Genomic DNA, 288,358 nt, shown 5'->3' on the forward strand with positions numbered 1-288,358 from the left:
GACTTCCATGACATATGACAGACTCACGGCCTTAAAAGTAAGTCATTAAGGAAAGACACTGCTGCAGGTCTCAAATACACTGTAACACACAGAACTGAGTCTTGTCCTGTCACCTGTAATGCATACAGGGCTTACTATTATAACTTCAAAATCAAAAGCACATAAAGACTTTTCTCCTGGGAGTAACAAATATCTCTAAGTGCTTGCTATGTTCAGTAAGTCTTTTGCCTGAAAGTTAGGTACAATACACTAGTATTTTTTAAATCTACTCCAGATAAAGGATGGCCCTTTAGTATTTGACTTCTTTATGCTGCTTAGAGAAGTCCAAAAAATTGTCTGTCATACAAACTATAATTCTCTTGAATCAGTGTGACTGTGGAAGATCTTCCCTCCTGAGCACAACTTACAAGCTCACAGCTCCAGCCATTTTCTGGTATTTGCAGAAATACTTGCACGTGTGATTCTGCATGTGCAAATTTACCCTCTTGGCACTGAAGCTTGAAAAGTAAACCTGGTATGTCCATTATAATTGCTGCCTTTTTAAAAATTCATGAGGCCTGCAATGCTTGAAATAGCCAACACTAAGACCTGGTCGACGAAGCTACATTGCTCAGGGCTATGAAGAATTCCACGCACTGCGCAATGTAGTTAGGCCAACCTACCCACACTGTAGAGACAGCTCAGTCGTTGGAAGAATTCTTGTATCAACCGAGCTGTGTCTACAGTCTATCACCTCTTGAGAGGGTGGAATTACTACAGTGATGGGAAATCACCTTCCATTGACGTGTAAGTGTCTACAGCTGTGCTGTAGTAGCCCTTGAAGTGTAGGCATACGCACAATGTCCAAGATTATACAACTGTCCTCTTTAGCAACTTAAACGCTTAATGTAACTTATATTGTTCATATTGCACTAAAAGCATTCAGTCAAATGTATCCCAGCTGTAACTCTTTCAGTAATGTTACAGTTAATTATGTTAAAAGTTTTTCACATGTTGTATGCCTTCTATAACCACGATGAAAAAAGTCAAATGTAAAATGGCAGAACTTTAAACCTGTCACATAATAAGCAATTCAACAAAGTCTCAGATGAGTGGATGACTCAAAGTAGGAAATGTCAAAGTGATGTAACATAGGAAAAACAAGTACCAGGAACAGATCGTAAAAACAACAGGAAAATGTAACCAAATTAAATACTACTATGTACTTTATATAGTTCGGTTTAAAGAAATGAATTCTACAGATACATTAAAAACCATCACACAGTAAAGGGCTTTATTTATAGCAGACAAGTCAACACTTCTGTTAGTATCAAGGTTTGAGAGAGATGGAAATTAATGACTGTGTTCAGAACCAAAAAACCAAAATCAAAATACATCAGAGAACACATGCTCCCTAAAATTGTACTGTCCCTCTGATGGACCCTGTACATCATGTGACACATGAAAAAGGATGTATTTCAAATACAGATTTGTAAGACAGAATGATTTAGGAAAAAATACTCAGACTTTACCAAGTCCTGGAGGCAAAATTAAACTTTAGTTCCTAATTCAATGTATGATACAATAAGTATTGGTTTTAATTTTAGAAAGTACGATTTGAATAAACAATAACAAATCTGATGAAGACAAAATTTAAAAAGTTATGTAATTACTACAGTAGAGTCCTCAGACATATTGAAATTACTCTCCCTTGTTATTTTCTAATGCTAAGTATATACTGTATAAATAACATCTGTACCGTAGAGCTCTTTTTATAGATGAGTTTTACCATAACAAGATTTTGTTTTAGTTTTGACCCAGTAATCAAAAATTTCAGAAAGGAATAGGCCAAAATGCAAGGGGCTTTGGTGCCACAATGAGCAGTTAACTCATGTTCATGACTTCAAAAGGTGCCAGTGACTACACAAATCTTATCCCCATCTCAGCATGTCTGCTAGTGTCTCTTCGTTAAACACATGTAGTCAAAGAAAGGGCATCTTTTTGCAGGAGAGATGAGAGGGAAGAGTATCTTTTTAAATAAAAAAAGTGAAGGCAACAAAATCAATTAGTTTAGTGTTCACAGTAAAATGTGCCAGCTTTGTAGTTTCATTTGAAACCAAGAGTAAATCATGAAACATCATGAAAAATATAAGATAAAAATCTCCTAGAGTGATTACTAGATGAAGTTAAAATTACCACACTAATCAGTAAACCCCAGAAGAAACGTAGGTCTCTCATAGTATAGGTCCTTTTTTAAACAGTATGAACTTTTTAAAATCAATCCATAAAATCTGTATGTTTGGCCACGTTGCACAGTTCCCCTCCCCCCTCCCCAAAAATACAGTATACAGAAAAAAACCTTTTTATTCCCAGTATGAATTTTGAAGTATAAGGTCAAAACCCAAAAGTTAGAGATCAGCTAAAAGGATTTTAAATTATTTACAAATCCAGCAGGTAGAACTGCCATAATGGCTTCATTTCCATCCTTATAGTGACTTTCATTCTATCCAGCAGCATCTTTGACAGGTATCTACTTCCAGTTGGCTTTGTCACTGATCTTCTGGCATTTTAAGCAATTCCAGAAGGGCTCCAACAGCTCCAAAATAACCCTTAAAAACAGAAACAAGAACTATCAGAAATTCTGAAGTATAACCAAGTAGCACAATACTCATAATGCTCTCAGCATTGATAAGGCAGTTAAAAAAATATACATCTTGTCAGAGCAGTCATCTTATACCAGTGTTCAACACGTGAATTGTAATTAAATGATTTCAATGGGAGAAGAAAAGGGCCCAGTTGTATCATTATAAGCCTTACACAGCTTGTTGTGACTAACCAAAGGTCAAAACAGCACTTGTTATGGAACCACTATATTGGCTCCACACTTATGGTAAGGCAGTTTCCATTCTAACCCTATTAATCTAATTTCGACACCATCTGACATTTTGTAATAACAAAATCCCAACCAACCAAAACAAGTATTGGGCCTGAAATTTTGCATGCATAATTTAATATTTTGTAATAACAAAATCCCAACCAACCAAAACAAGTATTGGGCCTGAAATTTTGCATGCATAGTCTTATGCCAGAGAACGTTTTGTGCAGATGTCTGAGGGTTATTAAATGAAAGTGAATCCAGCAAGATGAGCACTCAAACTAATTACAATTCAGGGATTTACATCTTCAACCACCTCCTGAGTTAAAGGCCTTTTTCACAGAACCTAGTCTATCGCACCCTTTGGCTTTTTAAGAGAAACATTCTCTGTGGCAACTCTGTACACTCAAACATCACAGAAATAGTTTCCTATAACTAATAAGGAATTTAATGGATACATTTCCCTACCTCATGTTCCAAAAATAGAGCCTTCAGCTGTCCCTTGGACCAATAATCCATAGCGTACGCTAGCACCTTCATAGAGATCATATTGATTCTGAGAAAGTTTCCTACAAACACCACTCTGTCAATGTTCTGTAAAATAACAATAGAAAGATGAAAAATAAAACTAAATTCAGCATGTGTGCTGCTTTAGACATGCAATTTTATTTCTATTGAGAAAAAAACTCGGGATTTTTCAACTTTATATATCATAGCAATGCATCCCTAATTCCCCCAACTGAAACTCCCAATGCAATAACTAGCTGTGTTTACTAAGGAGACAAGTGGCAGCAGGCAGGCAGATTTATTTGCAGGACAGGATAAAATATGTCACTACTGTGTTACATACATATAATCAATGGCACTTACAGGATGTATAATGCTAGGAGATATTTCTCTGATGTGGTAAAACTGAAGTGTTACTTAGCAATGCTACTTCCATGTAATCTCATATGTAATTTATTACATATGAATTTTATTAATATTTCATTTATTAAGTGACGCAGCCTTTGAAGAGTAAAGATAATCAACAAATCCACCTGACTCCAGGGGAACCTTTGAAGGGTATTTGGTAAGGATTACTCTAGAGCAGTGTTTCCCAAACTTGGGATGCTGCTTGTTTAGGGAAAGCCCCTGGCAGGCCGGGCCAGTTTGTTTACCTGCTGCATCTGCAGGTCCGGCCGATCGCAGCTCCCACTGGTTGTGGTTCGCTGCTCCAGGCCAATGGGAGCTGCTGGAAGCAGCGGCCAGTATGTCCCTCGGCCCGCACCACTTCCAGCAGCTCCCATTGGCCTGGAGCAGCGAACTGCAGCCAGTGGGAGCCTCGATCGGCCAGACCTTCGGACGTGGCAGGTAAACAAACCGTCCCATCAGGGGCTTTCCCTGAACAAGCGGCGTCCCAAGTTTGGGAAACACTGCTCTAGAGATACAGGTGAAGGCATCTATAAACATCATTCCCAAACTGTGGTTCCACTCTGAAAAGTGACTGTAAAATGGCAGGGTGAGGTTCCACACTTATTGTCTCTCACTGGTTTCAATGTTAACTGTGCTCTGTTTATATGGGAAAGCATTGAACCACCAACAAAAAAACACCTCTCCAATTTCAATCTAAGAGCCACCAAAGGTCAAGCCAACCCTTTTCACACATAACCACCTGTAATTAAAGTTCCTGTAGCCCATGATGCCTTCAGTTACACCTATGCTACCCCACTGAATCCAGTTCTGGTGATGATGTACAAAGAGAAATGGAATCTAGCATTCGTCATTTTAAAACAGTTCACATCGAGCAAGTCAACAATTCAACAGCAAGTGAGTACCTGAATGTGCAAAAGTTCATGTTGGGAGCTTGGATGATGATGTATTTCATTAACAGTCTTTGCTGAATATCCACAGAATTATCTCTAAAGATAATGATAACGTATGCTGGTGTTTGCCACAGACTCTAGAGGGTCAGTTAAAAGATTTCTATCCTCCATGACTGTAAAACTTCATTATCTAAATAAAGCTTTTGTTGCTAAATATAGTCTCATCTGCGGACCTGACTGTTCTTTTCCGAGTAGTTTAGCCATGCTGATATAAATAACTAGACCATGGTGTCCTTTAGCACTGTCCAGGGTGTAGTCTGAAGAGGATGTCACACTCAAAATGTGTAAGATATTGGATAGTGCTGAAGCACATCATGGTCTAGTTATTTATATTAACATGGCTAAAAGAACAGTCAAATGCGCAGAGACTATATTTAGCAACAACAGCTTTATTTAGATAATGCAGTTTTACAGTGATAGAGGATAGAAAACTTCTAATTAACCCTCTGGAGTCTGTGGCCACATAAGCATACATTCACATATCCTCCTATGAACTTATTTGGCTGGAGATGTGGAAAAAGTCAGTATTTTACAGGTTAAGGTTAAAAATAGGCAGCAGCATTCTGCATTCCCCAAGCAGACAGTGCTTTCTACTCCGTAAAACACATTTCTTGCAAACGGACGGCAAAGATATATGCAATACATTTCTACTAATGCAACACTACCAAACTGTTTAGGAACCAAATTTAATTTCATTCTTCATAAACTTTCCTTTTTTCCCCCCAAATATGACCATGAAGTTATTAGAAAATCAAAACAAATGGTATCTGACATGGACATACACACTTTTTACTGAAGATCCTAAACCTAAAAGAAAACTATTCATACATATCATTCACTATCCTATCACAAGTATGCAAGATTTATGGCAAATTATTTTAAAGAAACCCAATTAATTGGTTGGACAACTGATTAAAAATCCCATTAAAGATTCCATAGGGACTAACAGAAGGAAATATGGCTACAATAATGAAATTGGCATGACCATTTCAATTTTAACCTTCTATTTTCAGTGACTTGTAACTTTCTGGAATGATCACCTTTTGGTATAAAACTTTCTAGGCCTGGCTTCTGCCCAGGGATACATTTTGTGTGGAAGTTTAAGTAAAGAGAATTCAGCCACTTTTGAGTACAAAGAGAATAAGAACACACTATTCTTATCGTATAAAATTCTTGCTACCCTTTTAACAGTTCTACAGACAAAATGAAAGTTGAAAAATAGCAGCCTTCAACCAGTGAGGCATTCTGATGAAATTCAGATCTGATCAAGTTATGACATCCTGAAAATGACATATGATGTACACCAGGGGTCTCAAACTCAAATGACCCCGAGGGCCGCATGAGGACTAGTGCATTGGCCCGAGGGCCGCATCACTGACACGCCCCCTTGCTGCCCCTGGCCCCACCCCCAATCCACCCCTTCCATGAGGCCCCGCCCCTGCCCTGTTTCTTCTCCACCTCCTCCCCTAAGCGCCGGCTCCCCGCTCCTCCCCCCTCCCTCCTGGAAAGTGCTAAGCGCCACCAACAGCTTTTTCAATGCACTCTTCCAATCCTTGAAATATGTCACGTCCCGTTGTGATACCCTTCAGTGGCATTAAGTCTAGCAATTCTTCAGTTATATTCAAATTGCAGTCCACACCTCTAATGAACACTGCACACTGTGCGGTATCTGATACATCTGTACTCTCATCAAGAGCAATTGAAAATACTTCAAAGTCTTTTGCCATTTGAATCAATTGTTTTTGCACATTATCAGCTAAATCCGTTATCCTGCAGGCAACTGTATTTGCAGACAAGCTTATGCCTTCAAAAACTTTCTTCCTATCAGGACATAAAATTTCACTGGCCTTCATAAGACATTCTTTTATGAATAAGCCTTCTGTAAAAGGTCGCGATGATTTAGCTATCATTTCGCTTATCACAAAACTTGCTCTTACTGAATCTTCGCTAGACTTGTTAATCCTGAAAATAAATTTCTTTGCTTGGCAAATGCTGCTTTAAGTTGCTGAACTTTTTCCTCTCGGATTTTTCCGGTGAATGCATCATATTTTTCATGGTGCATTGTGTCATAGTGCCGACGCACGTTATACTCCTTGGGAACAGCAATCGTTTGCTGACAAATAAGGCATTGAATTTTAACTTTTACCTCTGTGAAAAAATATAAATTCTCCCATTTGTCTTGGAAAACTCTCTTTTCTTCCATGAGTGTTCTTTTTTTTGACGAAGTCATTTCCAAGCAGTTTTAATAAATATATACACTCAGTAATGCACCTCACTCAAAGGACAAAACACGCACTTAGATTTACTGCCTAAGGCTCTGGGAGGGAGTTTGGGTGGGGGAGGGGGTCTGGAGTGCAGGCTCTGTGCTCGGTGCAGGCTCCAGGCTGCGGCAGGGGGTGGGGGTGCAGGCTTTGGGACGGAGTTTGGGGATAGGAGGGGGTGCAGGGGTGAGGGCTGTGGGGCTGAGGGTGAGGGGTTTGAGGCATTGGAGAGGCTCGGGGCATTGGAGAGTCTCAGGACTAGGGGAAGGGCAGCCTGCCCTGGCCCTAGTGCAGGGGGGCGCTAGGACCCTGCGGCAGCAGGTGATGCCGGAAGCCGGCCAACTGTAGAAGGCTACATAGCATATATATATGTGTGTGTGTGTGTGTGGCCAATTTAGCTGTACAGTGAAATCTGTATTGATGGTGCAGCATGGAGGGCTGCCGTACACTTTATATGGTTTGTTAGGTGCTCTGCAGCTAGGGAAGATGTTCCCCTAGCTGTGAACAGTAGAGGGGGTCCTTTGTGCCAATCTATGGGACAGTGTTTCATTGACATGTACCCAAAAATGTCCAGGTGATGGAATTTACACACTGTTGCCAGCTTTATGCAAGCCACTCCAGCTTTGAAGTCCAGGAGGAAGAATCTTTTATTTATTTATTTTTCATCTTCATATTTAATAATTTTCATTACTATGTTTAAGCTACAATCATAAGACTCATCAAATCTCATGCTTCAGGGCCTAAACTGGTTTCGCCAGCAAGTCACAAAGGAATCATCATCATGGCCCTGACCTAACACACAATGCTTCACAACAGGCTACGTGCATTGTTGCTGGTGGGGGTATAGCTTTGCCTTTCTCTGAGAAGATCAAGAACTGGTTATTGGATTAATCCCAACCAGTGACTCACATAAAGCAAACAGTTTGCTCCTAAAACAAAAATATTTATTTTATTAATTATTCAGCCTAGGATTTTTCTCTGTACTCCTAGCCCATCGCACATTGTGAACAATTATTCTTCCTTTGTGTCATACAACTGAAATAAGCATAACAAAACATGATCAAAGTGCTGGTGGGGAAAAATCTATTTAGATGTCCTCTATGAAATGAGTTATTTATCACATCTGTCCATTCTCCCTAGTAGTTCTACAGATCATCCAGTTAAAAGAAATTGTCCATTAAACAAAAAAGAGTCAAAAATGTCTTTGTAGAGGCGCAACACATTGCAGAGGGTCATTAGTTATCTTTTTTCTCCTCTTAATGCAACACACGTGGATCTCTGTTGTAACTCTCGATGCTTTGATAGCCCTGTACAATGCTGCTTGAACTCCATGCCACAAGGCAACACTGTAAAGAAGCTGAAAGCAAAAAGAATGTAGAAAACCCTCATGACTGAAGATGACTTTCCAGAAAATGGAGAGTACTTAGAGCTAAAAACGAACTCCATGAATAGTTCTTGACCACTAGGTCATGAAACAAACACAAAAACCAATGCAATGAGAATGTTGCAATCATACTTTATTGCTTGTAGGATAATAACAAGAGCTACTAAACCAAGAGATAATTAGAAGAACTGATTCGCTATATGCACTGATATTAATGTCCCTGTGATCTAAAGAGTCGGAACAGCTGAATGGCTCTGGGGATCATTAATTATAGGAGTGTTCAGTTATTATAAAACCTTGGGTTTTTTTAAATCCAAATGTCCTGTGCCTCATAGCAAAGAGTACCTTAGAATGGAGTTAATAGTAGACTTCAAAGAAGTTAGGAGCCAAAATTAAATGTGTGCATCTATCTAGCGGGGAAGTCACAGAATAGGTGTATAAGCATTATGCACTTGCTGTTTTTGTTATCTGTGCTGCACTAATGCTAGAGGCCTCAATGAAACTTAGAGTGAATTTGCAGACTTACCTCATTCAATGCACACATGCGAGCAATGGAGCCAATGTTGTTGGTGATAGTGACCAAGGTAGCTCTGGCCAGGTCCTCTTTACTTATGGAATCTCTTTTTTCTTTACTCATCATGTGGCCAAAGCTGTGTTGGAAATATCACAATCCTTTTTATTCTAAGTTATTCAGAAAGGTTAAATTTCCACAAATCCACTTTAATAAGCTTACAATATGAACAGCTTTGCTTGGATTTCATGCTGACGATTCTGGGCATAACATTAAGGTTGCCAACTCTCCAGGACTGGCCTGGAGTCTCCTGGAATCAGCATCCATCTTCCAGAGAGTATTGAAAGCAATCCAGGAGATTTTTTATAGCTATTTTAAGAAAATGACATTATGTCATGTTGGGGGGGAAAAAAAATCTCCTGGAATAGCTTCAGTCAGAGTTGGCAACCCTACATAACATGGACATGTGAGAAAGGATCTCTTAATAAAGAAAACACAATAGGTGAATACAGTTACAATGGGTAAAGGTATTTCTTTCAAAATTACTGTATTTTAAATTAAAATACATTGTATTTGCTAAACTTTGAATATTTTTATACTTTATTAGAAAACAAAAACAGGAGAGAGATCCTAAGTAAAAACAGCATAATACAGCTAGGTGGCTTTTATATACAAACAGAGGACACAGGGTAGGCATTGAGAGCTCAGTTTAGTGTGCACAGCAAATTTCGACTAAGCTCTTTGAAAACAACCAGTTAAATATGTACCTTGATGCTACAGCAGATCCTTGAAGGCCAAATCGTTCATAGTCTCCCCCATAAATATCTTTTACCAGTTTATCGACGTTGGTACTGTCTCCTTTAGCTGCCATTTCTAGTGCTTCTTCAAAAGTCTCACAGCCAGTCAGCAAACAGCACAGGCCCAGGAACGTTCCACCTCCGAGACTAAAATGAGAAGAGTTCATAGGCATCAGGCAGCTCTAAGAAGCGTCATCCACACATTCTCTGTCTCCTGCTTTTACTTGCTCTTTGCAAAGCTCCTGTCTAGATGTTCACATCTCCTGATTTGGAACGATGAGGAGACACACTCTAGGCTGCATCTATGGTTACGAGCCACGCCCAGTAGAATCTCCAAGATTAGAAGCCCAGGGATTCTAATTATGAAGATCCAGCTGGGAGGACTCAAATCACAGGGATGCAGCCTACAGCATATTGTGTCTCCCGCAAACCCATGCATGGCCACAGACTTGAAACTACAGCTCAAGCACCTGTGGGCAGCGCTCTAGCCATCTCTCCTTGGTCATAGGGGTCAGAGTGGAAATCACTGGTAATCAACAACCAAAGCACCCCCAAGCCAGGGAGAAATGGGCAAGGAGCAGCCAGAGCTGGGTACCTAACAAGCGACCAGCAGCCCAGCCAAAGCATCCCTCAGCTGATAACAGGAAACAGCCAGATACTCTCCCAGCCCAGGGCAAGCAACAATCCTAGAAACCAACTGCAGCTCTCCAGTCCTGGGCAAGATGTAGCTGGGGAAAGCCACAAGCAGCAGCCAGGGTTACTTACAGGTGCCAAAGCCAGCAAAGGTCATGGCAACTCTTAAATTTCTTAAGCTTGTTCCATGCTGCAGCCTTGTCAGGCTTCAGCTCAGATAATCAGGACATTTGTTGATTATGTAAATAAAGTAATGCATATTTATCACATGCATTTTAGGATGTTGAATATTTGCATAACAACTCGAGATTTATGAACTTTCAGCCTTAACAGATCTGAGCTCCAACATTTTTTAAAGTTGAATTTATATGTGAGCCCGGGGGGGGCAAGTCGGGCAATTTGCCCCAGGCCCCGGAGGGGCCTCCACAAGAGTTTTTCGGGGCCCCTGGAGCAGGGTCCTTCACTCGCTCCGGGGGGCCTGGAAAACTCTTGCGGGGCCCAGGCCCCCAGAGCATCTTCCACGGGGGAGTCCTTCCCCTCTGGGACCCGCCACCGAAGTGCCCCGAAGAGCCACGGCGGTGGGTCCCGGGGCGGAAGGACCCCCCCGCCGCAGTGCCGGGTCTTCGGAGGCAATTTGGCGGTGGGAGTGTGTGTGTGTGTGTGTGTGTCCTTCAGCCCCGGGACCCCCCGCTGAAGTGCCGGGTCTTTGGCGGCAATTAGGCCACGGGGGCCCCCCGCCACCAAAGACCCCAGGCCTCCTGAATCCTCTGAGCGGCCCTGACTCAGTGCAGTATGAGAGCCCTGGAGATGACAATCCTCATATATTACATCAACTGAGCTGAATGTACACACTTCTCCAAACTTTCCTGTCAACATGCCTAAGTCACGGCAACAACAGAGTAGATTGGCCTATTCACTCCTTGATCTCTTTGCTTAAACAAGCGTGACAATGAGTCCAAGGTGGGACAGTATTTCTATGGAATGGACAGCTGTCCATCTAGAAAATGAACTATTAATTCATTCCACAAAAGGTTACTTGCTGCTGATCTAGGTCAATTTAGAACCAATTAGATAATCTCAGATCTGAATACTCACAACGAAGTACCACTACAGCATGTTTGATGTTTAAGCAATAAGAAATATACATGTTGTTATCATTCAGATTTTTGAATTAGTTAAAAATTATTCACATAACATTCAGGATCGTGGGCATGATTCTCCTCTTACAACTCTACTGAAGTCAATGGAGCTATGGTGTGTAACAAGACATCCAAGCCCGACAGCTTTAAAGGGTGTTTACTATCAGTTTGTTGTTTGTATTGTATACTGAGAAACAGACAAATAGTTCAAGACTATAGAATGCTAAAGTCAAAGGAGTTTTCAAGGTAAAGGTCTCCTGTGCATCCAGACTGAAAATATATTATTCATGGGGGGAAAAAAAACAGAACACACACATCTATATATATAGGCTGAAGTCAAAAACATGTTTTATATCTTATGTGTAATGAAAAACAGTGAAATGTTCAGTGTTTAAGTAATCTATCCATAGGTCTGAATATACAGTCAAGCTTTACAAAGAACAGAACATTAGTGAGTTACATATCCCCTACATTAATCAAAAAGAGGAGTGGGGAAGGCAACAGAGCGTTGCCACAGATTACCCATTAAAGGAGTGGGAGAAAAGATGCAATATTGGGAGGTTTTCATATGAATGATGGACTGACAATGAAGGTGGAGTCATAGAAAACAACAAATACAATTAGAAATATTGCCAAACGCCCCTGTAACGAGGCGGTCTGGTTCCCCGACGCCCTGGAGAGGGACGAGCCCCTCTGGACGCCAAAGTGGGCGGAGCCAGTGGCGCTTGCGCCCACTCCCCAGAGGTCAGGGCGCAGGACAGGAAGTACAAAAGCCCAACCACGGAGCTCACTACAGGCCTGGCTACCGGAGAAGCCAGACGCTTGTGGCCTAGCTCCCGGTGAGGAGACTCCTGCAGTTGGCGACCGACTCAAGGATTGGCCAGACCAGCTGAGGCCTGATTCCGACCAGACCCCGGAGAATCTGTTAAGCCGGCCAGTGGCAAGTTACCCAGAGGAGCTGCCAAGCCTGCCGCTCATCAAGTACCCAGAGGAGCCTATGGTGCTTGATTCCGTAGAGGACACCGTCACGACGCAGGTACCTCTAGAGGGGGAGTTCGAGCCGATGTCAGTGTTGCAGTCAGGATCCCCACTGACACAGCAGCGGACCGTCTACTGCTGCTAGCGCCCCGGGCTGGGACGAAGTGGAGGGGGCCTGTGCCCCCACTGCCACCCAACGTGCGGGTGGCAGTCTCCCCCTCTCCCAAGTCCTTCGGAGCCAGGGCCTGGGCCTCCTAAACTTATTTGTCTGTGCAGCCCCTGCCTGAGGGCCTGAGCCACAGATTCTCTACTGCCCTACCCTGACCCAGGGCCTGTTATTTAACTGTTTGCTCAGCCCCTGCCTGAGGACCTGAGCTGCTGACCGTTTGCGGCACAGCCAGGCTAGTTCCCCGACACACCTGACTGAAGTAGCGATGCGTCTGGTTCCCCGCCGCCCCGGAGTGGGACGAGCCCCAGCCGAACCCCCTACGCCCCCAAAATTGAAGAAAGAGATATCTAATTATCATTGCTAGAGAATTAAACAAGCTGCGAACTACTGTACCAAACTTCATATTTCTTTCATACTATTAATAGAAAAAAAATCAAAAGGATGTTAGCAAATGCTTCAATAATTTATAACCACCACCACCAAATTTTTAGTTTAATTAATCTTACTTCCAATATTCATCACATATAGGAATATTTTCATTCCCTAATGTATGAATTGCTATAATATTTTATGCTTAGATATGTTGTATAAATCTGTTAGTCTTTAAGGTGCCACCGGACTCCTCGTTTTTGTGGATACAGACGAACATATCTACCACTATGATACTTTGTATAATTCTTGTAATTTTTTTATATAATTAAAAAGTTAATTACACACTGCTGTACTTAAATAGTCAACAGCAAGTGAAATAATGTAGTATTTTGGTTTTGACAATGCAAGCATCTCTATGAGGAGAGGGCAACTTAAAAATTCAGTTGTGGTCCCTAGGTCCCTGGCAAAGGCTCCCCAGCAGCTGCAATGGATTGATGTATCTCCAAGCTGTCTTCTATGGAGGGATGGTGAGGGAAGTGGCAATAATCTGACCCCGTATATATAACATCCTTACCTGGTCCCTGTAACTCTTTTATAGTTGTCCTTGGAATACACTGCTAGGATGCTGACCCCTGAGCCTATGTTAACCAGCAACATTGGATATGGATTATCAAGGCAGTAAGGCTTTTTCTGACACTGTTCAGGATCTGTGGGATTTTCAAAATAATAGCACTCTGGCTGGCCATTAAACCCAACAGAATCAACATACAGCAGGCCCTGGATCAAGCAGTCCAGCTCATCCAGTTTATGGAGCTGCAGGTCAGCAATCTGGAAGAGACCAAGAAGTTAATAAATGAACATCTGTTAGTTCAACACATGCAACACAGAGAAGGGCAAAAGGCTCTGATGAAGCACTTTGTACTGTTTGAGTTGCATAATGTGTCACTATTGAAGTAGCCAAAGTTCTATTTAAGCCAGAAGTCAAGTAAAAATAGATTGTTGTCTGCCCAACAACAGGCATATCACAAAATAATCAGTACTATACAGTACAGTAGCAGTTTTCAACCTTTTTTCATCTGTGGACCCCTTCAAATTTTTGAATGGAGGTGCGGATCTCTTTGAAAATCTTAGACAGCCTGCAGCCCCAGAGGTCCACGGACCAAAGGCTGAAAATCACTGCAGTACAGGCTTCAGGTTCCCTTTGCCTTAAAGAGATTTTCTGGACTACTTGCATGGCAAACTGCTGCCACCAAGTCAGAGTTCAGATTAATCAGAAAACTCTGCAGGGAAACCTACTCTGCAGCTGTTTAACAGTATTTGACATGCATAGACAGCAGCATTTCCCAGGATGCAGTTATCTATTTATTCCAACATTCAAATCAAACACTTCATTGAAATCTAAACTTAAGTAACTTCATAGCTAAAATACCACCATCCCCCGGTCCAGGCTTTATGAAACAGAAAGTAGGGAAAAAATTTAAATGTGTAAGATGTGCTATTGGCACATTACAAAATACAGAATTATTAGTAAGGATTTACACTTCTACAGCACCTTTTTATTCACCGATTTTAAAAAGCTGTTTCTTCCTTAGGTTATACAGGTGGATCAGTTTAGGATGTCTCATGAAAACATATTGGAAGTCATTATCTCCATGATTTAAATGTAAGAAACTAATCCCATGTGCACAGAAATAATCCTTGATAATGAAAGAATATGGCAAGAAGAGATATAAAATAACTTTTGTCTAAAAAAAGAATGTTTTCCTATGAAACATCAGAAGCCACCCATGACTCAAGCTTGTCATAACATATTACTTAATAGGCTCAGACTGACTGTTGCTTCCCGCTTGTATAATAGGACAGTTCTGTGGAAAGTATCTCTTTCAAGATGACACAGGGGTTGAGTCCATATCAGGGGAATAAACAACAGGGGGGAAAGATGCAGAGATAAAAAAATATAACTATCCCCTGCTCAGGTGCACTAGGTTGCACTGTTTACACGATGAATGAGGAGAATTAAAAGGAGCTGGAAAAACTAAAATTTTAAAGAAGTTTTATAAAAGTAGCCTTAAAGCTGCTTTATAAACATGCTGATTTGGAACAATCTCCAGTTATTAGATTGCCACTTCTCTAGTTGAATGAACAGCAACCAGAAAAGATGTGCTTCATCCTGAGACAGTTTAAGATGAACCCCACCATGCCTCATTAATTACAGAGGAAATAATTTTCTTGTTTTGCTAAATGCAACCCCGAGGTTAACTTTTAATTGCTCCAAATTCAGAGAAAAGTTTCCTACAGGAACCATAACCCTCTCCCAATATGTGCATATATTATAAGGATCTTTCCTCACATAGTCACACACCACAGATGCTGGAAGGTAAAATACTACATACTGTAGATGCATCTGTAGACAGATGCAATAGGCACAAATAGCAAAGGAAAATTCACTTTTCTCTATTACTGAAGGAGTGGAATGAAATATAGTTAGTCTCCAATACATTTTATTTGTAACTCACATCACACATAGTTCAGTGTTGTGTGAACATGCTGCATAATAAACATCTTGATATAATATGTATTAACAAGGGGCCATAATTAGTAGTTATATGACCCTTTATTCTGACTTTCAAAAACTTGTGGACTTAAAATCTCATTCAACATTGCACCATAATCATCATCTGTAAATGATTGTGTCTCTCCAATAAGTCAATTTCACATAATGAAAAGTATAACAACACGGCCCTAAGAATGAAATAACAACCTAAAGTATCAGTATCAAGAAGAATGTTGGGAACAAAATTATGATTCTGACAGCAAAAATTCTAATTTCTGCGACTCTTGGGATCCATCAAGAGCTCCATTAGAGAGAAATGGAATGTAGGGGAAATAGAGGAGGGTCTAACAGATCCGCTCGCTGCACCCAGGGGATGAAAAAGTTTCAATCCATGATAAAGTTTGTGGATGACACAAAGTTGGGAGGTATTGCCAATTCGGAAAAGGATCGGGATATCCTCCAGGGAGATTTGGATGACCTTGTAAACTGGTGTATTAGTAACAGGATGAAATTCAATAGTGAGAAGTGTAAGGTTATGCATTTAGGGATGACTAACAAGAACTTTAGTTATAAGCTGGGGACGCACCAGTTGGAAGTAACGGAGGAGGAGAAGGACCTAGGAGTCCTGGTTGATCGTAGGATGACTATGAGTAGGCAATGTGATGTGGCCGTTAAAAAAGCTAATGCGGTCTTGGGATGCATTAGGCGAGGTATTTCTAGTAGAGATAAGGAGGTGCTAGTCCCGTTATATAAGGCATTGGTGAGACCTCATTTGGAGTATTGTGTGCAGTTTTGGTCTCCCATGTTTAAGAAGGATGAACTCAAACTGGAACGGGTACAAAGAAGGGCCACTAGAATGATCCGAGGAATGGAAAGCCTGTCGTATGAAAGGAGACTTGAGGAGCTCGGTTTGTTTTCCTTAACCAAAAGAAGGATAAGAGGAGATATGATTGCACTCTTTAAATATATCAGAGGGATAAATACCAGGGAAGGAGAGGAATTATTTCAGCTCAGTGCTAATGTGGACACGAGGACAAACGGATACAAACTGTCAGTCAGGAAATTTAGGCTTGAAATTAGATGAAGGTTTCTAACCATCAGAGGAGTGCAATTCTGGAACAGCCTACCGAGGGAAACAGTGGGGGCAAAGGACCTCCATGACTTTAAGATTAAGCTGGATAAGTTTATGGAGGAGATGGTATGATAGGATAACGGGCTTAGTCAATAGGTCAATTAAGTGCTACATTGGTAATTAGTACAATGGGTCAATGATAGGATATTATTAGCCTTTTTCCAGAGGGTATAGCTGGAGAGTCTTGCCCACATGCTCGGGGTTCAGCTGACCGCCATATTTGGGGTCGGGAAGGAATTTTCCTCCAGGGTAGATTGGCAGTGGCCCTGGAGGTTTTTCGCCTTCCTCCGAAGCATGGGGCAGGGGTCGCTTGCTTAAGGAGTGGGTGGATCGGCTTATGTGGCCTGCGTCTTGCAGGAGGTCAGACTGGATGATCATAGTGGTCCCTTCTGATCTTGAATTCTATGATTCTATAACAGGGAAATGGGAATTTGCCCTGCTTTCAGGTGTCTGTGCTGGTGTCAGTTGCTGCACAATCATCTGAAAAAAGTCCTTCCTCTGCTCTCTTTCTCACAAAATATTCCCAGCAAAAAAATTACTAGAGAACAATTATTTTACCTCATTACAAAACATATTTTGTCACAAGTTTTGCCCCTCAATTTAGCAGGCTGAAAGTTCTTTATAACCGTTAATTATTTTAGCTTCAGAACACCTTTATGAGGTAAGTATTACTTACTCACATTCTACAGGTGAGGGAACTGAATTACAGAAAGCTTTATTTGCCCAATATCATACTATAAGTCAGTGGTAGCGTGAGAAAGAGAACCAGGTCTGTTCATTAACCAAAATCTATCCTCCTTCATAGAAGTGACTCAAGTAGCTTGCCCACATCAGAAAATAGATGTTGCCTTAGATCTCAACCATGGTATTGAGTAGGTCTATTTCTTTTCTGGTGACATCATTCTACCCTGCCACATTCTGATCCACCCTGGCTTCAACCTTCCAAGACCCAGTTTTGCTGAAAAAGAACCAAAGTTTCGTACACAATGCATGATAAAGGTCAAAGATTTATGTGAAAACTTTTACAATAAGGATGGCCTCCTGTAACGTCAGTGCATTCACTGATATTTTCCAGCCTTCTATCATCTCTTTCACATGAGAAAGTGAATGTACAAAGCCAGCTCCCTTCTGGCTGAAGCTGCCCTCCCCAGGAAGTTATTGATAACAAGGATTCTGCTGTCCATTGTAATGTCTCCCCAGCTCACAACACACACACAAATTTAATTTTAGGTTGGGAGGATGAAACAGCTGAACAAACAAGCAGGACTCTTGAGGGGAAAGATTGGAGCTTGTGAAATTTACAATGAGTTTTACTTGTTTAAAGTGGGAGCCATTTCTTGTTTTTTGTTACTGCATTGCACAAATGGCTTTGTTTGGGACCTCCTATTACATTTTTATTGGAGTGTTCTGGAAACAGTTACGATGGCCACAAAACAGAGAGGTTCTTAAGAAGGCCTGAAAAACCATCAGGAGCAGGAAGTTATGGACAAGTTTATCTCAAGCTTGGAAACTAGTGTGATCATAGAGGGAGCAATGCTGTATTCTATGCTTTCCCTAAAATAGGTAATTTCCAAAGATAGGCAGGTTCCAGGGTTAGACAGTGGGGTACAGTGGTGTGCTGGAGAAGTCAACAGATTCTACAAAAGCCACTGTTTGTAGGACAGAGACTACTCCATCTCCATGCCCACCTCCAAATATAGTACACCTGCTCAAAGAGTATATTTTTCAAATGCTTTCATTAAGGCCTTTCTGGCAGGTGTAATAATGAACAAAGGGAGACCAAGAGGGGTATAAGTTGACTTGACTCCAGGGAGAAAGAGATGACACCAGATAGTTGTCACCAGGGAAGTGGCAGCTGACACTGTGAATGGGGTCTTTACTGATTGATTTCCCCCCCAGTCTAGGGGAACATTTATTGCATCTTTGGGAAGGTTTAAGTCCTTGACATTAGTAAAGTAATTATCCACAGGAAAGTCTGACCATGCTGGTACAGAGTAGAAAATTCTTTGCAAGTAAATGACATGTTTGAGGCCAGGTCTACGCTACAGAGCTATATTGGTATAACTACATCACACAGGGGTGTGAAAAATCCATACCCCATAGCAACATAGGTATACCAACCTAGCCCTCCTCCCACCCCACCACGCGCTATGTCAATGGGAGAAGCTCTCCTGTCAGTGTGGGATTGTCTTTACTTAAGCACTACAGAGGTGCAGCTGCATTGTTTTAAATGTAGACCTGCCCTCACACTTCAATAACAAAGAATAAGATGACTCAGCCCACTTCAGGAACATCAATGGCTAAATCTGAAATATTTGCAAGGAAATATATGGTCTCATTAGGACCTGCCAGGGCAGAGATGAGTATACATTTTTTTTAAAACGAAGTCAAAAAAGACACATACAAATTCAGTTGTATTTGTGTTTTCAAAACCAATTCAAACAGTTACAATTTTTTTGGGTGTTCTATATAAAATCTGAATTTTAGAATCCTATCTAAATATAGCTTAAAGTTACAGTTGTTCCTTTCTGGGCTTTTCTTGGAATTACGTAAACTTATTTCTAATATTTAATATTTTGCAAGTGCATTTTTAAACCAATTGTATCAATTGCAATAGCCCCACTTGCTACAGTTCTGGTTTTTTTTATGCCTTCTCTCTCTTCCAGGCCTCACTCTAATTTTTCCATTTTCTTTTGTATAACGGATCACAGTATACCTTTACAGTATATCTCCCTCTCCCCTACACCCTGCTAGAATGGTGTTCTCCACTTCCTCCCTTAATATTCTGCCTCCTCCCCACAAAAATCTCTTTGAACCTACTTCTCTTCTAGTTTACCTCATTCCTACTCACCCCCATTCAGAGTTTGGAAATCTGCCCATACACTTACAAGTCTAAGAACAAGCCATACTAGCAACAGACTGACATGAATGATGGGTGGGGTTCCACTATTTAAGGGCAGTCCCAATCCAAGCTGGAGAGAAAGGGGAGGTGGCTAGGATACCTACCAGGGTGCTATTCCTGGACCTCCCTCCTCACTTGAGAGGATCCATTTTTTATATCAGCCTGCAGATAGTAGGTATCTGATAAGTTTTAAGATCCTCTCTCCTCCAACCTCCTTTGGAAGCTGGAGCGAAGAAAGGAGCATTCTCTGTTCTCACCAGAGCTTCCTGGCTGCTAAGGGTGATGGTGACAGTAAGAGTTTTCACTACTTTACCTTTCCCAAGATTCCACTGTTGACTCCTCTGCCCCAAGGTGACAGCTTCTAGCCTTCTCAAGCAGAAGAAGAAGAGTAAAACTAACAAGAATTTTGTCAGTATCACAGCTACCCAAAGGATTCTGAATAACAGTGGTAAAACTGACACCATTCTTCTGTATCTTGGAGAGCTATGGGCAGCAATAGAGACATGGGGAGCTGCCTTTATGCAGTCAGCATGGTACCCATCAATTTGTTCACATCAAGGTTATCTTTGCAATCATCGGGCCTTTTAAAACAAAAGCTCAGATTTTCCAGTAGCTGACGGCACTCTTTGGGGAATCTTCCTACTGGCTATGTGAGCAAGTGGATTTTTCAAGCCCTGCATAGAAGGTATAGATCAGGGGTCTCAAACATGCGGCCCACGGGCCGCATGCGGCCCTCGGAGCTCTTCCCTGCGGCCCGCGGAGCTCCCCCAGTTACTTCCTGTCGCCGCCAAACTCCCCTCACCCCCGCCCCCCTCCCCGAGTTATTTTCTGTGCCTAAGCTCCCCGCGCGCTGCTCCCCAATGTTTGGGGCCGGGTCTCTCCCCTGGCCCCACCTGCCGCCCCCACGCGCCTCCCCCCAGTGTCTACCAGCCCCCACTTGCTGCCCCCTCACCGCCCGGTAGCCTGCCCGGGAGCTGACGCTGACTCCACTCCTCCTCCGCTATGCCGGCTTCCGGCATCACCTGCTGCCGCAGGGTCCTAGCGCCCCCCTGCACTAGGGCCAGGGCAGGCTGCCCTTCCCCTAGTCCTGAGACTCTCCAATGCCCCGAGCCTCTCCAATGCCTCAAACCCCTCACCCTCAGCCCCACAGCCCTCACCCCTGCACCCCTCCTATCCCCAAACTCCGTCCCAAAGCCTGCACCCCCACCCCCTGCCGCAGCCTGGAGCCTGCACCGAGCACAGAGCCTGCACTCCAGACCCCCTCCCCCACCCAAACTCCCTCCCAGAGCCTTAGGCAGTAAATCTAAGTGCGTGTTTTGTCCTTTGAGTGAGGTGCATTACTGAGTGTATATATTTATTAAAACTGCTTGGAAATGACTTCGTCAAAAAAAAGAACACTCATGGAAGAAAAGAGAGTTTTCCAAGACAAATGGGAGAATTTATATTTTTTCACAGAGGTAAAAGTTAAAATTCAATGCCTTATTTGTCAGCAAACGATTGCTGTTCCCAAGGAGTATAACGTGCGTCAGCACTATGACACGATGCACCGTGAAAAATATGATGCATTCACCGGAAAAATCCGAGAGGAAAAAGTTCAGCAACTTAAAGCAGCATTTGCCAAGCAAAGAAATTTATTTTCAGGGATTAACAAGTCTAGCGAAGATTCAGTAAGAGCAAGTTTTGTGATAAGCGAAATGATAGCTAAATCATCGCGACCTTTTACAGAAGGCTTATTCATAAAAGAACGTCTTATGAAGGCCAGTGAAATTTTATGTCCTGATAGGAAGAAAGTTTTTGAAGGCATAAGCTTGTCTGCAAATACAGTTGCCTGCAGGATAACGGATTTAGCTGATAATGTGCAAAAACAATTGATTCAAATGGCAAAAGACTTTGAAGTATTTTCAATTGCTCTTGATGAGAGTACAGATGTATCAGATACCGCACAGTGTGCAGTGTTCATTTAGAGGTGTGGACTGCAATTTGAATATAACTGAAGAATTGCTAGACTTAATGCCACTGAAGGGTATCACAACGGGACGTGACATATTTCAAGGATTGGAAGAGTGCATTGAAAAAGCTGTTGGTGGCGCTTAGCACTTTCCAGGAGGGAGGGGGGAGGAGCGGGGAGCCGCGCGCTTAGGGGAGGAGGTGGAGAAGAGGCAGGGCAGGGGCGGGGCCTCATGGAAGGGGTGGATTGGGGGTGGGGCCAGGGGCAGCAAGGGGGCGTGTCAGTGATGCGGCCCTCGGGCCAATGCACTAGTCCTCATGCGGCCCTCGGGGTCATTTGAGTTTGAGACCCCTGGTATAGATCAAGATTCCATCAGTAACAAAGAACAGCCTTTTGAGAATAACAACTATGTAGTGAATCACTGAACAGACTTTCCCTATTCTCATTTATGGGTACTTTTGCTCCACTGTTTCATATTATTTAAAAAGTAGGTAAGATGTACATTATAAAATTAACAGACGTACACTAAGACAATTTGCACCTCTTGAGTGTATTGACGTATAATTGTTCACAATTTTAATGAACACACAAAAATATCATTCCAGCTTAAAATGACTAGAAATAATTTATATGGACAAGTTTTCATTACACTTTTGAGTGTAAATTTAATACGGAAATATTTCAGCTTTCAGGACATGTCAGGATCCACCATCTGTCAGAAATCAGTCTAACCCTATTACTTTCCATTGCAGTGACTAACAATACACTCCTAGAAACAGACACTTTGAATCTGCCTGAAAATGCCTAAGGTTGTTTTAAAAGAGAAAGTGTTTACAAATCAATTTTAAAAGGTTAGAAACTACCTTCCCCACTCCCACCCTGGTAAAGTGCCTAAAGCGCTTCCAGGGATATCTCATTAGATTGGTTCTCTATAGAATAGAGAACAAGGTCCCCACCTAGACCCACTGAAATCCAGAAGAATTTTGCCACTAACTGCAATGGGAGTGGTTCTGATGTCAGATTTATAATTCACAAGCTAAATAAATATGGTAGGGAAACATGGCAGTCTTTTATAGAAATGTCAAAGATTTGGAGGCACATCTCTCACCCCACATCTCAAGTGTCTCTCATCTACACTTTCTCTGTAACGTAAGCCAAGTGACAGAGTGAGTTATTTCTTGTTATATAACAAAGCATTTTATTGTGGAAGAAACATGCATTTTGGATAGACAGAGTATTCCAGAAGAAGGTGAAGAATTTTCAAAGGATTTATATTGCAGGTGAGCAAGCAAAGAATCCCATGTCCTCTTTACAGACATAGGCGTCAGGTTCCCTATTTCAGGTTAAGCACCCCTTCGCAGCGAAGGGTCACTCTGCAGCACCCTGCCTCTGACTTCCCCTTCTTCACTGGGCATCAAAGTTCCACCTAATTTTTCCCTTTTACCAGGGCCAAAGTACCTCAGCTTTCCACCATAGGAGGACATGGCAGGGCTCCTCCACAGCTTAACAAGGACTCTCTGACACACCCAGTCTCCTTTAAGTAAATTTATTTATCCAAACATAAGCATGTAACAGACCACCCCCCCACACACAAAAATTTCCCAAACCCACAGTTCCTCAGCTCTCCCTTTGTCCTAGGATTTCATGGCCTATCCTGCCAGTGGGGTCTCAGGTAATCCTGCCACTTGCAGCACCCCAGTCCTTGCCAGCTCCCTTCTCATATCCAGCTCTGCTCTCAGCCAATTCTGTTTCCCTTCTGGAACACCAGCCCCCAGGGCGACCTCCATAGGCACCTGAGCCCTTGTTCCAGGAAGCTATCACAGGAGTTAGGCCTACTCCTCTGTGGTTCCTCTCCCCAGGCACAGTCTGCCACAATCACTCCTCCTCATCCCATCCTCTTACAGGCCTTTTTCGCTCCAGGTACAGCCCTCCCCACCTTTAATTGGTTCAGTTGGGCCTAATAAATACTGACAACAGGGAGATGGGCCTGGTCCACTCACAGGATCCAGCTACCCTGTGACCTATTACTCATGAAGAAGTTGACTTAATACAGACCAATGAAAAATGGTCAGAACTGAGCGACAAACTATGTAAAGAAAAACTGCCAGCACAGCTAGCTCCCAGGAACAGCAGTGCTGCCTACTAGTAAATGCAACCAGTAAAATCATTCAGGAAGGAAGGAAAAAGGCCAAGCTCAAAATTCTACCATATTACTAACTCATTCTTGTTCATGTTCCTCTCAGAGGATTATATATTGCCCTCTGGCTGATAAGTGAAATCACAGAAATAGGCTTAAGAGATGAATGAATCCAGCTGGATCCTAGAACTCCAAGGAAGAATGCTCAAATGCCAGAAGCACGGCAGCAATCGCCTGGGGAATTATCAATCATTTTTGCCCAGGACCACGGGATGATCCCCAGGCACTCCTTTCTCCTGCACTGTCCTAAATCACCAGGGTTTACAAATGGCCTACATCAGAGAGGGAGACTAAACAGCAAATCCAGCTGACTGTGGCATAGGAGATTTTTACCTGCCTCCCTGTTTCTGCGACTAAAGGTTTCATTTTCAGAGGTGATGAGAACTCACAGTTCCCTCTGACTTTTCTTTGGAATTGCAGGTGCTTAGCACCTCTAAGAATCTGCCTCTGCAACTCAGAATTGGAACAGCTCCAAATGGTGAGCTATTTGGTGATGGTACTGGACTGCTTTCAGTCAGGCAACCTTCTTCAGTGTAGCTCTAGTTTTTCTGGTCTACTGAATCTAGTATCTGAGGAAGAAGGTACAAGTGTGTAACTTCTGCCAGTTGAGTGCCACCCAGTTTTGCAGATAGAGATTCTGGATGAGGTTTGCTGATCACATGCAACAGTCCTTTGTCCCTTTTGATTTGTGGAAGCCAGCGGGGAGTGCTTAGACTCACTATGGCAAGGATCAATAATGCAGGAAAAGTGTTTCTAGGTCCTAGAAGCTATACTATACCACTTCTCCAGTGGTCCCATAAACTTGGGCAAAAATAAAGTTTGATTTTAAAATGATGTTTTAGCTCCTAACATTTTGAAGATGTTGAGGTAAGGGAATTGTTTTATTTTCAGTGTAATATTTAGTCACTTATTGTTTTAATTACACATCTACATCTGGATTGGATGGGGTAGTAATGTTGTATCTGTATAATAGTAACATGTATTCACTCACCACTTCACCTATACCTGAAATTAAGAACATATCACCCCTTTCTAAGAAATCTTCACCAGCTTCCTGTTTTGTTTTATGACTAGCAACCATTATTCCAACTGATGGAGGAGTAGGCTGAACAGCAGGACCAATCACTGTGGAGAGATATGAAATGGGGAACTGAAAAGTTAATATTTGAGAAATGGAGAGAATAGGAAGGAATAAGGGTATTTGAGATCAAATCTGTGGAAAATATTTAAAGCTAGAAGGGAGAATTGGAACTCGATTCTTGAACAGGCAAGTAGTGGTGATTCTTTGGGGAATAAAAGAAAGCAGCAGCAATACTAAAAGTTACATTACTGCTTGGATATGAAAGTGTTATTTTGCAATAATAGGGCAGACACTTTCCTGCTACAGCTATGCAATCCTGAAGGAAACTAGACAGTACAATTCATGGATATTTAGAAATACTGTTATGAAATACAAAAATGAATGTTACAAGGGGAAAAAATACAAAAGTAGGCTACAGAAGTTAAATAAAGCATTTTACCAATATACATAGCTCCATAGTTTTATATGAATGCAATCAGATTAAACACTGTTTCTATGAAAGGATGCATCTAAATTTTTGCTATATACATCCCCATAGTTAGGTTATACATTACAACTCATTACAGTGTACATGTAAAAGTATGAAGTGTGCAAGAAACTCAGAGAATGACATTTCAATGCTTCAGGACACAGATTCTTAAACTGTGATCCATGACAAAATAAGCCACTGTGCAACCTTTTCTCTCTGATGTACGCCTTGCCACTATTATCCAGGCTCAAAATACATTGCCACAATGTACTATACAGATGGATACAACTCAGGATGATTCAGAAGCTGAATAAGCAGACTGCAGCATTCTGCACTAAGTGATGTTACACATTGGCAGTAATTCAGACCTGTGTTCTGGGGGATGCCATGGCTTCTAACAAGCTTCTGCGTGGAATTCAAAGTATTGATTTTAATGTATCAAGCTCTCATTGGTTTAGGACCTAATTGCTCTCCCCCTGTGACAGGTAGTTGCAGTTGAGATCAGCAGGGGCACTGGAGCTTCCTCAATACAAATGACAAAAAGCTGCTGGCAGGGCCTTCTCTAGGGGATGGGTCTTCTGTTTTGAAACTCACTTCCCCCACCCACTCAAGCTGTCAGAGCCCAGATTTTTTTAGAAGCAGCAAAGAATCCTGTGGCACCTTATAGACTAACAGACGTTTTGCAAACAAACGTCTGTTAGTCTATAAGGTGCCACAGGATTCTTTGCTGCTTCTACAGAACCAGACTAACACGGCTACCCCTCTGATACTTGACAGATTTTTTTAGCCTTCCCTGGAGGCTGCAAAAGGCATCTTTTTTTCCCTTCTTCTTCTTCTCTTGTGAAAGGCTGATGAGAAGAGAGTGGGCCAAGATTAACACATTTATGGGAAGTCCTTTGCTTATTTAGTAATTTTAGTGTATGGGATAGGTGCCCAGAACACAAGATGAGCACCTGTAAGTTTCAGAAATTTGAGACATATTAATCTCATGAGCGGTATGTGACGACCATGACCAGACCCACAGAACAGTTCACTGGAGATCAAAACAAATGGATCCATTATCAAGAGATTGCAAAAGGGTAGAGTAGGACAGAAATATCTCCTCCCCCTTTTCTCATCAGGTTGGACAAAAATCAATGATTTATAAATTAAAAAAAAAACAAAAATAACCCAGCTTTTTAAAATTTAAACATTTTTCTTTTAAAAAATAAACTCATTTAAAATTTACTTTGAAATTATGATATTCGTTAAAGGCCTAAACTTACTATAATCTATTAAAATCATTTAAATATTTTTTTTTTAAATTAAGCAGTATTTGTTTGCACTGGCTAATGACCTGGAACTAGCATCTGTTGCAGTCCTAACAACTTTTGGCAGCCTTTTTCAGAGAGAGAGAGAATATTTTATTCATTTAAGTTTATTCAACTACTTCAAAATCAATGACTATAGTTCATTCAAAGTTAAGAAGCTGACTGGGATTTGAAAAAAGGAGGAAAGCTTGTTTTTCTCTTCCAATCTAAGAATGAAAACTAGGTGTGATGATGAGATCTAATTCTAAACTGCTGAAGGACATGGTGACCAGAAACAATTAGTTCAATTCATTAACAACAGATATTTCCTTTGTGTAATAAATCACTTGGTTTTAAATGAAAAACGTGTTTTGATAAATTTTCTTATGTATCTAGCAGATCTACAGTAGCCTTATTTAACTCATTAAATAATAATTTTAAATGCTTTCAGGGGCATTTTTAATTGAATTAAAATTTCTATCCAAACAGACCTTGAAACAAGTCACAAGTAAAAAAATTAATTGTCATCTAATAAATAAGAAAATGTATTTGCTTAAATAAATCCCCCTGGTTAGCAAGAAAAATACCAAATTCAGTGTTAAAGGCTATACATAGTTGCAAACTGATGACATGTTTTAATGATTACCAACCAAAGAGAATCAAGCTCTCTTTAATAACTAAAAAAATAACTAAAAAGCACAAATGAAAAACAGGATTATCATTGATTATTTAAATCAAAGTCTGCTTACTTATTTAAAATCAATCCACCAAGTCTCTCAGGAGACTTCTAAGGAAGTATTGTTCTAAATAGTTCTTCCCAATTAGCAATTCTTTAAGTTAAAAAAGTGACCATCTAGGAGTGACAAAGAGGTAATTTTATTGAAAACTTTAGTTAATAGAAAGATTCTCTTGTATTTGGTTTTGGAGAAGGACTCACAGATAGATGCTCCTTAGTGAGATTATGTGCATTTCCCACATACCGTTCTGAAGTCCTCTTCAAACTTGTAAGCCCCGCCTCCCGTGGCACAAAGGGTAGTGTGCAGGCTGGAGAAGTTCTTTTCACTACCCATCTGTATGAACCTATGCATGGCACAAGTTGGAAAGCGGATGAAGTGCAAATTCCCTTTGCGTCCACACATGGTCAAGTTTTTCAGTTCAAGATGGACATCGCGAATGCCAGTTTTACCATAGGCTGTATTGGAAGTCAAGTATTTCCTAATGCTTTTCAGGTTTTCTACTTCCTCCTGTTCCTCTTCTGCTGTAATGTCTTTTGGTTCAAAGTAGACCAGTTTAACCAATGTTCCACCAATATCCATTCCGAACCACGGAAATGCTAGGAAAGGAGGGGAAAAAAGAGAGAGGTGCTATAAATATCTTAGTTTATCATATTACTTAGAGTATCTACAGAACTGAAATTCAAGTTAGCAAAGTTTACAAGATCAGAGCCTGATCCTAAGGACTGCTGGACACTTGCACCTATTGGACATGATCAGAGCTCATTCATGAAACTTCAGAGTTAAAACAAAATTTCAGAGAAACTGAAAAACGAGCCTCTAGGCACTTCCTCAAACATATTTTTCTTCAGAGAAATATAATCAGATGTTATGAATATATTACTGAAATAATCTATTTTACTTGGCACTAGAGATTACCACATCTTCAAATAGGATGCTTATTGAATTTCATCTACTTTGAATCCTAGCATTGCGAATTAAAATGGATTGGGGGAAAATTAAAAAGGAACAGGAGAGTGAAGTTGAGAGTCATGCTGGCAGTGCATAACAGCGATATTCCCTTTCCTCTCCCTTTTGTCCTACTCTGCTCTTTATTTGGGAAACAAGCTCTCCAGAAATAGTGTCTGCCTTCCCATCTTTGACATCGGTAAAAGTGCTGAAGCTAAGATTCCTAGACTGGCCAGCTGCTCCAAATTTTCTAAGTAGCCACACTGGCATGGCACATTTTCTTCTTGACAAAAGAAAGGAAGAAAACACCAGCATTGTAGTGTTAACTCCACGATCTCGAGACATCATCAGAAAGTAAAAGTATTAGTGAAACTTTATTTTAGTGCTTAAAAGCTCATGAGCCCATCCCTCAAACCAAACCCGTTTCTGGACATAGATTCTGTGTACTATTTGTTCCTCATGATCTGTATGCACTGAAAATACTACTATTCAGACTGCAGCACATCTTCCCGTCACCTCCACCATGGGCCAAGTGTAACAAAGGTTTCGCTTTATCAACAGTAGGAAAAACATTAAGCGTTACATACAGCAGGCAGCCAATTTGGCAGAGCAGCCCATTTGTGGATGAGAAAGTATTCCCACCTGTAAGTAGGGCCCTACCAAATCCATGGCCATGAAAAACACGTCACGGACCGTGAAATCGGGTCTCCCCCTGTGAAATCTGGTCTTGTGTGCGCTTTTACTCTATACTGTAGGATAGTGGTTCCCAAACTGGGGTTCGTGAAATGTTACAGGGAGTTCTCAGGAAAAGTTCCCTAATGGGGGACAGAGTCGTCCCTAGGGATCCCAGGCAGCACGGGGCCCCTTGACTTCCAAGAGCTAAGCAGATCAAAGTAAGCATATCTACCACACTGAGATTTAAACTTCAAGACTCTTATAAGAAATGGAAAAGGAGGTGGATATTTTCTGCAGCTTTAAAATTAAATAGGCAGCTAGTATTGTTTTTAAAATTATTATTATGAACAAGTTTAAGCTTTGTTGTAATGTGTGTTGTTTTCCTGGACTAATCAAGACCTGAATGCTTGTGTAGGAGGAACTCTGAATTGTCCTCTTAAATACCTTCATGCTGTTTCACAGCTGATACTCCTTGATGAAACACAGGAGCCTTGTTTTATAACAGGCTTATTCGAAGTGATACAAGCTATGAAAGTGAGATCTTGGAAGAGTGTTGCTGTTTTCATAATGTAATAAAAATACTGTAATGATAAATAATAATAAATAGTGTGTAATAAGCATGTCATAAAAACAACTTTTATATTTCCAAGATCACTGCTTTTATAATTTATACTCAGATAAAGGAGAAAATCCCTGGAAATAGTCATTTTTAGGAGGGAGTTCGCGAGTCTTGACATTTTAGTGAAAGGGGTTCACAGGTTGTTGAAGTTTGGGAAACCACTGCTATAGGGATTTCATGGCGGGAGACCAGCATTTCTCAAATTGGGGATTCTGTCCCCAAAGGGAGTTGCAGGGGGAGGAGGGTCACAAGGTTATTTTAGGGGGGTTGCAGTATTGCCACTCTTACTCCTGTGCTGCCTTCAGAGCTGGGTGTCCAGAGAATGGTGGCTGTTGGCCAGGTGCCCAGCTCTGAAGGCAGCAGCGCAGAAGTAAGGGTGGCAATACTATACCATGCCATCCTTCTGCGCCGCTGCTGGCACCTCTGCCTTCAGAGCTGGGATCATGGCCAGCAGCAGCCACTCTCCAGCTGCCCAGCTCTGAAGACAGTGCTGCCGCCAGGAGCAGTTCAGAAGTAAGGGTAGCAGTACCACAACACCCCCTACAATAAGCTTGCGACGCTCCCTCCCCCACCACCAACTCCTTTTTGGGTCAGGATCCCTACAATTACAAAACTGAAATTTCAGATTTAAATAGCTGCAATCATGACATTTACAATTTTTAAAATACTATGACCATGAAATTGATCAAAATGGACTGTGAATTTGGTAGGACCCTAACTGTGAGGTAAGAAAATAACCTGATTAAGGTGAAACAGACACCACTTGGAACTAAAATTTTGGATGTGATCTTAAAGCCACCTTGTTCTTGAACTGAGCATATGGAGGATCTGCCATTAAGGCTTATATAACACTGACTCTTCTTGCAGATGTTATCGCCACAAGAATGGCACTCCTCTCCCAGCAGACAGCCTATGAGCATGTTGCTATTGGGTCAAAAAGCAGACCCATTAGCACCGCCAACACCATATTAAGGCCTCACAAGAGGACCATTTCCTTCACTGGAGGAGAAAGGTGAATAATACCTTTGAAAATCATTATAGGGAGTTTTAGAATACAGACTTTCTTTGGACAGGATGATGTAAAGCTGAGCTCGCAGCCAAATGAACCTTCAGGGACCTAAGAGCAAAGACCAAAGATTTCAAATGCAACAATTAGTCCAAAATGTCCTGAATCCAAGTTGACGTGGGCTGAATTTGCTCGGACGTTGCCCAAATCAAAAATCATTTTCATGTAGACAAATAGATGGGTTTTCTACAACTATGCAGAATTTCCTGAACCACTTCCGAGCATTGCTGCTCCTCCTTGAATATGGGGAGAGATATGAGGGAAGGCATACATCAGGCTCTCTTCCCAATTCAGATGGAACACATCGGAAAGGGACTCCAGGCTGATTTCTGCTCAGGAACAGAACTGATAACACTTTCGGTTGTCCTTTGTCACAAATAAGTCGATCGAAGAAGGGATGCCACCTCATTCTCAGAAAATGGACCTCAACACTGTATGCTGAAGTGCCAAATTTTCATTGCTTTATGACCAAGCTGGCTGTACCAGGCTCCTCCCTGTTGTTCACATAACACATTGCTGTAGTACTATCCTGGAGTACATGCACTGCTGCTCCTTAAATATGGTCCTGGAAGGTGTTGTATATTGCCTGAAGTTCCAGCACATTGACATGACCAGTTGCTTCCTGTTCCACCCACAAGCCCTGAATCATTAATTAACATTGATGCTTCTCCCCCAACCTATTGAGTAGGCATCAGTAACTAATGTTCTTATTGGTGGAGGACAGACAAAGGGACCCCCCCCACAACATTCCTTACAATGCTCCATCTACCATTGCACAGAGTCCAGTATTTCTGGGGGCACTCACATAAGACTGTCCAATGATTGGCAACTTGGATGACAGACTAACCTCAGCCATTACTGATGGGTATGAAGATGCAACCTCGCACGCTATACTATGTAAATGCATACAGCCATATGGCCTAGTAACCGTCTGCCTTCACAGGCTGTTGTGGAAGGATGCGATTGGAGGTCCAGACATAGGTACTGAACTGCCTGGAATTGTTCACATGGGAGAAAGGCCCTTGAATTTGTAGAGCCCCAATGAACTTGAATTTTTGGGTTAGGTTTAGAGTAGGGCTGTCGATTAATCACAGTTAACTCACACGATTAACTTGAAAAAATTAATCACGATTAATTGCACTGTTAACCAAAAGAACACTAATTGAAATTTATTAAATATTTTTGGATGTTTTCTACATTTTCAAATATATTGATGTCAATTACAACACAGAATACAAAGTGTACAGTGCTCACTTTATATTATTTTATTACAAATATTTGCACTGTAAAAATGATAAAGAAATAGTATTTTTCAATTCACCTGGTAGAAGTACTGAAGTGCATTCTCTTTATCATGAAAGTGAAACTTACAAATGTAGATTTTTTTGTTACATAACTGTACTCAAAACAAAACCATTTTTGTAATTGCGCGATTAATTTAAAAAAAAAAATCACGCAACAGCCCTAAGTTAGAGTTGATTTTTCTTTGTGCAGGATCATCCCCCGTCTAATGTGAATTGGACATGACTAAGGACTCACTTCCTGGATCTGCTTCTTACTAACTGTAATAAAAAGTTCCTCCTCTACCTTGGTGGGTCCTGGCTTATTGGTGGATTCTGCTAGCCTCAGAGATCTTCCTGTATTGGATCAGGAGTTGGGAGGTTTTGGGGGGAACCCAGTCCCACCCTCTACCTCGGGTTCCAGCCCAGGGCCCTGTGGACTGCAGCTGTCTAGAGTGCCTTCTGGAACAGCTACACGATAGCTACAATTCCCTGGGCTACTTCCCCAGGGCCTCCTCCCAACACTTTTTTTGTCCTCACCACAGGACCTTCCTCCTGATATCTGTTAATGCTTGTACTCCTCAGTCCTCCAGCAGCACATCCTCTCACTCCCAGCTCCTTACACACACACCACTAACTGGAGTGAGAGCCTTTTTATACTAGGTGTCCTGATTAGCCTTAATTAATTCTAGTAACGTCCCAATTGGCTACAGGTGCCCTAATTAGCCTGCCTGCCTTAATTAGTTCTAGAAAGTTCCTGAGTGTTCTGGAATAGTCCCTGTTATCTTACCCAGGGAAAAGGGACCTGCTTAACCTGGAGCTAATGTATCTACCTTCGACCACTCTCTTGTAGCCATCTGGCCTGACCCTGTCACATAACCAATCATTCAAGAATGGGAAGACATGAAGGCCCCCTTCTTCTGAGATAGGCCACTACCCACCAGCATGTATGTGGTAAAAACATGTAGGACTGAAGACAGGCCAAAAGGAAGAACTTTGTCTTGGTAGTGTTGGCTTGCGACAAGGAATCTCTGGAACTTCCTGAGATCTGGGAAGACTGACATGTGAAAATAAGCATCTTGGAGATTGAGAACAGCAAACTGGTTGTTGTGATTCAGTGCAAAAATATTAGCAGCCAGGGTAACCATGTGGGATCTCACATATTTGATGTACCTGGTGGGATTGCAGCAATCAAGAATAGGTCTTATTCCTTCCTTGACTTGGGGATCAGGAAACACCTGGAGTAGCATCCCTTTCCACCATGCTGATGAGGACCCTCCTGTATAGCTTCTGCTGAAAAAGCTGTGACTCATAAGAAGGGTCCCTGAAAAGGTACGAGATGGAGGGGAAGACAAAAATTGAATGGAGTACCCCAATCCCAGACTGCTTAGGACCCATCTGTCAGTCATTATCGCTTCCCAAGCACTGCAGAAGTGAAAAAACCTGTCCCTAAACTGAGATGATGAAGTTGAGATGTTCACAACTGGTCTGCTGCTCTCAATATGCAAGGCAAATAGGCTGCCTGGCTGACAGTGGAGGGGGACAAAGTGGCTGGATAAAACTAGACCCTAAAGATCTCCTCCTCTGAAACTTATTCCCCTTCTGGAGTAGTCTTGTCTCAGTTGGTAAGGTGTCTGCCTAAAATATGGTTGAGGGCAGTACTACTGCTAACTGCCAAAATTATGCATCCTTGTTGCTGGAGTATAAATCCCCAAAGAGCACAGATTTGCTTGAGAGTCCTTAAAAGAATGTAAAGTCTCATCCATTTTGCCTGACAATAGAAGTTGACCATTGAAATGTAGTCTTCCACACACTGTTGGCTAGCTGCTGCTACTCCTGAATTCTACAACTACAATGCTCATAGTGACCACCAAAGCCATAACTCCCTGTCAGCCATATCAGCTACATGCAGGGCCGATTACAAATAAATCTTTGCAACCAAACTCCACAACAAATGCCTTGAACTCCTCTGTAGAGGATTTGGGTAACTTGTCCATAAACTTGGCTAAACTTGGATACAGAGTTCCAGGTCACATTATTTTATTTGGATAGCAATGCCTGCTGGTTTGCAATTTGCATTTGTAAGGCGGCAGTCCAATAAGTTTTCCTGCCCATGAGATCCAACATCTTTGCCCTCAAGCATGGACTTGTACCTCCCTTGATATGACCTCTCATTGGCTCCCTGAGATCAAGAACTGAAGAATGTCCACTAGCTTATGTGTTTTCTCCTGCACAAATTCAGCCTATACACCGAAGGCTGAAGCCAATTGTCTAAGGAGGTCCTGATGTGCCACATGTCCTCAGTTATTGGTGAGGAAGCTCGTAGCATGAGAACTGGGGCCAATGGAGAAGTCAGCACTCTGAAGATTGGCAGGGGCAACACACTCACTTGATACCAACGCTGAAAGATGCACTCATCACGCGCATGAGAGCTTTGAATCAAACAGTAAATAAAGAAACCAGTGACAAGGTTTTCATGCATGACTAGTGTTGTGCATGTGATGAGGTGTCCCAACATCATGTCAGTTTCTGGAAATTCCACGGAATCATTAACAGGTAGAATGAAAAAAACTGTGCTATTTGAGGTGAACAAATATTGTAGTCAACAGGATTAACAACACATGAAGGACTTACATAATACAGGGGGCAATAATTATGTAGTCTACCCACTTCTTAAAAAGCCTAAATGGGACTATGTCTCTCTTTTATTAGGTCATTGGTTTTATTTCTCTCCATGTACCTCACTTCTCTTTTCCCTCTGCTATGGGCCAGGCTAACACCTGTAGAAGAAAACGAACAAATGTTTGTTCCTGAACATGAGCAGTTTCCCTGCAACTCTGGGGCAGAGTAAACACTTAAGTGTGATTTAAAAAAAAAAAAAAAACCCATAGCGACTGATATTTCAATAGTGCAGACGCACAGCTTTACTGTTTCCTTTGCAGAGTCTAGCACTGGTTGTCTGGTGGAGAAATAGAAGCACAGTGACTGTATAACAGACTACAATAGGGAACACACCAAATTCCAGAGTCTGAAAACTCCCACTAAAATCCATCAACTGTGACACTAATGGGTAATAACGTGCAGTGTAAAAGGGCTGTAAAGAATCATAATCAGCATCTCTGCATTCTGAATAAAGGATTTAGCAATTAACAAATTAACTTTTTTTGGCAAAACTGCTCTTTTACTGGTATTGTTAATAATAAACAAAAAAATCTGAAAAATGAGGCACTATTAAGTTGCCAAAACTATGCCTGCATGTTTCTTCAAATTCTTACAGTAGCACTACATCCAGTGGTACCAATAGTAGGAGCACTAAGGCAGACAGACAGCTGGCCTTTTATCTACTGTGTCTTCTGCACATGCAGGTTTTCACAACTTAGTGGTTACAATGACTGCAGCCAATTTATCGTAATGTCCCCACTGATGCAACCACTAATGGGAAGCATGAAGAAAAAATACAAGTGTAAACTCAACTTTTAATTTCAATATTTTGACACCTGTCCCTAAGCTAAATATGAATGGATTAATTATTTAAACCTGTGTGTCACAGGCACTCCAGAATTTAAACTGAGTGACTGAGTTATCAAAAATTAAATTATTTACAGTGCAAATGCTGACAAATCTATTTGCTGATAATAAGTACTGCTACAATATTTTGGATAGATGTGATTTATTATACAAGAAATAAGGAAGTCACTGATTTCTCTGTAATTTCCAAATTACTCTTTAAACTATCAGTAATGGGATTATCCTTAGCTAAACAAAACTGCATGATGAGAATAGTTAAACTGCTAATTGACTCTGCTGAGCAGAGGGAAATCTATTCCTAAAGAATCTCAACACCAAATATACATTCCTTGGGAGAAGAGCGAGAGGAGACAACTCTGCTACAGGCAGGGCCGGCTCCAGACCCCAGCGCGCCAAGTGCGCGCTTGGGGCGGCATTTTGCCGGCAGGGCGGCAGGCAGCTCCGGCGGACCTTCCGCAGTCATGCCTGCGGGAGGTCTACCGGAGCCGCGGGACCGGTGGACCTGCCGCAGGCATGACTGCGGAGGGTCCGCTGGTTCCAGGGCTCCGGTGGAGCTCCCGCAGACGAGCCTGCGGATGCTCCACCAGAGCCGCGGAACCAGCGGACCCTCTGCAGGCACGTCTGCAAGAGGTCCCCCGGAGCCGCGGGACCAGCGTGCTTGGGGCGGCCAAATTCCTAGAGCCGCCCCTGGCTACAGGTCCGCATTGCAGTAGGTTACAAAGGATACATTAATAATGTGAAATGCAGTCCTAGAAAGCATAGCATTGACATAGAAAGCCCTACTATGAGTCATAAACACCTAAGAGAATGGAGTAAACATATTAGACCAGAACAGTAATCTGGTGCAGAACTGGTGTGCACACTTAGATAAATTCGTTTTTCCCCCTGTGAACATTAACAGTTTTTAAATGTATAACGGTAATGCTAGATACTGAGTCAAGAACTTATCTGATTGTTACCTGTATATAAAAATCCATCTAGTATTCTTTGACATTTCAAAGCAAAAGCATGCAACTAAGCACACAGAAGGTATCTAAAAGATTACATAATTAAGTAATCTGATAGCCCAGCTGTTGGTGTGTATCTGGGGGAAAGGTTCACTCATGGGAAATATAACCAGGAGTCCTTGTGGTACCTTAGAGACTAACAAATTTATTTGGGCAAGCTTATGCCTAAATACATTTGTTGGTCTCTATGGTGCCACAAGGACTCATTATTTTTGCTGATACAGACTAATATGGCCATAATACATCTTATCTAGTATCCATACATGCTTGAGCCCATATAAACATTACTGTGCAGAATTATGAAATGATAAAACCATGCAGTTAAATATAGAAATACTTTCTTGCATTTTATTTAGCAGTTGTCAAGAGTACATAATAGAACCTCAAAATATAATGTGTTCCTTAGGAATAGAAACGCAATCAGACTCGCTAGATAGAGTACCTAGAACACAAAGGTACTTTTCACATTTTTCAAATTATGCCAGCTAGAAGTAATGCACTTTACTAAAAGCTGAACAAAACAATGTTACATTTTTGATAAGCAAGTAGAAAGGTGGGGTTTTTTAAGTCTCAGTTTCAAAGCTATTAATTTCAGGAATCTGGACATACGACATTAATGAACATGCAACTTCATCACGAAGTTTAAAAATCCAAAACAAAATCCAGATGCCAGATCATGCCTTATGAGGAAAAATCCATAGAAGGCCACAATTTAAGAAGAAAACTCTGCAAGACTTGAAGCCTTCAGTGTCTGTCTCAACATGCCCTTTCATGAAAGCCCACAAAAGAAGTGGGTGGTGCAGGCCTCCATCATCATGAATGTCCCAAGATTTGCAGGGAAACTCATGGACCTCTGTGTAATCTGTCATAGGTCACACCCACTCCACAGAGTCTGACACAGTAGTATGCAGGGCCGCCTCCACGCACAAGCGGAGCAAGCACGTGTCTGGCACAGCACATGCTAAGGGGTGGCATTCCATCCATTCTTGGGGCGGCACAGTCCGGGGGCGGCTTTTTTTTTTTGCACTTCGGCAGTTTGGGCAGCGGCAGTCCGAGAGGTGGGTTTTTTTGCACACACTTCGGCAGTTCGGGCAGCAGTCCGAGCAGGGTCTTTTTTTTTTGCTTGGGGCGGCAACAATGGTAGAGCCGGCCCTGGTAGTATGGCTTCCTTAAGTGGCTCCTTTTACTCTTGCATCCAGCTGGTATCTGGTTAAAAAATCCTCAAATATAGAAGGATGGCTCTGGAGTAGTATGTACTCAGAATTTTTGGCAGGGGACCACAAGGTTCCTACTGACTTTATAGAGTAGACATACAGCTAAAACCTAGCACTTGGGAGAATTTATCCCACATTGGTTCTGTCTTAGCTCTGGGAGCCACTGTAACCTCTTAAATGGTCTCACAGCAACAATAGGACACAAAAGGGATTGTCTTTAAAAGTGTGATTATCCAGTGAATGTTACATAATCTGGTTCCCAGTTGGCTTTTTGCGCTGAAGATGCTTAGGCTGACTGACAGGCTGGAAAGCTACTGCTTTAATTGTGGGCTTGTACACACTACCACTTATGTCAGTATAACTTCTGTCTCTCAGGGATGAAAATAACCCTGTAAATAACCGGGCAACGTAAGTTACACTGACTTAAGCACTGGTATGGACAGCGCTATGTCCCACCAACATAGTTTCCACCTCTTGCAGAGATGGATTTATTATGCAGACAAGAGAGCACTCTCCCATTGGCATAGAGCACTTCTAGTGTAGCTGTGTGAGATTTAACTACTACTTACTACTAACTACTACTTCCTCGTCAATTGGAGAAAATAAAGGTGGATGGCATCTTCCTCATTTCTGCCAGATGCTTCCTGTAAAATATCTGCCTTGGGTCTTACGAAGAATCTAGATGCAATAATCATTCTTATTTTACTGATTATTTCTTGAGCACTGCATAAATGCTTAAATTTAAAACAATTACTGAATCAACGTGAAATATTTGTTTTGCTTTGAGTCAAGTAAAGCCTACGTGCTTATCTGTCACCAGGACCCCAACCTTACATCCTGTTTCTGCTGGGTGTGGATAGTGAGCATCTCAAATGCTGCTTAGTTCAGAGTGTCCCGGGCGCATTGAAGAACTACAATGAGTCCATCCTGTTACATAATCTTAGAATAAACAAAATGACATTAACATGGTAGATGCTTATTGAGTGCCTACTGCCTATTGGGGGGAAAACACATACAGATGTTTAGTATGATCGCCTATTCACATAAATGTGAGGACAGGTATGTTTATTTGGGTGTGTTACTCCAAACATACTGTAGACTGATTACCTTAAAATGTAATTTTAAAAGATAAGCAGAGACAGACTGGGTCATTTCTTGAGCAAGGTACCTCCATTGAAAACACAGATGCTGCAAGAAGTGATGATTTAATAGGAGGCCCAGTCTTAGGATTTGTGATTGAGCAAGATTCTGGAAGTGAGGAGGATCAAGCCAGGTCACGATTTCTCTAACTTTCCAGTCTTGTTGCAGAAATGCATGAGTATGTGTGATTCTACTTCTGCAGAAGGAGATATGGCATCTTTTCATCTCACAGGATGCAGAGCCCCAAAGCACCACTTGCTTTGAATTTGCTTACAGCCACACTTATTTGCTTGACACCACTCTTTCCTCTGAATATTGAAACAATTCTTCAGCATGCTGTTAGGGGACACTGTGCTGCCAGAGGTGTTTTCTTCCGATGAGATGTAGAAAAGAGGTCCTGATCATTAGAAGATCCAATAGCATTTTGGTGTAAAGGATGGAGCGCTAATGTCCTGAGTGACATCCAGTGAGTAATTCTGTCCTGCTTACTTTAAGTTCTCCCTGCAGTTTCAGTTGGAGACAAACAAACTTATATAGTATTGCTGGCAAAGAACATAGTTGCAACTTTCCACCCTACAGATGCCTGCATGTCACTGTGGGTGAATAAGCCCTGTGTTTTTCAGGCAGCAAAGCATTTGGGAGTAAAAGCACTATAAAAATCTATGCTGTGTGCACATGTACCTTGTATGTGAATGATTGCAACAATCTAACTACAAGATGGCTCAAAAACAATATATGCTATATGATGCTACAGCTTGAAACATTTAGAAATTACAGCTGGTGCATATTGCAGGTGCTCTCCTATTAAGTAATGCTGCTTGCCAGGAGCACACATTCTCTGTGATAGGAGAGGAGATTCCAATTGATTTTCAGGTATTGTTTCTGATCAGTACCCTTAAAAGGTCTGTCTTAACTAGAAGTGGTTAAGTTTAGCACATGCTGGTTAACCTTGACCTAATTTGACCTTTTTCCTACTGTATGCAGGGTAATACCTTGAAGCATGATTTAGCTAGCTGAGGTGTACAAGAGGCGACCTATGTGGCTACACCACTATTTGATGGGAATTGACATAGAAAGTTAGCTATGAAGACTATCCCTGATGATCATCATCTTGTCTTTCTGGGTGTCATAATTCCTTGCACTTCAAAGCACATCTGAACAGGCTCATCAAGTGGATGCTTTAAAATAGTTGCAAAAACTTAACATGGTTATTCCATGTAAATGAAACCTTTCTGTAAAGAGCTGTGAGGCTGGGGCCTAAGCTAGCTAGATATATGCACAAGTGATCCAAAAAAAAGAAATTCATACAATAGGTCACCAACAGATCATTCAGTGCAAGCTAAAATAAAAGTATCCTTTTGGAGTGGGGGGAGGGGATCCCCAAACAATGATAGAATCAATTCAAGAGCTTCAGAAAAGTAGATACCATATCCTCACTAGCAAACAGTTTTGGTTTCAAGTGAGAATGTTCCCCTCCCAAAATCCTGTATTTCCAGTCTTTATTCCTGTCTGTCATGTTCTGGCAGACACCATACCAACCAATACATAATAAATGTTTCACTTATGTGGATTTAGAATACAATTATACCTTCAGTTTGACAACTTTTTCTTGTTGGTATACTAGGAAATGCTTTGCACATTGTGAAAGAAAATTGGCAAGAATAGAGATCAATACTAGAAGACTTAGTGCAGTTACCACATGCATTTTGCAATGTGCCCTTTAACACACATACATATCCAAGCACCAATGTTAAACATCATACAAAACCAGAAAAACAGGATTGTTCATTGTTGTGCTCTACTCAGATCCTGTCAATCCTACACTATTTTCTATACCTTTGCTCTCTGGTGAACAATATGAAACATGTTAAAATAAGTGCCAGAATATACTATTCTCCTGGAAGTGTAATATATAGCTGTAAATATACTTATGTACAAGACAGCTATAAAACCCCCAAATTTATTAGAGATGTTATTAACGATGTTATTAAAGAAACTCATCTACTCCCTTGAGCCTGAACTGAGTCTACTGGGTGTTTGTTTCACCATCAACTGGTGTCTTCAGTAAGAGCAGAGCAATAATTTTATAATCTTTACTACTGGATTGTTTACCATGCTTCTGGTCTTTTCAGAAAAAAGGTTTGAAGGAATGAAATGCCTTATTCCCTCTTATTTAAGAGATTATGTGACTCCATAGAAATCTTATCCTTTTGGTTTCTTCATAACACTCAGAATTATATTTTTAAACTTTGACACAATAGTGCAGACCGAGCTTAATAATATATAATCAAAACTACCAAGCAAGTATGCTAGTCTGTGGTTTTGTTTTATTGCACCTCAAATATGCATTCTAGGCTTAATTATTATTCTTGTAGTTTTTAAAGTAGATATCACAATCATTTTGCAAATAAGAATTAGTCTGTCGTCATTCAACTCTTCCTTCTACCAAATGCAGAGCAGAATGTGTACAGGTACTGCAGAGGTTAAATGACTATTCAATGCAGACATATTGTTTATACTTAAACAAAAACAAACAAAAAGATATTGAGTGATGACACTTAGATATTAAAGTTAAAATAAACCATATATGTGAAAAAAGGTTCTTAATAAGTAGCCCTGTGAAAGTTACAGCTCAACACACAGGTTATTTTTAAAAATAAAACAGTTCTGTTCCTATAGTTAGTTTGAGAGGAAGGGGTTTTTTTGTTTTTAAATCTTTTCACTATAAGCTATTGTCACTGGGCAAGTCAAGGAGGTGAACCACCACCACCAAGGATATAAACAAGAAGTTTTTGTTGCACTTATTAACTACCAGGTTTTTTTAACCTACCAAAAAAACAAACAAAAAAAAAACCAAACAAACTCCAGTCCAGTAAGCCTGTATTAAAATGAACAAGGTTATCTTTGAAAGTGTTGGTTTAGCTTTATCTCTAACAAGTCTTTTTACACATTTGGTGAGAAAGAAACTTTACTTTAACGCCAAAAAATTCCACTGGAGAAGTCATCTACTGTCAAAACAATACATCTCATGGAATCCAGAAGAAATCCAAGATATCTATCTACACACAAACTATCTTGTACTTAGTTTAAACTACATTATGTTTTGGCACAGGTTACTTATGGTTCTAACTATTTCTGATTACTTGCTCAGAATATGCTGAACTTAAAAACCCTATACAAAGGAGAAAGTGAATGAGGTCAATAAATCTCAGTTCCAACCACTACAGCAAGCATGCAGCGAAGAGTAGAGCTGTTTGTTTCCTAATGTCAATTCACAATTGGATTTACATATAAAGTTTTGGAATTAAATAGCTTTCTTTCATAATTGAACCTAGGTATTAAAAGTCATCCATTACTAAGCAAATAGAGTATAGGAGTACTTGTACTCCTGTTCTTTTTGGGCTAATGCTGCTTCTCCTCTGAAACCTGTCAAATAGAGTATGTTATCAGTAATGAAGAAACACATAAATAGTACAAATATTTTGAATACATTTGGACTTGCAGCTTTAAAAGAAATATGTTAAGTAACAATTTACCAGTTCTTAAAAAACCAACCAAACAACAACAAATAGGCAATAATTACAAAGAATACACTTTACATACAAATTTCAGATTGTATCAGCAGTATAAATAAAAATGCTTCCAATAAAGCAGATGAATCAAACATTTAATTTCCAGATGAACTAGTCTTCATTTTACAGGTGAACATATACAAGTACAATATTATTCCTATGCAAAAGTGGTTTGCATTTCCTTTTTCTTTTTTCAGTAATGAAATACGAAAAAACAGCAATAAAACATTAACAAGTCTACTAATGACCTTAATTCAGATACCCGTCTCATTTACTTACAATGGTTCTTAGCAATTATGAGCTTCATTGGAATGTCTAAGTCACAGAGGACCATGCCAAAGACAGCTAAATTAATAACTGATTCAAGGTGTGTCTACTGAAAATCCGAGGCTATATCATCTACAAATTTACATCCCAAGGTATCGGAACTGTAAGCCTTTTTTAACAAGGTCACATTTATGCCAGCTGTAAATTAGGAAATCTCTCATTTTAGCTTTCAGACACAGCAATTTAGAAACCAATCCACAAACCCACCACCTTCCAGCCTACTCATTGGTCAATCGCTGACCCAGCCCACATGGTATCAGTAGGTGTGTCCCCAAAACACAGTTTTATTGGCTGAAATAAGATGGTATTTAACGAACTGATTTTGTAGGGAGGGGGGGAGGCGGGCTGTCAGTCACACTGCAGAACTCCTCAGCACCCTCACCAAGCTGGCGAAAGGGGGAAGAATGGGCATTCCCCCCCGCCCCGTAGTTGGCCTTAGAAAATCCCCGACCTCAAACAGTGAAACAGATACAGAGGACTTGGACTCGTTTATAGGCAAAGTCCTTGCTCTCCAGGAGGTCACAAGGGATCCCTTTTTCCCTAAAAGATTAACAGGAGCCTGGGGACCTCGGGGGGTTTGCAGGCAATAAAGGAACTGAAGTCGGCGAGGTTGGGCTTGTGGGTGCCCGCCCAGGAGCCGGGCTGGCACCGCTGTGTAACTAGCCCTTCTCCCCGCGCCGGTGGAGCATGGAGCTGGCGAGGCAGCACTGCGGGGTGTGCGGAGCCCAGCGCGCGCATCACTTACGCGGCCTGTTCCGTCTGCCCGAGTCCAGCCGTCTCCGCAGCCTGCATTTCTTGGCCGGGGAGCCGTGGCCGGGCACCGGCGGCTCCTGGCGCAGCAGCGGCGGCGGCGGCGGCGGGTGGAAGCCGTTGTGCAGCAGCCCGTTGAGCAGCGAGCCGGAGGGGGCGGCTGCAGCCGGCGGGGCGCCAGGCTGGGCTCGGGGCCGCTCCCCCATGGCGGCGGCGGCGGCCTCGCTCCTTTGTCTCCGCGCAGCTGGCGGGTTGGGCCGGGCTGGGCGGCGGAGCCTCAGCGCCCGCAGCTCATGCTGGTCCCGTCCCCGCCGCAACCTGCTCTGGATGCGGCGCCGCTGCCGGAGCCGGAGCTCCTGCCGGCAGCGCACGGCGCAGGCGTCCTGCCCGCTGCGGAGGGGGGCGGTGGGAGCGGCGGCGGCGGCAGCAGCAGCATGGAGGCGCCCGCTGCGGGGACTGAGCGTCCCGGGCTCGGAACCGCCGCTGCCGTGCGCGTTCCCGGGGTGGAGGGGGCCGGAGCCGGGGCCCTGTGTGCGCCCAGCCCGACGCCGCGTTCGCGTGGGGAGTTGGGGGCCTGCTGGCTGGGGATGTGCCGGGGCGGGATGAGCGCCCGGCCCGGCCTGTGGCGGCACCTCGGGGCTGTGCGGCGTGTCCGGGGTTGCCTGTCTGGACGCTGGGTGTCTCAGCCCTCAGCTGTCCGGGCGTGTTTGCCGTGCGCTGCTTGTCTGGCCCTGCTTCTGGGCACGTGTTGTGGGCTCTGTGCACCACGCTGTTTCTCGGGCTGCCTGCTGTCTAGGTTGTGTGTAGCGCATGGGTGCCAGGTTGGTATAGCTTTTGGTGGTGCCCAGACCGGGTCCAAGCAGAGCCATCCGGTCTGGGGCAACCGCCCCGGGCCCTGTGCTTCGGGGGACCCCGCAGTTCAGGGAGATGTGGGGTCCAAGCAGAGCCATCCAATCCATAGGAAGGACCAGGGCAACCGCCCAGGCCCGGCGCTTCAGGAGGATGGGGGGGTCCAGGTGGCCTGGAGGGTTAGCAGGGGGCCTCACGCCTAGCGACCTGGCCCCAGCCTGCCCCACTCCACCTTGTCACCTCCCGGCGTTGCTTGGGGGAGGAGGCAGAAACCGGGAAGGCTTGGGGAAAGGAGTGGAATAGGAGCAGGCTGGGGCCAGGCCACTCACTGCTGTTTGTGCCGCTACACCGGCACCAGCCCCCACGCCCCCCACCCCAACCTGCAAGCTGCCCTGGACCCACAGCCCCACACTTTGGGGGGGGGGGCTGTGATTCAGGGGGTTGTAGGGTTAGCGGGGGGCCTGGTGTTGGCAGCAACAAGCAACCTGGCCCCCGTCAGCCCCCTCTCCACCCCCATTCCACCCCCCCACCCCAGTCTCTTTCTGGATTCTGCCATCTTCCCTGAGCGATGCTGGCAGAGCAGAGCGGGGTGGGCTGGGACCAGGTTGATCACTGCTGCTGGTGCCAGACCTCCCATTAACCCCCCCAGGCCACTCTGGATCCTGCATCCCCCTGAAGTGCAGGCCCCCCCTACCCCCGAAGCATGGTAAGTCCAAACATTGGTGTAGCCGGGACCACATTCCTAAATATTGGTGAAGCATGGGCCCATATAACTTGCTGCCCATGATGTAGTGTATATATGTACAAACCTATGTGAGTGGCTTGGGTACAGGGTGCTGTGAAGATGCATCCAGTGCCTGTAAACTCAGGATTTCTGTGCATGCTTTGTGCTTCATGGAGAGTTATGTATCTGCATGCATGACCTGTTTCATTATTTTTGTGTGCTGTTACATATTGTCAACAGTGACTACTCAAGCCTTCAGTGCATGTGACCTCATGCCTTTTTGGTTTGTTGGCTTTCACTACAAGTCTTTGACAATCCTTTTGTGAATCAGATATTTTATCTGACCTCTAAACAGTCCAAGTGCAAAAACCCATTTACTGAATAAAATGTTATTAAATGATAAAGTGCATTAACATAATGAATGCATATAAAATTAGGTGAACTGCATGGTACCTACTATTGGGTATTTGAAAATCACCATAACTGAAACACTTTACAACAAACATGTTCTGGGACTGGTTCATTCCTTCCTAAATGTGGTTTTCAAACGGCAGCTATATTACTGATTCTTATAGGGTGCTGGTGGGTCACTTGGTGCTGGCTCCCTATATCCAGCTGCTATTACAGGTTTCCAGGCTCTTGTCAAGCAGTGGGAAAGAAAGGAGAGAGAGACTACTTGCCTCCAGTAGGGGTTCTTGCTCCAGCAGAGAACAGAAAACATTACACAGCTCCTTTCTCACACCATCGGAAGCCAGAATGAATGGCCAGGGCATTACGTTCAGGGGAATAGAGGACTAGGCTACAGCAAACCTCGTGCAATGGCAGAGTAGGGGAGAAAGGAACAATACAATTGAGAGTGCGAGATTAAGATCAAAAGGTGACTACTTTTGGGGGGAAATGCACTGAGCATGTACCATTTTAAAGAAGATTAAAGTACCTACATACTTTTGTGATATTTTAGCACATAAGCAATTGCAGTACTTGCAATAGGGATGCTGTGCAGTCATAAACAGGACTACTATTAACAAGTTGGGAAGGGATGGGGTCTGTCAAACAATTCCTGGATTAAGATCGTCAGCACTATGATAATTTGAGAATCTCTGCCTTACTATATTGTAGCTAAACTAAAAGCCAGACCCCTGCATCTTGAGTTGTGATTTGGTGACCATCAGACCACATGTGATCCATGGAGAGTTGGCTCTTTAGTGTGCTGGCTTTTCTTCTTGATTCCATCTGCTAATGCATGTTATAGAAAGCTAAGGTACGTTAAATACTTTCCTAATATTATATTCCCCATGTAAATTGCTGCAGGTGCTATACAATTGCACATGAACAGCGGTAGACTCTGTAGTTTTGAATATGAGAAATGGGTCCATGAAAAACTGTGTCTGTAAGATGTGGTCCTTGCTATTAAAATATAGATGAGTTTAGATAAGAAAAACTACAACTGTAAACAAAACAAAAAATACTATTCCAAAATGCAGAAAGTGTCCTGAGACAGGGAGAAGGGTAGGATGTCAGATGATCTGACTGACTCATTAATATGATTAACAGGTGTGATTTAAGCGCCTAATAGAGTGTGGAGGAATAGACTCACTTTTTCATGTGTGAAACAGTTTTGAGTTAGGCTTTATACTAAGGCTGTCAATTAACTGCGGTTAACTCAAGCAATTAATGCAAAACAAATTAACTAGATTAAAGAAATTAGTCACGATTAATCAGTTTTAATCACACTGCTAAACAATAATAGAATACCAATTTGCATTTATTATAAATATTTTGGATGTTTTTCCACATTTTCAAATATATTGATTTCAATTACAACACAGTACAAAGTGTACAGTGCTCACTTTATATTATTATTTTTATTACACATTTGCACTTCAAAAAAGATAAAAAATTGTATGAGGTAAATTGAAAAATACTAACAGTATAGGGCAATCTTTTTATCATGAAAGCACAACTTACAAATGTAGAATTTTGTTTTATGTAACTGCACTCAAAAACAAAACTATAAAACTTTAGAGCCTACAAGTTTATGCACTTATCCACTCAGTCCTACTATTTGTTCAGCCAATCGCTACAATAAGCAAGTTTTACATTTACGAGAGATTATGCTGCCCGCTTACTTACAATGTCACCTGAAAGTGAGAACAGGCATTCACATGGCACTGTTGTAGCCTGCGTTGCAAGGTTTTTATGTGCCTGATATGCTAAGCATTTGTATGTCCCTTCATGCTTTGACCACCATTCCAAAGACTTACATATTTGGGTAGTCCCATTGAAGCTAACAGGACTAGTCAAGTGCATAAAGTTAAGCAGGTATAAAAGTCTTTGCGAGATCAGTGCCTTAGAATAAGACATATCAATTCTTTGTCTGTCCCTCAAAGGCATATTTGAATCTCAGAAGTCAAAGTAGTCCCCCAAATCCACCCCCTCACTGTGCTTAATGTTGGCTCCTCATTAGCTTCCTCTCATCTGCTATTGAAATAAAATGTGCAAATTTATTAATTAAATAAGCAGAGCTGGACAGGAAATGGTTTACTTGACTCATCATTTTTTTTCTCTCTCACCAACAGATGCTGGTCCAATAAAAGATATTACCTCACTCACTGTATCTCTCTACACCTAGCACACCACTTTCATGGTATTTATCCTTAAATGTCATACGAGTTCTCTAATAAAAGCTTATGTCAGTGATCCTCTCAATCACTGCAAGATGTATGTTTAAGGATTTGTGTACATGTACTAGAAATATGTTCTAAAGTCTGTCACAAGCCAAAGAGAAAAACAGGTGTCTTCCACACAGGAAGTCTCTCTGTCAAAATGTAAATTAAACATTGTAAGCCAGCACAATGGGAGCCTTATTTACATACGGAGCCAGGACTTGGAGGAAAGGAGCACATTGGAGAATGAACCACAAGGGCTTGCCCTCTCTCTGGGGATAGACAATGAACTTTGGGGAATATAAGGGAAAGGCAAAAGGACACCCTTTTATCCTGCATCTGAGGAAGTAATCAGGCAGTGTAATTACATTCATGAAAACAGGATCCCAGCCTGCCCTGGTTGGAAGCACTGTGTAGGACATTTGGGTGAGGTAGACTTCTTGACACAGAAAGTTAGCCTGTTCAGTTACATCTCTTGAGTGTGTTATGATTTTGTTTTATATGTAAACTTTCCACTTCCATTGTTTACTAACTCTTAAATCTTAATCTTTGGTAGTAAACTTGTGATTATTTTCACTATAAACATAAATCAGTGCTGTGGTGTTTATACAAGAAGCTGATCCTGTGTTGACTCAAACAACCTGGTGGGTATACTGTTTCTCTGGTATAACTGTGAGTGTTCAGTGGATAAGGGACTAAATAGTACAGGGAAACACTTGAAAGGGGTTTGGGGACTGAGTATACCTATTGTTAACCTGCAAGGCAAAGTAAGGACTGGCATTGCCCTGAGAAGATGGTTTGGGTGGCTAATATACTGGAGTTAAGCACAAACAAGAAGTCTTCTTTTTGGAGGCAAGGGGGCAACAAGCTGACTCATAGTCCTGGTACTCCAAAAACCATCACACATGTAAAATATGGTTCAAAGCAAATCCTGCTAATAAAGTTTTAACTTTTGAATTTGGGGAAAGGGGTGACCTTACTAAATTCTGCATTCTTACAGAGTTCAGCATAAAACTGGTAGTGATGAACTGGCAATTTCAAAGCAAACATTTTTAGAGGACACCACCCTAGCAAACTTAATGATATTGATGGTTAAGATAGACCATTTCCTACTCACTCCATTTTGGAAACCAGCTATGGCAGACTTGAGGAGGGCTAGATCATTAGTTTGGCTTTGTTGTCACTGTGATTTGCATTACTTTACATTCACGTTGAAGTTAACTATTGTTGTCCTTACTCAATGCTTAATCAGATAAATTTCCATTGTTTTTAATGATATTTTCCCTATAAGGAAAAACTAACAAACTGAGGATCAGATTATGCTGTATACAGCTGTGGAAGGGGAAGACAAGAAGACTTCCTTCTAGTTTTGTGGCCTGCACAAGAGCCGGGCATATCTGTACTTTGGAAAGTACAGAGGCTGCTCCTTCTATTTCTCCAGGGTGCACACAATGCCCTAGAGGGGGATGCAGGGCTATTACTTCGCTCCATATCACGCCATCCCATAAATGGTAACCAGTGCAGCAGGAAAATAAGCAGCACTCTTATGTTTTCCTCCCTCCAGAGTAGAGAGGTATCTCTCTGCACTGAATGCTAACATGGGGTTGTGTCTAAATGGCCCCAATGGTTTGTGAAACTTTTGGTGTTGAAAAAGCCATGTAATTTGACTGTAAGACTCGGCTAAAACCACATACAATACTCCTCAACAGATGCTTAATCTTTCTAAAAATATCAGTTTTAAGTACTTATTTTCAAAGTGCTGAAGAGTCCTGAGAAGGAAGTGGCTATGCTGTGAAAACAAGTTCTTTCAACTATCTGGTTAGGGTGGGTAAAAAGAAGATTTTTAGAAATAAACATTACATTAGTGTCCTGTTGGTTTGCCATAGGTCTGTTCCCTACCACCACTAGAGTTGGTGACCTTTTAGGGTTGTATATAAAGTATGGCTGTCAATTGCAAATCGCAAGTGATTAACTCAAATTAACTTGGTTAAAAACATTAATTGTGATTAATTGTACTGTTAAACTAATAGAATACCAATTTAAATTTATTATACATATTTTAGATGTTTTTCTACTGTGATAGACCCAGGCCAGTTGGTAACAGCAGAGTAGTAGAAGGGAGATATAGTGGCCACTAGATAAGCAGTTTTCTGTTCCCTGAGTGACCAGAGCAGGGACTGCTCCAGGCTAATGAGAATACCTGACTCCAATTAACCTGCTAAGAGTCAGGTGAGGCTGTTAAGCACCTGACTCTAATTAAGGCCCCTCTGATGCTATAAAAGGGCTCACTCCAGTCAGGCCAGGGAGAGCCAGAGGAAAGGAAGTGTGTGTGAGGAAAGGGAGGGATATCTCAGTGGTTTGAGCATTGGCCTGCTAAACCCAGGGTTGTGAGTTCAATCCTTGAGGGGGCCATTTGAAGAACTGGGGTAAAAATCTGGGGATTGGTCCCTGCTTTGAGCAGGGAGTTGGACTATATGACCCCCTGAGGTCCCTTCCAACCCTAATATTCTAGGAACTGGGAGCAAGAGGTGTGCAAGAAGCTGAGAGTGAGTAGGCCTACTGCTGGAGGACTGAGAAGTACAAATGTTATCAGACATCAGGAGGAAGATCTGGTGGTGAGGACAAAGAAGGTGTTGGGAAGGAGGCCATGGGGAAGTAGCCCAAGAAGTTGTAGCTGTTGTACAACTGTCTCAGGAGGCACTCTAGACAGCTTCAGTCCACAGGGCCCTGGGCTGGAACCTGGAGTAGAGGGCGGGCCTGGGTTCCCCGCAAACCTCCCAAGTCCTGATCAAACACAGGAGGAATTGACCTGGACTGTGGCTTCTACCAGAGGGGAAGGTCTCTGGGCTGTTTCCTGACCCACAGGGTAAATCTGTGAGGTGAGCTAATCCACCAATAAGCACAGGACCTACCAAGGTAGAGGAGGAACTTTGTCTCACTACATTTTCAAATATATTGATTTCAATTACTACATAGAATACAAAGTGTACAGTGCTTACTTAATATTTTTATTACATATATTTGCACAGTAAGAAAAAACAATTATTTTTCAATTCACTTCATACAAGTACTGTAGTGCAATGTCTTTTTTGTGAAAGTGCAATTTACAAATGTGGATTTGTAGGCTCTAAAGTTTTACTTTGTTTATTTTTGAGTGCGGTTATGTAAAAAATAATGCAACATTTTTAAGTTGCACTTTCAGGATAAAGAGATTGCAGTACAGTACTTGTAAGAGGTTAATTTAAAAATATTATTTATTTTATCTTTTTTACAGTGTAAATATGTGTAATAAAAATAATATAAAGTGAGTACTGTACACTTTGTATTCTATGTTGTAATTGAAATCAATATTTGAAAATCTAGTAAAACATCCAAAATATTTAAATAAATGGTATTCTATTATTGTTTAACAGTGCAAATAAAACTGTGATTAATTGTGATTTTTTTATCTCACGATTAATCACAATTAATTTTTTTAATCGTTTGACAACCCTAATATAAACTGACTATTTTAGTGAATAGTACAGCTCAATATATACTCTATGTAACAAGTAAGAGGTTTTTTCCTCTTTCTCTTTTTTTTTTTAAAAAAAAAAATCCAAACTTTACTGTTTCACTGATTAAGAGTTGGGGACAGAAACAAAAAAAGAGACACATAGGTACAGACTTCTTTCTCATCACTAGGCACGTTGTGCTAAAAATAATTTCAAGGACCTCTCCTGCATATACGCAACTTGCATTTTTATTCTGAGAAAATCAATTTTGAAGTCACACCCTTCTTACTAAGACTCCTACAATAAAACGTAAATTATTCTGTAATACAATAGGGATCACTGAACTTATTGTGAACAAAAAGTTCTTTTGAACCTACTGTGTCTAGTGCTAACTTTTCACTTTGATTATCCTTTATGTTCCTAGGAACAATCAGATTTCTGGAGCTCCTGGCTCTGAATAGTGCTGGCAAACTTTTAATTTTGTTACACTGAGAGACTTACCTTATTTTTACATGGAACGTTGAGACAGAGGTTATAGAATTACTTGTACTCAACCACTCTAAGTAAAGGCATTATGTCTCTGCAGTGCAACAAAAAGAAAGCATAGAAAAAACGGTTACTCACCTTTCTGTAACTGTTGTTCTTACAGATATGTTGCTGATATCTATTCCAGTTAGGTGATTCCCAAACCTTACCTTGGAGGTGGGGTCAGAGTCAAGGTACTGCAGACTGAAGAACTGCCCTGCCGAAGGCCGTATCATCACGAGATTGCTGGACGATGGCATAGTGTGACGTGAAGGTGCACACCGAGGCCCATGTGGCAGCTCTGCAGATATCCTGGAGGGAAACGTTTGCCAGAAAAGCTGCTGACAATGCCTGAGCTCTCGTGGAATGAGCCATGACAGCAGGAGAAGGGACATTTGCCAGATTGTAGCAGGTACAGATACATGCGGTGATCCATGAAGATATCCGCTGGGAAGAGACCAGTGCACCTTTCGTCTGTTCTGTGATGACGACGAACAACTGGGTTGTCTTGCAGAATGGCTTTGTCCGGTCTATATAGAAGACAAGCAGTATTCTAGCATCCAGTGAATACAGTTGCTGTTCTTGAAAGTCGGTATGAGGTTTTGAAAATGTCCTGGCTTACATGGAAACAGAAACGGAACACCACTTTTGGTAGGAAAGCTTGGTGAGGTCTTAGCTGAATTTTATCCTTAAGAAAGATGGCATAAGGCGGTTCACACGAGAGAGTCTGTAGTTCGGAAACCCGATGTGCTAAAGTAATGGGCATTAGGAAGGCGAACTTCCAGGAGAGGTAGAGGAGTGAGCAGGAAGCCAGTGGCTCAGAGAGAGGACCCATGAGACAGGAAAGGACTAAATTAAGGTCCCAGACAGGCACGGGTGACTTCATTGGGGGATGGATTTTTTCCCAAGCCTTTCAGGAAGCGCCCCACAACAGGATTTGCGAACACTGAGCGCCCGGCCGTCCCTGGGTGGAATGCCAAAATGGCTGTAAGGTGAACCTTAAGGGAGCCAAAAGCTAGATGTTGGTCCTTCAACTGCATCAGGTAGTCCAGGATGCACGGAATTGAAGCTTGGAGTGGGGGCACCTGCCACTGAGCACACCAGATGGAAAACCTTTTCCATTTAGCTACATAAGTAAGTCTGGTAGAAAGCTTGCAGCTTTCCAGGAGCACCTGCCTTACCAAGTCCAAACAGGTGCATTCAGCCTGGTTCAACCATGGATCCTCCAGGCCATGAGGTGGAGTGATTGAAGGTCAGGGTATAGGAGAAGACCATGGTTCTGTGAGATGATGTCGGGACTGAGAGGTAGACGTAGCGGAGCCCGTATTGACAGATCCAATAGGACGGGATACCAGCACTGGCAGGGCCAGGCAGGAGCCACCAGTATGACGTCCGTCTTGTCCCGGTGGACCTTGAGGAGCACCTCATGGATCAGCAGAAATGGCGGGAAGGCGTAAAGTAGTTGGCCAGACCACGTGATCAGGAAGGCATCTGCAATCGAGCCTGGGCTGTGACCTCGGAAGGAGCCAAAGACTGGGTATTTCCTGTTGGTCCACGAAGCGAACAGGTCGATTCAGGGAAACCCCCAGCTGCGGAAGACAGAGTGAATGATGTTCGGATGAACTGACCATTTGTGCATAACATGAGTAGAAACCCTTACCCCTGAGCTCCCGAGGCGCTTCCTCCACTGCTCCTAGGGCGAGAAGCGCTTGTACCTCTTGGATGAGAAGTTGCTCATGAGAGGGGTCCCTGAAGAGGGACGGGGAAGGAGGGTGGGTTGGAGCAAAAGAGGATAGAATATCCTGCCTCCACCGTGCGAAGGACCCAATGGTCCAATGTAATGAGGGACCAGGCATGGTAGAAACGGGATAGGTGGTTCAGAAAGGGATAGCTGGCTGGGTTGTGAACTTATAGTCCGTCCTCGAGCGCATCTTCAAAATGGGTGCTTAGATCCCGGAGTGGGCTTGGATTGCCCTTGACCCTGCCCAGGAAGAGGTCATGATGGCCTATGCCGGGAGTATCTATTTCTCCTATGGGAGAAGTCCTGCCTGGGTCTAGGCAGGAAGGAGTGCTGTTGGGTGGGCTGAGGTTTAAATGGCTTTCTGAGAGTTGCCGGGGTATGCATGCCCAAAGATTTAATGGTATTTCTCGTGTCTTTCAGGGTATGCAGATGGGAATTGGTTTGCTTGGCGAATAGACCTTGGCCATCAAAGGGAAGGTCCTGGATTGTGTGTTGCACTTCAGGTGGAAGACCCAATGATTGGAGCCAGGCATTCCGACGCATGGCAATGCTGGATGCCAAGGTGCATGCTGCCGTGTCCATGGCATTGAGGGAACTCTGGAGGGATGTGTGAGATACTAGTTTGCCCTCCTCGGCGATGGCCCCCAGTTCCGTGCAAGACTCAGACGGGAGGAGTTCTTGGAATTTAAGGTCCACAGACCACGAATTATATCTACTGAGGATCACAAGTTGGTTCGCAATTCAAAGTGAAAGACCATTAGTATAATACATTTTTCTGCCAAAGAGGTCCAGCTGTTTGGCGTCCTTTGATTTGGGGGCAGGCCCCTGTTGGCCCTGCCTTTCCTTTTCATTCACCGTGTCCACCACAAGAGAACATGGGGCGGGATGAGTAAAAAGGTATTCATATCCCTTGGTGGGAACAAAATACTTTCTTTCCACCCCTTTGGCTGTGGGGGGAATGGAAGCCGGAGTTTGCCAGAGTGCTTTGGCGTTGGATTGAATAGTTTTGTTCATGGGGAGGGCCACCCTGGAAGGCCCTTCTTGACCTAAAATGTCCACCATAGGGTCCTCATCTTCCACAATCTCCTCCACTTGGAGGTTCATGTTTAGGGCTACGCGCCGGAGCAGTTTCTGCAGAACTCTGAAGTCCACAGGGGGTCGGCCAGATGTGGACATACCGGTCACAGCCTCGTCAGGGAAGATGAAGACGACTGTATTGGGAGAGCCGGGTCTCAAGTGGCCCCTTGGTCTGTTGGGACCAGATCTTCCTGGGCACTTGGGGCAGCCTCCACGATGGGTGGGGCTGGCTCCATGGATTGTGCCTAGTCTGGAGGAGAGCGGCTGAGGGTTGCCTCAGGAGGCTAGGTGCCTGATCATGATGGCGGAGGGGTGAGGGGGGGAGGGAGGGACACCCTGGGCCTGATAATATGCCCAAGGGGTCCAAAATTGCCACCAGGGTTGCCAGTGGGGCACTGAGGGGTCATGCCTGAGAATTCCCAGACCCGACTGGGGAATGTCCGAAGCCCCCAAAGCTCTCTCTGACCTAATAGAAGAGGATTGACAGTGTGACGGCTAAGGGGGGGCGGTGTGCGACTGCACCAATGGAGGCACCAAGTCCCTTGACAGGCGAGGATCGTGTGGTGATTGGTGCCGCTATGGAGAGCGGTGCCATGATGGCGACAGTGACTGTGACCCGTGCCGTGCCGGGGAGCGGTGCTGCGATGGGGGATTGGCGCCGTGATGATGACCAGTGCCGCGATGGAGACCAGTGTTGGGATAGAGAGCGGTGCCATGATGGTGAGTGGTGCCACAGTCAGCAGCTTGGAGAGGTTTGGTGCAAGGCGGTGCCGGTCCAAGCGGTGCCGTGAGGTCACCAAACACAATCTAGACCTCGAGCAGGACCATGTCCTGACAGCCAATGACGACCTCGAGCGTGAACGGCTCCGAGGATCGGGGCTGCAAGACCAGCGTCGCGAGTCTGACCGGTGTCGTGAGTCAGACTGGTGCGGTGCCAGGACTCTGAACGACGCCGGGACTCAGAGTGGTGTCGAGATGCTGGTCTGGGAGCGGACAGTCTGAACATTGCCGGTTTACCCCTTGATGGTACCGGGGCTCGGGTCGGTGGTCCTGGGATCGGGGACACCAGTGCCATCATTTCGATGGGCCCTCTAGCAGCCTTGAAGGTGTCCGCGGTGGAGGGCAATGTAACCTCCTCCACTTGCAGGGGCCCTTATGGCACGCGGCTGGTTTGAGCAGACAGAGGCCTAGTGGTTGTGTCAGACTTAGAGGCCTGGTCTGAGTTTTGCTCAGTCAGGCTTGCAGTGTCTGCTTTGGACCCATTGGAAGGTCCTCCCAAGGCTTGCTTTTTATGAGTGACCGGAGAATGGGAGTGGTGCCGGGGAGGACGCCTTTGAGGCCCAGGAGATTGTTGGTCCCTAGGAGGGCGTGCCAGGTCCTTCTGTGGCGCTGTGGACGGTACTGCTGGGGGAGCACTGCGCACTGAGGCACTTGGGCCTGCATCCTGAGAGGGACGCAGTGCAGACTCCATGAGGAGTTGCTTGAGGCAGATTTCTCTCTCCTTTCTTGTACGAGGCTTAAAGGCTTTACAGATTTTACACCTGTCTGCCTGATGAACCTCCCCCCGACACCTAAGGCAGGAGTCATGGGGATCGCCTGTGGGCATGGGCTTGCCACAAGAACTGCAGGGTTTGAAGCCCTGGGATGGAATGCCCCAGAGCCCCGCAGGGCACTCATTGGAGGGAAGGACCCCCACAACTGCTATGCTACACTTAACAACTAAGATAACTACTAACGATTAACTAACAAAGGTAACTATGTACAAAGAGAAGAGAAAGCTAGGGAGCAGTGGAGCACTTGATAACGAAACCACTGTTCCAATAACAGTCAAGGGCAGTAAGAAGGGACTGAGGGGGTGTCAGGCCGGCAGGGTCCTATATAGAGCACCATATTGGCGCCACTCCAGGGGGCTCCCCAGCCAACCTGAGGGGTAGCTGCTAGGGAAAAGTTTTCGACATCCGTGCACATGGCACACGCACACACCTAACTGGAATTGATATGAGCAAGCACGTGAAGAAGAATAGAATTTATTGTTTTAAAGTTCTCTCTGTGCCCACTGAAAATAGATTTTTATTGTCCTATCCCATTACAAGCTCTAATTAATCACAATAATACATTCTTCTGGCTGGTTGTTCTGTCTAGGGATACTGGACATCAATTTATTTTTATTTTTCTGGCCCATTTATAAAATATTCCCAGTACCAAGGTTTCAAGGAACACAGTTGTTTTTTTAAATACATCACCTCATTTTAATGAGGAAATAAAAAAGAAAGAGAGAGAAAATAAATACCAGTCCCTTCATATAAAGGCTTGGGAAAATGATTGGAGCTTAGTGACCATTATATTAATGATTAAGAGTAACAAATGATCATAATGGCTTACTAGGCATTATGAATAAACCACCAGATGCACAACATTTTCCCTTAGAGAAATAAGAAATTTAGCTGGATCAATCATTCTCTGTCGGAAGAAGGAAGGAAGAAATGGCAAGTTCTGATCTCTATCTGAAGAAGCTCTGACCATAACACAGTGTGGTCTTCACCTCTTCAATAACAAAATCCAGCCTAAACACAAGATCCAGAATGTGCCCACCTATAAAGGCAGCAGAAGGAAATAGGCCCACAATTGATATGGTGGCTATGAAATCCTGAGCCAATCAAGAAGAGCCATTGTTGGTTTTATGGCCTCTACATTTTAACTATGCCAGTCTTCATTCCTCATGTCCCTACCATTGATGCTGGAACAATTTGTATAGTGGGGGTGCTGAGAGACATTGAACCAAACTGTAAACCCTGTATATGATGGATATCACTTCAAGCCAGGGTATCTGGAAACATCCCCACACCTGTAGTCCCAGCACCTATGGTCCCTACCCCCTGGTTACTTAAACAAAATGAACACATACCAACAAATCAATTTTTGGAGTGGACTACCTCCTGCATATCAAAACAGATGAAAATAACACTGGGTTGAAAACAACACTGTTCCTAGTAGGGATTAGATTCCCAGATCAAGGAGAGAAAACACTGCTTTCTGACAACCATATAGACTAAACAATACTGGAGATTAGTTTCCTAGGTAATCTAGTGTAGTTTTATAAAACATTTTTCAGAAAAAGCTTTTCCCTTATCAGAGAAACCAAGCTAGAATCCTTGTTTCTGCTGCTCAGAGAATCCATGCTATAATCCTCCTACCAACCAAGTGTAAACCTGGTTATACCTAGCTTGGTTCCAATCATAGCGTACATGGGGCCTTCATGGGCAGTATGGAGTGTATAATATCCTCCTGACTTTTTAATAACGCTTAATACTGATATAGCACTTTGTGTCCATAGATCTCAAAACGTTTTATAAAAATGAAAAATCATCATTATTCTCATGTTACAGATGGGGAAACTGAAGCAATGGTGAAATAAACAAAACAAGTCAATGGCAGAGCTGGGCCTAAAGCTCAGGACCGCCTATCAACCAAATGCTTTCATTTCTTCAGACTATGCTACCTTCCATGTCACATACAGTATGTTCATGACATGGGCCCTTGTAAACGTCTCCCTCTTTGCGTTCTATAACAGAAACAAGGATTTATGTATGTCTCTCATTTCTGCCGGCTGTCTCTTATTTGTGTTACTTTCTTTTGTTCTGACTCCCTGAGCCTACCACACTGAAACCCCCCAACAATTTTTCATCAATGTTTTATTGTCCTGTTTTTAATACCCCAAGAAGATCTTCATATCTTTATTTTGCATATACACAAGTCTGATGTGATTTAGCTGTCACCAGCATGATCAAAGTTCTGAGTAGTCAGGTTGTGGACAACAAAACACAAGGACTGTAAACAGTATGCTTGGCCTAGTTTATATGATCTTCCCCACGTCACCAGTTGTTTGATTTTCTGCTTTCTAGTGCCTCTCGGAGTTGGACAAAGTTCACAGAGTAAAGAGTACTGCTCAATGATCTGTATAACAGTTTTGTCAGTCATTCTCTTGTCTCATGAGGTCAATCTCATGTGTACTGTGCAGCAACAATTTCACATAAGTCTGTAAGTGGCCTGATTTTTAGAATAAGTATGTACCTGTGCCTCCAACGGATATGAACCTGTGATGACATTGTCCAGTCCGAGTACACCACTACCTCGATATAACGCCACCCTATATAACACGAATTTGGATTTAACGTGGTAAAGCAGTGCTCCGGGGGAGGGGGGGGGCAGCGCACTCTGGTGGATCAAAGCAAGTTCAATATAACACGGTTTCACCTATAACGTGGTAAGATTTTTTGGCTCCCAAAGACAGCGTTGTATCGAGGTAGAGGTGTATTGAGAGTTACATTTGAACAACATGAACATCTCACTGAAACTTGCCAATCTTTCTTCTTTGTTATAACACGTGAAAATAAGCCAGAGCAACTATGACAAAATTGTAATCAGAATCTTATTCATGCTCTCATTGTATGGTAAATACTTCAAATGCAGTTAGCACCTGAGTTTTTAAGGGAGGTGTGTCTGTTTGTATGCAGGGGGTGGGGGTTCCCTGCAGCCAGTATCCTTTAAATGTGGCATTTGTCAATAAAAGAGGGGAAAAAAGAAAGGTGGGGAGAAAGAGAAGGTCTGCAGTAGACTTGCCCAAAATGGAGCCAATGTTCACAGCTTTGCACACTGAGTTCTGTTTTCATCACTGTCAGACGTCACCATTAGATTTGATTTGATCAGATCAGTCCTGCACTGTTGTATCACCTTTCAAACTGATAGCATAAAAAACAAAGAGAGAAGGTTACAGGCAACCACCTTTTGAAATGACTTGTCACCCACTGCTATGTAATCCCTTTTCTCTCTAACCTCACCCAATTTACAGAAACCAAGGAATGGTATCTGAATAAACAAACACAAATCTTTGCAGCAAATAATTAGTAGTATGCTTTTATTATCATTAATAAAATCATAACTATACCCTATACTTTATTGCACCTTTCGTAGGGACTCTCAAAACCCTTTACAAACATTAACAAATTTAGCTTCGAGAGCCTGAGGTTGGTAAGTTTTATCCACATTTACCACATAGTGAATTAGAGGCACAGAGAAGTTAAAGATTTGCTCAAAGTCATACAGCAAGTCAGTGACAGAACTGGGATTAAAATCTAATATCTTTTGGATGCTCTCATCATATGCCACAGCAAAAGGTTTACTAAAGCATTAATCTAGCTAGGTATTTATATTGCTCTCATCTCCACAGTACCGGCGTGCCTCCATTAAAACAAGTCTTTACCAAGGTATTGCAGATCCATCCCAAGCAAAGAACTTTCCTGTTTTCCCCATATCAAGGTTCTCAATAATATTCATTAGACAATTAACTGAATATTCTGGGGTGAACAGTTTGTCCTTGGGAACATTCCTGTGATAAGGCTTTGATAAGTCGGTATTCACAGTTCCTGGATGCAAAGAAACACACACCACCTTAGTTTTCCCTCTTCCAAGTTCAATGCTGAGATTCTTGGTAGCCATGTTCAAAGCTGCTTTAGACATTCTGTAGCTATACCATCCACCTAAGGCTAAAAGCAATATGTCAGGTAAGCAAGTTCTGCAAAGCCACAAGCAGCATTGTGTCATAATTGTAGCATGTTAATATAGTTGGCAGATTTCAGAATAATATATTAGTGAATATCCCTTTGGTCATTTGTTGGTACATATAGCATTGTCCCATAGTTTTTAGCCATGTGGAAGGCTGTATTTCTTTCATGGAAAAGATCTAGCAAAACCAATGGAATCATCATTATCTTGCTTGTCTTTCTAAAAGGTAAGTTCCTTGCTCAACCAGATGTTATGAATTTGATGCAAAAACCACTGCATAACATTCTGTGGTCTGTGTTATGCAAAAAGTGAAAATAGATTATCCTAATGGTCCTTCTGGCCTTAAAATCTATGAAGAACACAACAAAATAAGTAATTATAGAGAAAAGAACAGTGGACTCTTACTATTTACCCCTTAGTTTCCTTCTAAATTCAGTTATGTAGTATTTTTACATTTACCTCTCCATGTTTATTTGCCCACAGACAGATAGGAAGGTCAATGGCAGAACTGAGGCAAGTTTTCAGGACGTTCATTCTCCCAGTTCTGTACTCAATCTACTAGTTAACACTGAATTCAAGGTTCACGTTTACCTATTCAATGCTAGCAGTAGCTATCTGATTAAAAAAAAATACCATAGTGTCTATTTTAGAATTACTTGTGTTGGATAATTAATTCCCTGAGAGTATGAGTCACCTAGCCAGAAATGAGTTACACTCTCTAATTTTATACTAATATTATACATAAAAGAAAAGTTTTTTTTCCTTCTTTACTTTTCCTTCTTACTTTAGCACCGGGCGGGCAAACTTTTTGGCCTGAGGGCCGCATCAGGTTTCATAAATTGTATGGAGGGCCGGTTAGGGGAGGGTGTCCTGGCCTGGACCCCACCTCCTATCTGCCTCCGCCCCCGGACTCCTGCCCCATCCAACCCCACCCCATTCCCTGATGGCCCCCCCAGGACTTCCACCCCATTCAATCACCCCTTCTCCCTGTCTCCTGACTGCCCTGGAACCCCTGCCCCTAACTGCCCCCTGCCATCCCATCCAACCCCCCCCCAGCTGCCCCCTGGGATCCCTGCCCCCATTCAACCTCCCGTTTCCCCCTCTGACCGCCCCGACCCCTAGCCACACCCCGCCCCCTGACCATCACCCCAAACTCCCCTGCCCTCTATCCAACCCCCCCGCCCCCTTACCCTGCTGCTTGGAGCACTGATGGCTGGCGGCGCTACAGCCGCGCCGCCCGGCTGGAGCCAGGCTGCGCCGCCGCCACCACTACACAGCTCAGAGCACTGGGTCAGGCCGGGCTCTGCAGCTGCGCTGCCCCAGGAGCTCACAGCCCCACCGCCCAGAGCATTGCGCCGGCAGTGGAGCAAGCGAGCTTAGGCTGCGGGGGAAAGGGAACAGCAGGGGAGGGACTAGGGGCTACCCTCCCGGGCCAGCAGGATGGGCCCGCGGGGCGGATGTGGCCTGCAGGCCGTAGTTTGACCACCCCTGCTTTAGCATGTAATTAATCCTTTTCATAAAGTCTCAGAAATGCAGCTTTATGTAAAAGATTTTTTAAATTTACTGTTAGAATAATTCTCAACTTTTTATAAAGCTGTTTATCCAGAAAAATCCACAGTGTATTACAAATGATATATAAAAGGTGTATAAAGAAATGACTTCCGCACCCCCTAAATTCACACACATATGAGGTGAAACATGCAATGTATAAGTTAGTGCACAGCAGTACTATACAACAAAATACAAGTGAAAGATATATCTAATTTACAAGTGAAAGATATATCTAATTTAAACAGCAGGAGGAAGTTTAGAGAAACAAAAAGGAATAACTCAAAATGGAGTTTTGCCAAGACACCAGCATTAACATCCTATTCTTGAAAAAAGGGCCTTAGAATCTTCAGTTACCATAAGTGGTCAGGTTCTTTGGTGCTTTATAACACACTATCATTTTGTATCATGCCTTTCATAATTTCATTCTATACTAGGTGCAAGCAAAGTCTGAACAAAGAAGCCTGATATGTTTCAAAACCGCTGTTTCACTGGGAAAACTGACTGCAACTTGTAACAGAGTGGGATATGACAGGATCAAATTATGAACTCTATGTTCTACTGTGTGGAAACGGTACCTATGTGACAGTATAAATCTGAACTTGCCCAAGGGAAAGCCTCTTATTAGGCTGCAATCCAGACAGTCACCCTGCCTGGGAAAGGTGTTTGGCACCTCACTGCAGGGCTATCACCGAGAAGCCATCAAGACTGAAATCTGGGGCCACTGACTTTGTCTCTCAACTTCTGGCCCTAGCTCCACAGAACAATGCTTTTTCTACACAGGGGTTCACAATGTGGGAGGATGAACAACTATGGCTGGTGGATCTGGTGTTTCTCAGCCCTGGTCTACACTAAGCTCGGGGGTCGAACTAGGGTACGCGAATTCAGCTACGTGAATAACGTAGCTGAATTCTAACTACCCTAGTTCGACTTACTTACCGTCCAGACGCCGCGGAAGCGAACTCCGCGGCTCCAGGGTCGACTCCGGCAACTCCTCCTGCCGCGGTGGAGTACCGGAGTTCGAACTAGCGCTTCCGGGGTTCGAACTATCGCGTCTAGATCAGACGCGATAGTTCGAACTCCGAGCAGTCGAACTCGCCGCGTCGACCGTCCCGGTAAGTGTAAACGTACCCTTAGTCACATCACAAAGACAGAGACCCTATTCAAGAGGGAGGTTCTGTTCTGTGCAGGGGGCTGACCATTGCCAACCGTAAGAAGGACGTGCAGGAGAGATACTGCCCAGCTTGAAATGCTGATGAACCACTGACTCTCAGAAGGGGTGAGCTAAGACTAGGGGCATCTCAGGACTTTTCAAAAGATCTGTAACTGTGACCCAAGAACCTTTTAATGACAACTGGCCAGGGCGTGTACAGGGTTTATAGAAATCTCATGAGTCTTGTGTATACGTTCTAGTTCACTAAAGAATGCCACGTGATCTCGAATAAAAGCCATTGTCACAATGGTAATTAGTATAATTGTAAAATGTATGTACAGATACTATGTAAGGAGTTTATATATATATATATATACACACACACACACACACTGAAACACTATGTTTTTAAAGTTTGTATCAAGGTAGTGGTCACCAGCAAAGGTGAAAAACAGGTTTGCCTCCAGACAGGATGTAAATTAAGCATTGTAAGCTAATACAATGGATGCCCATTTACATAGGAAGTCAAATGTTAACAAGGAGGTGTGAAGTCAACACGGAAAGTGCACACTGGGAAAAAAAAACAAGTCACAGGTTCTTTCCAGTCTAAGAGTAAAGACAATGAACTTTGGGGGGAATTTCTGAAAGAGAAAGAAGACACGTTGGGATTCTGCATCTAGGAAGTAAACAGACAGCACATTTATATTCACGAAAACGGTGTCTGAGCCAACCTTGGTTGAAAATGCTGAAGAGAAACTTTCCATAAAACTTCATTAGATAGGAATTAACCTGTTACATTTAGTCTCTAGAAAGCGAGTTATGATTTTGTTTTATATGTAACCATTTCTTTCCAATATCCTTGCTCATTATTGCCTGAATCTTGGATTCCTGATAGTAAACTTATTCTTGTTTTCACTATAGAATCATAGAACTGTAAGGGACCTCAAGAGGTCATCTAGTCCAGTCTCCTGCACTCAAGGCAGACTAAGTATTATCTAGACCATCCCTGACAGGTGTTCCTCCAACCTGCTCTTAAAAATCCCCAAATGATGGAGATTCCACAACCTCCCTAGGCAATTTATTCCAGTGCTTAACCACCCTGACAGTTAGGAAGTTTTTCCTAATGTCCAACCTAAATCTCCCTTGCTGCAATTTAAGCCCATTGCTTCTTGTCCTATCCTTAGAGGTTAAGAAAAACAATTTTTCTCCCTCCTCCTTGTAACCAACTTTTATGTACTTGAAAACTGTTATCAAGTCCCCTCTCAGTCTTCTCTTCTCCAGACTATAAATATATCTAAGTGCTATGGCGTTAAGCAAAGTGCTGATCCTGAGCTAACTCTTACAAGCTAGTGTGTCTACCACTGTTCCCTTGGGAACAGCATGGTTGATAGTTCTAGGGGTGTTCAGTGGATAAGGAGCTGACAATATAGGGAATGCTCTGAGAGGGTTCAGAGGTTGGTGTGGGCCATTCACTAACCTGCACAGAGGGAATGAGAGCCTGAACAGGCCCTGAAGGAAGTGCTTGGTGTGTTGCCAGAGGCTGGTAGATTCAGGGAACTGATTCACAGCAGGTACCAAGAAGGTTGCCTCACGCGTAAGGGCAAGTGGTGGTGAGGTGTCTCACAACCCTGGGTACCCCAGGGCAGTGTCACAGTAACTCTTGAGTCTTTTAAGAGTAAAAATTACTATGGTTAAGAAATTCTATTGCTAAGCCTGTGTTTTCCTGCCACATTGTCACTGAAGGGTTTAAACTAAAAGCCCAGATAGCCCAGAGCCTAAGTGAAAGCATGTGTAAGTGAGCAGAAGGTCCAGGAGACCTGAGACACTGGTTTCAGCATTTAGGGAAACTGGACTGCAGCACCTACACATCCCAAACAAGGGCATCAGAGAAGAGTTGTAGGCCTGGGAATGTGACCTAGTCTCAGAGCTAGAAACATTAACTAGACTCTACCCAGACCCTATTGACTCAGAAGCACATGGGACCCAGTGATTGGATCCACTCACAACAGACTGACCATAAAGTGGGGCAGAGGATCAGTTTGTAACATAAGTAACAAATCCTGTTCCTATGATTCTGCCTTCTCATTCATAACTTGTATTAGGCTTACCAGCCCCAAACCTTACCCTTTTCAAGGCACAGAAACATCCAATGTTATGGTTACTGCTTAGTAGACCAACAGTAAAGCCATCCAAATTGACAATAGTCAAAATATTTATTGAGTTCATGTTCCAATTTATTTTGAGATTTGTTCCTGTTAAGCTTCTACTGATATGATAAGAATCACAAGTTGGCTTAAAGTGTGAATGTAATAAACTGATGCAATGGAGCCCCTTTCTTTCCAGGTCACTTTTTATTGGCTCAGGCTCTCTTTTTTACATTTTGAAAAATAATTGCTGGGGCTGTTCTGAAGACTCCTATTCCGGATAGTTGAGAACACACAAAGGCATTTACATTGTATATTTTATGCAAACCTGCAAAAGAAGAAACAGTCAGTACTCTCCGATGTGGAAAGAAACCATCCCAAAGAGTCAAATCCTCCATTACCTGCACAGTCAAATCCCTTATTTAAAGTATTGTGTTGCAAAGAAAGCAGGATCATCAATGACTATCTGGAGAAATTATAAACACGTCTGGTTAATAGAGTTTTACGTCTCTTGTCCAGGTAAATTGTAAATATACTCACCAGTCATTTATGATTAAAACAAAGCGCTTCATCAAAGTCACACGAGCCTCTCTAACAGGTATTTGTAAATGTAGAAGTCAGAACTCAGAGTTTAAATAAAACTTTTTAAACTGTTCTACATGTTAGGACTATCAATCTTGACATTTTCCTTACAAATTCAATTATTTCTGTTAATATTCATACAGCCATATAAATGTTTATGGCACTTTACTGAACACATACGATGCAGGGTGAAATACACGTTTTGCCATTGGCTTTGACAGTGCCAGTATTTCACCCACAGTCCATACCCTGGAACTAAGGGTATATCTATACAGCAGCTGCCAGGTATGATTCCCAGCTTGAATAGACATACACATGCTAGCTCTGCTGGAGCTAGCTAGCAGCACTAAAAACAGCAGTGTGACGGCAGCAGCACAAGCAGCGGCTTGGGCTAGCTGCCTGAATACATACTCAGGGAGCTGGTCAGGATTGTACTCAGGCAGCTAGCCTGAACCCCTTTGGCCACACTGCTATTTTTGGTGCTCTAGCTCAAGCAGAGTTACCAGCCAGGAGCAGGATCCAGCCAACCAGCTCTCCAGGGGAGCAGGGGTTTTCTTGTCAATTTCACAGTTCCTGCCGTGAAATTGACAAGACAGCCGATGTAGGGTAGACACTGCCTCCCCCTAACTATGCTGAAATAGGCCCTATGCCTCTCATGGAGGTGGAGTTATTATGTTAGGGAACCCCTACACTAGCAGAGTTACAGCACCAGCAGTTACAGTGCTGCTTAGAGGTCACTGAAGGGAATCCGCTGTTGTGTGTTCATACTGTCAGCTGCCTGCGCAATAGCATGTTCACACTTGCAGCGGTATTCAGAGCGGTGCACTCTGGGCAGCTATCCCACAGAGCATCTCTTCCTCTTCTGCCATTGAGTTGTGGGAAGGTGGAGGGGGTCACAGGGCATCGTGGGTCCTGTCCCAATGCCCCATGATGCATTGCTTCATATCCCAGCAATCCTTGTGCTTCCGTCTGCATTTGGTGTCATCTTTCAACGGTTTATGTACTGCACACTGTGCCTCTTCAGTCTGCAGGAATGGATCCCCACTGTTGACCAATATGTTGCTTATCACGAAATGCAGTGGAGTTATTCCTTAAACTACAATGGCAAGAGGAGTGCGACATTGATCTCGCCATGCATAGTAGCTACAACATGAGATTGCTTGTGGCATTCACGGAGGTGCTAACCACAGTGGAATGCTGCTTTTGGGCTCAGGAAACAAGCACTGAGTGGTGGGATCACATCGTGATGCAAGCCTGGGATGACGAGCAGTGGCTGCAGAACTTTTGGATGAGGAAAGCCACATTCATGGGACTGTGTGACGAGCTCGCCCCAGCTCTGCAGCACAAAGACACAAGAATGAGAGCTGCCCTGTTGTTGGAGAACTGTGTGGCAATTGCACTGTGGAAGCTGGCTACTCCAGACTGCTACCGATTGATCGCTAACCAGTTCGGAGTGGGAAAGTCAACCGTTGGACTTGTGTTGATGGAAGTGTGCAGGGCCATTAATCGCATCCTGTGCAGAAAGACCATGACTCTGGGCAACGTGAGTGACATTGTGGATGGCTTTGCACAAATGGGCTTCCCTAACTGTGGAGGGGTGATAGATGGCACGCATATTCCAATACTGGCACCAAACCATCTAGCCTCCGAGTACATTAATTGGAAAGGGTATTTCTCAATGGTTCTCCAGGCACTTGTGGATCACTGTGGGCGTTTCATGGACATTAACGCAGGCTGGTCCGGAAAGGTGCATGACACATGCATCTTTTGGAACACTGGCCTGTTCAGGAAGCTGCAAGCGGGGACTTTCTTCCCAGACCAGAAGATCACTGTAGGAGAAGTCAAAATGCCCATTATGATCCTGCGAGACCCTGCCTACCCCTTAATGCTATGGCTTATGAAGCCATACATGTGGAACCTTGATAGTAGCAAGGAGCGGTTCAACAACAGGCACAGATTTAAAACTCAGCCACTATTCACACACCTGTCACTAACTGGCTGACCCCAGGCCATAAGACCCCCAAAATGGTGAGTAACTGCAGGGACAGGGGAGATCAGTGTTCCAGGACTGTACTGTACAGTGGCCATGTGGCTCTCAGGGGAAAGCCAGCACTGTAGCAGGGGCCTGATAATCATTCCTGTCCCCACATTTTCCACAGGCTCTGTTCATTACGGAAGATATCTCACCGTTGAGGGTAAGCAGGGAATCAAGAGAGGGTCTTCTCCAAGACTGCGGCTTCACCCTGGCCCTTATGTGGCTCACCTGTGTGCAGCAATGGTCCCCCCACCCAGTGACGGCAGAGTGGCATGGGAAAGTTACCCTTAATGGGGCAGGAAACAAAGCAGCTCTGCCAAAGAACCTGCGGCAGTGGATTGCCCAGTATCTCCATGAGAGTTTCCTGGAGATCTCTGAGGCAGATTCCCATGAAGTGATTCCCTCACTGTTCCGCCACTCAGACTAGACATGCGGTGGTATGCATATCATATAGACCCATGCCTGCTTTCTACAACCCTCCTGCCTCCAAAAATTTGCTTCATCGATTCCCAAAATCAAATCCACTTACCAGGAGCCTCCTCTTCTGTTTGCACTTCATCAAGCTCCGACAGCTGTGACTGGCTAGCCTACTCCGGGGTAGATAAGAGCTCCAAGCTGCATGCATCTCTAACCTCCAAGTCATCCTCTGCCTCTGGGTCCCCCTCCCCCTCCTCGTCCAAGATTTCCTCCTCCTGGCTCGGTCCATTCTCGACTGGCACGTGAGCCTCCAAAGTATCCACAGCAACCTTTGCAGTGGAGGTGGGGTCGCCACCAAGTATCGCGTTCAGCTCTTTGTAGAACCGGCAGCTCATGGGCGCAGCACCGGAGTGGCAGTTTGCCTCCCACGCCTTGTGGTAGGCGTTCTGCAGCAACTTTGCTGTGACCCTGCACTGCAATGTGTCCTGGTCATGGCCCCTTTCTGTCATGCATCGTGAAATCTGTCCATAGGTATCATAATTCCTATGACTGGAGCGCAGCTGGGACTGGACGGACTCCTCTCCCCAAATGCTGATGAGGTCCAGCAGCTCTGCATTGTTTAAAGCAGGGGATCTGCTGGTGCATGGAGCAGGCATGGTCATCTGGAAAGATGCGCTGAGACCACTGCACACATCACCGAGCAAACAGGAAAGGGACTTTCAAAATTCCCAAGGAATTTACAGGTGGGAATGATGGTTGGTCACCTGAGGGCAGGGCAGTAGAGTTCAAACCAATGACTAGTGAGGCAAGAACAGGCATTGTGGGACACTCCCCAGAGGCCAATCACAGCGCTGTAATCAACCTGGGTATCTACACTGTCACCGTGGCGCTGTAACCCTGGCGCAGAAAGCCATACGCCTCTTGTCGGGGTGGTTTTTTTACAGCGCTGCAACTGCACAGTTTCTGCGCACTAAGTGGCTTGGCAGTGTGTACACCTCAGGAGTTACAGCACAGAAAGCTGCCTTACTGCACAGAAACTTGCCAGTGTAGAGAAGGCCTCAGGCCACGCACTTACATCCGTGGGAGGAAGGCTGAAGTGTAGACACTGACATAATTAGGTCAACATAAGCTGCTTTATGTTGACCTACCTGTGTAGTGTATACCAGCCCTGAGGCCTTTTACTCTTGTAACAAGTGTTATTTGATCTTTTATGACTGAAGTCTGAGTTTCACATCTCACACAAAAAGCATCATGTGAAATCCTGGCTCTGTTGAAATCACTGGCAAAATTCTGATTGACTTTAATTGAGCCAGGATTTCACTCATCATCTTCAGCATCAGAATGACCCGTTGCATCAAGCTTGGGACATCAGCTCAATATTGAGTCAAAGGGGAAAATGCCACACAACGAATCCATACCAATATCAATTCCTGAAGTCTGTGAGTTCTCACTCTAGGTATCCAATTCAATGACTGGCCCAGCCCAACACTGCTTAATTCATGAGATTTGACAAAGTCACATCCCCAAACGGTATAGCTAAAAGTCACAACAGATCCAAAAATTGCATTTAATGTCTCTAAAGTTTATATTAAAGAGACTTACCTATCCAAACACTGATCTTACAAATTATGAGGGATAAAATGAAACCCTCTACTTAAATTATAAGAAATGTTTACAAAAAATTTTTGGAATGGATTTTTAAAATACTCCTTCAATATTCATAGTGCACATACTGTCTTGAATGTTTGATAAATAAATATGTCATTCACCACATGCACCTGAACAAACAGGAATATACAAATTTTAAAATTAAAAAATTGCTGCAGCATACACCACCATCATTACTTTTAGCAGCGAGATAATTCAATATATATTCGTTAGCCAACATATCAGTACAATTTAAGCAGAGTTATTCTTTTCACTGCACAAACCATTTTTGCAGGAAAAATATAAATTAAGATGCAGTAATGCTTAGAAAATTATAATGATCTTCTACATTGTTATTAGCTACGCTGGCCCACACCAGCTGGATGTTATAAAACATTAATATATCAATCATTTATCTTCTTATATGAAAAATAATTAGGTTACTGCATAACATTCATGTCAAACAGTACTTACCATTGTCTCCTATGGAGCCTACTTTAGCTGTCAGGTTCACCAGTATGGCCCTATGCTGTTTGGCCTGGTCAGCAAACTGATGTCCAAATGCTCCAGTTCCTTTCCGCAACAGAGGGGCAAAATATTTAGCCATCACTAGGGGCCCTATGGTATTTGTTGCCAATGTTATGGAAAGACCCTAGAACATAAAAAAACAAGAAAAGAAGAAGAAGAAGAAATAAGTAGAAACTGCAAAGGTAAATAGCCTACAGCCAGCAAATGCCAGCCTTAAAGTTCCATTTTGTGCTAACAAATGATATGAAATCATCTCATCATCTCTCATCATCTCAGTGTGATATCATTATCACTAACAAACTGGGTCCTGACTTGGCCCATCTGAAATGCTGGCCCTGGTATACTGTAATGTAAGGGGTGACCCTTCCAGAAGTGTTGACAAATCCATATTACTATAGTTTACATTGTGGTGATGCTCAAAAATCCAGAGAGGATCAGAGTCCCATTATGTAGCAGAAGGTATTATCTGTCCTGAGGAGCATTCTTTTTTAAAAAGACAAAAGATAAAAGGTGGGAGAAACCATGCAAGCAAAGTAATGTGCACATGCCTTATTAATTCCATTTCTTCTTCCTTGTCAAATAAATTATTACCAGTAATTCATTTTTGTTTAGTTAGAGTCAATATGGAGCATTGCTGCTTTGTGGCATTTTGTAACATGCACTTAGGCCTGGTCTACACTAGGACTTTAATTCGAATTTAGCAGCGTTAATTCGAACTAACCGCTCAACCGTCCACACCAGGAAGCCATTTAATTCAAACTAGAGGGCTCTTTAGTTCGAATTTGGTACTCCACCCCAACAGGTGGAGTAACGCTAAATTCGACATGGCTAGCTCGAATTAGGCTAGGTGTGGATGCAAATCGAACTTAGTAGCTCCGGGAGCTATCCCACAGTGCACCACTCTGTTGACGCTCTGGACAGCAGTCCGAGCTTGGATTCTCTGACCAGCCACACAGGAAATGACCCGGAAAAATTTGAATTCATTTTCCTGTCTGGGCACTTTGAATCTGACGTCCTGGCTGGACATCGGGGCGAGCTCCGCAGCACCTGCAACGATGCAGAACTCTCCAGCAGAGGAGTTCATGTTATCTGTGAATAGAAAGAGGGACCCAGCATAGACTGACTGGGAACTCTTCGATCTGATCGGTGTGTGGGGCGAGGAGTCTGTGCTTTCGGAGCTGCGCTCCAAAACAGGGAATGCGAAGACCTACGAGAAGGTCTCCAAAGCCATGAGAGACAGAGGATACAGGCGGGATGCAACGCAGCGCCGCGTGAAAATCAAGGACCCCAGACAAGGCTACCAAAAAATCAAAGCGGCAAACGGACGCTACGGAGCCTGCCACCACTGCCCCACCAGTGACCGTGGACTCTGACGATGGGACAGTGTCGACGGCCAGTTCCTCGGTGATGTTCGCGGACGGGGAAGATGAGGAAGGGTTTGTGGAGGACGAGGCAGGCGAGAGCGCTTACAACGCTGGTTTCCCCGACAGCCAGGATCTATTCATCACCGTCACGGAGATCCCCCAACAACCCTCCCCGGCCATTAACCCGGACCCTGAATCAGGTGAAGGAGCAGTCGGTAAGTGCTTTAACCATGTTAACTTTTATTCTTAATATAACAGGAATCTTAACTGTGTGAAAAGGAGGACTCTCTATATATGGGGATAGAACAGAAATCATCCTTGGAGATCTCCACGAAGCTCTCCTTGCGTTAATCGAAAAGCATCAGCAGGAGGTTCCTGAGGAGAGCTGCCTTATTGGGTGCTCCGTGGTAGCACAGTTTTCCGCGCAAGGCTTTCATGAGGTACTCAGGGAGCACTGCCTCCCCGAGCACGGCTGCATCGGGCCCTGGTTCATGCTAGCTTTCATGCAGCATGCGCTCTCTATCTCCTTCAGTGACCCTCCTCAGGGTGATTTCGCTCGGAGACTCCTGCATCTAATTAGGTTAATTACTGTAATTTTACGCCTGGTCCAAAGTATTTTTAAAAAATCTAAGGACAGACGGCATAGCACAGACTCAGCACGCAGCTGCGTGACGAGCGTAACGGAAAGCCAAAGAATATAATGGACGCTCATGGAGGGAGGGGGGAATGAGGACGCAAGGTATCCCACAGTTCCTGCTGTCTCCGAAAAGTATTTGCATTCTTGGATGAGCTCCAAATGCTTCTAGGGTCAAACACAGTGTCTGCGGTGGGTCAGGGCATAGTTCGGCAATTTGCGCACACACCCCACCCACCACCAGAAGTGAAAACAATCCTCTGTTGACTCTTTTACATGTCACCCTATCTTTACTGAATGCTGCAGATAGACGCGATGGTGCAGCACGCTATGGATGGCTGATGATGAGGATGGATTTCCATCTTTTTGTACCATCAGCCTATTGGCACATGGGGCAGTGCAAAAGGGCTGGTAACCATGCCGACTAGTATCAGTAAGGTTAATCAAGGGCGCCTGTCCCTAATTTTTGATGGCTGATGGTACAATATGGCTGGTAACCGTCCTCATCATTGCAACAGGGGGCTGAGCTCCATCAGCCCCCACCCTTCATTGTAAATAAAAGATTCAATTGCCCCTGGACTAGCAGAGGGATGATGGGCTCCTTCATCCACACTCCTTAATGTCCTGCCTGGACTATCATTGCAGCTGGAGGCTTCCTTCCACTCATTTCTCACAAACAAGTCACTGTGTCTTATTCCTGCATTCTTTATTACTTCATCACACAAGTGGGGGGACAATGGTATGGTAGCCCAGGAAGGCTGGGGTAACAACGGAATAAACAGGTGGTGTTGTTGCAGGAGCACCCCCTGTGAATAGCATACAGCTCATAATATATGCAGGATCAGACACAGAGCAGCTGTGCTCTCTGGTTCTATGATACAGTGGTTCTCTAGTACACTTGCCCATAATCTAGGCAGGACTGATTCTATTTTTAGATACCAAAAAGGAGGATTGACTCAGGGAGTCATTCCCAATTTTTGCTTTTGCGCCCCTGGCTGCTCGGCCAGGGGCACTTATGACAGCAGCAAATGGTGCAGTGCAAAAGGACAGGTAACCATGCCCATCTTATTACCATCTTATTACCAATTTATGGTATGGTTGATGGTACAATATGGCTGGTAACCATCTCTGCTGTCATGCAAAAGCAAAAGCATGCTGCTGTGTAGCGCTGCTGGCCCGCCTCTGTCAGCGGCATCTAGTACACATACGGTGACATACACAAAAGGCAAAACAGTGTCCATGGTTGCCACGCTATGGCGTATGCCAGGGCAATTCTGGGAAAACGGGCTTGAAATGATTGTCTGCCGTTGCTTTCCCAGAGGAAGGAATGACTGGCAACATTTACCCAGAATCCACCGCGAAAATGATTTGTGCCCCAGCTGGCACAGGGGTCTCAACCCAGAATTCACAGAGACAGCCTAGACTCAGTTAATTGTTCGCAAAAATGTATCTTTGCAAGGAATTCACTCCCTGTTTCCCAGCTCACAGCTTCCACTGTCTCCAGACCTGCCACAGCATCCCCCTCGCAGAGGCTGGCAAAGATTAGGCGGCGAAAGAAAAAGACAAGGGACAAGATGTTCGAGGAACGTATGGGCTGCTACCTAGCAGAGGCGGACCAGCAGAGCCAGTGGAGGGAGACCGTCTCTCTGTGCCAGTGCTCACACAGCGAACGGGAGGAGAGGTGGCGTGAGGAAGACAAGCAGGCGACTGAAACAATGCTTGGACTAGTGAGGGAGCAAACGGACACGCTCAGGCGCCTTGTGGATGTTCTGCAGGACCGCAGGAGGACAGAGACACCCTGCAGTGTATCTGCAACCGCACTCCCCCGCCACAAAGTCCCATACCCCCCTCACCGAAAATAATCAGGAGGAGGGGCGGCCGGGGACGTGAATACTGTCACTGCACCACAGCACAGTGCTCAAGTACCCAAAAGCTCTCATACCCTACATTTGCCGAAGTCCTTCACTTCCAGACTCACAGTAGTCCCAATCCCAGTCCCATCCCCTAACTGTCTACTTAATTAATAAACATGCTTTGCTGTTAATTACTGTTTCTGTTATGTTTTTTCAAAGAAGACTGTGTTTGAATGGGGGGCGTGGGGAAGGGGGTGGTTAATTGCATAGGACAGTCACCTTTCCCAGGGTACAGACACGGGGGCAGGATCAGCAGCGGGTCACACACACGGTGCAGTCAGTAGGCACCCTGGTCGGTTTTTGGAGGTGGTTTCCAGGATCTGTGTGGGCGGGGGAGATGTGACTTTGCAACGGGGGAGGGCGGTTACAGATCTTATACAGCGGTCCTTGTCCTGGACCGCTGAGTCACGCAGCTGAGGAATCTGTATCCGTCCTCCTCCACCACAAGGTCACATATCCGCCCGCACACAGAATTCCATAAAGAGGGATGGCAGGCTCTGTTGAAAGAAGCCTTCCGTCACTGCGGACCGCTCTAGGAGCAGGAGCCTGTCATTCCTTGAGTTTAGAGGCGGTCTTTACATCACCGCACACCCTACCCAGCACAGCCTGCGTCCCAGTTTCAACCCTTTCACGAAAAGTCATGAATAAAGAAACCTTTGTTAAGTAATAATGGGACATGTATTTTATTTTTACACATGTGCTGGAAGTGGGGGTAACGGGGTGAACGGGGTATGTAACCGAAGAGGAGAGTCAACAGTAACTGGGTAAAGAAACAGGGGCAGGTTCAGCTTCTCTGTAAAGAAACTGAACAGTCACAGGTCACGCTGCTCGCTGCTCGCTGGTATTTGAAGAGTTCCTTGTCGCTGTCCCAGGCGCCTGTATAGGGCTTCATGAGCAAGTGCATTAGCGGGCAGGCTGGGTCCCCGAGGATGACTATAGGCATCTGCACATCCACAACAGTTATTTCGTGGTCCGGGAAGAAACTACCTTCCTGCAGGTGTCTGAGCAGCCCACAGTTCCTGAAAACACACGCATCATGAACCTTGCCCGGCCACCCGACGTTGATGTTTGTAAAACGTCCCCTATGGTCCCCCAGTGCTTGCAGCACCATTGAAAAGTAGCCCAATTTCTCAGCAGCTGACTGTGGAAGAGGTGGACGATAAAGTGCGAGGAGGAGAAAACGGCGATGATCGCAGCGGGCTCCGTGCTTGCAGTGCTGTGGCGTCCGCGCTGTCACTGACCAGAAAAGTGCACGAACAGATTGCCCGCAAGCGCTTTCAAGGAGGGAGGGAGGGAGGTTGTGATTGACGGTTCAATGACGACACTTACCCAAAACCACCCTCGACACATTTCTCCCCCCAGCAGGCATTGGGGGCTCTACCCAGCATTCCAATGGGCAGCGGGGACTGCGGGAACTGTGGGATAGCTTCCCACAGTGCACCGCTTCCAAAGTCGACGCTGGCCCCGTGAATGTGCACTCAGAAATTCGAATTAGTGTATCTAGTATGGATACACAAATTCGACTTCATAAGGTCGAATCCACAAATTCGAACTAAGTTGATTCGAAATAGTCTTGTAGTGTAGACAAGGCCTTATTGAAGAGTCTGTTGGGCTAGTTAAATTAAAATGATTTAACCTAAAACACAAAGTAGCATATATTTTTTTTCTTTTTACTGTCCACTGACACGGAAAACAAAGAATTAAACTACTTTAGCTCTTTCTGATTTTGCTGATATTGTTTGAACTTTGAAACGTTGGTCACTGGGTATCTGCAAATAAACAATTGGTACTAAAACATGTTGTTTAGTCACAGGAGCATACAGGTTTAAACGAAGAGATCGTAGCTCAAATTATCTATTCAGGTCATCAGAATTTCAAACTATAATGACAGTCAATTTATGTATACTTTGGAGTTAAATGATTAACTAGGAATACTAGAGTGAAGGTCACGAAGGCCATTCCATTCTAAGGCTCCAATACTGCAAAGATTTATGCATGTGCTTAACTTTAAGCATGTGAGGACTCCATTGAGTTCTTTACAGCATCAAGGCTAATACATTTATTTTTCTTTTCTAAGAATTTTCTAAAAAATCTCAAACTTAAGTCTCAGCCCAGGAAACCAACAAGATGAATTAAATTAAGAAAAGAAACAAGAGTTACTTAACACACAACACAAGATGAAGGGATGGAACAGGCAACTTCTGTAACTAAGGTTATGTCTACACTAACGCTTTTGTTGGTAAAACTTTCTGTTGGTCAGGGGTGTGAAAAAACACTCCTGACTGACACAGTTTCACCGACAAAAGCACCAGTGTGGACAGAGCTATGTTGGTGGGAGACTCTCTCCCGCCGACTTAGTTACCAACACTCGTTGGGGGTGGTTTCGTTATGCCAACAGGAGAACTCTCTCCCGCTGGCATAGAGTGGCTACACGGGAGACTTTACAGCAGCACAGCAACTGCTGTACAACTGTGCCACTCTAAGGTCTGTAGTGTAGTCACAGCCTACAGAAAAACAGGGAAAAAGGAATTGCCCACTTAGCAGACAGTTATGCTTAGTGAACTCATTTCATGTTCAGAAAGAGACAAAACGAACACATAAACCCCCAAACCATTATATTGTTATTACACAAGGTTAGGGATCCGATGAAGACACAGTGGGATTCTCAAAAGCACCTAAGTGAAGCACAAGTCTCATTGAAAACCCATCCTTAATTAGAAATGCTGGCTAGCTGCAGGGATGCATAGCCAAACCTGAGTTGCACTGCACTGTGACCCCTGAGGCCAGATTGCAACACACAGAGAGGAACCCAGGCCCAGACCTACGTGACTGGAGCTGACCCCATTGCAAGGTCAGGTGAGTGCAATGTGGGCTTCCCCTCCAACTCTTCTCCCTGCAGCCCCCCCTCCGTGGTAATTTCTTTGGAAGAGTGGAGGCCCTCAATGTCAGGTTTTGCCCCAGGCTCCCTGAAGCTCAGTGGAGCCCTGGCTAGTTGGTCTACTGTGAAACCAGTGGAAAATAAATTTACTTCCACAGCCATTATTGTGGAACATGATGTAAGGATGTATGTTTGGGGAGATGAGGGAAGGGATTGCTTTTTGTTATTTCATAGCTCTCTGAAAAGTGTGCTATTGCCATTTTTCCTTTTTTTACCCTCACTAGAGTCTGTTAAGTTATTTTTGAGTTGTGCTAACTGGCCAAAATACGTTTTATTCAACATATTTTTCAAACATTCTTTGCAGTTGCATAATGCAAATGTAATTACTCCTCAATGTGCTATATGTTTAGACCATGCTAGTTTTGAAAGAAAGTTCTGAAGGCCCGAAAATTACAACTTGAACATACACGGTGCATTTTCATAACTGAAATATATCTGCACAGTTCCAGATGGGCACACTCCATCTATCTGGAAGCATGGATGCTGAAGAACAGGTGTCCAAACAGGCCCTCTAAATTTGGGTACCTTGCGTGTCCCTTTTTTATTTTCCCATTGGTTGTTATTTTTAATTACATAAACACATTCAGTTCAAATTTCATGCATCCTGGAGCTTTGCACTCCAGAGTGCACTGTGCATTGTTGAGCATACAACAATGGGAATGGCTGGCTGGAGAAAAAGCCCACTAGACCTGTTTCTGTTGCCATTAAAACTCCTTTCTCCTGGCATTGGATGAGGTCCAGCAGGTGGCATGTCTTTTCTTCTCAGGCCGCTAGTCACCTATTTCAAAACGGACATGCTTTTAAAGCCATTATGCACTTTCAGGTGTCTACTGATATATTTATTGAAATACACCAGCTGCAACCAGATGTCCTCAAGCAATGGCTTCACAGTTACCAAGCCACCTTCAATAAAAAAAATCACCCTCTCCTTCAGACCTTTTTCCATTAACAAGGACACACACACACACACCCTTCTCTCCACAGCATGTCAATGTAGCCAGCTGAGATTAATTGGCAAAGACTTAAACCGACACACAATTTGGACAAAAACCCTGAGCAACTGAGCTCGGAGGGAATGCCCTTGCTCAGAGAGCTATTGGCAGAACGGGGGGTCTTCCAGTTAATCCCACAGGAGCGAAATACAGCAGGTCTGCACGAACTACGCTTTTTTTGACCTCATTGATGTTTCCACTGAGGGAAACTCTGGCCCACCTCTGCTGAGACCTCCTGCAGGCTCGTCTCTCCTCTGGCGCTGGGGTGCAACATCGCCCCAGAGTTGATGAGTAGGTCCAGCCGGCCATGCTCCTTCGCCACGGCTTCCGCTGCCTCTCGGATCTCTGCCTCCCGAGTGGCATCCAGCCGCAGCACAGTGAGCTTCTGGGGATACAGCCTTTGCAGCGCTTGTAAGGCGCTGGCTGCTTCGGGGCTCCTGCAGGTAGCGAGCACTCTCGCCTCTTTCCGTGCGGATAAAATGTGTTTGCAGAAGTGCAGGCCGAGTCCCCTGCTGGCTCCCTGCACAAGGACCACCCCTCCTGCCATCGCCCCTCCAGCTACACCTAATCCTCCCCAGCCCGATGCCGTATGCTGCCCACTAAACCCACAGGGTTATGCCCTCCGCCCAGGCAGCCCCAAGAAACCAGGGGCCCCCTACCGCTCCCTAACTGATAAGTGCTAGTGACATGCTGCATTCGCCACACAGGTGCATGCCTGGAGAAGGGTCCTTCCTGGCAGAACAGACCCAGTTCGCTTGCACCTTTGCATGGGCCAGGGAAGCTGCTGCAGCTCTCAATAGGCACAGGAAATGCATGTTCGCAACACTCCCGGATTTCTGTCGCACTGTATAGCATCACATGCCTTCAGCCCCTGCTCTTAGCTGCAGGGGAGGTGTGTGAAGACAACTGGGATTCGTAGTGCCCTGTCTCGTTTCCGTGTCGGCAGCTCATAGGGTTCGGACTCCATTTCCCGGGACTGCCTAGGCTAGGAAAGAGGTTATGAAAAAGCGGCATAGGAAAAAGCCCGCTTTCCTGCCCAAAGGACCCTGGGAAATGAAGTCCCAGTCCCGTTAGCTCCCACAACAAAGTCGGCACCGGGAACTAACTACATCTTCAGTATTCTGGTCAGTAAGGCTGGCTGTATTAGCCCTCCACGCTTATCAGTGCTGTCAAAGTGTAAAAAATTGAGGACAGACCTATCATGTAATTGTAGATCATGCAGCTATTGTTCCCTCTCCCCCCACACAGGGGGCAGTCCAGGTGAGCTTCTCCATGCCCAAGAATAAGAGGGAGTTAGAGAAGCATAAGGGGATGAAAAGAGAGATGTTAGCCATAGTGATTCCTATTTTATTGTGAGAGTCACAATATATTTGGTGTTTTTCTTAAAAAGCATCAGCTCCTGGAATCAAGTGGCTATGCGAGAATCTCAGCTTTCATTTAAAAAAAAGTTAGGTCCATATAAGAACATAAGAGTGGTCATACTGGGTGAGACCAAAGGTCCATCTTGCCCAGTATCCTGTCTTCTGACAGTGGCCAATACCAAGTGCCCCAGAGGGAATGAACAGAACAGGTAATCATCAAGTGATCCATTCCCTGTTGTTCATTCTCAGCTTCTGGCACACAGAGGCTAGGGACACCATCCCTGCCCATCCTGGCTAATAGCCATTGCTAGACCTGTCCTCCATGAACTTACCTAGTTCTTTTTTGAACCCTGTTATATTTTTGGCCTTCACAACTTCCTCTGGCAAAGAGTTCCACAGTGACTGTGCACTGTGTGAAGAAATACTTCCTTTGTTTGTTTTTAAATCTACTGCCTATTAATTTCATTTGGTGACTGCTAGTTTTTGTGTTATGAGAAGGAGTAAATAACACTTCCTTATTTACTTTCTCCATACCAGTCATGATTTTATAGACCTCAATCATATCCCCTCTTAGTCATCTCTTTTCCAAGCTGAAAAGTCCCAGTATTATTAATCTCCCCTCATACGGAAGCCGTTCCATACCCCTAATAATTTTTGTTGCCCTTTTCTGAACCTTTTCCAATTCCAATATATCTTTTTTGAGATGGGGCAACCACATCCGCACGCAGTATTCAAGATGTGAGCGTACCATGGATTTATATAGAAGCAATATGATATTTTCTGTCTTATTATTTATCCCTTTGTTAATGATTCCCAACATTCTGTTCACTTTTTTGACTGCCACTGCACATTGAGTGGATGTTTTCAGAGAACTATCCACAATAACTTTGAGATCTCTTTCTTGAGTGTTAACAGCTAATTTAGACTCCGCCATTTTATATGTGTAGTTGGGATTATGTTTTCCAGTGTGCGTTACTTTTGTATTTATCAACATTGAATTTCATCTGCCATTTTGTTGCCCAGTCACCCAGTTTTAGGCAGTTTATGTTGATCTAATTATGTCAATATCTTATTACATGGGTGGTGGGTGAAACTTCCGCTGGGAGAGGCTAGCTCCTTGTCCCACCTCTTCCGCCACAGCCCCGCCCACACTCCACCCCTGGACCCACCTCTGCCCACCACTGACTCACTGCTCATCTCTTCACACACACACTCCCGTGAGGTCCTCCCATTGCTTACCTCCTCCCCGTCCCCCTTGCTGCTTGCCTATCTGCTGCTCGCCTCCTCACCACCTGCCAGATCCTCCTGCCCGCCACAAGACCCACTCCACCTGCAATGCAGCTGGCTCGCTGTTTGCCTCCTCACCCTGCTGCTGCCCCCCGGCGAGACTCTCCCCCCTTTTCACCTTAAAGCACTAGTAATATGGCCTAGGGTGCCAAAAAAGCTGGCGGCGCTCCTGGCCCTACTACAGCAACACCTCCAAGAGAGGCATAAAACTTACCTCTGCATAGTTAGGGTGACACAATGTCTGTGGAGACACTGAATGTCAATTTCATGGCAGGAACTGTGAAACTGACAAGAAAGCCCCACTCCCCTGGAAAGCTAAGTGACTGGATTCAGCTCCTGGCTGGGAGCCGGGGCGAGAAGCCTGAGGGGCCCCCGGCCTGCTCCCTGCAGGCGGGGAACAGGGGGCGAGAAAGCTTCCTCTGCCCCACTCCCGGCAGGGAACAAGGAGGCGAGAAGCCCTGGGTGTCTTCCCCCTACTCCTAGCAGGGAATGAGAGGGGAGGGGAAAGAAAGCCTGGGGTGGCTTCCCCCCACTCCCAGCTGGGAATAGGTACAAGAGAAGTCCCGGGGAGCTTCCCCTGCTCCCTGCTGGGAAGGGGGGGGAGGAGAGAAGCCTGCTGAGAGCCCAGGAGCCTGTGGGGCAGCCAGGCTCCTGGCAGGGAGCTGCCAGCAGAGTTGAGAGATGGGGCTGTCAGTTCCCCACACTGCCCCTTTTAGGTTGGTGGAAGCACTCCTGGTGAGGATGCACACTACTGACCCAAATAGGGTAGCGTAGACATGCAGCACCGCAGTAATTACATGGAGAAGGGAGATGCTGGTGTGGGTCTCTTTCAGTCGCTCCTCTTGGAGCTGCTCCATTGGGTATAAATAATTAAATATGCATTGAAGCAAGGAGCTTGGACTCTGGGTCTCCCACTGGGCTCTGGAGTCATTCTCACACACTCGCTAGACTAGTGCACATTTAAGTATTTATATGCCATGATCATCTGCGATCCCTTGATTTGAGGATGATCTCTACCGCAGATTGACGTATGGGTCCTGAGATAACGCAGGAGTCCGATCCTGGAACCATAGATCCGCCCGCAGTAGGTACAGACATTTCCTGGCAGGTCAGCTGCTTGCTGGGATAAAGTTCTTTCTTTTTCCTTCCTTCCTTCCTTCTCTCTCTCTCTTTTCAGCTTTGAGGGCAAGGTGCTTAACATCCCCTGGAAGAGAAGGGTGAAAGAGATGTTTCCCGCTGCAAGTGGAACTAATCCGGCCTTCCTCAGTTGGCTATGTGGGCTGTAGCTCAGGTTGGTCCATATGTTGAAAAAGATTGGGCTGAGCCATAGTACTAAAACTGGGTCCCGACTGAGAACCGTGTGAAGAGTAGCCAGGCTATGCCTCCTCCTAATGCAGTTCCTGCTCACTCAGATGGATAGGAATATCCACAACTTGTGTGGCTCCTGCCTGCCAGGAGTAACAAGTGCAACTCCTAATACAATGAACATAATTTTCCAGGGGAGGAAGTGTTTGGCGGTGCACCCTAGTCAGCAGCTCTTGTCTTACCTGATGAATAAAAATAGTTCCATAAGCTGTGGTGATTTTGAAAGAGTAGGAAATCAAATTTCAGCCAAATATTTGCTTTCGTGATTGGGGCAGCTGCTCATTTCATTTTAAGGGGCTGCCTCTAAAACAAACCATTTAAGAGAAACATCTTGGTAAAAAGCTACAAAGATTATTTGAGTATGGAATTTCGTCACCTTTCACTCAACAGAGTGGTTTAATTCCAATGGCTTAATCTTTCCTTTCTCATCATTTCTATTATGAAAACGCTAGGAGCATTTGGTACACTTTTAGTTTGCTTTTAGACATCTGTCCGTTGAGAGCACAGTATTTTCTATGACTGAACTTACTACTTCTATGCCTTTTATTTTTAACAGCGTTTGAGCTTTCTTTATGCCATAGTTGATCCTGATGCTGTTGTAAGTGAGAAAGGGTGTGTCAGTATTTCCCCTTCATTTCACAAGTATAATACCTTGCTCATACAAAAAACAATTTTATTTGAGACATAAACTTGCTACAACAGATCCCTGCAAGGCATAATTTTCTGCAAGAGGTAAACGTCATCGTTTTTGACAACAGTCTGGAAAATAGTCTGAGGCCTCTTCAGTGCTTAAAATGTCGGTTGATATAGCTGTCTATCAGGGGTGTGAAAAATCCACACCCCTGATCGACATAGTTATGCTGTCTGAATGGCCAGTGTAGGTACAACTAGGCTTCTGTTGACATAGCTACCATTATTCAGGGAGGTAGTGTTCTTACAGTGATGGAAACACCCTTCTGTTGGCAAAGACTGTGTCTGCACTGCAAGGTTATGCTGACATAGTACCCATAGTGTAAATATGCCCTGAGATGAACCTCAGAGTTTTCCTCCCCTCAGTGGTGTTTCAATAGCAGCTGATTCCTCCCACTCTATGATAGGCTTTCTCTGACCATCTCTTGACATGCAAAAATGATGTAATTTTGAATTATTTTTGCAGGACTGAAAAGCCTTCTCAACCCTCAGTGAGACACAGGCTCACACAGCCAGATGTAACTGGCAGCTTCAGAATATTAACCTGCATATTAATGAGCATTAAGAGGGTTTTTCAGTCCTCTGAAGCAAATCCATTTAAAAACCACACCTTCTCTACCCATCATAAGTGAGATCGTGTCTTGAAGTGGTCTGCATAAAACAAAATTTGCAGACCCACTGATCCCAAAATCTGAGAGATAACAGGTTACATTTCCTTACTGATGTGGTTTAACTTCTATTTTACTTTATTTAAGAGGGACATCTAAATTTTAAAGACATTTCTGTTCAAGATAGCAAACACAAACAACTCTAAAATCTAGGATCTAGATCGGGGTGGGCAAACTTTTTGGCCCAAGGGCCACATCGGGGAATAGAAATTGTATGGCAGGCCGTGAAGGCTCACAAAATTGGGGCTGGGGTGCAGGAGGGTGCTCCAGGCTGGGATTGAAGAGTTTCGAGGGCGGAAGGGGGATCAAGGCTAGGGCAGGGGTTTGGAGCATGGGGGAAGGCTCAGGGGTGCAGGCTTTGAGCGGCGCTTACCTCAGGTGGCTCCCGGAAGCAGTGGCATGTCCCTTCTCCGGCTCCTACACGGAGGCACAGCCAGGCAGCTCTGCACATTGCCCCATCTGCAGGCACCGCCCCTGCAGCTCCCATTGGAGGGCGTAGGAGCCGGAACGGGACTGAGCCACGTGGTCCAGCCCCCGACCCAGCGCCTCCACCAGAGCCCTGGAGCGGGGCTGAGCTGCTGGTGCAGCCCCCTCTCCAGTGCCCCGGCCAGAACGGAGCCGAGCCATGTGGTGTGGCACCCGACCCAGCACCTCGGCTGGAGCACTGGAGAGGGGCTGAGCCACCCACCCCACCCACCTGTCACTGGAACTCTCACACACACATGCAGTTTAAAACACCAAACCAACAGTTTGCAACAAAATACTTTTCAATAAACCGACATGCATTTAAAAGCCAATTGCAGAAAGTTACCTTCTACCACAGTATAAAGGATTGCAGGCACATGGTTGTTCTGTTTCCCCCCATGTGTGTTTGGGCCTTTGGGTTAAAGACCAACCAAAATTATAGTTAGTATCATCCCCAAATCCCTATGCAACCTGTGTAATACCTGAAGTGTGTTTTTTTTTAATTTAACAGTATTAAGCACAACTATAGTTAAAAATGGTTTTTACCTTGGCCTGGTGACAAAATGCAGCTGAAAGTTACTGGTTCCATGCTAAACAGATCACACCGCAATAAAGATAGGTACCATTATTTAGTAAGGACAGCATGGCCAACGAGTGACATTATATAATATATATTTTCAGAATTAAAAACAGGGAGCATACCTCCTCTTGCTGTACGGGGACATTTTAGCAAATCAGTAAAGTGCCTGAAACCATATGGCTTATTGTTAAAAGCAGCCCATTCAGCAGTCTCAGCTTGACCAAGTCAGGAGGGAGGGGGGTTTTGTGTGCCACAGAAAGGGCAGCTTGACCCCAAGTCCTTCCTGATAAGAATTGTGTTGAAGATGCTGATACATGCATTTTAGGAGAGCAGGATGTGCCCCAGGAATGTCTATTGGGGTCTCAAGGCTGCAAACTCTGGAAAAACCAATACCTGGTTAATCAATAATCAGAAGGAACCTCTTGCTTGACCATTGAAACTGCTTACTTAACAAGTTTTCTTTAAGGGACATGTCATTCTATTACTAATGTATAAATAAGGGGGGGAAAGTTTGAGATAGTTGGACTCTTTTTGGACTCTCCCTCTGGATACATCTTGCGGTCCCCACCAGCAGACAGAAGATTTGGCCACTGGAAACCTGCCGCTGTGTCACTCAAGAGCCACACTCAGCTTTGGTAATTATCAAGGGTTTTACTAACCTGTTGCAGACGTCTGTAAGTGCTTGAGACTAAGTAAAGTTTGGCTTTAAGTGAAAGCACTCTTGTGTTGTCCTGTTTGTGCCAAAGTCCTGGAGTCATATTTAAACTGTCCAATAGAGTTCTGCCAACTCCAGGGGTTATATTTAAACTGTCCAATAGCATCTGTGAATTCCTGAGGTTTTATTTCATTTCATATTAATCAGAACTCACCATCCTCACCCACCCACCTCCCTTACTGGGGATGCACACTCACCAAATTTAATAACCGATTAACAATACATTAACCCTGATGGCAAAAAGAATGAGTAATCTCAGTCACCCTGGCTATTCAGTGGGGGTGTGCTTAAAACCATTCAGTTCAGCAGGATGAGTCAACTCTATTATACTCAAACACATGTCTGAACCACCCCTGGTTTTTTGTTTTTTTTAAATTGTAAACACATTTTTAGGATTCTTCCCCTCCCACAAGATTCTACAACATACATTTCAGCTTTTTGCTGTAAATGGGTCTCTTTTACACAAAGACACAAGAGCTAGGTTCTCACGAACATTTTTTTTTAATTTAAAAGACATACAGCTCCTTGAAAACAAACCAACATGCTCCATTAAAACTTTTAGCTCACTTAAGGGCCACAGAGACCTTCTAACAGAAACACAGATAGTCACAAAGCCCTTTTCAATATATATATATTTTATTTACAGCTATTAAGTTTTATATTGCTTGTTTGTCCCCTCACCATTCTCTAAATTAATTCTTTTAGATTTCTTACAAATAGTCTTTTTCTTAAGCAGAGTTCTGTAACTTTTTGTGTGGACCAGATGGCCAATATAACGCTGTAAGCCAGCATCTTCCAGTTTGGTCATTTTCTTTAAAACACGGTCAGGGTCTCCACTGAATTGCACAGCATTTATCAAGGTCACCCCTTGCACTAAATGTTCTTGGGTTAGGCACAGACATTGCATAGCATAACCTATGGCAATAACAGTGTTTAATAAGCTTTCCAAACACAGCTCAGCACACAGGCCCTGGAGCTTGCAGTTTACATCAATTGAAGTCCAAGTCACACAGTCATGGTGCCGTTAGGCTGGTGCGTCTATGACACAGCCCTCACAATCTTCTAAAAGCTTTTCCCTAAGACAGTGATTAAGGACAGCATAAACAGCAACGCGTACAATAGTCTGCATGACTTTTTTACGCTCACGATGTGGCACTGGCTCAGTTAGTTCCATGTCAAGCCTCCTCCTAAACTCCTCATAGCTGTCACCCTCGGAGTCCTCTACAACAATTTGAATCAGCGTTGAGCAAAAAGAAGGCAGGCCTGGTTCAGCTTCACTGTCTGAGGCAACGCTGTGCAGGCATCCTTGAGCTGAGAGATTTTCAGAAAAGAAACAAGTGTAAGTTCCCACTGCTTGTTTTTAGATTTATACAACCTTGGTTCCTAACCCCATTACACCCCATCATCGACCATCACTTCTTAATCATTCATTTACCTGAGCGATGTCTTTCCCGTTCACCTTGTCTGCTGGTGACTCCCCTGAGCTGCGTTCACCTTCCTTCTCCAGGGGGTGGACAACGAGAGGCCACCATGCTCATCGGGGTGTCTCACGAGCAGTTGGGTTTCAGATTCGGGTTCCGGCGTATCCATCAACGGCTGGGCCAAAGGGCTCCCCTCAGCCACTCCCCCCTCCTTCTCCTTGGAACTGTCATTGATGTAGTGCTTTCTCCACGGACGGTCAAAGGCTCTTGGGGCTAAAACAAAGTCCGAAGATCTCACGGGGGTGGTGAAGGAGTCCATGTTTCCTCTCAGCCTTTCCACGATTTCTAAAACACGTGTTCTTAGTAAGAGATGGCCTCTTCTGACTGGCGCTGGGACTTATGGGGTGATGATGCTGTGCTCTGATTGGCAGAGGGCAGTGGGAGGAGTTCTTAGAGGGGTCACACGAACCTCTTCTGGGCGGTTCATCCTGTCCCAGAATCTGCCCTATTTTGGTCAAATCTGTTCTCGGGGCAGTCCTATGGGGGTGAAACCCATCCTGATTGGTAGAGGGCGGTGGGAGGAGTTCTTAGAGGGGTCATATGATACACCTTGCTTCCAGTCGTGTGTCTGGAAATAATACTCCCATGGGGCTGGACTTCTGGTGACAGGTGGGCAGTGCTTAAGGAGTCAAGGGGCAGGGTTAATTTTTAATTGATGGTAGAGCTTATACTACTTCTGAGGCAAGATTGGAATTCTGAGTTCTAATACCCAGGGCTTTGGAGCCAGCTCCAGGCAAAAACCTGTAGCTCCACTGCTCCGGGCTCCAGCTCCGGGCTCCGCTCCAAAGCCCTGCTAATACCAACTCAAGAACTGGACTCGCTCTGTGGATGTGGGCAAGTCACTTAACCTCTTCCTCTTTTCACCATCTGTATGTGATTAATCTCTGAGCAAAAGTATTGCCAAGAACAAAGGTATCGTCAGTGCTAGGGTAAAAAGGGCAAGCTTTGCAGAAGTAAGCTAAGACTTGTGGTCAAAACACGCTGCAACCAGATAACACATTCTAAGCGAGATAAGTTGTGCCGCCGGGCACAGCTTGTCTAACCCACAATTAAAACAACTGGCTACAAGAAAATAAGTAAGTATAAATTATACGGTCAAAGCGACACAAGAAGATAAGTTAAGCATACATTATACAGCCAAGGCGACAACGCTAACCACAATAAAGATTTGGCTGACCCTAACTGGTCGGTCTGTTTTAAAACACGGCTGACAGATCAGATAAAAAGTACGAAAGCACGGGATTGTGTGTGTGTTTCGGTCATAAGGGAAACCTGACCCACACCCCCTAAACCGAAGAGACGTGCACTTCACGACCGTCTGTACCTGGCCAGTGCACAAAACGGCCAACTGAAGGGTAACATATTTTTGGGCAAATGCAGGGTAAGGTTATGGAGTAAAAAAGTCTGGTTGCTCAGGCAGAATTGATCTTAAGTTGTAGCGATACTATATGTTAAGACAGTAGTGAATAGCTAATGAATAATACTTTTACATGTACTTGTGCTTGTCTTCAGTAAAACTTGCCATTTATATTAATCCATATTCAGTGCTGGTCTTTAATCTTGCTTTTCTTATTTTGTTTGTGTTGCATTTATAGTCGAAAGTCATAAAAAACCTTTTTTGAGGAATAATCAGTAGTTTTAATTTTTCTTACATGGGCACTGCTCAACCTCATTACATGTGTTGGGTGGTGGGAAGTAGTGATCACCCAGGGCCCAATTAGGGTCCTAACGCATGCCTCCCTCTTCATCTCTGCAATGTAAACCGTGATTATAATATCTCTCTCACAAGAATGTGGTTATTATTTTATTTATGCCCTGATTTTGCAAACATTTTTACATTTGCTTAACTGCAAACATGTGAGTAGTGCCACTGAAGAACTGACAAATTAATAATTATATATTTCAGGATTGAGGCTTTGATATTTATATGCTTTTCTAAACGTAACTATAACTAATATTTGAGCACCTCAGACACATTCATAAGTTTTTCCTCACAATAGTCTATGGGGTTACTATGGCTAGTATCCCAATTTCACAGCTGAGGAACTGAGGAAGAGAAATAAATAATTTATATTTTTTTCTGCTCATTGAAACATGTAAGAAAGGAGGAGGATCACATTATAAAGATCTGCAAAATCTAGGGTGACTAACAGCTCATTTTAGCACATGCGAACGGGTTGGGGAGAGGAATGCCAGGTCCCTTCTCAATCAAGAAAATCCAAGACCAAGTAGCGAAGTAGAGGCCACTGGTGTATTCAGACTGCCCAGAGGGTACAAGGAGCCTAGAAAACATGTGCTCATGTATGCCAGAAGTTCTCAAATTGTGGGTCAGGATCCCAAAGTGGGTAGCGACCCCACTGTAATGGGGTCACCAGGGTTGGCATTAGATTGGCTGAGGCCCAGGGACAAAGCCAAAGTTCCAATCCCACTGCCTGGGGCCAAAGCCCAAGGGCTCCAGCCATGGGTGATGGAGATCAGGTTTTGGCTTTGGTCCCCCTGCCTGGGGCGGAGGTGCTCGGGTGGGCTCAGGTTTCAGTCCCCCGCCTCCTGGAGTCATTTTTGTTGTCAGAAGGGGGTCAGGGTGCAGTGAAGTTTGAGAACCTCAATATTGACATCTGTACAATCTACGGAGTAGCCTCTCATGTGGGCAGGGCTTATTTTGTGGGTAAGCATTTGGAAGCATACCACCACCATCCTAATCTGACCCTGTGTTCACAGTTTCATTTGAACTGCTTATTGACACTGCACAGGGTTATTTTAAGTCCAGATAAAGAACTGGCAGAAACAACCTGATCAGCAAACTAGCTGGTTCATCCTGAGACGCCAGTGTAGCTTTGGGCTTGCCTTGTGGCGGCTGTTTTGTAACAAGGTGCCGCTTCCCACGTGTGGCTCGGGCCCTCTCACACAGCTGAATGAAACCATGCATGTAATAACTGGTACCCTAAGTCCAACCAACCCGACTTCCGGCCCTACCCAGCACTCCCCTTTTCCTACAGCAGGCAACCAGTCACCGCGCAGAAGCTGCTCCACAGGGTGGAAGCGAGGCAGCCCCACGTTGGGAAATATGGTCCCCTTAGCGCCACCATAGCAACTCGCAGCCCCGCCACAGGGCTCTCCCTCCCCCGCCCCAAGCCCGTCTCCGCGGCTCCCTCGCACAGCGCCCTCCGACAGGGGACCCGTCCCGTCCCTTCCCCCTGCCCCACGCGAGGCAGCGCCCCCGCCTCTGCGGCGGCGAACCAGGCCAGAGTCCCGCCCCGCCGCGAGCCCCCGGCCGCACGCGCCTCCCCCGCACCAGTCCCAGCCTGCCCCGCGCGGAGACGTTGGCTTCCAGCCCGCCCCTCGCCTCCCATGGTGCTGTGCGGCACAGCGCGCCGCCATTGGCTGGATTTGAAAAGGGACCGCGGCGAGTCCGGCGGTGCTGCCGGCGGAGAGGTCTCGCGTCCTCCGCAGGTGAGCGGGGCAGAGGGGCGGCCGGTCTCCGCGCCAGAGCCGCCCCCCGAGAGGTCGCTTCGGCTTCGCTTCCTCTCCCTGCCTGGGCGCTGCCTCGGCTCTCCCCGTTGGTGCGTTGGGGACCGTGAGGTGCGGGCTGGGAGTCGTGCCCCGGCATAGGCAGCCTGGGGCCGCCTGCCCTGGCTCCCAGCGCCCCTGTGGCTCCGGCTGCCGGGCTCGGGGGCGCAGCTGGTGCGGCCCCTCTGAGGCGCTATAACAGCGTCGGGGGTGACTGCTCGGGCCGAGGCTGGGGCGCTGCTCCTGCAGGCGTCTCCCGAGGCAGGACTACAGTGAGTTGCGGCGGCAATAGCCCCGCTGAGCTGCACGAGGCTTGTCTAGGGCCGAGTTCTTGTTACTGGTTGAGTGAGTGACATGTTAACCAGAGTGATTTTTAAACCTTCCGGTAAAGGCGGGGGGCGGACTGACTGACTGACTGACTTCTCTTCGTGTGTGCCTGGGCTGGTTATTGCCGTGGGAACCTAGGAAAACCCACCTGTCCATAGCAAGTGGGAATCTACAGACTAAGTGCCATACCTTCTGCAGGCTTCAAGCTTGTATTTGCAAAAAGTAACCATCATAACTAGTAAGGACAACTTCTAATCTAGTGTGAAGAGGGAGAGAAAGCATAGGCCTGGTTTCAGGTATTAGTGAGGCTGCTCTATTGGAAACCCTTCTGTCAATGAAAAAATAGCAGAGTACCAGAGGTTCTTACTAGGGTGAAATAGGGGGAAAGGTCGCTGGTGCAAATTCTAAGTTTCCTTGTCTATGCAAGGGACTTGCACTTCATGTGTTGTTGTCATTGACTTCACATCTTTAACTGATTTGCCTTAAGTCTCCTGAGTGTCCCCTATAGCATTGGTTCTCAACCAGGCGTCTGTGGCTCTCTGGAGGGCTATGAGGAGGTTTCAGAGGGGTCTGTGAAGCAGAGCCGGCATTAAACTCACTGGGGCCCAGGGGAGAAAGCCAAAGCCTGAGGCCAGCTGTGGTGGGACTGAAGCCCAGCCAACAGTTTTGTGGTGCTCCCTGTGGCATGGGGCCACAGGCAATTGCCCAGCTTGCTACCCTCTAATGCTGGCCCTGGATTTTTATATGCAGAAAAACAGCTGTGTGTTTAGTGGGGGGGTTGCTGTGGAGTTTTTTCAGCATGGGGAGGGCTCTGAAAGAAAAAGGTTGAGAACCCCTACCCTATGGTCATGCCCACAGAGAGTTCCTATCTTGACCTATTAATTGAACTTAAGGCACACTTGTTTGTGTCCTAATTAACAAATGTCTCAGAATATGCTCTCACATCCCCTACATCTAAAGCTCTTTTAAAATTTAACATCAAATCAGATAACTGGTCCATAGGTATTACTGATGAATAACTACCAATTAAATAGAGTACTTGAATAAAACAGTTGTGCACTCTTTATCCTTATAATTGCAGTGGACATGGCTTTGAGACTATCACAGCACAGGTATATTTCACTCCAATAGTAGGTTTAGTTTTCAGGTTAGTAGGTGTTGTGTACTGTTATTGAAGCCCTGATAATACTTTGGGCCAAATTCTGCCCAGACTTTCATCCATCCAACCCCATCCCCACATAGGTGGGACTGAGTAGGGTAGAAATTGGGGCAGAAGTTGACTGTTACTCTTGCATAGCTCACCTCTGTAGCTCTTGAAACACTTTATAAAGCTGGCCAAATATCATCTGTATTTTACAGGCTGGTAGATGCGGAAGACTGAGGCTTGGTCTACACTACAGAGTTAGGGCCACGTAAGGCATCTTACATCGACCTGATTATGTCAATGTCTATGCTATAGCCTTGCTCTCGCTAATGTAAGTGCCCTACTACACCAAAATAAAACATTAGAGGCGTAGCACTTATGTTGGTGTAGTTAGGGCAATGCAGTGTCCATGTAGACTGGTGGCATTCAACCATTGAGCCGCATGGGGCCCAGTTAGCACACAGCTGCAGCCCAGCTGTGTGGTGAAGGCTGCTCAGCTCACCCGGTGGGGTCTGGAGGTCTGCTTCTGGCCTCACTTTGTAGAGGGGGTCCCTGGGGGGTGTGTGTGTGCTGGGTTTAGAGGGTCTGAGAATGGTTGCGGATGGGGGGTAATCTGTGGTTCTCTACCTGCAGACCAGGTAATGGCCCACAATGCTAAATAGGTTGAGAACCACTGATGTAGACACTGCATTACTGATGTTGGCTGTCATTCTTGTCAGTTTCATAGGTCTGCTTTCTTTGCCAGGCTAGGCTCACAGCTGGAGCTGTGAAATTGACAAGAAAGACTGGTAGGCTCCCTACTATGAAATTGAGGCCAGCATCTGGCTCAGAGCTCCAGCCCCCTTCCTCCCCCCACACACACCCTCCAGCTCTCAGCTGGGCATAGAGCCCACAGCTGGAACCCCTGCCCCCCACCCTGGGGTGACAGCCCCAGATCTGACCCCACAGCAGGGAGCCTATCAGCCTTTCTTGTCAATTTCGCAGATTCAGCTGTGAGCCCCCTTTTTGAGCCCAGGTAATCATGAAATTGACAAGAAAGGCTGATAGACTTCATGCTGTGAATCCTGCACCAGGCTCACAGCTCAGGTTGTCTACCCTGGGCAGAGGAGGTCTCACATCTGGGCTCTCAGTTTCATGCTGGGAGCCCAGCTGCCGCTTGGGCTCTCAGCCCCTCACTCTGCCCTTCTTAAATCAGTGCAAGCACTCCTGGTAAGGATGTGCACCACTGACAGAAGGAGGGTCCTGTGAACATGAAATACCACAGTAAATACTGGAACAGTGTAGAGAAGGGCTGCTAGGATGATCTAAGGAATGGAGAACCTGCATTGCAAAAGGGAACTTAAGGAGCTTGACTTGTTTAGCCTGGCCAAATGAAGGCTGAGGAGAGAGGTGATTGCTCTCTATAAATATATCAGTGGGATAAACCCCATTGAGGGAGAGGAATTGTTTAAGTGAAGCACCAGTGCTGGCATGAGAACAAATAGATACAAACTGGCCATCAGCAAGTTTAGGTTTGAAATTAGATGACAGTTTCTAACCATCAGAAGAGTGAAGTTCTGGAACAGCCTTCCAAGGGGAGCAGTGTGGGCAAAAAACCTAGCTGGTTTCAAGACTGAGTTTGATAAGTTTATGAAGGGGGTGGTGTGATGAGAGGCCATGTACCATCGTGGGAAATATCTGTGACTGTTAATAGCAAATATCCCCAGTGGATGGAGATGAGACACTAGATGGGGAGGGCTCTAAGTTACTACAGAGAATTCTTTCCCAGGAGTATGGTTGGTGGGTCTCAATCCTGATCATGTGGGTAACTTTTCATATTTGGGGTCAAGAGGGAATTTTCCCCTGGGTCAGATTGCTGATTTGAGCTAGAGAAAATGGTGGATTCTCTGTAAGTTGAAGTCTTTAACTCAAGATCTGAGGACTTTAGTATCTCAGTCAGAGATTATGGGCCTATTGTAGAAGTGGGTGGGTGAGGTTCTGTGGCCTGCAATGTGCACGGGAGGTCAGACTAAATGATCATGATGGCTCCTTCTGGCCTTCAAGTCTGAGTCTTCTAAGTCAGTGGTCCTCAATGTGGTGCCTGCATGCGCCATGGCGCCCGCTGGGGCATTTATGTGCGCCCACCTAGTGCCCAGCAGGGAAGAGAAGCCGCAGCCCCACACCTGACCGGGACAAAGAACTCAGGCTGCGAGCACGGTGTTCTCTGTTCCCAGCAGGCGCAGGGCCCACCTACTGCCCAGCAGGTGAGGCAAGCCGTGGCCCCACACCTGATGGGGACAGAACTCCAGGGCTGCAGGCTGCGGGCGCCGGTGTTCTCTGCCCTCACAGCTTCTCTCCTCTCTGGATTCATATTACATTATATTAAATATGATGTTTTGCATATTATTTAATGTACAAATACAAAATAAGCTTTGAAAAATTGTTGGCGCCCACCACACTCTTCTGAAAACATGAATGTGCTACTGGCCACAAAAAGGTTGGGGACCACAGTTCTAGGTGAACAGACTGATGAATTACAGGCTACGTCAATGCTACGAGCAATACAGTTGCAGTGCTGCAGCTATGCCACTGTAGTGCCATAATGTAGATACTTCCTACATGGATGGAAGGGTTTTTTCCTCTCAATGTAGATAATCCATCTCTCTGAAGTCCACACCCTACACACTATTGTACAAAGATTATTACAGAATATGCCCTGTGAGGTGAGGTATCATTTAAAAACGAATTCACTGATCATTAATATTTTTGTGATATATGTACACTGTAGGTATTGAGTTATGGATATGCTAGAATTATGACTAAAGTGTGTTTAAATCAGGCATGTCAGACAGAGTTGTTAAACAGGTCTATCCTCAATAAAGTGGGTGTTTACCTCAATTTACATATAAGCTGTAAACAGGACCATCAAGACAGCAGGGGGAGGTGATGGCAGGAAACAGAACAATTTGCATTTCAGCAAACACCAGATGAGGAAAAAAGAGCACATAGAGCTTCCTTCACCCCCAGACTCCATGTTACCTTTCTCTCAGGTTCAGTAAACTTTACTTTGAGGGGTAACCCCCAGAAGAATACAGTTTAAAGGTTTACTGATCTACAAAGACAGGGCTGAACCTTAAGTGATTTGAATCAGTATGCAATATTAGTGTATTTTGAAAGTGCATAAAGTGATGTCTTTTCTGAAAGCTAATGACATACTAGTGATTAATAGAATTGTGAAATAGTGTTAATAAATACATCTGGGAAAAAATGGGTACTTTAAATATCATTAAGTTTAAAGTCAAGCACCAGTACTGTTGGAATTAAAGTGAATGTTAATTCCATTTAATGTGGCAAGCTGGTGGGTTTTGGTGTCTCACAGGACCAAACAAACCTTAGTATTTCTTTGAGCTGTCCAAGAGAGGGCTGGACATTACAGAGCACACAGTTCTGAGTAAAAAATCAGGACTTGAACTGTTGACTAGGCCAAAGTTGTGTCCACTTGATTCCACAATTGACTGTAGAGTTTAGTATACACCGTGGTTAAAACTGCTCTGATTTGAACTTGGTGGTTGACTTCTGAAGTGGCAGAAACATCTCAAAAGGACACTTGTCTGGATTTTGGGCAGTGTTATTCTGGGGTTCTGGAAGTATTAAAGGGCATTTATAGAAACTGCTAAATATTCCACAATATTAGAACAGCTTTCACACCACTGCATTCTCTAATCATTTAATTTGGGATACGAAATTCCCAACATAGCTCGTTCCATTGCCCTTTCAGCTACTGACAGCCACTGTTCTTCTATCTTAGTCAGTTCCCATGTTTCACTAACATACAGCGCGGCTGGCAGCACTGTTGAATTAAAGATATTTGTATGTGTGGTCTTGTCGATTTTTTTTTTCCTTTGAGGATGTCCTTGATGGAATTAAACGCACACCATCCTGCCCAAATCCTTCACGAGAGTTCTCTATTCATGGCTTGGCGCATATTAACTTCTTGGCCCAAATATATTTACTGTTCCATTTCTTCACTTTCTTCTCCTGTTACTGTTGTTCTGGCTTTTCGTAAGACGTCTGATCACATGATCCGTTGCAAAACGAAATACATTTTCAGACCGACCTGACTGCTTTTCTTGAGTCTTCGTAGCATGAAAGATATTGTCATGGAAAGCAGGCCATATAACACGGTTTACGGACAATAGGTGGACCGCAATCATTACTGCGTGGTACCTGAGAGAACAGAAAAGACCACCTGGTTGGCCTCCAAGATGGGAAGATGACGTTCTTCTCCACGTTTGTCCGAAACGTTTAACAAAGGCAAGAATGCAAGAAGAATGGCAGACATGTTGTGATTGGCACAGTCTTAATGACAGCTGAAGACTGATCGATCCAGGTCATTAGAGCAGCTATACTTTGTCAGACAAATACTTCATTTAACCCCGTATCCTGTCTTCTGACATTGACCAATATGAGGTTCTTCGGAGCGAATTAACAGAACAGGGCAATTATCAAATGATACATTTCCCAGCTTCTGGCAGTTAGCGGCTTAAAACACCCAGAGTTTGCATCTCTGATCATCTTGGCTAATAGCCATCAATGGACCTATTCTCCATGATTTTACCTAATTCTTCTTTTGAACCCAGTTACACTTTTTGCCTTCACAGCATCCCCTGGAAACGAGCTCTACAGGCTGACTGTATGTGTGAAGTACTCTTTTTTTTTTTTTTAAACCTGCTGCCTGTTAATTTCATTGGGTGACCCATGGTTCTTGTGTTATGTGAAGAATAAGGAAGTGTTATCTACCCCATTTTGTCCACACCATTCTGATTTCATAGACCTCTATATACTTCTGATGCCATTCTGTGCCAAAAAAAAAAAATCTATGCACAATATTTTAAAATTCTGCAAACTGTATTTGTTAAATAAATGAGGCTCCAGCATGGCATTAGGAAGCACGGGCCACTGGCTGCATAAAAGTGGGAGATCACTGTGCAGCTCCCCCTGGGACGTGGACTCGGCAGTGAGACCAAGCCTGCCGCTCTCTGCCAGGTGCAGGCAGGCAGGCTTAACAAGGATCCAAGTGTGGAGGGGTATAGTGTGGGGGGGTCCAGGTGTAGGTTGAGAAGGTTCTGTGTGGGGCAGTCTGGATGCAGGCGGCTCAGTGGGGGATCAGTGTGGGTGGTGATCCAGATGCACAGGGGCTTGTTGGGGGCGGGGGTGTCTGGGTGCAACAGTAATTGGATTCTGCAGAGATGTCCAGATGAAGGTGGTTGAGGCTCAGCAGGGGTATAAGTGTGTGGGGGCTCAGTGGGGGTCCAGATGCATCAGGGTGGGGATCTGGGTGTGAGTGGCTTGTCAGGGTGGCTGAGGTGCAGGGGAAGTGCGGCTCATTGGGGGAGGGGGGTTTCTGAGTGCAGGTTGGGGGTTAGGCTCAGTGGGTGGGGTCTGGGTATTAGGGGGTCTGGATGCACAGGGGTTTGGCAGATGGAGGAGCAGCTCCCTGTACAGGGATCCCTCCCCCTTTAGCTGCAATGGGCGCAGGAAGTGGGGGAATGGGAGGGGGAGTTTGCAGAGCTTCCTTCAGCTGAGGAACAAATCTGGGAGTGGGTCTGACCTGGCCCCATATGCTGTCCAAGGGAAGAGGAAGTCCCATCCTCACCAGCCCAGCCGGGACTAGCAGTTGAGCCTGGTGCAGGGTAAGAGCCACCAGTCAGGTCTTCCCCAGTCCTGCCTCCTCCCCCACAGTGATTTACTTCTCTGCTGGCTGCCCTGAGCCCACAAAACATAGTGCTGGGGAGAGTCAGAAATTCTTTTTTTGTTTGTTTGTGAGGAAGCAAAAAATCTGTGGGGGACATAAATTCTGCGCATGCAGAGTGGCAAAAAAATCCCCCAGGAATACCTCTATATCTTCCCTTGGAAATGTGCTGACCAAGCTTAATAGTCCCAGTCTTTTTAATCTTTCCCCATCTGGAAGCTGTTCCATACCCCTAATCATTTTTATTGACCATCTCTGTACCTTTTCCAATTGGGAATGGGAGACAGGGAATGGATCACTTGATGATTACCTGTTCATTCCCTCTGGGGCACTTGGCATTGGCCACTGTCGGAAGACAGGATACTGGGCTAGATGGACCTTTGGTCTGATGCAGTATGGCCGTTCTTATGTTCTAATTACCCCCATCTCAAAAAAGAGATTAGAATCTGAGCTGCACACCATATTCAAGGTGTTGGTGTACCATATAGTGGCATTATATTTACTGTTTTTATAGCTATCCCTTTCCTAATGGTTCCTAACATTAACTATTTTTTAACTGCTGCTGCACATCGAGCAGATGTTTTCCGAGAACTTGCCATGGTGACTCCAGGATCTTTATTGAGTGATAACAGGTCATTTAGACCCCATCATTTTGTATATATAACTGGGGTTATGTTTTTCCAGTGTATGTTACTTTGCATTTATCCATATTGAATTTAATCTGCCATTTTGTTGCCCAGTCACCCAGTTTTGAGATTCTTTGGTAACTCTTCACTGTCAGCTTTGGACTTAACTATCTTGAGTAATTTTGTATCATCTGCAAATTTTGCCACCTCACTGTTTGCTCCTTTCTCCAGATCATTTATGAATATGTTGAACTTGCACTGGTTCTACTATAGATCCATGTGGGCCACTGCTATTTATCTGTCTCCATCCTGAGAACTGACCATTTATTCCTTCCCTTTGTTTACTATTTTTTTTAACCAGTTACTGATCCAGGAGAGGATCTTCCTTCTTATCCCATGAGTGCTTACCTTGCTCAAGTGACTTTTTTGCAGGACCTTGTCAAAGGCTTTGTGAAATTCCAAGTACAATAGCCACTGGATCACCTTTGTCCACATCTTTGTTTGCCCCCTCTTTGAAGAATTCTGATAGATTAGTGAGGCATGATTTTCCTTTACGAAAGCTATGTTGACTCTTCCCCCACAAAACATATTCATTTATGTATCTGGTAATTCTGTTCTTTACTCTAGTTTCAGCCAATTTGCCCGGTACTGAAGTTAGGCTTACTGGCTTGTAATTGCAAGGATCACCTCTGGAAAGTGTTTTTGGTGGTGGTTTTTTTTATTATTTAAATTGGTGTTACATTAGCTGTTCTCCAGTCATCTGGTACAGAAGCTGATTTAAGTGATGGGTTACATACCATAGCTAGCAGTTCTGAAGGAATTCAAATATAGGATTGCAGAACTGTTGGATGAGTCCCATCTGGTCCTGTGCCTTATTACTGTTTAATTTATCAATTTGTTTCAAAATCACCTCTATTGATGCCTCAGGCTGGGGCTGGGACAGTTCCTCAGGCTATGGCTACACTTGCACTTCGGCAGCGCTTTGAAGCGCTAAGTGTAGTCAAAGCGCCAGCGCTGGGAGAGAGCTCTCCCAGCGCTGTCCATACTCCACCTCCCTGTGGGGAATAACGTACAGCACTGGGAGCCGCGCTCCCAGCGCTGGGGCTTTGACCCCACTGGTGCTTTGCAGCGCCGCAATTTGCAGAGCTGGAGAGGGTGTGTTTTCACACCCTGCTGCAGCACTGCAAATTTGCAAGTGTAGCCAAGGCCTCAGGCTTATCTAAAAAGAATGTCTCAGGTGTGGGAATCTCCCTCACATCCCCAGCAGTGAAGAGTGCTGCAGAGAATTAATTTAGCTTCTTCACAATAGTCTTATCTTCCTTGAGTGCTCCTTTAGCACCTCAATCATTCTGTGGGTCCACTGATTGTTTGGCAGGCTTCCTGCTGCTGATGTATTTAAAATTATTTTTGCTGTTAGTTTCTGTGTCTTTTGCTAGTTGCTTTGCTTTTCAAATTCTTTTTTGGCCTGCCTAATTATACTTGATGGTGAGTGGTAGCATTGTTTTCAATAGTCTGTATTCTTTTGAATGTTCTCCCTTCATCCTTCCAGGCTGGAGCTCCTCTTTAGCTAACATCTGAAAGTTTGTGTGCACTTCTTGAGATGTTTTTTTCTCCTTTTGCACCAGCCTGTTGTTGGAAACTGTATTTATGTGTAAAGTTTGAAAATAAATAAAATACATATAGAAATATAAACTTGTATTATGATGGCTTCTCATGTCTTCAGGCTTGCCATGCTATTTAAATAGTTGGCTTTATTTTTGCAGAATGGAACCAGTTTCGGATAAAGCAACAATTATAAGACCATCCTATATTGCTAGTATTGAGCTATCTCCAAGAAATGGGCCAGTAAATGTTGAGGACCTTAAAGCAGACCTCTCAGATGAATTTTCCCTCGTTTCTTCAAACTTGGATATAAGCCAGGTGAGAATGTTAAACAGTCTACTTTGTTAATTTAAAAAATGAAATTACTTAAGTTGTGAAGCATTTATATATCCTGTTGATTTTAATGATAAAGCAACAAGCATATCCATACTTCTGTATAAATAAAAGTATATAATACAAAAGTAATAAAACATTTTAAATTAGATGCTATAGTAATGAATTCCTGTATTTGTGCCTTGATAGTCCTGTCGTTGTGTAGTTTGGTTTATGTTAATCAAAAAAAATACTCTAATTATAAGAGGCTAAATTCTGACATCAGAGGCAGAGAAATTCAGAGACATTATTTGTTCACGTATATTGACTGGCCTACTTGTTTTCATCGTATTTTGAAGTTAATCTTTTTGCTGGGTACTTTTGATACCAACACAGAAAGTGATGATTATAAACAATAACTTGCAGGAAATGTTGGTAAAAATCTATAGTTGCCTCCTGTCCTGCCCTAGTAATGCAGAAATTAATTACCAGATACAAAGGATAATATGGGGTATGCAGGTGGCTTTTATTTTCAATTACTACTTGGCCTAAACTGCATAGAATATTTTTGTATACCACAAGAAGTCATTTTAAATATTTTATAAGGTTAAGGTCAATTTCTAGAAGGACCAAAGTACTTGCAGCAATAAATGAATGAATTATGGTCGGGGGGAAGGGACCTGAAATAACTAGTATTTAATATCTTACCATGCTAATTGTCAAACTAGACATTCAGACTAAATAGCAATGCTATTAATTGAAGGTAATTTTTTTTATTTTTATTTTAAGAGGAACAGTTTGGATTCCAAGGAACATATACAAGTTTGCCTTCGTATTAGGCCTTTCACAGCAACTGAAAAAGAAAATGAATCTCAGGTGTGGCTCTTTCTACATAAAACTCAATGTTCTTTTTTACAAAACTTTTTTAGCTAAGATGCAAATGTACAATTTTTCTCCTGAGCTTAAAAATCCAATTTTTTTCCTTTTACAGGACTGTGTTTCTATTCAAGACTCAACTAGCATTATATTGAAAGGCCCTAAGAATTCCATGATCTGTCGGCTGAGTGAAAAAAATGTAGGGCAGATGGTGCAGAAATTCACTTTTTCACGAGTAAGCACATGATACTTGAGACAAACTTCATTTTGTAATGTGGAAACTTGTTGACTCTTGCCCTAAACGAGTTTTATTTTGTGGTTTTTTAAATTCTTTTAAAACTGGGAACATTTTATATACACTTAACTGATGAAAAGTGCCTAGATGTAAACTGCTCTTTCTTCCCCACCCCCTAAATGGTCCTTTTAAAACAACTGAAATTGCCTCTTGCTAATGCTTAGGTATTTGGACCTGAAACAACTCAGGAAGAGTTCTTTGACGGTACTGTGAAACAACCAGTACAAGACTTCTTAGAGGGACACAATCGTCTTATTTTCACTTATGGTGTGACAAATGCTGGAAAAACCTATACGTTCCAAGGTACTATTAACATTTTCTTGAACCATGAAATTACAAAAATCTGTGTGTGCAGGCTTCTGAAGTAGGCAAATATTATTCAAGTGCCAGAGGTGTGGTATGTTTTTTATTTTATTATTTATTTTTAATTTTTTGGCCTGTATCCCATTACACATTTATTTGGACTTTGCATCTCTTCCTGAACGTACAGTAAAACAACTAAAAACTGGTAATACCAACAAAAACACCTCTTTGTAATGGAGAAGCACATGTGTATAGTCTGTTTATATTTTGAATTATATACACAAGTTAAACTGATTGGTGTACCTCCTCATAAGGTCAAGTAGTAACTATCTGCTGAAAGTGAACGTTGGCTTCAAATAGAGTAATAGAAATTGATCATAATGGGCAGAAAACAGATGTTTTCTGAAATTTGTTTGCACTTAAATGATAAACTTTTTCTTTCTAAAAAGAAACTTATTTAAAAATCTGAATTTAATACAAAATATGTAAAGGCCCAAATTTATTATAATCTCAATACATTTAAATAAAAAAATAAATATGCTGAATCCATGAGACTATCAAAAAGTTTTGAATTAAAGGCTGCTTTTCTATAAACATTTTTTTCTCTTTTTCTCCCTCTTCCCCTCCCTTCTCCCCCCTCAATTCTAACTTTTGAGGTGAATTTTTGTAAATCTGGCTCAATACGGCATAGGTGCTGGAACTAGGGTTGTTTGGAGGTGCTGCTGCACTCCGGCTTGAAGTGATTTCTGTCATACATGGTTTGTAGTTTGGTTCGGAACCCCTGCAGTAGGTCACGTTCTGTATCAATGGCTTGATCCTGTGAGGTCTCAGGTGCAAGAGACTGGTAAAGTCATCTCAAGCATTGGGACCTGGCCTCTGACTCCAAGAGATACCATCATCTATCTCATAAGGATCATCCACTGAGCCCACCTGGGTGGTCTTACTCCTATTTTATAGTATCTCCTTACCTGAGCTCTGATTGGCTCATTTGAATCTGAATATTTATGATTCCAACCCAACATGGAAACTTACTCTCCAGCTCATGGTAAAACATTGATCTGCCATACCAGCCCATGGTTCTGGGTACTTCAAGAAATGTCCTTGCTCTCTCTTTGCATGTGCTCTCAGACAGATACAAACAAACAGAAATCCATTAATTTCTCAAATGCCTGCCTCAGTTTCTAAAGAAATAAAATGCTGCAGTGCTAAAGTGGGTTATACCAGCTGAAGTCATGGATTGGTTTTGTTTTTTGTTTTGTTTTTTTCCTGGGGATGGGGTGGTGCAGGGAGTAATTGTAACAAGGGAGAATGAACAGTGTGTGCAACCAGAAAGGAGCAACACTAGAGTCAAAGCAGTTTATTGTGGGAAGAAGGGACAAGGTTCTTCAGAGTGCAGCCTATAGTGTTGATTTCAGCACCCAGGGACTGGAGGAGGAAAAACCGCCATGGCTGCAGTTCGTAAAAAAAGACCATTTTCAGATTATTCTCCAGAAATTCCTGTACCGCTGGGTTTAAAAAAGGAACGTGTGCCAAATGTAAATAGTGCAGCAAAGAGATACAAAGCATGATTGTCAGAATGAAACAACATTATGAAAATGCTCCTCAGAAGGCAATGACTGAAGATGACGATGTAGACAAATCTGGATCAATTGGTTAGTAAACATATTTTTGCACCATTCTTATGCACTGTTTACTATGTCTTACTGTGCTAGTAAATGATAAGCACAAATGTATGAAAATGTAAGTTTGGGTGGATTACTTATGAATTTCAAAATATGTGTTTATCAGTTACCTTTTTTTGTTGTTGTTTAAATTGTTACTGATGGGCTTCTGAAACAATTTTTTTTTAAATTGCTCAATATAATCAAACATCCTAAGTGAAGATTTCCTGTTTAAAAGTGAAGTTTTATTAGGCATTTATGAATTTTAGCATTTAAAATTTTTTTCAAGCAGTTTGGCATGTTACTACAGATAATCCTTATTTTGCTATAAAATTGGGTTTAAAATAAATTGTGATAGAAACAGCTTTGAGGAGGAATCTTTCACTTACAAACTTAATAAAATAATAAAGCAGTGCATTGAGTAGTACTCAGTGAGTGAGAGTAACTTTTTTTCTTTATCATTTTTGTTTCAGGGTCCAGTTTATTCATAAGGGGTTATGAACATCCATTATCTGTAATGACTACAACTTCAGAGTCATCTACTGGTACCACCAGTAGTGCTGCAACTAAAAATACACGAGACAGTAACTACCTGTATTTATCTTTAACCAAAAAAGTCTTCATCAAGTAAAACCATGGATGAGTTCATAATCAAGACCAGCAAATTCCAGCAATATTCCATAGATGAAAAGATTGCTTAATTCATGTCTTGAACAAGATGAAAGGGAGAATTTCTTGTATACAACTATTTAATTGACATGGTTCAGTCATTACGACCAGGCTACATTCCACCCAGAAAACCAGACATCTCTAAAAGGTTGCTGGATACAGTTTATGAGAAGGAAATCTGAACAGTGTGCAGAAAACATTGATGGAATATTTAGTTAATCCGAGTCTTGATGGGTATAGCAATGTTCACAATGATCCAGTAATATGTGATTGTGTGATGACAAGATGGGGTTGTCCATCTTACAGAAATGATTAATACATCAGGAAATGCCCATACAGCAGAATATTTAGAAGAAGTAGCAGTAAAAGCTATAACAAAAACAGAAAATCAAGTGTGTAGCTTGGTTGCAGATAATGCTGCAAATGTAAGAAAGATGAGGAAAAAAATCCAGGAGACAAATCTAGGAAGAGACAATGAAGGGAACCTGAAATGTATTACATGAGTGCAGTGCTTATTTGATGGGGTGGTTTTCTTTGCCAAAGACTTCACTACTACTCGGGAATAAAGGAAAATGTTGTTGTAACTGCACAATACTTCCATAGCAATCACTTTGCTTCAGCTTCTCTGACCAGAGAAGGAGAATCAAAACTAATTTTTCCCCAGGCTGTATGATGGAATTCAGTGGCTGACTGTTATGAGCTGCATATTAAGAACTGGCTTATTCTGACTACTATTTTTGTCACGATTTTCTTCACAAATTGATGGCACTATCACAGTCAACATCAGACTAAAGAGAATTGTGGAAGATAGGTTTCAGTATATTTCCTTAGCTTTGGGCAAACTGCAGAAAGACGACTACTGTATCACTGATGCAGTTGAAATTTGGAAGGAACTAAAGGAGACACTGAAGAAAGGAAATTGCAGGCAGTAAAGAAGCAGATGTATCAAGCACTTGCTCTACCTCATTTTCTTGCTAATAGTCTCAACCCAGTATACTGGGGTAGAAGCCTAACTGCTGAAGAAGGTGCTGTTATGACATGGGTATCTAATAATCACCCATCGGTCATGCCAACCATAACAAATTTCAGGACTGGAGGTGAACCATTCAAGCAGTACGTGTTTGCAAGTCACACCACTGAATTTGAAGGAAGTCCTAGCTAAACTCCTGGAACCAGCATTTAATTGCTAATCCAGCTTTTGAAAACAGTAGCCTCTTCTGAAGGCACAGGGAATATGTTCATTATTTGGACTAATTCATTCAAAGTTGAGATACTGATGGGGAGTTGAAAAAGCAGGAAAACTTGTCTTGTTCTTCCAGTTCATGAATGAAAATAAGAAGGGAGGGGATGAGCTGTATTAGTTTTTAAAAATTTGCAAGATAGCCTAAGTAACTTAGATGGGTCATTTTCAAGAGACCTAGGCAAGTAGGAACTTTAGCGCCAGTCACTTTCACTTAAGCATATTTGAAAAATTTCCCAGGCTGACCTGACGCTTAGTTTAATTCACTGGCTACAGTTAATCTCTCTACTGATAAATCTTCAATACATCATTTAGTCATATTGTGGAACGTGTCTTGATAAGAGAAGTTTGTATGTAAAACATTTCAGGTTTTGTTTAATAAAAATTTATATGCTGTTTTGTTTAATTAAATTCTATTTGCCATCCTAATGTGGCTTGACACAAATGAGTAAAACATTATTTACACCTCTACCTTGATATAACGCTGTCCTCGGAAGCCAAAAAATCTTACTGTGTTATAGGTGAAACCAAACTTGCTTTGATCCACCGGAGCATGCAGCCCCATCCCCCTGGAGCACTGCTTTACCACATTATATCCGAATTTGTGTTATATCGGGTCGTGTTTATATCAAGGTAGAGGTGTATAAGTAAATAAGCAATATATCATTCACTATTTTCTAACATACTAAAATGTACAATTAAGTAATTATAAAGCCTAATATTTTCAAATTCTTATTAAATGTGTATATACTTTACCAGCCTAGGTAGCAAAAAGATGTACCAAATCTCATGTAAAGGCACAATTTACTTGTGAATCAACATGTTTAATGTTTATAATAACCAATAAGAGTGCACTTCTTTTTTTTTTAGAAAATACCTGAAGTACAAATGGAAAAGCTGATTACAATTGATTATTTAAATTGACACTTTTCACTTGATTTAAATTTCCTCGATTTAAAATCAATCTATGCTGCTCCAATAGTGCAATATTTTCGTACTGTTAACAATCATAATCATTGCAGACCAGCAGATGTCATCCTTCTTTAGTTCCAGAAATTTTCCTGTAAAAGGAAGGAAAATAGAACATACCTAGTCTTGTGTGAATTCAATCATAGATCATAATTAACAAAACATCTGTGGCTGCTGTATTAGGTGTTAATTATCCAGAAATACCAGGTAGAGTGACAGCACTATTCTGATTAATCTTCTTCTGCTATGTGAAATTGATTTTTTTATTGAAACAATTAACCAATTGCTTTATTAGCAGTAGTAGTCTTTTTACGGATTACTTCCTGAAGAACAGGTGATAGGTTATTGTTAATGAGCACTGGCAACTCTTCCAGATGGTCATTAATCTCAGGAATTGCTCTTGCTCAAATATGTAACAATTGATTTCAGGATTTCTGATCTCAAATAGATTACCTGAAAGTTGCAAAAAGTTTAGCAGTGTTAACACTCTACAGAAGTTATCTTATGTATTGTGGTGTTTCCGAAAAGCTGCGAAATATAGCAAAGCTCTCAATTCAAAATAGTAAAGTGTATGAGACTGGCAGACAATATGAAAAGTACACCAAATTTAATTTATTGAAATCACTTTTATTTTTAACTTTACTCCCTAGTATTACAAATAACAGAAGAACTGGAGAAAAGCCTTTTTCGTTTTGAACTGTATACATAGTGCGTTTGATAGTACTTTCTGTATAGTCAGCTTAATGGCTTCCCTCAATGGAGTTAGCCAGCTTCTACTGGTGTTTTGTGAGGGTCTTTCCAACAGCAACAGGGGGACAATTATATCTTTAAAAAAAAAAACTACTGTAAAAACACAATGTTGGAGGTGGGGTGGAGAATGGGGGCAGATATGATATTGAAATTCTTTTAAACTGGCTAGATTTCAAGTTAATAATATCCCTATAGGTAACCATTCCCTTACAATATCCCAATGAGCAGTAGCCCCAACATAGCCTCTTGGTATCACCACTACTTCTTTATATTTAGTTCAGCTGCCAGCACCAGAGACAGTTTCTCTAGGGTAATGCTGCACTTTATGCTTTTAAAAAAAGGTGTATTTAAAATGGACAGTGTGATATACTATACCTTGGGGGAGCATCTTGTAACCCCCATATTCCTTTTTTTATATAATCGTAATCTTACCTTACGAGGCCTGCTTTATATGTATCTGGGGCAAGGTTATGATCTGCTGAAGGTAATTTCTCTCTCCATATGTATATTAATACATATGAAGTTATGAGAATTGTGTTGTATGGTTGTCACTAAAACATGCTGTAAGTTGGGGAATCAGCCAGATATTCGCTCCCCAGAGGCAACAGGAAGTAAAGTAACCAACACCCAGGTGGGGTTTCAAACAACCCATTCACAACAATTGTCCAGCAAGGAAGCTACAATTCAATGACTCACCTGCATGAGGCCACACCAGGGGAGTTGCTCAACCTTGCCTGGAGACTCAGCAGTGCCCCCAGACATGCCTGGACTTGTGTTTTTCCAAGCACAAAAAACAGACAGACATATTGGGTCCTTCTCCTGCCCCTACCTATGCTGCAAACAACTAAGGGCTTGTCTACACTGGCAATTTACAGTGCTGCAACTTTCTCACTCAGGGGTGTGAAAAAACACCCCCCTGAGTGCCGCAAGTTTCAGTACTGTAAATTGGCAGTGTAGACAGTGCACCAGCTACGCCCCTTGTGGAGGTGGGTTTTTTTTCTTTCTTCAGAGCACCGCAACCACTCAAGCCACGTTGAAGCACTGCCACAGCAGTGCTTTAGCATTGTCAGTGAAACTAGCCCATAGACACTGAAAAAACAAGACTCCAACAGAGGAGATTGGCCCAGGTTTAAGGAATAAATCTGTATATTAAGGACTGAAATATCCAGTAGGGGGAGAAACTGCTTAATCTAGATGTTTCCCAGTCTAACAGAGTTGAGAGTTTAGACTGCGTGCTTATCTTTTTATTTCTTTTGGTAACTAACTCTGACTTTTTGCCTATCACTTAAAATCTCTTTTATAGTAAATACATTGGTTTAATTGTTTATCTTTACCAGTGAGTTTGTATGAAGTGTGTGGCAAATCTGTCAGGTTTTGCAAAGGCTGGTGTATATCCACTTTTGATTGCTGAAGTGGTGAACCAATTAATAAATCTGCACTGCCCATCTTGAGCAGTGCAAGAGGGCATATTCCTGAGGTACAGTGCTGGGAGCTGGAGGGATTTGGCTTTAGTGCCTTTCTCTGTGTGATTCATGAGTGGCTCTGGGAGCACTCATGCAATCTAGCTGGGTGTGTGGGGCTCCACATGCTGTTGCGCTGAGTGACTACAGCGCCTGGAAGGGCTTGCTGCTGGTCACTAGTAAGGCACTGTGAGAGACAGCCCAGGCTGGAGAGAGTTAAGCAGTCCCACAGTCCTAGGCTGCACCCCGGAGAGCCTGTCAGTTCAAAGAATTCTAACACTACAAAGTGCCTTTTAGTCACTGGTCATGAATGCAAGGTGCTTGTGAAAGAGAAGGGGTGTGAAACCATAGTGCAGGTAAGTGGAGTAAAATGTCTTCCAGATTGCTTTGCCCGCACACATGTATTCTTGCCTTCTGCTCTAGTCAGACTCTCCTGAGCAAAGACTCTCTGTTAATCACACTGTCACACAGTGTTACGGTTTTGAGACTTAGGCAAATTGCTACCAGAGAGATAAATATTATTATTCTGTCAAAGAGAAGAAGTCAGTTAAAACAGTTGCTAAAATGGTCCAGCAGTGCTGTACCTATGTTGAGGAGATTACAGACCTTCCAATCAAACTGCGATTAATAGACACACTGCGTATGGTAACAGAAGGAAAGATATACGTGGAAATTGAGCGTGCTCGTCTTAAAAATACACTTGCAACAATAAAAGAGAGATAAATGAGATTACTTGTTTAAGTTATGTATCTTCCTGTCTGGAGGCAGGACACTCCATCTTTTACATGTTACACTTACCAAGTGTACTTGGAGAGAGGTTGTAGTGGATAAACCTCCCTCCTTGGTCAAGTAAGAAAATAAAAGGTACTGTGACCTGAGCTGTTCTTCTGAGTTTGATAGTTAATGCCATGGTCTTATTTTCCCCTTCCAGTATTATCAATATAATTTCTCACTTTTGGTCTACGTCTGCTAATTGGCTTACATGACCATCCCCTCTAATCACTGAATGCTCATGCCAAAGGGCATATGGGGAGAACAAGGGAAGTATCTGTATTGATATATAATTTGGTTTACCTGCTTGATTCTGTCTGACTAAACAGTGAATTAAAAGGCATGGTTAGGAAGAGCAAGCAAGAACAAAAAATAGAAGATCTCTCAGGGTAAACAATTACTAAGGAATAATGGGTGGGCAACCAAGTGGGAAGAGATTCCTTTCAGGCACCAACAAAAAATTACACAGTTGTATTATCAGTGCCAGAGCCTAGAGATCAAAAGGACCATAAACAGTTAATTCTGAGGGAGGGGAGTTGTCAGCTGCTGTTGGAGCTTAGATGCTGCTAGTGAGAGACAGAGGCAGAGAATGCAGGAGGGCAGTCTGTCTCTGCCTGAGGCGAAAGATGGGGTTACAGGTAGGAGGGAGAGAATCCGGGGTAAGTGGAACCTTCATAAACTTGCAAGGAAAGGATAAAGTGTAGGTAAGACCAGATGTGTAATAGCTTTTGTTGTCTTAACCCATTTCTCTTTGGATGGATAAACATCCATGAAGCTGTTTTGAGTTGCTTTAATCAGTCACTGGTCAGAGTCTACTGGACAGAAGTTTCTTGCAGGTGCCAAATACAATTGGACCTGTTGGGTTAACACAGTTGGAAACAAGGGGGGCAGCAACCCAGATAGTCAGTCCAACCAAGATTGAATTGTGGGCTTCTACGCTTGAGAGAAGTGAAGCCTGTTGCCTGAAGGGTGCACTTGGGGGACTACAAAGGTATTTAAGGTGCAGCTTGCCTTGTAACTATGATGGCATATGAGGGGGGAGTGACCCCTAACTTCCTTTTTACTGCCTGAAGGGAAAGATGAGTTCTAACTTTTTCACCAATGTCTTGCTTTCCAAGAGCGTACAGGGCCTTGATATAGCTCTTGTATTTTGATTACAGGGACAGAAGCTGACATTGGTATTCTGCCAAGAACTATGGATATGTTGTTTAAAAGCATTCATGGCAAACTGTATCCAGATATGGATTTCAAACCCCTTCGATGTAGAGATTATATAAGGCTGACTAAAGAACAAGTGAGAGAAGAAATTGCTGTTAAAAATTCAATACTTCGTCTAATGAAAGAGGTATGGCAGAACTTTTTGTATGGCTCGCGTGCACAGAGCATATGTGTATACACACTTATTGAGTTTGTAAGGTTGATCTTCTTTTCATGACAATAAGGTGAGGCAGCAGTCAAACATGGATGTGGCTAAATGTTTGCATATGGAAACTTGTAGAAATGAAAAGGAAGACTTTTGGAACAGGAAGATGGGATTTGGTATAAAGAGTGGATTGAAATGGGTTTTCTGATGGAGCTTCACCTAATTATTCCTACCTTTGCTGCTGTTCTGCCCTGGAGTATAGTGAAGCAGCACTGTATTCTTGGGTTGTGGTATGAAAAAAGTTATCTGGAATGCTGACGTTCCAGAGTGGCCTAGTCTTCTGTTAACATAAACATCAAATAGCTGAGTGACTTGAAATGTAAATGGCATCTATCATGATATAGAAACAAAATTCTAAAGTGCATGGAACATCTCAAATATAAAAATGAACAGGAGATGGGAAGTTGGGACTACCTGGAGAGGGTTGCCCTTTCTTTATAAAGGCAGATTGAAAAGTAACCCAAATAAATGCCAGGCTGTCCTCTGGATATTTTAGTGGTGGTACTTTTTGGTGAGATGGAGCACATTTATTGTGTGATCTTTAACCTGAGTTAAAAGCAAAGCTTTCCAGTAAAATCTCTTAAATGTGATTACAAACTTGTATAAAGAGAGCACAGAAAATAATCAAAGATGTTTTAAACTAAAACATTGATTAGGAGATTACAGGCAAAAATCTTAAGTTAAGAGTTCCAACATATGGATTCTTATATTTCAGGCAGCACCTAACAAATTTTAAAGACGTCAGAAAAGTACATGTATGTTTTTGCTTACGTTTTTGAATCTGGGTTGGGGAGCAGTTAATAGGGTAGAGGAAAGTACCAGACACAGGTTGGTGAAGGAGAGAAAATAGAATAGGCTGGGGAGAGATGTCTTGTAACCCATGCTTGGTGGTTGAAATCGTGGCCCCACTGAAAAACTGCCGTTTATGTCAGTGGGGCCAGGATTTTGCCTGTGTGTATAAAGTTAAAAATCCTCTTTGAAGTTTTAGTAATATAACCACTTGGCTTTTGTGGCTGTTGCATGAATCAGTTGATGGGATCTCAGCTTATCATGGGCGTATAAAGAACCTCACTTTTAATCCATGTTATTTTCTTTTGAAGGTACACTGTACTTGCATTTATAGTTCTTGGTAAATGAATTCAATTTCTGCTATTTGCAGCCATACTATGTGTGTTACCATTACAAAACTGGATATTGGAAGTATACATAAACTTAAGTATTAGCAGTAGGAGTTCCTCTTGCTTTGATTTACAAGTATAAGTTTAGCAAAAAATGGTACCCCATAGTCTTTGGAATCTAATTTTTTAATTTCAGCTTGAAACAGACTTTAGCATGGTCTCTTAACAGGATATGTGGTGATACAATCATTTAGCTAAGCTCTTCAAGTGAGCATTCTAGTTTTTTGTTGCTGTTCCAAGCTTGTTAGTTTGACATGCCGCTCATTTGAAATTTGGAGATGCTGTTCTCTAGTCTTGTGACATTAACAGCCACTGGAAACTTCATGTGGCCAGTAAACTTTTATTGGCGTATCGTTGCTAAAATTGATTGGCCTTTAGTGGAGCAGTAGTACTATGTTACAAAATTGATGGATTTAAATACCTATTATTATTTTATTGACCATGACATAATAAGGACAAAATATTTTAAAATCAATCTTTGTTCCTTCTTTTATAGGTAGACTCTCAAAACAGCATAAACAATCACAGCAAAACTTCAGAATCATCTGAAGGTATGTTCTATATTAAAACCATTTAATTCCCCCGCCCCCTTCTTTTATTTAAGAGGCTGAGGGCCATTCTCTAGATCAGTGATTCACTTTGAGCTCAGGTTTCTGGTAGTTGAAAGTGTTTATCATTTGACAACAGATGGGCTGTGTGAAACAAATTGGTCTGTATATAGTTTCTTGTGGATGGGTCTCATGACACAAACCGCTCCAATTGTTAGACTTGTCAGAGAGGCCAAAGATAAAGTTGGTAGGAAGACTGCAGTACTCACCTACGTCTGAATTAAGGCAGACTGCAGAGTAGGATGTGGCTGTGGTAGGGGGGAACTTGTCCTGCTGGTAATGGTGGTATTTCTAGTGCTGTCATCCTAGCAACTCTTATGAGCACTTAGTTTATAATTAAATTTATTCTATGGGGGGGGGGGGATCCAAATTAAGCCCCATAGATATATCAAATAATATTCTCAATTTTTTTTTTTTTTAAAGGAAGATTTTAAAAGTAGTGTTAAATTCTCAAAGACTAACATCTTCAGAACATATTTGTTAGAGTTCAAGTATATAATAAAACTTGTTTAAAACTTGGTATTAAACCAATTATTGTCGCTGAATAAGAGCAGGTGAGCTTCAGTGATTGTCATGATAAATGTAGTGTAGGTAGGTAAAGATTCACAGTTGACCAAAAGTTATTTGCTTATTGATCACAATAGCTTCTTACTGTTGTAAAGTAGTCTGATCTGAATCCAAGTTCATATTTTGTAATATCTAATTAGTCAATTCTATGCTGAGAGATAACTTGAGCTAAAAGTTAATTATCATATTGCTTTAAAGACTTCATTTGAGCAGGGCATTTGTGTAACTGAATAAATATTTTGGCAGACTTGGAAGAACTCCTAAAAGAACCTGAACAACCTAACACGAGCATGGCAAGCTACATGAAATTTTCTGTTTGGGTTTCCTTTTGTGAGATTTACAATGAGTGCATTTATGACTTACTACTCCCAGTGTCAAATGACAAGAAAAGAAGGGTGCTACGTCTTGCTCAAGACATCAAAGGCTGCTCTTATGTAAAAGGTAACTGACATACCACTTATTATGCTGGTTATGATAACTTGTTTGAATTTCAGGTGTATTCATCCTGGTGCCAGCATTGAAGAATGTGAATTAACTTTGTAGTAGGATAAGGAATATCTTTACCTTCAGTATCAAGCGTGAGTAATCCATTCTGAAAATGGCAATGTTTCCAAGTTTTCACTCCCCACAAATTTAAAGTGCTTGTGTATGTGTACATATGTGCATGCACTTTATTAGGAGGTCTTCCACAATGTTCCCCTAATTTCCAGAGTGCACTTCCTAGGGTCCTGTATCCCATTTCGTAATTTTCTCTGTAGAAAATTCTTTTCCCCAAGTCTATATTTTTTCCTAATACCATGAATGTTAGAAACAAAACTGAAGATACTATGTAAAACCAAACAGCTATCTTTTGTTTTTGTTTTTGTTTTGAACAAAAGAAGAATTCCAGAGACAGTTCTGCTTTTTGATAAGTATAGGAAGAGTCTCATGCCATGTAATATCTCTCTGTCTGGTGAAAGCTCAGCCGCACAATTATAATAGCTCCCTTCTTGAGGGAAGCCTATGTCTTCAAATCTCTCAAGCTACACTGATCACAACTAGGTTGAATTATTCATGGAAATTCTACAAGGGCTGACTTGCCTGCTTCCACCCCAGCATAAGTTTTTTGTGACCTCATGCAGGCAAATAGACCTAACCAGGTCCAGTTTACAAGGCCCAATAAGGGTTTATTTGTGGGTGTTGGGCATGATGGTGGTGTTAGCTTTTTTTTCACCCCCTTTGCAAAGTATAGCTTCAGCCCCTAACCATACATCTATTCTGCAATTAAAAACCCATGGATAGTCCATGTCAACTGACTCAGGCTAAGGGGCTGTTTAACTGCAGTGTAGATGTTTTGGGCTCGGGCTGGAACCTGGGCTCTAGGTCCCTGCGAGGTAGGAAGGTCTGTCTAAACATCTACGCTGCAGTTAAACAGCCTCTTAGCCCAAGCGCTGGCCTGTGCAAGCTGCAGGTGCCTAATTGCAGTGTAGACCAACCCTAAAAAGTTAGTTAAACTGGTGTACATGCCACTTAGCTACTTCCTATCTACAGAGATTCTAAACATGCATTTTATACAGATCAGAAAAAGTCTTACAGCCATGTCTTAGTACATACCATTACACTGAGGACTACATCAACTCAAGAATACAAGGCTGCATAAACGAAACAGATCAAATTTTGTTTGTTAACTTTCGATTTTTTTTTTTGTCACAGTCCAGTATTACTTTGAGAGCTATCGCTGGCTAATTTTATTGTATTTTTTTCCATGTTTTTAGTTAACATTGCTTGAAGTTCTCTTGTGGTGACTTCAGGTACAAGCACTGTTGCGTTTATCAATATGGGTTTCATTATTTTGTAGACTCAAAATACTGATCAATGACTTTTTTCAGTAAGATTAATTCCATTGATTGCAGAGAGTTGTCAAGTGTGATTGCCATTTTCACAAGAGGGCATGCTAAAGCAGAAACGCAGTCTAAATGAAAGTATTACTCTAGTGCTAATCAAGATATATGTATTAAATAATATATGGTCCATGAAATACAAAATCTTGGTATTTCCTTTCAAGATCTGCAGTGGATTCAGGTTTCTGATTCAAAAGAAGCTTTTAAACTTCTGAAGCTCGGGTTGAAGCACCAGAGTATTGCTTGCACAAAACTGAATACTTACTCCAGTAGAAGGTGAGAGAACTGTTATTGATATTGTTCAATATAGGGTAGTAAAACACACAAACCACAGTGACCAATTTTTAAAATCTCTGTGGAGCTTGTGTTGATGGGAGAGTCCAGACCTTTTAGCTTCCGGATTTGACCTACTTTAATGGTGAACAAAAACTGCAATTTTTGCTCAAATCTTGCAATAAGATTGACCTACATAAGAACTGAACACCTTTTGCTGAAATGCCTTACTTGAAGGTAAGGCATTTAGCTGTTAAGTTTGTTTGCCTTTATATTCCAGTCTCATTTGGGGTTTGAAAAGTCCTTGGGCTTCTAATAATAGAATGTTGGGTATGTGGTAGTCTGCTACTTTGCCTGTTTAAGCATTTAGGTCTCAAGTATATATTCTCATACACACTCTCAGGGTGTTAAGGTAAATTTTCATGTTAAGCATATCTTCAATCATGAAATTCTCCCCACACAGGCATTATAGAGACTAAAATGTTTTGATTTTAAGTAGTGTTGAAATTAGACCCGTGTTTTGTTTTTTTTTAAATTTGTATCTATCTTTTAGTCACAGCATATTCACTGTTAAAATGTTAAAGATTGAAGATTCCGAAGCACCTAATGTAACACGAGTCAGTGAGTAAGTGATTGTGTTTATTTCAAAGCTAACACTAATTTTGCTGACTTCAAAACGCTTGAAAAGCAAAATAACTATTAATCTGTATTTTCAGATTGGCGCTCTGTGATCTTGCTGGCTCAGAGAGATGTACCAAGACGCGCAATGAAGGTGATAGATTGAAAGAGAGTGGAAATATTAACACCTCTCTACTGATTCTAGGCAAATGCATCAATGCACTCAAGAACAGTCAACAGTCAAAGTAGGTGCTATATCTTTAGCTGTTCTATAAAGCCACAAAAATTTATCTTTCTACAACATGTAGCACAAATGTTAACTGTGGTTACGGTAGAAAAAGCAGTTTGATAAATTTTCCACTCTTCAGCCCAAATGTGCAAAATTTCTGGGAAGTCTGATTAAACACACTAAGGAGTAGTTTTTTGAAAATGTAGCAGTTAATACACTTTTCAGACATTTTGCCATTCATTCTGATTATTCAAAATTTGTAGGTATTTGAATAAATTTGCTTAGTCTTCCATGACTAGTGACTGCTTTATTTGTAAACCAAGCTTTGTGGCAGGAAACCCCTGCACTCTTCCTGAGCTGTACACTTGTCTGCTGGTGCTTGGTTATTGGAAGTCAGGACCAGCATTAAGGTACAGGCCAGGCTGGTGAAGCACCAGAGGTTCTCAGCAGAGAAGGTGGATTGGGTGGGAGGACTGCATCTAACAGTAGGTCAAATTCTAAGTATGGAAAGGAATTGTCAACCTTAGGACAGTGCAGAGAGTAGCTGCCCTTGGACAACTGTGGCTATAATTAATAGATATCTCTGGACACCATACCACATCGCAATAGTTTTACCTCAATCCATTACTCTTTCTCTAAAGGGCTAGCATAAAGCCCATGTACCACTTAAGTTCCTCATACACCCTCAAACTAGGGAGTAAGTGGTGCCTAGGCCTTGTGTTGGCTCTGCCCAGGGTGACATTAAATTAGGGAGACACCATCAATTAGAAATCCTGCACTCCTGTGATTCAACAACTCTTCTTTCTCTGCATGCTCACCCCCATTACTGTATGGGAGATCCACACAACCAGACTACACAGGAGAAAAAGTGAAACTGGCTAAATACAAAGCGCTGTCAAGTACATGCAGGAAACCAAGTATCTTTCTCCAATTTTACAGTAATGGGAGAGGTACTAAAAATACCTGTATGAAGTAGAATCTTTAGAAGTGTGGTAGCTTACTATCATTCTAACACATTTTTAATGCTTAAATTTCTAAGACCTAATGTGGTCTGTTTTTATAGGGTTAAAGAATCCAGGAATTGCAGATTGAAATGTTATGACTGAGGCTTTTTTTTCCTACTGAACTGGAATGTATCTAACTTTGGTATTATTTTTAGGCTGCAGCTGCATATACCATTTCGGGAAAGTAAACTAACTCACTTCCTTCAAGGCTTTTTCAGTGGAAAAGGGAAGGTATATATGATAGTAAACATCAGCCAGTGTGCTGGTGCATATGATGAAACCCTCAATGTGCTAAAGTTCTCAGCAATTGCCCAAAAAGTAAGTGCACTATAACTTTGTAGCTTTATTGTTTTAAATCTTCAAAGTTACATTATGGAGATAATTTAGTAGTTCCATATCTATACAATTTATACTTGCACTTAAAGCAAGTCTCTAAAATTCCTTGCATATTATACTTCAGTGATTTTTTTTTTTAATTTTGTCTCAATTTGTCTCCTCATGATCAAATTTAATGTTCTATAATCTTTCCTGGTTGAAATTCTTCATAGTTTTGGGAAGGAAACATTTAAAAAAATGAGTCTTTACAAAAAGCTGTTGTGATTAAAATGCTCTCTTGGGCTCTGCCAGCTAGAGAACCATAATCCCTAGAAATTCCAACTTCCACACATGTGGCTCATCCTATCTCTGACCTGATACAGAAATGTTAAACATTCATATTTTTAATGAGAACAGGGTGAGATGTTTTCTTATTGATTATAAGCTATTCGTTCTCAGCAGGCATGTGGTGAGACGTACATCAGGTTTTTTCCTCCCCCTTTAATTCCTCCAATCTCTGGGGGGAGTTACTTACTCTCCAGCACTAACTGCAGTCTGACTCTTCAAAAGGGACAAGCTGCCTTTGGCTCCTGAGAGAGTCTCCCCCTGTTCTTGCCAAAATAACATAGCAGCAGTTTTTCTATGCCAAAGGAATTAGCAACCCCACTCCTGAGGTGGTTTTGTCCCTCTAGCCAGTCTCCAGTGCTTCATTTTGTTGGCAATGCCCACTTGCAGTTACCACACCTGAAATTTTCTGCCACACTACAAAACAGGAGTAATTGTGAATTTGCAGAGAAGAGCAGGAATCATGCAGAAACTGCACTGTTTTGAGACCCAGGGTTCTCCTGGAATGAAGTACAGCCCCTAGCTGCATGCTAACTGATATCCATGGCTGCAGGCTACCTCCATAAGTGCTTAGTATTCTCTTAACCAGTGTCTAACAAATAATTGACAACCTCTTTCCCTCACAGATTTGTGTTCTAGACACTTCTAATGCTCCCCAAGATCAGCCATTTGTCCAGAAGTCTGCAAGAGAAGTCTCTCTCATAAATAATGTGGACACTAAAATCCAGGGAGCAAGAAAAAGAGCCACTATACTTTGGGACAGGAGCCTGGAAGATGTGATAGAAGATGACGATGATTTAACTGTGGATAACAACAATGAGACACATGAGGAGCATGATATGGCAACAGAAATGCCGGAGGAGGAGGAGGAGCACCATGATATGGCAAAAGAGATGCCGGAGGAGGAGGAGGAAAATAAAGTAATTATTGGAAAAGAAGAGTATCTGGTATGTACCTGGAATGCTTACAGAGTCAATACAATATAACTTTTGATGGGTAGGTGGTATCCTTAGTATAATGTATTTGTGGGGGACTGAAGCATGCTGCCTGTTGCGGAAAACTGTGCAAAAATGGCTTTTTAAGTTTGGTTGCACCCGTTACTGAAAGTCAATGTAAATAGACCTCTTCTCAGTGTACTGTATTTTACAGCATGGGCAAGCTGTGGACTTCAGTAGTAATAAAAAATCCTTTATGCCTATATTCTATGCATGCAAGATCTCTGGAAGCAAACTTTTTTCTATGCTTCAGTATGTTCATCAGTTTAATCTGGCACAATACTATATTTGGAAACCACTCTTGCTTTGGGTTGTATTGTGCTGTGATATATTCTCCAACTAATGCTCCTTGAGAAACAATGTCTATTTAAAAATATACTGTTTAAAACTCTAGATTTTAACCTTGTTTTGAACAGATAGATAAATCATTCCAATCTTTCTTAGAAAATTTTTCTAAAAGGTGAGATAATACTTTATAATGTTCTTTGGATTCTTGAACATGCTTGTTCTGTGTACATATGTATACAATATTGAGGGTTTGCACTGGTACAGCAATTTACGAACATTTCATCTATCTACCCATCCTCCTGTTTTCCGATAATGGTAGCAGAATTGGACACAACGGTTGCTCACATTTCAAAAAGAAATCTGAACCAAATGTCTCGTATTTGAAGAACCTTTTATTCTTGGAGCAGTGATTAAGAAATAATCTTTCTGAAAACTTTCCTTTATAAAAGCATTAAAAGATTATTTGTGATCATTGTAGAGACTACTAAATATAATAGAAGACTTGAAAAGCAAGTTGATCAATGAGAGAAAAGAGAAGTTACTCCTGGAATTAAAAATTCGTGAAGAAGTCACACAAGAATTTACTCAGTATTTTGCTCAACGGGAAACAGATTTCAGGTAAGTTAACAGTTGCTTAGGTTTCTTTATATTCTTCTAGTTGTACATAGTTACACAACAGTGTAAACTCAGTCTTTTAATCTTAGCCTGTAGGTGGTAAATATTTGTATCTTTTACAGTTGCAAGTAAAAATGAAATAATAAAATAAAAGTCAAATATTTAGTGTTGGGGAAGTTTAACATAGCTGCCCCTTCCTGCACCTCCACCCTGTGTGGACACTCTTATTCCAGTGTCCAATATAAGTGATTCTCTTTGGTTTAGTTTAAACCCCTTCTTAGAAAACATGTCAAACTGAAGAAGTTACTCTTTTAATTAGAATAAGTGCTTATAAAGGCATAGCCCACTGTGTATCTGTTCATATTCACACCTCTGCTTATAGCAAACTTTCCTGTATATACAAGGCTTCATTTAATAATAAATAAATAAAAAGGCTAAAGCTAAACAGCTTTCTGTTTCATGATGTCAATTTGTTTGCTTTTTCACTAGAGCAAATGGATGGATTTGCTCAAATAAAATTGAGTTCTTCTTTCCCCCACCTCCCTTAGAAATTACATTGGTTAAGATTCTTTGTAAAAGGAAAAAACTACAAATTATTTTTGACTGCTCTGATCTTCCCCTCAGCCTTCTTACTCTGAAGTCCTTTTACTTGCCAACGCTAGTTCAAATCCCATACCCAAGTTGACATTAATCACTTGCTGTGAAAGCAACATGTATTGTATCTAAACTTTACATTAAACAAAAATAAAAAACCCAGCGTCCTGTATTGACTGATTTAAACCACTGAAAGGTGAGAACAATGAAAGACAAATGATAATTCTGAAGTCCTAAGATCTTTCACGCTACCAAGGAAAAAAAACGAATGTCATCTAATTGGGGGGAAGATGAATATGTTTTCAGTGGCTTTAGACATAAAGTTCTAGCTATATAGCTGCCTGTTGCACTGTCTGCTAAAATTACAGGAAGAAAACCAGTTGCAAATCTACTCTAGTTGATGGTCCAATATAAATGCTTTCCAGAACAATAAAATGTTTGAATTCTAGATGTCTTGAACTAAGTAATAAAACTTTGACATGATTTGGGATAGACTTTGGACATCTGTAAATTCCAATCCCTGTATCAACTGCAGATATGCTCCATGCAAGAGGAGGGCATACAGAGCGCACTACCATGCTATAAGTAATTGTGGTATGTGAGGCTCAAAAGCTGCTTGAATGGCTGATGAAAAATATTCACAAATTTTAGAGTACAGTTTACCTCTAGTAATATGCACGATTCAGAAAACCTTGTGAAATCCTTGATCTATATAAATATTTTTCGTAATTTGTAGTTACTGGACTGTTTCTGACCGCAAGATTAATATACATTTGTGAAGTTTGTTAGAGCAGCTGTAACTTAAAATTAACCCAGTTCACAAAATGAACAAACCTGGGAGAATACCCAGGTTCTGACAGTCAAAGTGTAGTGTCAGAGACCCATTAACATTCTTTGTTTATAATAATAAAAAAAAGTAATTTCTAGCATTAGAACTCTTTAAATACAGGCAATGCCTTTCTCATGAACGAGAGTTGCTAGAAGAAGCTTCTGAACAACGCTTGGAAATCTACAAGGATTTAGTAAATGAATGTGCCAAAAACCTGGATGAAGAACAGGAGATAAAGAATTCCCATTGTAATGAAAGAGCTGGAATGCTGGTAATTTTTTTCCCTACATATTGAAGAATCTGGCTTTGTACTAGGACCTAACCTACTGTTAAGGGATGAGTACGTCTCATGGTTGGGTATTAATGTAAACTGACTCCAGATGCCAAGGAATGGATGTAGTAGTGGTGATTTCAAGAATTCTTGTTCCAAGTAGCGTAGACCTTATTTCTTATTAAATTAGAAGTTGGTACCTTTTAGCTTGTCATAAAAGAACTCTCAACAAGATCTATTTTAGGGATTTTTCAAGGGTGAAAATTTAGAGATGTGCACTATAAGATGAAAAGTAAGTAGTTCAGGTTCTAAAATTTGGGCTTTGTGTGCTAAAAAGATGGATGCGTTTATAGCTTATAGTAGAATCTAATATGAATTTAACTTTAGGCTACTCACACTGAATATGTTTATAGGAGCCTAAATATCTTTTCAAAAAAGAGTTGTGTGCACATCTCCAAGCAATGGGAGTAGCATATGCATTTAAGGCATAATTAGGTCCTGGTGCTTTTTTTTGGCATGAGAGAGGATATTGCAGCTTTGTCATCCTATTATTTTAACCTCTACTTACCCTTGTTTTTCATCTTAATTTTAAAAAGCTGTATCTTTAACTCTTTTCTATTTTACCTTTTTTACAAAAATATATTAAGATTTCCAGACACTAGTTAATAAGTCAGAAATTGACACACACTGTTCACTTGGTGTGTTTATATTCCACATTCTCCCAACTCAAGATACAGTACTTCTTGGTGGTTTATGGGCAAAATTCTGCTGTTACTTGGATTTATATCAGTATAACAGAGGAAAATTTTACACTTGCTTTTAAGTTCTGTGTAAAAAAAAAAAAAAAAAAAAAAAAAAAAAGAGGAAGGCAGATATTATCCCCATAGTGCAAGATGGTATCAGTCAGGATTAAAATCTGGGAATTCCTAGGTTTTATCCTTTCCTTTCATGGATGAATTCATGAAGTTGTTCAACTGTTCATAGGAAGGGTGGCTATACTAAGATTTGCCCAAAGAGAACCTAGGGTTCTATTATAGCTATTACAAGCTGATTTAGCAATTTTAGGCCATTGCTAAATAACCATAAAACACTTTTCACTTCCTTTCTAGGAAGGAGGCAATAATGTAGCTCCTGAGAACTGTATTGATCTCGAGGGCATTATTAATTTTCTGCAAGATGATGTCACTGATATTAAGAAGCAGGCAGAAGAAGCTCACAGGTATATTGTATCCCTAGAAGACCCACAGGAAGCTATTGCTTGGCTTGAACAAAAACTGGGAAAAGTTACTGTTGAGCTAACTAAAACCAAAGAAGAGCTGACACAGAGAACTAAAGGTGAGTGGAATAAAATAAGAGTGATTCTGAACTAATGCAAACTTGGAAGATGTGTTAAATTCTAATGAATTAAGTGGACTGGATATCTTAACCTGCTTAAGTTTAATATTTACACTTTAATACAAATTAGTTACCATCTGTTCATATTGTGATCTTTGTAGTTGATCAAATTGGATATTACCTTTATTTTTATTACATTATTTTAAGCTCAACCAAACCACTGTTTTGTTAAAACTAATCTTATTTAAAAATTATAGAACTATTCAGTTATTACTTAATTTGAAAAGATGCAGCCTTATTCAAGTTAAAATGTCTTCTAACTGTAGGATGAATTTAATATTAACTTTTATTGATTTCACATTTTTAAGAGCATGCACAGCATACATCCCAAAAACTTATAAAATACAGTAATTTCAGTTACCTTTCAATGAGGAGTGATATCTCACAAGAGAACTAGTGCCCTGCACTATAACTATAGTAGAATTCTCAGAGTATGAATCCAGTTTAGGAAACTTTTTTATTCCAGAAAATCTAGTGGTTTTAGTTTTATCATGTTTAGGTTTTTTTCAACTTGTCATTGAAGGTAATTATTTGACAAAAATCCCCTCAAATAGATTGTGGTCTTGTCGTGTCAATTTTTTTTCATTCAGGCTAAAAAGTAAACACCCCTCTTCTTCCCTCCTCCCCTTCTCCCCCCCCCCCCCCCAAAAAAAAAAGCTTGAGTACATGCCTGCCGTTGGGAAACAGAACTGTCTAAAGTTCTAGAGGAAAAACAGTAATGGGTGGAGTGACTGGCTAATGGGTAGAATCAACTCACTGAATGCTGAAGACGGAGTTTATAAACTGTTAGGGGAATCGATTTGCTAAATTCTAGAAACTTCTGGAATGTATGTAGGGCATATATTTATAAATCTAGTTAGCTTATCTTCTCAGTTCTTAGTGTGAATTCACTACTTTCTCATTCTAACTAGTAAATATGAAAGCTGTTGATTATATGCTGGAAACCAATGATTAATATTTAATGATCACTAGATACCCGTGTGTGAACTAATTCAGCATGTCTAAAGTTGAATGTGATTGGAAACACGTGATTATGTAAGCACAAACAGTGCAAATAGAATTATTCAAAATAAAACATTGAAACAAATAGTTGTTAGCCAACAGGATACAAATCCTCTGAACAAAGTACAGAGAAAGAGTTTACTTTGGATTAAAGATCAATATGCCCTTTACTGAAACTTGGTAGAGATTTTCTCATTGCCACAATTTGTCATTGAAATGTTGATGTAGTGTTTGATTTTTCCGTCCCAGTTCTGAGCTTTTCACCAGCATTCAACATAGCTCTGTTGAGAAGCAGTATCTGATTCTCTTTGCTCCCAAAATGGCAAGAGCAATCAAGAATTGCCACAAAGTTGGGAAGTAAAGTTGTAATTTGTTTTGTTTTTTGTTTGTTTATGCTATCACCTGCAGTGTGGCACATCATGAGAAATTTAGAGCTTTTCACCCCAAATATGCCAAAGCAGACATATTTGAGCTTGCAGGTCTATTGCTGACTGCTGCAAAGGGAAGCAATAAATGAAAATTTTAAAGGAAGAACGAAAATGAGGAATATAATTACTCCTGGGGGAATTCTGTGCCAAAAAAAATAAAAATTCTGCGCATGATATTTAAAAATTCTGCATTTTTTTTATTTGTCGAAATAACACCACATAATCACACCAGTTTCAATTATTTTTGGTCATTTATTTCAAAATACCTGTCAGCAAGTATGTCTGTAACAATACAGACGACAAAAAAGATTCAGGAAATATTGTTTGACAAATAAATTCCTTACTAGGCATATTGATACAGAACTCATGAGTAATAATTCATTTAAGCTATAATACAGAACCGTATTTCCCACACCCCTCAGAAGCAGTGCAAAGTCTTGGGGGAGTCAGGGTTAATGGAGGAGCTGAGAGAGGGAAGTAAATTGCTGAGAAGGAGTCTGGGTGCGAACTTGATGGGTTGGTGGATATGGGTGGGAAAAGTATGGAACAGGTTTTTTGGGGGGAGGGGCAGGGAGGGATTTTCAGGGAATGTCTCCATGCAGACCCTACCTGACCCCTAGCCTCTCCCATCCAGTCATGCACACCTGCCCCTGTCCCCGTGTGTCCTTGCACCCCCTGTTGACATGTCCCTTCACCCCCACTCACACCCCTCCCTGTCCCTATGTGGCTCTGTATCCCGTCCCCATGTGTCTCTGTGCCCTCACCCAGCCACTCTCCTATCCCTATGTAGCTCTGTACCTTCCTCCCTCCCCCCTGTGGCCCTGTGTCTCCACTCCCATTTCAGCAGAAGGTTTTTTTTTCTGCACAAAAATTAAAAGTATGAATGGCTCACTAATTATGCATGTGCAGTAGCACAGAATTCTCCCAGGAGTATAATAATGGCTACAAGCATAACACAAAAAGAACTAAGTAGACCACACCTTATTAATTCTGTTTCTGAAAAGAAAACCATAGAATATTGTGTCCAAGTTGCTGAAGATGCTATCCATGATACAGAGAAAGTACTTAGTACTTTGCCACTTGCTCAGACAGCTAACATGAAAAATCAGAGCAGGTGCAATCATCCTAAACTGATGACTGATGACAGTTCAGCACCATATCTAAAACTTGCTAAAGTAACACTTAACACAGTCCTCAAGCATCTTGTGGAACTTCAGTTTTTTACTTTTATGCAACAGTCAGTTTCTTGGTTGGTTTACATATGGACCCCCAGTCCAGCTGATGTAGTGGGGCTTCACTAAGCCTGCTTGCTCCACTAGTCTGGGCTCCCTCTCCCTGTTTTGCTGAATCAGGCTCTTCGGCCTCTAGCAGCGCACACACAGGTAGGGATGCACCAGCTGTAGAATTGCACAGAGTTTTTGAGCAGCTCTCTAATGGGAAGATTTAGCTAGGAAATCACCCAGCACTCAAGTGCAGCTCCCCTGTAGAAAGTACGCCCAAAAAAATATTGTCTTGTGCTGTAGAGAAATCTGTACAACATAAGCTCATAAATTTGCCCCCTCCCTCAATGTGAAAGAATATATGCACAACTTCTTGCACCCCCCCCATTATAAATTTCACAAACTGGGTTTTATAACAAACAAAACCAAGTTTATTAACGATAAAAGGTAGATTTTAAGTGATAGCAAACAGAACAAAGCAGATTACTGAGCAAATAAAACAAAACACGCAAACTAGGCTTAATACACTCAAGAAACAGATTACAAAATGTAATTTCTCACCCTAAATGTTTTTGGCAAGTTGCAGAGTTTTTGTAGCTTAAAGTTCCAGTTACTTCTCTTTACAGACTAGACTCCTGTCTTAGTCTGGACTCAGCCCTTGCCTTTCCCTCAGCTCAGTTTTTTGTTTCTTCAAGTACTACCAACTGTCTGTCTTCTTGGGCAGGAAAGCAATGGAGAAGAGTCCTGTTTGCCTTACTCTTCAGCCTTCAATAGAATTTACATAAGGCGGGAAGCCTTTGTTTCCAGTGGAAAAGTACCAGCAGTGTTCAAGGTGGTACTTTTTACCAGGTGACATTATTACCTGACCATGCAGTGTCAAAGCAACCATGAAACCAGGTTTATTTGCAGTGTCCACAGGAAGGAACTCCTGGAAGATGGGGAATGCACATCTTTGAAGACTCATTGTCTTTTTCCTAATGGCCTATTAAGGCTGTTTGCTTACTGTCTGGTGGGCATCTCCAAATACAACCACGGTTGTAATTGTTATATAGTTAATATTCCTAATTCCAGATACAGAAATGATTCATGCATACAAATAGGAGAATCTCATCTAGTAAATCATAACCTTTCCAATGATACCTTACATGAGCCGTCTTCCATAAAATGTATCTTAATTATGCCATATTCATACAATACACATGTCTATAAAGAATATGGAGTGTCACGTCAGAGTTTATGTATGACTCACCTTCCCACTAACACTCAGCGCTTTCAGGAGGCCTTTCTACATTTACATGCAACTACTGTAAATTCTGAATCTTGCAGTGAGCACCAAGAGGACTCTGATCAACATAGAATAGCATTTTTTCCAATAGGCTCGCTCAGCAGAGACACTAAACGTTAAAGACTACACTTTAAACTCCATAAAGAAATGGAACCACACTAAAGAGGGAGGAGATTGGAAAAGTTTTATAAAAACCTCTCTGTTTAGTCAACCTAAATAATCAAGACAGAAAAGCTGAACTGTGATGAAGAGGGTGAAAAGATGTTGGTTTTAATATTGAGGTGGTTCTTTCTCTTACAAAATTTTTAAAATTGTGGATTCAGATATCTGCCCTAAAATCTCTGCTTGTGAAGGAGCTTGTTCTCCTCTTGGTTGCATCAAAATAGAGGAAATCTGTGGAAATTTATAACTTTTTTTTTTTAAAAGGACAGTGTGTGTGCGGGGGGAGGGGGGGGAACCTCCATTCCTGTCTAGCTTGCACCAGCATTAATCATGTATTTTCAGCACACTTGGAATTATTGAAACTTTCCTAACAGGTTAGAGGCTGGAAAAACAAATAAGCAAGTGAATCAGTATCTCAGGATACACACAAATGAGTAGTGGGCTTATCTAAGCTGACTCCAGACTCTATTATTGTGTCCTATTTCCGGAACTGAAAGCTGTGTGTGTGTGTGTGTGTGTGAGAGAGAGAGAGACAGACATACATCTGGATTTCATTCACTTACCCACTTGTGGGTTTGGTGGTCTTTTTCATGGCGGAGGGGTAGCTTTCCTATATTGGGGAGTGGGGAAAAAAAAAATCACAATCCTCATTAATGTATTAAGGTCTCTAATATTAAAGTTATTGCTTTGAACAGGACTCGGTGAGCAGGCTTACAGGAAGAAGCCACCCTTTTGCTTAAAGTGCAATTATTGGATCGTTTTGGTTGAAATACATGCATTTATTTTTCCAAACTATTTAAATTATTTATTTGAAAATCAAAAAATATTTTAGACTGCTAAATCAAACTGGGGGGAATAGTCTGTGTATCTCAAATATTGGCAAATGACTAAGACCTTATTATAGAAAGACTTTTCCAACTTACTGAATGAATTACTAGTTTGCAATCTTTGTAATGCAAACCAGTTTCTCTATTTGATTACAGAGCTTGAAATGCAAGTGATTAAATTAAGTGAATCTGCTCAACAACTTGAAGAAGCTACTGAGGTAACTCTTTTTATTTCTCAAAAAAAAAAATCACTGAAACTAACATCTGCTTTAATTATTCATACAAAATTACAATAGCTTAATGTCTGATTTCATAGTGTGCTTAACTGAATAGACCTAGCACTACTATGGTTTGTTTCTCATTGCATGTTTGAGTGCGAAAGATTTGGAGTCATGTTACAATTAAGGCTATCAAGCAATTAAAAATAATTGCACAGTTAGACGATAATAGAATACTACTTATATAAATATTTTTGGATGTTTTCTACATTTTCAAATATATTGATTTCAATTACAACACAGAATACAAAGTGTACAGTGCTCACTTTATATGTATTTTTGATTACAAGTATTCGCACTGTAAAAAACCAAAAGAAATAGTATTTTTCAATTCACCTAATACAGGTACTGTAGTGCAATCTCTTTATCATGAAAGTTGAGCTTACAAATGTAGAATTATGTAAAAAAAAAACTGCATTAAAATTTTAGAGCCTACAGAGCCACTCAGTCCTACTATTTGTTCAGCCAATTGCTGAGACAAACAAATTTGTTTACATTTTCAGGAGATAATGTGGCCCGCTTCTTGTTTATAATGTCACCTGAAAATGAGAACGGGTGTTCTCATGGCACTGTTGTAGCTAGCGTCACAAAATATTTGTGTTTCAGATGTGCTAAAGATTCATATGTCCCTTCAGTCTTCAACCACCATTCCCGGGGACACGCGTCCATGCTGATGACTGGTTCTGCTCAATAACAATCCAAAGCAGTGCGAATTGACGCATGTTCATTTTCATTATCTGAGTCAGATGCCGCCAGCAGAATGTTGATTTTCTTTTTGGTGGTTCAGGTTCTGTAGTTTCCGCATTGGAGTGTTGCTCTTTTAAGACTTCTGAAAGCATGCTCCACACCTCGTCCCTCTCAGATTTTTGGGAGGCAGTTCAGATTCTTAAACCTTGGGTCGAGTGCTATAGCTATCTTTAGAAATCGCACGTTGGTACCTTCTTTGCATTTTGTCACATCTACAGTGAAAGTGTTCTTAAACTGAACAACATGTGCTGGGTCTTCATTCGAGACGGCTATAACATGAAATATATGGCAGAAGGCGGGAAAAACAGAGCTGAAGACCTACAATTCTCCTCCAAGGAGTTGTCACAAATTTAATTAATGCATTATATTTTTAACGAGCATCAGGAAGCATGTCCTTTTGGAATGGTGGCTGAAACATGAAGGGGCATATGAATGTTTAGCGTATCTGACACACACATACCTTGCAATACCAGCTACAAAAGTGCTATGCAAATGCTTGTTCTCACTTTCTGGCGACATTGTAAATAAGAGGGCAGCATTATCTCCTGTAAATTTAAACAAACTTGTTTGTCTTAGCAATTGGCTGAAGAAGAAATAGGGCTGAGTGAACTTGTAGGCTCTGAGGTTTTACATTGTTTAGTTTTTGAGTGCAGTTATGTAACAAATCTACATTTGTAAGTTGCACTTTCACGACAAAGATTGCACTGTGGTACTTGTTTGAGGTGAATTGAAAAATACAAATATTTGCACTGTAAAATAGTAATAAAAATAATATATACTTTGATTTCAGTTACAACGCAGAATACAATATATATGAAAATGTAGAAAAACATCCAAAATCTTTAATACATTTCAATTGGTATTCTGTTGTTTAACGGTGTGATAAAAACTGCAATTAATCGCAATTAATTTTGAATTAATCGCATGAGTTAACTGTGATTAATTGACAGCCCTAGTTGCAATGGATTCCTGTTATCTAAAACCTAGTAAAAATGTAACTTTTCTCTTCAAGAAAATGACGACACAGAATAAACGAATTCAAGAGCTAATGCACATTGTGGAGCAAAAAGATGATGTTATAAGTAGACTACAGGACTTAATATCCCATTTAGAAACTACAGTAAAAGACTATGTAAGTTTCTGGCTCTTCATTTCTTAAAATGTACAAAACTTAATTTGACTTTTTTTTTTTTAATGCTTGTAATAACTGGTTAAAAGATGGGGAAACGGTGTAGGAATAAATGATTAGCTCTCACAATGGAGAGAGGTAAATAGTGGTATCCCCCAAGGATCTGTAGTGGGACCAGTGCTATTCAACATATTCATAAAAGATCTGGAGAAAGAGGGGAAAACAGTGAGGTGGCAATGTTTGCAGACAATAAAAATTTTTTTACTCAAGATAGTTAACTCTTCGCAGTCTGCTTTCGACTTACAAAGGGTTCTCACAAAACTGGGTGATTGGGCAACAAAATGGCAGATGAAATTCAATGTTGAGAAATGCAAAGTAATGCACATTGGAAAACAATCCTAACTACACACACACAATGATGGGGTCTAAATTAGCTGTTACCACTCAAGAAAGAGATCTTGAGGTCACTGAACGGATGTTCTCAAAGAATTATCCACAATGTGCAGCAGCAGTCAAAAAAGCTGACAATTTTAGGAGCCATTAGGAAAGGGATAGATACAATGGTAAATATCCTAATGCCACTATATAAATCCATAGTATGCCCACACCTTGACTACTGAGTGCAGTTCTGGTTGCCCAATCCTAAAAAAGATGTATTTGAAATAGAAAATGTACAGAAAAAGGTAACAAAAATGGTTAGGAGTATAGAAGAGCTTTCATATGAGGAGAGATTAAAAAGATTGGGACTGTTCAGTTTAGAAAGAGGGGATATGATAGAGGTCTACAAAATCACAAATGGTTTGGAGAAAGTGAGTAGTGAAGTTATTTACCCCTTTGCATATCACTTTCATTGGTTTGTGTGTTAAGCTTTAAAACAAAAGGAAGTACTTCTTTACACAACATACATTCAACTTGTGTAACTTGTTGCCAGGGGATGTTATGAAGACCAAAAGTATAACTGGCTTCAAAAAAGAATTACATAAATTCATGGAGGTTAGGTCCATCAATGGTTATTAGCCAAGATGGCCAAGGGATAGATTTGCGGAATGGCCATTTTATTTGAGAGAATGAATCTACAGTTGAAGATGGAAAGAAGTGATGGGCAGGAAGCTAGAGTTATGACATCAAAGTCAGACTAAATAGGAGACTGGAATGAAGAAGAAATAAAGCCTTGGGAGGAGGAGGAGGAGCAATAGCTTATATAAAGGAGACTTCGGTGAGCAATTCAGAGGAGAAAGCACGTAGCAAGAAATGAGTTGGAGATGGAGAGAAAGCAGCAGCCCCCAATACAGTCACCATCATTCTTTTTGATTACGATGTGGGAGAGAGGGAGCAGTAATAGTCATTGTTGCACTGAGAGCCAAGTTTCAGTGGGGGCATGGAGGTAGAGGAAGCAGGAGAAGAGATCAGAAATGTTTGGAGACAAAGCAGGTATTCCAGAGGTATCCTGATCATCATCCCTCCACCCAGATACCGAATGAGGTTGGTGGTGTGGAATGGGTAGCCAGGACCATTCTTTTCTTCCCTGCCTTTGAAATGGTTGACTGACTTAGTAGCGATGTACAATGGTGGTAAGGACTGAAAGCCTTTGGGATGGCATGGGCCTATAAATACATTGGCGGTAGTGCTTACTGGACTTTGATGCACACACTAAGTGTCAACTAGCCTGAAACAATCTGGAGAAATACCATTTGCATGTTAAAATGATCTTATGTTTGCAGCTATATTATCTACATGCATCCACTCTTTCTACAAGTTCTACACTCTGATTTATTCCATAGAGTACATTAGGGGATGCAAATTAACACTGATTCATCTTATTCCCGCCCTTCAGTTTTTCAGTAGTGCGACCACTTTTGAGGGCTATACCTGTACTCCAAAAATCTTAGGATTACACAAGATATGGCTCCTGTCATCTCCTCATTCTCCAATTAATTTCAACTGTCCATACCATGCTTTCACACCTGACTGATATACAGGTATAGAACTACAAAAAAACCAAACCTTAACTCTCTCTGTCCACCAGTCTTATTTAATGACATGACAGTGTGAAGATGAAGTGCTATAACCACATGTCCTGTCTTATTTAAAAATGCCAACATATCTGCTCTCTGGCCAGCCTGGTCTTAATATTTGGTCAAATTTATAGTACATAGCAGAAATTAAAGCATTTGCCAAACTATCCTTTGGGCTTAATATTTATCATGGGCACTTCTAACCTAATTAGAAAGTATATCGAGTACTGTTGATTGGAGGAAGGGTTAAGACTGTTACTAAGAACTTTCACTTTTAAGAAGATGACAAAGTGTAAAAAATGTTTGTAAAAGTCACCAAATGCTTTTTGAAGGAATTAAGTTTCTGTAGCTTTTGACACATTACTGTTCTCTTGACACATTACTGTTCTCTTGATGGAATACATAATCCCTCCTGATTCATGCGTATTATCTGTATTGGTGCTTTTTCTTTTCTTCCCCTTTGTGCTGTGTTCTGTACTCCAAAGCATTGTTCACCTCTTTATTGCCTTTGCTCAATCTGTAGCTGACTTTTTGTCCAACAAAAATCCTTGTAGAAAAGTTATATGGCTGTTTGTCTCATTTTTTGTTTTCATATTAAATTGAGATTATTTATTGCTTGAAACATGTTGGCTGCTTGTTTTGTATAATGGCAGGTGGTAACTAATTTTATTTAAACATAGGACAACACTGTAACTACCATTAAAAGACAAATGGCAAAGGAGAACAGCGATGGGACAATAGAAGGCACTCAGTCTAGTGAAAGTGTGAAGCATGTGTTGAATGTAGGAAGAAAACGCTGTTTTGAAAGTAAGCCTACCCAAGAGGAAGAGCCACCTACAAAGAAAGGTACCATTTCTACTACAGCCGAACAGGGAGCCTTCCGAAAAAATCTGATTCCAATGCCAGAACAAAAGCAAAAATTCGCAATTCGTAAACTTTATTGTCTGAGGAGAAGAAAGTCAGCAACATTAAATGCTAAATGGAAGTAACTGTTTTTGTTTTCATTGTTTTGTGTGTTGCCTCTAAATTCTTAAAATAAAAAACTGCTTTTTAGATTCTTGCTTCCCCTTTGCTATGTCTGCTAATACATTTGCTAATTCTGATGTAGTCAAGATATTTGTTAGAGTGGACTTTACCTACAACTGGCATGTTTAACTGCGGTTTTTCTGCCAAGCTTGCTGTTAACCTTGTTAAACCTTAGCTTTTTCCTGCCTAAGCTCTTTTGAAAACTGAAGTGTCAATGCGGTCTATGATCTATTCTGTTACATAGTATGTGGGTGCTGTACCCACTTCTGTGCAAGGTGTTTCATTTGGTCAGCGTATAGAAACGTAAAAATCCATATATAGTATGTAAAACTGATAATGATAAAACTCAAATTCATTTTGGGATCTAGTGTTTCTCATAAACATCTCTTTGCTGCTGGACACTGCATTAAGTAGGCATTCAACTCCTGTATGGCATATATCTACATAACTGTTCAGTGTCTGCAGCTTTGAAATCTCCCTGCTCCCCTAGCCTGCTTGGACTCTGACTGTCAAGGATCATGTAGGTGCCTCCCCACAAGCTAAGGGGCCTCAAATAACAGGTGCAGCATCTACACAACCTGAGTGGGGATTGCAGATAGGAATATGTTGACCCAAACAAGAATCAAGGAAAGGAGGCAATGGGGCAGCCTAGAGGCTTTTCCTCTTTCCTTCCCTCAAGTAAGGAGCTAAAGGCTTCCCCAATTAACATGTGGAGATGGATTAGAGCTACCTAGCCTCTGCTATCTGATGGTAAAATGGTAAGCAAAACATGGAGGTGCAGGTAGCCCAGCCCCCACCGGGGGATTGAGAAGTAATAGCTGTTGAAGGGCACTCCCTTCAGAGCCATGTTGAACAAAGGAGGAGTGGTATAGCAAGTTCCATAGATCTAGCACATAGCAGGTGAGCAAGCTGCTAATGCTGCTTTCTCTGACAAGAGAAGGAACTGCTATGCCTGTCAAGACCTTCACACGTTGGTTAGGGCGAACCTTGGCTCTTTGTGGAACCACCTTATGGAGCAATCCATGTAAATGCCAAGAGGGGAGAAGGTGATGGCAAAATTAAGTGAACATTTAAACCCCTTGCTATAGCAAGCTGTATCCGAGAGCTGCTCTAATCTTGGTATCAATGCCTGATGAGTGTTTATAAATACTAATTTTTAGTATTGAACACAAAACCAGATAGAATGCAAAGTGGTACATTAATGCTACTGTTACAGTTGTACAGTCAGGAAATGCAAACTTTTCAAAACACGAAACTTAGTCTTGGGTATTCTCTCTTTAAAGATCACCCAGTCAAATCTTAAAGGTCAGTTGGTTGACTGTCTCAAAAAAGTGTTTGGGGAATTTTTGCTTCCCCTTAAGTACGTAACTCAACAATGGCCAAATGTATCTTCCTCAAACTTCACTTAAAAAATCACCTTTTCACAGAGAACGTAAATTTTAGTAATAAAGACTTAAGGTGAAAAACAAATTTTAGTTTTAACTATCCTGCAGCCTTTGCTATAATAAATGAGAAATTCTTAAGAAAGTCTCTTCATGCAGGTTGGCTGTCTAAGTTGGAAGTCATGTACCCTGTTACAGCAATATAAACAAAGTTCCCCAAATGATCTTAGCTGTCAATTATAAAGCACCTAAAATATTTAGAATTGATTCTAGGGCTTTCTCTAACATACAAAACTGTCACAGTAATACTGTGGGTGTCCGACTATGCCTTTTCTTTTATCCATTCCATTCACAGAACATAAGCCACATACACCTTTCTCTGTTTCAGTAGTATAATTTTATTACATAACTTAATATAGAGAATACATGATATAAAAGTCTGTTTTGTGGGCCCAGTCAAGAAAAGAGGGCTGGGTCTCGATGGGAAACTGGCCATTTCCCTTTCCAGTGTTTCTAATGCTGGTTTTTTATCCACTGCTGGCTTGCAATGTCTGACTCTAAAGCCATGACACTTCTGTTAGTAAAGCTATTGCTTACTTATCGTGTCTCATGCAGGAGTAATTTGTGGTGGGGTGGATTCTAAATTTATGGGGGAAAGGAGGAAATAGACCCCCAGAAGCTTTTAAGGTGGCCGACTAAAGTTATTAAGGCTTCTATAATAAACCAGTTTTGGGTCAATGGAGTATTTGCTATAGATATGCATAATAGTCATCACTTTATCAATGCTGCTTCAGCTTAGCGCATGGAAGTTACTTCCACATGTGTGTCTACACACTGATGCTAGTTCAGAAGTGTCTCCTCAAGGTGTACTGCTGTAAATTTACAAAGTACTCTAATGGTAGTTGTGCAGTCTACCTACAACTTACTGTGTTTGCAAACTGCACTATTTTCTACACAGATTTTATATTCTGTAAACACACACTTTTAAATTAACATTTGCAATAAGCATATGTATTTGACCAGGGGACTACTTCCTAACACTGCATTATATGTGGTTGCACAAGAAAATCTTCCCAATTTTTTTCAGAAGTGATTCTAACTGATGTCAATGGGAGTTGCAGTTGCTTCTTGTTAGAGTTAATCAGCCTTAGTGTAATAAAAACAAAAATATTTTCAAGGTGGAGCTTGGTCTCTGTGTGTACCCTTGAAGTTTTTTGAGGTCTCAAAACTCTCAACATTTTGTCTCCAGGAATATTTCTTTATACGTGTGCAGAAATATGTTTTATTATTTTGGCTTCCTTTCTCTACTTCCATCTGCACACAAATTTGACTTTCCAATATACCTTCTCTACTAACCCTTAAGCTGCCATTGTGTCAAATCAGAAGCCTATTGGGGAAGGCAAACCTTCAGCACATGATGAAAAGGCATTAGGTGCCATTTACTTAAAGATTCAGCAAACAGTTGTTGCTTGTGGCAGAGCTGTGGACCATTTACACAATCCAGCAAACTCCTAGTTTCTCTCTGCATCTGGCAGATGGGCGTATCTGTAGTATGTAAGATTGTTGGACCAGCTAAGGTGGAAAATGGGGGGTGGTTAACTGTCAGGTAGGTTGGTTTTTTTTTGTGCAGTAGACATCACAAAGTTTTACCATCACTGCAGCAGATTGGGAATCTGAACAGAGCCCAAATAGTGTCAAGCCATTCATATTCTGGCTTACTGAAAATCTAGATAATGCACACCCTGTCTGGAAGTCTAAGGCAGATGCTATCTGTAGTACCGTTCAAACAAGTAGCTTCCAGGTTTTGGGGTCACTTTCAAAGGCCAAACTTCGAAGTATTGCATAATTAAGGTTTACTAAACCAGCCAAAATCTCCCACAAAGTTTTGGAAATTATTTCTTGGTATGTATAATTATTAATATCATTTTTGCGTTCAAGAGCAATAAAGTGATACTTATTTTTCTTTTTATAGGGTCCATTAGAAGTGCATGTAAAGGTGATGCAATAGAGCAAAAGAAAATTGAAGAAATGCAACAAAACATTTTAGAAAAAGAGGCAGAAATACTAGCATTACAGGAAAGAAGTGAATCCCTAAACTGTCAATTAGCTATACTTAAAGAAGAACTTACAAATGAAAAAAGGGAAAAAGAAGAGTTCAGTAAACAGATGGCAAACTTGTGCCTGGAGCTATCTTCTTCAAAAGAAAGGGTTTCTGGTTTAAGTGAGGAACTCCAGCAGTGTCAGGCTAGTTATGGGAAAATAGCTTCTGAATTAGACACACAAAAAGCTATAAATAAAGAGCAAGAAGAGAAGATTAAACAACTGACCAAAGAGGTAGAAGCCTCTAGTCAAAATATCATGGTCAAAGTGTCACAAATAAAAGCAATGCAGACAAAGATAGACGAGTTGCATAAACTTGATTTAGAATCTTGTACTATAGATGTTGATCTGGTCAATCTAAAGGATTTTTTGGAAGATTCTCAAAAAGATAAACCAGAGAAAATTCAAATGCATTCCTTAAACACACAGTGCCAAACATCTAATATTGCAGATGTCAGGCGAGAGAGCTCTTTCCATTGCAGTATTGAAGGCATTTGGAAAGAGTGCAAGCAAATTATTAAGGCCTCTTCCCAAAAAAGTAATCAGATCCAAGAACTCCTTCAACAAGTTGAAAATTTACAAAAGAGCATCAGTAAGGCGGAGAGTGAGAACAATCAACTTAAAGTACAATTGGATGACATTACAAATCAGAGTAATTTGTCCATAAAGGAAAAGGAGAACCTTGTTAATCAGTTACAAGAACAATTACAGGAAAAAATGTGTGAGTCTGAAAAACGTGGGGCTGAAGATAGAAGAGCAATGACCCGACTTGAGAAACAAAGTGCCAGCCACAAGGAGAAAATAAAAGAACTTGAATGCCTGTTGGAATCTAATAGGGCTAAAGATGACAATGCAGCCAGGTTAGAACAAATACTTAGGGAAAAAGACTCTATCATTTTAAAGATGGAAAGTGATGTAAAAGACTTGGAAAAGAAATGTATGAATTCAGAAATAAAAATCCAAGATTTAAACGATCAGGAAACAAAACTGAAGGAGGAAGTCATACAATGGAAGAATAACTTGAAAACTATTGAACATTCACTTCAGGAAAAGGAGAGAAAAGAAGAAGAATCAAAAAAAGTTACAGAACGGTAAGTACAGCATTGAATAGACACTTGATATGAAATCTAGTTTGAATGTGCACCCGCTCAGTTCCAAATAACACTCAGGTACTTATCCAGATTAAACTGCCAAGAAGTGGTTTAAATACTAAAATTTCTCTTTGAAAATCATTTGTACACATTACTGGCTATTTTTTCACTTGTTTAATTGTATGTCTTGATGGTGTATAAAACCCAGTAAGTAAATTCCTGCCTGTAGCACCAATACATGGAAGGAAAAATGAGTACAAAGGTAGATACTGCAATTAAACTTGTAATTAGCAGTAAAAGCAATCCATTTTACAAGGCAATACTCGTACCAAGTGTACTAACTTGTTTTCAATAGAGAACTGTTTCTAACTTCTCCACATTTTCTACAATGTACCTACCTTGTGTAGTAAATTTAGGTTTTGGGGGTTGGTTTTTTTGGGGTGGGGGGAGATTGTGTTTTGGGTTGTTTTTTTCCCCCTCTAAAAGTCACAGACAGAATCTCCGCCTGACAAGATATTCTACTGTCTGATCAGGTTTTTTGCATTTTATGACAATGCATCTTTTTGCCCTAATTATAAGTTATTTCTAACTATAAATTATATCTCCACTAGTGAAATGGACATAGATGCTTAATGATTTTTCAGTAAATCATTGTACAATCAAGTAAATATGGTACAATCATGAGTATTTATTTTATTTACTTTATCCCCTGGATTCAAGTGTCTTCTAGAAAAGAGCTTGTGTTTAAGGCACTCTCAGAATGTGAATAAGGGGAGCCTGGTATGTTTAATACCTGCATCAGTTTAATACCGTACAGTGGAGTATACCTAATTATTGTAGACTACACTTGTGTGCAGTCTCTTTCTGTGAACTAAAGTAGTTCCTATATTAAAATGGTCTCTGCTGTTGGAGCTCTGTTAATATTCATCTACCATCTACTTCTTGTTTGGAAACCATAGGCAAGAAAAACTTTTATATAAGCCTATCTGTTAGAAATCCTGATACTAAATAACCTTTTTGGAGTAGAAAGTGCAAATGTTGGAGCAGAAGCTTCATATAAGGCAATTTTTTTTAAAGCAGATAACTCTTGACCTAGGTCCAAAAATATTAAAATGTTGTTAATTGTTTTATGATTACCAAAAATTGCTGTTAACACTTGGATAACTTGGTGATGGATGTAGTATGAAAACTTAAACAGGAAATGAGTGTAGGAGAGTTGAACCAGCCTGAGGCATAATTGTACCCCCTTTACCTGACCCAGGAGGAGGAGAACAAAGGTAAAACAAGATTATGATGATCCTCAGATGACTGAGGCAGTGCTGCTATAAGGAAGGCTTTGGAATGTTTGACCACTGGGAGGCCTTCACAGACAAAGGACAGTTCTTTCCCACCTGAGTAGGGAGGGAAATAGACTTCAGGAATGGAGGTCAGCACAACTGATTAAAAGAGCTTTAAACTAGGAATCTGGGGGAGGTGGTTGGGAGATGCTCATGTAATTTCCACACCTGATTCTAATATTGACCGGAAGGAAAATTAAGAAAGAGAATATAGCAATGGAGAAAAGAACAGCAGTGTGTAGGAGAATGGACATTAAAAGGAAAGAGAGTTCCAATTAAGCTAACAGGTAGGTGATTCTGACAGTAGAATGACTACCTAATCGGATGAGGAATCTGGGTATAGCCAAGCACACACAACCAATTGATGTTTGTACACCAATTCAAGGAGCCTGGGTAACAAAATGGAGGAACTAGAACTACTGGTGCAGGAAGTGAATCCAAATATTATAAAGATAATAGAAACATAGTGAAAGAGTAGTCATGCCAGGAGTACAGGTATTGAAGGGTAGGTGCTATTCAGGAAAGAGAAATGATGGTAAAGGTGGTGGAGTAGCATTGTATATTAATGATGAAGTACACTTAAAAAAAATAGAAGTGATGGAATGCATAAAAGAGTCTGTTTGGATCAAAATGACTTTGGGGAAGAAGGCTACCAGAGGCTCACCTGGGATAGTTTTTGGAGTATAGTACAGACCCCCAGGATCCAATCTTGATATAGGTAAAGCCATTTTTAAAATATTTTTCATGAAATAAATACTCCTGGGAATTGTGAGATTAGGAGAGTCTTTAACCTCCAAGATATAGATTCAAGAAAAAGTGCTATTAATAATAGTAGGGCCCAAACTTTCCTTGATGTGATAACTGACTGATTTCTTCACCAAATAGTTGCCAAACCAACAAGAGTTGATGCCATTTTAGATATTGGAATATTCCAAAGTTTGAAACAAAGTTCAGGGCTTTTTGAGTTTTTTAAAAAAAAAAGTGTAAAACCTAATAGAAATGTCTTTTTTTTTTTTTTTAAAGGACACTGAAGATTTTCAATTAAACATTGCTTTGCAGCTTACAACTCCTTCCTCTATAATAGTTTATTTTAACTTCCTTAATGATATTTAATCCTTCCTTCTCTTTCCCACCTTTCACCCCCAGGTTAAATAAAGAACTCTCAGAGAGTTCTGCCTCCATACAGCGTCTAGAAGTGGATTGTCAGAGGAAAGATGAGGAATATACAGATCTGAAAGAAAAGCTAGCTGATGCTAAGAAACAAATTGAGCAAGTGCAGAAAGAGGTCTGTAATCATAAGAGAAAACGTGTTTCTTTTGCAGATTAAATGTAGGGCTCTGCTAATCAAATATTTGCTCTCAAATATCTTTGGTTATATGAATTGTTAAAGCATTTAATATTCAAACAAAAATTTTAATGTCTTTAGATTTAGAATTATGAACCTAGAGTAAAAGTGAACCTGAAAAATATTGATACAAAACCCATAAGCTACTGAGAAAACTACAGTAACTCATCTTTTGAAAGGAAAAACATTCTTGCTAGTAGTATGTTTGCAATGGGTTCAAGATGACTTGAAAATAATGGTGAATCAGGTTACTGAGAAGAACTTTCCAGACTAATCTAATCATGTGTCACTGTGGAATATGTTGTTTTACAGGACTAACTTTGGGACTTTCCGTTTCTTAGACTGATGGAGACCAGACTCACTATGCAGATAACACACTGATTGGCCTTTTGGGGGGAGGCAAAGGGAGAGTGCTAATTTTGTTTCTCTTGCTTGTTAAAAATGAAGGTTACAAATTCCGTTGATCTGTGAAAGGAAATGAAAGAGAATAACTTCTAGTTGTATTAGTGACTAATATGTAACTACCAAGTAGTAGCATAATGAAAATGGAATGCTTACTGCAAACAATAGCCATTTTGCATTTTAAATAGAAGCTAAAGTGTGGAGTCTTGCATTAGTGATCAATTACATGTATTGCTGTCTGCCCAGGATAATAGCGCTTCTTGTCCTTCATCTAACCAGCATCCTAAATATTTAATGCTGAACCACTTGTGAAGCATCAGGAAAGGCCTGAGATCAAATGTCAACCAATTTTTTTTTTAAAAAAAACTCTACCATTTAAAATTACAAGATTAGCTTCTTAGTTTTATACATATAGCTGAAATTTTTACTTGACAAAGCTACCTGCGTTGATATCTGTTGAATACAGTAAATCTTCCCATTCAGTGATCAGACCTCTTTCTTAATTAAGATGAAAATGTAGTATATTGCACCTGGATTTTTCAGAATAATGGAGAATTGTCTAATTATTTGAAAGCTTGTCATGTAAACATATTAAATACTATTAGTAAATACAATCCATTTATGCCATCTAAATCTAAAAACCAAACAAATATAGGACAATTAATTGTGGACTTTTGTTTATCCTTTTATGACATGGACTGCTCTGCAGGTGTGCACAATGCGTTCAGAGGAGAAATTACTGAGAAGCAAAGTTAATGAACGTGAGAAAACTAAAAACCAATTTGCTGAGGAACTAGATATGAAACAGCGGACAATCCAGCAACTTAGAAAGGTATTTTAAAAATTTCTTAAGTTTTATAAATGACTTGATATGCCCTCCATTTGTCATTTGCTAATTATCAGTTTCTAATGATATTAGAAGGTTTCTAAGCAGTAAGGCAGTCACAGGAAATAGGCTAAAATAGAACTAACCATGCTAAAATTACCTTAATGGACAAGAACATTTTAAAAGACCTTCTCATAATAGTGCCTCATCAAATTGCCTTTGATAGAACTAAGTGGCCAGTACATAAATAGATGAATGTGCAAGGACCTGATCTGCAAATGTTCTTATACTGGCTTGAAGCGTCTGGATAAATAGTTGAAGTGCCTCAGTTTACACCTTCTCTTTTTCACCAGTAGACTGGCTATGAGAATGCCCCTCTTTGGTATATGGAAAAGCTACATATTCCAGATTTCTTCACTCTTAAGTATCAGCTCATTACATAATAACTCTGAGTGAGACTTTCTAGACTCTTACCAAATGCCAGTGTGCATCTTTGTTCTTCTTTGAGTGATTGCTCATGTGTATTCCGCAATAGGTGTGCATGCTCGCCACATGCACCAGTGCCAGAAGTTTTTCCCTTAGCAAGGGGAGCACTACTACGACCCCTGGAGTGGCGCCTCTATAGCGCTATAAGGGGAGCCGCATGCTCCACCCACCCTCAGTTCCTTCTTGCTGCCAGTGAAGGTGCATCGGAACTACTTCCTCCAGGTTCGCTTCGCTGCAGTTCGTCTCAGAACTCGTCATTCGTTGTTAGTGGTACCTGTGTTCGTAAGTTCAACAAGTTTCAGTTCAGTTAGTTAGTGTTCAGGCTGGGGCATGCCCTGTGCCCCAGGGTTTAAATTGTGCAACTTGCAGGCGTTCGATGCCCAGAAGTGACCCACACACCAACTGTCTCCGCTGCTTCAGTGAATCTGTAGTGACCACTGTAAGATCTGCAGATCCTTTTAAACCTGGCTGCTCAATGGCTAGATGCGGAGGAGAGAAGGTGTTCGGAAGGGGTCAGGCGTGTCCTCCTAGAAAGTAGAAGCCATCCACACGCCAGGCCTACCTGGCGAAGTGGTCCAGGTTCTCCAGGTGAGTGGGGTACTTCCCCAATGTCTGCCCCACTCCAACTTATCCTTGAGTACTTTCTTTACCTTAGAACTCAGGGCCTGGCACCTTCCTCCGTCAGGGTGCACCTGGCGGCTATATCGGCATTCCATCCACCGGTCCAGGGCTGCTCAGTTTTCTCCCATACCATGACCAGGCATTTCCTCAAAGGATTAGACCTGTCCTTTCCATATGCTAGACCCCCTGTTCCTCAGTGGGATCTAAATTTGATATTATCCCGCCTCACAGGGCCCCTGTTCGAGCCTCTAGCCACATGCTCATGGTCTCACCTTTCATGGAAGGTAGCCTTCCTCATGGCTATCACGTCAGCCTGGCGGGTTTCGGCGCTCAGGGCCCTGACCTGCAACCCCCCCACACGGTTTTTCACAAGGACAAGGTGCAGCTCCGCTCACACCCTGCATTCCTCCCTAAGGTGGTCTCCGCTTTTCACATGGGCTAGGACATCTTCCTATCTGTCCTCTGCCCCAAACCTTATGCCTCTAACAAAGAACGCTGCCTCCACACGCTTGATGTGTGCAGGGCACTGGCTTTTTATCCGGACCAGACTAAGCCATTCCGCAGGTCTTCGCAACTATTTGTTGCTTCAGCCGAGCGCATGAAGGGTCAACCGATCTCCACCCAGAGGCTTTCCCGGTGGATTACATCGTGCATCCACACATGCTATGACTTAGTAGGGATTCCCTCACCACCTATTGTGAGGGCACACTCAACAAGGAACTCCACCAGAGAGGTCCTTTGGGGCCATCTGCCTGTCCCAAGTCAGGGTAAAGGAGGAGGGTTGGGCGTGGGGCTAGCAACTCCATCCCGTAAAAAAATCAGCTTGCTACAGAAACGCCAACAATAGAGTTAACAGAGACTTTTAGCCTGGAAAAAGAAGGGTCTTCAACTCGAAGATGCATGACGCTGGGTGGTGAAAGCCGCGAGGAAGCCACTAAGCCGATCACCCTTCTTACAACCAGGAGGATTACCATCGGCACATGGAACGTGAGAACCATGTACGAGTCAGGAAAGACGGCGCAGGTTGCAGCAGAGATGAGGAATACCTGGCGACGCGACCTTCAGGCTGATAGCAAAAAAATGGGCTATACCTGGAACCAGCTAGAGCGAATGGCCCAGGATAGAAGACTCTGGAGATCTGTGGTTGGTGGCCCATACCCCGATTGGGGTGACGGGCATGAGTGAGTGAGTGAGTGACTCAACAAGGGCTCAGGCCTCGTTGGCTGTCTTTGTGGCCTATGTCCCTATCCAGGACATCTGTAGAGCTGCTATCTGGTCCTCAGTGCACATGTTCACCTTGCGCTATGCAATTGTCTCCCACGCCAGGGATGATGCTGGTTTTGGTAGAGCTGTGCTTCAGCCAGGGAATCTGTGAATTCCTACCCATCTCCATCAGACATAGCTTGCAATCACCTACTGTGGAATACACATGAGCAAGCACTCGAAGAAGAAAGGACAGTTACCTGTTCTATAACTGGCGTTCTTCAAGGTGTGTTGCTCATTTCTATTCCACATCCCGCCCTCCTTCCCTTCTGTTGGAGTTTGTCTGGCACGAAGGAACCGAGGGTGGGAGGGGGCGCGAGGCTCCCCTTATAGCGCACTATAGAGGCACCGCTCCAGGGGTCGCAGCAGCGCTCCCCCCCACAGGTACTGCTAAGGGAAAAACTTTCGGCACCGGTGCATGTGGTGAGCACGCACATCTACTGGGGAATAGACATGAGCAACCCCTCTCGAAGAACGCCAGTTACGGAACAGGTACAGGTCTCTCGCAACTTACGTGCATTTAACATGCGCGATTTCAACTATACGCGTATGGCCGGAGTTGGGGGGCGTGGCCTCAAGATTTAAAGGTCCTGGGGCACCAGCTGTGGCTGGGAGTCCCAGGGCCTTTAAATCACCCAGAGGACTCCCAGCTGCAGAGGTGGCTGGTGGCCCCTGTGGTGAACTAAAGGGCCCGAGGCTCCAGCCACCAGGGAGCTCCGGCCCCTTTAAATGCCAGCCCCAGCCCAGCTGCCAAAGCTGTGGGTGGAATTTAAAGGGCTCCTCCGGGCTCCCCACCGTGGCGGGAAGCCCGGCGGAGCCCTTTAAATCCCGCCCACAGCTCCGGCGGCGGGGCCGGAGCCAGCATTTAAGGGGCGGCGGGGAGCCCGGTGGAGCCCTTTAAATGCCCCCCGGCCCAGCTGCAGGAGCTGCAGGTGGGGTTTAAAGGGCTTGGGGATATAATTTTGGCTATATGCGGTTTTCGCTTTACGCGATAACCACAGAACCGAACCCCTGCCTAAGATGAGACTTGCCTGTAACTGTCCTTTTTCAAATGTATTAGTACTAATTTCCTTTTGATGTACTACTTAGGAACTGTTGGGTAATGAGCAGATAGAAGAAATCTCAAAACAATACCAGAATGCATGTAAAGGTAAGCAATAGCCATTTTTGTTCATATCCTGTCATGAAATGGCAGCATAATGGGTTCTTGTTGTGTAAATAATTTGCTTAAAGGGTTTTAATATATTCACATTTTAAAAATATTGTTTGGATAAAACAAATTCCAAGCCTAGTATTTAAAACTTTCAGGTAATGAGCTGCAGTTTTGTTTAGCCCATGTCAGTTGGTCTATTAGAAAGCAAGGAGATGATGCAAAGGATATAAATCCCAAACTCCTTTTTCATTTTATTTTTGGAGAGAGATCGTGGGTTTGCTGTAGTCACACTTATAACGTTTTAAAAGTCTGAGGAGGTGTGAGAGCTGCCATTTTAATAAAATCTCAAAGATTAAAATTCTGACTGGTTAATGATAGTTAAGGCTGCGGTTTGATCACGGAAGTCACAGAATCCGTGTCCTCCAAACGCCCCAGTGACTTCAGCCAGTGCCATCTGGGAGCTACAGGATCCCCTGCTGCCTGAGGCGGCAGGGAGCTGTGGGCTATCCCTGCAGCTCTGGGCCACTGCGGGTGGCAGGGAGGAGCCCCGCAGCTCCCCTGCCGCTCCTGGCCACCCTGGGCAGCAGGGGGGACCCCGCAGCAGGTGAGATCCCCACTGCTCCCATGCACCATGGGTGGTAGGGGGGATCCACAGAGCTCCCAGCCGCCACAGGTGGCAAGAAGGCCCCACCACTCCCAGCCCCTGCCAGCTGTAGGGGGGATCCCCACCACCGTGGGAGGCAAGAGGGACCCTCAAAGCTCCTGGCTGCTGTGGGTGGTAGGGGGACCCTGGCAGCTCCCAGCTGCAGCGGGGAACCCTGGAGCTCCCAGTCTCCCCACACCCCAGCTGCCCAGCCTACCCATTTTGTCTTGGGTATTTTTAATAAAAGTCACGGACAGGTCAAGGCTTCTGTGAATTTTTCATTATTGCCCGTGACTTGTCCCTGACTTTTACTAAAAATATCCGTGACAAAAACTTAGCCTTAATGATAGTTACATGTTGCAGCCTTGATGAATGTACCTCAGTTGAACAGTGGTTCCCCTCTCATATAGTATTGGAAAAAGACACTCACAAGGAAACTTTCAAATGGCTAAATGCTCTTCCTCCAAATCTCCTTTTGGGATAAGCCCTTTGCTGCTGGTGGATTGGATTTTAGTTTTTGTTACTCTTGTGGGTGGGGATACCCGAGTTTGAGAACTCTGGCCAGCAGAGTGTAAATGTGTTCTTGAACTTTGTAACAGAGCTTTGGATCCAGAGCTTTTAATGGGCACACTAAATTGAGGGAGAATGGTAGGGAGAAAAAGGAGCCTTGTTTTTAAATCTATTTTTAAATCTTCAGATCTGCGTGCAAAAGAGAAAATAATTGAAGACATGCGACTGACATTAGAGGAACAGGAACAGACTCAGCTGGAACAAGATCAAGTGCTAGAGGCCAAATTAGAAGAGACTGAGAGATTAGTTTCTGGTAAAATACCTATCTAGAATAGGAGCAAAAACATACTTAGTAGATGCTTAGGAACAATTCTCCATTTTTATCATTGTTTGTAACTATTATATTGGACTAAATCCATAACACCATTGGAGTTTTGTTTAAATTTGGCCCAGTGGTGTCATTTCTGCCATATCTTCGTTCCGGCAGTAGTTGTGACTGATAGATGTGGGAGCTGTACTACAAGAAGGGTGTGAATGTGGTAAGAAGTTTAAAATTGATGCAAACCACATTATTTCTTCCTGTATTCTGACTAGAACTGGAAGAATGGAAGCAGAAATATAAAGAGATGGAGAAGAGTAAAAGAGAGTGGCAACAAAAAATAAACAAACATGAGGACAAAAACATAGATGCAGTTAGTGGAGAACTAATCAGTCTACAAGAAAGACTTAAGGTAAAATTTGGTGACTTAAACTGAATTCTCTGTGTTTAAAGTTAAAGCAGGCAAGCAGCTATATCGTGTAGGGCATGTTATACAAGTGTGTGAGTGAACTGAGTCTCACTAGTAAAGGAACTTCCTTCTGAAAGATGAAGTACCATTCCATAACTGCTATGTACTGTGCAGCATATATGACATGTCTAACCAGTCCTTATCCTTTCTTCACAAAAGAGTTGGTTTCTCTTTGGGCTCTGGCCAAACCACTAAATCATTTGAACACTTTCTTTACTTTTCTGCCTGCCATTTTCTTCCATCAGTTTGCCCACATCCTAGTCATAACGTTTCTAATAACCACAACTATTTAGAAAATACAAAATCTATCCTTTTAGTAGATGGTAACATTTAACACTTCATATATGAAACGTTCACAATGTGCAATTCTAACAGGGATGCAAGTGCAAAAAGGCTTAAGGCCATAGAAGGTGTTTATGCCAAACCTGCAGTTAGAACCTCTGCTCTGTCCCATGCTTAGTCCATCAGATTAGACTGTCTCTTATGATGATGAACTTTGCCTTCTGACCCTTAACTCCACCCACTTATGGTGGTGACCTATGTTTGACTCCTTGGGCAAAGGACCTGGTTCTGCACCAGGGAGCTTGAGGACGATCAGGCAGCATGACCTCCCACAGCTGTAAATTGATCTGGGCATGTCTGCAAAACTGGGAGTTCCCATTTCAGAGGTTCTTTAAGACCAGACCATGGGACCACAAATCTGTGACAGACAAAAAATCAGTAATAGACTTACAGCCCATGTGATTTACATCTTCAGCGCTGTCTTCTCAAGGAGCCAGGAGTGGAAACTTCTTTTAAAAAAAAAAAATTAAAGCAGAGGAATGGATTGCCAAAACCAGGTGGGCAATGAGGAAAGAGCCAGGGCCTTGGGCTTCCCGTGCCTCAAAGGCTAGCTGTGCTGTGACAGCCAGGTAACCATACTGCATGCTTGAGAAATGCAACTAGTTGCCTTGCTCTAGGATCCAGCTTGCACCCTGCCTTCTACAGATACCTTAGTTCTGAGGAAAATTATATCTGGCAGGGAAGATAGAAATAGCATTATGTGACTTTCTGAGAAATTAGTGGACCTGCGTTTCTGTAGGTACCTGGGTTACTGGTTCAGTCCTGTCAGTTGCTGACCAGTTATATGGGAGAATGTCCTGCAAAGAGGTTTGTGGACAGTCATTTTGGTTCTTACGGTAAAGGAGGCAGAGTTTATGTTGGCTGAAGTGATATTCTTCAAGTGAAACATGTTCATCACTTTCCCTCAGTGCCTCTGCCTTTGTAGTCTATGGGGTAGTATTCTTTTTCTTCTGCCCTGGGGGAGCAGTAGTATGCATCTGCAGTTCACTCTGCGGCAGAGCAGGGAATTCAAGGGATAGGGACAGGAGAGGACAGGAACAAGGGTTCTTGTTGGCAAAATTTTTAGCACAGATTGATTGGTACCAGGGATTAAATAAAATCAGTTCCCTCAGCCTCTCCTCATGAACTGAGGAAACTGGGCTTATTTAGTCTGCAGAAAAGAAGAGTGGGGATTTGATAGCAGCCTTCAACTACCTGAAGGGGGGTTCCAAAGAGGATGGAGCTAGGCTGTTCTCAGTGGTGACAAATGGCAGAACAAAGAGCAATGGTCTCAAGTTGCAGTGCGGGAGGTCTGAATAGGAAAAACTATTTCACTAGGAGGGTAGTGAAGCACCTGAAGGATTACCTAGGGAGGTGGTGGAACCTTCCTTAGAGGTTTTTAAGGTCAGGCTTGACAAAGCCCTGGCTGGGATAATTTAGTTGGGGCTGGTCCTGCTTTGAGCAGGGGGTTGGACTAGATGACCTCCTGAGGTCTCTTCCAATCCTAGCCTTCTATGATTAGACAAAGTTTATGTATGCTGCTGTAGATCAAAACACAAATGTTTATCCCATAATACCATTCCAAAAGTTTTTTTTAGAAACTTTGTGCTATTTTTATAAATAAAAGAAAAAGTTTATTTCAGGAATATGCTGGTATCCAGTTGGTGGATTGATATATCTTTGTTTTACTATTAGGTTTGTCTGTCTTGTCCTAAAAAATGTAACTGGGTGTCCTCCCTACAATACGCAAAGATTGTCAATTTAACATCAGCCTAACCTTGGGGAGCCTTCTCCCTTGCTAAGAAAAGATTTATACCTGACTCTTTAAATTTTTGATTACTTAACACAGGAAATTGAAGAAAAGTGTAGAACTGACAGAAAGAAATGGGTGGAAGAAAAAATGGGGCTTATAACTCAAGTAAAAGAAGCTGAGAATCACCGAAACAGAGAGATGAGAAAATTTGCTGAAGATAGAGAACGTCACGTAAAGCAACAAACAGAAGTGGTGAGTAGTAGACCATCCGTTCTAATTTTCATGATGTTTTAAACAGGTTTCAAAGAAAATTAAAGGGCTTGATCCTGCAGAGTGCTTCCTGTGAGATACACTCAACTTCCAAGAGGAGTTAGGATATTTGGAACTTCAGAGGACTGAGTTCTTCTTTCTTCTTTTGTCATTTTACAGGAAAGTCAGGCTGGGAGATGGTCAGTTTGTGGTGTTCTTTATCATACATAGGGTGGATTTGATTTAAATCACTAGTCAGAAAGACTCGATTTAATCATGGGTTTCTCCATAAAAGTGCATTCTTGTTGGTTGTTATAACCTTAATACATATTCTTCACAACTCAGAGATAGATATAGGTTTCATTTTTAGAAGGTACACACTATACATTTTTAAACAGTGATCTATTCTGAAAACTTTTCAGATTAGTTTTACAGCTATATCAGAAAATGAATGATTGTTTGGTTATTTCACTTACCAAAGGTAATTGAAGCAGATATTTATGAAGTCACTGGGAGGTGAACTACCTCCAATTCAACAGGTTAATCATTAATATTTGGAGGATTTTCTTACCATGCTGTATTCGGAGGAGAGAACATCACCAGATAGACATTTAAATTGTTTTATTTAACTAAAACAACAGTGTTAAGTAGTCTGGATTTTTTTCTTCAACCACAAACATATCATATTTTAACAAAACAAGCATATGTCCCTTGCTTCTCACATTTATCTCCAGACTGCTTCTCCTTGTCCAGATCTATTCCGCCCCCAACAATCTTCTATTCATTGAACTTTTTGAAACTTTGCACTTTTAGAGAGAGGTAAGGGATTGACTGTGTACACAAATTTGCAGAATGACAATAGAGTTGAGGTCTATTATTTCTCACCTCTATATATTATTTATTTATTTAAAAACATTTTTGCTGTTAACAAGCTTGTTACCTCTGGAGACACAAATCCACAGTTTGAGAACTGCAAAACTAAGCATCTCTGATGGTATCTTCTAGACTGAGCACTGAGTCCCATTGGGTCGATAGAAAGATTAACCTAAATAATCTGTACAGAAGCCTGTGGAACCCCATAAGATTGGGTCACTAATCCATGAACTATTGGGACTCATTTACAAAACTTTTCTTAAACATTACATGAATATATTGTCTCATACTATAGAATTAGAATTTATAATCTCTATTCCATGATGCGATATCTTTGAGCTATAATGTATCTTAATTAAAACTATCTTTTGGATAGGTTTTTTCCTCAAAAAGCATTTTATCAAAAAAATCCAATTTAAATTAAAAAAAATGAATTATTTATTTAAAAACATTGATTTTTATCCACCCTGATCATACACTTACCATAACTATTAAGAAACATCTTAAGCATAACAGGAAATGAATCTATGTAATTGGAGTGGGCTTTTTTTTTACTGAAATTCTGCACTTGAAAAGAGAATGCGAGAACAAGATTTATTATTTTTATATGCTTTTTTTTAGTGTTTTTATACACTGTCAATTATTGCAAATGAAACTAAATTACTTGTCTCGCTTTGTGTAAGTGTAAAATACTTACATTGGCTTTATTTCCTAGATTACTAGGGTCTACCTTTTTGAGCATAAATATAATAGTTAATCATTTGAAACCGCATAGTTGGGACAGTTCAAATAGAAGGTGTTTCAGGGCTTTTCTAATCACTTTCCATTTTCTGTTTAGGAGACGCTTACTGCACAGCTGGCAGAAAAGGATAATGACCTGCAAAAGTGGCGTAAAGAAAGAGATCAGCTAGTAGCAGCTTTGGAAGTACAGCTCAGTACTTTGGTTTCTAGCAACATTAAAAAAGATAAAGAAATAGAGGAACTGAAACATACCACATTAACGGGTTCAGGAAAGGTCAGCCTAATCCTCCTCCTGTGCATTTTGATTTGTTATCTATTAGTTCTACATAGCATTATCGTATTGTTGCAGTCTTGGTTTCAGAGCTGTGTAAGCTTCAAATATTTTCAACATTTCAAAGCAATTAAGAACAAATTTAAAAAATAAAAACAGCCCCATAGCTTGCTTTGGAAATGAACTGGCATTAGTGGTGGGTGAACTTCCAAAAGGTTCAGTGGTTCAGAAAAGCATTTGAAGTTTATTTGAACTCTGTGATAAAGAAACTGGACTGGAAATCTCAAACAGACTTTCTTATGAAACTTCTAGTATTTTCTTGGACTAGCCACCCTGAAAATTCCATGAGAAATAGCCTTTGTTGGCTTTTCATTTCCATCTCTGCTCCAGGCCAAGACCAGGATGCACAGTGGCATGACAAGGGGACGGGGAGGAGGAAAAAAAGCAAAAAACAAACGAAAGAGTTAACCCAACTTTCAAATTAAACTCAAAATAAAATTTCCAAACATTTTTGTTATTTCCTTCACTTTCTCAACTTCCTGTTTTGGCCAGTGTCAGAAACAGAACAAACCCTGTTACAATGCATTTATAAGTCTTAAAAATGAAATGTGGGAACTAAATTAGTTAACATTTGATGGCTGTTTTCGTGATTTATTAAATCAATAGATGGGGTCTCAGTCCAGTTTCTTGAGGACAGTTATTCATGTTAAAACCACCAACACAACTGTTACCTTTATTGGCAGTCCTGGCAGAGAGGTTATGAATGAATGGGTATAGGGACTGAACTCATTGTACCTCAAGAGGGGGAAACCTCTATCAGGTTTGGAGTGCATAGGCAGAATAGCATGAGGAAGATTAGGCTGCTTTTTTTCATGCTGTATGTGTTTTCTGGTACTGTGACAGTCCTCGAGTGCCCAGGACTGAATCACCTTGTTAACCACCCCTGTCTCCAGCAAGAAGAAGACTTGCTTGTGCTTAATTGGGTGTCTGCTCCCCGACATACCTCCAATCTGTTAGCCACCCAAACAATTTCCTCTGGGCTATGCCAGCCCTTACTTTGCCTTGCAAGTTAACAATAGGTGCACCCCAGTTCCCAAGCCCCTTTGAAGGATCCCCTTTATCCTCTGAACACTCACAGTACTACCAGGTCTGCTGTTCCCAAAGGAATGGGGTATTCACCAGCTTGTTTGAGTCAATTCAGGATCAGCTCCTTATAAGACTGAGTTATATTTGTAGTTAAAACAATCATAAATTTCTTGATTTCTGATACTATTTAACAGATACTGAGTAAGGAAAATGGAAACAGGGTTACATATGAAACAAAATCAACACTTGCTTTCTGGAGGCTTAACTTAATTTAACAGCTAACCACCTGTCTAAAGTAGGCTTATCTTGCCCAAAGCCTTTTTTGCAGCATTCCAACCAAGGCTGGTTGTGATACTGTTTTCATGAATGTAATCACATGGGCCAATTACTTCCTAGGTGCAGGATAACAGGGTGCTTTCCTTGCCTCCCACTATAGTCCAGTAAACGTTTGAAGTGTACTTCCAGATAACACTCTTTTCCCCGTCCCGTTTTTCTCTTCCTTCTTACAATCCTTCATCTGTGTCAAGCTGTCCGGGGGGAGGGATGGGGGGAGGGGGAGGGGGAAGAGAGAGAGAGATTGAGAGAGAGACTGACTCTGTCCCTCTCGCTTGTTACAGAGCAAACAAATATTACCTTATAATGTGGGATACAGATATTATAACTAATATTAATATGTGCCGCATCCTACAAGCATTTCATAAGTGTAACCACTAAACACTTTCTCATAACTCTAATATCTATTTTGACAACACTAACTCACAGGTGAGTCAGACTGGTTTCCAGCTATGCATTTGTCAGTGTTCAGTGAGGCCCATGGGCCTTGGCATGAGCTAGCACCTGGTCTGCCATGTCACAATACGTATTGAGCTCAGACTGGTGATTGTTAATGAGACAATACTCAATTTACATTTCAACAGATGGATAAACATTTCTGGTCTGACAAGAGACCAGTTTTTCGCCTCTTAATTGCAAACTATAAGAACATATTTTCATTATATATACATAACTCTTTACGTAGTAGCAGTACATACATATGATTGATATTCATAATTAGTGTCACATAAGCTGTTACAGACCTTACATGACCCTCTTTGGTGAACTAGAATGTATATACCAAGGGTACGTCTACACTACGGGATTATTCCGATTTTACATAAACCAGTTTAGTAAAACAGATTGTATAAAATCGAGTGCACGCGGCCACACTAAGCACATTAATTCGGTGGTGTGCGTCCACGGTCCGAGGCTAGCATCGATTTCTGGAGCGTTGCACTCTGGGTAGCTATTCCGTAGCTATCCCATAGTTCCCGCAGTCTCCCCTGCCCCTTGGAATTCTGGGTTGAGATCCCAGTGCCTGATGGGGCAAAAATCATTGTCGCGGGTGGTTCCGGGTAAATGTCGTCACTCATTCCTTCCTCCGGGAAAGCAACGGCAGACAATCATTTCGCGCCCTTTTTCCCTGGATTGCCCTGGCAGACGCCATAGCATGGCAACCATGGAGCCTGTTTTGCCTCTTGTCACTGTCACCGTATGTGTACTAGATGCTGCTGACAGAGGCGATTCAGCAGCGCTACACAGCAGCATTCATTTGCTTTTGCATGATAGCAGAGATGGTTATCAGCCGTTCTGTACCATCTACCATACCCTTGTAAATTGGCTGTGAGATGACGGTTATCAGTCCTTTTGTGCTGTATCCTCTGCTGCTGTCATAGGTGCCCCTGGCTGAGATCGGCCGGGGGCGCAAAAGACAAGCAGAGACGGTTACCAGTCATATTGCACCGTCTGCTGCTATCATGGATGCCCCTGGCTGAGATCGGCCGGGGGCGCAAAAGACAAAAATGGGAATGACTTCCTGAGTCAATCCCTCCTTTATGGCATCTAAAAATAGAATCAGTCCTGCCTAGAATATGGGGCAAGTGTACTAGAGAAGCAGTGTATCAGAGAACCAGAGAGCACAGCCCCTCCATGTCAGATCCCGCCGAAATGATGAGCTGCATACCATTCACAGGGGGTGCCCCTGCAACAACCACACCTGTTGATTCCCTCCTCCTCCAGCCTTCCTGGGCTACCGTTGCAGTGTCCCCCCATTTGTGTGATGAAGTAATAAAGAATGCAGGAATAAGAAACAGTGACTTGTTAGTGAGATAAAATGAGGGGAAGGCAGCCTCCAGCTGCTATGATAGTCCAGACAGGACATTAAGCAGTGTGGGGGAGAGGACCCCAGCATCCCGCTGCTATGATAGTCCAGGCAGTACAGAATCTTTTCTTTACACATGAAGGGCGGGGGCTGATGGAGCTCAGCCCCCTATTGCTACGATGAAGATGGTTACCAGCCGTTCTGTACCATCTACTAGGAATGACCAGGAGTTTTTTACCCAGGCGCCCCCGGCCGACCTCACCTGAGGCCAGCCAGGAGCACTCACGGGCTGATGATGAGGACAGGTACCAGTCCTATTGTGCAGCACCATCTGCCACAAGGCTGATGATGAGGACGGTTACCAGTCATATTGCACCATCTACCACCAGTGAGGGGGAAAGAGGATACTGCAATTGAGTGCCGCAGCATCGCGTGTACCAGCAGCATTCAATAGACATAGGGTGACATTTAGAAGAGTCAAGAGACAATTTTTTTCCCTTTTACTTCTGGGGGTGGGTGGGGGCTGTAAATTGACGAGCTATGCCCTGAACCACCGCGGACAATGTGTTTGACCCTACAGGCATTTGGAGCTCAGCCAAGAATGCAAATGCTTTTCGGAGACTGCAGGAACTGTGGGATAGCTTGAGTCCTCAGTCCCCCCTCCCTCCCTCCATGAGCGTCCATTTGATTCTTTGGCTTTCCGTTACGCTTGTCATGCAGCAGTGCGCTGAGTCCCTGCTATGGCGTCTGTCTGGAGATTTTTTAAAAATGCTTTGGAATTTCGTCTTCTGTAACGGAGCTCTGATAGAACAGATTTGCCTGCCCATACAGAGATCACATCCGTATGGTCCATGCTGGAGCTCTTTTTGGATTTTGATTTCGGACTGCATCGCCACCCGGGCTGATCGGAGCTCCACGCTGGGCAAACAGGAAATGATATTCAAAAGTTTGCGGGGCTTTTCCTGTCTACCTGGCCACTGCATCTGAGTTCAGATTGCTGTCCAGAGCGGTCAGTGGTGCACTGTGGGATACCGCCCGGAGGCCAATACCGTCGATTTGCGGCCACACTAACCCTAAACCGATATGGTAATACCGATATTAGCGCTACTCCTCTCGTTAGGGAGGAGTACAGAACCGGTTTAAAGAGCCCTTTAAATCGATATAAAGGGTGTCTTAGTGTGGACGGGTGTGGTGTTAAATCGGTTTAACGCTCCTAAAACCGGTTTAAACGCGTAGTGTAGACCAGACCCAAGCTTGGGAGATCCCTGTAATCTCTATGTATGTCCTCTGTGCCCCTTTATCAGCTGGCATTGGTCACAGGTACTTTCTATGATTATCAAGTTAATACAGAGAATTAAGTTGCCTTTTTAAAAAAAAACTCATTTAATTTATTAAACATATGAGTCTAGCCCATTTCTTTACTGTTTTTTTGTTTTGTTTTTTGGTAAGTATGTCTGTCAATTTTGTATTTTGCCAATCCTTTCTCAGTGTGTATAGTTAGATTTGTAACATGTTAAACAGGATTATGGAACTGCAATAGAAGAACTAAGGAGACAGTTGGCTGACAAAGATGATACTATAAAGAAGCTAAAACAACTTTCTTGTCATGAAAATCCTAAAACTTTAAGGGTAACTGCATTAGCTGAAGAAGAAGAAAATAAAGGGAATGAATACCTCCATAGTAAACAGGTAACCTTATGTTTAGCAAACACTTTCTATAAATATGAGAAACTACTTACAAATGGTTTATTTTCTAATCTCACTGGCATCCATCCCAATGGCTCTTGGTACCTCCCTACATTTAACACGAGTAGAAAATCTTTTTTTTTCTTTCAAATATACTTTCATTAACCAAATTTCTAAGTACAAATTCTTTGATTTTAGTGGGAAAATCTATAAAGTAAAAGACACTCTCTAGCCAATAAAATATCAACTTCTCCACTTATGAAAACCCTATCTCTGTAAATGCCTGTGAGAAAAGTGGGGCTTCAGAACCTACCTAGATAGTTAACTAATAGAAGCTCTGTCAGTCTGAACTCTAGCAGTATGGCACAGGGAGAGGCGTGGTCTACAGATCACTAGGTTCCAAAGCATACAGAATTTATAGGATAAAACCAGTACTTTAAATTCCACCTGGAAATTTACTGGACGAGTGTGCAACTTGCAGAGCATTAGTGTTGCATGACAACCTTGGGATTATGGACCCCCATCTGGAAAATTGAAAGTATCTCTAGCTCACACCCTGTGCTGTACAGTTTTTCTGTGTCTGAGCCTTACCTGCGGGAGACTTGCAAAGTAGTTTCCATACCTCTCCAGAGGCATCCTTTGGTGCAACTGGTTTGTTCCCAAATAATTCCTCAAGTTACAAAGCTTTCGCTTTATATCATGGAAACTTCCTGTTCCTTCCTATTTCTGCCTACTATAACAACAAGAGTTTAAATTCTGCTTTATCCTTCCACTCACTAACCCTCTCTACTTCTGTGCATTGCTGCTTTCTACTGTCCGTTTGGTGTAAATGAGGAGTGAAGCTGGGCAGCAGAATGAGAAATTTCTTACCTGATTATTTTCTTTCTGTTAGCAGCTTCTCTAGTTCATTGAACCCAATCTGGTAGTTTGGTAAATGATTGTAATAAAACTTGTAAAAATAATAATTTTTTCTCTGAAGGGAGACACACACGTACAGTTGCTCTAAGGTTAGTTTCAATAATTTCAAGTTCTTGTCTTATTGCTATTAATTGGTTGCCGCTACACCTTTTGGAAGAACTTTTCTGGTGGCATGAGCTGAAGAGCAGGACTCAGTCCTGGACCTTCCAGCAACAACATAAAACTACCTCCAGATTCCCCAGGTGGCGGGTCCATTACCCATTTGTTATGAATGAGGAGAGAAGCTGCTAACAGAAAATTATCAGGTCTGAATATTTTCATGATATAGTAGTAGTGAAATGTTACAAAAAATAAGTACCTTTTGGATATTAACTGCATAGGTCTTTTGAAATGGTTTAATATTGTCTTCCTGCACAAACATTCATGAACTTAAATGTATTGAGCTTTTATATTGGAACATGTAGGTAGCTGAAACATAATTTTGAAGCTTACACTCTAGCATTGTTGTGACTCATTTTAAGTCTTTTACAGTTTAAGGAAAAACAGAGAGAGAATAATCCTATAGCTGGACAAAGTATCCCAATAAGCTGCAATGAAGTTAAAGACAATCTATTATCAAAATGTCCAAGCAGTGTATCTTCATTAGATGAAACAGAGGTTGGTATATAACTTTCTTTTAGGTGATATGTGATGATAAAGCTTTTGTCTAATGCACACAGTAAAGCTAAAGAAATTATGTGTATAATGTTTTAAGATAGCAGTTCTCAAACTGTAGTCCACAGGCCTCTTCCTGGTGGCTTGCGGAGAACTGACAGGTCACTTGGTGGTGGTTCTTTGTTTCTAGCTGCTTTAGAGGTACCCAGGCTTTTCACTAATGTCTGTTGCTGTACTGGAAAAAGCAATAAAAAGACTAAAGGGAGGGAGAGATGTGGTGGTGGGCAGTCTCCCGGCTCTGCCACGGACTTGGTGAATCCCGTTACCCCTTTGCATGTCTATAAAAGAAGTATAATACCTACTTCATGGGATCTAATTAAGGACTGACTGTGTTTGCAAAATGAGTGAGTCTTAGATGAGACTTTTTGTTAAGGCACTTGAAATGGACTACCCTTAAGGCAAGTTTGATACGCCTTCTTCAGATCAGAGCTCCCATGTGCAGGTTTAGAAGTGGGGCAAAGTCCCAACTCTCATTTAACTTGACCCTTTAAACTGCAAACTCTTTACTAACATGATATCTACATAATGAGCGATATCATTATAGATCCACCCCTAGCTTTGGAAATGAGAAGGTGCAGGGATTCTCACTAGAATTCTTCCTGGATGTGTGCTCCATTTTCTATATCCACTGTAAGTTAGGAACCCTAGTGGGAGCTGTTAGAAAGAAGGAGTTTTAACTTTCTTCCTTCTTTTCCTCAACCTCTGAGCTTTCTCGCTGCTGGATGGGGAGCAAGGTCTCAGTACCCTACACCTCTACCATCTTTGCTAATATAGAGGTGTGGAAAGGGTCTGCTACTCTATCCCTTTTCTAGCCTGTTTTCAGCTTGTCCTCTCCCTAAATAGCTCCTGTCCTTGGCTAATTTCCAAGTAGCAGTAGAGTGAAATTGATGTGATTCCAATGAGCTTGCTGCTGCCCACAGGATTCTGAGCAGCAGGAGCACAAACTTTCCAATCATATTGCTTGCTCTCTACTGTTGCTTCGGAAAGCAGTAAGCAGCGATAGAGCAAAGCTGGAGTTGTCTGTATCCCCGAGATGACTCAGTAAGAAAGCACTGCATTGGGTTCACATTTGGAAACATATTCGCCACCATGAAGACTAGAAACTTAATTTTTATTGGTTTTGTTAAAAAAAAAAAAAAAAAAAAAAAAAAAAAGAAGAGAGAGAAAAAAGCTTACATTTTACAACAGTTGAAGATGTAGGCTCCCTCACATGCCATGACAAGTTTCCCAAATGCCAATAGCTACTGAATGTGTGGATTTTTTTCAAGCGCTATTTTAACTTTTTATTTTTCATATCACAAAATTATTTTAAAGCTTGTTCAACAATACTTTTGTTCTCTTTAATTCACCCCATGTGTCTTCAGGACCATTCAGACACTGTTCTGGACTCTTCTGAAGTATCTACGGAAAATGGGAAAGGTAGCAGGTTTCCTAAACCTGAGATGGAGATTCAGTTCACACCTCTGCATCCCAATAAAATGGAAGTGAAACACCAGGGCAGTGCCTCACCAATGACTGTTAAAATGCCCAAGACAAGAAGGAAAAGGAAGAGTAATGAGCTCAATGAGGTAAGTCCTAAACTGAACACAAGCTTTTTAAAATTTACAGTACATAATTAGATTGGTGTTTGTGTACCTTACTGTATTGGCAGTGGAATCCTATCTTAAAATTGAAACACACTGTCCCTTGTGTATCTGATTCGTATTAGAGCCAGCTAAAAGTATTCCTAATTGTATGTTTTGATATATTTAGCCCAATACATGACTTTAAATGCATGTAACATGGTGTTAAAAATCTTTGTGTACCGTATAACTTATATATTAGCTATGCTGAGGCAGTTGAGGGTGGGATGTCTGTCTGGTGGGGAAGTGTAGTGTTGATTTAAAACTTTTTGTAGCTCCTATACTGTGGCTTTAAAAATTTGTCAAGGGTATCTAGTGCTCTGGATGAGCATCCTTTGTGGTGGCTTATCTTTTAGGGTGGAACAAAATATAAAAATGTTCTTCAGCTATGCAGATCAGCTACACAAAAATATTCTTTATAAATATTTGACTCTGTCTTCATTTACTTAAGACCTGAGAGTTGTGGCTTGACAAGGCTTTCCTTTCCTGAAACCAACCTGCCTTTTTCCTTTCCTACTTTAGTCAGAAGCAATTGTAAAATAATGCCAAAATGAAAGTCCATCTGTTAAAGTTAGTGCCAGATTGTAATATGAGAGCCAGGCCTCACACCCCTGGGGCAACATCATGGTACCTGTCAGCCAGTGGCAGCCCTTTCTTGTGAGTTTGATGTAGGTCTCTCTCAGCACTTCTAAAGAGGACTGGGATTGGCTGGTGGGCAGGAGGGGCACCACTCATAAAATATGGCTGTGGGTGGAAGCAGGCTTTTTTTCCTGAAAAAAGGGAAACCTTTGTGCTTCATTAGAACCTTTCACCCAAGAATCTCAAAATGCTTGTTTCAGCACACTGAGAAGTAGATAAGGAAAGTAGAGGCTTCAGTTCAGTGATCTTGGAAATGGTATTAAAAATCACAATTTCTATATTTTGTTGTTCTCAAAACCGAAGTGCAAAAAGTAACTGTTGAAGACTGTATAACTGAACATTGAACTGGAATTCTGCATTATAAAGTATTTTGGGAAAGAGAACATCCACAATTGTCTATTAAAATAACTTCTGTTTCTTCAACCAATTTTCTTCAAGAGCAATATGCTTTCAAGCTGCTGGAAAAGCAGATGTAGAAATAAGCGTACTTCTGAAAGCCTTGGTCAGGTATTGAACCTCTTTGTCTGGTATAGATGAGCAGGTTTCATCTAACATAGAATTGTTTGTGCTGTAGATGAGTACTTTAGAGATACTTTTATACTGAAATACTCACTTTTCATACCCCATTTAGCATTTAGATAAGTCACAATAACATTGCAACGCCACTGAACTAAAATTAGTACCTTCTAGGACTGTTTTCTTATCTGAATTTTATTGTGACCGAATTGTTTTTAGTCTGGACAATTTTCTATTCTAATATACTCCCAATTTTTTTCTAAATTGGACACAGACCAAATAGGAAAACATAAAAAAAACCAAACCCCTGAATATCAAAGTTAAAAGTACTGAATTATTTTGTTTATATTTTTCTGAAACTTCCAAACTATGATTTTACAGACACAGGGTTGAAATTAGTGGATAAATGTCAGGCATAACTGGTGGTAACATATTTTCAGCACTCAGACTAGAGGAGGAGAAGGAAAAAACTCCTTAGATACCTAAAAAATGCATGTGTGAGGGTTGGTTTTAGTTGAGACTTATTTAGCAGGTTTAAGATTTCAAATTAACAGTTTAACACAGGCTTCTATGTTTAATTCAGCAACTTCGTTCTTCACCGTATTAGCCCTTCGTTCCCTGCACAATTACGTTTGCTTGACAGACCATGTACCTGAAATCACTCCTATGTGTTCTATCTTCCTAAAAGAACCCAGCCACAAATGTTATCAAAATCCCATGCCAGGATTTTCAACTAATATATTTGATTATATCTTTTGGTTGAACTGTCAGTGTGCAATTTGGCTTTACACAGATCTTGGGGGGGGAAAAGTTTATTATACATGGAAGTGACATCACATCCCAAAATAGAAGATGCCTTACACTGACAGCTCAACAATGGTAAAATGCTACCAACCTGAATTTACATCAGAAAGCTAAATTTACTTTCATTTATTGAGTGACTTCCACCTTTAGTTTTAAGATATTTGACAAAAGAACACCCATAGAGATGAAATGATGGAGAAGAAAAATAGCAAATGTCAGAATGGGATAACTACCATTATTTCCAGTTGCCTTTAATTCAGAAGATTTAGACTTTGATTTAGGTGTGAATAAATATCTCTACTATGTACCACTCAGGAAATGCTGGCTAGTAGCTCATTAATATCTGATTATAGCACTTCAGATGTTGGCTGCTTCTTTAGTACGCATAACACTGCTGCTTCTCCCAGAAGAGAGTTTGTAAGCTGAGATGCAAACTGCATTTGAAGCTTACATATACTTCATTTTCTTAGGACTTTGTCAGGAGTGAAAACAAGAAAAATGCCACAACTACAGCTAACGTTAGTTCACCTATGAAGTCCGGTTCTGCTAAAATCAACAAGAAGAAAATGGTTTGTTTTATTCTGTTCTTCAAGTTGGTTTGGACATTTTTATGTGAATATAGATCTATGCAAATAAATAAGGGGCTTTGAAAAGGAACTTTTTGGTTTTACTAACCAGTAGTTCCACTTTATGTATATACTTGTCTGGCATCCTCATACCATCTTATGGTGCCATCCTATTAGATTCTGCAAGTGAGTCAAAGATGGTAAATCTGTATTAGGCAGGGAGATCTTTAAGGAATATCTGGATACTACAGGTAGTGGTGTAGGTGATTCTTCTTCGAGTGATTGCTCCAATGCATTCCAGTTAGGTGTGCGCGCCGCGCGTGCACGGCTTCTCCGGAACTTTTTCCCTAGCAACCCCGGCGGGCCGGCTGGCGCCCCCTGGAGTGGCGCCGCCATGGCGCTAAATATATACCCCAGCCGGCCCGTCCGCTCCTCAGTTCCTTCTTACCGCCCGTGACGGCAGTTGGAACTGTGGAGTGCTTGATAGCTCTTCACGTCCCTAGCTTTCTCTAGTTCATTGTTGTACATAGTTAGCATAGTTAGTTATAGTTGTTCAGTTAGCATAGTTAGTGTTAGTTAGTTAGGCTAAAAAAGGGGGGGTTCCCCCTTTTTTTGCCTTAGCCGGTGCGGGCTCATGCCCAAAGCACCGGGCTTTAAGCCCTGCACGGGGTGCCAGAAACCGATGCCCGTAGGAGACCCGCACGACGCGTGTCTCCGCTGCTTAGGCGAAGGGCACCGAACTGACAAGTGCCAGATCTGTTTAAAATTCAAGCCGCGGACCCGCAAGGATCGAGATAGCCGCTTAAAACAGATCCTCATGGAGGAGTCCCTCCAACCACCGGCACCGCCCGCGCCGCCTCCGCGGCCTCCTCCCGTGCAGGACACACCGCCGGCACCGACTGCGGCACCGCCGGCGAAGAAAGCGGCTGCGAAGACTCGGCACCGCTCCCTCTCGCCCGCCAGGAAGCAAAGACTGGCAAAGGCTTTGGCTCAGGCGCGCGTGCAGGATTCCGCCAAGGCGACTCCGCAGCCTGCAGCCCCTGTGGTGCCTCTGCACAAACAGTGCATTGCACCTGTGACTCCGGCGCCGCAAGGGCCGTCGAGTCCGGCGCCGCCTCGCTCCCCGGTGCCGTCCGTGGTCGAGCTTCGGCGGCCGTCGACGCCGGAGACGTTCGCCTCTGCGCGAGAGCTGATACAGCTCATAGAGGCTCCAGGCCTCCGGCCCCCGGCACCGCCGGCGCGGGCTGTCGTCTCCAGGGGAAAACCGGCGGCAATGGTCCGGCCACCCTCCATGGAATCGAGGCGTGGACGTCGGTCACGGTCCCGGTCTCGCTCCCGCACCGTCGACAGCTTGCCGTCCCGCCGATCGCGCTCCCGGCACCGCACCCCATCGCGGCACCGATCGCAGTCTCCTCGTCGGTCGAAGTCCCGGTACCGCTCCGTTTCGCGGTACCGGTCGCACTCCCGACGTCGCACCAGATCGAGGTCGCCACCAGCTAGGCACCGCCGGTCTCAGTCCCGGCACCGTTCCCGGCACCGAGACTCCCGCGGACGCTCCAGGCGTCGCAGTTCGCACTCTCGGTCGAGCTCCCGACACCGGTCGAGCTCCCGGCACCGCGGTGATCATGGTCGGTCTCGGCATCGGAGATCTTACTCCCGGTCGAGCTCCCGGCACCGGACCAGCCCCCGGCACCGGCGCAGCTCCCGGCACCGGTCGAGCTCCCGGCACCGGTCGAGCTCCCGGCACCGTGAAGACCGTCGAGCGAGGTCGCCTTCCCAGAGCCGAGGGGAAGAGCATCCCCCGGCGGTGTGCCCTGGACCCTCTTTGGCACCTCCCTGGCCTTCCCGCCCTGAGTCGGTCGCCTCCGGCGCAGAAGCCTATGGGCTCCCGCCTCCAACGCCGCCAGCCCAGCCTTGCGGGGCCCAGCAGTGGGGTTTTTGGGTCCCATGGGCACAATATGAGTCGGACGCTATGCCGGCTCTGCCGAGGCCTCCAGCGGCCCACCGCAGAGTCCCAGAGGCATCGATATCCCGACCACCGCCATCCCCACCGCCAGCCGTTCCGGTGGTGCCAGAGTGCCCCTCCGAACCCCCAGCCCACCACGCGGTGGACCCCTCTTCGGCTGAGGTCGTTCAGGAGTTATCCTCCTCATCCTCTCCCGATGAGGCAGTGGCCGGCGCAGCATCAAGGGAGCCGCCCCCCGTTGATGCGAAGGCGCATCAAGACTTACTCCGCCGTGTGGCGACGGCTATGGACCTCCCTATAGAGGAAGTAAAAGAGGACGAGGACCCCATCACAAACGTGGTGGGGTCAGACGTGCCACTCCGGGTTGCGTTACCTTTTGTGCGCACGGTCCAACGAAACGCCACCACCATTTGGCAAACGCCCGCTTCCGTGCCTCCCACAGCCAGGGGAGTGGAAAGGAAGTACTCAGTCCCTCCATCGGGCTATGAGTACCTGTACGTGCATCCAACTCCGGACTCCCTGGTGGTACAGTCCGTTAACGATAGGGAGCGTAACGGCCAGCCGGCCGCTGCCCCAAAGGCGAAAGAGGCAAGGCGGATGGACCTTCTCGGCCGAAAGGTCTATTCTGCAGGGGGCCTGCAGATGAGGATCGGTAACCACAGGTCCTCCTGGCCAGATACGTGTTCGACATACTCACGTCTCTGGCCAAGTTCACTGACCTCCTGCCGTCAACATCCCGCCAGGACTTCACCACAATGTTGGAGGAAGGGAGGCGGTCCTCTCGCTCCTCCATTACAGCCGGCCTCGACGCGGCGGACTCAGGGGCACGGACCTTAGCAACAGGGGTCACGATGCGGCGCATCGCCTGGCTCCAATCTTCCACCCTGCCTCCAGAAGTCCAGTTTACTCTCCAGGATTTGCCCTTTGACACCAAGGGATTGTTTTCGGAGAAGACGGATTCGCGGATCCAGTCGCTCAAGGACGGCCGGGTGGCGATCCGGACACTCGGGATGCATACGCCGGTTACGCAACGTAGACCTTTCCGCCCGCAGCCCTCCCGCTATCAGTCGCGGTACCGACCCTACCCGGCTCGGCGACCGGCCCAAAATCGCCGTCGCCCGTCGGGCAACCGCCGAAACCGGGGACAGGCCGCTGCCAAAGCCCCACAGGCAGCGAAGCAACCCTTTTGATGGGACGCACGAGGGCTGCACATCACTCTCCCCTACGGATCCTCATCGTTTATTTCACAACCGCCTCTCCCGTTTTTTCTTGGAGTGGTCCCGAGTAACGTCGGACGGCTGGGTGCTCAGCACGGTCCACTCGGGATACCGTCTTCAGTTTGTTTCTCCACCTCCTTCCCACCCACCTTCCCTGTCCCTCTTCAGGGACCCCTCTCACGAGCAAGTCCTCCTACAAGAGGTCCAGACTCTGTTGAGCGTGGGTGCCATAGAGGAGGTGCCTCCCTCCAGGCGGGGCAGGGGATTTTACTCCAGGTATTTCCTCATCCCCAAGGCAAAAGGCGGGCTACGTCCTATCCTGGACCTTCGCGGGCTGAACAGATACCTACTCAAGCCCAAGTTCCGCATGGTCACCTTGGGGACCATCATTCCCTCCCTGGATCCGGGAGACTGGTTTGCGGCCCTCGACATGAAGGATGCCTACTTCCATGTCGCTATTTACCCCCCTCATCGGCGCTACCTTCGGTTTGTGGCCAACGACGCCCACTACCAATTCGCCGTGTTGCCATTCGGCCTTTCGACCGCCCCCAGAGTATTCACCAAATGCATGGCGGTCGTCGCCGCAGCGCTGCGACGGAACCAGATACACGTATACCCGTACCTGGACGACTGGCTGATTCGCGGTCTGTCCAGACAGCTCGTGGAGAGTCAGATAATAGAGGTCCTGGCCCTCTTTCGGCGCCTCGGTCTTCTTGTCAACACCGAGAAGTCAACTTTGATTCCGACGCAGCGAGTCGAATTCATTGGGGCGGTCCTCAACTCCACGATGGCCAGAGCCTGTCTCCCTCGCGCTCGACACCAGACGATGGTCTCCATCATCCGAGACCTCGTCAGTTTCCCGACCACGACGGTGCGGTCATGCCTCCGCCTCCTGGGCCACATGGCATCGTGTACATACGTCACCGCGTACGCACGACTTCACCTTCGTACGTTTCAGTCCTGGCTCGCGACGGTGTACCGCCCGCATCGCGACGCCATCGACATGGTGGTCACAGTCAACAGGACGGCTCTCGACTCCCTCCGCTGGTGGCTCGACCCGGAGGTCGTGTGCGCCGGAGTTCCGTTCCACCCTCCCCGGCCATCGGCAACGTTGACCACGGACGCCTCTGCGCTCGGATGGGGGGCTCACCTGGGAGACCTCCACACTCAAGGCCTCTGGTCAGCAAGCGAGCTCACACTCCACATCAATGTCCGCGAGCTCCGAGCAATCCGTTTTGCATGTCACACCTTTCGGACCAAGCTGCAAGGCCGCTGTGTGACAGTATTCACGGACAACACAACAGCAATGTTCTACGTGAACAAGCAGGGCGGAGCCCGCTCGTCACCTCTCTGCAGGGAAGCGATCCTCCTGTGGGAATTCTGCGTGGCCCACTTCATTCACCTGGAAGCGTCCTTCCGGGAGTGCAGAACACGCTGGCCGACCATCTCAGCAGGTCGTTTCTCTCCCACGAGTGGTCCCTCCGTCCCGACGTTGCTCTCACGATCTTCCAGAGGTGGGGGTTTCCCCGGGTCGACCTCTTCGCCTCCAAGGCGAACAGGAAGTGTCTCCAGTTCTGTTCGTTCCGGGGGCACTCGCCGGGCTCTCTGTCGGACGCTTTCCTGTATCCGTGGCAGACTCACCTCCTCTATGCCTTCCCTCCGTTTCCACTCGTGCACAGAGTGCTCCAGAAGCTTCGGAGGGATCGAGCCACCATGATACTCGTGGCTCCAGCCTGGCCGAGGCAGCATTGGTACACCCTGCTGCTCGAGCTCTCCGTTCGGGAGCCCATCACCCTCCCGTTGTGGCCGGACCTCATCACGCAGGACTTCGGCAAACTCCACCATCCGAATCTGCAGTCCCTCCATCTTACAGCCTGGTACCTGCGTGGTTGACCCACGCAGAGAGGGGCTGTTCGGCGGCGGTGCAGCAAGTCCTGCTTGAAAGCAGAAAGCCTTCCACTCGTACCACCTACATGGCAAAATGGAAGAGGTTCGCGCTCTGGTGTGACCAGCAAGGGCTCAACCCATTCGTGGTACCTGTCCCTACCATCCTAGATTACCTATGGTACCTTAAGGAACAGGGTCTGGCGGTTTCCTCCTTGCGGGTCCACCTCGCATCACTGTCCGCCTTTCGTCCGTCGGTGGAGGGTCGAACCATCTTTTCCAATCCGATGGTCTCCCGCTTCCTGAAGGGCCTCGACCGCTTGTACCCGCCAGTACGTCGCCCTGCCCCGACCTGGGACTTGAACCTCGTCCTGGCCAGGCTCATGTGTCCGCCATTCGAGCCTATGGCCACGTGTTCTCTCCTCTACCTCTCCTATAAAACGGCATTCCTGGTTGCCATAACGTCTGCAAGGAGAGTCTCGGAGCTCCGAGCGTTGACGGTGGGCCCCCCCTACACCGTCTTTCACGCTGATAAGGTGCAGCTTCGTCCTCACCCGGCCTTCCTACCAAAGGTGGTCTCGGCCTTCCACCTTAATCAGGACGTCTTTCTCCCGGTTTTCTTTCCGAAGCCCCATGCTTCGTCCCGGGAGCAACAGCTCCACACTCTCGACGTCCGTCGGGCGCTGGCGTTTTACATCGACCGGACAAGGTCCTTTCGGCGTTCCACCCAACTCTTCATCGCAGTCGCTGATCGCATGAAGGGCGAACCGGTCTCTACCCAGCGCATTTCCTCCTGGGTGACTCAATGCATCAGGTCATGCTACGAGCTTGCTCACGTGACACCATGCCGACTCACCGCTCACTCTACAAGGGCACACGCCTCGTCAGCCGCCTTCCTGAACCATGTCCCCATCCAGGACATCTGCAGAGCGGCCACCTGGTCTTCGGTCCACACCTTCGCCTCCCACTACGCGTTGGTGCAGCAGTCTAGAGACGATGCAGCCTTCGGCTCTGCGGTATTGCATTCCGCCACGTCTCACTCCGACCCCACCGCCTAGGTAAGGCTTGGGAATCACCTAACTGGAATGCATTGGAGCAATCACTCGAAGAAGAAAGAACGGTTACTCACCTGTAGTAACTGTTGTTCTTCGAGATGTGTTGCTCCAATCCATTCCAGACCCGCCCTCCTTCCCCACTGTCGGAGTAGCCGGCAAGAAGGAACTGAGGAGCGGACGGGCCGGCTGGGGTATATATTTAGCGCCATGGCGGCGCCACTCCAGGGGGCGCCAGCCGGCCCGCCGGGGTTGCTAGGGAAAAAGTTCCGGAGAAGCCGTGCACGCGCGGCGCGCACACCTAACTGGAATGGATTGGAGCAACACATCTCGAAGAACAACAGTTACTACAGGTGAGTAACCGTTCTTTCTGTTGCACAGCTTCTCTCCTTATTCATTACTCGTGGGCTAATGCCTCTCACCTCTGGAACTTGGAGGTGGTCCACTGTTGTTGCTGAAGGCTCCAGGGCTAGGCTCTGCCCTTCAGCTCGGGCCCCTCCATATTTTCTGCCTCCAGTGGTGGCACAAGTTGATGGTTCAGTTTCTCCCAGCCTCTTGGTTTTAAAATCTTTGTTTGTATTCATTTTTGTGCAGTTGTGACTTTAATCTTCCTCCTCCTCCTTCCCTGGATTGGGTAAATAGCAGCATAATGATTTCAAACACCTGGATCTGCAGCTGGAGTACCACCTTTTCAGACTCCTCTGCCCCCACTCAGGCATGGCAGAGCTGTCCTGCAAACATCTGGCTTAAATCTAAGCAGTGCCCCTGACATGAGGCAGCACTTACAGGCTTTACAGAGGGTGAATTTGCCCTGCCTGTGGCCAGCCAGCTGACACTGACAATGTTTGATTCTTCTATCAGTTTTTTCTATTTATAAAATAAGTTTCTCTCCACTGTTACTGTGCTAAGAACTCTCACAAACAGAGGAAACTGACTGGCTAGATTAGTAATGGTATTTGTAATGAAGTATCATCTACAGGCCCAAATCACGTCGAGCTAGGAGCATTTGAGGTGGGTGCTGTGCAAAGGCGTAGTTATACACAGTCACACCTAGTCCTGGATTTGTATAGACCAACCTTTGTATCTACATAGCAAGAGCCCCACTGATTTTAAAAGGGATCCCCATGGACACACAGGTGTGTCTAAATGGATCCTATAGAAGAATCAGGGCCTAAATCAAGTAAAGAAACAACAAATGGGAAAACGGGAATGTTCTGTTCAGGGGAAACCCTGAAACTAACTAGACACAATGCTGCCTAATACCCAGTAACAATAAAATAGCAGAAAAATAACTAACTTCCTTGAATCTTTCAGTCATAATAGAGTAGGCAAAAAAAATCCAGATAAGTGATGATTTTTATTTTTATTTTAAAGTTCTGCCTTACAATTGTTTAATGTTGCTGAGTGGTATTAAACTGCCACCATTTCCCACGATGATATGGTGAAACAATCCATGTACAGTATGTCCCAAAAATTGTTTGGAAAGTACTTTGAAATCCTCTGAAGTGCAACAAAATTGTGTGGTGTTAAAGCTTTCACAGAGTAAGTATCAATATGCACACAGTACATGGAGTGAAATCCTGGCCCCTTTGAAGTCAATGGGAATTTTGCCACTGATTTCAGTGAGGCCAGGACCCCTGGTTTTTATAATGTTATTTATACTTTGGTGGATTTTTTTGTTGAAAAACATGGTTTTGTTAAACTCTGTTGCAGCCTGAATATTCAGATTGACTTTGCTATGCATATTGGTACATACACAAGTGTCCTTAGTCCTCAAAGGAAGGGAACAGAGTTAGGTATAAATTAATAACTGCAGTCCATATGTAATGTTAAAAAGTAAAAATGAGACAGCGGATTATCAAACTTAATTTGTGGACTAAAAGATAAGTGAAATTGTGGTTCTCTACTTAAAATATTAACTAGTATTTCTGTTTAGATGGCCACTACACAATCATTTAGAAAGGAATACCCCTTAAGAAGACAAGTATCAGCTTCAAGTACAAAGTCAACTCAGAAAAAAGATGGAACCCTACAAAAGCTTGGAGATTTCTTTCAAAGTTCTCCTACAATTATTCACGCCAAAGGTTTGTATAGCGCAAACTAGAAGACCTCTCTTTTTCTGTGATTCCTATTAGAAAATGTAGAAAGAGGACAGGTGGCTAAAGTAATATATTGGCTTGCAAATATGGCATAGTAACTGCTTCACAAATGCAATGTATGGCTGTTTGTTCTGCAGCCCAGGTTCTTCCACAATTCTGGACATCTGGGCCACTCTCCTCTCTCTGTGCAGCTCACAAAGGTTGATTGGGCATTATCTGGCCACACCCCCTCTGCTCCTGCTTGCTGCCAGATTCTCTGCTGCCGCAGCAGTGGGCAGTGGCAGTTTCTTTTGCTCCTGCCCTTACTTCTTCTAATTTAACTTTTCTGCCCAGATTTTTGGGCAGTGGGGAGCAGTTGTTCTCCCTCCTTGACATTCCTCCTTCTCCTTGGGTCAGTTAACCCTTCAGGGGTTTAACCCTCCCTGAGCCTCTGCTGCAGTGTCTCCCTTCTGGCTCCTCTGCCCCTCATAGACATGGCAGAGCAGCCAAGAAAGTACTGGGTTAAATCCTAGCAGTGCTCTATATGTGAGGAACTCTTCCCAGGCTTGGCAGAAGCCAAATTGTGCCCAGCCTGCATTCAACCTTCCGTCCCTAACTCCGCTAGGTCCCAGGCTGTGAGACAGGCAGGCAGGTGGAGTCCCATACACACCAAGGCAGCCGCGAGTCCAACTGGGGAAAAATGGACCAGGAACACTAGTGCAGAGGAAGGAAAGACTCCAGATCCAGAAGCGAAGAGGACCCTGACCATCTCAGGAAGTAAGTCCCAGGAGACCCCTGCAGAATAAAGAGGGGAGGCTTGTGGGGCCACAACTCCCTCCCACCTCAAATCTTAAAGTGGGTCCTGAGCATTCTGGGGAAAGAAGCAGGTATTTTAATCAACTTCCTTCCCAAGTCAGCCAGGATGGCTTGGATAATGAATTCCCACTCCCCTCCCAGCAGGGGAGGATTCTGAGACAGACCGCTTGAGAGGGCTCTAGGCCCTAAAGAAGGTAAGCCACAAGAGGCCTCACCAAAGCCACAGAGACCTTCTGCATTCCCAAAGCACACAAATAAGATTAAAAAACAAACAAACTAAAAAGGGGAAGCAAAACCCCAAATAATCCAGCGATACGAGTCCTTTGACTCCTCTCTCTTCCTCTACTGAGGAAGGCAAGTTACCTGGCTCAGAAATCTGAACAGGCTTCTGTAAGCCTCAGTGTAAATTTCTCCCCTCAAAATCCTCCCCTGAGGCTGCAGTATCCCTTCACTCCTCCTTTGAAGAACCAGCCTGATAAAGTCAAGCCTATTAACAAGAGCAATCTCAGGGTCTATAAAATTCAAGAACCGAAGAGCTCTGTTGCTGAGACACCAAAGGTTGATGCTCCTATAGCATCCCTCACCAGGGACGTGATTATTCCCTCCGAACGGGAGTTCTACCCTAAGGAACCCAGGGATAGAAACATGGAGCCCACTCTCAAAAAGGGCTCTGAAGCCACCTTCACCATCCTCCTGAGTGTCCGTGGCAGCAACCTGCTTTCCAGAAGCTTCTCATTTCTGGCTAGAAGATCTCAAAGCCTTAGGGCGATCTTTGTCCTTAACGTCAGCTCCGCTTTAGAGAGAGTCTCTCTAGCAACCACAGTATTTGTAGCTGAAGCCTCAATGGATGCAATGAGGTTCTCAGCCAGAGCCATGGCTTCCACCTCGTTAGCCAGGTGCCACCTATGGCTTCGACCTTGGAGTGTGGATATTCACTCTAAGCGGGTCCCAAGCTTTGCCAAGTTTACAGGCAAAAAGCTGGGATACAGTGGTGGTTAACAATGCAGCAAATCCAGACAATCTCTCCCCTCCCCACTAAGCACCCTCGGGAGGCACTATAGTCCAGCCTTCAAACAGAGGAGCTCCTTCCCTTGTTAGCACAGAAGTGCCAGCAAAGGGGCAACAGATTCCCAAAGGGACAACAGTAGAATCACAGTCCAAGGGGGAAAGTCGAGATGAATGTCCGCCACACATAAAATCCACTTTGACAAATCACATAGGCTTCCTCCCAGAGCCGAAGCTAAGGGGCAAGATTTCCCATTTCCTAGGGAAATGGTCTTCATACACCACTGACAAGTGGGTCAGGGAAATAGTGAGCCTGGCATTGGAACTCTCACTGAAGGACTGTCTGGATATGTGGACTCTCTACTCAGACCCTATGTTACCAGCACTCCCAGCTATCTCCGTGACACCACTGATTTCCTGAGGAAACTACAATGCATTGGTGACCTTCCAGAAAACACCATCCTAGCCACCATGGATGTAGAGGCTCTCTACACAAACATCCCACACACTGATGGAATACAAGCTGTCAGGAACAGTATCCCTGATGATGCCACAGCACAACTGGTTGCTGAGCTCTGTACCTTTATCCTCACACACAACTATTTCAAATTTAATGACAATATATATCTCCAGATCAGTGGCACCGCTATGGGCACCCGCATGGCCCCACAATATGCCAATATTTTTATGGCCGACCTGGAACAACGCTTCCTCAGCTCCCGTCCACTCACGCCCCTTCTCTACCTATGCTACATTGATGACATCTTCATCATCTGGACCCATGGGAAAGAGACTCTGGAAAAATTCCACCATGATTTCAACAGCTTCCACCCCTCCATCAACCTCAGCCTGGACCTATCTACACGGGAGGTCCACTTCCTAGACACCACGGTGCAAATAAGTGGTGGTCACATTAACACCACCCTATATCGAAAACCTATCGACCGCTATGCCTACCTTCATGCCTCCAGCTTCCATCCCGGGCACACCACAAGATCCATTCTCTACAGCCAAGCACTGAGGTACAACCATATCTGCTCTAACCCCGCAGACAGAGACCAACACCTAGAAAATCTCCACCAAGCATTCTCAAGACTACAGTACCCACACGAGGAAATAAGGAAACAGATCAACAGAGCCAGATGTGTACCCAGAAGCCTCCTACTGCAAGACAAACCCAAGAAAGAAACCAACAGGACTCCACTGGCCATCACATACAGTCCCCAGCTAAAACCCCTCCAACGCATCATCAGGGATCTACAACCCATCCTGGACAATGATCCCACACTTTCACAGGCCTTGGGTGGCAGGCCAGTCCTCGCCCACAGACAACCTGCCAACCTGAAGCATATTCTCACCAACAACTGCACACCGCACCATAGTAACTCTAGCTCAGGAACCCACCCATGCAACAAACCTCGATGCCAACTCTGCCCACATATCTACACCAGCAACACCATCACAGGACCTAACCAGATCAGCCACACCATCACCGGTTCATTCACCTGCACGTCCACCAATGTAATATATGCCATCATATGCCAGCAATGCCCCTCTGCTATGTACATTGGCCAAACTGGACAGTCTCTAAGGAAAAGGATAAATGGACACAAATCAGACATTAGGAATGGCAATATACAAAAACCTGTAGGAGAACACTTCAACCTCCCTGGCCACACAATAGCAGATTTTAAGGTGGCCATCCTACAGCAAAAAAACTTTAGGACCAGACTTCAAAGAGAAACTGCTGAGCTCCAGTTCATCTGCAAATTTAACACCATCAGTTTAGGACTAAACAAAGACTGTGAATGGCTTGCCAATTACAGAACCAGTTTCTCCTCCCTTGGTTTTCACACCTCAGCTGCTGGAACAGGGCCTCATCCTCCCTGATTGATCTAACCTCGTTATCTCTAGCTTGCTTCTTGCTTGCTTATATATATACACCTGCCCCTGGAAATTTCCACTGCTTGCATCCGAAGAAGTGGGTATTCACCCACGAAAGCTCATGCTGCAAAACGTCTGTTAGTCTATAAGGTGCCACAGGATTCTTTGCTGCTTCTTCAGAAGAAAGATTCCCCAGGTTCTACTCCATCTTCTTCACTGTACAGAAGTACAGGGAGTGGGGAGGTGTCAGAGCCATTCTCAACCTCAAAATAAAGTTTCAGATGGAGACCCCGGCTGTGGTCTCATTCTTTGTCCCAGGAGCACTTCTTGGCTTCCGTAGATCTAACTGACGCATATCTCCATATCCCCATCAGACTGTGCCACCACAGATTTCTGAGGTTCATCTGCAGCAGGAAATATTATCAGTACCGAGTACAGGCCAAGTAGGAGTGTTCTTCCCCCAGGGTTTTTAAAAAGTGTTGGGGGGAGCGAGACTCAGGTTACAGGGAATTCACCAGTACCCTCGATGACTACATGATCTGAGCTTCATCAGTCAGCAGCACAGAGGATTTTCCAGGAGCATGGCTTCGTCAGTGCCAACAGAAGGTCTCTGGTTCCATCCAGGAATTTGTTTTCTTATTCCCAGGCTGCAGGAGGCCTACTATAGCACTATTCCTCCAACTGCTATGACTCCTGGTGTCATGCATAGGGATCACTCCATGGCACAATCACACATTAGTATGAATGCTTGAAAACTTCTAAAGATGTGGGAACACACCCCAGAATATCAAGTACAGTTTCTAACACAGATGTTCGACTCCTTATAATATTGGTCGCCCTATAACAGTGACTGCAAAAGCATGCTCATCTGTCTTCCAGACCCTTTAGTCCTTGGAACTAATGCCAGCCTGGAGGCCTGCGGTGCTCATTTGGAGACCCAAACAGTCCAGGGCATCTAGAGTGAGGAGGAAAAGGCTCACAACATAAAGTTCCTAGAGCTGAGAGTAATTAAGCTAATTCTGCAAAGGTTCCAGCCCACCATAACGGGGAACTATTACCTGATTCAATCAGACAATATTACTATGGTCACCTATTTAAACGCCCAAGGAGGAACAAGGAGTCCAGCATTACACGCAGAAGCAATGGAAATTAATGGAGTGGGTGGAACAGTTCCTCCTTTCCCTCAGAGTGATCCACATCAGAGAAACCTGAACCAAAAGGCAGACTGGCTCTGCCAGCCCAGGATTAACAACTCCAAGTGGTGCCTGAATCAGGAGGTTTTCAATTTAATCGTTCAGATGTTCGGCCTCCCCAACCTGTTCTCAAACTATATGAAATGCAAAGAGGCCAAAATACTTCACAAGGGAGGCAGACTCCAGATCCATGGGGACAGATGCCTTACCACACAGTTGGCCACAGGGCATACTTTACACATTTTCACTCTTTTCCACTACTGGGAAAGGAAGTCCAAATATTAAAACAAGAACAGGCAACGGTAAACTGATAACTTCTCATTGGTCAAAGATCTTGGTTCTCACACCTGATGGAGCTGAAACTCCACCTTCTGTGGAGATCAGATGTCCTCTCATAAGGTCCTCTTCTTCACCCAAACTCAAAATGATTTCAACTAATAGCCTGGCTATTGAGAGGGAATTGCTAGAAGGTCTCAGTCTGTCCTCCAGTGTAATTAAAATATTGCTTTAGTCTAGGAGAGTATCCACACTAAAAGCATACTCTTCTCGCTAGTTCAGATTCAACAACTGGTGCCAAGAGCACAATGCAAATCCCAGAAATCCAGGAATTCCAACCATTCTTGACATTCTCCAAGAAGGAATAGACAGAGGCCTTCAGCCCAGTACCATTGCACATCAGATATCTGCTCTTAGTAGTGTGTTATTTTCAGGATCCTCGGGCTCCCTGGCAAACAGTCCACAGGTTCTAAACCAGATTCCTTCAAGCAAAGTAGCCAGATCTGCAATGGGATCTTCTGCTAGCTTTGAGGGCCCTGACAAGCCATCCCTTCAAGCTTCTGACTTCAGTGTAGGCCTTTAATTTATCCATTAAGGCTGGTTTCTTAGTAGCTGTCCTGTGTGCCAGGCAAGTATTGGAGATGGCAGCCGTATCTATACAAGAACCATACAAGAGGTGCTTTGGACACCAGAATCCTTTCTTCCTAAGGTAAATTTCTCCATCCACACTTCTCAAGAAGTTGTGCTTCCGTTGTGTCCAAAATCACAATATCCAACTGAAAAAGGCATGGCACACCTTAGATGTCAGAAGGACGTCAAAAGTCTATCTGAAGTATACAGAATCCATGAGAAAATCAGGTTCCCTATTTGTGTCTTTCGATCCAAAATGCCAGGGACTCAGATTCTAAGTCCTATTGTGGAAGCCTACAAATCACCAAAGGCTTCTGTTCTAGCAAGGATCAAGGCACACTCCACAAGATTCTCAACAACCTCAAGAGCAGAACGAGCAAGTGTGTCACTTCAGAAATTTGAAAGCTGCCACTTCGTCTCCAGCTTCTACAGAGGCCTCCTTTGGCAGGAAGGTGCTGCAGGTGGTGGCCCAGAAATAATACAGAAATAATACAGACTCTTGAACAAGCTGACAAAAAGGGGAGTATTTCTTTCCTACCAACTTTTGTTTCATAACCCTCCCTACATCTCTTCACTGCTTGCTACTCCCCAAACATCCAGAAGCGTGGGAGATGCTGGGGAGAAAAATAAAAAAATTATTTTTGATGATTTTCCATTTTGCTAGCAGCATCTCCCACAATACTCCCAACCCTGGACGGCTCATGAGTCAAGGGTGAGATATTGGAAGGGTTACCATATGACCATCTTCTTTGGTCTAATATACATAGTTGTTTTAGCTCTGGAAATATTTGTTAATGTTATGCAAATTTTATAGTTTGGGAATAACTCATCTGGCAGCAAAACAGGAGCAGAGAAGGCATGGCCAGACCATGCAGTGCCAGAATGCTGATCTGTCTCTGTAAATTGCAGAGAAAGTAGAGCAGCCCTGACATCCAGAATTGTGGGAGACGCTGCTTGCAGAAAGGAAACTTTTGGTTGGAAATTTTCTGTTCTCTTGAGCATACTTTATCAGCCTATCCTAAGTTGGGCTGTGTTGGATGTAAATGAAAAGCACAACTATTGTTTTATTTTAGCTTTTCTAATTTAAAAACAGAATTACTGCCCAATAAAACATCGTAAGATGAATAAAGTATTTGCCATTCTTTATTGTTTGTTTGTTTCTATAGTGGTTGTGATCAGCACCTATTTTATTAGGCACTGTACAAACGAAAAAGGCAGTCTCTGCCCTAGGGAGCTCCCAATCTAACAGGTAAACAGTGGGGTGGGAGGACAAGATTATAACTAGGCTTGGAAGGATTCGATTTTTATCGATAAATGTCAGTGAACATTGATTTCACTGTACACACGCAAACAGACAAAATATTTCTTTTACTGATAATCAAAATTTACAGATAGACAAAATAAGAAAGATGCAGCTTGAGAACTTTTTAGAGTTTGATTTTAAGGATATTTACTTCATTTATATTTTGATGTGTGATCTTGACAATTTGTGTTTGAACAGTTATAAACTTTTAACTTTTGGTACTCCGTCTAATGTCATTACATTATTGTCTGAGTCCTCTAAGGGAATTTTTTTTTTAAAGTGCTTTAAAAATTGATAGTCTACATTGGGGGAAAAAAAGAATTATGCATGTGCTTTAATTTGTCAAAACTATAATGCTCACTATTTTGAATTAAGTTTATAAGAGGACATGATTCTGAAATTTATTTCACCTGGATAGGTAAGAGTAATTTCAAGGAAGTCAGTGGGATTGCTGTACAATTGACAGCGGAATCAAACTCCAAATCTGTCCCTTCCTAGGAAGTGAAAAAGTTACTTAATTTCTTAATTTAGCTTAATTTATTTGGGGGACACACGTTTGCTGTGATTCATATTTTCTAAATCTCTTTTTAAAAAGTCAAATGTGTCTGTATAGTAAAGCAAGGTTTTATTTGAACTGTTTCCTCTTTAAAAACCTTTTCAGCTGTGATTAGAGGAATTTATTGTAGCTTTTTAAATATTCTCTTGTTTACTTTTAATTTGTTTATAAATAATAAAATATTAAAATAAAATGTCTTGTAGCAAAGAAGCTGATTGCAACAATAAGCTCCCCCAAATCGACAGAAATGGAAACTCACAAAGCAAAGGAGTTCAAGCCGAAACGAACCAAGCGAAAGCTGTACTCAACTGACATTTCCTTTCCTTTAGACATTCCTGGTGATGTGGTAAGTGACATACTTTCCACACACACTGCAGTGAGATAAGTTAAGTCAACCTGAGATATAGTTAGTTTACAAAAGTGAGTTAAAAATAGTGACATGTACTTCAGTTCCCCTGACTCTACCTTGCCAATCTTTGTGGTTTTACAGCTGCATCTTCTTTTTTCTCCTCTTATCTCGCCTCTCTTTGCAGCTGTTTGTAAGGCCTGTATGAATGGGAGAAGCTGAGTTGCTCTACAGGGGATATAGTGAAAGTGCTGCCAAATGCACAAACTGACCCATTCCTTTCTCTAGTCATAATCATTTTGGTGTGGGGCAACAGAAACGTTTTCAGCTATTGTAGTTAACAAGAAGTGATTTTTGTTTTCAGTTGACTGCATCGCTTTAAATGTAAAAGGGAAAAGATAAATGGAAATCGATACCTATATAACTAATTAATGAATAAGGAAAATACTTGGTTTAAACCCTGAGGATGAGATTCTGTGCTGCATTGCCAAGACTACAGGCCTGTCTAAGCTATGGAAGTCTCCTGGAGCTGCCCTCTGATTACCTAGAAGCTCCACAGCCTTGCATGCTGGGGCACCATGCTGACACATCCCTCCTAGCGCAGTCCCTGACACGTCCCATACGCCAAAGTTTGCAAGAGGGTTCTTGGAGGACAGCTATATGGCTCTCTGCAGTTCTTGCACTGGAGGGATGCTCCACCAGCAGGAAGCAGGGCTTTTAAGAACCCTCTGTCCTGCTCTGGTCCTTTTCCCCATTGTGAAGGGGCTAGAGCAGGGAGTGAGGATCTCATTCTTGTGCCTCAATCCTACAAATTCCTATGCAAATGAGTAATCCCATTAACTTTAGTGAGAGCAGTCTGAAGGGGGGGAGAGATGAAGGGGGCGCAGAAACTAGACTGCATAGGATCCAAGATGCTGGACAAGCCAGAGAAGGTCAAGGGAAGATTAAACTTTTGTTCTTGTTTTGTTTTGTTTTACATGTTGTATGCAGTGGTGATGTAGCCAAGCCAGTCCCAAGATATTAGAGAGACAAGGTGGTTGGTAATACTTCACTCACCTTGTCTCATTTTTTTTTATTTTGGTGAGTTAGTACTAGAAGTTTAAGAATGGAAATTGTTTCCAATCAGAATGGTTTCTATGGTTTACAACTTATTCTCACATTAATTTCTATGCAAACATAATCTGACACATCCTAGTCTTTGCTAGGATTTTTTTTTCATGAAATATATGTGGAGCTCTGTACATTGACCTAAGACTACTATGGATCCTTTAAAAAAAATTCAGTAGCAATATTGTGCAATTTATTATGAATACAGCTCAGGAAGACACTAGAAAATTGGTGGGTGTTTTATGCAGCTAACTGCATGAATGCAGCCATCTGTATACAGATATCTAGAATTATCTATCGAGTGACATTGACATACAATTCCATATTAAACATTTATCTGAGGAAAAGCAAAAATAACTTTCAAAATGTCTTTTTAGATTGTTATGGATGAAAAGGAAAAGGAAAGTGATCATCTAATCATCAAGCGACGACTGCGGTCAAAAACAGCAAGATAAACGGTCATGTAGAAGCATGTTTACACAATTCTTAATCAGGTCATATTTCTATTGTATTATTTTCAGTTGATTGTATATAATAAATTGTAGCTCCTTTATTATACTCCCACTGCCTCTATAGTTTTTCTTTTGTGTTAAACCTTCAGAAGTACTGTATAAAATCGTGAATCCATTAAAGCTGAAATGTAGTTCAAAAAAAGTTTTTACATCTGTGACTTGTTTTATAACTTGATGCCTTTTTAAAAGGGTCCAGGAATGCCACTCTTAAGTGAACATAATAACAGCCACACTGGGTCAGACCAATGGTCCATCTAGCCCAATATCCTGTCTTATGACAGTCACCAATGCCAGGTGCTTCAGAGGGAATGAACAGGCAATCATCGAGTAATCCTTTCCCAATCACCCATTCCCAACTTCTGGCAAAGACAAGTTATATAGGGAGTATATCTGGTACTCAACCATGTAATCCCTCTGTGTGTGTGTGTGTGTGTGTATTTGTAGTACTCCTCTGTAGACCTTTGTCGTACTCCATCTATAACCGACTATTAGCAATGGCTCAACAAGAGAAAATTTGTTAATTATTGGTAAGTTCAGTGCTGCAGGAGACACTAATTTGACTTCCAAATGTGGGGTCTTATTGCTAATACGCTCATCTGTAGGTGAGGGGCCTGGGATTCAACAGATGCTGACCTGGGGATGTATGTAAGAGGAAATACCACAGAAGTGGCATTCTCCATCTCCTGTTCCCTGAATCCTTGAAAATCCTTCTGGCTGATCCACAACATGGAGGATCTAGGGTTGGGATTTGGAGGATGTCTGCAGAGGTGGTATATCCTCCTGAATCTGAGAGTAATTTGGCAAATTACTATTGACTTGCCTATTTATCCCTTCACAGTTTGGCAAACTCCCAGCCCCTTCCTTGGGGGTAGCTGTGGAGGCCAATAGCAATGCAGAGACAAAGGCCTTCATGTGGATGGCCTGTGGATCATCTAAGCTTCTTGGGCTTAAGGAGTAGAATACTTGGCCAACATTGTGGGGAATCGAATACACCCACCCACCCCCACCCCCTTCTCAGTGGAAGAATTTGAGGAAAGCGTCACCGGGTGAAGAAATAAGTTGACGAGGGAACTGCTTTGGTGTCTTGTTCTCAGCCTGAGACATGAGGGGTAGGCAATGTTTCAGAAGGTATCCTCTCAAATTCTAGCAGAGAAAGGAACATCTTGTCATTCAGATCATTGCTAGCCCATCAGAACAGTAACTAAGCTCTGAAGAGTGCAACATTCAGACTTCCCAGACAGATTAATTTTTGAAGCTACATACTGTAATCTTACAGCCTTTCAAATGTGACTACTACTTTCATATACATAACTGTCCTAATTCTTTCTCCCTTGTTACTATTTTGTCTTCTGTTGTATTCGCATAATAAACATCAGATGTGATATCCAAGAGGATTTACACCTTTCAGTAAGCATTAGAAAGAAGATATTAAAAATCTGTGATCTTGAACATAAAATGTGACTTTCTAAATTATTATCTTTAATTGAAAAATATAATACACTGAAAATGCAATTTACCCAGATATGGTAGGCTGTGAAGGAAGAGAAAAGGGAATCTGTGTTTTGATTCTCTTAGCTCCTGACTGGCTAAAGCAGGTCTAATTTACATACCTACAGCTATTTCAACATTTTAGTGTCCACCTTTCAGAAACAAAGGACTTTCTTCCTCCTTATGGAACTGTTTGGGAATCTTTGCCCAGGTCCTTGGGGTGTTTGTCCCATTCCCAAAAGAAAGGAGATGTTTTTCTCTTTACACTGTGATCTATCTTTTAATCTTGGCACAGATCCTACAGGAACTCAGACAGGAAATGCATTATCCTCTCATTCTTAAATTATTCCAGGATGAGACTGAGAGAGTCCTCCATTAGTTCCTTTTGGGTCGAGGGGTTGCCACTGGAGTTCCACTGCCTCATAACTAGTTTTCTTTAAAGCAATCTCTGTCCTTAGACCTCCTGTTAAGTTTCATGCTCTCCTGAAGAGCAATTAGTCTCTGTTTGAACCTAAATGAAACCATCATCATTGTTCCATGTTCTTGTCTGTCCTGGATGAAAGGCGGTCATCACATTAGCTCAGGGACTTGGGAAACTCTCTGCCCTGACTTGGTTCCATTTTTTGTGAATAACTTTTTTTTATTAGAGGCATTTTTGAGAACTACTGTGTCCTTGAACAAAGGACTGGTCCTTGAGTGCATGCATGCATGCTCCCTGTGCGTCTGTCATAGATCCTGGCCTCTTAACATTGGAAGCTATAGTTGCATGACTAGGAGTACACATGTGACTTAAAGGAAACCAGATCTAAGGTTTCCTGACTCTCAGGCAGAAGCCTTTTAATCATAGAATCATAGAATTCAAGATCAGAAGGGACCATTATGATCATCTAGTCTGACCTCCTGCAAGATGCAGGCCACATAAGTCGATCCACCCACTCCTTAAGCAAGCGACCCCTGCCCCATGCTTCGGAGGAAGGCGAAAAACCTCCAGGGCCACTGCCAATCTACCCTGGAGGAAAATTCCTTCCCGACCCCAAATATGGCTGTCAGCTGAACCCCAAGCATGCGGGCAAGACTCTCCAGCTATACCCTCTGGAAAAAGGCTAACAATATCCTATCATTGACCCATTGTACTAATTACCAGTGTGGCACTTAATTGACCTATTGACTAAGACCGTTATCCTATCATATCATCTCCTCCATAAACTTATCCAGCTTAATCTTAAAGTCATGGAGGTCCTTCGCCCCCACTGTTTCCCTCGGTAGGCTGTTCCAGAATTGCACTCCTCTGATGGTTAGAAACCTTCGTCTAATTTCAAGCCTAAATTTCCTGACTGACAATTTGTATCCTTTTGTCCTCGTGTCCACATTAGCACTGAGCTGAAATAATTCCTCTCCTTCCCTGGTATTTATCCCTCTGATATATTTAAAGAGTGCAATCATATCTCCTCTTATCCTTCTTTTGGTTAAGGAAAATTTTAATTTTATTGGATAGCTCTTTTCCATAGGTGGCAGGTTATATATGTTTGCGGTGCTCGAGCACCAGGAATATTCAGGGCTGGGGGCCCTGCTCCAGCAATATTTGGAGCTGGGTCTCTTCCCCCGGCCCTGCCTGGATCGGGCCCCGGCCCCTGCGGGTCTCCCCCTGCGCCCCGCTGCGTCCCTGCCCAACAGGAAGCAGCGCAGCACCTCTCCCCTGCCTGTTTCTGCTGCCGGAGTAGAGCAGCTCCCGGCAGAACTGCTGTCTGCTGCCCCAGGGTCCTAGTGCCTGCCATTCACTAATGGCAGGGCAGGCTGCCCTTACCCTGCCCTTCGGCCCTAGTCCTGAGCCTCTCCAACACCCCAAACCCCTCAGCCCCCCCCACCCTAATCCTCTGCCCTCATCCCCCCACACCCTAATCCTCTGCCTCAGCCCCCACACCCTAATCCTCTGCCCCACAGCCCTCACCCCTGCACTCCCTCCTATCCCCAAACTCCCTCCCTGAGGGTGCACCCCCTTCCCCTTTCCACACACCCCTTCCCACCCCCAAACTCCCTCCCAGAGCCTGCACCCCCACCCCTTCCTACACCCCCACCCCCAGCCCAGTGCCTGCACCCAAACTCTGTCCCAAAGCCTGCACCCCTCACCCCCCCCTGCACACCCACCCCCTGCCCCAGCCCGGAGCCTGCACCCTGCACCCCTCCTGCACCCTAATCCCCAGCCCGGGACCTGCACCCCAGACCTCCCCCCTCAAACTCCTCCCAGAGCCTTAGGCAGGTGGGGGTGCAGTTTGGGGGGGTGGAGTTGGGGGGCGGGTTCTGGGCACCACCAAAATTTCTACAAATTTGCCATCCATGCTCTTTTCTATTACGAGAGTGAAAATAGGAGCAAAATGACCTTTTCTCTCACTTTCATTTTATAATTGATATAAATCTTTCCCATCACCTCTTATTTTTGTCTCTGTTGTAAATCAAAGAATCCTAATCATTCTAATTCCTCTTCATAAAATCTGTCCTCTAAACATCTTCATCTTCATTCTCTAGACTTTTTCTGCTATATATTTTGCAAGATGGGATAAACACAAGTGAACTTAGTGGGCTTCATCAGCTGGTGTAAATGAAGTAAATGGCCCTACACAGATAATGCCATCCATAGATCTGACCTCATACACCAGGAGAGGGGGTACAACATACATACATATATATTATAGTGTTTTCAGTATCATTTTCTATCCATCTCTTAATACAGCCTAACATCTTGTTTGCTTTTTCACACCTCTTTTGCACATTCAGCAAGTATTTTCATTCAGATGTCCACAATGACCCCTAGGTTTTTTCTGAGTGGTTTCAGTTAATTTTTAGAATCCAGTACTGCATATGCTTAGTTCAAATTGTTCCTTCCATTGTTCATAACCTTGCACTTGACTACATTGAATTTCATATGCCATCATGCTGCTGTGAATGACAGTTTGATTGCTTATCATTAAATCATCAAATGGGCCTATGGCTCTTCTTCAAAAACATTTGCAAGGTAAATGCAGTATTGAAAAGATGCTGAATTACTTGATTGTTCTATGCTTGATTTCTTTGTGGATTCAAATGTATAGAAAATGATAGAAATGTCTCATACTTCAGCCATGTGATATTTTTGTTAAACTGCTGATTGATCAAGACCAGGGCCGGCTCTAGCTTTTCTGCTGCCCCAGGCAAAAAAAAAAAAAAAAAGCGTCCGGACTGCCGAAGCGCAAAAAAAAAAAAAAACCAAAAAAACCCGGCAGCCGCAGGGAGCTCGTGAAGGGCAGCACCCGCCCACTTCCTCCGCCCGTGGGCAGCCAGGCGCTGTAGCCCGCTCACAGCTGGGTGAGAGGGGCTCCCCCCTCCGGCCTTGGGGTGCCTCTCCCGGCCGGGCAGGCTCCGAGGGGGCCAACACAGGCAGCACTGGCTGGGGTCTGCGACCTCCGCGCGGGGCCGGCATTGCAGCGGGGCTCAGCACAGTGCAAACGGCGGGCGCCGGGATCAGTGGGGCCCGCCTCTCCGCTGCCGGCCAGCCGCCGCAGAACCCTCCCTCCCTCCCTCCCTCCAGTGCCCGCCAGGCCACCGTAGAACCCTCCCTCCCTCCGCTGCCCACTGGGCCACCGCAGAACCCTCCCTCCTTCCGGTGCCCAGGGACTGCAGGAGGTGGTGGCTCAGCCACTCCTTTAAAGGCGGCTCGGCCAGGCTGGGCTCAGAACGGCGTGGGAGGCGGAGGCTGGTGCAGGCCGCAGGGAGTGGCGCGTCCCGGGGAGCCCAGCAGCATGATGAGCGGCGGGGATCGCTAGTTCCTGCCCCGCCCCCTGGGCCAGGTTCTGTGTCCCTGCAGGGCTGGGCTGGCTGCCCCAAGATTGGCCGGAATGCCGCCCCTTTCAATGTGCCGCCCCAGGCTCGTGCTTTCTCGTTTGGTGCCTGGAGCCGGCCCTGTTCAAGACCATTTAATCCACTCTCCCGCTTTAATATAAAATTTCGAAGTGAGTAACTAATAATATTGTGAAAGAGTATTTGACTAAAGGGATGGCAACTGGTGTGCGTTAAAGATTTTAATTTAATTCGTTGCTCAGTGGGGGCAAAATGACAATTTAGTTTTAGGTCAGTGCAAACCTGTATACAGTCAAGCTACTCAGCTGTATGTTCCATATTCCGAGCCTCTGAATTGAATGGTTAAATCCTTTTGATATTTATGGCTAGAGTTCATCAGTTTTGTTCAATATAATTGGGACAGTATATGAAAAACGGTTCTTTCTGGAAATTGTTACTGTGGGCATTGCTGCTATCAGTACAACCCTCAAGAGGGGATTGCACACATCAGCAGTTGTATAGATTGCATTTTTCACTGACATTTTGTTTTTCAAAGAAAAAATTCTAAACAATTTTTTTAAAATGTTTCTATTGTGTTGTGGTCGGGAAAAGATCCTGTCTTTTTGTTTTAAAAGGGATGAGGATTTTTTTTTAAGTGAAATAAAATGGATTCCCCCCCCAATTTGAAACAAAAATATTTTTTTTGTAGAGAAGTTGTTGCAAAATTTTATCAAATGAAAAATGTTTATGAAAATGAAAATTTTCTGTAAAAAATGTCAGTTTTTGGTTAGTGTTTTCATGAAAAAATCTTCAGCCAACTCTACTTCCAATAATGAATAAAAATACAATCATCTTTTTAAAATTATATATATTATATATTAGAAAAATAAATAGAGAAATATACTAAGTAAAGCAATAATGCTTGTTGGTGCTTTTGTTTTGTTCCTCTATGCTTCAGAGGCTTTACAAAATGAGAGAGACTTCAGAGCTCTTACAGCTGCTCTTGGACTGCTGTAAGACAATGTGTGAGAGAACCTAGCAACTCCACATGCTTCAGGTTTCTCTTCATGACAGACCATGATAATGCAATTTGAATGTAATACTTTCCTGTGTGGAAAAAGGTCGGCTGGGTTTGTTCTGATACTGTCACTGGTAAAATGTGAGCAGTGATAATTTTGCAGTTAGAATTTAACTAATGTTTTACATATCTGTTAAAGGCAGACAGTGAAATAATTATCTACTTCCAAACATCCACTCTCACCTCACTTCTTTGTGGGAATGCTCTTAAATCAGACCAAAATCCAAGCTGGAGGCAGCTTGCTGCTATCCTGCTGCTTTTTGGCAGCAGGACCCTAAGCATTTTATCTGGATAATATACCACGCTGATACTTCTACTGCTTTAAAACACGCCAAGGTTGAGATGTTGAGAATATAAAATCTCAAGTCTTCCATGGAAGTGAACACATTAGAGCCAAGAAGACTACTCCTGCTGGCTTCTACTGACACTTGACATCTTGGTAAGTCTTAGTGTAGAGCTTTTTAGCCTTAATTTATTAGAGGCATGTGTGTAGGATGTCTCATTTAGGGAGTTCTAATATTTGCCATTTAAAAATACTTGGCTATATTTGGTCAGACCAATAGTCCATCTAGCTCACTGTTTTTGACAGTGGTCAGTGCCAGATGCTTCAGAGGGAATGAACAGAATAGAGCAATTACCAAGTGATCCATCCCCTGTAGTCCAGTCCCAGCTTCTGGCAGTCAGAGGTTTAGAGACACTCAGAGCATAGGGTTGTTCACCTGACTATCTTGGCTAATAGCCATTGATGGATCTATCTTCCATGAGCTTATCTAATACTTTTTTGAACCCAGTTATACTTTTGACTTTCACAACATCCCTTGGCCACAAGTTCCACAATTGTGCATTGTGTGAAGAACTTCCTTTTGTTTGTTTTAAACCTGCTGCCTATTAATTTCATTGGTTGACCTCTAATTTTGTAAAAAAAACGAGGATTACTTGTGGCACCTTAGAGACTAACAAATTTATTTGGGCATAAGCTTTCGTGGGCTAAAACCCTCTTCATCAGCTGCATGCAGTGGAAAATACAGTAGGAAAATATATGTATACAGAGAACATTGTGTGTGTGTGTGTATATGTGTATATATATAAATAATCTTCCTACTGTATTTTCCACTGCATGCATCTGATGAAGTGGGTTTTAGCCCACAAAAGCTTATGCTCAAATAAATTTGTTAGTCTCTAAGGTGCCACAAGTACTCCTCGTTCTTTTTGCTGATACAGACTAACACGGCTACCACTCTGAAACCTGTCACTCTAATTTTGTGTTTATATGAAATAGTAACACTTCCTTATTCACTTTCTCCTCACTATTCATGATTTTATAGACTTCTATCATATTCTCTCTTAGCTGTCTCTTTTCTAAGATGAACGGTCCCAGTCTTTTTAATGTCCCTGTTCCATACCCCTAATATTTTTTTTTTGCCCTTCTCTTCACGTTTTTGAAGTTTAAAGTAACTATTTTTATCTGATGAGGTGATCAGAACTAAACACAGTATTCAAGGTGTGGATGTACCATGGATTTATATAGCAGCATTATGATATTTTCTGTCTTATTATCTATCCCGTTCCTAACATTCTGTTAGTATTTTTGACTGCCCTTGCACATTGAACTGATGTTTTCAGAGAATTATCCACAATGACAGAAAGATCTCTGTCGTGAGTGATCATGGCTAATTTAGACCCCATCATTTTATATGTATAGTTGGGATTATGTTTTTAAATGTGCATTACTCTGGTAGGGTGTTCACGCCACACTAGCCTAGATGGGGTTAATAAGGCTGAGAAGGGGCCATTTAACCAGATAGGCCATAGCTGAGTAGAATTATCCTCTTATCCTATGACTGCTTAACTAGTATCTCACCCCACTGTGACTGGGTTCTGTGCAGTGGTGACTATGGCTAATCTGGTACTCAATTACCTTGTGAGACCTCCATTCAAACCAATGGAACCACATTCTCTGTTGCATTTATCTATGGTGATAGCTGTTTAGTATCCATTACGTCAACCCATAGGGTCTGGGAGATGGGAGCCTTGATGGTCGATCACCCCTTTATGGTGTTTTTTAAAGACAAGGTCTCTTTATGTCTACACCCTAAATACTTATGTAAGGTTCCTTCAGTGGTCCATCTTAATCAATCCATTCATCTACCATGTTTTTCCTGAAGCCACACATTTCTCTACAGGAGTCCTGTTTACATACTATGGATGTTAGAAGGGCTTTGGCCTTCTATTTAGATAGGACTAATCAATGTAGGAAATCCCCTAGGCTCTTCATTTCTTTTGTGGATGGATCCTCAATCTCTACTCAGAGACCATTTTGATGCATATCTGGATGTATTAGTCAATTTATGATGCTGTCGGCATTCATTATCACTCAAAGGGTGAAAGCTCTTTCAACCAGATCACAGCCACCATCTGTGGCATTACTGAAGAGTGTACCAGTATGTGAAATGTGTAGGGCTGCTATATGGACTTTAATACACACATTTTCATAGAATTGTAGGACCTCAAGAGGTTATCTTGTCTAGTCCCCTGCATTCAAGGCAGGACTGAGTGTTATCTAGACCATCCCTGACAGGTGTTTGTCTAACCTGCTCTTAAAAATCTCCAACGATGGAGATTTCGCAACCTCCCTGGGCAACTTATTCCAGTGTTTAACCACCCTGACAGGATGTTTTTCCTAATGTCCAGCCTAAACCACCCTTGCTGCAATTTAAACCCATTGCTTCTTGTCCTATCCTCTGAGGTAAGGAGAATACCCCTCTGAGGGCTTTAAACTAGGTTCATAGGGGGAAGGAGACCAAAGCCCTGAGGTAAGTGGGGGAATGGGATACCGGGAGGAAGCACGAGCAGGAGACTGCAAGAGGGGAGGACTCCTGTCTCAGACCGAGAAAGCGGGACAATCAGTGAGTTATCTTAAGTGCCTATACACAAATGCAAGAAGCATGGGAAACAAGCAGGGAGAACTGGAAGTCCTGGCACAGTCAAGGAACTATGATGTGATTGGAATAACAGAGACTTGGTGGGATAACTCACATGACTGGAGTACTGTAATGGATGGTTCTTCTTTGAGTGATTGCTCCTATGCATTCCAGTTAGGTGTGCGCGCCGTGCGTGCACGACTCTTCGGAAGATTTTTACCCTAGCAACACTCGGTGGGTCGGCTGGGCGCCCCCGGAGTGGCGCCGCTATGGTGCAGGATATATACCCCTGCCGACCCATCCGCCCCTCAGTTCCTTCTTCCCGCCCGTGACGGCCGTTGGAACAGTGGAGCGTGGCTTAGCTGACCTCCACTTCCCTAGCTACTCGTAGTTTCTCTCGTTTAGTATATAGTTCAGATGTTTATAGTTGTAGTTAACTTTATTTGTTTGTAGTATAGTATTTATTTTCAGGGGTTCGGGGTTTATCCCCTTCCCCTCACCCGGTGCCGGGTCCGATGCCTGGTCCACAGGGTTCTACACTGCTCGGCCGGCCACAAGCCGATGCCGACAAGAGATCCTCTCCTAAGTGCCTCGAGGAATCTCAACTAGCAGATAAGTGCCGCATTTGTGAGGCCTTTAATCCGAGAACAAAGGGGAGCGGGACTTTCATCTCAAGCAGCTCCTGAGGGAGGCAGCTCTTGCTCCTCCGCTCCCTCGGCACCGGATCGCCGGTACCGCCAAGGCCTCCCGGCACTGGCCCTCGCTGGCTCCGACGTCCACTCGGCATGGTTCCCTCTCCTGGAGGATGAAGAGGCACGATATACTTGCTGCGTCCGAGCCGCCTGCTCCGCAGCCGAGCGCTATGCTCAGTCGGAGCGCCTGGCACCGATGTCGGCCGCGGCACCGACAATATCCACACCATTAACTCCGGCCAGGCAAGAGCCGTCGAGTCCGGTGCTGGAAGGCTCCCCGGTATGAACCGTGGTAGAGCTCGCTATGAAGCTGCGTCCGAGCCGCCCGCTCCGCAGCCTGAGCGCTCTACTACGTCGTACTGCCCGGCACCGGTACTTGCTGCGGCACAGACAGTATCAGCACCGTAGACTCCAGACAAGCAAGAGCCGTCGAGTCCAGCACCTGAACGCTCCCCGGTGCGAGTTGTGGTCGAGCTCACTCTTCCCTCCACGCTGGAAACATTTCCACAGCGAGGGAGTTGATGGCAAGGGCAGAGCCTGCGCTGCTTTAACCCCCGACACCGCCGGTGCGGGTCATGTTGTCTATCGGCGAGCCTGTCTTGCTCACGCCACCCTGCGTCGGTACCGCAGAGCGGCACCGTTCCCGATCGCGGTCCCGCAGACGTTCTCGGTCCCATCACCGATCGAGGTCCCGACGCCGCTCGCAGTCTCGGCACCGTTCTCTATTTCGGTGCCTTTGGTACTCGCGGCACCAGTCGGCGTCCCGTTCGCTGGCCCGGTACACTCGGCACCGATCCCGCTCCCGGCACCGCCCCAGGCACCGAGACTCCCGTAGCCATTCCGGAACATCGAGCCTTGCGCTCTCGGTCGACCGCCCGGCACAGATCCGGTGGCAGGTCCTGTTCTCGGTACCGGTATGTCTCCCGGTACCAATCCCCGGGGCCGCATAGAGCAACGTCAATTAGAGAAGGAGACTCTACCAAAGGCTCTTCAGCTCCTTCAGGGCCATCCAGCCACGCATCAGTGTTGCCACGTGCGGTCACTTCATATGCGCAGTACTCTGTTTTCCGATGTGCCCTCCACAGTCTTCCAGGAGACCTATCAGTGGTCCTTCTAGTCACCTTGGGCGTACTACCACGCCAGAGGCATACCGGTGCTCCCATCTCGCTCCGTTCCGGCGGAGCCCCGGGTGCCAGAGGCGACAATTAGCCGTTCCCCTCCGACCGGTACGGAGCAAGCCCCGGTTCAGCCACCGGGCTCCCAGATCCCACCGGGTCAGGAGGTCGTCCAGGAGCGCGAGCCCACACAGGACCCGCTTGTCCCTGGCCTTTCTTCTGCCTCCTCCCCAGATGAGGCGGGGGCAGAAACATACTGCTCGGGCCCTCCTCTGATCGGAACGCAAGTGCATGGTATCATCCAGGGGGTACGAGTACCTATAGGTACATCTACTCCCCCCTGCTCCCTTGTCGTCCAGTCCCGCAAGGGGATGGAACGCCATGGCCAGCAGGCACCAGCCCCTAAAGCCAAGGAGGCTAGCCGAAGGGTCTTACTGGGCCATAAGATGTACTCGGCGAGAGCCCTGCAACTTTGTGTAGCAAACTAGCAAGCCCTGCTTAGCCGCTACTATGGATGGCGGTGGGCAAATTTACAGAGTCGGTTCTTCAGAACTCCCGTCAAGAGTTCGATGCCCTCCTGGAACAAAGGAAGTCGCTAGCGAGAGCTTCCCTCCAGGCCTCGTTGGATGCAGCGGACTCCGCTGCCACGACTCTGTCCTCGCGTGTTGCCACGAGGCGCTTTTCATGGCTCCAGTTATCAAGTCTTCCCTCGCAGCTGCGGCACACTATACAGAACTTGCCCTTCAATGGCAAAGGCCTGTTCTCTGAAAAAACTGGCCCTAGGCTGCAAAGCCTAAAGGGCAACAGGGTCACTTTCCGCTCTCTCTCGGCATGCACACGCCGGTGCTTCAGCGCCGACCCTTCCATCCCCAGCCTGACCGCTCTTACCCTGCGCCTAGACAAAGCCAGGACTTTGCCAGCAGGCGTCGCTTACGCGGTCGTAGGCGTCAATCAGGACCCCAAAGGAGCCAAAATTAGGGTCCGTCTAACCGCCAATGGGGCAAAAGCCTACCCATCTTCGTCCCTCTTAAGGACTCTTCTCATGAGCGATTCCTCTTGTAAGAGGTGCGGACGCTCCTCTTCATCGGAGCTATACAGGAGGTACCTAAGGACGAAACCTAATCCCCTAGGCGAAGGGAGGTCTCAGACCTATCCTAGATCTGCGGGACTCAACAAGTTCACGATGCAGATAAGTTCCGCATGGTACCCATGGGAACCGTCATCCCATCCTTGGATCCCGGAGACTGGTATGCCGCCCTCGATATGAAGGGCGCGTATTTTCACGTCGCCATTTCTCCTCCACAGAGAAGGTACCCCCGGTTTCGGGCCTACCGTTGTTTCCAGAGGGACCACTGAGCCCAAGTTACCAGTCATGTGGGCATCGACACGGACCTATTCCTGTGTCTAGGCCTGATGATCAATAGAAAAATCCACTCTGATTCCCACACAGGGAATAGAATTCATTGGGGCCATCCTGGACTCCAGTCTCGCCAGAGCCTGCTTACCTCCGCCTCGGTAGCAGGCGATGGTAACATTTGTACAAGGTCTACGGACCTTCCCGACAACTTTGGCTCGCACTTGCCTAGGTTTCCTGAGTCACATGGCTGTCTGCACGTTTGTTTCCAAACATGCCAGGCTTCGCTTCCGTCCACTTCAATCGTGGCTCACCTTGGTGTACCACCCGGGCAGAGATAGCATTCTCATGGTCGTCTCGTTCCCCCTGAGCGTCCTAGGCTCCCTCGACCGGGAGTCAGCGCCCTCCCTGGTGTATCCAGGGATGCTGTTCCATTCACTCCTCAGGGTCCCTCATGACAGACACCCCATCTCTCGGCTGGGTGCTCACCTGGGTCAGTTTCGCACTCACGGCCTTCGGTCGGCTCAAGAGCTGGCCTTCCACATCAATGTCCGAAAGCTGAGAGCAGTCTGCCTTGTATACCAGCCATTTCAGCTGGCGGATCGCCTCAGCAGATCCTTCCTGTCTCACAAGTGGTCATTTCCTCCGGACATTTCCATTCCGTTTTTCGGAAGTGGGACTTTCCCCACATAGCCCTCTTCGCTCTCGCGAGAACGAAAAGAGAGAGAAGTTCTCCTCATTCCAAGGCCTCTCCCCGGGCTCGTTCTTGGAGGTGTTTTCTGATGCCGTGGATGAGCCATCGGCTGTACGCTTTCCACCGTTCCCACTGGTTCACAAGGTCCTGCCAAAACTCCGCAGGGACAGAGCGCACCTGATCATGATCGCTCCAGCGTAACCCAGGCAGCACTGGTACACCAGGTTGCTACCCCTGTCAGTAGCCAACCCTATTTCCCTGCCTCTTTGCCCAGACCCCATAACGCGGGATCACGGCAAGCTTCACCACCCAGACTTGTAATCCCTGCACCTCACAGCATAGCTGCTGCGTGGCTAAACCGATCCCAGTTGCATTGTTCTGCCTCGGTTCTACAGGATTCTCCTGGGTGGTAGGAAATCTTCCACTCGGTTAACGTATCTGGCAGAGTGGAAGCGTTTCTCCTGCTGCTGTGAAACGCACAATGTTTCTCCTGCCAAGGTCCCGATCCAGTCCGTCTTGGACTACCTCTGGTCTCTCAAACAGCAGCACCTGGCGCGGTCCTCATTAAGGGCACTCTTGGCAGCCATCTATCCCTTCCACCCAGTGGAGAGTGGCCGCTCCATATTCTTACACCTTGTGGTTTCTAGGTTCCTCAAGGGCTTGGAGCGTTATACCCCCCCAGTTGGCCCCCGCCAAAACCTGGGTCTTCGACCTGGTTCTAACCAGTTTTATGATTGCCCATTCGAGCCACTGACGACATACTTGCTGACATACCTGTCCTGGAAGACAGTTTTTCCTTGTGGCCTTTCCATAGGCCAGACGAGTCTCCGAGCTTCAGACGCTCACGATGGACCCACGGTATACTGTGTCTCTCAAGGACAAGGGCAGTTGTGACCACGTCCGGCCTTCCTCCCTAAAGGTGGTGTCAGCCTCTCATATCATCCAGGATATCTTCCTTCCGGTCTTCTTTCTGAAGCCTCACTTATAGCAAGGAGAGCAACAATTGCCCTCCCTAGACGTCCGTAGGGCATCCGCAATCTATATCGAGCGGGCAAAGCCCTTTCGTAACGCCCCCAAATCTTCGTCGTGCTGGCGTGCCGGACGAGGGGCATGCCTGTCTCCTCCTAGAGGATTTCGTCTTCAATGACATCGTGCATCCACACCTCCTGGGGTTTGGCCCATGTTCCATAGAGCCACCTTACTTCACATTCCACCAGGGCTCAGGCTTCTCTGCTGCCTTCCTGGCCCACGTACCCTTTCAGGGGATGTGTAGTGCAACTACCTGGCCCTCGGTCCACACCTTTGCCTCATTGGCCCAAGAGTCCAGAGATGATGCAGCCTTTGGCTCAGCAGTTTTGCATTCTGCAACATCTAACTCCGACCCCACCGCCTACGTAAGGCTTGGGAATCACCTAACTGGAATGCATAGGAGCAATCACTCGAAGAAGAAGAAAAGACGGTTACTCACCGTTGTAACTGTTGTTCTTCGAGATGTGTTGCTCCTATCCATTCCAGACCCGTCCTCCTTCCCCACTGTCGGAGTAGCCGGCAAGAAGGAACTGAGGGGCGGATGGGTCGGCAGGGGTATATATCCTGCGCCATAGCGGCGCCACTCCAGGGGGCACCCAGCCGACCCACCGAGTGTTGCTAGGGTAAAAATCTTCCGAAGAGCCGTGCACGCGTGGCGCGCACACCTAACTGGAATGGATAGGAGCAACACATCTCGAAGAACAACAGTTACAACGGTGAGTAACCGTCTTATATAAACTGTTCAGGAAGGACAGGCAGGGCAGAAAAGGTGGGGGAGTTGCATTGTATGTAAGAGAACAGTATGACTGCTCAGAGCTCCGGTATGAAACTGCAGAAAAACCTGAGAGTCTCTGGATTAAGTTTAGAAGTGTGAGCAACAAGGGGGATGTCGTGGTGGGAATCTGCTATAGACCACCAGACCAGGGGGATGAGGTGGATGAGGCTTTCTTCCGGCAACTAGCAGAAGTTACTAGACCGCAGGCCCTGGTTCTCATGGAAGACTTTAATCACCCTGATATCTGCTGGGAGAGCAATACAGCAGTGCACAGACAATCCAGGAAGTTTTTGGAAAGTGTAGGGGACAATTTCCTGGTCCAAGTGCTGGAGGAACCAACTAGGGGCAGAGCTCTTCCTGACCTGCTGCTCACAAACAGAGAAGAATTAGTAGGGGAAGCAAAAGTGGATGGGAACCTGGGAGGCAGTGACCATGACATGGTCGAGTTCAGGATCCTGACACAAGGAAAAAAAGGAGAGCAGCAGAATACGGACCCTGGATTTCAGAAAAGCAGACTTTGACTCCCTCAGAGAGCTGATGGGCAGGATCCCCTGGAAAAATAACATGAGGAGGAAAGGAGTCCAGGAGAGCTGGTTGTATTTTAAAGAATCCTTATTGAGGTTGCAGGAAAAAAACATTCCAATGTGTATGAAGAATAGTAAATATGGCAGGCGACCAGCTTGGCTTAACAGTGAAATCCTTGCTGATCTTAAACACAAAAAAGAAGCTTACAAGAAGTGGAAGATTGGAAAAATGACCAGGGAGGAGTATAAAAACATTGCTCAGGCATGCAGGAGCGAAATCAGGAAGGCAAAATCACACTTGGAGTTGCAGCTAGCAAGAGATGTTAAGAGTAACAAGAAGGGTTTCTTCAGGTATGTTAGCAATAAGAAGAAAGTTAAGGAAAGCGTGGGCCCCTTACTGAATGAGGGAGGCAACCTAGTGACAGAGGATGTGGAAAAAGCTAATATACTCAATGATTTTTTTGCCTCTGTCTTCACAAACAAGGTCAGCTCCCAGACTGCTGAACTGGGCAGCACAGTATGGGGAGAAGGTGACGAGCCCTCTGTGGAGAAAGAAGTGGTTCGGGATTATTTAGAAAAACTGGACGAGCACAAGTCCATGGGACCAGATGTGCTGCATCCGAGGGTGCTAAAGGAGTTGGTGGATGTGATTACAGAGCCATTGGCCATTATCTTTGAAAACTCATGGCAATCGGGGGAGGTCCCGGATGACTGGAAAAAGGCTACTGTAGTGCCCATCTTTAAAAAAGGGAAGGAGGAGGATCTGGGGAACTACAGACCAGTCAGCCTCACCTCAGTCCCTGGAAAAATCATGGAGCAGATCCTCAAGGAATCAATTCTGAAGCACTTAGAGGAGAGGAAAGTGATCAGGAACAGTCAGCATGGATTCACCAAGGGCAAGTCATGCCTGACTAACCTAATTGCCTTCTATGAGGCGATAACTGGGTCTGTGGATGAGGGGAAAGCAGTGGATGTGTTATTCCTTGACTTTAGCAAAGCTTTTGATACGGTCTCCCATAGTATTCTTGCCAGCAAGTTAAAGAAGTATGGACTGGATGATTGGACTATAAGGTGGATAGAAAGCTGGCTAGATCGTTGGGCTCAACAGGTAGTGATCAATGGCTCCATGTCTAGTTGGCAGCTGGTTTCAAGTGGAGTGCCCCAAGGGTTGGTCCTGGGACCAGTTTTGTTCAATATCTTCATTAATGATCTGGAGGATGGCATGGATTGCACTCTCAGCAAGTTTGCAGATGACACTAAACTGGGAGGAGTGGTAGATATACTATAGGGTAGGGATAGGATACAGAGGGACCTAGACAAATTAGAGGACTGAGCCAAAAGAAACCTGATGAGGTTCAACAAGGACAAGTGCAGAGTCCTGTACTTAGGACGGAAGAATCCCAGGCACTGCTACAGACTAGAGACTGAGTGGCTAGGAAGCAGTTCTGCAGAAAAGGACCTAGGAGTTACAGTGGACGAGAAGCTGGATATGAGTCAATAGTGTGCCCTTGTTGCCAAGAAGGCTAACGGCATTTTGGGCTGTTTAAGTAGGGGCATTGCCAGCGGATCAAGGGATGTGATCATTCCCCTCTATTCGACATTGGTGAGGCCTCATCTGGAGTACTGTGTCCAGTTTTGGGCCCCACACCACAAGAAGGATGTGGAAAAATTGGAAAGAGTCCAGCGGAGGGCAACAAAAATGATTAGGGGGCTGAAGCACATGACTTATGAGGAGACATTGAGGGAACTGGGATTGTTTAGTCTGCAGAAGAGAAGAATGAGGGGGGATTTGATAGCTGCTTTCAACTACCTGAAAAGGAGTTCCAAAGAGGATAGATCTAGACTGTTCTCAGTGGTACCTGATGACAGAACAAGGAGTAATGGTCTCAAGTTGCAGTGGGGGAGGTTTAGGTTGGATATTAGGAAAAACTTTTTCACTCAGAGTGGTGAAGTACTGGAATGGGTTACCTAGGGAGGTGGTGGAATCCCCTTCCTTAGAGGTTTTTAAGGTCAGGCTAGACAAAGCCCTGGCTGGGATGATTTGGTTGGGAATTGGTCCTGCTTTGATTGCCATGAGTTTTCAAAGATAATGGTCAATGGCTCTGTAATCAATCTGTTGGACTAGATGACCTCCTGAGGTCCCTTCCAACCCTGATATTCTATAATTCTATGAGTCTAATAATTTTTCTCCCTCATCTTTGTAACAACCTTTTATGTACTTGATAACTGTTATCATGTCTCCTCTCAGTCTTCTCTTCTCCAGACTAAACAAACCCAATTTTTTCAGTCTTCCCCTATAGGTCATGTTTTCTAGACCTTTAATTGTTTTTGTTGTTCTTCTCTGGACTTTCTGCAATTTCTCCACATCTTTCCTGAAATGTGCACTCAGAATTGGACACAATACTCCAGTTGAGGCCTAATCAGCATGGAGTAGAGCAGAAGAATTACTTTTCATGTCTTGTTTACAACACTCCTGCTAATACATCCAAGAATGTTTGCTTTTTTGCAAGTATTACACCATTGACCCCTATTTAGCTTGTGATCCACTATGATCCCAGATTCCTTTCCACAGTACTCCTTCTTAGGCAGTCATTTGCCATTTTGTATGTGTGCAACTGATTGCTCCTTCCTAAGTGGCATACTTTGCCTTTGTCCTTATTGAATTTCTTCCTATTTTTTTCAGACCATTTCTTTAGTTTGTCCAGATCATTTTGAATTTTAATCCTATCCTTCAAAGCACTTGCAGTCCCTCCCAGCTTGGTATCATCTGCAAACTTTACAAGTGTACTCTCTATGCCATTATCAAAATCATTGATGACTATATTGAGGAAAACCGGACCCAGAACTGATCCCTGCAAGACCACACTCGCTATGTCCTTCCAGCATAACTGTGAATCACTGATAACTATTCTCTGGGAACGGTTTTCCAACCAGTTATGCCCTTACCTTATAGTCACTCCATCTAGGTTGTATTTCCCAAGTTGTTTATGAGAAGGTCATGTGAGACAGTATCAAAAGTCTTACTAAAGCCAAGATATACCACATCTACCTCTTCCACCCTATCCACAAGGCTTGTTACCATGGGCAGCGGGTGAACCCCTGCTTTGGGGATGCAAGCTCACTGGCCCTGCCCCTTCCAGCCAAGGCTCCGCCCCCACATGCCAGAGCCCCGAACACCACCTCCCCCACGCTGTAAAAGGAGACCCCCTGACTTTGAGGGGCCTCTGCGACTGGAGGAGCCTGGCCTGCCCACCCCAGCCACATCAGGCCGAGCCGCTGCCGCCTGCCCCCCTGACCCACTGCCCGCCCCCAATCGCCAGGCCAAACTGCCAGCCCCCCCGCCCCTGACTGCCCCTGCATCTGCTAGAATTGGGTCGAGCCACCGGCCTCTCCCAGCACCAGGCTAAGCCGCCAGCCCCCCAGCCCATGAGTGCCTGCCATCTTCCCCCGCTCCCACCAGAGTTGAGCCGAGCCACCGGCCTCCCCAAGCACTGGGCCAAGCTGCCAGCCTCTCCCAGCACTGGGCAAGGCTGAGCTGCCATCCTCCCTGACTGCCCAACTGAACTGCCGTCCTCCCCCAGCACCAGGCTGAGCCGCCAGCCCCCCCGGACCATGAGTGCCTGCCAGGCCGAGCCACCGGCCCCCTAGCACCAGCTCCTCCCGCCCCTGAAGGCCATGCCGAGCCGCCAGCCCCAACACCCAAGGAGAAGGGACATGGCAAGCAGCAGAGACGGGTGTGTGTGGAGTGGAGGAAGTGGTGGGGGTCTTGGGGAAGGGCTGGGGCCACCATGGCCCAGGTGTCCGGAGGTGGTTCGGTGGCAGCACCAGGTCAGGCAAGGCCTTTCCTGGTCTATAATACCCACCCCCCAAGCTTGTTACGCTGTCAAAGAAAGCTGTTAGTTTGGTTTGACATGATTTGTTCTTGACAAGTCCATGCTGTTACTTATCACTTTATTATCTTTTAGGTGTTCACAAATTGATTGCTTAATTATTTGCTTCATTATTTTTCTGGGTATTGAAATTAAACTGACTGGTCTATAATTCTCTGGGTTGTCCTTATTTCCCTTTTTATAGATGGCCATTATATTTGCCCTTTTCCAGTCAAAACGTTACAACTACCTGATCCATGCTGTCACATCCAATGTGGCACTTGTTTCTGCATTACTATACTCAGTTCCAGACTCTATTCCAAAGCTCCCTCCTCCATCTGGAGATACTGCTTGAGTGCTCCTCTTTGGGAGACTTCCATAGGGATGCTACTCAAAGAAGAAGAGAGATTCACTTTGTGCAGTACCTGCAGTTCTTTGAGATGTGTCCTCCTTCCCCTCTGCTTCAGACTGTTCCTTACAGGATGTTTCTGTGGTGAAAGAACTGAGGTCAGTTAATCTGTACACCCCTATATAGCAGAGCCGCCCAGAGGGGGGGGCAAAGGGGGCAATTTGCCCCGGGCTCCGCACGGGCCCCCAAGAGAACAGCGGAGGCTCCCGCCTCCGCCCCTCTCCTGGAGCCTCAGCGCATCAAGCCCCGCGTCTCCGGCGGAGCCCCTGAGCCCCGCCCCGCTCAGAGCCGCGTGGTGAGGGGGCGGGGCTGCGAGTTCCGGGCTGAGTTCTGCTCCCTTCGCTCGGCGTGGAGCTCCCAGCCCCGCCCCCTCACCACGCAGCTCTGAGCGGGACGGAGCTCAGGCCCCGCCGGCCACACGCCGCAGCTGTTCCGGCGAGGCGCTGAGACTCCGGGTGAGGAGGGAGCCGGGGGTAAGAGGCTGAGGCTGGGGCCGGGGCGGGGGGGAAGCGGGACCCGCCGCCGAAGCGCAGCCCGGTCTTCGGCGGCGGGGGGCCCCTTCCGTTCCGGGACCCGCTGCCGAAGTGCCCCGAAGACCCGCGGCGGGGACCCTCCCCCGCCGCCGAATTACCGCCGAAGACCGGGCTGCACTTCGGCCGCGGGTCCCGCTTCGGTGGTAATTCGGCGGGGGGGGGATCCCGCCGCGGGTCTTCGGGGGCACTTCGGCGGCGGGTCCTGGAACGGAAGGGCCCCCCGCCGCCGAAGACCCTGGGCCCCCGGAATCCTCTGGGCGGCCCTGCTATATAGCCTTGGTGTTGAGCACAAAGAGGCACGAGGTGCACGCACAGGCCAAACAGACACTGCTAATGGAAAAATCTCCAGTCAAGGGCTTGAGAGGTGCATGCGCACCTGAAGTGGATCACCCATAGGGGGACACATTTTGAAGAACCAGTTACTGCACACAATGAGTAACCTCTTCTTTTAAGGCACTTTAGTAAGTGGAAACAGGGAGGAGAATTAGGATCATGTGACCAGCTACCTCACCACAGACCACAAGAGGGTACTCCATAACTACAGTTTGAGAACTTCTCGGGGGACAATGAGAGATGGGAGCAGAGTATTTGGGGGCATTTTTCACCAGAGGGAAAGTACAGAATGTTTGTTGTTGTTGGTTTTTTTTTTTTTACTGATGACAGCCATGTCCATGCACTCTGGTCTTTCTGAAACCTGCTAGTTAAACCCATTCAATTTTTCTTCTTTCATGGGCTTAATGAAATGTACTCACTCAGGCTAATATGAATATTGCTAGCCTCCAGACAACCTAGTCTGATGTATGATCTTTTCAGGTGTCAGTAAAGCCCCACAAGATGGCGCCTAAACACTTCTCCTTAACCACCAAATTATCCTGAGAGACTTTATTACAAGTTTGGTTGATAAAGGCAATAATGTTGATGTGGTATACTTAAACTTCTGTAAGGTGTTTGACTTGGCACTGCATGACATTTTGATTAAAATCTAGAACAATATAAAATTAACATTGTTGTTTGCAGTGTTGTAGCCATGTTTGACCCAGGATATTGGAGAGACAAGCTGGGTGAGGTAATATCATCGTTTGTTAGACCAACTTCTGTTAGTGAAAGAGACAAGGGTCAACGGTTCTTAAAAATGCTAATTCTGCTTTAGCATCTGTTAAAGCCTTGAAGCAGCAATATATCCAATTAGATAGGGTCTACATAAAACCAAATGATATTCAATTGACACCTTGACCCCCACCTCAACTCTTAAAACCATTCCACAGTCTGTAGCCAGCAAAGCAAATGGGATGGTTGACATCTGACAGTGTGCTCCAACATAACATCTTGTCCAGCATCTCATATAGACGTAAACAATTGCTGAAAGGATGAAAACTTACAAAAAACTAATCAAGTGAGTGTGGCTACATTTAAAATAGCCAGGTAGGATAGTTACAATTATACTTACTGGAGGAAGGCAAAGTATAGCTTTCATTGTAATACAAATACCTTTCACCCATCTAGTTACCAAAGACTCATGTTGCTGGACAAATTATTTGGGAAAAACATCAAAAGAAACATGTTAATTAAGTTTACATCTATTTTGTTAATTGTTTAGAATCTTAGACTTTTTAAAAAAAAAACTTCACAAATGCTTTCTATTCATCGTCAAGGAGCTCTCTAAAAACTCTGGCCATCCTTTGGAAATTTAAGTGCCTAAAATTAGCCAGCTCAATCCATAGACATCTAAATGTGTGCACTTATTTTCAGAAGTGCTGAGCATTTGTAACTTCCACCAAGGTCAGGCCACTTCTAAATATACAAGTTAGAGGGCTGACTTCCGGCCACCTGTGTTTGAATATGTAGTCCTTACTGCTGGTTAGTCCCCTTCATTCAAACTGGTGTGAGAATACATTGTATGAACTAATTATTTTCAGAAATCAGTATTAGGAACTGCATCCATGACCTCCCCAGTCATGTTTCTGCAAAAATATTACAAAAACCAAGTGCTTAAATGCAGCTCTCCTACAGTATTAATGATAACTAGCATTCAGGTACCTTGTTGGGGAAGGAGCAGGGCATGTAACTGGCAAGGAAAGGGGTATGGGTGTTCATGGTGGGGATGGCTGTATGAAGAGAGAGAAGAATCCAATCTAATGAGGTCTGCTCTCCCCTTCCAATGCTAATGGTGCATGCATCAAAAATAGAGCAGAATCCCTTGTGAACAGATTGTATGACTGCAAAAATAAAACAAAAAATAGTTTAAAATGTTGAGTGCACAAGTGAAAGCTGACCTTGAATAACTATAATTTGCAGAGGAGATATTGCCATGCTAGAAGACTTGGCGATATTGACCCTTGTGCCATTAGTGGCAAGCACATAGGAGGGAGGATGTTGCACAATTTGTCCAAGCAGGCATAAATGCAGTTTTCATCAAGCAAAAATACCTTTTCACAATACAAATGTTGTGACCTCTTGAAGTTACTCTTTTTAAAATTAACTTGTCTTTTCATGGCACCTATCTAATCATGACTTTTTCTGTGAAGAAAAATGTACCAGTATGTTTACTATAACAATCTTAATATGGTTTTCTGCTGCTGCAACACTGACATTTGGAAAATGTCACATGCAATGTTTGGATGGTCTTAGATTTGACTTATGTGTTTGCAGTTTCATAGTTCAGAATGTAATGTCAAGGAAAAAAGATTCACTTCAAAAAAAGTAATTGTTAACATAGGTGATTTTTCAGTTTTTACAGACTTTTTTTTACCAGTTGTGACTTACAGGACTTCTGACGAAGTTATTGAGAATTCTTAAAGATTGACGTACACATTTTAAAAAATACACAAAATTGTTCCATTACTACAATTATTACTTTTTTATCTTAAGACATTTTGAACAAAAATTCTGAAGTAAACACTTTGAATAATATCTACCTAATCTTTTTAAGAACATAGTGCCAAATTAAGGGCTCAACATGCAAGATACTGCGTATCCTCAGTTCCCATTGATTTCAGTTAAAGATGCTTAGCAAGATCCCGCCTTAAGACTGGAAAAATGGCCTTGGAAACACTGATTGTTGAACTTCTTGATTATGAAGAGGCAATTGACAATGTGCTTGAATCTACGGACCCTCACTCAGGCACAACTACTGTTGAAGTCCAATGAATTGTCCTTGAGTAAAAACTAAAGGATGGGGCCGTGTGTGTGTGTGTGTTGGCACAGTATTTCATGTGAAAGTTCTCTGTTAATAGCATATTAATGGTCAAAGAGGAAAGTTATCCTTCTCATCTTAGCAAATTAAATTTCATAAACTTAGCGACAACTCAAATGAGGCAGATTACTTTCTAGCATCCTGTCCAAAGTAGGTTTTTTTTACTACTCCACTAAGTAGAGCTTGTTGGGAAAACTTCAGCAGAACCATTTTCCATCAGAGGCAATTTCATCAAAATTGAAATCTTTGCAAAATCATGTTTGATTCCAATTTTGTTTCTGGGGCAGGGAGAGAGGGAAAGAACATTTCAGCATTTTTGGAAAAAGATGTTTAGATGTCTCTTTTTGAAACAACTTTTCATTACAATTATTTTTTTAAATGGTATAATATTCTATCATATACAATTTAAAAAAAGTTGAAATAAGACTGGAACAACCCAAGAGGCCTAGGTGCACTTTTGATTTTGTCTAAGCTTTTCAACTGATTTAAAATGATTTTTTTCAGAATTTTTGATCCTAGAGATTTTCAAAATTTTCAGGTTTCATTTAGAATCAGAATGAAAACAAATGTACATATCTCAAAATCCTCCTCAAAATAGAATTTCTGTTCTCCACATACCTCTAACACATAAAGCACAGGATAGAGTACTAGTTTTTGTCTGCTACAGGCCATTAAACCATAATAGGAACCAGAATGACTGGCTCCTTAAGCACCAATCGTGTAGGAATAAAAGTGCAATATCAGAGTGAGGGGGAGAAAATATCACAGGGGCTTAATGCAATTCGGTCTGTGTTACATATAATGGAGTTCTCATGTTGCCAGTACTGAAACATCCTTTGAATTTTTAAAAATTATAGATGACAATTTCCTATCTAAACAAGTGTTGTATCCAACGTGGTGGGAATTCTGCATTCTGGTCTCCATAGATCAAGATGAATAGATCACAAAACTAAAAATTAGTGGTTGCTTAGGTGAAAGTGATCATTCTTGTCTACATTTATTATGAGCAAACCGAATGAAGTCCAGGCTTGTAATAATATATATAATTAGTGTTTTAAAAGGGCCAACTTTACAAAGCTCTACAACTATAAGCCAAATCAGCTGGAAAAAAGAATTTAAACAGACTATGAATGATGACTGAGAACTGTTAAGAACATTTTACTACATGTGTAAAAATCTTTGTGGAGAAAAGCACAACTGAAAAAGCAAGCAACTCTAGTTTGTTTTTGTTTGTTTTTAAACAGCATGAGTTAGAGGGGAAGTGAAAGCAGCTATTAAATGTATATAACAATTGGGGGAAGAGGGGGAAATAGAAGTTGATAGCAATAGATGTAAATTAGAAGCTAGGAATTGTAGAAAGTTGATATGGGAAGCAAAACTGCAACTGGACACTGAGGAATCTCTGGCCAGAAACTTAAGCACACTAAGGAGTTTTAAAGTATATTAAAAACAAAAGAAATCTTAACAATGATCCATTAGTCCATTAGTGGATGGAAATGATAGAATGGTCAATAATAATGCAGAAAAGGCAAAAATGTTCAAGAAATATTTCTAATCTGTTTTTGAGAAAGAGAGAGATCAGGTAACCATATCATACGATGATGACGATGAAATACTTTCCATTCCAACAGTAACTCAGAAGGACATTAAACAGCAGCTACTAAAGTTAGATATTTTAAATCAGCAGGTCCAGAGAACTAGAAGCCAACAGTTTTAAAAGAGCTGGCCAATCTGTCTAGATCAGGGGTCGGCAACCTTTCAGAAGTGGGCCGAGTCTTCATTTATTCACTCTAATATAAGGTTTTGCGTGCCAGTAATACATTTGAACATTTTTAGAAGGTCTCTCTCTATAAGTCTATAATATATAACTAAACTATTGTTGTATGTAAAGTAAATAAGGTTTTTAAAATGTTTAAGAAGCTTCATTTAAAATTAAATTAAAATGCAGAGCCCCCTGGACCGGTGGCCAGGACCCAGGCAGTGAGAGTGCTACTGAAAATCAGCTCGCATGCCGCCTTCGGCACACGTGCCATAGGTTGCCTACCCCTGGTCTAGATTGTTAATGTTGGTTTTAATAAATCTTGGAACACCAGGGAAGTTCCAGAGAACTGGAAGAAAGCTAATGTTGTATCAATATTTAACAAGGTTAAATGAGATGACCCAGGAAATTATAAGTCTCTCAGTCTGACATCAATCCTGGGCAAAACAGTGGAATGGCTGACTAAGGACATTTAAAATAAACAATGTAAGGAGGGTAATGTAATTAATGCTAATCAACATAGGTTTGTGAAAAATAAATCTTGTCAAACTAACATGATACACATTTTATTATATTACAAATGATATTCGGTTGATAATGGTAATAGTGCTAATATAATATACTTGGACTTCCATAAGGCATTTGATTTGTACCGCATGGTATTTTGATTAAGAAACTAGAACAATAAAAAATCAACATGGTACATATGCTTTTTTTATCTGACAGCATTCCCTGATTTAATCCTTGCATTTCCAAACCAAATAAAAATTTAATAGGAAAAGAGAATGACAGTGTAGAATTATCCCAAATAAACTAATTTCACAATACTTTTGGTTTAGAGACAAAACACTTAAACACAGATCTTCTAAATACAATTATTTAGTGATAAATAATGTTGGTAAAAGTTATAGAGATAAATTATGGCAAAAGTATGTGTGTGGCAGGGAGGAGGGGAATGCAAAAGTCCCCACCTTTCTTCCACTAGGCTGGTGGAAAGTAGAAGGCATGATCTCCCATGCATATTCTTGTCCAGTGCTGGTCATATGTGCCTGGTCAGCTGTGGTCTCTAGTTGGCTTGTGGGTCATCTGAAATTTTTTTTCTCCTAGTTTTGCCTTCATCCTCCTGTCTCTGTCCTTCACTTGGGCTCCTCCAGCTGAGCATCTGTCTGCCTGACAAATGAGGGCTGAGGTGACCCTAGAACTTTTACATTTCCCCACTGAAATGATTTTCCTAGTACACTGGCTTGGGGGGTGGGGGATATCACCCTCTCCCTGTGCTCTTGCTCTGTTCTATACATAGATACATTCTCCTGTCTCCTACGTAAATTGATAAATGTGTGTGTTACACGCTACTGGAAATGAGAGAGAGAGAGAGAGAGAAGCTCTAGCTTGGTGTATTTGCATTGAAGCAGGATTTAAATGTTAAAATGTCCTCAGTTTGTCTTGAAGGAGACTTGGTTTCTTGGAATTAAAAGTTGCTGTTAACAAACGTCTATAGATAACAATTCACTGTCATGATAGCTTAGCTAACCCGTGTTAATTTAATATATCCCATATTTTTTAAACTAAAATTTGGTCACTTGAACTCTTTCAGCTCTTTTGTTTGTCAACAGGGCTTGCCTTGCTTTGATCAAGGTTATATTTATAGGTTTAAATTTTGTGTCGGCAGAGGCTTGCGTGGAGCTGAGGGTCTATCTCAGGCATGGGCAAACTACGGCCCGTGGGCTGCATCCAGCCCCTCAGGGCTTTGGATCCAGCCCACGGGATTGCCCTCCGTGGACCCCGTGCCGCTCTCAGAAGAGGCCAGCACCAGATGTGGTGTGTTGCCTTTGCCTCCAGGCACCACCCCCCACAACTCCCATTGGCCGGGAATGGGGAACCGTGGCCAATGGGAGCTTGGGGGGAGGTACCTGGAGACAAGGCAAGGGTAATGAACGCGACGCCCTCTGCCCCTCCTCCCCCAGGGGCCGCAGCATTTCCTGGAGTGGTGCGGGGACAGGGCAGGGAGGGAGGTGCGCGCCACTACTCGACCCCCTCCTGCACCTCACCCCCCAACTCCCTGCCCTAAGCCCCCTGCCTGCACCCTGGTCCCCTCCTGCACCCCAACCTCCTGCCCTGAGCCCCCTGCCACACCCTGCACCCGTCCTGCACCCCAACCCCCTTCCCTACACCCCTCCTCTGCCCCAATCCCTTGCCCTGAGCCTCTTCCTCCACACCGCACCCCCTCCCACACCGTGCACTCCCTCCCGCACCCCAACCCCCTGCCCGGCCCTGCATACAATTTCCCCACCCAGATGTGGCTCCTGGCCCAAAAAGTTTGCCCACCCCGGCCTATCTGCTGGGCTGATCCTTTCAGCGGAAGTAGATCCTCTACTCTGCTCCTCTCAGTAGAGGCCCCTTTAAAGCAGGTATGTTGTAAAGGGCCAATTTCTTGCACGCTGGTTAAAAAACCCACATTTTTAAGCAATTCTCAAAATAAAGATTTAAATAGAGCTGGTGGAACTAAAGTTTAAAACAATATTCATTAATTGCTTGTCTCCTTCACTAATAGAAGTTGATCCAATAAAAGATATTACCTCACTCACCTTGTCTTTCTAATATTTTTAGTTGACTAATAGTATTGATTAATTATTTTCAGGCTTTGGGCTGTTTGCAAACTGCTCATGTTGATTATTCATTTTTCATATTTTTTTCTGATTAGTTACCTGAATCATATGGTATTGTTACTCTATCCCAATTGGATGGCAAACATTTTGAACAGAAATATCACAAAGAACTTGAGAATTGCTGGTGCAATTTTTTGGATGAATATATATTTAATGTTTAAATTCATAACAAATTCCATAACCCATGAACGTTTTCTCAGGCACACAGCACACATTCAAATAGTTGGGAGTTATGTGACTCCACAAATTGTAGTGTAACTAACTCAATACTTTTATGACTGAGAAGAGCTGAGTGTTTGTTTCTCTTCAACCAGCTTTAATTTTTAGCAACTGAAAGGCTGGTCCTAATCTTCTAGTGACTTAAGCCCGGATCCTCAAAGATATTTAGGCATTTAACTCCAACCCTGTGAAATCAGTGGGAGTTGGGCACTAAATACCTCACACCCATGCTCTTTATATAAATGCACTCTGCCTTTAAAGCAGTTGGATAAGTGCGAATACTTACAATAGTTGAAAGCTGCAAAACAGTCCCCTTCCTATTTTTTTTAATGCATCAGCAGACTTTGAAGTCTTTCCCTCACTTTGCTAATAAAAAATGTTTAATGTTCATTATCCCAGAAAGCTTCATTTATCTATATATTTGGACCAAAATAAGGCTTGGAAAAAATCCGCTGAACCTGCTCACGGCAGCAAAGTGTTTTGTAGTTCACCAGCTAAGGAGAGAGTGCTCCATTGTAGCAATAAACAAAAAGCGCTGTTATTTAAGGACCAGAATGTTGCTCCCAGGTGCCTGAAGCTGATGATAGCCTGACCCACTTTTCTGCCATCCAATGTGAATTCTATAGCAAATGCAGGAGAAAGAAATACGCCTGTTCTTCCTTAGTGAAAAGAGCAAAACAGCACAAATCAATCAGAAGAAGAGAGGCTTTGTGGAGGAAGAAGAGGAGTCATAGCAAAGGGAAATGGCACCATATGAGAATAAAAGCTAAATGAGGTGGAGGGTAATGCTTTTGGAAGAGGGCTTCAGAGACCTAGCAGAATAAATAGTATATATTAAATTGAAGCTGCAGGATGACTTGAATTTGATATGTTAATTTGGGAAAGGTTATGTCACAGATATAAAACTCCAAGGGAACAGTATTTACACAAATGTTTTTTTTCCTCCAACCATGGAAAAGAGGAAGCAATTTAAAAAAACAATGCATTCAAACCCACATGCAGTTACATTAGTGTGAGGCAGTTTGAAGTAGCTTAGTTGGTTTTTTTTTTTTCTAACTAGTTAAATTGCCATTCTTGATTATCTGGGTCAGTGTCATATAAATAATGGATGAAAACTCCAACTGGGATAACACCACATTTAACAATGTTACATATAACTTTCAAATGCCTTTATTTTTGTGGGGAAAAGTGGCTGCAGTTTTAAAGTGGATTTTAAGTAAAATTAGTGGCTCAAGATCAGCCCTGAGATTTAGTATTTTATTTCCTTAAGACTTCTAAGGTCAGATCCTCAGCTGGTGTAATCAAAGTCAACGATACTGCACCACATCAGACAGATTTACACATCTGGCCTATAGTATTTGATCTCTTGACTGTGTTTCAGTCTCCAAGAAGTCAGTCCACTGGTCAAATACTGCTTACAGCACTGTCTTGAGTAACCAGGCTATGACTTGTGCTCAGAAATTCTATCCACTTGCAGCAAGCAATAGCTACTATGGACTAAGGGCTGAAGTAGTCTCCATAACTGCTATGTCCCTTCTCCAAGGCAGGGAAAAGTCTGACTGAGCTGAATAACCATATATCCACTGGTCCTCCCCTGCCTAAATCTTCTCTGCACACTAATGAGCAGGGAGACCTCACCGAGCAAAGGGGTGTGTGTGTGTGAGATGGAGGTGGGTTACAGACCTTTTTATAGGTATCCCAAATCCTGCCTCTCTCAATCCGTGCAGTAGGACCACTGGATTCACTGTGTTCAGGGCCCTTTACACCTGTTGACGGAGAGGAGGAATGGGAACGTGCAGTATATACAATATTATTTCCTGCTGTCCTAGAAGGAGGGAGTGAGTAACCTCTGGAAAAAGAATAACTGGAAAATATTGGTAATTAATGTTAGTTGTCAGTTAGGCTAATTAGCGATGAACAGTAAATGGACAGAAACTATTTAGAATAAATATTGGTGTGATAGCAGCCAATTAATCCAGTCGCACCCAAGACAACAATACATCTGCCCCACCTGTAACTGGTTATTGAGGCACAAATCTGACCCTGCAACCTATCAACAGAACCACCAGTCAAGAAACCTGCATTCTTCAAAGTGATAGCCATCAACAAGCAGAAAGGAGGGATAGGAGAAGAACAGAAAACTCCATAATATCCAGTAGGGAGCTTACCATGTAGAGCTGTTTTTCTGGAGAGAACTTAAGTGTAACGATGCTGCCTTTGGCAGGACACAACTGAGAGTATTAATTCAGGACAAATAGCTTAGAGCAGTTGTCACAGTCCCAGGCTGGTGGTTCTCCGCCTCTGAGGCACACCAAAACAGCCAAACAGAGAGGACTTTGGTCTCACCCCATTGGCTAACCATAAGTCATACAAGCAATTCCCTTAGACACTCCAATTTCCCAGTATCACCACCAGTGCCACTTGTTATGGGGATGACTGGTTATGAAAACTTATACCCCAGTGAAAGAAAAATGGTTCTTCTGATCCCAAAGGACCCAGCCCAGCCCCAGGTCAAATGATAACTTAGATCTTACCCAAAATACATGCTTATAGCCAATTCTTATTAACTAAACTAAGATTTATTTAAAAAGAAAAGAGATCAATATACATATAGACTTGAGTTCAATTTCTTGAGGTTCAGTTACATAGCAGTGAGTTTGTAGTTGCCAAGAGTTCTTTTAGAAATAGTCGATAGGTTATAGTTCAATGTCCATATTCAGGGTGACTCCAGTCAGTGACTGGAGATCTCAATTCTTATGGCTTAGGGTTTCCCTCTCTTGAAACCCAAAGCAGATCTGAGATGAAGAAGGATCGTATCCCAAGGTTTTTATACATTTCCAGCAGCCTCTTGGCCTGAGAAAACAATAAGCTTAACTTTCTGTCTCCCAAACATTGTGGCAATTAGCATAGGGTAATTTATTTATTAAACAGTTCAGATACAGGTTATCACAACCTTCAAAGAGATATATAGACAATAATACTATTTCACTCAAGCGTCTTCCTAAATGTTAATACTCCTTTTTTGATCATTGAATCAAAGCCATAGTAATAGACAAGAATTGTTTTCTTACATCACAAGACCTGAGCAAACATCTACCCTTCTATCTCTAACAGTGCAGGCTTGCATTTCAAAACTCTATTTATTTACATATCTTCCTAACAAGTCTTTAAAGTTCAGCCATAGGTCATGTTAGTCTGTGAGTTAATTAACTCGTTCTGGCCCTGTGTCACCTTTCAATGAATTATTATATTATACTCTTAACATCACACTTAGGTATTGCAGTGATTTGCTCAATAGAAAATCCTAAGAGAGATTAATATTTATGTTTGATTCAAAAAGCTACAAAAGTCTTTCAGCACTCTCACGAGAACCTTAATTTTGCTAATTCATCATAGCTTTCGATAAAGAGGCAATATCTTCTATAGGACATTCCCCATTTGCACTCTCATCATGGGCTATACTATTCACCAGTATTTCAGTTTTACAGTCTAAGAAAGCATGGTCTTGCATCAAAACACTAGAGAGAGCCGTAACATTTTATCTACTTCTCTTTGAATAGTATGAAGACTGTCAGTTATCCTTTTGCACTTCAGGGTTCTTGCCCCAACCTACTCGGTGGGGGACCAGAAGAACCAGCCTTGATAATTTTAACTTTATCTACAGTAATCTTATTGCACAAAGGCAGTTCTCTCTTCTTTTGTTTTAAACATACCTCTTTCAAATTTGGTAGAATGCAATGGGTGTAAAACAAGATCATTCTTAAAAGATCAAATTGAAATCAAACACACACAAAAAACTACATGCATCAGATACAATGACCCACTAAGTATGATTTTTTATAAATCTCAATCTTCAACAGACTGAAAACCAATTAACTATTATTTTATGGAAAATGTATTTACTGTGGACATAGAATTTTGAAACTGCCTTTTACAATATTCTCTTAAAGGCAGATATTCTTGATGTATATATGATTCATTGTCAAAATGTTGTTTATATAAACTGTAGATGCTTGTTAATGAGAGTCTATGTAATAGTAAGACTAATTACAGCAAATTTGGAACAGTTCATGATACAATCAAACATACTGAGAATCAAAAATATGTTTAAAAATAAGACATGCCGTAGAACACTGTGTACTTGGATTATTATACTGGAATATTAGAACTGCAGAAAGAATGCTGATTACAGGGTGTAACAATTATTAGTTCTGTACAACATAGTTATTTTTCATGACTTGAGGTTTGGCTTTCTAATACCGTGATTCAGAGATATATATATACTAAAGACTTGAAGTGGAAAGAGAAGGTTACATCACTTTGATGTGAGTGCTAACTTATTGACAAAGAATTGTATTACAGCCTGAAGACAGATTTAGTTTGTAAACTGAATTGGAATAAACAGTGTTTGTATGATAAACAGAATGTGTTCCCTGCTGCTTTAAGTATATTAGCTGCCAAATTACTCAAGTTGCACTAACAACTGTTATAATGATCAACACACAATAGACCAAAGTCTGTCCTCAAATGGAATTGCACAAGCTTGGTTTTCTTCAATGGGAGTTGCATGTAGGGCAGAATTGGACCCTACAATTTCATAATTATTTGCATTCATAAGCAAAGTGATACTGCTTGGATTGCTGGAGATGTGAACTACAGAAAGTTCTCTGTTGAAATTTAAGAAATTAGATGTGGTTTTTGTGTTATCTAAAGTCTGTAGAAGACAGTATCCAATTTTATATGGGCACTGATTATATGGAAGTTTACAAAGCACTGTACTGAAGTTTTTTCTGGCATTATCAATAATTGGTTTTACAGTGACAGAAGGCACTGTCAAGACGGTTTTATAAAATGTGGAGCAAGATAAGCTTTTAGTAGATGCTGCTAATAGTACAGTGTCAAAATCAGTAAAAATGTAAAGGTTAAATGCTCCACAAACATTTAAATGTCTGTATTTCTTTATTCCCCTCCGAACAGATATAGGTATTAAAACCAAAATGAACAAACCACGAAACAAAAGGAAAATAACCTCCTCCCTCATCTTCAGTATCCAAATAATGTAAAAAACAGTTCCACAATGTTGCATCAACAAACTAGTGTTAATTTTATCTCATTCAAGGTTGTAGCATCAACCTATTTGGGAACAGAAGCCCAGAGCCACAAAGGTATTTAGCCACCTATCTCCCATTGAAATCAATGGGAATTAGGCACCTAAATACTTTTGAGGATCTGGACCCAAGAAACCATACAGAGCACCCAAAGCACCTTATCTCTGCCCCTTCATTTATGTTATTATTCTAGGGCCTAAAGTTACTTCTGTTGAAGTTAATGGTAGCCTTTGACCCAGCCTAACAATGGGGCCCTGAGGTTGAACAAAGGAAAGTGGGGAAGGTTAGGTGCAGAGCGGAATGACCCAAGTCCCAGGCAGCGATTGGCTGAGCTAGCCCATCATCGAGAAGAATTTCTCATTTTTATTTAACTTCATATTTTTCTTAAAATAGCAATGGGGACTAATTTCCTCATTACAGCCTCTGCAGTCTCCCGCAGAGCACTTAGGCGTGACACTCAATAGGAGTAGGATTACTGGAGCACAAAGAATAGTGTATCATAGCTCAGGCTGGAGCTATCTTCCCTCTGTTAACCTGCCTTTCAACCCATTTTCCTTTCTTCCCTACCAATCGTCCCCCAAAACAACCAACCTTTCCTATGTCGTGTTTCAACCCAGGGTAGATATTTTTCTGTGATGCTTTGTAAAAATCAGGAAACAACTTGGCTTAGAAACTCCACACTTGTTTTGATGTTTGGGAAATGCCTCTTAGGATATGTCTACACTGCAATTAAAAATCCATGGCTGACCCATGCCAGGTGACTCGGTTTGGGCTAATTGCAGTGTAGATGTTTGGGCTCAGGCTGCAGCCTGGGCTCTGGGAGACGCCTCCCTAGTGACATCCCAGAGCTCAGGCTCCAGCCGATGCCCAAACAACTACACTGCACTTAAACAGCCCTTTAACCTGAGCCCCATGCAACCAGGTCAGCTGGCACTGGCCAGCCACGAGTGCAATGTAGACATACTCTTAGAGTGTGTGTATGGGTGGGTAGGTGCATTAAGAAGCTGCAATTAGAAATTAGAGCTATATAATGAAAAGACTAAACAGCTTGTGACACACCATAATAAGGTAGGCAGGGAAGGGGTTAACTAGGGGTGTAATTAAAGCAGGGTTATAAAAAGGAGCCAGTGGCATACAGAGGGAGGAGTCTTGATGGGAAAGGAAAGAGATTGCCTAGCCCAGGTAGAAGAGTATACATTTCCCTTTCCCTATTCAAGGATTCTCTTGCTCACTTTTTATTCTACTCTTTGCATATATTTTTGCAAACTTTAAGCTGCAAAATTGTCTTTGCTGGGGTAATGTAAATTGGAATGGTGAGGCAGCATGAGGAGGAGGTTGGATACCTTATAGCAGTTCATTTCCAAATGTTCTTCTGCTTGGAGCTTTAAAAGGTGTAGAAACTAGTATAAAGAGTTTAATATGAGTCTGGGGTGATAGCTGGACCGTCCTGAAACTGAAATGCACTTTCAACCTTATCTCTTCTTTAGCAAAGCTGTCTGATTGCTTGTAAGTGATCCTTTCTACTCTGAGATTCATGGAGGATCTTGGTGTATTTTCCAGTTCTACATTAAACTGATTGAAAACAGAGGTTTTAGTATTCATGTGAGTTTAACCTGCTATGTTTCCCCCTTCAAACTTAAATGAGTTAAAAAAAGACTGAAAATATCTTGGCATTAAGATGTGATGTTTATTAGGGATAATTAAACAAAATGGCACTCTTCTAAACTGTTGAGGCTTTAGATGTGATCCCTTAAGTTGTACGTCTTTGTGGAAGAAACTGTTAAAATGGGCTCTGCATCAGAAATTGACTTCTTCTCACACTTCTTTTGGGGTGAGCGTTGCTTACACCTTTCTACAGTAGAAAAAGTATCTTTACCTCAGGTGACAAAAGCCAAGTTCATGTGCAAAAGAATACATGCTAAATTGAATCATGTAGGTGTTAAGCATCCTGGGGAAAAAAACCCCCACAAACAACTTTTAATTTTGTAGGTGGACTGGCCTCCCGGTCATTCCCAGTAGACGGTACAGAACGGCTGGTAACCGTCTTCATCATAGCAACAGGGGGCTGAGCTCCATCAGCCCCCACCCTTCATGTGTAAAGAAAAGAATCTGTACTGCCTGGACTGTCATAGCAGCAGGATGCTGGTCTCCTCTCCCCCACACTGCTTAATGTCCTGTCTGGACTATCATAGCAGCTGGAGGCTGCCTTCCCCTCATTTCATTTCACTAACAAGTCACTGTTTCTTATTCCTGCATTCTTTATTACTTCAGCACACAAATGGGGGGACACTGCAACGGTAGCCCAGGAAGGCTGGGGGAGGAGGGAAGCAACAGGTGGGGTTGTTGCAGGAGCACCCTCTGTGAATGGCATGCAGCTCATCATTCCTGCATGATCTGACACGGAGCAGCTGTGCTCTCTGGTTCTCTGATACACTGGATCTCTAGTACACTTGCCCCATATTCTAGGCAGGACTGATTCTATTTTTAGATACCATAAAGAAGGGATTGACTCGGGGAGTCATTCCCAATTTTGTCTTTTGCGCCCCCGGCTGATCTCGGCCAGGGGCACCTATGACAGCAGCAGAAGGTACAGTGCAATAGGACTGGTAACCGTCATCTCATTGCCAATTTACAATGGCATGGTAGACAGTACAGAATGGCTGCTAACCATCTCTGCTGTCATGCAAAAGCAAATGAATGCTGCTGTGTAGCGCTGCTGAATCGCCTCTGTCAGCGGCATCTAGTACACATACGGTGACACTGACAAAAGGCAAAACAGGCTCCATGGTTGCCACGCTATGGCGTTTGCCAGGGCAATCCAGGGAAAAGGGGCACGAAATGATTGTCTGCCGTTGCTTTCCCGGAGGAAGGAATGACTGCCGACATTTACCCAGAACCACCCGCGACAATGATTTTTGCCCCATCAGGCACTGGGATCTCAACCCAGAATTCCAAGGGTCGGGGGAGACTGCGATGGGGTGGAACAGGGGCAGAGTTTATGCTTTCCGGATTGCCTGCAGCAGGAGTGCGCATGAGATAGGTGCTGTGCATGGTCTTGTTCACAGAGACAGACTAGACTGTGTTCATTGTTCGCAAAAATGTATCTTTGCAAGGAATTCACTCCCTTTTTCCCATCACACAGCTTCGACTGTCTCCAGACCTGCCCCAGCATCCCCCTCACAGAGGCTGGCGCAGATTAGGCGGCGAAAGAAAAAGACACGGGACGAGATGTTCACTGAACTTATGGGCTGCTCCCGAGCCGAGGCGGCCCAGCAGAGCCAGTGGAGGTAGAACCTCTCTCAGTACCAGCGCTCACACAGCGAACGGGAGGAGAGGTGGCGTGAGGAAGACAAGCAGGCGACTCAAACGCTGCTTGGACTAATGAGGGAGCAAACGGACACGCTCCGGCGCCTTGTGGATGTTCTGCAGGACCGCAGGCAGGAGGACAGAGCCCCCCTGCAGTGTATCTGCAACCGCCCTCCCCCGACACAAAGTCCCATACCCCCCTCACCCAAAATAACAAGAAGGAGGGGCACCAGGGGCCGTGAAAACTGTCACCGCACCCCAGCAGAGTGCTCAATTACCCAAAAGCTCTCATTCCCTTCCTGACTCACCGAAGCCCCAATCCCAGTTTCATCCCCTAACTGTCTAGTTGATTATTAAAAATACTTTGCTGTTAATTACTGTTTCCGTCATGTTTTTGTACAGAAGACTGTGTTTGAAGGGGTGGGGGTGGGGAAGGGGGTTGGTAATTGCATAGGACAGTCACCTTTACCAGGGTACAGACACAGGGGCAGGATCAGCAGCAGGTCACACACACAGTGCAGTCAGTAGGCACCCTGGTCGGTATGGGAGGTGGTTTCCAGGTTCTGTGTGGGTGGGGGGGTACATGACTTTGTAGCGGAGGAGGGCGGTTACAGATCTTATGCAGCAGTCCTTGTCCTGGACCACAGAGCCACGCAGCAGGGGAATCTGTATCCGTCCTCCTCCGCAACAAGGTCACATAGCCCTCGCACACAGAGTCCCAAAAAGGAGGGATGGCAGGCTCCATTGAAACAACCAGTCCAGCACTGCGGACCGCTCTAGGAGCAGGAGCCTGTCATTCCTCCAGTTTAGAAGCGGTCTTTACATCACTGCACACCCTACCCAGCACAGTCTGCGTCCCAGTCTCAACCCTTTAATGCAAAGTCATTAATAAAGAAACCTTTGTTAAGTAACAATGGAACATGTATTTTATTTTTACACGTGCGTTGGAAGAGGGGAAACGGGGTGAACGGGGTATGTAACTGCAGAGGATAGTCAACAGTAACCGGGTAAAGAAACAGGGGCAGGTTCAGCTTCTCTGTAAAGAAACTGAACAGTCACAGGTCACGCTGCTCGCTGAGGAACCTAGCTTTCAAAGCCTCCTGGATGCACAGTGCTTCCTGCTGGGCTCTTCTAATCGCCCGGGTGTCTGGCTGAGCGTAATCAGCAGCCAGGCGATTTGCCTCAACCTCCCATCCCGCCATAAAGGTCTCCCCCTTGCTCTCACAGAGATTGTGGAGCACACAGCAAGCTGCAATAACAATGGGGATATTGGTTTCGCTGAGATCCGAGCGAGTCAGTAAGCTTCTCCATCTCCCCTTGAGAGGTCCGAAAGCACACTCCACCACCATTCTGCACTTGCTCAGCCGGTAGTTGAAGAGTTCCTTCTCACTGTCCAAAGCGCCTGTATAGGGCTTCATGAGCCAGGGCATTAGCGGGTAGGCTGGGTCCCCGAGGATCACTATAGGCATCTGCACATCCCCAACAGTTATTTTGTGGTCCGGGAAGAAACTACCTTCCTGCAGGCGTCTAAACAGACCAGAGTTCCTGAAAACATGCGCGTCATGAACCTTGCCCGGCCACCCGACATTGATGTTGGTAAAATGTCCCCTATGGTCCACCAGTGCTTGCAGCACCACTGAAAAGTAGCCCTTTCGGTTAATATACTGGCTGGCCTGGTGGTCTGGTCCCAGGATAGGGATGTGAGTTCCATCTATAGCCCCACCACAGTTTGGGAATCCCATCGCGGCGAAGCCATCTATGACGACCTGGACGTTTCCCAGGGTCACTACCTTTGAGAGCAGTAGGTCAACGATTGCGTGGGCTACTTGCATCACAGCAACCCCCACGGTAGATTTGCCCACGCCAAAGTGGTTCGCTACTGACCGGTAGCTGTCTGGCGTTGCAAGTTTCCAGAGGGCTATGGCCACTCGCTTCTGCACACTCAGGGCTGCTCGCATCCGGGTGTCCTTGTGCTTCAGGGCAGGGGACAGCAAGTCACACTGTTCAAGGAAAGTGCCCTTACGCATCCTGAAGTTTCGCAGCCACTGGGATTCATCCCAGACCTGCAGCACTATGCAGTCCCACCAGTCCGTGCTTGTTTCCCGGGCCCAGAATCGCCGTTCCACAGCATGAACATGACCCATTGCCACCATGATCTCCGTGGCGCAGGATCCCGTGCTTTCTGAGAGGTCTGTGCCACTCTGACACTTCATGTCCTCACCGTGCTGCCGGAGCATCCTCGCCTGATTTCTCAGCAGCTGACTGTGGAAGAGGTGGACGATAAGGTGCGAGGAGTTGACAATGGCCATAAGTGCAGCGATGATCGCAGCGGGCTCCATGCTCGCAGTGCTGTGGCGTCCGCGCTGTCACTGACCAGAAAAGTGCGCGAACAGATTTCCCGCCGGCGCTTTCAGGGAGGGAGGGTAGGAGTGACGGTTGAATGATGACAGTTACCCAAAACCACCCTCGACACATTTTTTTCCCCCAGCAGGCATTGGGGGCTCTACCCAGAATTCCAATGGGCAGCGGGGACTGCGGGAACTGTGGGATAGCTGCCCACAGTGCGCCGCTTCCAATGTCGACGCTTGCCCCGTTAGTGTGGACTCACAAAGTCGAATTAGTGTCCTTAGTGTGGATACACAAATTCGAATTCATCAGGTCGAATCCACAAATTCGACCTAAGTTGAATCGAACTACTCTTGTAGTGTAGACATACCCTCAGACACCTTCTTAATGGTGCATATCTCACAGGTTTATGTCCTGTCTTTGCTGTGGTATTCCAAAAGGAAGATATTTTGGAATAAAGATCTCATGGTCCCCTGACACTGCAATCTCTGAGTTCTGAATCTGAATTGTGCATGATCCTGTGATGGGGCACCTGCTCCACACTGGGATCTAAAGGGTTAATAGAGCCTAAGGTGGCACAGCTTTCCCATCCCCCGTCCCCTTGTTTCAGGACTGAATTTTCTCAATGGCAGGTCTCTTCCCCATTTCCTCGCTGGAATGTTCAAAGGGAACTTAATGCATTTTCACAGCAGCTTACAGTGAACCCCCTCCTCTATGGATCTTGAGATTCCCCCAAATAAAATTCTCCACCAACCTGTGGGCTTGTCCTCAGCGGAAGAGAGGCTGATTAACAGGAGTTGGTAAAGCAAAAATGTCCTATTTTAGCTGGGTAAAATGAGGGTTGAGACATGTAGAATCTTGTGCTCATTATAAAGCAGGCTTTGGGAGTAATGTGCTAGCTTATTCTTTAAAAGGATAAACCTTTCACTGTTCTCCTGTCATTGAGAATTGAGAGTAATATTGCTGAATGTCAGTGAACAATCCAGAGACCCAACATGGCCTAGTGGGTAGAACACTAGACTTGGACACAGGTGATGTGGCTTCTGTCCTCAGTTCTGTCACTGGATTGTTGAGTGACCTTGCAAAAGTCACTTCACCTCCCTATGCCTCAACTTCCTACTCTGTGAAAATGGGGATAATGATGTTTATCTCCTTTTGTAAAGTGCTGTAAAATCTAGGGATGAAAAGTGGCGTAGAAGAGCTAGGTTAAAAAAATGCCATTCAGAATTGGTTCAAGAGTCTCTATCTGGCAAACAACCTCTGCTAATGGAATAGGCTGCCCATAGGTAAGGCCCCCATCTAATCTGTGGCCAACTGTCCCTGGATTTCTTTTCTGTCTTTGTACCTCTCTATCTTGGCATCTGAGATGACCTGGCACAGCAGTTTCTTTTAAAATGGAAAGAGAATAATTTAACCAATTTGAATATGAAAATGCTGAGTACAATGAGTGCAGTAGCCCCAGTGTTACATATTCTGATGTTAATCATTTTTTTTTGCTGTCCTAGCAGGTTCAGTTTTCTGTATGCCTCAGATTTTTGTATAAATCAAACTGTGTCATAGGCGTTGGCAGAGCAGAAACTGGGTGTTTTGCTGCTGTGAAATGGACAGTTGTGTCTATGGTGCTTTGGGAACCAGCGGGAGTGGTTTGTGATTGTGGAACAAGAACATTAGCAGGATGTTTCTGCTAAACTGAGCAGTGATGAAACAGCCAACAGTGTTGCTACTTGAACCGTTAACTCTGAAACCTAAAGAGATAAATGGGGCAAGTCACATCTCTTAGAGCTGTTGCAGGCTGTCTGCAGACTCCTGTAGACAACACAGCTTCAGTTTATCTTAAAATGTAAATTGAGCGTAATCTTCATAATAAGGACCAGAAGGTTCATTATGAGGGGAGGTAGGTTCTGGAGCACAGACCTGTGGAAAGGGATGGCTTTTACAATAAATTCCATCGCTGTGCAGTTGCAGAATACATAGGTCCTATGCATAGTTGGAAGAGTCTTTCTGAACCCAGGCAGTAGGTGGCTAGCTTATGCCCTGAAGAATGCAGATTTATATAGTTTCTCTCTGGTCCCTGACAAGGTGAAAGTTGATATAAACAATGTTTTGGAAACCGAATGAGCATGAAGGCCATGTCTAAACCACTAGTGATGTCAGTATAAGTTATGTCGCTCAGGGGTGTGAATAAGCCACCTCCCTGAATGACATAAGTTACACTGACCTAAGCACCAGTGTGGACAAGGCTATATCAATGGGAGAGCTTCTCCCACCAACATAGCTGCTGCCACTCATTGAGAGTGGATACATTAAATCAACAGGAGAGCTTTCTCCCATCAGCTTAGAGCAGCTACACTAGAGAGCTTACAGCGGCACAGCTGCTTACGTTGCCGTTGTAAGCTCTCTAGAGTAGCCATAGTCTGAGTAACTAATAGTCTCTGAATGGTTACAGACACCCAAGGGACATTCTTCTTGATACAGTAAGTGGCAATTGGTGTCTGGCTGACTGTGTATTTGGAATCTGACAAATGTGATTATGTGCAGCATATGGGGGTGGCTTTTGCTTGATTTACATTGGCCACAGCTTAAGAACCGTCACTTGAGCCATCAAACTTGTGTGTGGGAAGAGGTGGATATCCTGTTGAGTTCTGCAAAGGATAACTCTTCAAACTATTTTAAAGTAACAGAACACAGCAGTGATATTGCTGACATCCTATGCAATAAAGGTCATGTGTGTGGTCATTTAATCAGTGTTTGGGGTTAGAAATACAAAATGACAATCTCTTCCCATTTACATTGGAGTACAGCCCACTGGTTCAATAGAGTTGTATGAATACAGTATACTGTAACTCAAGTCAGAATCTGGCCCACTTTCTCCATTTTGCAAGCAATACTCTGCCAGAAATCATATGACACTTCCTTTATCTTAACTAGCTTGATTTCCCTTTTCCTGCAATGGCTGGTATAAACAGGGCCGGTGCAACCATTTAGGTGACCTAGGGCGCTGGCATTTTGGGGGCGGCATTTTCTTTGGCAGCGACCGCGGTGGCTGGATCTTCAGCTGCCCCGGTCGCCACTGGCATTTAGGCGGAGGGAGCTGGTGCAGGGGGGTGCGGGAAGGGCCGCCTGCAGCAAGTAAGGGGGGGGGCAGCACGTAGGGGAACTCCCCGCCCCAGCTCATGCCTGCCCCGCTTCCTCCCCGAGCACGCCGTGGCTGCTTCACTTCTCCCGCCTCCCAGGCTTGCGGTGCCTAAGCTGATTGGCACCGCAAGCCTGGGAGGCGGGAGAAGTGAAGCAGCCACGGCGTGCTCGGGGAGGAGGCGGAGCAGGGGTGAGCTGGAGCGGGGGGGAAGTGCCTCAGGTCGGAGGGTGGGGAGCTGCCGCAAGAGGGGCGCCTCAGGGCGGAGGGGGGAGCTGCCGTGGGGGAGGGGTGCCTCAGGGTGGGGACTCGGGGACGGGGGAGGGCACAAGGTTGAAGTTTCGCCTAGGGCATGAAACATCCTTGCACCGGCCCTGGGTATAAAATAGGGTAGTGGTACAAACGGTTTTACCAGTCAATGTCTACTTTACCTCTGCCTTACAGCAAGATGGAGTCTGAGCCTTTTAGCTTTACTTTAACTCTAACTCAGTGCATACAAGTTGGACAACTAGCGACTAGAAAACATAGAAAAATTCTAGTTCTGTAACCAAACTCCTTCTAGTGTTTTTGTTTGGGGAGTGTTACGGGGGTGCATCATGGCATGAAAGTGCCAGACTCAAAAGAATCTTTATCTTTATTAATTAGTTTATAGTTGCTTTATATGATACCTCCTGAGATCAACTTTGAAGTCTGGGAGAATCCAGGTTGTGAGGTTTTTTAATATCAATTCTGTGTTCTTCTTTTCACACTTGAAGATCTGAAAGTGAGGGAGGAAAGTTATTGTTGAAAATGTTACAGTTCTCATAGTACTGAAGTTAGTGCTCAGAGCACAGCAATGGGTAGGGTCTTTAACAATGTGGGTTTTTTGTTTTTATCTAAATATTGTATGGACTTCAGTTTTAGCATACTTGTGGCCTCAGTACTGAATATATGAGGAAGTACACCTTGACTCAAGTGTTGAACATCCCTTTAACACTCACATGGCCTTACGCTACCTCTCTGGTACCATGACTGGGGATATCTGACCTACCAGCAGAACTTAGAGCAGCTTTAGGGCTGACCTACATTATGCCCAGCTACCACAGCCCCAGTAGGTGAAGGCCAGTGGTGGCTGGGCTAAACTCACTTTCCCTTGGACATGCTGCCTACCAAAGTTGTGACTGGGCTGGGGCTCTACCAGCCCTATATCATCAAGGGATTTCCCTTCCCATTAGGAGGAATGGAATGGGAAGTGAAGGAAAACCCAGGAGCCAGATCTGCCAGGTTTTAAGCAGCTAGACTGGGACTGAGGCTCTAGTTCTATTTTGCAATTTACTTGGTTAAGAGGTTGATTATAGATATTCTTGCCAAGCTTCCTGCCCTTAACATCCATAACTTGTTTTCCTTAACCTCTATAACCCCTTATATACAGTATTGCACTGTTTGTTGCTGATTTTGACTCAGTTGGATCTAAGACCATATCTCTGGGTACAATAACTGCAAAATAACTTGAGATTGGTACCTGCTGCAGAAAAGGCGAGTCTCGTGGAGACTCTGTGTGGGTTTCTGTTGGTTTTAATGTCAAAGATATACTCATTGTCCTGTGGAGCACACCTGGTAACAGTTGGCCAAAACTGAGTACAAAGGAGCCCATATCTTTTGTTCATAAAACCAGCATGAGGCATGCATGCAAAGCTGGTGGAGGAAAAATACAGATATTTCTTTTCATTCCATATAAAATGGCCTTTTGCAAATTGCTCTCTGTACTGCTCTCTGTACTGTCTCAGTCTCTGACAGAGTCTTTGTGCCATTGGAAATGCAGGTAACTGACTCAAACTAACCTTACTTCTAGTGCACTTTAAACAGACAGAAGTGGAAAAACAGAGGAAACCAAGCAAACTCTTCAGAAAAACATTTGAGGTCATAACCTGCTTATAACTTGTTCCCATAACATGTAATTATTTGTGATGTTTCTTTTCTATTGATTTTTAATGTTCTTTATTCTGGCTGGATAACTTCTCCCCCCTTTGTGTTCATTGTATCTTTTGCTAGAAAAATATGCTAAAAGTCTCTGATGACTATGTAATTTTCTTTGAAGGGCTCTCTGAGAGGGTGTGCTCCCCACACTAGCCCTACAAGAGCTGAATTAGGCCAGGTGGACCCAATCAGCTAATTAGGCTGCAAAGGAGGGAGCCTTAGGCTGGAGGCAGCTAATTAGAGAGAAGCTCACCTGTGAGGGACGGGCAGGGCTTCTACAAAAGACAGGAAACTGGAAGAAGAGGAGGTGGCAGGAGACAGCTGGACTATTTGAGGGACTACAGTGACAAGTTGCCTAAAGTCCTTCCCAGGGAGGAAGGAGTGAAGAGACTGGCAAACCCAGAGGAGTGGGGGTAGCTGGGAGGTATGGAAGTAGGTCAGGGAAAAGCAGTAAGGTGCAGGGGATGGACCTTGCTGCTGTGTAGAGAGTCCCAGAGCCAGAACCCCGAGAAGAGAATGGGCCTGGGTTCCCCTGCTAGCTACTGTGGGAATGGCACTGTCAGGCTGTGGAGCAGAAGAGTCCCTGAGACTGCTGGAGAGAAAGAACCTCTATGCACTCCACTCCCTGTCAGAAAGGGAGACCACAATGGTGACTTGGCTAGAGGGCTGCATCATGAAGAGGACAGCTGCAGTTCCTGTGAGAGAAACTACTGAAGAAAAACTGATAGGGTGTAAATGCTAGAAGGGGCACTGGCTTGACAGAGCTAATCCCAAGAATCACTGGGAGGCAGCACCATCCAGCGGTGAGTACAGCAACCTGTTGGGCCCACAGAAGATATACAATTACTGCTGCTGTATAACTGTGCTTTGCTATATGTGATGTGGCTCTTACCTTGTACTGTGCCCCTGCCTACTTCCATCTCTTCCTTGGTCTTTTGCCTTTTGTCTGCCTGTCACTGTGGAAGCTGTCTGTGGTTTGTTTTTTTTGTCCTTTTTTTAATCTAGCCAAGGAATTTGGTAATTCAGAGTATGTTTTAACCAAAGTTACATACCTTACTCTAAGTGAGAAGCATATGTTCTTAACTGGGATTCCTGACTTACTAATCAGCCTTAATATTCATAGCCAGAATGATTTATTCACTGCCTTACAGCCTGTCCATGTGTTCAGCTGGCATTGTGATCTAATCAACCAACTAGTGAGTGGACACAAGTGCTAAGCAAAAATGAAGTTAGAGGAGAAACCTGACACAATGCATGACAGAGCTCTTGAAATTAGCCAGTCTTTAGATGATAATTCCTTTCACTTTCAGGAAACCAACCAAGTGAACATACTTTAATTTTGTCAGTGGTGTAGTAGTACTAAATCACATGTTAAATGGATTAAAAACTGGCTAAGCCATCTCAAAAAATGCCTATAAGTGGGGAATCAAATATAAAATGTTTCTCACGGGGTTCTGCAGAGATTGAGTCATGTTGGGACTAGAACCAAACTTTTTTTCTTTTTAATATCAATGAGCTGGGAAGTAATTATAAAATCACTGCTGGTAAGATTTACAGATAAATGGAGTTTGGTGGAGTGGTAAGTAGCAATGAGTCTAGGGCAATCTAGGTTGCTTGATAAACTTGAGCCTATTCAAACAAAATGCATCTTAATCCATCCAACTACAAAGTTGTATGTTTAGAAACAAGGAATCCAGGCCATACCTACAGACTGAGGGATAGCAGTTACTTCAGTAATGGACACCACTCAACATGCGCTTTCAGTGCAGTGCTGTGGCACAAAGAGCTGATGTAAAGCTTCAGTACATAAATGGGAATCATATGCAGTAGTCCAGCTTTGTTCTCACCATTGCCATATGGTGAGTAGGAGTAAGGTGATTACCACTACTATATATAGATGTTAGGCCAAGTCACCTCCTTGCTCCTATTAACTATATGTGGCACTGGTAAGACCAGTGCTGGAACACTGCAGAGTGTACTGGTATCCACATTCTCCAATTGCCACACCCTCCCTGACATCAGTTTTAGAGAGTGCAGAAAAAAGCCACACGTAATTCAAAGGCTGGAGAGTGAGCTTTGAAGAGTCAGTCTGTTTAGGTTCACAGAAGACTGTGAGGCTGCTGTAGAAGTACCTTCAGGGGGAGAAACTTCTGGGGTCTAGAAGGCTCATTGGTCTAGCAGAGAAAGGCATACCAAGAATCAATGGCTGGAAACTGAAGCCAGAAAATTTAAAATTAAATTTAGGCATACATTTATTTTTAAAAGAGAGGGTGACTACCCACTGGAACAAACTAACAAGGGATGTGGTGGGTTCTCCATCTCTTGATATCTTCAGATCAAGAGAGGTTGCCTTTCTGGAAGATATGCTTTAGCCAAATACAAGTTTATTGGGTTCAGTGCAGATGTAACTAGGTGACAACAGAAAATCAGACTAGATGATCTAATGGTCCTTTCTGTCCTTAAACTCTATGAATCTGAAACTATGGACTGAACTGTAAGGAAAGGCTTATGATAAATATAATGTTCTAAGTTTGGAGGAGTCTTGTGCATCACTGCAGTGATGCACATTAGGTCCAGTGTTACTTAATATTGTCACTGATCTAGAAGAGGGAGTTAGTAACATGTTAATAAAATGGAGCTGGTAAATCAGAAGTGGTAAATGCCACTGAGGAATAATTTTAAATGGAAGGAAAGTGAGCTCATGGGTAAAATATTTATTTAAAAATGAGAGGTGAATTGGAAAACATGAGGAAAAATCATCAGGGCAATAATATTCAGGAAGAGGTAGATGCCTGCAAATCTGTGATCCTGAAATATTTAGGAGTGATAGTACACAACAAATGTAATAAGCAGTGAGGCTAAATCTCACTGCAATTAGACACCTGTGGCTAGCTCATGCAAACTGACTTGGGCTTGTGGGGATTCTGCTCAGGTGGTGTTGATGATCCAGCTCAGGCTGCAGTCTGAGATCTGGGACCCTCACAGAGTCTGAGCTCCAGCCTGAGCCCAAACATCTACACTGCACTTAAGCAGCCCTGTGAGCCGAAGGCAGCTGGCCTATCCCTGCCATGGGTTTTTAATTGCAGTGTAGACATACCAAGAGTCTAATGGAATCTTTTGTGGCATATGCAGAAGTGCTACATTGAAGCACAGTGAAGCAATAGTGTCTGTGGTAGCTCTAGTGTGACTGAAATTGGATATTGATTTAGTACTAGTGTTTTGGAACAAGAAATGGTTAAGATTTACATATGTAGTGCAAGATTAATTGGTTATTACAATTTCTATCTGCTTGGGTGATACAAGAGGTTAGGATGAAATTAAGAAATGTGAAAACTTGCCCTGTCACATAAATCTTTGACAGTGATATCTCAAGCTGTGGAACCTCCATCATGCTGGTCATTTAATACTAGATTAGACTCTTGCTCTCCAGCCTCAGTTTCCTGTTGAACAATTACTAGTATTAAATTATCTGGCATGCATAGACAGACATACTGATCTGAAGAAACTCTTCTATATCTAACTCTTAGGAGTCTGTGAATATCAAACCTCCATCTGAGCTGAGCCCTCAGCTTCTAAACAGCAACACTTCCCATACATTGCTCCTACACTTATTCCAAACCTTTGTTTCCCTCAAGGATTTTGGTTTTCTTTTTTGATACTCCTCAAAACCTGGTTTGCACTGTGGCTGAATACAGCAGAAACTTGTATAGCTGATTTTAGTTGAAAAACATTGTTTTCCATTGCACTAATAGATACAAGTGTAAGGCCTTTATGCTTTTCTTGGGATGCATCATTGGGTTTTTTTGTTTTTTTTTAAACTGTCTGAATAAAAAATGTCTTGGTATTTGCTTGAAATAGAAGCTATTGTTTGGTAGATAACAATAGTTTGAGATACTTATGCTAATAACTTCAAGAACACTATATAATTTTCTTCCCTGCTGTGACCAATGTATTACTATGTATTGTACTTGTAAAGACTTATAGTAAAATTAAATCCAAGACTGACATGCAAGAGTTTTGGAAAGTACTACTTAAAGAGGTAATTTCTCATTGAAATCAGTGAATTAATACATTATATTTTTTCTCTCTGTGTAGTCTTCCCTATTTAAGGCAACATACAATTAGCATAACTGTCTTTTCATATCAAGTTGTCTTTTTAAAAAAAAATGTTTTAAAGCTTTTCCATATAAACTGTTTCCATTCAGTTATGAAAAGGGTTAAGGTCATAGAATCTCAGGGTTGGAAGGGACCTCAGGAGGTCATCTAGTCCAACCCCCTGCTCAAAGCAGGACCAAACCCAACTAAATCATCCCAGCCAGGGCTTTGTCAAGCCTGACCTTAAAAACCTCTAAGGAAGGAGATTCCACTACCTCCCTAGGTAACCCATTCCAGTTCTTCACCACCCTACTAGTGAAAGTTTTTCCTAATGTCCAACCTAAACCTCCCCCTCTGCAACTTGAGACCCTTACTCCTTGTTCTGTCATCTTCTACCACTGAGAACAGTCTAGATCCATCCTCTTTGGAACCACCTTTCAGGTAGTTGAAAGCAGCTATCAAATCCCCCCTCATTCTTCTCTTCTGCAGACTAAACAATCCCAGTTCCCTCAGCCTCTCCTCAGAAGTCATGTGCTCCAGCCCCCTAATCATTTTTGTTGCCCTCCGCTGGACTCTCTCCAATTTATCCACATCCTTCTTGTAGTGTGGGGCCCAAAACTGGACACAGTACTCCAAATGAGGCCTCACCAGTGCTGAGTAGAGGGGAATGATCCCATCCCTTGATCTGCTGGAAATGCCCCTACTTATACAACCCAAAATGCCATTAGCCTTCTTGGCAACAAGGGCACACTGTTGACTCATATTCAGCTTTTCGTCCACCGTAACCCCTAGGTCCTTTTCTGCAGAACTGCTGCCCAGCCATTCGGTCCCTAGTCTGTAGCAGTGCATGGGATTCTTCCGTCCTAAGTGCAGGACTCTGCACTTGTCCTTGTTGAACCTCATCATATTTCTTTTGGCCCAATCCTCTAATTTGTCTAGGTCCCTCTGTATCCTATTCCTACCCTCCAGCGTATCAACCACTCCTCCCAGTTTAGTGTCATCTGCAAACTTGCTAAGGGTGCAGTCCAATGAAGATATTGAACAAAACCGGCCCCAGCACCGACCCTTGGGGCACTCCACTTGATACCGGCTGCCAACTAGACATGGAACCATTGATCACTACCCGTTGAGCCCGACCATCTAGCCAGTTTTCTATCCACCTTACCGTCCATTCATCCAGCCCAGACTTCTTTAACTTGCTGGCAAGAATACTGTGGGAGACTGTATCAAAAGCTTTGCTAAAGTCCAGAAATAGTACATCCACTGCTTTCCCCTCATCCACAGAGCCGGTTATCTCGTCATAGAAGGCAATTAGGTTAGTCAGGCATGACTTGCCCTTGGTGAATCCATGCTGACTGTTCCTGATCACTTTCCCCTCCTTTAAGTGGTTCAGGATTGATTCCTTGAGGACCTGTTCCATGATTTTTCCAGGGACTGAGGTGAGACTGACTGGCCTGTAGTTCCCTGGATCTTCCTTCTTCCCTTTTTTAAAGATGGGCACTACATTAGCTTTTTTCCAGTCATCCGGGACCTCCCCCGATCGCCATGATTTTTCAAAGATAATGGCCAATGGCTCTGCAATCTCATCGGCCAACTCCTTTAGCACCCTCGGGTGCAGCGCATCCGGCCCCATGGACTTGTGCTCGTCCAGCTTTCCTAAATAGCCCCAAACTACTTCTTTCTCCACAGAGAGCTGGTCACCTCCTCCCCATACCGTGCTGCAGAGTGCAGCTGTCTGGGAGCTGACCTTGTCTGTGAAGACAGAGGCAAAAAAAGCATTGAGTACACTAGCTTTCTCCACATCCTCTGTCACTAGGTTCCCTCCCTCATTCGGCAAGGGGCCCACATTTTCCTTGACTTTCTTCCTGTTGCTAACATACCTAAAGAAACCCTTCTTGTTACTCCTAACATCTCCGGCTAGCTGCAACTCCAAGTGTGATTTGGCCTTCCTGATTTCACACCTGCATGTCTGAACAATACTTTTATACTCCTCCCTGGTTATTTGTCCAATCTTCCACTTCTTGTAAGCTGTTCTTTTGTGTTTAAGACGAGCAAGGATTTCACTGTTAAGCCAAGCTGGTTGCCTGCCATATTTACTTTTCTTCCTACACATCGGGATGGTTTGTTCCTGCAACCTCAATAAGGTTTCTTTGAAATACAGCCAGCTTTCCTCGACTCCTTTCCCCATCATGTTGTTCTCCCAGGGGACCTTGCCCATCAGTTCCCTGAGGGAGTCGAAGTCTGCTTTTCTGAAGTCCAGGGTCTCTGTTCTACTGCTTTCCCTTTTTCCTTGCGTCAGGATCCTGAACTCGACCCCTCTCTTCTTTTAGAGGCTTCCTTGTATTCTGAAGAGCCTCCCATTTTTCCCACTTAGACCCTGATTGATTCAGCAAGGTACTTAAGCACATATCTACTTGCTTAAAGTTAGGCATATCCAATTGACTTTAATGGGACTGCACATTTGCACTAGAAATGTGCAAAGTATCTTGCTGAATTAGGATCTTAATTGCCTTCCAAATATCCAGGTCTCACCTAGCAGCTGCCAAGCATCCAGGGTAGGTGACTGCATGTGATTTCTGAGGACACAATCACTATAACTCTTCTGGTTTTAGAGTCTCTAGAGACTGTTACCTCCCAAGGTGTAAGGTAAAATATTGGGGCTAGAAAGCCTTTTAGCATTCATTTGCTTTTAAAGGCAACTTATTCAAGTGGAATGTTCCACCTGTTAAAATTTAAACCAAAGGCATCTGACAGGTACGTACTTGTAAACTCTAGCATTTCACATCAGCATAATGTCTCATTTGTCTGAAGCATTGAAGGGGAATAATTCAATAGAATTTAATGCTTCATCAAGAGCAATTTATTGAGGACTGAGGTATTGTGGTGGTATTTACAGACTGCCTAATTACAAAAGAAAAATGTCTTAATACACAGTCTCATCTCCCTCCACCCCAATAACAGAATGAAAACAAAGATAAGCTTTTGTCTTTCTGCTCCATGTATAAAGGACTCCATTATGGAGAAGACCAAGAAATCAGACACTGGGTGAGCTTCAGCATAAAAATGCCACTGAGATTCTGTGTCTCAATTTTTCTTCAATATAGTTTAAACATGTCCCCTTAGTAAAAAAAAGGGTTCCAGGGGATATCATAAAGAACAGGGCTCAGTGGTGCAATAGGGTAATTAAAGAGTTTCTTACCTCTAGGGACATGCAATCTGATGTTAGATTAAAATGACTTAGGTCTCCTCCTGACTTCTGTGCGCATCATTTGCCATTATGGAAAATTTTGGTCCAAAAGTTGATGAATAGGGATCCTATAGGGCAGGATTAAGGTACATTGGACAAGCACTGTGTAAGCTATTGCATTCATCTCTGCCAGACTTGTGCAGAACTGCCCCCAAACTGCTGCTATTACTCTTTCAATTTCATGAAAACCATCTTATCCCCAGTTCTCAAAATGAATAGATTTGTATAGTATGATTGGTGCTTTTGTCAGCTCTTTCCCTTTGCCTGAAAATTAGGTTCCATTTATGAGCGAATAGCATTTTACAATGTCTTCACTGAGTGGAACAACTAGACATAGGGCAGTGTAATACAGGGAGCCTTTGATGGCTTCTTCTGAGGGAAATGAAATCACGTGCAACTGCCTGTGTGTGATACAAAGGCTGATCCTGCAGCTGCAGGAGACCTGAGCCTAGGCCAAGCCCAAATGGAGTGAGTGGGGCACTGTATGGGCACAGGGGTCCACCTGTATCTAGGCTGTAAGATTGTGGTATGGCTACTGGGGAGTAAAGAGCTAGAAATTGAAAATGCTGTAGAGCCCAATTTTTAAACAGGGATATTAACAGACCATCCAAATAAGAATTTGAATGGTCATTTCAGAAGCCAGACCTGGAAGAAAAGGGTTTTAGTTGCTTCTACAAGCATTGAGCAGTGATGTGTGGGGTTTTGATGCCCTTCCTATCTACAAGAGAAATGTACTATTTATACAAAAATCTTCCAAATATATATATTGTCTGATCCCACAGACAACTAACTTTTGTGCATTGTTTCCTTTTACTAACATCCCCAAATATAAAAACAAATTTTGCACTAGGGCATAAACTTCTATTGATATGCTGCAGTTTTAGCTGCATGGAATACTCTAGAGCTAGAGTTGATAAGAGAAATTTTGCTGGAATAATATTCTATTGGAACAGAAGATTTGATTGAAATCAAAATGCTTGTGAAACTGCACTGATTTTGATGGACTCAAGTTATTGAAGGAAATCTGCAGGGGGGCTTCAATGATAGCAACCCTAAGCAGGGGAGCCCTTCCTACAGGAACCCTAGCCCCAAATACCTTAACCATGGGGACCCTAACCCTAGGGCAGGAAGCCCTAGCCACAGGGACCCTAACCTGTCAATATTCTGTCTGAACATTTTCAGAATAAAATGGTTTTTGGATTTTTATTAATCATACAAAATCAAAAAGTTGATTAACCCTAAACAGTATTTTCCAGAATTTTCTTTCATGGGAAATTTCAAAATGTTCAGTTCTCATTCCAGTTTGGGACTAATCCAAACATCAAAATCCTGACATCCTTCATGAAACAGAACCTCCATCCTGTGCACAGCTCTAATTAGAATGTAACCATATAGGTATGTATCCGAAGTTAAGGTCTTAGACATATGAATTACCCCTGTATTGACTTTCTGGACTTGCATGTCATATGATTGTAATAACTAACCTTGCGATGGTAGGATTCCATATGATTACTCTTTTCTAAAGCTGGAAAGAACTCTGTAAATCCACTAGTAAGGGAAATAGCTTGCAAAAGTGTATCTTTTTTTGCTATTTGCCCATCCTAAGGGCCTCTAGGTCACCTCTTGCTGGTGCTACTTGTGATGGGCCTTAATCCCCATTATCTAAATGGAAAAGGGGAGAACCTAATTAGTTATGCTCTGCACCTGGATGGTGGCTAATTGCCTCCCAGGCAGAGGAGGTGGAGTTATCCTATACAAGGAGCGGAGGGTGCTCAGTATAGGGGAAGAGACTCAAGAGAAGGAGTTAGTGTTTTCTCCCCCCCCTCTCTGGGAAAGGCCTGGCAGAAGGATTAGTAGTTGGGATTAGCTGTACTCAACCCTGCTCCTGGGGCTTCACTTTAACTCGTGTGGTGGGGCTCTGGAAATTGACCAACGGTCTGAGGACCTAGGACTGAGGCAGAAGCCAGGAGGGGCAAAGGATTTATTGTTTGGAATCCAGCCCAGGATGGGAGAAAAACCTTTTTCTTTAGAGCTGACTCCTGGAAGGAGACTGAACTGTTGTGTGACATGGCCGGAGAGCTGAGCCGCAGAAGATGCAGTAAAGTAGTTCAAGAAGGCACCAGCTGGGAGCAAAGTCCCCTGAAATGCTGCCTCTGGGCAGGAGTAGGTGCCCTAGAGATAAGGATGGATATTTACAAGTACTCTTGAATACAGCACATTTTTAGCCCTGTTCCACTTTTTGTGCTGCTCCTACACCTGCAGCCTAGGAGCAGTGTAGGCCATAAGGAGAGGCATGTTGGGGTAGGAAGAATAGTGGCTGAAGCAGGATGCATTCCAGTAATCCTTAGACATCCTATGGTCCCTTAGGGGCCCTATCCAATGGGTGCAGATTAGAGCAGTCCCAGGCTGTGCTAACCTGCACTTTGAAAGCCCCCTTACTAAACCCAGCAGAGTCTTGTCCTCTCCTCTGTTTAAATGAACTGCAACAAACCTGGTGTCTCTGGGGCTCTTGCCTTTACTGCTCTGCTTGTGGTCTGCAATGCCCAGTATGCTGGCCCACAAAGCCAGTGTATGGTCTACTTGCTAGACAGTAAATGGTCCTAAAAGTTTATCCTGCTTCCCTGGTACATGTAGTTCTATACACAGATTGGTTTTTCTGCTTTAATCTTGGTTTGGGGTCTGGGGGAAGGGGTACAGAATCCTGCATCAGAGAGAATCTTTCCTAGTTCCTTGGCACTTACACAGTTCAAGATATGTGCCCCACATCTATGACATTGCTTAGGTATGTTGTCTCCTAGTTAGCTATATCTGCATACATAAAATGATGATGCTAAGAACCAGTATTGATATGCCAGATGCTTCTCACTAGAGTTAAGTTTACTGCTATATAAACTTCTGGCCCAGGGCAGTCAGGAATCTGCTCAAATATGCCTTAATGAGACTGTTTAAGAAGAGCATCATTACAGTCATTTATTTCCAACATTACATGCAGACACAAAGCACATTGCTTGAATGTTTGTGAACAGTAAGATACATTTAGCATAACTGGTTTAAAAAAAAATTTGAATCCAATCTGGTCTCTCTACAAGATGATGTAGTCTACCCCCTGAGGGATGACTAGATATTAAAATAACAAAGAATGTCATTAAGCACCTCCATTCTGAGTAGCTGTAAAATCTGCCTGTCTTCTCCCTTCTGATCATCCTCCTCTGTTCCACCATCTTAGCTGCTGCTTCAGGGCATATTCAGGCATTTGGAACTCTTCTTTTTAAAAACAAAAAATAATTAAAAAAAAATCTTCTACTGCTGTTCATGCATGTTCTTGTGTCCATGTTGGTTTTGGATTGTCAGGAGCAATTCTCAAGGAAGCTTTAGTAAAAAGGGCTGATTTTAATGCTAGTTTACAACCCGCCCCCCTTGCTTGTGTGTAGCCTTTTTGGGATAGAGGGGGGCATAATATCGGCATCCAAATAAAATAGTAGCATATGTTAGAGAAACTACATTCAAATTCGCATCCAATGTGAACAAACATGGCTGAGTTTCTATAGCCAATGAGAAATCAGGGTCTTGTTAAATGACCCATGAATAAAGGTGTTTAATGATCTTCTGAGAAACATTTTAGTATTGATCATATCTTACCTATTGCCTTGGTTGTGAAGGGGTGTGCTTTTTGGTAGACTTACCCTGTCAAAGCATGCTCAAATTGATCTTCCTTCTCAGAGAACCCAACTCTGGATCTTGCTTCCATATGCGTATAGAGTTTATTAATCATCTGCATGTGTTGCAAGGCCTATCCATTTATTCAGGCTTCTTGGGGGTATATGAGGGAATCAATTTTTCTGAGGGAGTGGCTGTGAAGGCCTTGTTTGTACTTAACCTCCAGGTACACAACCTGTGTGTGTTTAATATAAAGTAAAAATATTAAAGGACTTCAAGTAGAAAATCTTAAACGGAATAACTTTTTTCCCTTTATTATCCCTTTCGGAGTTTATTTTGGCCAATCTTTGTCCTTCTACACTGAGTGCAGATGGGCAACAGTTCCATCAAGTACAGATGGGGCCTCATGTTACCTTTCCACTTTGACCTTTTATTCACATATCTAGTGAGATGCATGTAGTGAAATTTAGAGGTGAGAATAAAATGTTATCAGGAAACATTTCATTCATGTAGGGCATGGCTGGGATGAATAAATGAGATTGGGTTATAATCCATCCTGGCAAAGGATCTAAAGTGTGTCTAAAAAGTGACTAGTTGTTTGAATCTTAACATTGAAGAGTTGATCATTTGAATGGCTGTGATAAATGGAGTGATGTACCTAACCAGGGCTCAGTGTGTTTTTGACACACAGCTATCTTGCAGGTGCAAATAACTGTAGACATACAAGCTGCTATTCGCATGTTTAACTGCATGATAGGTTGGTGTTTCATTTCCTATTTGCAGTTGTGGCTATAACTATTGTGAACACAATTTTGTCCCCACAAAAAATGGAAGTCTTTTCAAATTTGGACCCATGATATCGATAAGCTTCAGTATTTTTTTTTTTAGGTTTCAGAGTAGCAGCCGTGTTAGTTTGTATCTGCAAAAAAACAGGAGTACTTGTGGCACCTTAGAGACTAACAACTTTTTTCTCCTATAATTTCTAGCAACAGGTTAAGCCACTCATATGATTAAACCTTAAAAGCTTATACTGAAATAAATTTAACTCCTTTAATGTTAATGTAACAAGTGCAACTGTGGAAAAATGAAGACTAGAATAGGTCCAACTGGTAAAATTCAGATCCAGATTTTTATCCTCCCTCTCCCAGGCCATTAGACAAAGGTCAGTTATGAAACTTTATCTGGTTTAGCTTTGGGGTATCTGGAAAAAAAATCAAACATTTGGGGTGATAGGACTTGGGGGTATTTGGCTGTAGGTCATTGCTTCAGAGACTGAAACTGCAACATCCGTTGTAGTTGCAAGAGATCAGATAGGTGCAATTAGAGTATACTCAAACTCTCTCTCTCTCTCTCTCTCTCTCCCCTCATGCACTCATCAATATGGTAATATCTTAAAGTGAATATTGTATAAATAAGTTTAATTTAAAAAAACTGACAGTCTTGAAGTCTGTGGTAATTCCATTGTAGTGTATGGGGTTTGATTACCTTATAAATATAGACAGACACTTAATTTTTCCATATTTGATTTGAATTGCATCTAGATTGCAGCAGAAAATCAAAGTCAGTTTATTTTCCAAATGTAAGACTAAGTCTCTAAATAGCTTTTGCGCGCTCTTACCAGTTTGAAAACAGATCTCATGAATATAGAGAACATATGCAAAGCCACTGTATTTAAATAATAACCAGGTATCTATAATGCAATGTAGAAACAGAATGGAATGGAAACACTGAGCTTTCACACACTGCTGTTACCACAAAGTCTTAAGGTGATTGTTAGCAGATTCCTCAATGCTGGCTCTTATTTAAAAACTTAAATTTTGTTGCTATGCACATGGCAGGAAGTGCTCCTTTCTGTGTACTTTTCAGACCAAGTGATATCCAATTCTTGCTCTTTGCACTGAGTTTGTATTACCCCCTCAGAATCTTGGAGCTGCCCATTCTTTAAAAAGCTTAACCTGAGTTGTATCAGCTGCAAAGGCTCTGCCTTGAAAAAAAAAATTGATGTTCTGAAGCTTCTGCTGGTTTGTACATCGCAGATCACTGGTAATTGTGATCATAGATCATTTTTTAAAAAGAGATGATTGTTCTATTCCTGGTTATGAAGGCAAATCTGTGCCATCTCTGCAATGTTCAGGCAAAACTAATGGCTATGTGACAGTCTGACAAGTGTTTGAGATCGTGAAGGTTTTGTCAGTGTTGTTGCTGGGGCACAGATATTGCTGTTCTGTATCCTTTGGAGAGGGAAGAGAATGCGGCATTTGTAGGCAAACACACTAATGCTCCATCTACACCTGTGTGCACACTTGGTTGGTTCACTGTATTCCCCATGCCTGTGCCAAGTGTCTACATATGTTGTTCTGGAAATGGGTATGAAGAACACATAGTCACATACCCATGTCCACACTGCCTCTCTTTTTTGTTTTGTTTTAGTGCTAACACTTCAGGGGTGGGATCCCAGGACTTTGTGTGCGGCCGGTTGGACCCTCCAATCTGGGATGCCACCTGATGTACTGGGGTTTCACCGAGCCCCTCCTGCTCAGCCAGCCTGGATTCTCTTTCCCTGCTTTGCTGAATTAGGCTCTCCAGCCTCTTGCGGTGTACACACATGTCACACCCAGCTGCAGATACAAACTCAAACTCTGTGAGAGGTCTCACCCAGCAGTCACATGCACACTCCTTTTGGGGGAGAAACTCCTAATAATTCTGTCTTGCACTCTCTACAGAAATCTGCACAGCACAAGCTCATAAAAATTCACCCTTTCCCTCAGTGTGGAAGATGTGCACAGCTTCTTGCCCCCCAGATATGAATTGCACAAACTGGCTTTTGTTATAAACAAGAAATAAGTTTAACTACAAAAAGTAAATGTTGCGTGGTTATAAGGGATAGCAAGCAGATTACCTTAATAAGCAAACTGAGCTTAAAACAGTAGATAAGAGATAAATTAACACATTTCTCCCCTTCTGTGATGAACAGGCTGGCAGATTCTTAAACACAAGTTGCCTTGGATTTCCCAGGTTTTCATACACAGGCTAAAGAGCCTTTTTAGCCTTGGACAATCACTTCCTCTTCCCACAGTTCAGTCTTTGTTCCTCAGGTGTTTCCAGGTGTGTTGTAAGGAGAGAAAGAGGTTGTCTTCTCCCCCCGCCATGTCATTTTCCTCCTTTTATACCTGCCCCTACTTGCTGGAAAGCTCTTTTGGTGTGACCTGGGTCAAACAGCACTATGCAATGGGAACTAGTTCTGAGATGCTTCTATTGTACACACTTCCTTGGGTGATGCTTGTGTGTATTTCCTCAATAAGCCATTAACATTGTTTGGCCTTTTTACTGTCGCTCCTGAAAGACTGCTTGTGGGTGTTTTCAACCTCAGAACATGTTTCAGCAACACATACATAGCCCAACTTCACACATGATGATAGCACATACAATCAAATGAGAGATTACTGTCCAGCAGATCAAGATTTTAGAATGACACCAAGGCATACTTTCTATAAGACACCTCCTAATTACATGATAGTGGTGAAGATTGGGGTGTCAGGGAGTAACTTTGCATTGGGCGAGACGCTCTAGGAATTGCCTTTATGTATTTGGTGATGGCAGTTCTGCTTACCTTTCCCTCTTGCCAAACTGGGTAGAAGACATGGCACAACTGGCTAATCTGGTCCTGTTCCTTATTGCTGGACAAATGTGTATGCAGTGGAGTAGGTGGTCAGTGAGATGCAGGATGGAATCTTGGCAGAACTTTGACATGCTGAAGATTGGTCATGAGGGTCCTATGGATCAGATATGGCGAATGCTAGTATTGACCTGATATGCCCATAGGTGGATCATTGCTTCTGGTGAAGGAGAACCAGCATGGTGTGGTGGGATCACACTGTCTTTGAAATCCTGGGATGAGAAGCTGAGGCTTCTGGATGAGGAAACAGACCTTCATGGAGCTGTGGTGAGGAGCATGCACTGCACCTCTAGTGCCAGACCAGTCAACTCAGGAAAGCCAAACTGGTGCAGAAATAGGTTGCTATTGCCCCGTGGAAGCTGGCAACACCAGACAGCTATGGGTTAGTTGCAAACAGCTTTGTTTGTGGTTGGAAAGTTCACGGTCAGGTTGTTCAAGTTTTGTGAGGCAATTAACCACCATGGGTCAGAGTGTTGTCTTAAGTAAGAGTTAATGTGAAGGTGGAAGTGTGTCCAATATTCCTTACCATCATCTTGTTTCCATGCTTTCAAGGATTTGAATGTGTGGGATGGGTCCTGTTGCAACCTTAATTATCAGGGGGTGTGGGTATGTGTGAGAGAATGATGTATGATGGAAGTTAGGCAATTAGTGAAATGTGAATGAAGCAATTTTCTCCCCTTCAGTTCACATTCCAGGCTCTGTAATTTATACTGCTGTTAACAAACAGTGCTCTTGCTATAGTTCTTGTAAGGCCAAACACCCATTCATACAGAACCACTCATTCAGCATAAAAGCTGCAGTTAAAAAAAAGTATCTTTAATTAAAATAACAATAGCAAAAATCCATGACAGCTCAGTGTTTTCTGCAATTCAAGTAATGAAGAAAAATGGGGGGAAAACCACGAAATGTTCTTTATCCTTGCTTTGTTTCACTTCAAAATTATCTTACCACGTTACCTACAGACATTTTTTGAAGAACCTGCATTTTGCCATCTGCTTCCACACTTGGGAACTTAGGACGACTTCTCCCCCCGGCCTCCCATAATAAACAAAGTGTCCAATTCATCCTCAGTCACCTACACTTATGTGAATGTGGGAACTCCACTGCTGTTTTGTCTGTTTGCAATCTTTTTGCAGTCAGACCCCCAAATAACACAGCAAAGTTCCACTAAGTGGAGTTCTATTTCTTGTCCATGCAAACCTCCATCAGTGGCAGCCAGTTACTGCTGCATGTTTTTGGATAAATCTCCATACATCTCCCACCCCAATCTCAACTCCAATATGAAATAGTATGGGAATACTGGCCAAATTTTAAAGTGTGAGAAGTTTCCCCTATTAGCAGAGATGAGTAACACCAAAAATCTTCAAGTTCCGGTGTTTGTATGGGTTTGGGAGTTTATCGAAAACTTCCCTGAAATTCAGTTTTAGTTTTTAGATACAACTTTCTCACTTTTAGACCACAAACTGACACCTGTAGCGTGTAGTACAGATTACACACCTCTATCTTGTGAGACAGCAGAGCCTCTTATAAGCAATAAAATTTATAAGCCTTTCTAGATAGATGTAGCCTCCTTCCTAGTTCGTGTGACCCACAGACATATTTTCTCTTCAGTATTGTATTTTCCTAGAATGTAACTGAAGACAACCTAAATTTCTGGGAAAGAGTCCCACACAATCGCTTTACTTTTTTCCTATTAAACCCACCTGACTCCTCTTTACTGTTCTTTTCAGTACAAAGAGAAAAGTGATGAATTGGTTTAGAGGGCGCACAAACCTTTTAAAAAAAAAAAAAAAAAAAAAAAAAATCATGTCCAGGCAAAACCAACTGAATCTCAAGTTCTGAGTTAAGTCTAAAATACAGCTAACCCCTTCAACCTTCTAATGTTCCTCTTGGATGTTAAATGGTAACTATCTACTGTTGCCACCTCATTAGCAGAGAGGCACATTGACGGGATGTTGAGTGGAAGTTCGCACTGTTATGTCTATTCTGTGAATAAATCTCTGTTCTGGCACCTTTCATAAGTACTAATACATTTTACAGCCATTATTACCTTTTTCAGAAAAATGAAGGTAGCTCTACTATGGGAAGGAATCTGCAAAAGCTACTAGACCTGTTTCCTCTACAAATAAAGTAGGAAAAGCAAGCTATATACATAGCCTTATCAGGTGTTCATAGCAAAGAAACTACTTTTCTTACAGGAAAAACTGACTTTATTTTTCCTCTCTGATAACTGCAAAACTTTTTTTTACCGCTGCCCAACATCTTAACTCCCATGTCCCTTTTGAAGAACAGGTTCAAAAAGTAGGAGATCTTATAGAATGAATGAAGAAATTTACCACTTAAAGGGGTGTGTGGGTAAGTGTAAAACAGAGCCATATTTTGCTATCTATATGGTCTGGAAGTAGAAACTCTATTGCCCCTTTGTTTCCTAAGAACTAGTCACATTTTGTTCATATGTGACTAATCGTGCACCTATCTTTGTAGTGATTTTGCTCTTAATTTCATATTTGCTTCTATGTTTATTTCCAAATAACCAAATTTGATCATCTCACAATGATCATTATTTGTAAAATGTTTAGATTTAAAAATTGGAACTAGTTGACAATAGATCCACTGTTTAGCAGCAACTTCCCCCAGCCTTCTAATCTAGGCAGTAAGTAATGCTCTCTGCATTGGTAGGGTGGTGCTGTCAGTTTTACCAGCTCATAGAGGTAAAGATCTCTAACCCCTGCTCTACACTGGGGGAGTGGGGGGGTTGAACTAAGGTACGCAAGTTCAGCTACGCTATTCGCGTAGCTGAATTCGAAGTATCTTAATTCGAAGTACTTACCCATCCTCACAGCGCGGGATCGAAGTCTGCGGCTCCCCCGTGACTCCGCCACCGCCATTCGCGGTGGTGGAGTTCCAGAGTCGATGGGAGCGCGTTCGGAGTTCGATATATCGCATCTAGATGAGACGTGATATATCGAACTCCGAGAAGTCAATCGCTACCCGCTGACCAGGGCGGGTAGTATGGACGTACCCTAAGTTGTCACTAGGTGGAGCCAAAAGTGGCATGTGTGTGGTTGGGGTGTTTTTAAATATTTTACTCAAACCATCCAATATATTGGCATTAAATGTGGGTCTCTAGGTGTCTGCTGTTTTATACCTCACATTTTATTATTTGTGAGGGGTAAATGTGTTCAATCTCTAAAGATCTCCTAGAAGGAGGCTACTTATCTTCCATCCTTAAGTCGGACCTCCTGAGTGTGACCTGCTGGAGAAATAGCAGAGTAAGGAGTTCTCTTCCCCCCCCCCCCCCCCCAAATAACCATGCTGGAAGCAGCAAAGAGTCTTGTGGCACCTTATAGACTAACACGGCTACTCCTCTGAGGCTTTGGCTACACTTACACTTCAAAGCGCTGCCGCGGCAGCGCTTTGAAGCGCTAAGTGTAGTCAAAGCGCCAGCGCTGGGAGAAAGCTCTCCCAGCGCTGTCCGTACTCCACCTCCCTGTGGGGAATAACGTACAGCGCTGGGAGCCGCGCTCCCAGCGCTGGGGCTTTGACCACACTGGCGCTTTGCAGCGCCGCAATTTGCAGCGCTGGAGAGGGTGTGTTTTCACACCCTGCTGCAGCGCTGCAAATTTGTAAGTGTAGCCAAGCCCTGATACATGCTGGAAGTAACTTTTGTAGCTGTCAAATCATGCTAGTAGCTTTTGTGTGAATTTTTTTCTTTAAGGCTTACAGCAGTTTTATAGGAATTAACACCCCCCCCACACCAACCAACCTCAAATACCCTAATACCCTTTACTCAAGTGCTTAGTAAAACAAATGCATCTTATATCTCTATCTCCTCTCTCTATCCAGATGTGGTTTTTAGATTTGATATTGATTGAATGATCAACAGGGGAGTATTCAGAGGTAGGTTAAACTGAACTCATGACTAAATTTAGTCTAAGCTAGGAAAGACCATATTAATTCTTCATACACTGAACTGGCCAAATACATTCCTAACAGCTGTATCACTGTCAGTATCATTGCTATCAACAATTTGCCATTATGTATGTTTAAAATACGGTGGATCCTCCACCCAGTTAAAGGCATGATAATACAAGTTACCCAGTGTTTTGGGTGTCTTTCAGAGTGTATAGATGTAGTGTCTTCCAATTTTCTGGATTTTTCAAATACAACACTGTATTAAACATATACAATGCAAATAATACAAAGCAACTAAAACTATCTTCCTTGGATGGTCAGAACTCTTTGTGGGTAAACTTGATTTTCTTACAGGTTGGGCCACACTGCATCCGCATGTGACCTGTACATCTCTCCGTTCCCTTGAATCTGCTGGTTCTTGTACTGGATCTACTACTTCAGTTGAGACCACAAGATTGGATGGATCCCTTGCATGTAACACTGGTCTATAGGAAAAACCCTGGCCAGACTGTCTTCATTTGAGCCTGCCGTCATTCCCCAAAATGTCTTTGTTTTATTTGAAACTTCAGCTTTAATTTGTCAGAAGAAAGCTTGCCCTCCATGCAAGTTTGATTTTTGTTGACTGCATTGAAGACATAGCAAACATCAAACTCAATATTTCCTTCAGTGCCTTGTCACCAGTGACTGATTTACTTTGCTGACTCATTGGTTAGAACTAAGCGAATCTGTGGGGTAAGAAATGGGGTGAGTGGCTTTTTTTGGTTCAGTTTAAAACAAACAAACAGGAATTTGTTTCCATATGGGTGTCACTGTTGACAAGCATGTCTATTGTCACATTGATGAATGACTTGTGGTCCAGATTGTGACTCAAAGCTCTAGCACATAGCTAATAAGCGTTTGAGGAAAATGCAAAAGCGAGGAGTCCTTGTGGCACTTTAGAGACTAACACATTTATTTGGGCATAAGCTTTCGTGGGCTAAAACCCACTTCATCAGATGCATGGAGTGGAAAATACAGTAAGCAGTGTCTATATATTACAGCAGGGGGGGAGGGGGGGAAATGGGAGTTGCCTTACCAAGTGGGGGGTCACTGCTAAGGGGCCAATTCAATCAAGGTGGAAGTGGCCTATTCTAAACAGTTGACAAGAGGGGGTGAATCAGAGGGAAAATTACTTTTTGTAGTTTTTCCCTCTGATACTCTCACCTTCTCGTCAACTGTTTGGGAATGGGCAACGTCCATTTTGATTGAATTGGCCTGGTTAGCACTGATCTTCTCTCCCCCCCCCCCCCCCACCACACCCCCCCCCCTTTTCATGTGCTGCTATATACTGCTTACTGTATCTTTCACTCCCTGCATCTGACAAAGTGGGCTTTAGCCCACAAAAGCTTATAAATTTATAAATACATTTTTGTTAGTCTCTAAGGTGCGCTAAGGACTCCTTGTGTGGTTTTTTTTTTTTTTTTTTTCTGATAGACTAACATGGCTACCACTTTGAAACCTGAGAATGCAATGAGTCTAAACAACCATTTCCAAGATAGGTAGCTTCTGGGAGATTTACACATCCACACCAAAAAACCCTCATACGTTTAAATAAAGCAGTTTTAGGTTCCAAAAATGAGTTTCTGGTATGAGTTCAAACTGTTTTAGGTTTGAACTCAGAAAGCAGCATATGCAGTCTATTAATTCTTCAACTTTTTCAGAAGCAGCACTTTAGAACATAGTTGTTCAAAGACTGTCAGACAATCAAGTACTCACCTATGTGTATATTCAAAAGTTACATGAATTTTTTTGAACTGTGAGAGTCACAAAGTGTCAACCTAAACTAGACTAGTTTTGAAAAGAATAGAAAATCCACTAAGGAATCCATTGCAATAACAAAATGACAGTTTAACGAAGCTGACAAATCCTGATCAGAATGGTCATCTGGTAGTAGTAGTAATGCTTATAGAAGTGATTTGTTAGTGTATTTTTAGAATGCACATATCAGCTTTCAAATTAAACAGAGAAACCTTTGGAAAAACTTCTGGGAGAGGAGAAAATAATTAAGATGCTAATGTTCTCTATATACACACCATATAAAAGGGGAGATACCTTCTGACTATTCTCAATATAAAGGGACTTCTGAAAGAGCACCACAGGTGTAATGCACTAATATCTTAAACATCCTGTGATGGGTTTGGGCCCTTTGGGGTGTCACCTGATGTGCTGGGATGCTACTGAGTCAACCTATTCTGCCAGCCTAGGTGTCCTTTACCTTCCCTTCAGGTGGCTTTAGCAGTCTTTCTTGGTGGGCAGACAGACCATGGAGAGGAGGAATCCTCTTTGCCTTCCTCCCTACCCTTAACTAGGATTTACATAAGGCAAGAATCCTTTATTTCCCAAACTTCACACACACACACCCCTTCCCTTCCAGGGGAAAGTTACAAGAAGTCCCAGGTAATGTTTAGTAGTAGGTGACAAGATCACCTGACTCTGAAGTATCACAGCATCCATGAGTCAGTGGCAGTATGTAGCATCCACAGGAAGGCCAAGCCTTCCCACAGTCCATTGTCCTTGCAGGTGGGCCATCAGCCCTGTCTGGCTTTTCCATTGTTGTACCTGAAGTGTTAGAAGTAGGTGTCACCCAAAGTAGCATAATTGAAATAGATATAGTCAATATTTCTAACTCCAGATACAGAAAGGATATAGGCATACAAAATGGATAATCCCCTTCAGTAAATTATAACCTTTCCACTGTCAAGTATCAGAGGGGTAGCCGTGTTAGTCTGGTTCTGTAGAAGCAGCAAAGAATCCTGTGGCACCTTATAGACTAACAGACGTTTTGCAGCATGAGCTTTCGTGGGTGAATACCCACTTCTTCAGATGCAACCTTTCCACTGACATCTTACAAGACCCATCTTGCATAAAGTACATCAGTTATGTCATTTGTATCATAAGCATATTTTCATAAAGAATATGGAGTAAATGTCACATCCACTATGTAAATAAGGGGAAAAAGAAAGATTAACTAGGAGATTTCTGTCCTCTCTTTGTTTTGCCATCCATTCTTGTTACCAGTATTTGCACTCTTTCTAACAAAGGCCAACCGTATGCTTTGCCAGAGTAATCTTCCTCATAGATTAAAAGAGGAGGAAAAAAATAATAAACAAGCAAAGGCTCCATGAGAAAGCACATGATGATGTAAGTCTGTCCTCTCTGTAGCAGTCTGCATTAAAATAGCTGTCCCTGCAAGCAACTAATTCTCCAGAGAATTAAAAATACTTGCGGGGGGAGGATGAGGGGAGAGAGAAATTAGAGTACAGAATAGGACCAGAGGATGGGAAAAAGTGGGGCATATTCCTCCACAACACTTTAAGAAGAAACTCACTTGTCTCAGTTCTCTAGTAGATGCATACATCAGCTCCCTCTGTGGATTAAGCTGTTAGAGCTGTTTTTGGTTTACCACAGGCAGCACAGTGGAGCTCAGATAGGCTGCCTGCATACCATGCAGGGCTGGTGCAACCATTTAGGTGACCTAGGCAATAGGATTTGGGGGGGATTTGCCATTTTCTTCAGCAGCGACTGCCACGGCCAGACCTTCAGCCACCCCGGTTGCAGCCAGTATTTAGGCGGAGGGAGCTGGGGCAGGGGAGCCTGCAGTAAGTAAAGGGGGGTGGGGTGAGGGTGGCACACAGGGGAACTCCCCACCACAGCTGACCCCTGCCCTACCATGCCATGGCTGCTTCACTTCTCCTGCTTCCCAGGCTTGTGGAGCCAATTAGCTTAGGCGCTGCAAGCCTAGGGGGCGGGAGAGGTGAAGCAGCGATGGTGAGCTCAGGGTGGGGATGGAGCTGGGGTGGGGGGGGGTGCCTCAAGGCGGAGGGTGAGGCAGGGGGGAGCTGCTGCAAGGGGGGCACCTCAGGGGGGAGCGCCTCAGGGCGGGGGCAGGGGCCCGGGGGGGAGGGTGCAAGGTGGAAGTTTTGCCTAGGGCGTGAAACAGCCTTGCACTGGCCTTGCCTATGTCTCATCAGACAACATTCCCACTCTGGGCCTACTGCTGTGCTCTGCTGTTGCTTGCAGTGCCTCTAGCTCCTGAGGGTCTGAACAAGTTCTCAGGAGGTGGTACTGGGGTCCCTGACAAATAGGATCTGGCCGGGAAGTGCTAGGGAGAATACTATGTCTAGTTGGGGATGCAGCTGACCACTGGGTGAGGACATGGGCTTAATCTACAAGACTCAGATCTAGATTTCAAATACCTCAAGGGCGATTGGGTTTTGCCATCATAAAGACTGTACCCACTTGCAAAATTCTTATCTGAGCCTTTTGGTCAAATGTCAAAATTCAGTGGTGGTCAGATCCAGGGTTTTGATTTAAGTTCATAAGAACAGATTTAAATGTTAAATTATATAGTACAGAGGTTAAGAAAAGAGTATCTTACATTTAGGTGTAGTGCTTAGATTATCAACAAATACAAAATTTGTTCTTAAAGTCAGAAGATACATATAGTGCATAAACAGCAATACTCCAAATTTAGGTGAATAAATTTAAAAATACAGTTCAGATATTAGCATCCAAGTAGTCGGGTACATCACTCATGAAAAGTTATACAGAGTTGGTTGTGGAAAACAAATATAGCAATGAGTGAAGATTGTCCCACAGTAATTGAGAATTTAGGATGGGTGGTTCATTTAGAAAATACAATCCATACTAGTATGGATTGTATCTCTGAATACTATATGGCAGTCAGTTAGAACTAAGGGCACAAGGTGAGACACTGTCTCCTCTCTTAAATTTAAAAAAAAAAAAAAAAAAAAAGTGAGGACTCTGAGGCAGAGTGGCATTGGGAGGAGGCTCCAAATGGCTGGAATTTGCATTCTTGCCTTTTGCGCCAAGAATGGCAAGGTTGTGGATAAGTATGAGGGGATTGTTTTAAACAACCTGGGGTATTTTGGATGAGAATCTATTATATGTAGTCGCAGTAGAAGGTGAGTCCATGACAGGTGAAGAATGAATGCTAGATTTCTTTGTAGTAACAGGATATTTAACACATCTCATTAAAATAGTTTAAATGTATTTCCTGTAGTAGCAGAAAGGTGACTACTAGCTAATTATGATGCCTGAAAAGAAGCAAATGGTTAGAAGCTGGTAGGGACCTTTTAAGATCACTTGTGAAGAGCAGCACTTAAAATCAAGGTAACACATTTTTGCTCAAAGAATGCTGAAAGACCATGTTATGTGTGAGTTTCATGTAACTTATTTGCCCTTCTATGGTACCCTCTATCAAAGGATCTCAAAGTGTGTGGCAACCACTAATGAACTGAGCCTCATATCCCTGCTGTGAGGAAGGTAAGCTTCACCATTTCTGAGATGTGGAATTGACACTGAAGCCTAAATTACTTTCCAAGACTGTGGCGGAGCCAGCAATAGAATCCAGGTATCCTAACTCTAGCTCCTGTGCCTCAGCCTCAGCCTGTCTTTCTTCCTATTCCCTGCTCAAACCAAGGGGTCCAGAGCAGATATGCCTCAGCTGAAATGGGGCCTGGGGGTTCAGAGTCAAAGTTCAGATGCTCAGATACTTAAGGTCTTTTATCTAAATTATTAGTGACACATACATTAGAAAAAACAATGAAGAGTCCTTGTGGCAACTTAGACTAACAAATTTGTTAGTCTCTAAAGTGCCACAAGGACTCCTCGTTGTTTTTGCTGATACAGACTAACATGGCTACCACTCTGAAACCTGACATACATTAGAAGTATCTTAAGAAGAAAACCTAGGAAATGGGCCTAAAATAGCTAAGAAAAAATAAATTGAAATAAATGTAACATCTCCTATAGGCTGCAAGCAAAGGGCTCTAAATCCTAATACTCAAATCAAAAATATTTGTACCCCTGAGAATAGGGGCGGCTCTGTTTTTTTGCCACCCCAAGCACAGCAGTCAGCCAGCCTTCAGTGGTGGTTCTGCAGGTCATGTGAATTCGGCAGCAGTTCTGCAGGTGATCTGCTGGTCCAGCGTGTTCGTTGTACCTGCTGTCAAATTGCCGCCAAAACCACAGGACCAGTGGACCTCCCACAGAAACGCCGCCGAAGGCTGCCTGACTGCTACCCTCAGAGACCGGCAGGCCGCCCCCTGCAGTTTGCCATCCCAGGCATGCGCTTGCTGCGCTGGTGACTGGAGCCGCCCCTGCCTGAGAACTAAGTTTCCCCCAGTGCAGACTGCTAACGACAAACTGCTTTAAGGACATTTACAATAACAACCCACATTTCTTTATGAAAAGAAATCTGTGCAAATGCCTTTTCTATTTCCTTGACTTATGGACAAACAAAACAGTCTCAAGTGCTTTGTCTCCAGAATGAGTCAACTTTTAATAATGCAGTATTTCAAAACACAACCCAATAAATACCTGTCAGCTTCTCCATCCAGATAACACTTCTCAAAGGTAAATTCATTCTGTAGCAATTTCTCCATTTTAAACTGTCAGGCTGCAGCCTGTCTAATAAAGGGATTATTTCCTACCCCGTTGCATCAGGCATAGTTAAGATCCCTGTCTGTCATCTTAGTGGCAATGCAATGTGTTGGCACTCTTGATAATGGCCCTATTTCCTTGAAGTTCCTTGACAAAGGGGAAGGTGCCCAAACTTTGACAGAACGTGCTCTGTATAGAAGAGGCTGCTATTTCCACATGCTGCCAATTTCATATCCTTCTGGATGTGGGCACTTCAAACAGCTAATTGAAAAGTCAATACATCTACGAAGCGCAGCAACTGATTAGATTTTCCCCGTAAACTGAACTTCCTGACCCTGTTGGAAAAGGGGGAGCTGCAGTACCACTAGGAGAAGTGAGACGACAATGTGCTGGCAGTCTTCTATTTCATTTAAAAGAGGACTAGTGAATAATCACTCCCAGGCATAGGCGGCAGGTTTGTATAATTTTTGGTGGGGCCCAAAATGGTGGTGCCCCCCCCACTCCCGCCCTGTAAGCCGATATAAAATGAAGCTACAACGCGTCAGTGCCACAAGATTACAAGGTTGGAGAAGGGGTAGGGGGTTCCAGGGGCCAGTCAAGGGACAATGAGCAGGGGGGGTTGGATGGGGCAGAGGTTCAGAGGGGCAGCCAGGGAACAGGCAGCAATTGGATAGGCATGGGAGTCCAGGGGGTTTATCAGGGGACAGGTAGGAGGGTCCTGGGGGGAAGTTGGGTGGGGTCTCAGGAGGGGGCAGTTGGGGACATGGAGAAGGGAGGCTTAGATAGGGGCTGGGGTCCCAAGGGGCAGTTAGGGGCAGTTGTCTCGGGAGTGGGTAACGGGGGACAAGGACCAGTGGTGCTTAGATAGGGGGTGGGGGTCCTGGGGGGCAGATGGGGCAGGGGTCTGGGGAGGGGGCAATCAGCAGCCAGGGGCTGGGATTCAAAGGGCTCTGAGCCGCTGGCAGCCGCGGGGAGCCCTGAGCCCTTTAAATCCCAGCCGCCGTGGCTGGGATTCAAAGGGCTCTGGGCTCTCTGCCCCTGCGGGCAGCCCAGAGCCCTCTGATTCCCGGCCGCGGCTGGGATTTAAAGGGCTCTGGGCTCCCCGCGGTTGCAGGCAGCCCAGAGCCCTCTGATTCCCGGCCGCGACTGAGGCCTTGTCTACACTACAAGACTATTTCGAATCAACTTAGTTCGAATTTGTGGATTCGACCTTATGAAGTCGAATTTGTGTATCCATACTAAATACACGAATTCGAATTTCTGAGTCCACATTCACGGGGCCAGCGTCGACGTTGGAAGCGGTGCACTGTGGGAAGCTATCCCGCAGTCCCCGCTGCCCATTGGAATGCTGGGTAGAGCCCCCAATGCCTGCTGGGGGGAGAAATGTGTTGAGGGTGGTTTTGGGTAAGTGTCATCATTGAACTGTCAATCACAACCTCCCTCCCTCCCTCCTTGAAAGCGCCTGTGGGCAATCTGTTCATGCACTTTTCTGGTCGGTGACAGCGCGGACGCCACAGCACTGCAAGCATGGAGCCCGCTGCGATCATCGCCGTTTTCTCCTCCTCGTACTTTATCATCCACCTCTTCCACAGTCAGCTGATGAGAAATTGGGCTACTTTTCAATGGTGCTGCAAGCACTGGGGGACCATAGGGGACGTTTTGCAAACATCAACGTCGGGTGGCCGGGCAAGGTTCATGATGCGTGTGTTTTCAGGAACTGTGGGCTGCTCAGACGCCTGCAGGAAGGTAGTTTCTTCCCGGACCACGAAATAACTGTTGTGGATGTGCAGATGCCTATAGTCATCCTCGGGGACCCAGCCTGCCCGCTAATGCACTTGCTCATGAAGCCCTATACAGGCGCCTGGGACAGCGACAACGAACTCTTCAAATAGCAGCGAGCAGCGTGACCTGTGACTGTTCAGTTTCTTTACAGAGAAGCTGAACCTGCCCCTGTTTCTTTACCCAGTTACTGTTGACTCTCCTCTTCGGTTACATACCCCGTTCACCCCGTTTCCCCCACTTCCAACACACGTGTAAAAATAAAATACATGTCCCATTGTTACTTAAGAAAGGTTTCTTTATTCATGACTTTGCGTTAAAGGGTTGAAACTGGGAGGCAGACTGTGCTGGGTAGGGTGTGCGGTGATGTAAAGACCGCCTCTAAACTCAAGGAATGACAGGCTGCTGCTCCTAGAGCGGTCTGCAGTGCCGGAATGCTTCTTTCAACGGAGCCTGCCATCCCTCTTTATGGAATTCTGTGTGCGGGCGGATATGTGACCTTGTGGTGGAGGAGGACGAATACAGATTCCTCAGCTGCGTGACTTAGCGGTCCAGGACAAGGACCGCTGTATAAGATCTGTAACCGCCCTCCCCCGCTGCAAAGTCACATCTCCCCTGCCCACACAGATCCTGGAAACCACCTCCCATACCGACCAGGGTGCCTACTGACTGCACCGTGTGTGTGACCCACTGCTGATCCTGCCCCCGTGTCTGTACCCTGGGAAAGGTGACTGTCCTATGCAATTAACCACCCCCTTCCCACGCCCCCCATTCAAACACAGTCTTCTTTGAAAAAACATAACGGAAACAGTAATTAACAGCAAAGCATTTTTATTAATTAAGTAGACAGTTAGGGGATGGGACTGGGATTGGGACTACTGTGAGTCTGGAAGTGAAGGACTTCGGCAAATGTAGGGTATGAGAGCTTTTGGGTACTTGAGCACTGTGCTGTGGTGCAGTGACAGTATTCACGTCCCCGGCCGCCCCTCCTCCTGATTATTTTCGGTGAGGGGGGTATGGGACTTTGTGGCGGGGGAGTGCAGTTGCAGATACACTGCAGGGTGTCTCTGTCCTCCTGCGGTCCTGCAGAACATCCACAAGGCACCTGAGCGTGTCCGTTTGCTCCCTCACTAGTCCAAGCATTGTTTCAGTCGCCTGCTTGTCTTCCTCACGCCACCTCTCCTCCCGTTCGCTGTGTGAGCGCTGGCACAGAGAGACGGTCTCCCTCCACTGGCTCTGCTGGTCCGCCTCTGCTAGGTAGCAGCCCATACGTTCCTCGAACATCTTGTCCCTTGTCTTTTTCTTTCGCCGCCTAATCTTTGCCAGCCTCTGCGAGGGGGATGCTGTGGCAGGTCTGGAGACAGTGGAAGCTGTGAGATGGGAAACAGGGAGTGAATTCCTTGCAAAGATTCTTTTTTGCGAACAATTAACTGAGTCTAGGCTGTCTCTGTGAATTCTGGGTTGAGACCCCTGTGCCTGCTGGGGCAGAAATCATTTTCGCGGTGGATTCTGGGTAAATGTCGCCAGTCATTCCTTCCTCCGGGAAAGCAACGGCAGACAATCATTTCGAGCACGTTTTCCATGAATTGCCCTGGCATACGTCATAGTGTGGCAACCATGGAGCCTGTTTTGGATTTTGTGTATGTCACCGTATGTGTACTAGATGCCGCTGACAGAGGCGGGCCAGCAGCGCTGCACAGCAGCATGCTTTTGCTTTTGCATGACAGCAGCGATGGTTACCAGGCATACTGCACCGTCTACCATACCATGAATTGGTAAGAAGACGGTAATAAGATGGTCATGGTTACCTGTCCTTTTGCACGGCACCATTTGGTGCTGTCATAAGTGCCCCTGGCCGATCAGCCAGGGGTGCAAAAGCCAAAATTGGGAATGACTCCCTGAGTCAATCCCTCCTTTTTGGTATCTAAAAATAGAATCAGTCCTGCCTAGAATATGGGCAAGTGTACTAGAGAACCACTGTATCATAGAACCAGAGAGCACAGCTGCTCTGTCTGATCCTGCATAAATTATGAGCTGTATGCTATTCACAGGGGGTGCTCCTGCAACACCACCACCTGTTCATTCCGTTCTTACCCCAGCCTTCCTGGGCTACCATACCATTGTCCCCCCACTTGTGTGATGAAGTAATAAAGAATGCAGGAATAAGACACAGTGACTTGTTTGTGAGAAATGAGTGGAAGGAAGCCTCCAGCTGCAATGATAGTCCAGGCAGGACATTAAGGAGTGTGGATGAAGGAGCCCATCATCCTTCTGCTAGTCCAGGGGCAATTGAATCTTTTATTTACAATGAAGGGTGGGGGCTGATGGAGCTCAGCCCACTGTTGCAATGATGAGGACGGTTACCAGCCATATTGCACCATCTGCCATGAAAAATTAGGGACAGGCGCCTTGATTGACCTTACTGATGCTAGTCAGCATGGTTACCAGCCCTTTTGCACTGCCCCATGTGCCAATAGGCTGACGATGACGACGGGTATCAATCGTATTGTACCGTCAGCCACCCATGGCGGGGGGGGGGGGGGGAGAGGAGCAAGGATATTGGTGTTGAGTGCTGCACCATCGCGTCTATCTGCAGCATTCAGTAAAGATACGGTGACATGTAAATGAGTCAACAGAGGATTGATTTTCCCTTTAACTTCTCGGGTTCGGGGGGGGTGGTGCATAAATTGCAGAGCTGTGCCCTGAACCAATGCGGACACGGTGTTTTACCATAGAAGCATTTGGAGCTCATCCAAGAATGCAAATGATTTTCGGAGACAGCAGGAACTGTGGGATACCTTGCGTCCTCATTTCCCCCCTCCCTCCATGAGCGTCCATTTGATTCTTTGGCTTTCCGTTACGCTCGTCACGCAGCTGCGTGCTGAGTCTGTGCTATGCCGTCTGTCCGTGGATTTATTAAAAATACTTTGGACCAGGCGCACCATAACAGTAATTCCACTACTTAGATGCATGAGTCTCCTAGCGAGATCACCGTGAGGATGGGCACTGAAGGAGATAGAGCGCATGCTGCGTGAAATCAATCATGAACCACGGACCTATGCAGCCGTGCTCGGGGAGGCAATGCTCCCTGAAGACCGCATCAAAGCCTCGCGCGGAAAAGGGTGCTATCACGGAGCACCCAATAAGGCAGCTCTCCCCAGGAACCTCCTGCTGATGCTTCTCGATTAACAGAAGGAGAGCTTCGTGGAGATCTCCCAGGAGGATTTCTGTTATATCACCATATATAGAGAGACCTCCTTCTCACACACTTCAGATTCCTGTTATATTAAGAATAAAAGTTAACATGGTTAAAGCACTTACTGACTGCTCCTTCCCCTGATTCAGGATCCGGGTTCATGGCCGGGGAGGGTTGGTAGGGGATCTCCGTGACGGTGATGAATAGATCCTGGCTGTCGGGGAAACCAGCGTTGTAAGCGCTCTCGCCTGCCTCGTCCTCCACAAACACTTCCTCATCTTCCCCGTCCGTGAACATCGTCGAGGAACTGTCCGTCGACACTGTCCCATCATCAGAGTCCACGGTCACTGGTGGGGCAGTGGTGGCAGGCTCCGTAGCGTCCGTTTGCCGCTTTGATTTTTTGGTAGCCTTGTCTGGGGTCCTTGGTTTTCACGCGGCGATGCGTTGCATGACGGCTGTATCCTCTGTCTGGATCATGGCTTTGGAGACCTTCTCGTAGGTCTTTGCATTCCGTTTGTTGGAGCGCAGCTCCGAAAGCACAGACTCCTCGCCCCACACACCGATCAGATCCAAGAGTTCCCGGTCAGTCTATGCTGGGTCCCTCTTTCTATTCAGAGATTACATGAACTCCTCTGCTGGAGAGCTCTGCATTGCTGCCGGTGCTGCTGAGCTCGCCCCGATGTCCAACCACGAAATGAGATTCTAACTGTCCAGAAAGGAAAAGGAATTCAAATTTTCCCGGGTCGTTTCCTGTGTGGCTGCTCAGAGCATCGAAGCTCAGACTGCTGTCCAGAGCGTCAACAGAGTGGTGCACTGTGGGATAGCTCCCGGAGCTACTAAGGCCTGGTCTACACTAGGACTTTAATTCGAATTTAGCAGCGTTAATTCGAACTAACCGCTCAACCGTCCACACCAGGAAGCCATTTAATTTGAACTAGAGGGCTCGTTAGTTCGAATTTGGTACTCCACCCCGACAGGTGGAGTAACGCTAAATTCGACATGGCTAGCTCGAATTAGGCTAGGTGTGGATGCAAATCGAACTTAGTAGCTCCGGGAGCTATCCCACAGTGCACCACTCTGTTGACGCTCTGGACAGCAGTCCGAGCTTGGATTCTCTGACCAGCCACACAAGAAATGACCCGGGAAAATTTGAATTCCTTTTCCTGTCTGGGCACTTTGAATCTGACGTCCTGGCTGGACATCGGGGCGAGCTCCGCAGCACCTGCAACGATGCAGAGCTCTCCAGCAGAGGAGTTCATGTTATCTGTGAATAGAAAGAGGGACCCAGCATAGACTGACTGGGAACTCTTCGATCTGATCGGTGTGTGGGGTGAGGAGTCTGTGCTTTCGGAGCTGCACTCCAAAACAGGGAATGCGAAGACCTACGAGAAGGTCTCCAAAGCCATGAGAGACAGAGGATACAGGCGGGATGCAACGCAGCGCCGCGTGAAAATCAAGGACCCCAGACAAGGCTACCAAAAAATCAAAGCGGCAAACGGACGCTACGGAGCCTGCCACCACTGCCCCACCAGTGACCGTGGACTCTGATGATGGGACAGTGTCGACGGCCAGTTCCTCGGTGATGTTCACGGACGGGGAAGATGAGGAAGGGTTTGTGGAGGACGAGGCAGGCGAGAGCGCTTACAACGCTGGTTTCCCCGACAGCCAGGATCTATTCATCACCGTCACGGAGATCCCCCAACAACCCTTCCCGGCCATTAACCCGGATCCTGAATCAGGGGAAGGAGCAGTCGGTAAGTGCTTTAACCATGTAAACTTTTATTCTTAATATAACAGGAATCAGAAGTATGTGAAAAGGAGGTCTCTCTATATATGGGGATAGAACAGAAATCCTCCTGGGAGATCTCCACGAAGCTCTCCTTCCGTTAATTGATAAGCATCAGCAGGAGGTTCCTGAGGAGAGCTGCCTTATTGGGTGCTCCGTGATAGCACCGTTTTCCGTGCGAGGCTTTCATGCGGTCTTCAGGGAGCATTGCCTCCCCTTGCACGGCTGCATCGGGCCCTGGTTCGTGCTAGCTTTCACGCAGCATGCGCTCTCTATCTCCTTCAGTGACCCTCCTCAGGGTGATCTCGCTCGGAGACTCCTGCATCTAATTAGGTTAATTACTGTAATTTTACGCCTGGTCCAAAGTATTTTTAAAAAAATCTAAGGACAGACGGCATACCACAGACTCAGCACGCAGCTGCGTGACGACCATAACGGAAAGCCAAAGAATATAATGGACGCTCATGGAGGGAGGGGGGAATGAGGACGCAAGGTATCCCACAGTTCCTGCTGTCTCGGAAAAGTATTTGCATTCTTGGATGAGCTCCAAATGCTTCTAGGGTCAAACACAGTGTCTGCGGTGGGTCAGGGCATAGTTCGGCAATTTGCGCACACACCACACCCACCACCAGAAGTGAAAACAATCCTCTGACTCTTTTACATGTCACTCTATCTTTACTGAATGCTGCAGATAGACGCGATGGTGCAGCACTCAACACCAACATCCTTGCTCCCCCCACGCTATGGATGGCTGATGGTACAATAAGATGGAAATCCATCCTCATCATCAGCCTATTGGCACATGGGGCAGTGCAAAAGGGCTGGTAACCATGCCGACTAGTATCAGTAAGGTTAATCAAGGGCGCCTGTCCCTAAGTTTTGATGGCTGATGGTACAATATGGCTGGTAACCGTCCTCATCATTGCAACAGGGGGCTGAGCTCCATCAGCCCCCACCCTTCATTGTAAATAAAAGATTCAATTGCCCCTGGACTAGCAGAGGGATGATGGGCTCCTTCATCCACACTCCTTAATGTCCTGCCTGGACTATCATTGCAGCTGGAGGCTTCCTTCCACTCATTTCTCACAAACAAGTCACTGTCTTATTCCTGCATTCTTTATTACTTCATCACACAAGTGGGGGGACAATGGTATGGTAGCCCAGGAAGGCTGGGGTAAGAACGGAATGAACAGGTGGTGGTGTTGCAGGAGCACCCCCTGTGAATAGCATACAGCTCATAATTTATGCAGGATCGGACACAGAGCAGCTGTGCTCTCTGGTTCTATGATACAGTGGTTCTCTAGTACACCTGCCCATAATCTAGGCAGGACTGATTCCATTTTTAGGTACCAAAAAGGAGGGATTGACTCAGGGAGTCATTCCCAATTTTTGCTTTTGCGCCCCTGGCTAAGAGCAGCCAGGGGCACTTCTGACAGCAGCAAATGGTACAAAAGGACTGGTAGCCATGATCATCTTACTTCCAATTTATGGAAGGGTTTGGATGGTGCAATATGGCTGGTAACCATCTCTGCTGTCATGCAAAAGCAAAAGCATGCTGCTGTGTAGCGCTCCTGGCCCGCCTCTGTCAGCGGCATCTAGTACACATACGGTGACATACACAAAAGGCAAAACAGTGTCCATGGTTGCCACGCTATGGCGTATGCCAGGGCAATTCTGGGAAAACGGGCTTGAAATGATTGTCTGCCGTTGCTTTCCCGGAGGAAGGAATGACTGGCGACACTTACCCAGAATCCACCGCGAAAATGATTTGTGCCCCAGCAGGCACAGGGGTCTCAACCCAGAATTCACAGAGACAGCCTAGACTCAGTTAATTGTTCGCAAAAAAGAATCTTTGCAAGGAATTCACTCCCTGTTTCCCATCTCACAGCTTCCACTGTCTCCAGACCTGACACAGCATCCCCCTCGCAGAGGCTGGCAAAGATTAGGCGGCGAAAGAAAAAGACAAGGGACAAGATGTTCGAGGAACGTATGGGCTGCTACCTAGCAGAGGCGGACCAGCAGAGCCAGTGGAGGGAGACCGTCTCTCTGTGCCAGCGCTCACACAGCGAACGGGAGGAGAGGTGGCGTGAGGAAGACAAGCAGGCGACTGAAACAGTGCTTGGACTAGTGAGGGAGCAAACGGACACGCTCAGGCGCCTTGTGGATGTTCTGCAGGACCGCAGGAGGACAGACACCCTGCAGTGTATCTGCAACCGCATTCCCCCGCCACAAAGTCCCATACCCCCCTCACCGAAAATAATCAGGAGGAGGGGCGGCCAGGGACGTGAATACTGTCACTGCACCACAGCACAGTGCTCAAGTACCCAAAAGCTCTCATACCCTACATTTGCCGAAGTCCTTCACTTCCAGACTCACAGTAGTCCCAGTCCCATCCCCTAACTGTCTACTTAATTAATAAAAATGCTTTGCTGTTAATTACTGTTTCCGTTATGTTTTTTCAAAGAAGACTGTGTTTGAATGGGGGGCGTGGGGAAGGGTTAATTGCATAGGACAGTCACCTTTCCCAGGGTACAGACACGGGGGCAGGATCAGCAGCGGGTCACACACACGGTGCAGTCAGTAGGCACCCTGGTCGGTTTTTGGAGGTGGTTTCCAGGATCTGTGTGGGCAGGGGAGATGTGACTTTGCAGCGGGGGAGGGCGGTTACAGATCTTATACAGCGGTCCTTGTCCTGGACCGCTAAGTCACGCAGCTGAGGAATCTGTATCCGTCCTCCACCACCACAAGGTCACACATCCGCCCGCACACAGAATTCCATAAAGAGGGATGGCAGGCTCCGTTGAAAGAAGCCTTCCGGCACTGCGGACCGCTCTAGGAGCAGGAGCCTGTCATTCCTTGAGTTTAGAGGCGGTCTTTACATCACCGCACACCCTACCCAGCACAGCCTGCGTCCCAGTTTCAACCCTTTCACGAAAAGTCATGAATAAAGAAACCTTTGTTAAGTAGTAATGGGACATGTATTTTATTTTTACACGTGTGCTGGAAGTGGGGGTAACGGGGTGAACGGGGTATGTAACCGAAGAGGAGAGTCAACAGTCAGTGGGTAAAGAAACGGGCAGGTTCAGCTTCTCTGTAAAGAAACTGAACAGTCACAGGTCACGCTGCTCGCTGGTATTTGAAGAGTTCGTTGTCGCTGTCCCAGGCGCCTGTATAGGGCTTCATGAGCAAGTGCATTAGCGGGCATGCTGGGTCCCCGAGGATGACTATAGGCATCTGCACATCCACAACAGTTATTTCGTGGTCCGGGAAGAAACTACCTTCCTGCAGGCGTCTGAGCAGCCCACAGTTCCTGAAAACACACGCATCATGAACCTTGCCCGGCCACCCAACGTTGATGTTTGTAAAACGTCCCCTATGGTCCCCCAGTGCTTGCAGCACCATTGAAAAGTAGCCCAATTTCTCAGCAGCTGACTGTGGAAGACGTGGACGATAAAGTGCGAGGAGGAGAAAACGGCGATGATCGCAGCGGGCTCCGTGCTTGCAGTGCTGTGGTGTCCGCGCTGTCACTGACCAGAAAAGTGCACGAACAGATTGCCCGCAGGCGCTTTCCCGGAGGGAGGTTGGTTGTGATTGACGGTTCAATGACGACACTTACCCAAAACCACCCTCGACACATTTTTTCCCCCAGCAGGCATTGGGGGCTCTACCCAGCATTCCAATGGGCAGCGGGGACTGCGGGAACTGTGGGATAGCTTCCCACAGTGCACCGCTTCCAAAGTCGACGCTGGCCCCGTGAATGTGGACTCAGAAATTCGAATTAGTGTATTTAGTATGGATACACAAATTCGACTTCATAAGGTCGAATCCACAAATTCGAACTAAGTTGATTCGAAATAGTCTTGTAGTGTAGACAAGGCCTAAGTTCGATTTGCATCCACACCTAGCCTAATTCAAGCTAGCCATGTCGAATTTAGCGTTACTCCACCTGTCGGGGTGGAGTACCAAATTCGAACTAAAGAGCCCTCTAATTCGAATTAAATGGCTTCCTGGTGTGGACGGTTGAGCGGTTAGTTCGAATTAACGCTGCTAAATTCGAATTAAAGTCCTAGTGTAGACCAAGCCTGAGATTTAAAGGGCTCTGGGCTCCCTGCGGTTGCAGGCAGCCCAGAGCCCTCTGATTCCCGGCCGCGGCTGGGATTTAAAGGGCTCTGGGCTCCCCGCGGTTGCAGGCAGCCCAGAGCCCTCTGATTCCTAGGTGCGGCTGGGATTTAAAGGGGCGAAACCTAGCTCCAAATATTGGTGGAGCAGAGCCCCTGATTTTGAATATTCCTGGGGCTTTAGCTCCACGAGCCCATATAAGTTGGCGCCCATGCTCCCAGGAGGTATACACCAATGATTAGAATTAGTCAGAAGGAGGGGGACGAGCTTTATTAAAATCTGTTCCATCTATGATCTCCAGGAAGTCTTTATCCTGAGTTGCTGACTTTTTTTCACAAAGTTTTATAGGGAGTGGAAAATCTACATGATGTAGGAAATGGCAAGTGATTTCAGCTATGCTTTAACTCTTGTTTTCGGTGAAGTAATGATGGCATGATGAATGGAGAGTGACAGCCTGTACTTCTATGGATGGGATTGTCACGCTATCTGGAGTGGCTCATGACCATGAGTACCAAACTCAGGTTAGACTGTCAAAAAGCAGGGCAGAAACTCCAAACTGGCTGTATGTTCTAGAATTAGATTTCACCAACCCAGTAACAAGTGTGAATTCCTAAAGCACTATCATGAAATCAGACAGACTGGAACATCCAAGAAGACTCTCTTGCCAAGCTGGACTCTGCAATAGATGGTCATTTTACACCCACTCCACAAAGACTGTCACTTACCCCAGATCAATTGTACTCTGATCTCAAACCAAAGACAATGCCTGCAGCCAATCCTGTAATTAACTAAGAAAATAAATAACTTTTTTATTTATAGGTTAAACCCCCCCCCCCCCACACACAAAGTTACAATCTTAGATTTTAAAAGGTAATAGAAGCTTCTGTAATGAGCAGGATTAATACATGCAGCATCCTACAAGCATTCCATAAACTCTAAACACGGTCCTATAATGCTAATATCTGTTTTAACTATACTAACCCACAGAGGAGCCAGACTGGCTTCCAGTTACATATTTGTCAGTGTTCAGTGAGGCTCTGGGCCTTTGGCATGAGCTGGCACCTGGTCTGCCAGCATCACGGGGTATCACAAATCTTAATGTCAGTAACCTCTACTATGACTTTGGAACTATTTCTCATTGTATATTACCTAGCTTCTTCTCATAAGGCAGATAGGGATAAATTGTTACTTTTGAGGCCTCCATCATGTTTTACTGCAGCAGTCTCTCTGTTGCTTTATGATTGGTCCTTTATCTTGAAACCCTATTCTTGCTTCCTTGCTGATTGTAATCTATGCAAAAACCATTTGCTGTGCTTTAGATGAATAAAAATAAAATACTAAAATATTGTTGAATACATATTCAATAAATACAGTAGTTCAGCACAGGGATTATGAACATGCAGCAGTTCTTTGGGTGTTGATGGAGAAGTATGTGTTTTTTAAGATTAAACCAAAATATTCCATTGACTTTATTGTCCTTATTCAGCTTCCATTAATGAGAAACACAAATGGTTAACTTGTACATAGAAACTTTTATCAGATGGAAAGAGACACTAATGCCTTAAAGGCAGATGTTACTTGAGGCCTCCAGGGCTGACACTTGGGAGGGGGGTGGTGGAAGAGGGTAAGGCGGGGGGGGGAGAAGAGAATATTCTTTGATACATCACTCAAAAAAAGAGCATTTCCGGTGAGCAAAGAATATCCTTCAAGTCTCCTGCTGTCAAACTTCCCTAGAAACTTCCTCAAGTAACAGAAATCACTGAGTGGCACTCTTGGAAAAGGGTTTAAAAAAAAAAGATTTAAATCTGTAGCTTATAGATGGGAAACAAATATCCTGCTAATTGAGACACATCAGTCCATTTATCTCTTGGTAACAATCATTTTAGAATATGGAAATAGAATGCTATTTCATGGTGATTAGGTTCTACTCTCGGGAAATACTCTTAATAATTATAATTGTGACATTACTAAGAATAATCAAGGTTCAGAAGTACAGCCAAACAATAAAACTGATTATCCTAGATTTAGGCGATATATAATGTAGTAGTAGTAGTAATCAAAATGGGTTAGCTTAATCACACCTGCATGTTTGTTAGCCAAGATAGGCTTCCTCTTTCACCTAGGTTTGGTATAAATATCAGATTTGTCAGCTCTTCTCTCCATTCCAGTGATGTCTGTTTCTCACACAACATAAATGCGACTCTGGGAACTCTAGTTCATTTGTTGAAACTTTAATGACTCGCAACACATTTGCAGTCCTACTCTACCACACCACTTGTGTATGAAACTCCCACTGGTTTCAGAGGGAATTTTGTTTTCATGGAAGGCAGAATTTGAACCCTATAAGTCTTATTGTTTAGTTGGAAAATTATTTGCAGACTTCCACCTTCTTTGCTGACGAATCATTTTTTTGTCATTTCAGTGCTAATAATACAATTTGCCCAGAGCCTTGCTTCATAAAATGAGGGAGTTGAGAACTGATTGACACTAGGAATGAAATCCTAGCCCCATTTTAAAATCCGTAGTAAAACTCCCATTGACTTTAATGGGGTCAGGATTTTACACAGGATTTCATTTGTAATTGCAGCAAAGTTATAGTTAAGGTTACATTGAGACTTCCATATTGCACCCTCTCAATTTTTATGTGCATATAACTTCTTGCTTTGGGCTGAGGGACTTCCATGTGTAGACTGAGGTTGTGGGTTTTTTTAATTCCTTAATTTGAAAGCTTGTTGGGAGTTTAGGGTGTGATGGGGAGATATTCACATATTGAGCCATAGAACTGTGGAGAGAGAACTTACTTCATTTTTCATTTTTGGCTTGTTTGTTTTCAGTTTTAGTGGTTTTTAACAGGGTATGTTTGGGAAAGGACACAAAGATTAGTGTTCAGTTTTTTAAACATCAGAATAAACTGACCTTTCTTCCCTCTAAAAACAATGTTAAACCTGGGGGGCAGTTCCCAGTCCTGCCATGAAAGGGAATAGACAGAATGGCTTGTTAACCCTCAGGAAATGACCTCTAGAGGATTTGACCACTATCTTTCTGCATCCTTGCAAATTGTATTTTACTTCAAAAGGAATCCACAACTGTGATTTTCATGTAACTTCAAATTATTTGCATTCCTGCTTGTTCAAAGCACCTGAGTCACTTCTGCAGCTTTCTCAACAATGACGTTTTCCTTCTCCTTCACTAGAGTGAAATCCTGAATCTGTTTCAGTTAGTTGGAGTGTTGAAGACTTCAATAAAGGAGGATTTGACCCCTGGTCTCCATGATTATTCAATGCCATTTGGACTTTCTTATCTTAGTGACACATTTCCATCTCTGAGACTGATGGGAATGAGAATTAATGTGCAGTTTCTGAAAGCAATCTCCATGCAATGCAGTGGCAAAAAGGGCTGATGAGATCCTTGGATGTATAAGCAGGGGAGCAGTGAGGTGTAGGTGGTTTTTTTTTTTTTTTTTTTTTTTTTTTTTTTTTTAAATCTCTGTACTGGGCATTTGGTGAGACTACTATTAGAATACTGCAGCTAGTTCTGGTGATAACACATTAACAAGGATGTTGGAAAAATTAGAGGAGTGGGCAGAAAAGAACTACAAAATGATTCAAGGGCTGGAGAAAATAACCGAGTGAGAAATTTAAACAGATTGTGAACTCTTGACCGTCTCAAAATATGAGAAGGGACTTGATTAGTGTAAAAGTACCTTTTTGGGGAGAATATACCAGGCACAATAGGCTTTCTAATGTCGCAGAGAAAGGTATAACAAAAATCCAGTGGCTGGAAGCTGAAAAGGGACAAATTCAAATTAGAAATATAGCACAGATTTTAAGTTAGGATTTTTAATGATTGAAACAAACTCAAACTATCAAGGGAAGGCATCAATTCTCCATGTCTTGATGTCTTCAAATCAAGATTGTGGATGACTTTCTGGAAGATTTTTTTTTATGTAAAACACAAGTTATCCTTTTGGCAAACAAATAATTAGTGTCTTGGACTTTGGATATGGTCAATCAAGCCTAATGATGGGTGTGGGCTGGAGCAGGGTGGGAGCAAGCCTGGGAACAAGGCAGGCACAGGAATGATTGCAGCTGGGGCCATAAGCAGTGAGTAGCCACTGGTCATGTGCTGCTACTGGGCTTAAGAAAAACACAGCTCGGCTAATCAGGCAATTTGGCTGATTAGGAGTTTCAGCTAGTCCCAGACCCAGCTGCAGCCCCTCATTCCTGACAACTGGGTTCAAGCAAGGGTTAACTAGGTGAAATGTAATGGCTTGTGATACTTAGCTTCAGGAATGACTGCTGGCATTGGGGTCCCAGACTACCTCTCCAATCCCCCCCACTCAAGCTACAAGTCTGAATCAATTTGAAGGTGACCCATCTCTTTCTGTCTCCTGAATGAGGCATCAAAAATGAAGTTTTCATTTAGGTATGACTTATTGTATGGCTAGTGTTCGCAGGAATTCCTCCCTTTAAAGTTTTATAGATAAGTCTCTTTATGTTCTGTAAAGACCACCTACATCTTTTTTTTTTTCTTCCTTATGCTTTAGGGGTGAAATCTTGGTCCTATTGAAGTTCTGAAATTGACTGACTGAATTCAGTGGAACACAGATTTCACATCAGATGCTCAGCTTGCAGATTGCTCAGGCAAACAACCCTACCTGTATGCACCAACAAATTGGGTGCACAGTTGTGTAAACATTATAGGCTTACACCTACAACTTCTTGAAGAATTTAAGTCCTCGATGTGTTGCATGGTCCAGTTAACTAAGTAGCTCTTGCAATAGCTTGAAAAGTGATAAAATTCTAATTCCTGTTTTGAATTTTACACATAATTGAACATTTTTGTAAAGACTTATGCGTAAGAATGTCATTTTAATCTTCACCTCTTTTTTTAATGTTTCACAAAGAATTAATTAGTGGAATTCAATTAATGCAGTTGTTTATCTTTGTAGATACAAATTTGCCTCTCTGTTTTCTTTGAGTTTAGAAGAACTGACTAATCTTTTTTAAATATTTTAGCAGAAGGGAACAGAGATTAGTTGTGGGATTAATATGAGTAACAAAGACTGTTCAATTAAAAGGGCTCTGATAAAGTTGATTTGTTTTCAAGATGACCATTTCATTAACACTGAAATGCCTTAGTAGCATCTGATTACATCAGATTTTGATGAAAAGTCCCAGTCTCTTTAATCTCTCCTCATATGGCAGCTGTTCCAAACCCATAATCATAATACCTGATGTCTGTAACACTGCCTCTTATTACAAACATGGTTTTGGTCAGTATTTTTATATAGTATTAAATACATCTTTGCATTATGATCAGTTCATCACTTTGCATATATATAATGTCCCCCCACCCCTCATCTCTTGTCTATTTAGATCATACCCTTTGTGGTAGGGACTTTATCTTGTATATAACAGTACTATTACCATGCTGTCTCTAGCAAATATCAATTAGATTGACTCAGACATCATCTTTATTCCTCATTCAAATTATAGGGCGATCATACAAAAAATACTGATAAATAGTAATTTGACTAACATCATACCATACATTGACACCCCCCTGCCCCACAACATCATGTAAACAAATACCAGCTAGCATAGCTGTGTGTTTCTTCTCTATTTTGTACTGGAATTCACATGTGGTGGAGAAAGAAAGATTACCCCATATGCAGTACAAAAGTGCCCACTGGGACCATTGCTTTGACATGAGGCAACAATATGTAGCAGTGTGCTTGAGTACAAAATACCATAATGACTCCCCAATGGCTTCAGTAACAATACTGCTGAGTGTTGATACATAATAGAATATTATTAATGGATTTATTCCAGAGCACTGTTAAAAGTTATTGAATATCTTCCATTAAGATTGGCCTTGTTGAAAGTATATTAAGAGTGAATTTAAATGCCATCTTCAACAAAGCAAATGAAAATAACAGAAAAACACAATACCTATAATTGTTAGAGGTTCTGTGAAACCATTATGTAGGAACATGATTATTGTAGGTACAGAACATATGTGAACAATGTAATAGTCTGGGACAAAGTCTTAAACATTCCATTTGTTGTTCTAGAGTACTAGAAAATTAATTAATAAAATTATGCTTCTGTTCTTCATTGACAAGATTGTCTGGAATTTGATAAATATATGTAAATAATGACAGTGGTCTGTGACTCAGTCAGTGGATAAATCCAAAAGACATTGGGCCAAATCCTTCTTAGACTGGAAGAAAAATTTAGTATAGTATTTTCAGTCTTTTGTGTGATTCAGAGTGACAACACTACTAAATTTGTACAACTTGTCAATACTGATGGTTGTAACTTTCTGTTCAAGAGGTGATCAGTGCTGAGTAATGAATGAGTGCCTTGGCTAAACATGCTGCATTATAAATTGAATCAAAACCTACTGACTTCACTGGGTTTCGGATCAGGCCCTGCATCTGTTTCAAAGTGCTTCCCAAAACAGTTACAAGCTGTAGCCCCAGTTTAGGGAAGTCATTGGTGCTTAAGCATGCACATGAGTGCCTTTCTGAATTGGGGGTCTATCATGTGGGCAGTATTCTAATCTTTTTCATGAGCTTTGTTCCATCCAAGCCAATTTCTCTTGGTGCTAATGGAATTATACACAGGCAACACTGTTGATACTTGCTGCTATTTAAGTGAAAAGTAAAACAAACTTGGATTTAGTAAGTCATACCCAGAATACAATACCCCAAATTACTGACTAGGAATAGTTCATTTAAACACTTAGAGCATTTCTTTTGTAAAGTCTGAAACTGGATTCCAGATAAAAGCTGGGAGCATGACTAATAAATATTATCTAATCTTGTGCAGAAGGAGTAATTATGGAATGAGTTTCTGATATTAACCTAGTTGTGTCTGAGCTTCAGCAGAGTTTCATTTTGGAGGTGGGGGAGGGGAAGCTCTTATTGTAAACTACTTTCCTTTGGAGTCTTATTAGCCAGAATGGGTAAGAATGGTGTCCCTAGCCTCTGTTCATCAGAGGATGGAGATGGATGGCAGGAGAGAGATCACTTGATCATTGCCTGTTAGATTCACTCCCTCTGGGGCACCTGGCATTGGCCACTGTCGGTAGACAGATAGTGGGCTAGATGGACCTTTGGTCTGACCCGGTACGGCCTCTCTTATATTCTTATGTTCATGGTGAACCATGGAGAAATCACAGGATTGTCTTCCACTTTCTACACATGCTGAAGGCCAAATGCAGCCGCACTCCCACACCTGCCATGTAGAGCCCAAGTAGATTCTCTGTCAAAGGCCCTTCTAAGGTATAGAAGAGGAGGATAGTGAGAGGAAGGAAAAGAAACTGCTAAGCTAGGTGTGGGGGGGTCCTGCAAATCCCCCATGTTGGTTTCTCATTTATGTGGCATGAATTGCCACTCCCTTGGCCTAACACACCTCCAATAAGCCAGAGAGTGAAGATCTGGCATGCAAAATAAGCAATGATTCTACTGCAGTTAGGACAACTCGGCCCACGAGGGGAGCACTCTTTGGTTTTCTAGTTGTGTGGTAATGGAATAGTCTTAGAACTCAAAGATGTGTCCAACAGAAGGATTGTGTGATGTGATATGATGACACGCATCATGTCACCTTGGCACCCATATTTTGCCTATCAAATACATTTGTAGATAGTCTTGTGTCAATAATGCTATCGGCAACTATATATGACCTCAGCTAAAACTGACATGGTTATAGTTCAGGATTGTTGAGTAAGTATGTCTTCCTAGAGAGAATAATTCTTATGATTTCATGGTTCCATTTTTTCCTTATTCTTTGCCAAGAATTGTCTTGTAAGTTTTTTTTTTTTAAATGTATAACTAAGTAGATATACAAATCTGCCCCCATATTTTGCTACATCTCCACATATAGAGTAACCTGATGACTTGGGGTACAATGCTGCATTCAGTCAGTTTTGAAACACACTTTTGCTTCAATGGCAGTTTTATGTAATAGGTAAGGACAGCAGCACTGGCTATATTGTCGAGATGGTATTACTTGCAAACAGAAAAATCAGTTGCATGATAAGAGGTCAATTCTGAAAGAATACCAGCCATTCATAAGAATAAAATAGATTATTGGAAAGCAACAGGCAATGACCCTGTCCTTTCAAGGAACACTGCACAGGAGTGTCAGTGCCCAGTAACTTCAAATGGACACTTCATGGGTAGAAGTGTCTTTGTAGGATTAGGGTAATGTAATAGTCAAAGCCTGAATGTGTATCAATTTCATCCCTACAACATCCCTGAGCCTTCTCATATACCTCTCACTAGCACTTTCCAGTTTCCCATTAGAATAAATGTTACCACATCACATTACAAAATTGAATAAAATATATATCTTGTATATACCATGAAGCAATTGCTGCCAGCTCACAGATGGAACACTGACACTCTTTCACACTTCAATTAGTCTCTTTGCATGACCAAGGACAATAGCAGTCAGTCCTTAAACTTTTTTTACTACAATCTCCCCCATAGATTGGAAGGACTGAATGTATCAAATACTTCTGATCAGCTGGTGATTAGTCTTCCTGCTATTTCCATAGCACTTTGACCAAAAAATGTCTAATACAATATTAGTAATAAATAACTGGCAAATAATCTGTGAAGTTACCTTCCTGATTCCTAGTCTGGCAGCTCATAAAATTGGGATTTAAACAATGAGATTAATTATTTTTGCATAAAGCCACTACATTTGTCTTGCCTTTGAAAGTGTTGGCAGAATAAGGGCTATTATGCCACAGGAATGTTACAACTTCCCAACCTGGAAAGGGCAGGAGGGGAGTGGGACATGAAAAGTGGGGGGAGAGCTTTAATTTTGTGGAGGTGCTCCACAGGAACTTCACTTGAAGCTACACAAGAGATGCTCTGAGTCTCCCAAGTGATTTGGCCTCCCCTTCTCCTGGAATGGCCTGTCTCATTTTCTGGGCTGCGTAGGCATGGAGGAACCCTGTGACATCACTGCAAACCTTTTACTATAAACTGCCTTCTACAAAGGGGAACTTGGCAATCATTCTGACAATGAATATAAGAGGCACATCCAGCTCAGATTCTCTTTAAATAATTTTAGGAATCTTGTCCTAAATAAATTGCAGCTAGATACTTTCCCAGTACCTCTGTTTCTCTGTAACTGAACATATGAATCTGAACTTGTAAGGGAATCTGCAGGGGTTGGTGCATGGACTCTGCAGGCAACTTGCATAAAGAGCCCATCACAGGGTTTACCTATTCCTTATCTTGCACCACAAAACAGCTGGATTTCATCTTCCAGCCCTTTTAGTCTGTCTGTCTGTGTCTCTCTCATTCAAACTCCTTGCACAATGACATTCACTGGGAATGTGAGGTTCTCCGGACCAGCTCTTATAGTAGTTGTCTGCCATCCCCATATTTAAAAAACTAAAACTTTTTTTACTACAAATATAAACCACTTCCACATTGATAACACAGCAATCTAATGTATGTTCCATTATGTGAGACAAAATTTCTTCCTGAAGATGTCTGGACAGTGAGCAAGTTCACAAGTGCATGCACATGTACAGAGTACATTGCTTGGGAAATGGAAATGAAGAGACAGGATTACACAACGTGAATAAGATAACTATATTGCTGGGAGGCTTAGGTCTGAAAAAAATACATTCTTTGGGAAACAAGCAGGTGCTTCTCAGTGATCCTTGGTTAATGTTACAATCTCCATCTGCCAGACCACTTCTAGGTATGCTCCACTCTGATTTGCAAACCAGTGTAGGGCTTTGGGTAATTCCACTGGCTGACGTTAAGCAGAGGGCCCCTGCTTCTGCAGTGTCTGCCCAAGGACAGCACAGACATTCAAGTCGGAGGGATCACAAAGGGCCATTCCATGCGGGAACAAGACTTGCTGCAAATAGGTTTTTATGTTATAAATGTGGCTTTGCTCTTCAGTTCTGAGAGTTAGTATCAGAAAGCAGCCAGATACAACACAGGATAATATTTGTCTTTTTTTCCTCCTGAGGAAGGGAAATACATGATGATGCCTATTAGCCAGGCTTTAGCCTATGGGGTGCTAAAAATAATAAAATAAACTAGTACAGTAAACACTAAAATGGGAGGCTGAGGGTGGGAGGCAAAGCTCTGATGCATGAAATAATGCAACCTGCTCAAATACTTACAGCATCCTCCAAAGTTGTTAGATCCATAATAAATTGAAGAAAATTGTTACACTACTACTGACTCTCAAGCCTTTGAGGCACTTTTGTGAATTGGGATTTCAGTCCTCCCCTTGTATTAAGTATCCTCCCTTCAAAAATATCAAATCAGTTCCACAACCAACAGTTCATTAAAAATTAACTTGACCCTGGGTAAAAATCTAATAGTTGCCTCTAACAGAAACTATCTAATGGAAATGAATTGCCTTCCTCAAGTCTTATGCCTAATGAAGACTATCGGGAATTCATAAGGAATCCCAAGTGGGATTCCAAAATTCAATTCTTTTACAACATAAAATGTTCTTTGGGATATATAGACAATTCAGATATCTATTTGCTCTATGCCTTGGACAATTTCATAGAATCATAAAATGTAGAGTTGGAAGGGACCTGTAGAGAGCACATTGTCCAGACCCCTGTACAGAGGCAGGACCAAATAAATAGCCCATCCCTGACAAGTGTTTGTCCAGCCTGATCTTAAACCTCTAATAATGGAGATTCCACTACATTCCTTGGAAACTTTTTTTTCCAGTGCTTAATTATGCTAATAGTTAGACAGTTCCTAATATCTAACCTAAATCTCTCTTGATGCAGATTAAACAGATTACTTTTTATCCAACCTTCAGTGGACATGAAGAATAATTGATCAAAGTCCTCTCTTTTTTAAATATAACAGCCCTTAATATAAAGCAATTATCACATCCACTCTCTTTTCTCAAGACTAAACATGCCCAATCTTTAGCCTTTCTTCATAAATCAGGTGTCCTTAACCTCATATCATTTTTGTTGCTTTCTTCTGGATCCACTCTAATTTGTCAAGTATCAGAGGGGTAGCCGTGTTAGTCTGGTTCTGTAAAAGCAGCAAAGAATCCTGTGGCACCTTATAGACTGACAGACGTTTTGCAGCATGAGCTTTCGTGGGTGAATACCCACTTAACCTTCATTCACTCTGAAGGCTTCTGGCTGATGCATACAGAGCAAAAGGAAAGAAATAATTTTTATAGATACTTTTTAAAAAAAAAAAATTCATATTTTAATATGAATTCGTGTTTTGTCTTCACCTCCATTTTGGGTTTGGTTTTTACCATGCTCTTCACCAAACCAGTTACTTTTTTTTAAAAGCAAAAGTTGTTGAATATGTGGAAAGTGAATTTCAGATTAATGAACGAGCATTTGCAACAGAGCCCTGATTTGAAGAGTTATGCTCTTTCAAATTGGTTGGAGAGGAAGACCTATTAGATGGCCTATGCATCCAGACAAAAGAGCTTAACTTCTGAATATCAAACACACTCTAACAAGCTAAAGACCAGAAATGACTTCCAGAAATTTTGTTCTGGGCTAGAGTGGAAGTTACTCTCAGCCTAAGTATGGAGGAGTATGTTTCTGCACCAGGAATTCTCCTCAGAAGGACTTTGTGACTGCTCTTGCTCCAGCAGGGCAGTAACTTACTCCAGGCCTGAAAAGAGAGCTTCCCTACTCAGGTAGGGAGTTGGGACACATTTCTCTACTCCCTAGCCAGGAGCGGCTCTAGCAATTTGGCCGCCCCAAGCAGTCATGCCTGCGGGAGGTGCACCGGAGCCGCGGGACCAGCGGACCTGCCGCACGCATGACTGTGGAGGGTCTGCTGGTCCCGTGGCTCCAGTGGACCTCTCGCAGCTGCGGCGGAGGGTTCGCTGGTCCGCAGCTGCGGCGGAGGGTTCGCTGCGGTCTGGAGCCGGCCCTGTCCCTAGCCTTTCACTTGTTCAGTGGGGGAGGAGAGGTGGGAGCAGTGGTAACATACAACCTGTTCCCCATCCTGGACCTAGACTTGCAACTTGAGTAAGTGCTGTGTGGCTGCCCTGTGAGTGGGGAATGGCTGTAAGCCCCCAGATACCCCTGCAAGGTGCTCCAGGGCCATATTACAGCCTAACCATGTTTGTCTGAAAGTTATTTCAGTCTCCATTAACAATCTAATTAGAAGAGGTGATCAACTGAATATTCTAATTTACTCTTCTAACTCTAATAAAAACATATGGTGAATATAAGTACTTTAACCCATATTTGCATTTGTGAGCTATCATTTAGAGTAACCTTTCAATTAAGCCACACAAAGGCATTCAGGTGCAGCTTCTGGCTACCAGAAATGGGAAAAATTATTTAATGGTATCAATTTTTTAAAAATTACAAACCATATTTAAACTGTTACCAGCTAGAACCGATTAGAAATAGCTACAGACTTCAACTGAAATAGGATCCCAGGAAAAACAGACACTTTCTATTATAAGCAGAGAGATCCACTGGGGACCTGGCATCCTTCATAGAACTTTCAATTTGCTTGTTTGACTTTACCAAAATCAGAAAAATTAAACTATACACTAGGCCAATGATACATTGAACTAATTTTGTTCTCCTAGTGATATGACAAGTCTGTTCAATAGCTCTGTACCTGATTGAATATGTGTGGTCTCTGTATGTGCTTAGTGTCTAATTTTTTTTAGAGCTACTGAAGATGAAATAGACCCAACCTCTTCTGAGCACTTATTTTTCTTAATTTCATTTAATTAGAGAAGTGATGATGAGATGTTATCTTGGGTAATACCACAGTGTTAGCCAAGTCGTGGCTCTTTGCTAATAATGGCAGGTCTTACCTGCCAAATTTCCAGTGATTGACACATGGGACGCGTATGTGATCAGTTTGCTAGTAAATGGGAGTTATCAGCAAAATAACTAAAAGGCAGACAGGTGTGGGCTGAACAGAGCAAGAGGGACGGGCTCAAAATAGCTTTGAATTCTTCAAGTGATGAATTCCAGATGTGGGGGTGTCTGCACCTGCATGCGCCAGAGCCAGAACTGTTGGTTGACCCACATGTGCATGGTGCATCAGCTACGTGTGTCTGAGGCTGTGTGGTTCAACACCACTCTAGTTCTCTTACCGCTGCATGGCCAGAGTCAGAACCCCTGTTCCTCTGTGCTCTTAGCTTGGTAAGAGAACTCTCTGTTTCTGCCATTGTACACACTTTTTTTTTTAATAGTTGTTGTCTATAGTTGGTTAGTTTTAGGTCTGCTCTCCTGTTAGACTTTGGTCCTGAGGCGTGACCCCTCCCACACCCCCTGGCCCTCCTGGGGACTATGGCCTAGCACACCAGCTTCAAGAACTGTGCTTTGTGACTGCCGCCCTTCTCTGAGTGATGGGCACCAGTGTTGCCTCTATCACCTTGGTGAAGACCACATCACCCGCTGCTCCATCTGCCGCTTGTTCCCGCCTTGCACTCGGGAAGCTAGAGAACTCTGCCTCCACAAGTATCTGATGGGGGAAGCTATGTGCCCACATGCACAGTTGGATCCAGGACCAGCAGATCCACTTGAGCAGCGCCTGTCACCACCAATGAGTGCCCCCACCCCACCCGGCTCCTTCTTAAATGCTGGTGCTTGAGGTATTATGGCAACCACAGAAGCACCATATGCATAAGAAGCACAGCCATGGGCATAAGGACTATGGTGACCAGACAGCAAGTGTGGAAAAATTGGGGCGGGATAGAGGGTAATAGGTGCCTATATAGGAAAAAGCCCCCAAAATTGGGACTGTCTCGATTTTTATGGGGACAGTCCCATCTGGTCACCCTAATAAGGATAGATCCCCAATGGGGACTGCCCCTAAGCACAGCATCGCCTCCCTGAGCCACATCAGGTCAGGCAAGAAGTCACACGCAGATTCGGCCCCTCTACCTCCCAAGAAGCCCCTCACTGAGCATGAGTAGAGGCACCACCGCAAGCCCTCTGTGCTCCCTCTAGCCACAACCGCCAGTCCACCACCACCAGTGCTGTCCGCGCCTCTGGGTCCCTTGGGACTCTCCCATCCACTTCCCTGGACACCAGGACACCTGTCTCTGTGGCTGCCTTTGACTGAGATGCTGCTGCTGTACACTGGCTCCCCACAGTGCCCTGGACACCTGGAGGCTCCCCTCTCCAATGGATGAAACTCTCCCAATCTCTGAGCAGCACCCTTCTCCGCCATGCCTCACACCACCAGTACCGATGGCCTCACCTCTGCTAGACCCATCCTCCAAGTCCAAGTGGGATTCTGATCCAGACCCCTCTTTTTCCCCTGCATACTCGTATAGCCCAGATCCTTAGTACCATCTGCCCTACCCACTGTATTGACCCTCTGCTGATGTGGGGTTCCATTATTCCTGGGAGCCATCGATGCCCAGTGACCCGCCAGCTTGGGAACCTTACCAGGGCTCTGGGGCACTGACGCTTCCATCTCACTGGCCATCTGCACCATGCCCCTCTTCATCTATGATGAGTCTCAGGGTGCTCCCATGCCACCAGTACCTCTGGTCCCAACCAGGGCCTCATCATCCCTGGACAACACCCTCATTCTGCTCACTCTTTCTCCTCCAGATGACCAGCAACAGTATCATGACTTGCTTCACTGAGTGGCGACGTCCCTCCTCGCGGAGGAAGTCCAGGGTGCGCAAAAACAGTTCCTGGATATTCTCCGTCTGTCTGGGCCCTCCTGAACCACCCTCCCAATTCACAAGGCCATCCTTCAACTGGCCCAGGTAGTCTGACACACCCTAGCTTCCAGTGTCCCCACCCCAAAGTTTGCTGAATGCCAATACTTCATCTCATCTAAGGGTATGGACTTCCTGTTCACCTATCCTCCTCCCAATTTGCTCGTCGTTCACACGGTGACCAAGCATGCCTGGCAGCAACACCTCAAGGCCATTCCTCCAGACCCAGTGGAGAAGAAGGTGGATCTTCTACTGTGAAAGGTTTACACTTCTGCAGGCCTCCAGTTTCGTATTGCTAATTATTAGGCCATCTTGGCAAAATACAATTTCCTCTCCTATTCCAAGTTGGTGGAGTTCTAGCCCTTCCATTTGTCCACCAGAAGGGAGTTCCAGGCGCTGCTCAATGAGCGGAAGCTCCTCGCTAAAGTGGATCTTCAAGCTGTGGTCAACACCACTGACACTACATCCCTCACTTGTGTCCAGCATCATACTTCGCCAGAATTCCTGGCTCCAATCCTCCAGCTTCCCTAAGGAGGTCCAAACCACCCTGGATGGCCTCCTCTTTGACAACCACAAGCTCTTCAGTGACAAGATGGATGAATCCCTCTACTCTCAAGTATTCCCATGTCATCCTGTGATTGCTTGGTATCTACACCCCAGCTCCTACCCAACAGCAGCAGAGATCATCTTTCCTCCCTGGAGCCACCTACCAGCCCTACTTCCAATGACCCCAGGAGCCCTCCCAACGTTGCCCGGGTACTCAGCAACCCTGCTATCCTGCTCTTTCCACCTATGCCAGCTCCACCCTGCCTCACTGTCCCATCCAAGCAGCCATTTTGACTCCCCCCCCCCCCCCACCTTGAGGCCTGTGACTTACCTCGGACCTCTCTTGTGGTGTCCCAGATCATCTTCGAGAGCCATCATGTCCTCTTTGCCCACAATTGGGGCAAGATCACCACTGATCAATGGGTGCTGGATGTCATCCATCGGGGTACTTGATAGTTCCTTTCATTTCCCCCCTTGTCGTCTGCCCTTTGGTGGTTGTGGAGATCCCTCCAACCATGAACTCTGCTATGGAAGGGTGCCATCAAATGCATCCCCTACCATTACCATGACTTTTAATCCCCTTATTTCCTCGTGCCAAAGAAGAGGGGTGGTGGCCACTTCCCCATTCTGGACCTCTGTATGCTGAACAAATTTATACGCAAATTCCCATTCCAGATGGTCATGCTTCCTCTCATTCTCCCATCCACCCACCGCAGGATCTGGTTTGTGCCTACTTCCATGTCAGCATCCACCCTGCTCATTGGAAGTTCCTCCGTTTTACAGTGAGGCACTCCCAATATCCATTCCTGGTCCTCCCCTTTGGTATTGCCACTACTACGCATGTGTTCACGAAGGTCTTTGCCATCATCCACAGCCTACCTGTGTTGCCTCAGCCACTCGGTGTTTCCCTACCTCGAGGTCTGGTTCCTCATTGTGCACCCGTCTCCTCTCCGCTATCCAGACCTTCTATGCACTCCTCGCCAACCTGGGTATCTGCATCAATGAGGACAAGTCCATTATTGTCCCCACACATTCACAGTTCATCGGGGCACGCCTGGATTCTCTCGCAGGTTGCACTTTTCTCCCGATGGACCATTTTTGTCACCCTCACCTGCCTTGTGCAGCTCCAATGCAACTCCACCACTCTCTTTCCCTCCTTGATCACATTGCAGCCTGCACCTCCTTCCCTCCTCATGCCTGTCTGCATGTGCACTGCCTCTAGCTGTGGCTCAGGTTGATCTACAAGTTGCAGATGGACTGCTTGAGCAAGCTGGTTCTGCTTCCTCTACTCTGTCCTGACTTTCCTCTCATAGTGGACCAACCCATCCAAGGTCTTGGCCGGCATCCGTTCACTCTCCCCACACCACTCTCTCACCACAGATGCCTCCATCATTGGGTGGGGACCTGGAGGGCCATATGGCCCAGGGTATCTGGATGCTGTGCCAGGTGTGAATGCACATCAGTATACTGGAGTTGTGGGCCACCTGTCTTCCCTGTCAGGCATTCCTGTCCTTTATCAAATACTACCACATTCAACTGCTGTCTGACAACATGACAGTGGGGCAGTGCTCGGTCCCCCTCCCTCTGCGCAGAGGCCATCCTCCTCTGGAAGTGGTGCCTTAGGCATGGGGTCACTCTCTACACTGTACACATCCCGGGCACCAGCAATTCTCTGGCAGACATGCTCAGCAGGTCTTTCTACGTGAATCACGAGTGGGAGCTCCATGACCCCACACTCCGCTCAGTCTTTTGCCACTGCCAATGAGCAGCAAACTTTCTCTTTTCTGCTCCAGAGGAGCCCTCTGGCCAGGATCACAGGGTGATGCCCTTCTCCTCTCCTGGACCTCCGCTATGCCTTCCCACCCGTTCCCTGCTTCCGCAAGTACTGTGCAAGGTGCGGTGGGATCGAGCAACACTCATTCTGATAGCCCCTTTTGCCTCACCAGTACTGGTTCATTGAGCTCCTCCACTTCTCTGCTTGCCCCCAATCTGCCTTCCCACCAACCTGAATCTCCTCTCACAGGTGCACAGCTGCCTGAGGCACCCCAACCCAGGGCTGCTTCACCTCACAGCTTGGTATTTGGATGAGGCTTGCGTGTAGACAGGGTGGATGCACTGCCACTGCTACTCTCTGGACTCCATCTCCATTCCCATTTGACTCCCTTCTCCACCTCCAGCTATTGGGCCTTGCCCACTCCTCTGCTTGTCAATCTGGCGGTGCTTCTCCCTGTGGACAGTTCTTCTTCTATCTTCACTCATCTGATCATCTCCCCCTTCCTTCAGTCTCCTCAATGCCCTTCCATCAGTATGGAATCTTACCTCCTCCTGGGACCTGACTCTCATTCTCTCAGCCCTCAGTAAGCTGCCCTTCGAACCCCGCCATGACCTGCTCCCACCCCACTCTCCATAAAGGTGATCTTTTTGGTGGCTATCACCTCGGCGAGACACATTAGTGAGATGATGGCCAACCCACCCTTTACAGTTTTCCACAAGGACAAGCTCTCCCTGCAACTGTACCGTAAACTTCTCCCAAAGGTGGCTTCTCTGTTCTGCCTGAACTAGTGCATACACCTCTGAATCTTCTACCCTAAACTGCACGCCTCCCCCAGGGTGTGAATGATGCACTCTGTCAATGTCTGCCGGGCACTGGCCTCTTATCTCCAGTGCATCAGCACCTTCTGTGCCTCGCCCCACCTCTTCCTTGCCATCATGGAGTGCTTCCAGGGCCATGCCCTTTCCTTGCAATGCCTCTCTAAATAGATCTCCCATTATATTGCAGAATATGCCCCCATATATGTTCTTCTACCCCCAGGCATCTCTACCCACTCCACATGGGCACATGCCCATTTTGGCCTTCCTAGCAGATGTCCCCTGGCAGGACATTTTTTAGGACAACACTATGGTCCTCCATGCACGCTCTTTCTGCTCACTATGCCATTGCCCCAGCAACTGTGACGGATGTGGCAGTCAGCTGTGCCATCCTGCAGATCATGACTTCTTGTGATTCCTCCTCCGCTGCTCGCTGTTCTCCTATGTCTGGAATCCATATAGGGACCATCACCCAAAGAAGAGGAGGTTACTTACCATAACTGGAGGTTCTTCAAGCTGTGTAGTCCCTATTTGGATTCCAATCCCACCCTCCATCCCCTCTGCTGTGAACTCTGTTGCTTGCCAGTAAGAGAGACCTGGAGCAGTGTCGACCCACACAGCCTCTTAAAGCCTTGGATGCCCCACGTGACCAATGAACGTCAATGGACACTACTACAAACAGTTCCAGTGCATGCACACCCATGTCTGGAATCCAAATAGGGACCACACATCTCAAAGAACCTCCAGTTACAGTAAGTAGCCTCCTCTTACCTGCTGTTTGTGTGGTACAGGGGATATAGGGATCAGAAAATCAGGACCTTTTTCCATGTTAAAAATGCACCAATTTTGTGTTACTGTCCCAGTGTTATACTGCAAGTTCTCTTACTCCATTCATTATTCTCCGAAGTTCAGGGCCTGAATACTCTTAAGTAAAACAAGATAGCTATTACGTTGGAACAGTCCATCACCTCATAAAAGGCAAAGGCATTCCAAAATCAGGCTGATCCTGCTTCCATTCCCAGTTATCAAGGAGTATGTTTTTCTTTTGGATCCTAACCTATTACCCTCTCTTATGCCCCCCACACCACTTTTAAGTAGATGATAGGTGTTTGTTCTAATCGTACACTTTTTCATGTTTACAAGTGCTCTATCATGTGTTTTTTCTAGCTGAATAGCTCTCATGTGAGATGCCAGAGAAAGTTACATTTCTTCACTTGCCTGGCTTTACCCGACTTAATGAGAAATGACTCATGAAGTACAAGTGATTTATTCCAGGAAGCAGGTCAGCTGCAAATCTTTTTTTGGAAAAAACATTTAGTTCTCAGAAACCTAATAAAGAAAATTTTGGTTTAGAGAAGTCAATCTCTTCTCATACTTGGAGCTCTCTATTTGTACCAGAGGGCTGCAAACTAGTAGGCATAGCCAGAAATCTTCTCCCTAGTACACAGTCTGAGCAGCTGAGCTACTCAATAGAGATTACAGGGATTGGAATGGGAAAGCAATGAAGCACAATAACCTTGAAATGTGAGTGAGGGCCACAGAGAACACACACGCCCAATGAGTGCAGTGAGAGAGAAGAAACTTTATAAAATGTGTGATAAAATTATTTCACTATATAGAAGAGATGAAAATGTCAAAGAATCAAATGATTCCCAGCCTATAGGAAAAACAGTTTGATTTGCTTAATAATTTTGAAAATGAATGAATTTTCTATGTGACTGCATCTAGTGGGAGGGGAGCAAAGGCTATTGAGGGAAAATAGGTCCTTTTATTCAATGGAAACAAATATTGACACTGTAGCTTCATAAAGTGACTTCTCATATTTATTACAAGGGTCTAGTTATACTAAGAGGACAGTTGACATGTCCAGTCCAAAAAGGTTGAGAGAGCTGCATGTGTCTTCAGTGTGACGTAAACAAAAGTCAACAAGAAAGGTGTTGTGTGTGTGTGTGTTTTTGTTTTTTGTTTTTTAAAGAGAAGAAATCATGACCACTGTTATCTTGCTGAGAGAGTAATGTTGTTAGTTCTCCTAAACAGTCTACTTGGACATGCTCCATGCTGCTAATGCCCTTTCAAGAGACTCTAGTGATGTGGTACTTTTGCTATGTTACCTGGATTTGATATTCAGCAAGCAGAGATTTCAGTACTTCACCACTTTGTCAATATTTTCCATTCTTAGCCTTCCAACAAAATTTCCCCACCTCTGCTTCGTTTCTGCGTAGGAGATAATAACATTATGAGCCAACTCACATAATGATAACCTTTTATATATGAACTTTTCTTCTTCTCTCAATTTATTGTAATGTACTTGTGAAAACTGCTCTATAAATCAATAAGTAGTAATACCAGGACCAAAAATACCCATAAGTATAAAATGACAGCTTTGTAAAGAGTTAAGTGGTGGCCTAGTATTTTAATAAGCTCTAAAATATCATAAATTGTGATCATATCTTTGTGCATTTGTCAAATGCCTTTGTTTCCCTTCCTCCATAGATCCCTCCTACATATTTTAAATCACAAACTCCTGCAGCTGGTATTAACTCCTTGATATGTCTGTCTTGATAGTTGCAAGATAAAAGGAAAAAGCATTTGTAACTTGTGGCATGGGTAACAGGCAACAGATTTGGAAGAGACTGTAAAGTAACACAGCAATATAACAGTTTTTTTAATAGCTTCAAAGACAAGTCAAAACCAATTACAACAATTGTCAGAAAAAGGTAGTCACTTTCAGTGATGTTAGTAAACTGGAGATTGTTCAGCACAGTCCAAGCCACTTATAGTTAGCTCTAATTTTTATTTGAACCCCAGTAGAAATAGGTGCAACACAGCATTTAAGGCTGAGGGATATTTTTTTTCTTTCCAGTGTTCTGCTCAAGGTTTAGCTCTACTAACCTCACATGAGAATTAAAGAAATAATATAATTTCATCTCTGCATGTTGTTGAAAAGTATGTCCTCTGCCATGTAAGAATGAATATATTGACCCCTTCACAGTACACAATGGAGACAGCAAAACAAGAGTCACTTATAAGAATCTGTAGATACATCTTAAAAAAATATTTCTCACCCATCAAATGATGTGTATATACAGTGAAACAAAAAAAGCACATACAGCAAATGCACATAAAGAATGTTTAATTTAATGATCCCACTTTTCCAACTGTTCATCAGTTTGTGTTAGTTAAAAATTAAGATAGAAAGTACTCACTGTGCGTTAATGTTGCCAATAGTATAGTCACAGTGGTGTCAGTCAGACCATTTAGAACGTTTAGAACGTTTTTGTAATATCACAGTTGCGGTCTCCAATAATATTGTGATGCATTCTATAGAGCAATCTCAGTGTTGGTGAGCATCACTGAAAGATAACAAAAGTTGACCTTGATTTCCCTAATCATCAACTCATGATGCATGACTCATGTCATGGTCAATTTCACAACCCTGACCATAATGACTATTGCCTAATTAGAACATTCTACCTCAGTTAGGTTTTTAAAATATTGATGCTCATTTTAATTAACCCTGCCCTGTCAATGTGTGTCGCCTGGGAGGGAAGGTTCATCTTTAGAGATTAGAAGATAGGTTAATATCTGTGCTTGGTTTATCATAGGTAAGTCTAATGAAGCTGCTATGCTGGTAATTGATTTTATGTGACTGTCATTAGGAACTGGCCAGACTTCACCAAATCATGTCATGTGACACCAAACAGTCATTAGATGATAATGACTTTTGGTCACTTCCAGCCTGGGTCAGATCAGAAATGCACCAAATCCTGTCACTTCTTCATGTATGATATCTCTAAAATCTGTCCTTTCAGAACTGCTGTTAAACTATTGTATAATTGTGGTCATCCCTCCCCTTGACAACTACAAACCCTTCCTCTTGGCCTCCACGGGTTTTTCATCTGATTGGCCCTCTTTTTTTTTTATCCAAAATGTGACTGACGGATAGAAGAATCTTTCTATCACACATCTCTGACTAAAATGTTCCTCACTTTGAATTCCCTTCTCAGATGACCCTCATCTTCCATATCAAGGTCACATTTTTCTTCTCCTCTTCTCTCTCCTTCTGATCCTTCCAAAAGTTGTGGTAGTCTTTAAAATGGTCTCTTTCCAAAAGAGAGAGAACCCAACAACTCCCCACCTCCACCATTCTCCATTATTGCTTACGAGAAGTGAGGACACTCGCTGATTGAAAACTGACAGGATCGCTAACTATTACAAAGAACTTTTTCACCCATCAGGAAAGCTTTTTTTTGGTTTCCTTACAAAGTATATTTTACTTTTTTTAGTCAAAAATCAAAGGTGATCAAGACTGAAAGGTCTGACATATCTCCACTTTTAATTAAATAGTGTAATATTCAAGACACTAACTCTCTAAACCTATCCACTTCATTACAATGGCAATGAGCTGGAAGAATAATTATTTTTAAACAGTAAGTTTAACAAGGTTTATATTGATTATACTTACAAGAGTTGGGTCCTTGTCCACTACCACCCTAACTCTCTGAGAGCTTCCTAAAGGGGAAGCTACTTTGTACTCCTTGGAGCCTTGCTCCAAAACTATTTCTGTCTTGGCATCCCCTGCCCACTACACTCTGCAGCCAACAGGTTCCTTATTCCTAGCATATGGCCATGGTGTTCAACCCTCTCAGCTAACTTAAAGTAGCCATTGAAGGGACTTGGCTGCAGCAGAAGTTTGCTCTCTTAAGGATGTCCAGGGGAGTCTGCAGTGTCTACCTGTTGTCTCACTAATGCTCATGAGGGATGACACTATGCCCATTCCAATAGCTCTGTGGATGGAGAGCTGAGTCCAACCCACATCAAGGGGTTGTGATAAAGCAGTTGTGACCTTTCAAGAGATATTTCATACTCTGGAGGTAGACCTGGCTTGAGTAGGGTGGTCTGGGTTTGATCCATCTGAGAGCAATTACCACTGGATATGAGTGTATACTACCATTGTTGGTGCCAGTGGTGGAGGGGTCTCTTTCAAGTGAGCTCTCATTCCCTGGTGAGGCTGGCAATGGAGCTGTAGAAATGCGCCAACCCCCAGCTGACACTATAAAGCAGGGGTAGGCAACCTATGGCATGCGTGCTGCTTTTCAGTGGCACTCACACTGCCTGGGTCCTGGCCACCAGTACGGGGGCTTTGCATTTTAGTTTAATTTTAAATGAAGCTTCTTAAACATTTTAAAAACCTTATTTACAACAATAGCTTAGTTATATATTATAGACTTATAGAAAGAGACCTTCTAAAAACATTAAAATGTATTACTGGCACGCGAAACCGTAAATTAGAGTGAATAAATGAAGACTCAGCACACCACTTCTGAAAGGTTGCTGACCCCTGCTATAAAGTAAAAGCTACCTCTGTACACATAGAAGGCTGTAATCTATTGTTTACTGCAACACCAAAGCTAAACTGATGTCAATTGATATTTTGACCGAGGACTCAATCTGCTTTGTATTTAAGACTGATGAATTCTTGGAGAGGTTGATGCTAAAATATAATGACATATTTGCCACCCTCGAGATCTGAAAGTGTCAGGTTCTTACTTTTCATTCAATGCTGCCTTTGAATTATATCAGGCTGCACCGGCTGATTAGTGAGACTTGATGGTTCAGAATACTTTAGCAAAGAGATTTGTTACGTTGAAGAGGGAAGGAAATGCATTTAGAATTTTCCTTGTCTGTTTGCTAGATAGATGAGGTGAGAGCTTTAATACTGAGGAGGTGGGAAAAAGATAAATAGGGTAATTTTTGTGATTGTTACTTGACAAATATTGCTTGCTAGGGATTTTACAATTTTATAGCTAGAGGTGGGTGAAAACAATACATGTCAATAAATGTTATATTTAATCATGTTGCTGAAGATAGAGCAAACAGTCAGCAAAAGCAGAGGTTCTAAACTGGTAGTTTAGCAGTTGCATTGCATTATATATTGTCAGAGTAACTATTATAGAAAAGTATTATAAAAGATAATGGGGGTGAAACCTATACAAATTTATCTAAAACCAGATAGGATACCATTCTGTATAGCAGGTTACCTATTTTTTTAATCATCCCATAAAATACTACAGTGGGAGTTAGAGTTCTCTTTAAAACTGATTCCTGAACCTTGGAGTTTGTCTCTGGAGCAAAAGGAACTAGCGGCTATGACAGAAGAGGCCGTGCAGAGAAACATCAGGTACAGCCACGCTTTGACAGTTTAGGCAGAGGTTTGACTTATTATTTGAATTGCAATAAAGCCAATCCTGACAAAGGCTCAAGTTTGGTCCTTATTTGTGAGGAGCAAGGATGGGGAAATGTTAGCTAAATGAAGATGGTTCAAAAATACACAGAATAGTTATTTTCTAGTCCATTCTTATGACTTTTTTCTATAAGGGAAGAGGATCTTTTGTGAATATCTTGTCTTAGATTGTGACTTAGAGGTGATATGAAATATATCTGGAGAAAGGAACAACTAAAAATCACTTTCTATTACCTATTAAGGTCAATGGGAATCTTTCAATGGACTTCAATAGGCTGGATCAGACCTTTATTGCATACTCGTAATACTTGAGAAAAAGCAACCAAATGTGAAAGAGGAGCTCTTATGAGAAACAGGGTGGTCTGCAGAATGAAAGTATGGAGGCCACTTAGTGGCTCAGCGTTAGATCAGGACAAAGCATTTTAAAGAACAGTGTACATTCAAATGTATGTGGAGGAGGTAGATATTCCCAATAACACATAATACTAGTAGAGAGGAAGGTAAAACCCAACCAAAACCCCAACCTCACCCAAGTGCAATATGGGTAGCTTATTTACTTTTTATAAGGGCTAGTCTACACTTACCTGCCGGGTCGACACGGTGAGTTTGACTTCTCGGAGTTCGAACTATCGCGTCTAATCTGGACGCAATAGTTTGAACTCCCCGCGCGCTCCGGTCGACTCCGGTACTCCACCACTGCAAACGGCGGTGGCGGAGTCGACCTTGGAGCCACGGACTTCGATCCCGCGGCATCTGGATGGGTAAGTAGTTCGAACTAGGGTACTTCAAGTTCAGCTACGCTATTCACGTAGCTGAACTTGCGTACCCTAGTTCGACCCCCGCCCTTAGTGTAGACCTGCCCTTAGATACTGTTGTTTGATAACAGATTCTCATGGGAGAGCTGACAGCGTCATTAATAGTTAAGGACCGATTTTATGATTCCAGTAAATGCATCTTCAATAGGCATTTCTAGATGTGTGGGGTGTTTTTTTGTTTTTATCTACGTGGTCTGAAAGCTAGATTACACTGCTTTTCCCAAATGACTAGAAGTAACTGGAAAGTATTCCAGAAATAAAAAGTAGTGAAGTATAATTTGCTAACTTAAAAATCCCCTTTCTTTTTCATATAATGCTGACATTTTCTATGAGCTAAAAATGGACATATTTCACTCTGGCTATTAATAAAACTCTGATTTATTCAGATGCAGAATCATGAATCATAAATCATGATGGATGATCTATTCATGGAATATAAGAGGGAGAGATCATGTAGGATTAATTAGTTATGAAAATTAACCCGTGTTGCCTAAATAAGATGAATTTATTATAAGAGGACTTCTGCTCCATTAGAATTTTATAAAAGGACTTAGGACTCTCATATAAGAACTCCACTTTTCATTGTCAGGAAATGCACAATGCCATGCAATTTGTTGGAAGTTGACCAAACCTTAAGTGAGGTTGATTTTTCTAACATTTATTTTAAAAAGAAATGATAGACACAATAGGAAAAAAAATCCCTAGAATCACAAACTGTCTTTTGTGCAACAATTTTTTCTACATGGCTCTTCAGCTATGTCAGATACAATTAAAATGAGCATGCGTTGTTTTGTAGCTGGAGTATTACCATTCCTAAGGGCTGGTACTTAGACGCAAATATTCAGTGCCACGTGAACACATACAGTATGTCAATTTCATAAGAAAATTGACTTTGGAACTTCTTGAGTAGAGGTCATTCACTCTGGTCAAATGACACCAGAGATTTCTCCCAGGTGGGGTTTGGTGCAGGGAGAGGTAACCCTTGTGGAGCTGGAGTTTTTTTGCAAGTTACTTTGGGGGTTCAAAGGTTAATTTATACAAGTTATGGGGCTCACTACAGGAGTAACTGGATTAAATTCTATGGCCTGTATTATACAGGAGACAAGACTAGATGATTTAAGGAGAGAAGAGGAGGTCATTAAACTCTGTAAATCTATAATCTCAATGATCTGTATTGAGAATAGATTCTCTGACCCATAAGCTAGACAAGTCCAAGTTAGAGATGCAGTGTACATACTGTGCTGGATCCTGTTCTGTCCCACACTGCTGTAATAAATCAGGAATATCTCCCTTTGAAGTCCAGTAGAGTTACACTTATAAGACTGATAAAAATGAAATCTGAAAGGTCGCATTATCTATAGATTTTTGTTCCCCCACCCCACCCTCCTTCCCCAATTTCTCCATCTCTGTCTCTGCCCGCAGGGTCTGTTTTTTCATTTTATTCCCTCTCCAATTTTCATCTTGTTGGTTTCTTATTGGATTTTTTGTCTCACTCCTTCTCCTTTTTCACAAGCACAGAATGAATCTAGTAACCCTTAAATATGAGCTGAACCTACAAAGAAATACGTGTATTCTGTGGAATTCCCTGCTCTAGGAGGTCATTGAGTAAAATAGAGTATCAAATTTTAAAAAGGCTGAATAATTTTGTGACTATTAAACCATTTGTTATGATAGCTAAGTTAATGACAATGAGATGTCACATTTCAGGATGTGCAGGGTTCAGGAAACTATTTTCACAGACATAGCATTACAGAATTGCCTAGGAACACCTTTAATTTTTTCTCTGAAGTGTCAGGCATTGCCAACTATTATAAGCAAACCTGTGGCCCGATCTAGAAAAGTAAATCCCATGTTCTTGGTTTTAACTTTCATTCAAACTCTCTCCAAAGACCTCCTAAAAGTGTCTTTCATAAGTTGGACAGCTTTCCACTTGAAAATAGCCTATGACAGATGCTCAGTTCATTTAATATAGGTCACTCAACAGTCACCAGTGGTAACAATTTTCAGTTGAATTCTAACTGGTGGAAGGCTAAGCATTTCAGTAACAGTCTCCTGAGCCATCCAGTCCACCATATGGAGTGTTATTTAAAAAAACAACAAAAGCATCCTGCAAACCCCAACACCTACTTAATTCTCACAATGAGGCAAGCCAGGGCTTGAATAGTTATGTAACTATTCATGCTTAGCTGTTGTGGCTGAACTGAGTCTTTGATCTTATACCTAGAATGCAATTTGCTGTGGATAAAACAACATATGACCTGTAATTACCTTGTTAAGATAGTAAATATTATAATCAATAGAGCAAATCATAATATTTAGCCATATCATTTTATTTTGGGAGGCATGGAAGCATTTCAGTTTGGAAGACTGCAGTAGGTCCAGCAGAGAATGTCTGAGCTGGTGAGATCCTCTGAAGAATGAGGTCCAATGGGGATTAAAGAAAGGAAGTGGCAGTCAAGGGAGGAGAATGAAGTCTAGCATTGGAAATGGCTAGAGCCTAGCGCGCACAGCCTCAACAATAATCAGTGATTATTCTGCTCATATTATGTACTAAGGCTACAGTCCTGCAAAGGAATCTGTGCAGGGGACATTTATTCCCACACGGAGTAAATGGGAATAAACTGAAATAGCTGTAATGATCTGCCCATGCATGTTTCTTTGCAAGGTTGAGGTCTAATATTTTGAGAAGAATAATTTGCAGTGAATGAAGAATATTGCACTTGGTAGCTGTATAAAATGTAATATCCATAGTAGTTGTATTTTGGTTTACCAGGTTGTTTTTGAGGAAAGGCTATAGACTTGGATTTGGGCCTGAAGACAGTGAAATTTGAGGACATTTTGAGGTCTTCAAGAAAGGAGATCCAGACCAGTGGGTTGTTCAATGGAAGTGCTCTGATTCTCTGAAATCTTATAGTTAGAATGGAAATGGCAACTATAATTAAGGTTTTCTTTGGGGATTCTATTCTAAGTATTTCTTACCAGTCAATGCTTTCAGAACTCATCTTTCTGACTGAAATTTTCTACCTTTTGGACGCAGCCCAAAGATCGTGGGTTTTTTTGTTTGTTTGTTTGTTTTTGAAAGTTGAATTTGGAGAGTTCAGACACTTCTGAGTAGAAGAGTGAAAAAATATTTTCCCCTTCTATAAAAATATGTAGCATGACTTTCCTTGAAGAGCTTTACAATTGAAAAAGCTTAGAGGTAGAAAATTCACATTTGGTAGGAAAATGGTCTTCATTATAGGGAAAAGCCTATGAAAATTGGTAAAAAATGAGATTTTAATTAACCAAGTTAGGAGCCTTTGAAAACTTCACTTTATACATACACAAAAGGCAATCAAACTTTTTGTTAGCACCTCTTAGCAATATTTGAAATGAAGGTAAACTCCATGTGAATATGAATGAGGCTGGGCTGGTGGGAGCCCTGCCCTGCCTCAGTCACTGTATAGTTTGTGCTCAGAGGCAGGGCTTCTACTCATTGCACATACTGGAAAGCACACAGAGTCCTGGATCCTTGAAGGTGCATTTTAAGCCCTTTTATCTCTGCTTGTCTTGTTCCATTTGAGATATAAATCCTACTTTGTTTTAAAAAGCTGCCCTTAGTCACTGCAAATTCACACTGGTCACAAGCTCCCAGGGAGAATTTAGTATCAAGGTCCAAACCCAGTCAGGGTTGTGGAGGTAATATGGCCAGTAAACAGGGGCTGCTGTAACCTGCTGATCTGAAGTAAAAGTGGGGTGAAGTGCTGGGTTCCACTCAGAAGTGCAGGTAGAGGCCTGTCCATTTGAAAAGTGCCCAAGGACAGACTGAGAGCTTGCAAGTAGAGTTCACCCCAAAACATGTGTCAATTTATAAATAGATCGCAAAAAGCGTATTTATATGTAATATATACACCTGTATAGAGAGACTTGACATAAACATCTGTGTGTATGCATAAGCAACTTGCAACCAAATTATAAAATATGTAACAGAAGGAAATCTTCATGCAACACCAAAATGCTTTCTGTGACCTCTGAGTGGAACGAAGGAACCTTTAAATAGTTTAAAGCAGCACTACAGAACAACTGAGGGCAGGAAGTGAAGTATATTTTTGTCCAACTGAGTCTACAAAGAGAATTTCATCCAACTTGGGTAGTTTATGTCTGAAAGAAAAATCTCTGCCAGAGACTGTTTTTGCTGTGCTGGTTTTGTTTTTTTTTCCCATGGGGCTCAACAAAGACTATTGTTTGTTCTTGCAGAAAATGATGAATAGACCATACCAGACACCTTTACCGAATTTTAAAAAGCAATGAGTAGTTGCTCAACCTTAAAGTGAGTGCTTCAGCAGACTAGTATGTTCCTATAACTTCAGTGTCCCAGATAACTTTTTATATTTGTATTGGAAGAATTTACCGTGGTTCAAAACAAACAATTGACTGTAGAAACTCAGAGGTAAAAACTCTCTTGGGGAAATTTTATCTCCAAGTCTTGGACTTTGATTTAATACAACTGCAGAATTTTGATACTTGAGGGGTTTTGTTACAAATTGTGCTTTGTTTCACATATCTTGAAGGTCACACTTCCTGAAGAATTGCATTCA

The 288,358-nt window shown here is 43.5% G+C and overlaps 3 protein-coding genes and 1 long non-coding RNA gene across 11 annotated transcripts; 2 read left to right on the plus strand and 2 right to left on the minus strand.

The window, feature by feature from the left end:
• Positions 1 to 1,187: 1,187 nt before the first annotated feature.
• Positions 1,188 to 43,864, minus strand: PANK1 (pantothenate kinase 1). Of its 3 annotated transcripts, none has more exons than XM_045024131.1 (7): positions 43,391 to 43,864; positions 27,516 to 27,868; positions 13,538 to 13,791; positions 9,643 to 9,819; positions 8,891 to 9,014; positions 3,323 to 3,448; positions 1,188 to 2,588 (listed from the first exon to the last, which is right to left on the minus strand). In XM_045024131.1, exons 1-7 carry the CDS (start codon positions 43,599 to 43,601, stop codon positions 2,529 to 2,531), a joined length of 1,305 nt encoding a protein of 434 aa, XP_044880066.1. In that variant the 5' UTR covers positions 43,602 to 43,864; the 3' UTR covers positions 1,188 to 2,528. The 3 variants fall into 3 exon arrangements, with proteins under 3 accessions (XP_044880066.1, XP_044880068.1, XP_044880069.1); XM_045024133.1 differs by lacking the exon at positions 43,391 to 43,864 and adding an exon at positions 42,598 to 42,798; XM_045024134.1 differs by lacking the exon at positions 43,391 to 43,864 and adding an exon at positions 33,031 to 33,172.
• A 108-nt stretch (positions 43,865 to 43,972) lies between these two features.
• LOC123374311 lies at positions 43,973 to 54,180 on the plus strand. Of its 5 annotated transcripts, none has more exons than XR_006581066.1 (4): positions 43,973 to 44,216; positions 46,088 to 46,229; positions 47,548 to 47,615; positions 51,778 to 54,180. It is a non-coding gene; the product is annotated as an uncharacterized LOC123374311 (long non-coding RNA). The 5 variants fall into 5 exon arrangements; XR_006581064.1 differs by lacking the exon at positions 43,973 to 44,216 and adding an exon at positions 48,926 to 49,145 and having other exon boundaries at positions 44,844 to 46,229; XR_006581067.1 differs by lacking the exon at positions 43,973 to 44,216 and adding an exon at positions 44,844 to 45,845.
• Positions 54,181 to 59,367: 5,187 nt separating this feature from the next.
• Positions 59,368 to 78,782, minus strand: LOC123374310 (uncharacterized oxidoreductase C663.09c-like). The gene is made up of 3 exons (XM_045024135.1): positions 78,149 to 78,782; positions 70,034 to 70,211; positions 59,368 to 60,014 (listed from the first exon to the last, which is right to left on the minus strand). The coding sequence occupies exons 1-3, from the start codon at positions 78,473 to 78,475 to the stop codon at positions 59,728 to 59,730; spliced, it is 792 nt and encodes a 263-aa protein (XP_044880070.1). The 5' UTR covers positions 78,476 to 78,782; the 3' UTR covers positions 59,368 to 59,727.
• An 11,077-nt stretch (positions 78,783 to 89,859) lies between these two features.
• On the plus strand, positions 89,860 to 179,080 carry KIF20B (kinesin family member 20B). Of its 2 annotated transcripts, none has more exons than XM_045024982.1 (34): positions 89,860 to 89,990; positions 99,639 to 99,795; positions 100,579 to 100,665; positions 100,781 to 100,900; positions 101,125 to 101,263; positions 109,944 to 110,128; positions 111,881 to 111,935; positions 112,806 to 113,000; positions 114,604 to 114,715; positions 115,266 to 115,337; positions 115,429 to 115,575; positions 116,719 to 116,881; positions 117,850 to 118,170; positions 118,985 to 119,124; positions 120,665 to 120,815; positions 121,925 to 122,150; positions 127,291 to 127,352; positions 129,172 to 129,291; positions 131,984 to 132,149; positions 135,684 to 136,902; positions 139,386 to 139,524; positions 140,696 to 140,818; positions 144,272 to 144,332; positions 145,676 to 145,801; positions 146,083 to 146,219; positions 148,447 to 148,602; positions 150,311 to 150,487; positions 155,229 to 155,396; positions 156,843 to 156,968; positions 158,390 to 158,593; positions 161,077 to 161,175; positions 169,228 to 169,375; positions 177,236 to 177,378; positions 178,863 to 179,080. In XM_045024982.1, exons 2-34 carry the CDS (start codon positions 99,640 to 99,642, stop codon positions 178,938 to 178,940), a joined length of 5,721 nt encoding a protein of 1,906 aa, XP_044880917.1. In that variant the 5' UTR covers positions 89,860 to 89,990; position 99,639; the 3' UTR covers positions 178,941 to 179,080. The 2 variants fall into 2 exon arrangements, with proteins under 2 accessions (XP_044880917.1, XP_044880919.1); XM_045024984.1 differs by lacking the exon at positions 89,860 to 89,990 and adding an exon at positions 90,084 to 90,100.
• The last annotated feature ends 109,278 nt before the right edge of the window (positions 179,081 to 288,358 follow it).

Source organism: Mauremys mutica, chromosome 7 (genome assembly GCF_020497125.1).
Source record: "Mauremys mutica isolate MM-2020 ecotype Southern chromosome 7, ASM2049712v1, whole genome shotgun sequence".
Taxonomy (NCBI): domain Eukaryota; kingdom Metazoa; phylum Chordata; order Testudines; family Geoemydidae; genus Mauremys; species Mauremys mutica.

Coding starts and splice junctions, on each gene's coding strand:
- PANK1 (XM_045024131.1), bottom strand. CDS start 43,601: ATGGGGGAGCGGCCCCGAGCCCAGCCTGGCGCCCCGCCGGCTGCAGCC. Junction 27,869..43,390: donor GGGCAGACGGAACAGGCCGC/GTAAGTGATGCG, acceptor CTCCTTTCCTAG/CATTTCCGTGGTTCGGAATG. Junction 9,015..9,642: donor GGATCTGCTGTAGCATCAAG/GTACATATTTAA, acceptor TTTCCAACACAG/CTTTGGCCACATGATGAGTA.
- LOC123374310 (XM_045024135.1), bottom strand. CDS start 78,475: ATGGCAGGAGGGGTGGTCCTTGTGCAGGGAGCCAGCAGGGGACTCGGC. Junction 70,212..78,148: donor TGCAGGAGGTCTCAGCAGAG/GTGGGCCAGAGT, acceptor TTTATGTTCTAG/GGTCTTTCCATAACATTGGC. Junction 60,015..70,033: donor AGGCTCCATAGGAGACAATG/GTAAGTACTGTT, acceptor TATTGCTTTTAG/CCTTAGGTGGATGGTATAGC.
- KIF20B (XM_045024982.1), top strand. CDS start 99,640: ATGGAACCAGTTTCGGATAAAGCAACAATTATAAGACCATCCTATATT. Junction 119,125..120,664: donor CAACGGGAAACAGATTTCAG/GTAAGTTAACAG, acceptor CTTTAAATACAG/GCAATGCCTTTCTCATGAAC. Junction 155,397..156,842: donor AATACCTCCATAGTAAACAG/GTAACCTTATGT, acceptor AGTCTTTTACAG/TTTAAGGAAAAACAGAGAGA.